Below are 288358 nucleotides of genomic sequence, written 5' to 3' on the forward strand. Positions count from 1 at the left end.
TTCTTAGAATAATGTGAAGTGGTATTTTGTTTTTTAAAATCTGGTAATATGATCTTTTTTTACTATATATTTGGCAACTGTACAGAAGGTGGTGAAGGTCTTCCTGACTGTCGCATTTTTCGCATTTTGAATTTCTAATTAAATTCCAACTAACAAGTCTTTCTTTTGTAGCTGTGTGTCCCGTTCTTATTCTACCCATTAGAATAGTTTCGACTGTATCTAGGTTTAGTCCCTTGAACCAAGGTGTAATATTGATTGTTTTCGCATGACTGTAGTGAAATTTACCTTTATCTTCTGAGGTTAGTGAATACATTTCCTGCCATTTTAGTAATATTTCATCTTTGAAAATTTTTAGTGTGTCTCCTTTAGTGTAATTTGTGCTGTCTATGGTGTTTTTTAGTGTTCCTAGTTTTGCCGCTTTATCGGCTTCTTCATTACCTGATTGGCCTGTATGTCCTGGTATCCATTGGATCGTGATTTTATCAAAATTTGCTTTGGATATTGTATTGAAAAGTTCTATGATTAGGTGGTTATCTGTGTGTGTGTGATTACTTAATAATGTGCACGAGCTCTGTGAATCTGTGAATATGACTATTTTTTTAATGTTTTTTGAGGCTGAGTATTCTACGGCTTTTATGATTGCAACTATTTCTGCATTCATTATAGTATACCCTGTTTTTAATCTACCGCTATATGAGTATTGCTCCTGTGGGTCATAATATCCATAACCAACTTGTGAGTCTATTATTGAGCCGTCTGTATAGATGTGATAATCTTGCTTGTAATATGTGTCTAGTAGTTCTGATACTATTATCCTTTGAGTATTAATTGTCAAATTTTGTTTTTTTAATCCGGTGATGTGGTTTTTGATTGTGACTATTTCTGTTAATTGCGAACGGGTAGGGATAAGTTTGGTGTTTCGAGCCATTTGAAAAAATTGGTAGTTGTTTAGTGAAGCTGTTTTTTCTAAATAAGATGAATGCTTTGGTATGTGATCTATTGACATTAGTTCATATATATTTTTTAGTATTGGACTGTTATCAAAGTATATCATTTTAGTTATTTCTTTTAAGGTTAAATATTCTGCTCTCAGTTTGAGTGGTAGTTCTCCTGCTTCGTATAATACTACATGATTGGGTGTAGATTTCAGTAACCTTAATGCTGTTCTCAATGATGCAAGATGTGTTGTTTCTAGTTTTGCAAAGGTGGTTTGTGATGCTGCTGCTGTCAATGTAATTCCGTAGTCTAAATGTGGCCTAACTATTGCTTTAGTTATTCTTAACAGTTGTTCGGGGTGTCCACCGAATTTTTTATTGCTAATCATTTTAAGCATGTTTATTTTCTTCTTGGCTTTGGTTACCGCTATTTGTATTTGATTTTTGAATGTTAGTTTTGAGTCAACGTTTATTCCTAGTATTGTGTGATTTTCTTTTACGGGTACCGGTATATTGTTTATCTTTATTTCTATGTTGGGATCGTATTTGTTTCCAAATATTATTGCCGCCGATTTTTCTGGATTCAATTCCATACCAATTTTTTTAAAATTGTCCGCTAATCTAGCTAGAAATTTATTCATTTTAACGGTAGTTGTTCGCAAGGGTGGCAAAAACTCGCTCATAAGATTCGATTTTTTCTATTAATCAGCTCACCTCATGATTTACGATGCAATCCGTAAAATGATGGTAAAGATGAAACTCATCGCTGATCTAAGCAAACACACTCACCTATACAGAGCACCGCTGACATCAAATTATGATGGTATTGATGGTTCTCAGTTTTGATTTCATAGCATTTAACTCTCATTCCTAGTTTTAAAAAGTGAGTACTGAGTTTGGCATCACCGTACGAGCTACACCGGTGAGTGTATGCCTAAACCACAGAGCTGCCAACACGACCCAGCTTTTCGGTTTTGTTTTTGCTGGTACTCAAAACGAGCACGTGCATTAATGTACGAAAACAAAAGTCGAATCGTAGCGTGATGTTCCGTAGCGATTGAATTTCATGTCTCGAGCTAAACACAACTGGCTACTAAAACCGAATTCGTTTTCCAGCATACGAAAACATGTCTTGAGAATTGGATTGAAATGGCATCGATTCGAACGTTGGCCGCCCATGGCAACTCTGTTGGATGGGGAATACAAGCGAGACAGTCTCACAAGAATCTGATTCAATGTGTTGATGTACAAACACATCAAATCACAACTCACAAATCGTCTCTCAGTGGGTTCTAATATTTGATGTGCACTCAGCGCTCATCTGCTGATTGCTTGACACTACGATGTTGAGACGATGTTTTCTCTACACAAATGGTTACCCAGTTACTCAACTCGCTCAGCGATGCTTCTGAAACCGATTTGCAGGTGAGCTGAACTCGGTGATGATGAAGTAGGGAGTTGATTATTGCCAGCCCTGGTTGTTCGTATGCTATAACCTGTTACTATTGCTGTAAAGTCATCTGCAAATTGTAATAATATGCCTTCTTCTTTTGCTGTTGTGTGTATTATTTTAGTATAGAGATTAAATAACACTGGTGACAATGGACATCCTTGTGGGAGTCCTTTATTTGTGATCTGCGTTATTTTTGTTCCATCGTTCAATATCATGACAGTTTCTCTTCTTTTCAAATATTGGTAAATCCAGTTACATATGTTTGGTGGTATACTCTCTTTGATCAATGTTTGTAATAGTATATTGACGTTAACGTTATCAAATGCTTTTGTTAAATCAATGAACGTAGCTATTATTACTTCCCCTTCTCTTTTAGCTTGATGTACTAGAGATATTAGGGTATTAACGCAATTGATCGATGAAGTGTTCTTTCTAAATCCAAAAGAGTACATTGGTAAAGAGTTATGGTTTTCTATGTGGTCATTTATTTTATTTTTAATAATATTATTTATTATTTTCAGAAATATCGGTAGCATTGAAAGTGGTCTATATGATTTGTGGCAGTCTGGGTTTTTTCCGGGTTTCAGCAGTGGTATAATTCTACTCTGTCTCCATTTATCTGGGATATCGCACGTATTTAGTGTTTCACTTAGTAATTCTATGAAGCGCATTCTTAAGTTCCAGTTCAAATTTTTTAGCATGAAAAATGAAAAGTTGTCAACTCCGGGGGTTGAGTGGTCCTTTTTTGATTGTATGATTTTATTTACTTCCGAATATTGTATAACTATTGAGTGATTTGTTTTTTGTGAATTATAATCTATTTCTTGGGTTATTGTTGGAAAGTTATGATTCATAAACTCTTTTGCTAATTCTGAATCATTCAATAGGTTCAAGTTATTTTTTGCAGGTCTACCTCCACTTATTATTCTTACAGTGTTCCAAAGTTGTTTCTGATGCATAGTTGGATTTATTTCGTTCGTTAGCTCTTTCCATGTTTTCCGTTTTTCTGTTCTTATTTTCTTTTTTAATAAAGCTCTCGCCTTTTTGAATTCTAAAAAGTTTTGATATGTATGGTTTTGATTGAATTCTCTGAGTTTATTATTTTTGGTATTCAAAAGATTTTTTATTGTCGTGAATACGACTTACTTTACTATGGGGTGCCTTTTCAAAATTAGCCATATGGAAGAATGGGCAGAACTTAATCGTGAATATCTCGACTTGTATTAAAGGCAGCAACATAATTCTTTCACCATTTCATCAAAAATATGATCAGGAATTTAGGATAATATTTTGAACAGTGTGAGATGACCACAAACAACTCAAATATTAAGTTTTCTCTCAAATTTTGAAAACAACGCGGAAAACTCTTTACTTTTGCTTGACTTTTTCGCGCAAGGACGACGATTTTGAGGTAGTCAGGCACATATCTTCATCTGACTGCGTATAAAAGGGGAACCGTGGTCGAAATTCGATTATTTCTTCTTGTGCGTTGGATGCAAGCAGACGTCGTGGGACCAGCAGCTTCGGAGAGTACACCTTCTGCGTGGTTAAAAACCTCAAACGCTTAGGTCGCAACTCTCATTTGGACTTCAGTCGTCAGGTGGAGCAGTCATTAATGAAAGCAGACCTTTTGCGTGGTATAAAGCCTCAAACGCTCAGGTCGTGCTCTCATTTGGACTTCAATCGTCAGGTGGAGCAGTCGTCAATGAAAGCAGAACTTCTGTTCTTGGTTCTAAATTTATCCTTGAACTCAGGTTCAGTTCCTTATTCTAGAATTCTATTCGGTTCTTTTTAGAACCATAATAATACTCTCAAAGAATTATGCGAAATTTTATTTTACTGTACTCTATACGGCCCATTTTTATTATAAAGAACTATCTAGTTATTTCATTATATTTAATTGCGTTTCAGAATGTTTAATGTAACTAATCTGTAATTTAGTCTAGGCGCATCGTTTGAAATTCTAGTAGTGAAAAAGGGGAAAGTTGCACAATTCACACAATCGATCAACTACCAATTCGAATTCGGAAGTATAAAGAAAGTGTGTCAGTTTTATTCGTATTCACGACATCCAGTTATGTCTCTGACATTACACACCCGTACTTTTTTTCGTTTGTCCACCATTTTTTTGGTGTTTTCTGTGTTTTATTTTTCTTTGTGAATTTTGCTGAGTCTACTTGTTCTTGAATGATCTGAATGATGTCATCTATGGTGTGAAACATGTGTGGTTGTAATTCATTAAGTTTGTTTATAATCTGTTTTTTATTTATATATTCTGAAATGTATTTATATTTGACTGCTGTTTTGTCTATTTCCATTTTTATTATTTTATGGTTGCTGAAAAATTCCTCGTTCATAACTTTCCAATCTATTTTACCTGCTATTGTTGCCGATACATATGTTAAATCTATTGCTGACGGTGTTGTGTTAGGGGGTTTAATTAGTGTGCTTGATCCATCATTTAGTAATACTAAATTCGTTGGCTCTATAAGTGATTCTAATAATTCTCCTCTCGGGCAGTTCTCGTGTAGTGGATTCCATAATCTGTTGTGAGCATTGAAATCTCCTGCTAATATGGACGGTTTACTGCTATTTTCAATTAGGTTTATTAGGGTTTGCAGTTGCTGTTAATTGTCGTTGTTATTTATTGGAAGCGGTGGAATGTAAATTGAGAATATTTGTATGTTTGGACTGGTATTGGTTGTTTCTATCGCTATGGCTTCTATTGGTAGTAAGTTCGGTATATTAATTTTTTTAAATGTGATTTCCTTCTTGATTAAGAGTCCAACTCCTCCATATCCTTTTGGTCGTGATTCTGTTAAAAAATTATAACCTGGAAATTTATAGATTTCTCCTGGTTTCAACCAAATTTCGCTAAGTAGTGCTATGTCTACATCTTCCTTTTCAAGAAATTCTTTGATAGTTTCGCGAGTGTCTGTTGGTCTAATACTGGTTACATTGTTTTGGATTATTGTAATTTTTCTGTATTCTTTTATATCCATTTACTTTTCTAGACAATGGGAAGATATATTATTTTATGTTTTGTAGTGAAATATGGTATTTTAATTGCCGTTTGGAAGTTTTTATCATTTGTTAGTTGCTATTTCCAAAAATGGATTTATTATTGAATTTAATTCATTGCTTATATTGATGAGTAGTATATCTTGTTCAATTGTGTCAGTCTGATTTGTATTTTTAATTATTGAATTTTGGATAGATTTTATTTTTGCGACGATGTTGTTTAAATTAAGTTGCTGATATAGTTCTTTTTTTACCTGTTGTATTATTTTATCTATTTCTGTTTTACCTGAATTTTTTTCGTTTTTTTGTGGGTTTACGAGATTTGTTTCTGGTTTTGGATCATTTTGTTTGTTATCTTTGTCTTGTTTTTCATTTTTCTGTTGTGGGATGTTGGGGAAATCCTGAATTGAGTCGATTCTGATCTGTACTGATTTTGGTTTACTTTTGGGGAATTTTTGAGCCGCTTCGAAAAATGAAGATTTGTTGAATGCCATGTCTTGTCTTATTTTGTCTTGTCTATTTCGTTCTGGACACGCTTTGTCCGACGCTTTGTGTTCTCCCTTACAATTTACACATGTTGGTATCAAAATTTCGCAGTCATTATTCGAATGGTCTGAACCACAATTTTCACAACGGGGATTTTTTGATTTACAGTAATTTTCTCTGTGGCCATATCGCCAGCATTTACGACATATTTTCAGTGGAAATACATACGGCTCACAAAAAGCATGGATTCCGTAAATTGATACTTTTTCTGGAAGATATTGACCTTTTGCATAAATTTTCACTGAATAAGTTGGAGAAAATATAGTGTCAGATACTCTACGGTTTATTCTCTCTACTTTGTAAACTTTTATATTCCCACTTTCCAAGTTTTCTAATATTTCTTGTTCTGTTAAAGACGGTGGAATATTTCTCACTACCCCTATACTCTCCTTGAATCTCGCGGGGACGAATACAGTATATCCGAATTTTTCAGTTAAAATTTTCGAGTTAATCAGTTGTTCCGCATCTCTAGGATTGTCAAATACAATTTGGAATCTCCCTCTGCCAATGGATTTCATTTCCGTGTATTTTTTTACACCTATGTTATGCAGCATTTTTGCTACTTCCATAGGGTGTGGTAATTTTGGTTTGGATTTGTCTTTTTCTCCTACAGGTATGTTTTCTTCTGAGATATTACGCTCAATGATAAATGTTTTAAATATAGTGTTCTTAACCCACCCATCTTTGTATTTATCGTTGTCTTTGTTTTTATTATCGTTTTTTGATTTCTCTTGATCTGATTTTTGTCCCTGTTGCCCTGGTTCGTCCTGGTCTTTGATGTCCCGCTTAGAGTCAAAGTCTTTTTTGTTCCTTTTTGACGTTTTATTTTTCTTTAGTTTTCGATAATCATCGTCACTGTTGTCATGATCAATACATTTCTGTTGTAAGTTCAGTTTCCTTTTTTCCAATAACGCAGGTGTTTTCCGATTTCTCGGGTCCTCGCCTCCTCTAGCGTCATCTTCGTCTACCTCCATTGTCTAATTATTCACCACTTTCTGTACTTACTTTATTCCACTATATGAATATAGTAACCCCTTCCATAAAACCATAAATTAAACGGAGTCTAAATAATTTCACTTTAAATTATTCGCTACGATATCACTAACAAACTCTACACCGGTATGTTTCGCAAAGATGGCGGCCAAAAACCTCCTTAATTTCGAACCGAATTCACAAGCCTTGTCTTGTCTCGTCCAGTGCTGATGAGAGAATGTTTCTTTGCTGTCTTTTTGACACCTGAGTATCATATGTTTACCGTTATATTGCATAGTCGATTTCCTCTCCGGTTTTGACGTTGAAGCCGGTCGTATATAAATAAACCCTTCAGAAATTCAAATACACTGAGACAAAGCTCAATTAGAATTATGATGAACAATTTTACACTGCGTGCACTTTATTCTACACTGAGAAAAATGTTATAGTAACCGGAACCTTATGTTTATGGTCATTTCAACTATCCGTTAAAATAGTTGCAATGACTTAGATATTGGATTATTCAACATTCATATTGTATAAAGTACTAGACAAAAAATACAACGATCAGACTAAGCAACTTGTGTTTATAACTTTCCGTACATGGTAGATAAAGTATAGCTACCTTGTTTATAACTACCTTGTTTATACGATCTTCTTGACAGTGCAATAATGTTACCATGAATAAACGCATGGTTGGTTTGAAACTATGATGGTAGAAAGCACTATACACATTGTTAGTATTACCATAGATTGAGTAGAAAACGCATTTATGTGTAGTGTTTTTCAGCTTACAATATATTCTACCAGTGCTGATGATACAAATTGTCGACCGACGCGTCTTTTTCTTTGATGCCACAAAAAGCGGTATTTTAACGGATAATTTTATTTATAGAACTAGTATAGCTTGGTATAGTTTTCCGGGTAGGTAATATCCTGACGATTTTTGTTTATGAGTACAGGAAACGGTAATAGTTTTTGAACGGGCAGTAGTGTTTGAAAATTCAACTTTTAAGGAACAAAAATGGAAGCAGAGGTCATCATCGATGACTATTTTTCGGATCCTCAATATTTGAACGGTAAAAGCTCCTTTATTGGGTTGATATTCAATATTAAAATAATTTTGATATTTTAAAGAGGATGACGATGATGTCGAATTGAAAAACATAATTTTGGGTGAATTCCAGTTATGTCCGGAAGTTTATTCCATATTAATCCGTAAGTTGAAATTGAATTGGGATAATAATTATTTAATGTTTATATTAAAGATGAATTCATTTTGTATTATATCGAATCGTTCATAATAGAACACGGCGTAAACGCGGCATATTTGAAAATTCTTGATGACCGCGCGCTGACAGAAATCTTTTCAGTAGCCAAATGGACGGCGCATAAACATGCCCTTCGGCAAAAATTGATATCCTGGGAGCCGAGCAATCTATTTGTGCAAGATCATTTTCGTAAGTGTTGTGATCATAATTGTCCGGAGCAGGATGAAAACAATCATACAACTACATCTACGTTACGGTTTATTCATATGCCCACCAACATTTGTGCCCAGGTTCTCGATACGCTATTGAAAAATAACGAGAAAGGAAAAATCATAATGAACTTCTATGCTAAACATGGTGAACTGGATTCGGAGCACCGAAAACATTTAGCACATTTAATAGTTGATCGATACATAGCTCACAACGACTATTTTTCCCTAGCGGACATGAAAGCTTATTCAGAGATCATATCCGAAAAATTTTCCCATGAATTTCCAGTTGAGTTTCTTTGCCAAATCCTTATTTGTGATAAATTTGTAATACTTCTCTTTCTATACACTACAGGAATTATATTATTCTCCTAGAAACAAGGACGCTGGTAAAAAAAACGTATCTGGACTATTATACGATCGTTTCCACAACCGAAACAAAAAGGAGGCTATAAAACGCAAAAGAGATCAGCGTGTAGCTGATGGTGATTGTCTGCAATCAATTAAAAAGCAAGCTCTTTCCTTAACAAATACAGGTAAGTTTATCAGTGTGCTATTGTACTGAAGTTATTAGGGAGAAAATTCTTTGAAGTTAGTGTAAATCCAGTGACTCAAAACAGATTTTGCGGGTTAAGATGAAAGGGATTGTTGTATCAGAATTTTATTCAGTCAGTATTATTTTGACAGATTAATTACGTTACTGTATCACAAAAAGTGAATTTTCAACTATACTGTTCACAAAATTCAATATCTACAAATATCGTTTGCTGTCATAGCTTAGTGTATTTTTGTTAAAATACAGCACCTAAAAGTATTCTACGGACATATCCTAATTTACTGTTCTGCAATCGATGAAAATGTTGAATTGAGAATCACAAGTTCTCTGCACATATAAAGGTAATTATCTAATCCCAGTCATAACCGAATAGGCAGTGTGCAACCAAAAGTGAATATAAAATGAGATAACAGTTAATGTATGATGAATTGATCATCCAAACTCCATATGCAATTCGTACGATTTTAGGCTGGCATTGGCTGGTATCGAATTTTATCCAATGCGACTTTCCAAACGACATTCCAATCCACTGAAAAATATGGGTTCTTGAGCAGCAAATTTCCTAGTCTCATAATGAATCTCTAGCATCAAAAGACTAGACATTGTTGCTAAAAAATATATATAATTTTTGAGCATAATGAGTACACTGTGTGCATATTTCTCCACAACAAAGTACTTACGGGCTCCATCCAAAAAAATTCGTATGCAACATAGCAAGATTATCAATCACACAATGCGTTTTATTTTGGTCGCTCTGCTGTTTCCACGAATGGCTTCATTTTCCTTTGTCGTTAAAAGATTTCGTGATTTCTGCAGATTGTATATTTTAAATGTGCCATTTTCTTGCGAATGTAGTTCTACAAATTATGATGTAATTTGTAAAACAATGAGTGCTTACATATTTCAATATTTCGTCGATATCAATTTTGTCTTCAAGCCATTCACCACGCACGATATACTTTCCTCAATGCTTCGTTTTCATTTTTAAAAATCCAGGTATGAACTTTTCAAACCAAATCTATCCATCATATTTCACTAAATTTTTGTTCTTCCATTGATGATTTATTTTTGTTTTGTTTTGCTTCCTAATGACAGTTGCGTTTACGCCAAATTATAGGTTGCCTTACTATAGATTGGCAAAACTTAACTGAACTAGATAGGTATAGGTGAAATCATACAGAAATGTTCAAAACGACGAATGTAACAATGAGAGATTCTCTTTGTTTACTTTCTCTTTCAATTATTACGGTACTTTTAGCAATCCTTCTCTCCAGGTATTTAAAGATAATAATAACTAAAGCTATCATATTTCAATATGTATTGAAAAAATTCCCGAAAAAGCAGGAATATTTCGCAATAATCGATAGAGAAAGTATACAAAGAGAATCTCTCATTGTTACATTCGTCGTTTTGAACATTTTATACAGAAATTATTTTGGATTGAAATGTTTGTTTATTTATCTGGAAAAGCCTAGTTTATAGTGATTTCGCCCAAGGTTGCAAAATTTATTAACTATTGTGGTTATTATTATTCGAATATTTTGCAGAAGTAGCTTGTTACGATTTTGAGAAAAATTGGCTTAGAAATAATATAGCACCTAGCGACGAGGTGCTACGTTGTTGGAATGACACATTTTTAATTCGTTACAAGGAAATTTTGGAAAACCAACAATCAGATCGTCAACATATCATCGAGCAGTGGCCAAGATTAACTGATCCCGATGGCTATTTGTTGGTAAGCTTTTTGTATGTTGCATATTTTGGTTGACTTACACTGTTTATAAAATATTTGTTTCGTGTATAATTAATAGGTTGATGCAGATTTCATTGCTTTATTTGGTGCAAACAAGACAGATTTATTCAACGAATGGGATAAATTTTCACACACGTTCGAAAAATACATAAAAAATTCGCAGATTAAGGACAAATTCAGCTTGGCCTTTTCAAAACAGTTAGACTCAGAAGGGATACAAACAGGTAACAATAAAATTGATGAATTTTTATTTGAAAATAAATCTGAAATCATATTTAACAATACCTATTATTCTCTTACAGATTATCGATACTATATCATCTCTGTATTGTTCCACTCTATCATAAAACCAATTCGCACATCAGAAAACAAATTACCTACGATTGTTCAAGCACAGAGGGATCTATGTGTGATATGCGATAGCGAAGACGAGTGCATTAATACCATCAAGTCAATGCGTGACGACTTCAAAGCTGCTCAACAATCACTATTTCCACGCATTTTCACAATAAAACAAGAAGATTCGCTGACTAAATTTTTCGTTGTGTGCAACGGGCTGGAGTTTAAATTGCCTACATATTTGCGAGCCTTGGATGTAGCACTCAAACTAAAATTCGTATTAAACGTGAAATTTTCTGAGAGTACGGAACTATTTTGGGGATTCGTGACACGTCATTTCTATAACATAAACTATCAAAATAAGTCAAAGAATAACCAAATTTTACTACTAGAACAATATTTATTGAATCAGAAATAAATATGGCCGGCATATCCTGCTTCAAGTGCGGACAAGTTTTTCTAGATTCAATCCTGTACTTCAAACACCTCAGTGGAATTCATGGTGTAACATCCTTCTCCTTAATCATGTGCACTTTGTGCCGACCACAATCAGCTTTCCAATCAATGTACACTTTCAAACGACATGTCGCACAACAGCATCGCCAACAATTTGCAAACATTGAGGAAAATTTCGATGATTTTGCCGGTCCAAATGAGCGCACCGATTCCCAGAAAATAATTTCGCCGGTTGTTGATAGATTACATTGTGATGTAGATGCTGCACCAGAAACGAAAATTGTTGATCAGTTGCCGATATTATCTCCATTAAATCCAGTAATTTCAAAACCAAATTCAATTTACCAGGAAGAAGAAAAAATTCTTGTAATTAGAAATATGCTGAGAGAAAAATGTTTTAATTTTACACTAAATATGTACGCTAAAAAAACATTTCCCAGAAATGAGGTGAAAAACATACAGCAAGCTATATGTAAAGAAATAATAAGTCCGATTGTAGGCGCTTTGAATGAACTGTACGATGTACCGAAAAATCGAATGTATGAACAGTTGCTGGATGATTTAAAAGATCCCTTCAAATTTATAGGTTCAGAACAAAGATTTAAATCTAAGTTAAAATCGCTTGGACTTACTGATGATCTTTTGGTATTAGAGTATTCAAACACAGAAGGAAAAACCTCTCCAAAAGGCTGTTTAATGCCAATTAAGTTCCAAATTAAATCATTTTTTGAATCACAGAGTAACTTAAATGATACATTGGATCATATGCGATTTTTAGAGTCACAGAAAAATTATTCTAGTTTGATAAATGGATTTTTGTGGAAAAAAATAAAAGAAGTATTTAAAGACAAGTTGGTTATACCACTTTATCTGTTTTCGGATGATATGGAACTAAATGACGCCATCGGCGCTCATTCAGGAACACATAAAGTTTGTGGACTCTATTATAGCTTTCCAACAATACCTTCATATAATCGTTCACGTCTGCAGAATATTTTTGTTGCAGGATTTATCAATACTAGTGTGATGTCACAAATCGGACCATCAAATGCGCTCAAAGAGTTGATAGATATCATGATTGAGTTAGAACAAGATGGATTAGATTTATATGTTGATGAGAAAATACATAAGGTATATTTTGTACTAATCAATGTCCTAGGTGACAATTTGGGTATTAATACATTAACTGGCTTTGCGCCATCATTCAGTGCAATGTAATTTTGCAGATTTTGTAGAACAGATAAATATCAAACTCAAAACAAAGTCCACTTAGATGAAACTTCGTTGAGAACTATTGAAAATTATAATAATGACAAAAATACAGATTTCATAGTATCTGGAATTAAAGAACCATCGGATTTCAATAGATTAAAATACTTCCACGTTGTCAATAACAAAGCAGTTGATATTATGCATGATTTTTTCTCTCATGGTAGTTACGATTTATCCAATATTTTTGAATACATGATCAAAAATTTGAAAATTTCTCTGAAAAAAATCAATCGTACAATTCAAGCATTCAAGTTTGGTACTACGAGAAAAACTAAATTTCGTAAAATTACTCGACAACAAATATCCAGGGTCGCATTTAAAATGACAGCATGTGAAATGATGGAGTTTATTAATTATTTCCCCATAATATTTGGTGGATTGTTTCCGGAGAATGATAGAATATGGGACTTTAGCTGTTCATTGGTCGAGTTAGTAGACTTGGTTCTATTACCATCCTACACAATTGAAATTTTGAATGCGTTACAAGAACAAATTATTTACCATCACACATTATATATGAAACTGTTTAACGCTAAGCTAAAACCAAAGCACCACATTATTTTACATTACCCAAGTTCTATTGAATACGTTGGGCCTCTTCGAAATATTTGGTGTTTCAGATTCGAGGCATTTCATCAAATTTTCAAGCAGTACTGCAGAAATATCAATTCTCGAGTAAATATATGTTTGACACTTTGTCGCAAAGCTGGTTTAGTTTATGCTAATAATTTAAAACAACAAAACTTTTTATCCTCTAAATTAACATTCAAAAAAGCTATCGCCATAGAAAACGCTAACTACTTGAATCTAAAACATATTTATGATTTGTCTTCCACTCAGTTATATTCTTGTAGTTCAGTCTTCTATAAGGGTACTGAGTATAAGAAAGGTTTTTTTTGACTACTTCGAAAAACTTATATGATGTTCAACTGTTTAAAATCAAAGAGCTCATAATATGTGAAAAACGATTATTTATTGTTAGTAACAAATGGCAAGTGCTTGGGTATGCACACCATTTCGCTTCATTTGAAGTTAGTAATAGTAGGAGAGAAAATATTGTTAATGACGCGAATGAGTTTGATGGACCTCCTATCCACGTTTTCATAGTTGGAAGTAGATTTTTCATAAGGTTGAAGAAATATTATAATTAATTTATAAAAAAAATCAATGTAAAGTTACTGTTAAGTTTTGTTGAAAATAAAGTATTAATGAACTAAACCTCTGTGTTATTGTAATAAATATAATTTTGATATAACATTCAAACATGTATGCATGTTTGACTAACCTTTGCCATTGTCAAATTAAGTTTTTATTGCGTTTTGTAAGAACCAGATGTGGAATGTCAAAAATACTATGGCTCTAGTTATTACAAACAGGACAATGTAAAAATAAGATACGATTACTGTTACGTTAAACATGGTTCTATATACTAAATACTGTTTAATATTACTATTATATGGCTAAATCCCTGTATAGTAAAAATGACCTTGCATATTGTTATCTCAATTCGATTTCATAGTCGGTTAAAAACTACTATACTCGCGTAGTCGAACTCACCCTCTTAAAGGGTAACTGTTACTATATTATTTTTCTGAGTGTAGTTCACAGTTTGCAGTTGCAGCCCTGACACATGACAATATTATTGTCAATTCAAAGTATTGTCAATATCGTCAATCTAATTGGCTTCGTAATTCCGCATTTTTCGAAAAACTCTAGCGTTTAGAGCTTTTAATATTGCAACTGAATATTATCGTCAATCCGATGATGTTTCCACTATAAGCCTCCCTTACACGATCATTAAAAGTGTCATTACTAAGTAATGACACTTCTGCTCAAACGCTCGTCATTACTGCATTACTGGACATCATTACTTTTTAGCATTACACGTTCATTATTAATGATGAATATTTGTAACTACTCCAGTACGGGGCTTGTAACCAGAATAACTTTCTCTCAGCAAATAAAGAATATTAGCAGTATTCTTTATCTTAGTTTAGCTGAAAATAAATTATATTTGTCATTGAAACGTTAAGGTTAATGAAACATTTATAATTTAAATCTACAATTTGTCATTCCAAAATTTTTTTTTCACCTATAGTTCTGAAGAGAATGTTTACTTGATGGTTGTCAAATTTTCTCATCTAATACAACTGACGATATTCAGCACTTCCACAAAAAAATAATAAGAAGAAATAATTTTGGTAATGATGGAAAATCCGGAATTCCATCGTTACTCGTGTCATTACTGAACTTGCAGACCTTACACGATCATTAAAAGTGTCATTACTTTTTAGTAATGACACTTTTATTTATCGTGTAAGGGCCGCTATACGATCAACAGTGTTGGCAATACTCCTTGTATTGATATTAATATTCTCTCGTGTAAGGGCCGCTATTCAGAAGAAAACAACTCATTAGTCGAGTCAGCATATTATTTTGCCTATTACTTGGCCTACAATCAACGGTTTGTATTATAATCTATCGATGTTTGCGTCGTTCCTAAAAAGTAATATTACTGGAAAAATTGAAAAAAATGCTGTTGTGATGTTCCGAATTTACGAAATTTGCATCGATTGAATGCTGATGCCTTATACGTCTTAATAATAAAACTCAGCCAGTGTTTTGTTGTCCCTTTGATTTTATGTAAGTGTAATTGGCGCTTTGGTCAGCACCAAGGCAAAATTTCCAGCTTCCACTCTGTCTGCAGCCTTAGACCACAAACAGAGTGACCACGAGAAGCTGAGCTGAACTTGGTGCTGACCAAAGTGGAAAATATACTTACAGTAAATCGAAGGGGAGTTAAAGCTGAGCAGATTTCTCGCTTGTACTCTGACAGGTGTCGAAATCTTCTATTTTTACAATTCTAAATTTTAAAACACGACTGTTTTACAGTTTCTTAGTAAAGTTGGAAGAAGTATTCGTTGTCTACAACAGGGTTCCTTCGATTTACTACAATATTGTTTCTCGCCTTGGACCAACTAATGTCAGTCACCAGCTCGGCTCAGCTTCTCGCGCCCACTCTGTCTGCTGCCTTATGCCACAAACAGAGTGACTGCGAGAAGCTGAGCTGAACTTGGTGCTGACCAAAGCGGAAAATATAGTTACAGTAAATCAATGGGACCAATAGAGCGGATTTCTCGCTTGTACTCTAACAGGGCTCCTTTGATTTGCTGCTAATATCATTCCTGCTCTTGGTTTGCTAATGTCAGTCACCAGCTCGGCTTAGCTTCTCGCGTCTGCAGCCTTAGTCAGTTTATAAATGCTTAAGAGGTTATATGGAATTAGCGGCCCTTACACGATCATTAAAAGTGTCATTACTAAAAAGGAATGGCACTTTTAATGATCGTGTAAGGTCTACGAGTTCAGTAATGATGGAATTGTGGATTTTCCATCATTACCAACATTATTTCTTCTTCTTCTTTTTTTTGTGGAAGTGATGAATATCTTTAGAACTATACGCGAAAAAATGACAAAGTGTAGATTTAAATTGTTAATATTTCATTAACCTTAACGTTTCAATGGCAAAACAAATTTATTTTCAGCTAAACGAAAATAAAAATATTGCTATTGCTGGAGTAGTTACAAATACTCATCATTAATAATGAACGTGTAATGCTAAAAAGTAATGATGTACAGTAATGCAGTAATGACGAGCGTTTGAGCAGAAGTGTCATTACTTAGTAATGACACTTTTAATGATCGTGTAAGGGCCGCTATTGGATTAGATTATTTCCAGGATGAAATGAGCTTATTAGTATGAGTTAGTCAAGGATTTAACGACATTTACTTCTTTGTTCAAGTAGGGTAACAGAGGTATTTTGGCCACTTCATATATTTTGGCCCACCTAACAAACTTTATCGATTTGATCGGATTTAATTGATGTGAAGTAACTCATGTTACATAAATTTGAAGGTAAACACATTAAATTACCTATTGCGGAAGGGTTTTTCAAAGATATTACAACATTTGGTGGATATTTATTCAAAGTGGGCCAAAATAAAATCAATCCTAAAGTGGGCCAAAATACCTCTGTTACCCTACACTGAGCAAAATACCATAGTAACCGTAGCCTGTTTTCCATTGTCATTTCAACTATACGCTTAAATAGTAGCAACAATCATGATATATGACTATTCACCATCTGTATTGTATAAATTACTAGACAACAAAGACTACGACTTGACTAAACTATTTGTATGTATGACTTTTCTGGCATGGTCTTCCTGACAATGGTAGTCATCTCAAATATAAGAACAAATAGTTAAAATCACAATTTCTAGTAAGGTGAAATTGCTCTCGAGCCTTGATATATATGAAGAGCTAAATAGTTATCGCTACCATGTAAATATGTACACAGTATAATAATGTTACCATAAATAGATACATGGTTTAAATGAAATTATGAAGTTTGAAAACACTATTCATGTAGTCCATATCAACAGAATTTATGTAGTAAGCACATTATCGTATAGTGTTTTTTAACCGACGATGTTTTTCATTTGTGCTGACTATACAAATTGTCAATAAACGGATATACTTTGTTATTGTCACATAAAGTTACAATACAGCAGACAATTTCGTAACACATCAGTGATTGATTTGAAGAAAAAAAAGTATATTGTGACATATATTGTGCAATTTGGAAGGACTTGCAGGTGAGTAAATTTTGTAGCCTTACTAGTTTCCGTCGTTGAAATTAAATTTTTCAACAATTTTGCCGGTAATGGCTGTTTTCTAGTGAAATCGACGTCCTGTATAATTTTTATTATTCGTTATCAGTCGCTGTAGAAACAACATCAAGCGATTGATTAAAAACGACGAACATCATCCGATTTCCGGATTCAAATCGCTCGAATCCGAAGGAAAAAATAACAATATATGGAAGGTGGGTATTGAGGTTTGTTTCTGGACTTGGCTATTAATTTCTTCCATTTCTTCTTCAGGAAAAATTTCACCGAACAACCTGGGATCAACAGTTGCAACCAAGCAATGCTGCTCCGTGTCTACGTTGATAATCAATATTTCACCAGGCACATCATCATAATAAAATTGTAATAATTGCAAAAATAAAATAGAATTCAATGAAACTATTTTGTTGTTCTTGTTCTAGAATTCAAATTCATAAAACTTTTTAACATTAGCTCATGTTTTGCTGATCTTCAGCATTGTTGAATCAACCACTGCCTTCAGTTTCGAAATAACTAGAAGTGAAATGTCAAAAATACCATGGCTCTGGTTATAGCGAAAACCACAATGTAAATAAAGATTCGGTCATGGTTAGCCTAACCATCTCAATCGTATTAGTTATTCATACAATATACTGTTCAATATTACTATTCTAGAGCCGATACAATTTATAGTAAACATGAACTTGACTATTGTTGAAATCATCTGATTTGATAGTCGGCTGAAAACCACTATACTCGCATGGTCAGGTTGGCCCTCTATATAGTAACTGTTACCATAATATTTTTCTGAGTTAATAATAATTATTCAAACAAAATCAAATTTGCAACAAATTTCGGCTTTCAGAAAGTGAGACTTTTTCGCCCAGTGTAATATTTTCACAAAGAAATGCAAGATGGCTGCACATTCGGGAGGAATAGATTGGTCAGCGGTGTTAAAACCATTTTTAACTAGTTCAGGAGAAAGTGCTGGCAAAAATGATACGCTAAATTTGGTGAAAACTATAATTCACAGGTACGAGACCAGTTAGTTTCCGTGATATGATGATTTTTTTTGAAGAAATTTTAATTTCAAATTATGACGGGAAATTTTCAACAATGGCGACTAAGATCCCCATTGCGGAGGACCAATATTTGCGCAGAGCTGTTTCGGGCCGCTGGGGCCTCGCATTGGGGTTGTTCATGATGAATATTATTGAATATTTTTGTCTTTTATTTTTAGTGAAAATGAAATCCTTGATCATGATGTCAGTCACAAGCAGTTTTTCGACAGCTTGGTCGTGTTGGCTGCGGAAAACATTACAAATCAAGTCACATCACGTAAGATACTTGCGCAACAAACATTGCGGAAATTGATTTTCTAACTATCCAACTTTGGTACTTTTTAGTCTCCCAGACGCAGTTACCGCAGTTTGCTGAAGCTGCCACTGTTCTTATTCGTTACGTCATGCAACACTTGGATGTCCAAGCAACAAATAAACCTAGCATCTTGTTGATGGCGCTGAAAGTGCTTTGTGAAGGACGTAAAGAACATGAACATGCCGCTGGTAGTTCAGCGGTTTCGTCGATAATATCCGCTTCCGGTATGAAATATATCAAATATCCAGAAGCGCACAGTAAATCGTCGGCTGTGGGTAGTGGTAGTAGCTCGTCTGGAGTTGGTGTCGGTGCCGGTTCAACCGGTTCTGAAAAAGATAGCCCTAAGAGTGAAATGAAACGCTCGCGTTCTGATCTATCGACTGTTATATTGCAACAACTTACGACACCATTGGGAGCTGGTGTGTTCACTTTTGCTACACTAAGCGAAGAGCAAATTGATTGCACGGTAAGCAAATTAGAATATCTCATTTTCGTAGCTTAAGCGATGATATGTTTTAATTTCAGGACCTTTTCGTCAAAGCGAACATTCAATATTTACAAGCGACTAATGGAGGTGACACGTTGTTCAAATGGTGTACACATTCGTTGATAACTTTGTCGAAATATCGCATTAAATACGAAGAATGCACCATGCAAGGCAAACCCTTGTATCTCCCTATTACAACAACAGAGGCAACGGCTGTCAAGGCGAATCTTGCCCAAATTGAATCAGACATTTCTAACCTGTTACTGGCAGTTTCGTTGCCAGTTTTGGAACCACTGACACCCAACAAGATTACTCTTCTCTCACAATGTGCAATGTCAGCTTTGTACTGTGCTGTTTTAACTTCAACAGCTATCAGTGTTCTCTCGATGGCCGCTAGTGGCTCACAGAAAAGCGCTTCTTCGACGCAGCTTCAACAAAAAGAGCAGCAGTCATCTGGGACACAAACTCAAAAGGAAAATGACGAAGAGGAGGATTATGCCAGAATTATAGTCGATCGCGGGCTAGAAATTTTTACCAAAATAGGAAGCATACTGAAAAGTTCGACCCGCACCCACATTTATCAGAATCACGTTTGTATGGGAGCTTGGTTGTTGATCTATGGAATCCAAGGCACTATGGGTGCTTCTGGGAATCCTGCTGGTGGCAATATTCAACAGGCTGCTAACGTAAAAGCTTCGGAAGAAAGTTTAAAAGGAAGAAGCCCCTTGAAAACTTTGGATGTACCGCAGATGGCTTCAGCAGTTCCATCTCCTGCATTGCGAGTTAATCTATTTAAAGTCCAGCAAGGATTCGGTGTTCTTAATGCAGCAATAGCTCGACACAGCATTTCACTGTTGACAGAATTAATTGATGATTTGAAAATCGACTCTCGCTCAGACGACGATGAGTACAGTAGCATAGAATCCGCTGGATTCGATATTCTAGGACAGTATACTTCAATTCAACGTGTGGTACGCGTTCTTAACAGCGCAACACTGCAACAATTAATGACATTTTTGGCAACGGTTTCGTATAGAAAGGCATGCACCCTTCGTAGGATTAACACCAAGAGCAACAATGAAGGCGAGCCAATGAGCTACAGTGATTCTACAACTTATTATAATGATACGTTCTCTTGCTCTGAGGAGAGTGAGCCAGAAGAGGAAGATAGTGACAGCTACTTAGGACTTTGGTTCAAAGAAACATTATCCCCGGAAGCCAATGAAGAGCTTGCTGAGTCACAGGAACAAGAGAAGAAAGATGAAAAACGACATGGCAGTAATCTGGTTTCGGCCAAGGATGAACCTCACGAATATCTCAATCTGAGCTCGTTAATTTTCAACTTTTTCGATGTATCACTCGGAGGACAACATATTTATCTAAACCGATACGTTCGAACAGGATTGAGTGAGCAACAGATGGTTTTACTGGCAAACATTTTGCGTGATCTGGATCGTGATTCCGCTAGAGGCGAACCGGAAAATTCAGGCTGTCTACAATGGCAGAACGCGATGGTGAAATTTTCCGGTTCTGTTGGTCGTTATTTGCACAATTTAATATCCAACTCCCTTCTGAATGAGTCTTTGCAATCGGCTCTTCTTCTTCACCTCGGAGTTTCTCCATGGACACAAGATTCAAATATTTGGCCTCTTCAAGTATACTCACGTACGTTAGCTGTACTTGTACAAATACTTCTATTGAAACCATCACAAGAAAAGGAAGCAGCTTGCTTGTCGGTTTGGCATCGTCTAGTGAACACATTGGTTGAAGGTGTTTGTTCGACTCAGACTATTCCGAATGAATCTGAAACTGAAGATTTGAACGTTGAACATGCACAACTGTTACTCTTTTTGTTCCATTCCCTCAACCTGATGCAAAAGAAATCAATACTGTTATTAACTGCTGGTGGAGTAATTCGCTGCTCTGAAGTATGCCGTTCAGTTACTCCCGAAAAACCTCTACGTGACAATCAGATTATGCTGTTGTCGAGATTGCTGCTGTTCCTGGAATATCTAATGAAACATTTGTACAATCCACCGAACGTTTTGTTGGAGCAAGTTCGCTGGAATTTATTCAGCGTGTTCACGCTAGATTCGGATCAAAAAATCTCCGATCTCATCAACTATAAAACCAAAATGATGTCGTTTTGTCGCAAAGATATTGAAGATAAACATCGGAAGCTAGCAAACGAGTTCAGTGTAGGAGGGGTGAAACCGAAGTTCTATTCGTTAACTACGGTGGATGCCAAAATTCAGCAGGAATTTAAGCTGGATGGACTTGCCTGGAATTTCATTCTCTGCACTCCGGATAAATTGAAATATCCATGGTTGATAGACGCTTTGATCGATATTCTTAGTATTACGGATATGTGTGTTGCTAAAATTCCGTTTCAGACGCTCTGTGCTGTACATTATTGCTTCAGTTTGTGCTGGAAGCTGTTATTAGGATTGCCGCCCTCAACACAACACGTCGAGGCACTTATGCAGGAGAAGATACCAAACTTACATTCACTGTTATGGTCGATTCGCTGTCTCCACCCTATAACGCATTCTCATTATCTAATTGTGAATAGTTTAGTGAAGCAGGTAACTGTTTAGATAGTTGACCGCTTTCCTCAATGTGACTTTGTTTTGTTTCTAGGGTATGTACACACAATCGGCGGAAGCGCTTTGGAACCGACTTACCGATCATGTATCCGATGTCAAATATAGTCTCAAGCTGACTGTATTGGGTCTTGAGTCTTTTTCTGAAACTTTTGTACCGGAACAACCGCAGCTATCCAAAATTATTCTGTTGGATAGTTTGGTATCGCATCTTTATGCTATATGCTGGGCTGAAAAGGAAGGTGTTAATATTAAAACGAAATCTAACAATAACAGTAGCAGTTCATCCAGTAGCAGTAGCACCAGTTCTACTAGCAGTACCAGCAGCTCAACGTCAACTTGTTCTAGCGGAAGCGATTCCAGTGTTGGAACAACCGGTGTGGGCAACCAACAGCAGCTTAGTGTGTCTCCGGGAACTGTTACTAGTGCTGACGCTTCTACAACAACGGGATCCGGTCTGGAAACTGCAAAAATGGCTTCACGCAATGATTTGACTAGAAGCGTAATGGCCAAACTAATTGAAGTGTTAGACATTGTCAAAGAAGCAACCTATAAAACAATGTTCCAAAATTTAAGTGGACAAATTCCAGCTACCTTGATCGAACCATTGATAGCCATTTGTGGTTCTAAAAATACCTTCTGTCAAGATTTATCTACCCAATTGATTGCATTGATTACTGGCCAAGATAAAGATGTTATTTCTGTAGAATGGCGCAAGAACTTGTCCATTTCCAGCGAGGATAATTTCACTACTGGATCATTCCCGGTGGAAGTGCATACCCTAACTGTCATCGATGGTCATCTCACGGAAACGTCGAAACATTTAACGTATTCAATTCTACTCTCGCTAAAACACGCACTAAAGTCGTGTATTAATCTAATCTTCTACATGTTGCCGAATTACGACGATAAACAACTAGATGACGAATTGAAGGGAATTCTTATACCGATGGTGTTTGATCTCCGGTCGGAATATCTGTACGACGTGGTGAACAAGTGTTTGGAATCGCTTCTAAGTGGCGATGCTAGCTCAGAGACCTATCAGCTGCTAGCGTACTCAAACATACTTCAACACAGCTATCAATTTTTGATCGAATACACCGAACTATCTGCTCAAGGACAATCGATTAATATCGAAGAAACCGTTTTACACAGTATAATCAAGTTTTGGGAATCTATGCTAGACAAAAGTATGGGTCTGAAAGCCATGCGCGAGTTTTTCTATGGAAACAAAAAAGGCAATCTTGTGCAAGTTTTGCTGTCATTCACCGGCACTAGTCTGTCACAGAAATATGCAACCAAAGTGTTACTGTTCTTTGAGAAACTTTTTTCTACTTCCGAAAAACTCGACGCCCAATTCGATGAAGAAGAAGTTGGCTGTTGCATCGGTGAACTTGCAAATACGGATGCATCAAAACTGAAAAACTGGCTCAGTCACATTCTGCTTGGGCCTCGGGGAGTCAATTCGAATTCCGTCGGTTCGAATGCATCCAGTAACGTTCCAACACCGACTAATATGGCAACAGTGTCGGCCATACCTAGTATTACCGACCAGTTGGCGGTGTCGGCAATATCGGACAACAATACTGGCAATAATGCATCGGTCGGTGGTGACCCGGATGCAATGGACATCGATTACGAGTGTATGCCGTGGCAAAGGGATACGAGTCGCACCGGAAATGATACCGTCGACGAAGCATTGGAAAAGAATGGGAAGTTGTTGCAGGTCTTGGTCAAATACATTGTTGCTGAGAATAGGATATCCTCGTCCGTATCCGAAGCTTTGTTCCAGGCTTTGATTCAAATAGGACACAATTTACTTTGTCCAGCACAGGAAGCAATCGAATTTTCTGACCTGCTACAAGTTATGATTACACTAGCAGACGCAGGGAAAGGTCGCGGCCATGCGGTTCTATTTACAGCCGCAATCGATTGGTTGGAGATTTCCAAGAATCAAGTTCTTGAAAGTAAGGTAAACCGAAGTAGTCCGAAGACTGCAGTTCAACTGGAAAATGTTACGGCGATCCTTAAGTATATGAGTGATCTGCTACTTGGTTTAGGAGCATCGGGCAGTCGTTCGGTTAATCCTCCATGGGAGGAAGAAACGCCGTTAGATGCAGAGGATATTTTGGATGATTTAGGAGGTGATGACGATGATAGTGCCGTTGAAGATTCCGACGAAGATAGTCTCAGTAACAAACTATGTACTTTTTCGATAACTCAGAAAGATTTTATGAACCAACATTGGTATTACTGTCACACCTGCAAAATGGTTGATGGTGTAGGTGTTTGTTCTGTCTGCGCTCGCGTATGTCATAAAAATCACGACATTAGTTACGCCAAGTATGGCAACTTTTTCTGCGATTGTGGAGCGAAAGAGGACGGTTCTTGCCAAGCGTTGTCTCGACGTAGTACCGCTGGTCATGTCGATGATTCTATTCTCGGTTCCGCTTTACCAAGATCTTCTGAAGCTGATTCGGTTATGTTAACCAGTTCTCTTCGTCGACGTGCTTCTAGCCCAACAAATCAAACGAATCAATCCGGAAATGCTCAGATGTCGGAAAAGAAGTTATTGCTGGCAAAGATTATAGAAAGTTCCAAAGATGCTCTCGGTAGTCCAGACCAATGGAAGGTTGTCGTTCGTTGTATTTTGTCATTCTTTAATTCGCTTATGCCGGCTATAAAAGATCATTGCGCCAAATACTCGACTGTTGGATGTCATCTTCGAGCACGGAACGCTCTGGAGCGTTTACATCAACCGGAAAAATCGTACGCATTCAATGATCAAATCATGGTTGCGACACTCGGATCCCAAGAAGGAGCATTTGAAAATGTGCGCATGAACTTTTCTGGAGAGCAAGGACAAACCATCAAACAACTGCTCTCTTCGAATCTGGTGCGCCGCGTGGCTTTGTGCTGTTTAGCTTCCCCCCATGGTAAACGTCAGCAGCTGGCAGTTTCTCACGAGAAAGGAAAGGTGACGATACTCCAGTTATCTGCTTTATTGAAGCAAGCTGATGCAGCTAAGAAAAAACTGACTCTAACCAGATTGGCATCGGCTCCCATACCGTGTACTGTTCTTTCGCTTGCTTCAAATCCTGCTAACGAAGACTTTCTAGCTGTGTGCGGACTAAAGGAATGTCACATTCTAACCTTCACCAGCACTGGAGCCACAAATGAGCACATAATATTGACACCGCAGCTCGAAACCGGTAATTTTATTAAACGTGCAATTTGGCTACCGTGCTCACAAACAAAACTGGCTCTGGTGACTGCGGATTTTGTCAAAATATACGATCTTGCAGATGATAGCTACAGTCCTCAATATTACTTCCTTGTACCAAGTGGAAAGATCCGTGATTGTACATTCGTTTACCAAGAAGAGACATATTATATGCTGATAATGTCGTCACATGGCTACATCTATACCCAACCGTTGAGCGATGAAAGTTTAGCTAAACATGGCCCATTTTACGTAACAAGCACACTAGAACTCGATCATCCATCAATTACCGACGACAACGGGCAAATTCTTTCTGGCGGTGTTTCAATCTATTATTCTCATGTGCTTCAGATGCTGTTTTTCAGTTATGTCGCTGGCCGCAACTTTATGGCTCCGTTATCCAATGTCAATCAAGGAGTGAAGTGTGTTATTAATCTTATTTCGAATCCAGCATCAAAAGTATTTTCCAAATCAACAACTCAACCATTATGCCAATGGACCGAAATTCCCGGACATCCAGGATTAATTTGTGCAATGATGCAAAATTTAAATAATCCTGTTATTTTCATGATCAAGCCGGACGGTTATGTTGCTCAAGAAATTAAGGCTCAAAACGCGAAAGCAAAAATAATGGACATGGTAGCGATTCGTCATTCGGTTTCCGGTGTGGAAAAAACAACACTGATTCTGCTTTGTGAAGACGGTAGTCTCAGAATATACGCGGCACATCCGGAAAACACGGGCTACTGGCTATCGCCGGAAATTCAACCAATCGGTAATCAATTCCAAACCGGAGCCTATTCGAAATCAAGAAAATCTAAAAAATCGAACAAACAAACAAGTGGTGGGCAATCGAACGGGAAGAGTGGTAGCAGCTCAGCTCCAACCTTCCCGATCGATTTCTTTGAGCACTGCACACTAATGAACGAAGTTGAGTACGGCGGAAATGATCTTCTGCAAATTTATAATACACAGCACTTGAAACATCGACTCAATTCAACCGGATTGTATGTTACATCTACTCGAGTCAACGGTTTTACCCTGGATGTGATGAACAATGATCCCAATATGGTCATGACAGGTGAGTTTTTTTTTCTTCAATCATTAACTTACAGGGTGATTGGTGATTGGTGTTCCACCCGAAAGGAGGTAACCAATAATTATATGGGAAGGTACTTCCGAAAAACTACTGCTAACCGAGTTAATGCAAAAGGCATTTTGCGCTACTTCTTTTAGCTTAGGTACATTGCTTAGTATCTCTTGTAGTAGTAGACATTCCTAACAGACCATTGAGCGCATTTGGATGATTGTAAAAGCAATACCAACACAATGATTAATTCATCGAAATGTAAAAAATTGCTGCCTTAGGTTTGGTGCTAGTAGTAGGGTCCTACTCAAACGATTGCTCTAAACTAGGAACTTCATCTTTTGATACGCGGTGTTGGTAAACACGTGCTATCAAATGTTACACCATACTTGACGAAAAATATTTGTAGTTGTGTTGTCCTGAAGAAGAAGTTATAGCCTTCGAAACGTTGGCCGTTAACAAAAAGTAAATGTTTTGAAAAACCAAGTGACCAAAAAGTCATCTTTTGATTTGGAACAAAAATTAACTGGTCGCACCCACATCAAATTAAGTCAAAGCTAAGTTAACTCAACTACAATGATTGCGTAGATTGCTCTTCTTATTGAAAGTCTATGAGCATAGACCATTTTTCAATTCCCTTTGAATTTCCAACCAAAAATCATCTACAAGCACAAAATGTTTTTTTTGCGATAACACAGGTATGATTCTCTAACCACGTAATTTTTTTCATTGCCAATTAGTGTAACTCCAATTTCCAGTCACCCTTCAGTAAAGGAACTTGAACAAACCTCATTATCTTTAACTCGTTATGCCATTTTATTATAACTTCAGTGTCTTATTTGTTGTTTTTTTTTAGGTGTTCGCATCTCGATTGGATCACAGGATGTGAGCAAAGCTCCACAAAGCGTTACTATACTAGGAAGAGTAATACCAACGGTACCAACCCGGGCCCGATGGTTCGATATTCCGTTGACCCGCGAAGAAAGTCTACAAAGCGACAAAAAGCTAAGCATTCTTTTTGGACCTTCTCATGACGCTGAAAATATTACCATTCTGGATAGTATCAAAATCTATGGCAAAACAAAGGACGTTTTTGGGTGGCCCGAAGAGTCTGAGGATGTAGGATCGTCACAGATGAACTCCGTTGTACAAGCTCCAGGACAGATCGCTAGCACAACAAATGTCAATGAAAACGTAGATGCTAGTGGGAGCTCCGGAATGACGGTTACTCCTCTGGATAAAATGGTATCTACAATGTTGCAAGTCCTAGACAGTGGTGTTTCACTTCTTGGCGGACCGAATAGCGAGGAAAGTTGTAGACAAACGGCGGTAGATGTTGCAACGTCTTTGATTCTCTACCCAACTACCAATCAAGTGCAACAGGATGCACGTAACCTTTTGGTAGCTTGCCAACCAACTAAAACAGCTTATCATAACTACAAAGATAAAGAAGTGCTAGCCGATATAAATGAGCACTTGCAAAAAATGACCGATGCTAGGGACTACCGAAACATTGACCCCGAAGCCTTTTACCGGGTGGTGCTTATGACCCGGGCAATCGCTATTCAAAGACCTCAATCATTGGCAAAGATCTGCTCAGAAAACAACTACCCAATTTTGCAACAACTAATGACTCTCATGAAAGACTTGCACAAAATCACACCCGCTTATGAAGAACCTCTAGCTATAATCAAGCAAGGTTTATCGCATGTCGAAGCCGTCGTTTACTCACTGGTCGAGATTATTTACGCGTTCGCGTTATCAGAGAGCGACATGATTGAGCCGATGACCAAATTTTTCGTTGATCTTTTGCTTGATCCTGCACCCATTATTAGCCACAGTGCTAAACAAGCAATGATCCGTTTGCTACGACCCAAAATTCGCAGGCGCAAGGTTCTCATCGAAAGTCCTCCCGTCTGTTCCACTCCGACCCCAGCCGCTGCTAGTTCCATTCTACCAGGGCCATCGACTTCGTCTTTACCTTCTACCTCGTCAGCTGGAGCGGTAGGATCTGTTGGTACAGCTGCTTCCAGTAGTAGCGCAGCTGAAGATTTTGCAAGTGCTATGCAAGAAGTTGATGCAATTGAATCACTTGGACTCGAACCGTCCGGGGGAAATCAAGCATTGGCATCACTGGAAGCTTTACTAGGAGTAGGCTTTCCGCATCTACTAGAAACTCCAGATGCCGACGACGAAACCATTATGGAAATTGCCATTGCATTGAGCTTGCAAGATAATGAAACAGATTTGGCAGCCCTTCAGCAAAGCATTGCACAATATCAAGGAAGAAATCGCAACCAAGCCCAAGGTTTGCCAGCTGCAATTGCCGGTGGTTCTTCATTTAATGTAGAATCTAATACTTCTGGTGGTGGATCTGACGATGACGAAATATCTAATGTTGCAACAGAGGGATCTACACTGCGCACTTCACCAGCTGGTGAACACGGCGGTAGTGGCAGTGGAGGATCGGAGAGTGGCTGCAGTGGAGTAGAAAGTATAGGCGGAACATCAGGGCGTAGCTCTACATACGATGAACAACCAAATCCGTCACCCCCAAGAACATCTGGAGTGGATCAGATACCTCCACAGCCGATGGCTCCGCCAGAAATGGAGGACACTGGAAGCGAAAACGCATGTAAACTACATGTGCTAAGATATTCGATACTTAATAAATTGGTCGATAATTTTGCCTCGCTTGACACTGTAAACGGATCGCAGTGCATTCCATTTATGCAAACAATTTTAATGCTGACATCGGACTTGGATGGTAGTCAGGAGGCCGACCAACAGGTTATGAATCGTTTGCTGCAAGCGCTGATTGACCGACTTGAGATTCCGTCGACTAAAATCTACCAGATGTCAACTCGGACTACAAAAACTGAAGTTCAGCTAATAATCCTACGTTTAGTTGGTGTTCTGATGGGTAAAGTAAAATCCAAATCATCAAATTCATCTTCTGCTGTCGTTGGATCATCTGCAGCCGTCAACCAAGCAATTCTCGATAACGCAACATTCGTGGCCCAGGCTACAGCTAACACTCTAATGAAGAATAATGCCATTCCGTATTGTTTGATGATCATGGAATCGTTTCTACCACACTGGAAACATGTCGCTAACAGTGAAGAACTTGTTTCTGGAGCGAATACTGCTAACACATCTACCGGACCTGTCATAACAACTCCAGGAGGAACACCGACAAACAGTTTACTGAAACCAACACTTTACGGACTATCGCCAGACATGCAACCATTCTTCGCCCGGCAATATGTAAAGGGTTGTACAGATGTATTTGAATTATATCCACAAGTTCTCACTGAGATGGCTGTTCGTCTACCGTACCAGATTCTTAAGCTATCCTCAGGACATCCATCATCCCATGAATGGTACCATTCTTTGTGCGAATACATGACGAACACATTGTGCGAATATATGATGTACATGCAATCGCCAGTTTTGCGTCGACAAGTCCGCAAACTTCTGCTTTACATTTGTGGAAACAAAGAGAAATATCGTCAACTGAGAGATCTACACTCTCTGGATACTCACATGAAAGCTGTCAAGAAGTGTTGCGACGGACGTGTGCAAGTTGCTTCGATTGGTTCTGGTACATGCCCAATTTTGAGCTATGATTCGCTAGTGGAGTTAACAGAGCATTTCCGATCTTGCCAGGAGATTGCCTCTATCCGTACTGGTAATTGGCAAAAGTTCTGTCTTCGAAATTCAGATGTTCTTTCGACTTTGTTGAACATTAGTTGTTGCCAGCTCGAAGAAGGTGTATCTTCAATCATACTGCAGTTACTGCAATCGGCAATGTGTAACACGCAGGGTAATAAACAGGATTCGACCAGTAATGCTGGATCATCCAGCATAAAGATTTCTGTAATGAAAGACCGCAAGGACCGTGATAAATCGGAAGAATCAGATACGGCAGCTGAGTCCAGATTCGATCCAGGTCAATGCGTGGCTCTTGTATCTCAAATTTTCAATCAAGTTCTAATGCAAACCATGACTATCTTCATCCGTAGTTTCTTACTTGAAACGAATTCAACTGCTATTCGCTGGCAGGCACACAGTTTAGTCTACGCTTTCTACGAAAACAGCACGGAGTCCAACAAGGAACAACTTCTGCAATGTCTTTGGGGACTATGGCCATTGCTACCAGCTTATGGAAAACGAACCGCTCAGTTTGTAGACCTACTGGGATTCCTAACTTTGAACACCAAATCTTTAAGTGACAAACTTCCCGATTATACGGCACAAGCTGTCTCTGTCCTTCGGCAGCAGAATGAACTACTCACCAGACACCCGAACGCACCAATCTATACTGCCCTCGGTCACGTTCTAGAGCTAGAAGGATTTTATCTTGAATCAGAACCGTGTTTAGTATGCAACAATCCAGAGGTTCCCTATTCCAACATAAAACTGTCTACCATCAAAGTCGATTCCAAGTTTACCACAACGACAACTATTGTAAAGTTGGTTCAAAGTCACACTATATCGAAAATTATTCTTCGTATTGCTGATCTGAAGCGTGCCAAGATGGTTCGTACGATAAATATCTACTACAACAACCGTACCGTACAAGCAGTAGTGGAACTGAAAAATCGCCCTTCAATGTGGCATAAAGCCCGAAAAGTTACGTTACAATCCGGTCAGACGGACGTGAAGGTCGATTTCTCTCTACCGATCACAGCGTGCAATTTGATGATTGAGTATGCGGATTTCTACGAAACCGTCAGTGGTTCTAGTGAAAGTTTACAGTGCCCACGCTGTAGTGCGATTGTTGCTGCAAATCCGGGAGTTTGCGGCAACTGTGGTGAAAACGTTTTCCAATGCCATAAATGTCGAGCTATAAACTATGACGAAAAAGATCCGTTTTTGTGTCATTCGTGCGGTTTTTGCAAGTATGCTAAATTCGACTACAGCATCTTTGGTCGGGTTTGCTGTGCTGTTGATCCCATCGAGTCTTCAGAAGATCGAACCAAAACAGTGCAAACGATCCATGCCTCACTGGAAAAAGCAGACCGTTCGTACAAGACGCTGCAGAACAATAAGCAAATTTTGGAACTGTTAGTTCAAAAGGTTGCCGAGCACAAATTGGACCGAACATTTGACGAAACGTTGATCGGGTCGGTGGTTGGTTCGTCTCAAGTCAACAAAGTTATACAACTGTTAGCCCAAAAGTACTGCGTGGAGTCGAAGTCAACGTTTGAAGAATTGAGTAAGATTATCCAGAAAGTACAGGCGTGCAGAAGGTAGAAACTAATTTTATGATTTCTCGATATATTATTATGATTTTTATTGTGGTTATTTTCAAACAGGGAACTTGTTGCGTACGACCGCAGTCAAATGGATTCGCCGAGTGGTGGAACTTTAGCTCACGCATCGGTTCTTGATAAAACCGTTGCCATGAATAAATGTTATGGCTGCGCCTTAGCATCCACAGAACAGTGTTTGACGTTATTGCGTGCGATGGCGTCCAACATGCAGTGTCGGATTGGGCTGTGTAACCAAGGATTGGTTCAGGAGCTGGCACACAATAACCTTCGGCGTGGAACGAATCAAATTCAAGATGAAGTTCGCCAGTTGCTATGTTTGCTAACTCGAGACCTGCCAGATGCAACTGCCGGTTTGTGTCAATTGCTACAGGATCGAGTAAAAATGGCTTTGAGTGGTTCAGTCCCGCTGGCAAATTTGGATGCTGCTGTTCGCCATGAAATGGCACTATTGGAAGCTATGACGTCTCAAGATGATTCATGCTGGGAGCTAAAACTTAAAGCGGTTATTGAACTGTTTTTGCAGGCATCCAGGTATGTACGATAATTTTGTTCACATTACATATTAATCTATCCGATGTTCGCTTTCAGAGATGTCCGTGGTCCTGCCGTTGCTGTCATTCAGCCGTGTCTTCGTATAGTTCAATCGCTTATGTGTCCACCGCTTCCAAACAGTAAAACGAACAAAGATCTAACAACCCAGGAACTGTGCACCGTTCAACCCGTAGAAGGGCTCACTGTAAGTTACGAAAAATGGATCGTTGGTGATCCACAACATTCGTTTTCTGCATGGAAAGCCCGAATGCCACCCATAACGGGCACGGCAACTCCCAGAGCAGAGGATAGTTCGATTCAGCTAGCGCAAACGGCTGCGGGAGGTGCAACTGCCGGATCGCACCAAATAACTCCCATCAGTTTCCGTTCTGCTCTAGAGCAGAAACGTAATCAATTTAGAAATGCCTACCTGTTTGAGAAATATGGAAAACGATGGCGTGAGAAAGTACTAAGCAAGGGAGTTAACGCAATTCCATTGGAATTAACTGCTGCATGGCTGCAACCAGTACTATTCAATACTAATTCTCGTTTGGGACGGCAATTGGCTTGCGCTTTGGTTACCTCTCTCAGCAGAACTACGGAACGAAGACGTGAAATCTTGGATCTTTTGACTACTTTCTTGAAACATATTGGCGAAAGTGGTGAAGCTAGCTCGGAATTTATTGCACTCTATCGAATTTTAGCGGATGAAACACCCTGGAGGCAGTATCTAGCCCTAAAAGGAGTGTTAACGTTAACTGCAAATCTACTAACAGTTGAGATTGAAAAAATACATCGCTTGGAAGAAACAACATTGTCTTCAGATTTAGCACAAGGATATGCATTGAGGCAGTTAGTTGAGCTTATGGCTATGTTCCTAGATAATCCTCCTATTCGAAAAACATACAAAGGAAAACTGTTGGGATCAGTCCTGCAGGGATATTTGAATCTTCGAAAGTTGGTTGTCCAAAGAACTCGTATGATCGACGACGCTCAGGAAAAGCTTTTGGAAATGTTGGAAGAAATGACAACCGGTACAGAGGAGGAAACAGCAGCATTCATGGCTGTTTGTATTGACACAGTTAGAAAAACTTCGACTACTGATGTAAAGACCCCAGTTTTTATGTTTGAACGTCTGTGTTCAATTATTCATCCTGAGGAAAATGACGTTGGAGAGTTCTTCTTAACACTGGAAAAAGATCCACAACAGGAGGACTTTTTGCAAGGACGCATGTTGGGCAATCCTTACCCGTCAAATGAAGCTGGATTGGGTCCGCTGATGAGAGATGTCAAGAACAAAATTTGTATTGATTGTGAGCTGGTTGCTCTGCTCGACGATGACAACGGAATGGAACTTTTGGTACATAACAAAATTATCAGCTTGGATCTACCAGTTAAAGAAGTTTACAAGAAAGTGTGGCTTCAGGAGGGAGGCGAGCGAGATGCTATGAGAATAGTATACCGTATGCGTGGTCTTCTCGGTGATGCTACGGAAGAGTTCATAGAAACTCTAAATGCTAAGAGTCAGGAAGAGGTCGACAACGAACAGCTGTACCGAATGGCTAATGTTTTGGCAGACTGTGACGGATTAAAGGTCATGCTTGAACGCATTGGTAGTTTGCAGAATGTATCGAAATCTCGAACACTGCTACAAGTATTGCTTAAATTGTTCCTTTTGAGCGTGAAAGTTCGTCGTTGTCAGGAAGTTCTGTGTCAACCGGAACTGGGCGCTATAAATACTCTGTTAAAAGTTTTACAGCTCTGTCTGCAGAGCGAAAATGATGCACAGCAATCTGCAGTCACAGAAAAACTGCTTGAGATAATGGAAACTATATTGTCCAAAGCTGCATCGGATACACTAGATTCGTTTCTTCAATTCTCTCTTACATTTGGAGGGCCAGAATATGTACAGGCCCTACTATCCTGCACGAACTGTGCTAATGTGCGGAACAGTCCATCCGTTTTGAGACATTTGATACGAGTATTGGCGGCACTTGTTTATGGAAACGATATCAAAATGGCTTTACTATGCGAACATTTCAAAGAAGTTTTCGATTTTAATAAGTTTGACGCGGATCGAACCCCGGAGGACGAGTTTAAGCTGGAATTATTCTGCGTTTTGACCACTGGCATTGAGCACAATTCAATAGGGGGCACCCTTAAGGATTACATTATGAGCTTGGGCATTGTTGAGAAAGCATTAGAATACATTAGAAGTCATGCACCGTGTGTGAAGCCAACTTTGCTTAGAACCGACTCGGACGAATTAAAAGAATTTATTTCACGTGCATCTTTGAAGTACATTTTAAGATTCCTGACTGGTTTGGCAACAAAGCATGAAGCCACACAACTGGCCGTAGCAAAGGACATCATTCCGATAATTCATCGTTTGGAGCAAGTTTCAAGTGACGAACACGTCGGATCATTGGCTGAAAATTTGTTGGAAGCCCTGTGCACTGAACCGGCCACAGCAAAACGAGTTCAAGAAGTACGTGATTTCACCCGGGCAGAAAAGAAACGTTTAGCTATGGCGACTCGAGAGAAGCAACTGGATGCGCTCGGCATGAGAACCAACGATAAAGGTCAGGTCACTGCTAAAGGCTCCATTTTGTCTCAAATCGAAAAGTTGCGAGAGGAAACTGGATTGGCTTGTTTCATTTGCCGCGAAGGATATGCGTGTCAGCCTAACAAAGTTCTTGGAATTTACACCTTCACCAAACGAGCAAATGTCGAGGAATTTGAAATGAAAAAGAAAACTGTTGGATATACTACGGTAACTCATTTCAACATAGTTCACGTCGACTGCCACATGTCGGCAATTAGATTGGCAAGAAGTCGAGACGAATGGGAAAGCGCATCGTTACAAAATGCCAATACCCGTTGCAACGGTTTGCTTCCACTTTGGGGTCCAGATGTAAGCGAATCAGCATTCTCATCTTGTATGGCTCGTCACAACAACTACATGCAGGAATCGACTCAACGCTGTGAAATAACATTCAGTAGTTCGATTCATGATTTGAAATTACTGCTTGTTCGTTTCGCCCAAGAGAAAAGTTTCCACGAAGATGCCGGGGGCGGTGGCCCTCAATCCAACATGCACCTAGTCCCGTACTTGCTATTTTATAGTCTTTATACGCTCCTGTCATCCCGTTCGTACTCTCGCGAAGAAATGATACTTACTGCATATATAACTCATAAACCATCGGATCGTTGGTTAGAATGCGCATATGAGGCAGAGGGCCCGCTGTATTTGATCGTGATGTCGTTGGCATTACACACCCCAGCAATCTGGAATAATAATAAGGTAGCCCACTTGAAACGACTTATTACCGTTGGGCACGCTCGTCACGTTAGTCCTAACACAATTTGCAAGTTTGTTGCGCCTAACGACAAAACCCAGAAGGATTATACTGTGTACAAGCCATATCTAATGCTTTGGGGCTTGGTAGATTTAATTTATAAAAATTTCTTCCGCACGGTAACAACTCCGAAGGATGAAGATTGGCCGATATCTCTGTTCGACTATTTACGCCGTAACGATGAAGCTATGCTTAAAAATGCTGATGGTACCCTGGAAACTTTCACTGATGAGTATCTACCTTGTACATCATTTGGGGAATTTTGTGATGTTGCTGGTAAGGCTTTTACTAACAGTCCATTTAGCATTCTATTCATTGTATATATCGTTTATTGTGTAGGTTTACTTAGCGATATCGAAGATCCGGACAGCTGGATGGATGAACTATTGCAATCGTTGCCGTCTCCAGGATCTACCACAGTTTCTACGACGGTTACCAACACAGCGTCATCTGGTAACAACGCTCCTGGGTTGGGTGGTTCATCATCGACTGCTTGAGCTTGGCAGGAACTATCGTTCGAAAGTGAACTGGTGGAAAACAACGATGATGATGATGATTGGTGACGTTGAACTTTACAAATTATTTGATATACCATACACATTTGAAAACAGCATATGAACGACTGGATAATTAAAACCTAGCGTGATTACAGTAATTGAAAAAGAGCTTAGCTCGTTTAAATAAATGTACCTTTAGTACCGATAATCCCCAAATTAATCATAAAAATACATACGTGTTTGTCTATGCTATCACTTTGAACGATTGAAATAAATATTTAGCAATTCACAAATTTTGCAGTCAGTTTGATGACAACTTTTCTTTCAAAAAACCTGTTTTAATCCACCTATTGGTGTTTATGGGAGACATTGTTTATTTATTAAATCAACAGACACATTGTAGTCCTAATGATAATTTCTAATACTAAGTAAAAATTTTGCTTGAATTGTTTTGCGTGTAAGGTTGAAGTCAAATCCAGATGATACACGATTGAACGATCTTTGCAAGCCTATAACGGCACCGTTCGTTCCATAATTGGTGCGACCTAGAGGTAGTTGAAGAAAGGCGTTGTTGCGGAGAGCACGAGGACGAACATTGATATTAACCTCACGGAGCAAAGCGGGGCAGTCAATCCTATCATTCAGCTATCATCAAAGCACGCGACAGCTCTCGTCGTACTTGTAGTGTGTCAAGACCAATCAGTAATCCGCGACTTTCATAGCTCGACAGTTGATGTGGATTATTCCAAGGTAATCGTCGAAGAACAAAACGGTGTACGGTCACTTCGCCGACGGTCATTAGGCATACGGTCAACTGGCATAAAGGTCATTTGGCATAAAGATATTTGGCAGAACGGTCATTAGGCATACGCTCATTTGGCATAAAATATAAAAATAATTCGGATGATTCGGCGGCCGACCCGCTGTCGGAAGCGGCGGCCCCTCTCAAGCAAACCTGTAATCCATCCGTATGCCATATGACCGTATGCCTAATGACCGTCGGCGAAATGACATGTCACCGAACAAAACGTAGGTATAGACGTTTGTAACCGTAACAGAACAAAACGTAGGTATGTATAGAAAACGTTGTATAGATTATATTTTATGAGCTCCATTAAGGTAAAGAGTGTTCGAGACTACTGAGCAATATTCTAAAGTAGAACGAACGAGTGTACAGTATAGAGTCTTCAGGCAATAAATATCATTGACTATTTGTTCAGTCATTCTAAATATGAATCCCAAACAGCGAGAAGCTTTCGCAACAATTTAGTTAATGTGCTGTTTGAACGATAACTGCTCAGAAGGACACCAAGTTCTTTGCCGCATGTCGATCTACTAATCATGAATCCTTCAAGATAATATTAGAATTTGAACGGTAACTTTTTCCTTGTGAACGTAATGATTGAGCACTTTTCGGGATTCACTATCATATGATTGGTTTTGCACCAATTCGCAAAGATTTCCAATTGCCGTTGAAGGAATGCCACATCTTCTAAGCTGCGAATGGTATGATAGATCTTGAGGTCATCAGCGAAATCATCATTGAAGCACAGTAAGAAAATCAAAGGGCCAAGATGACTCCCCTGTGGAATTCCAGACGTTGCGACAAATTCCTTGGAAACACAATCATCAATTTTGATAGATATGATTGTATCCATTAAATAACGTTTGCGTCGATTTAACTTTGCAATTGTGATGTCATGATTGGTTTTATTGAAAGCGGAAGAGAGATCTGTATAGATAACGTCCGTCTAACATTGCGTTTATTATGTGAAAGATACAAGGTTGGTAGCTTTTGAACGCTTCCGTGTTGAGTATCATCAATGTACTGCTTGCAATGGTTAAAAATTTGAGTCAGAATTACTTTTTCGCACAATTTAGGAATTGCGCTAAGAGAAGTGATACCGCGGTAGTTGTTCAGTTTTGTAGTAGTTTTGTCGCCTTTCTTGTAAACCGGATACATAAACGAAGCTCACCATAAATCTGGAAACACTGCTGTAGTTAATGAGGTTCTGAATAAACAATAAAGATGTGATATTATTCCAGCCGAGCATTTATTCAAAATAACTGCCGGTATGCCTTCATGCCTGCAGAACTCGAAGACTTCAATCCAGCGATAGCCATCTGTACCGTAATCACGTCTATGTCAATGAGTGCAAAAAGCGATTAGATACCGGAACGTTGATGATGCCTTTGTCATATAGCTCATGTTTTCATTCATATTACTAAGGGATTCTTCAAAAAACTTTTCTTTGAATATTGAAAAAGTACAAAAAAAATTTTTTGGGCATATTTAACACTTTTGACCCAAGGTAACAAAAATTCTTCGTTTTGTGCATTTTCGCTCTAAATGACAGTTTAAAATTTTAAAGCCATCTCATCCTGTTGATCTGGGAATGGAAATACGATCCAAACAAAGGTCAAAAGCAGTCTATTTTTATAGAAGTTGACACTTTTATTTGAGAGATGTTTTGTAAGGAAAACTCAAAAGAAATATGTGAATTTTATATTCGATCCAAATATTTCGATGATGTTTGTTAAAATAGCATTTTTTGGAATTCTATAGTAAATAGCACAAAATCATTGTTGATTCTAGCAACACACCGTTTTCATTTGGCAACTGATACACCTATACGTTGAATTTGTTACAGATTACCACTACCCGTGTAAAATAAGAGGAATAAAGTTTTAGTTTGAGTTGATACCTTCACCAGAAGACACGCCTTTGAGTTATGTTCTTCGACGGAGCATATTTTAGCATACAGTCCATTAAGATTCGCTAGACATTGGTCCTTCAAACCGGATCGGACCTGTTTGGAAATGATTTGACCTTCTCGGAAGAAGGATTTCGGAAAAGTGTACAATTTCGATCGACGATTGTATTCGAATGAGCAAACCTGCTGAAACGCGACGATAGACAAAAAAGTATGATTCATACTCCTGTGAAGCCGAAAAGCAATACAGTGGGAGAAAAATTTGATGCGAGTAGTGAAGAAGAAGATATAAATTCAGTTAGCGTGCAAAAACGGCGTCAGAAGAAAAAAGTACGTAAAAACAAAATGGCCGAAGAACTAAAAGTGTTGAAAATCCAATTGGAATCTATCCATAGGAGATTGAATAGAGTACAACAGGCTTTGTTGCTGGATCTGCAAGTGCCTAATAGGAACCGCGAGAGCAGATATTTTTTGCAACTGCAGCTGAAAACAATCGAAAGTGCGTATGCAGAGTACAACACCAGCCAACAGCGGATTTATTGTCTGAACGTTGGGGAAGACATTCGTGAGGAAACTGAGGAAGCCTATATTGCGTTCGAGAGCCTATATGGAGAATTGTACGTTCTCATTACTGAACTGCTCGATGAAACTATTAAAAAGGAAGAAATTGAAGCTAACAGAGAAGCAGTTGTCCCAGCAGCTGCAGCACCGGTGAATGGAGCTCACTTGCCTCCGTTGAGGGTACCGTTACCTACGTTTGACGGTACTTATGAAAATTGGTACGCCTTTAAATCAATGTTTGAAACAATCATGAACCGCTATCAATTCGAATCACCCGCAATAAAGCTTTATCATTTGCGGAATTCTCTTACCGGCAAGGCTGCCGGAATCATCGACCAGGAAATTTTAAATAATAACGATTACTTGGCTGCTTGGGGAATATTGACTGCTAGATTCGAGGACCGGCGTATGATTATCGACAAACATATCGATAGTCTTTTCGATCTTCCAAAACTGATGAAGGAAAACGTCACCGACCTACGAAAGCTGGTAGATACGTGTACCAAGAACGTAGATGCTTTGAAAAACCTTGGCTTGCCAGTTATTGGGTTAGGAGAAAGCATGTTGATAAATAGAATCGCATCGAAACTTGACAATGAAACACGCAAGGCATGGGAGTTGAACCAGACCACGGATGAGTTACCAAATTATGAATCCACATTGGATTTTCTACGAGAACGATGCCGAGTGTTGGAGAAAATTAAACCGAGTGAGAAATCGGTTAAGATGGATAAACCGTTACGATTTACAGCAGAACCGAAGTTAAAAACAACAAGTTTGGTTACTACAACTGGAAAATGTTTGCACTGTTCCGGCAGTCATGAATTGTGGAGATGTGAGGACTACAAGAAAGCTAATCTTTCAGATCGCTACACAACGTTACGACGAACAGGAGCCTGTTTCAATTGTCTCCAAAAGGGACATAGAACAACAGAATGTACATCTGAGCATTCGTGCAAAAGATGCGGTAAGCGTCATCACACTACATTGCATAATGATGAAGATCGATCGAAGAATCACGAAGAACGCCCTACTACATCATCAAACAAGGCAACACAGCAAATGACTATAGTCGAAGAAACCGTCGTTGCTCCAACCCATGAAGAATCAAAGAAACCTGATAGTTCATCGACATTCTGTACACAAATCCAAGCAACTAATCAGCAAATGTTGTTGTCTACCGCCGTAATATTAGTCCAAGGTAAGGAAGGTAACACGTATCCTTGTCGCGTGTTGCTAGATTCTGGATCACAAACGAATTTCATATCAGAGCAATTTACTCAACTGCTGTCCTTGAAGAAAGAATCAGCTAATGTGTCAGTTAGTGGACTTAATGATATTCGTACTCGGATTCGATTCAAAATTCAGACCACGATAAGATCACGAATCAGCAATTACGCTGTTTGTCTTGAATTGCTTGTGGTACCTAAAATTACTGGAAATTTACCGCTTACGAAAGTAGATGTCTTATCACTCACGCTGCCTGCTGGCGCTGAGCTGGCTGATCCATACTACAATGTACCTGGAAGAGTAGACATGTTGTTAGGAGCTGAAATCTTCTATGATATGCTGATGTTGGGGCGTTTGCGACTGCCCAATAGTACGGCGCTTCTTCAAGAAACCCAGTTCGGTTGGGTACTAAGCGGACCTGTCCCAAATGAAAACCGGAAGTCAGTCAGCTCATTTTGCACTACCATAGATGAGGACATCGGGGAAATAGTGAATCGTTTCTGGCAAATTGAATCGTACTGTGAATCACAAAACGAAATCAGTTCGACGGAAGCAGAATGTATTCAGCATTTTCAAGAAACACACGAACGTACAGTCGAAGGACGGTATGTGGTTCGTTTACCATTCAACGAGTTAAAACCGCAACTTGGTGATTCTAGAAACATGGCGATTAAACGCTTTCAGGGCCTTGAGCAAAGGCTTGACAAGAATCCAGAAATGAAACATCAATATACAGAATTTCTACGCGAATATGAGTCCCTAGGCCACATGAAAGAAATTACATTGGACGTAACCGAAGATCCACGAACAGTGTATTATTTACCTCATCACTACGTGCTGAAACCGAGTAGTTCAACCACGAAACTACGTGTGGTTTTCGATGGTTCTGCCGCATCCGATTCCGGTGTTTCTATTAATCAAACACAGATGATAGGTCCTTGCGTTCAAAACGATTTAGTATCGATTTTACTGAACTTCCGGTCATACAAATATGCCTTCACCGCCGATATCCCAAAAATGTATCGGCAAGTCGGAGTAAACAAAGATGACGTACGATATCAGAGGATTGTTTGGAGAGTGTGGAATTTACATATATATCCACATTAACTCGTGCAGAAAAACGTATTCTGTGCTAAACTTGTGGGCCATTTTGGTCTGAATCGTTTATTTTGAAATATTTTTCGCGTTTGTTACACTACGGAAACACTTTGTCATTAATTCATCGTGCTGAGTGATTCTCGTTTTAATTTTGTCAGGTTTATCCTCAATATGTTACTGTTGAAATGCAACAATACTGGCAGGATCGCCATTGTGGAATTTAGAATTGCACTAGGAAGAATCACTCAGCACGATACTGGATTACCATGACTTACCTCTTCGGCGGTCGCTACGTGAAAGGCCGAGCGAATGGTCTGCTCATCAGTCGTATATGTAGGTTGCTGTTTATCAAGTCGTATCCCACAGAGAGAAAACTTGAATCAGTCACTTCGAACATTCGATCCACAAACCGTTACATACGGTTTAAAATCATCACCGTTTTTAGCCACTATGGTGCTTTGCCAGCTGGCCGACGACGAAGAAGAAAATTTTCCCATGGCAGCAAATGTTGTTAAACGATCCTCCTATATGGATGATGTGCTAACCGGCGCGAATACGTTGGAAGGTGCTATCGAGCTGAAGAACCAAGTAGCTGGTTTATTAGCAAAGGGATGTTTTGATATACACAAATTCTGTTCAAATTCGGAAGAATTATTGTCTGAAATACCTGAAGAAAAGCGGGAAGACGGCGTGAACTTCGGAAATTCGAATTTTAACGTGTTGATGAAGACTCTAGGAGTTGCTTGGGATCCCCAGGACGATATGTTTACATTTCTTGTGCCAGTCGACATACCTTGGACAAGTTATCTAACGAAAAGAAAAATACTTAGCCAGATTGCGAAAATATTTGATCCACTGGGATTTCTGGGCCCTGTAATCACTTCCGCCAAAATAATCATGCGTGAGTTGTGGTCTCTTGACTTGCAGTGGGACCAACCGGTACCCACAGAGATGGAACAGTTGTGGGGTGAGTTCCACAGACAGCTATGCAGCTTGAACGACGTGAGAATTCCAAGGTGGATTTTCTGCGAAGAAGTCTGCGAATACGAATTGCACGGTTTCGCAGACGCATCTGACTTGGCATATGGTGCATGCATCTATTCCAGGTTGTTGCGCAGGGATGGAACAGTGAATATGAGGCTGTTGTGTAGTAAATCCAGAATACTACCTAAGAAAAAGGAGAAACAAAAACAGATAACCACACCGCGAGCGGAGCTGTTGGCTGCAGTTTTAGTGTCTAAACTGGCGGTGAAATTATTGGCAGCTCTAGATACGAAATTTCAGCATGTAGTACTTTGGAGTGATTCTCAGATAGTTCTGTGTTGGATTAGCAAATCACTTGACGCTCTCCCAGTGTATGTGGGGAATCGTGTTCGAGAGATCCAGCAGCTTACTGGTAGTTTCATTTGGCGGTATATCCCATCGAAGGAAAATCCTGCCGATTTGATATCACGAGGGGTGCCACCACAGGACTTAGCGCAGTGTCAGATTTGGTGGTATGGACCCCCAGCTCTTCAATCAACTCATCCAGCGATTCAACCACCTGAACCAATTGCTGACGAAGATGTACCGGAAATAAAGCGTATTGTTTTGCTAACTTCACCAATTCAACCCAGGTTAGCAATTTTCAACAGAGTTAGCCGATTGCTAGTCATACAACGGGCAATGGCTTATGTGATACGTTTTTGTGACTATATACGAGCTGGGAGGAAGCAGCTAACTAAGGGACTTCCCAATTGCGATGAGATGATGCGAGCTTCTAAATTGATCGTTCGTCTTGTTCAAAAGGAGTCATTCGAGCTAGAATTGAAGGCGATAAAGTCAAATAAGGAGATACCTAACACGATTCGAAATTTAAACCCCATCATTGAGGATGGTGTAATGCGCGTTGGAGGTCGATTGAAGCATGCAGCTATACCTTATGAACAAAAACATCAGGTCTTACTTCCAGAAAAGCATCCCTACACGATTTGTTTGATCAGACATCTTCATCGCAGCAACTTGCACGTGGGACAACGAGGTCTTTTGGCGCTTGTTCGACAGCAGTATTGGCCACTCAGGGTGAAAAATACAATCCGAAAGTTGATCCATAGCTGTATACCTTGTTTCCGGATGAAGCCGTCCAAATCTACCCAGTTGATGGGTAACTTGCCAGATTACCGTGTACAACCCTCACCAGTTTTTCATCATACCGGGGTTGACTTCGCAGGACCATTTCAAATTCGTTCCAATTTGAAGCTGAGGAACGCAGCGGTCACGAAAGGTTATGTTTGTGTTTTCGTTTGCATGGCCACTCGTGCTCTTCATTTGGAAGCCGTGTCTGATTTGACGTCGGAAGCCTTTATGGGTGCGTTGCAGCGATTCGTGAGTCGTCGTGGCCTCGTTCGAAGATTATACTCAGACAACGCAACTAATTTCGAAGGCGCATTTAATGAAATGAGACGACTTGCTCAATTATTCCAAGATGAACAGCACCAACGACTTCTGAACGAGTATTGTACGCAAAATAACATTGACTGGTCTTTTATTCCACCCCGCAGTCCGCATTTCGGGGGGATTTGGGAGGCGGGTGTCAAATCCACGAAATTCCACTTGAAGTCGGTGTTAGCTGAACACAAACTTTCGTATGAAGAATTATCTACCGTCCTAGCTCAAATAGAAGCTATTTTAAATTCTCGACCTCTTACTCCAGTATCGAACGATCCCAACGACTACAGTGCAATAACTCCTGCTCACTTCCTCATTGGTCGAGAACTACACGCCATTCCCGAGCCATCCTATAGCCATATACCTGCAGGAAGACTGTCACGCTGGCAGTTTGTACAAGATTTGAAACAAAAATTTTGGAAACGATGGGTTAATGATTATTTACACGAACTGCAAACACGACAGAAGGACTTCAAGGTGACAAAGTTTCGGGTCGGCGCTTTGGTTTTACTTGTGGACGAAAATACTTCATCTCTTCGATGGGCACTTGGCCGCATCACAGAACTATGCCCAGGACCAGATGGCCACACTCGCGTAGTTCGATTGAAAACGCAGAATGGTACGACGACAAGAGCTGTTAAAAAAGTTTGTTTGTTGCCACTGGATAACGAAGAACCTTGAAATCAACCATTTCAACCCCCCGGAAGATGTTGATTCTAGCAACACACCGTTTTCATTTGGCAACTGATACACCTATACGTTGAATTTGTTACAGATTACCACTACCCGTGTAAAATAAGAGGAATAAAGTTTTAGTTTGAGTTGATACCTTCACCAGAAGACACGCCTTTGAGTTATGTTCTTCGACGGAGCATATTTTAGCATACAGTCCATTAAGATTCGCTAGACAATCATTATATATAAGCAATTCACTCAGAGTGCTAACAAATTTTTCTGTTTATCATAAATGATTCAGGTCAAGACGATCGAAGGCCGCGAGTGCGCCGGCGACTCAACTTTATCTAGTTGCATTAGATCTTTCAGAATCTCAGTAAATTAGAACAAATTGTTTCGAGCAGCATGTTGATCTTATATGCTAAATTTTTATTTTTTTATTTTATTTTATTTATTGTAAAATCAAGAGACACGATATGGTCCTAATGATTAATTCTAATACTATGTAAGAATTTGGCCCTTGTTTTATGCCGTGAGATTGAAGTCGAAATCAGATGACACTCGATTGAATGACCGTTGTAAGCCGATAATCGCACCGTTTATCCCGTAGTTAGTGCGGCGTAAAGTAAGTCGAAGAAAAGCGTTGTTACGGAGAGCTCGAGGACGAACATTGATGTTGACTTCACAGAGCAAAGTGGGGCAGTCGATCCTATCGTTCAAAACATCTGCTATCATTAACGCACGCGATAGCTCCTATCTTACTTGCAGTGTGTCTAGACCGATTAGCAATCCGCGACTTTCATAGCTCGGTAGTAGATGAAGATTGGTCCAAGGTAAACAAAGAAGAGCGAATCGAACGAATCTACGTTGAATCGACTCGATTTGATTAACGTAATGATCGAGCATTTTTCTGGATTAACGGTCATGTGATTCAAGTTGCACCAATCCGAAAAGATTGCCATTTGTCGTCACATTCTCTGAGTTGCCAATAACACGGTAGATCATGAGGTCATCTGCAAAAGATATGCGCGATCCTACCAGAGAAAAATTAACGTCGTTAAAGTAAAGCAAGAAGATCAAAGGGCCGAGATGGCTTCCCTGCGGAATTCCAGATATTGCAACATAATCTTCCGAAACACAATCGTCAGTTTTAACCACAAGATGACGATTCCTGAGATATGATTGTATCCATCGAAGGACGTTTGTACCAAAACCAAGTCGATCCAATTTTGCTATTGTTATGTCATGGCGAAGGAAAGATCGGTATAGATTACGCCCGTCTGAAAACCATTTGACATGGCGTTGGTCACGTAAGATGTAAAGGATAATAGATTGGTGGTTGTGGAACGCCTAGGCATAAACCTATGTTGGGAGTATTACTTTTTCGAACAGCTTGGGGATAGCGCTTATACAAGTTATACCACGGTAGTTGGTTTATATATCTTTTGTCACCCTTCTTGTAGACCGGAAACATGAATGAAGCTTTCCATAAGTTGGGGAATACTCCCGTAGCTAGTGACATATTAAATAAACGGCAAATGGGGGCAATTAACCCGGTTGAACATTTCTTTAAGATGACTCCTGGTATGGCGTCTGGGCCTGCAGAGGTGGAAGCCTTCATACCAACGATTGCCGTTTGTATCGATTCCTCGTCTATATTGATCGAGTGCGAAGCATAATTGAATACAGGAACATTATTCGCGTTCTATTTCCTGCGGAGATAGAAAATCGCAAGAGAAAACACTTGCGAACCTTTCCGAGAACAGCTGGCAAATTTCTCGATTAGACGAACCAATACGATCTCCGAATTACATTTGTGATGGCAAACCAAATTCTTTCCTTTGCTCATTAACATGCTTCCAGAAAGCTTTCGGGTTAGATTTCATTGTACGTTGTATATTATTTAAATAACGTGCATGGCAACGCTTCGCGGTTTTTTTTTTGTATATCTGATTTATCTTCACATGATTTCGCAGAACATATCCACCATATTTGAAGTATTGTTTCAGAGCAGCTCTTTTGGTAGTTTTCAAGTGTCTTAATTCAACAGTTTGCCACGTCCGGATCGTTTTGGCACGAAGAAATCAATCGCATACATCAAAACATTAGAAAAGGTCTGAACAGCGGCGTTGGCATCAATGACCATGACCATCGCAATACCAAAGATTTGTAAATTTTATACCAAATGACTGTTGTACCAAATAGACATTTGCCAAATAACCATTATGCCAAACGGTATTATTAGCCCCTTTAAGTCGAATTGCTATGCACTGAATAGTCGAAGACGAATGGTGTCTCAAGAATTTGCTCCCTTTTTAATAGTGTTGTTTTGCTTTTTAGAACCGAAGCGAACATATTTTATCCGATTTTATTGCAATTTGTTGATTGAAAGAAGAGTAATCCGCAAAATAACCTTAAGTATTCTTGATTTAAAAAAAATGTTTCTTACTTCAATTCATTTCGTTTAATTCCACATGTGATTATAAACAAAAAAATAAAAAATCAAACGCAAGGAATAACAAAAAAATATCAACATTTCTATTAGTAGTAAATATTACCACTGATCATCGGTATCATTGTACGATTTGACAGGAGTATATGTTATATTTCTAATAATTTTCTCGTCCACAGAGGAATCCAAATCATCTGAACCACGTTGCTGCTTCCGGTGTTTGCGCAACTTTGTTCTACTTGTTACAGTAGTTTTAGGGTCTTTATGAAAGTGATCCAACATTGCTTTTCTATCGCTTAAATTGCTAGTTTTTTCCGCGCCAAGAATAACTGATCCAGCTGAAAATTCCACATTACCTAAATTGAAACCAGCAGGTACTATGTTCAGTGCCGAAGGCGCACTAACAGTTGCCTTATTACTGTTGAAAGAACTCTCTGCCATAGCTGTTTGTTTTATATCATATGGCTGACGGCGAAGTTTTATTTTGTTTAGTGCAGGTAGTAAATCAGAAACGCTTTTATCGTATGTTCTATTTTCTGGTCGCTGATAAGCTCGAGCGCTACTTTGAATAACTGTGCGATTTTCAGATACTGAAGCAGGTTTCAGCTGTTTTGTTTGTTCCGGTATTTGTAATTCTACTTTTGGTGGTTCTTCATCATCTGAGAAAGATTCGTTGACTAGTTCCGAGTATTCAAGTTCGGGCACCCGTCTTCCTTTAATTTTCGAAGCCAGATTTGTACTTTCATCGGGCAGTTCGGATGTACGTGACTGGAGAGAGTCAGCCATAGCATCATTAGTTGTTATTACGGATGATGCTGTGTTCCGCATGTCCCATTCTAGGAACTTTTCACGAGCTTGCTCAATAATATAATTATTACGAAACCGAAATTTCTCTCGTGGTTTGCTGTAAGTGGAATATTCCGGCCGAAAAGTATTAGTATGATATTTCATGTTTTCATTACGGTCATTATTTTCAAACCGCTTCATGTCTAGAGTTCGTAGGCGAGAAATTTCTGAAAAAAAACAACAGAGCATTAAATGTATGCTTAATCATGGTAGATTTTCGTGATTACTATCGTAGAACTCTGCTTTATCCACCAGCATTACCATCTCACCACCAGCTTTTTTCAAAAGATCTGTTGCATTATTAGTCACGTTCTGGTGTGAAGTGATTTTCATTGTTCCAAAATAAATGTCGATTTCTTTAACCTTATGTCGTCGCAAATTGCAAAACTTTATAGACACTGCTTCCTCGATGCATGTTTCAAAAACACGAACCACGCCCGGACACCATTCTTTAATCATACTGGTGACCAATCTTCCTTCCAAATAGTTGTATCCCTAAGAAAGAACACCTATAATCTCATACAGAATAGTTTAATCTGAATAATATACTGACAGATTCAGCTGGGAGAATCAGCTCAATTCCGCCATGCTTCACACTAGTTTCCGCACAACCAAATCTTTCCGGCAAAGGTTTGATATATTGACAGCTTGACTTGACTGGAACTCCTTCATCAATGGCCCACAAATTACAGTTTATTTGACCGTTCAATTCCTGCATGATTTCATCTACCTCGGCACGAATCCAACGAGATAATTGAAAATAAAACACTGCTACCAGTTCTCCTTTTTGTTTGGGGGTGTAGACACCACAATTTATATTGCCACGGCCGTAGGTCATCTCGCAGAATTTATTCACTTCCATCTGAAAGTTTTGCTCCTCCGCATTGAATAAGTAAGCAGATTCATGCTTGAACCAAAAGTTATGCGGATTTATATAATGTGTGATTCGAATTAGATCAAAATCTTGATCTTTTTGGTATGTCTTTTGCTCCATTATATTTCTTGTAGGTATCACAAAATAGATAAGCACTATTGAGATAAACGCGCTTATGTATAACGTATTGAACGCAGGATGAAGGATCACACAATACCACGATGTAAAATACACTGGTGATCAGGGTTGCCACATTTAAATTGCCTTTTTACACGCAGAAAAAAAATATTGTAAAAGTAACTAAATTTTGGATTCACGGAACGATTTATTTCATTGAAATAGTGACACAAGAAAATTTGTAGTGAATATTGTTGCTTGGAACTACAAAAAAGATATTTGATTTTTTTCAGTGGATTAATTTGTTTCAATAAATATTAAGATAAAAATAACAATTTTTTTAGTTGCGTGTTCCTGTCCAAAGTAAATTTAACTTGCAAAATCAGTTTAAAATGAACTAAATTGAAATAAAGGTAATATAAATGGCATAATGGTATAAATGGCATCTCTGTTTGCGAGCACGAATGACAAATACACTTAAAACAAGATTAGGCAAAACTAGGTTGGATTCCCTTTAAATTACCCAAACTTATCTAGACTAGTTGGGATTAAATGAGATTAGAGAAGCTTATTTGGAATGAAATGAGTTTATTAGTATGAGTTTGTCTAGAGATTAGTCATTTGCCCCTTGTTGCTATGTTGTTTCTGAGCCAATTTTTTTCAGCAATGAAACAAGCGACTTCTAGTAATTGATTCTGATTTTGAATATTTATTACTTCCAACTGTTATATGATGATAAATTTACCTTCAGTTGTTAGCGACCCGGGTTGGTGGTTCAATGCATAGGGCGCTGGTCTTACAAGCCAGTTGTCGTATGTTCGAGCCCCGACCTGGAAGGATTCTTAGTGTCAGTAGGATCCATAGTACTAGCCATGCAATGAGTCTGTACACTAAGAATGCCAGGACTTAGCTTGTTAGCGCAAGAGCTTGTTTTTTGATCGCTTGTAGGCAATCAAAATTAGCAACTCGTTGCTTTTTTTTACGTTTTATTGTTTCTGTTATGAAACCGATCGTATAATAAACCGAAAGGGTTTTTTTACCAGCGTCTTTATTTCTTGGAGAACAATACAATTCCTATAAAAGTGTGGAAAAAACGTTATACAAAAATTACTATTAGAAGTATATGCATAGAAACTTAACGGAAAACTCATTAGGAAATTTATCGGATATTATTTCCGAAAAAGCTTTCATATCCGCTAGTGAAAAATATTCATCATTGGCGATATATCGATCGACTACGATATGTGCCAAGTATTTACGATGTTCCGAATCAAGTTCGCTATGTTTTGCGTAGAAATTTGTAACAATTTTGCTTATCATTGTTTTTTAATACAGTATCCAGAACCTGTCCACAAATCTCGGTGGGAAGATGAATGAACCGTTGCTTTGATGTACTTGGCTTGTATTCATCTAGCTATGAACAATTATGGATGCAACACCTATCTTGTGCAAATAGAGTGCTTTTATCCCAGGAAACTAATTTTTACCGCAGAGCATGTTTATGTGTTTATGTTTATGTTTATCTTCAAATAATCGAAGATTCTACCGTGTTCTGGCAGAAATGTTTGTTATTTATAGAAAATTGCCACATTTGTAATACATGGAAAAAGCTATTACTAAAGTTAGTTTCAACTTACGAATCAATATTGCATAGATTTCCAGAGGAAGTTGAAACTCGTCCAAAATTATCTGTTTCAGTTCTGTATCTTCATCATCTTCTGAAAACAGCATATAAGGACTTGCAGTATTAAATTATAAAACATTAAAGGGCTTTACCGTTCAAATATTGAGGATCCGCAAGATAATCGCCAATGATTATTTCAGCATCAATTTTTCCTTTCAAAAACTTGAATTTAAATACAGTCGAAACATTAACATTGCCAGTACTTATGCACAAAAATCTTAGTGAAATTTACTTACCTGCAAGACCAATGCTGAAGTAAAATTGGGCTCTATTAAAAAATTTAACAATTTTTTCAAGAAATCGTTATTTCGTAGTTGGAATACGAAATCTGCCGCTGCAATGAAGCTTCATGTGACACTAAAAAAATCAGACGCGTTGATTGACATTTTATATAGTCGCACTGAGAAAATACATAGTCAGTTGAAAAACACCATACGACGATATTCTTTCTACCTAAATTATGTTGATATGAACAATATGTATAGTGCTTTCAAACTTGACAATCTCTATACAACTATATGTTTATTCATGGTAACATTATTATATTCTGAAGAAGAACTTACTCTCATGGTAGTCATAACTATATCACTTCTCAACTTTATGATGACCGAAAGTTCAATTTTACCTTGCTTGTAATTGTCATTGTGACTATTTTGTTCTTATTTTAATGATTGTCAGAATTACCACGCCAGAAAAGTCATGAAGACAAATAGTATAATCATGCTGTAGAGTTTTTGTTCTAGTGTTTGGTACAATGCAGATGGTAAATAATCTGATATCATGGTCGTTATTATTATTTGAATGCATAGTTGAAATGAGCATGAGGAACAGGTTAGGGTTACTGTATTATTTTTCTGAGTGTAAATAAAATTTAGTAATCTACACTTTTACCAGCCGCTGCCTAATTTTGGGTAAAAATCTTCCCAAAATAAACTAAAGTTCATCTACCCAATTTAAGGTAACGAGTGATGACCTCAAAATTTATGTAAATGTACCCATTTTTTACGATCAAGTCAAAGTTTGGGTAGGTTACGACCTGATCTTGGGTAGCTTATAGAAGAGCTCGACAATGAGTGATTTCTCCTCAAAAAATAGGTAAAAATGATTTTCAGTGTACTGACTGTTTTGTTATTTTGAATAAATTCCATTTCTCTGCGTGTAGAGTCGAATAAAATTTGGTCAGATAAATCTGGAACCTTGGCAACTCTGCCTGTCACTGACCGTTATTGAAAAATAAGATATTATCCAGTTTAATTCTGAAATAGCGTATATTATTTACCGCGTCTTCACTTCTTTTGTGTTATGCAGTGGTATAATAGTGATAAGTTACTTGTTTTATCCACAATTTTTTGTGTTTATTTGCAAAACCTTTTCTTCGTTCAAGAGAAGCATTTGAATTTGTTTTAGGTTATTCACACTGTTCTGTTTAGGGTTGTTCAATATTGTATGCCGGTATGAACACTAGTACAAAGCATATAGATAAGAATCATAACATTGCTTTATATCATCCGAAATTACTCCGTGAAGCCGATCGTGCTTTACGTGATGGCAGAGAAAAGGATGCAATATACTATGCTACGGAGGCTTTGTGCGCGGGGATACACAACAAATTTGATAATGTTGGCCGCAAGCTACCACAAAACGGTAAAAAGTATACATTCAATTTAAAACATTTCAGGTAACAGTTTTCATTTTCAGAAAGTTCTCTCGTTTCTCTACTTTGTCAACTTAAAAACGATTCAATAGTCACATCTGAAAAAAACCCAACAGATGGTTTCGAAAGTATATATCAACGTTGTAAACAAGTTCCAGAGCAGTGGTCCATTGTTCAAATTAATAAATCGTACACGCCCCACTGGAATGTTTTGACACATCGACAGCTGTTGCAAGAGAATACATCAATTGATATCGTGTTGTTCACGTATCCCAATTCAGAAATTATGGACAACAGACCAATAATGATTCGTATCGATCCTCCGAACGATCCCGATTTCTATTCGAACTTGTCCTTAATTCCAGAAAAAGTAAAACACTATCTAATAGAAGAGATTCGGACTGGTGTGTTGCGTCATGAGGAGATTGAAGCTTACATTACTAGCGCAATTGATCGTCTAACTTCATGGCTTGGTCCTTGGATCGTACTGTTTAGTGGAAAATTCAGTTCAACAAAAAATCAACAATTAGAGTCAGAAATTTTCAATCGAGTGGAAGATTTTTGCATCTTAAACAAACACAGTAAGCGAAACCAATTACTAATCTCATTAGTCGCGAGACGTCTGGATATGATTGACCAGGAGGCTATCTACCGTTTCTCGTGTGAAATGACAAAAGGTGATAACGATTCTCTGACGAAGTTGTACAATTTTCTCATCGTTTTAAAAGAACAAAAATTTGAAAAAAGCCAAATTTTCAATTGCTATCCTTGTTTGTTGATTGTCGGCGAATTGCTCGATGGCTATCCTTGGGAAGCAGTGAACACTAATCAAGAATTCAGCCGTCTTGGTTCCTTTAGAATCCTCTGGCAGTTATATATAGCGCATCATACTGCAATGTCCGGTGGATATTTACGACTGCCAGCGAAAAAGTGTCACACTATCATTAATCCGGGTAGGTAATCAGCTTTTCTATAATTTACACTGTACTTCGAATTGACAAAAATGTATCAAGTAGATTTTTTAACAGAATAGCCAGAAAGATACTATAAATTACAAATTTACATATTTTGTGTTTGATCGCATGAGTAATAGTGGGTTCACACTGCTCATGACCAGCACTAGACAATTATATAAAAGACTGCACGGTCGTACTCGGTACTGTGTCGGTATGACAAGTTATGATCAACCGTAAAAGTATCTATTTTCAGATAACAGTTTACCTAAAATGAGTGCTCGGTTGCGAACTTTCTACAAGGAGTGGTATCCGGATTTCAAATTAATTGCTGATCAACCTCCAGCGGATGGCGAATTCACTAAAATTCTCCAAGAGGCAGATGTAATGATGTAATGATATGCATTTCTATACTTCTGCGTACACCTTCATTGCCTTCATCAATATTGCAGCTACAACGGTCATGGCAGCGGTCTGCAGTTTATAGACGGAGACACGATTCTCCAACACGACATAAAAAGTTTAATCTTCCTCATGGGATGCGATTCGGTGAGGCTTCATTCCAACGGACTGTTCAGTGAAATGACCGGAAGTCATCTGTACTATAATATCGGAAAATGTGCGGCAGTTGTTGGTTCTTTATGGGTGTTGACTGATTTCTATACGGATTATTATTCTATACTGCTGGTCGCTGGCTGGATTCCAACGGCCAATCCGAAGTTTCGAGACTATTCCGTTATTGATCTAGATCCAACAGCGTTTAAGCACGGCATGCTGCGTGAGTAAACGATATAGACTTGTATTCAGAATAAAAATTAATGCATTTATAAATTATACAGAATGGAAGAAATTATCTGGTTCCACACTGGATGAACATTGCGATGATAATTTATTAAGACTGCTGACAGTGTTCCGTCGACGGAAGTGGTTACCAAAGCGAATTCGCTATGCTATGGTGTGTCGAGGTCTTCCTGTGGTCAATGCCACCTATTCTGATTAGCAGAGTGATTAAAGGCAGGTTTCTTCATGAGCTTAGTTCACAATCTAATACACCAAGACGTCAAATGAAAGAACAGCAACTGTCTAGAACGCAAAAAGAATCTCCCTGTACTTACACAAGAATCAACAATGACTTTCGTGACAGCAGAGCAAGACAAGGTTTCTTCTGCCGGTCACTTTCCATTCACGCATCCGATTACCTTCAATTGAATAATGAATAGCAACGATCTTTATGATTCAATTTGATAATAAATCCGCTCCCGGTGTCAGATCGGTATCAAGTTTGCGCAGGCTAAAGGCGCTTCCATCGGATTATATGTGTATGGTTCGGCAAAGTTTTACGTTTCTAACGGAAGAAAGGTATGAAATATGTTATAACTGTTATAGATATGGTTATTTGTATGTGTTGATAAGTACGTAATAGCTTGTGTATCTTTTTAGCCATATTTATATGTATTGACAACGAGAGAAAATTAAATCATAATTTTACTTAGATAGAATTTTGAACATTTAAATTTTACTATAGAGATTTTAACATCATGGACATTTGCCTTTTTGGTTGCAAAAACTGTTAAAATCTATTGAAGGGGTTCGGGATCGAACCCAGGAAAGCAACGAATCAGAGTGCTGGTTTGTCTCTCTAATACCTGTATAAACGAACACAAAATGCTATTTTTTCATATGTACTTTTATTTCTTGAGGCAGTTTACATAAGTTTTTCTTTGCCGTAGCATCACTTTTACATAGAATTCTTATCCTAATATAACTCCGATATATATTTTTATTATTTAAATTTAACTATTGGTTGAACTTAACTATTGGTTGAACTAATGGACTCGAACTAAAACTAAGAAATAATATTAATAATTGATAAAAAAAATATACTGAGCTGTAAGTGTTTAAAACCTGACCACATTTCTACGTGTATTTTTCCTCGAGTTTCTGATTTGCACTCCTATATAGAAAATAAAGATAAAGGAACACCCACATCAAAAGGGCCAATTATTAAATTGAAACTCCAATTGACTTTATGAAATGATAAAGAAGTTTCATGTAAGCAAGAATGTCGCGAACTATAACATTGGATAGTTTACCTTGGATTCGTACGGAATTTATTAGTTTAGATCTGACATCACGATATTCCACGCGACATGATCAATATACCGATAACCTTCGCCACAAGAACCATGATTAGTCTAGGAGAATCCAATTCGAAAGAGATATGCGTCTAACGTGAAAAAATGCTATCGGCTATGATTTGTTACAGTTTATCAGAACATAGCGTAGCCCCTTCTAAAACTTTTATAAACAAAACCGGTACATAGAAATCATTTTATTTTACTGCCCTTCAGCTTAAGAAGAAATGAGTGCATTGTATCAAACTAGACGTGATGCATTTCGATGTATTGTTACATAAACTAAATGTTAGCATAGAGATTGTTAAAATAATCTTCATCTTCCTTTTGATTGACGTCCTCTCACTTGAAATGTTTAATAGTTGATGGAACAAAAACTGGGTTAAATTGCCAGTTAATTTTCGTCTAGCGCCCAATGGACTTAACTTTCACTGGACTATCAATGATAGTCTCATGGTGTCATAACACCGAGTCTCCTTAGCCCAGATGAAAATACCTTTTTCTAACACAACATAAGACGCCGTACTTACTGAGGATATCGCTACAAGTTTGAGCTATATTTGACTGATATCGGAATAATTTCATGAAAAAGTAATACTGAGCTCCTAGGTTGCATAGGGTTCAGGATGCTTATTAGCTTAACATAAAAACTATCTTCGTCAAAATTTTCTAAATCGACCGTGTGCAGCATTCTCAATCCTTTCTCTGAGCGGCATACTATCGATCGACAGGATCGTAGCAAGCATCGTAGTGGAACTTAAAAATCGAAGGCATGAATTTCAGCCAAAGTACCTTCAAATGTGTCGGCTGCGAGAAGGATTGTGCTCTTTTCAGGCCAGTAAGCAACCAAACAGGATACTGGATTCTAATGAATTGAAGACGTGCCCGAATATTCTACAATGAGGTTTCTTACGAAATACGAGGATGATGAAGCGTTCGTGAAGATGGGTTATGGGCAGTACCGTTGACAAACGATCTATAAAGCCATTGATAGAGGTGATATCCCTAGCAAGTTCAAACTTGTTTGATCTGGCAAGGTATTAGCAGCTGCAGATAAAAAAAACAGGTTTTCGTTATGAAAACGACTACGCACAATAGGATGGGATAAGGTTGTTTGGAAAACACGAAAAGGTTTATTACCATAGACCTATTTCCCTATAAGCCCTACATACCATAAAAACACCAAAACGTATTTTTTCAAATTTAAAAGTTAGTTTCCTCGGGTCTTGAAAGCGAGTTTTGGAACATGTTCTTTCACTGAAAAATAAAATTACTTGCTATGCTGAGTAATTTTTGTGTACAGAAAGATCAACTCAGAACAACCGTTACAGCACAATCAAGGAAAGTCAAATCATATTACGATACTAGATATATTAAATAATGAACCATTGTTTAGACCTTGTATCGGTTTTCCCTTTGATAGCTTTCTCTACAAACGTCAGGTTGTTTTACAGTATTAGAAGGTTTCCTTCTTCGTCAAATTTTCTCCGGAAATGACACATGTGCTGGCTTTTAGAGTCCATAGGGTCCCAGTTTTCCCCATACTTATTATATACGAATTCTGAACCGTGGATGCGAAAACGTAGGTTCTCCGATTGTGGTAAAATTTGGCATAGTGATTATGGGAGAACAAAAGAAGGAACGCGGAAGGTTTTGTGAAGGTGAAATCTAAATAATAAAATTTTATTTTTTTTAAGCCTTAACTTAAAGTTTGAAATGTTTTGAAGAGAATCAGAAAAGCTAAATCATTTATTATAGAAAAACAAAAGAGCTAAGCTATTGCAGTTCAAGTATTTATTTCACGCTTTTTCAAAAGATAGAATTTAAACAGAATTTTAAATTTTTTCATTTTACGTTTAATCTTCGACTCATCAGTGCATAGCAGTTCTTGTTGAACTGCCACGCCGCGTCAACATGACGCACTGGTGAGTCAAAGACGAAACGTAAGATAGTGCAAACCGGTTCCTTAGACGATGTTTATAGTAGGTAAACATCAGGAGCGATACGTACCATGAAATATTGGAAAATTATTATTACAGATCATTAAATTGGACAATATATAGAACATTTTTATAAAGGGAACGGAGAGGTTAGAGCAAATAAAAAGCAACCAAGTAAGCAAATTTAGTTAATCTGCCGAATGTTGTGACACGATCTCAAACATTCAACAGTGGTAAAGCATAGCACAGCTGCCCATGGTGAGATATAAATCTTGTCACAAGCAACTCATAGCGTTCCGGTATGAAAACGTGGATGCAATGCGCCGGCTGATCAGCCTGTACACGAACGTATACTTTTAATCCTCCCTAGTACTATGTTGTTTCATTGAATACTTATAGGTATATCAAGAGCTAGAATTACTCTCTGTTTGCAAGAAAATAATAAAGTCACATAGTGTTAATCTTGCAGCTCAAACATTTTCCAACGTTCTGATGTATGCTATTGACCAATATGTTCCTAAACAAATTAGTAAGCCACCCGAACAAGTACCGTGGCAAACCGTAGAACTACGACGACTGAAAAGTTTAAAAAGGACAGCATTAAACAAATATTCTAAGAACGGAGATTTGTTGCACCGGCAAAACTACGTAGAAATCAACAAAGTTTTGAAAAAGACAGATTGAAGTCTAATCCAAAATCATTCTGGAAGCACGTTAACGAGAAAATGAAGGAGTAAGAACTTCCTTCATCTATGTTTTACAATGAACAGACAAGTTCTAGCATGCATGAAATTTGCGAAATTTTCATGAAAAAATTCTCTGAGATATTTTCTAGAGAAATTTTAGCACTTCCCAAATTACCCAGGTGGCACTTAACGTTCCCGTTTTGGGACAGTCAATGAATTCAATCAACAAAAGTGTAAGTTCCGTAAAAACAGCAGTCGCAAAAATGAAGTCTTCACACTCTGCTGGACCCGGCGGTATCCCGGCAGTTATTTTGAAGCGATGCTCTAGTGGTATTATAGTACCTCTATGTCTTCTGTTCCGACTGTCACTCATGACTGGAGTATTTCCTGATATCTGGAAATCTGCTTATATGTTTCCTGTGTACAAAAAAGGAGACAAGAAGAACATCGACAACTACCGTGGTATCACCGCTTTTAGCGCCATTCCTAAATTGTTTGAGCTTGTCGTTCTGGAGCCTATTTTTAATCACTGCAAGCAGTACATCGTTAAAAATCAACACGGGCTCATGCCGAAACGCTCAACGGCCACTAACCTACTAACTTTCACGACGTTTATAATGGATGCTATGTCTAAAGGTCATCAAAAGGACATTGTCTACACGGATCTCTCTGCTGCTTTTGATAAAATTAATCACGCTATCACAATTGCCAAATTGGACAGACTGGGCTTCGGTTCCAACATTCTTCGGTGGATTCAATCGTATCTTCGCAATCGACGACTGGCGGTTAATATCAATGAAAATGTTTCCAAGGAATTTTTTGCTTTTTCTGGTATTCCACAAGGCAGTCATCTCGGACCACTGATATTTCTACTGTATTTTAACGACGTGAACTATTCATTAAAAGATCCACGATTATTTTTTGCGGACGACCTAAAGTTATTCCATATTATGAAGAATATTGAAGATGCCAATTTCCTTTAGAGTGAGCTTGAAATTTTCTCTGAGTGGTGTGAAATTAATAAAATGACGCTATATATTAGCAAATGCTCGATTATCACCTTCACACGAAAAAAAACATCTATATGTTTCAATTATTGTCTTTGAGGATCAGTGATTGATAGAGTCAATTGTGTCAAAGATCTTGGCATTCTTCTCGACGAACAATTGAATTACAAGCATATTTCGTACATTGTGGCAAAGGCTTCTCGTTATCTAGGATTTGTCATGAGAACCGCTAAGCACTTCACAGATATATACTGTTTGAATTATCTCTACTGCTCGCTTGTACGGTCAATACTCCAATATTGTTCGACAGTATGGAACCCTCACTTTCATAATGGAGCTTTAAGACTAGAATCAATACAGCGCAGATTCGTTCGTTTCTCTCTTTGTCGTTTGCCCTGGAATATACCTCACCAGCTGCCTAGTTATTAAAGCAGTGGGATGCTTTTCGCAACAACAACCTCCTCAGAATGCCTCTACGTCGTACTAACTACGGAATCAACGGTGCCGTTATTGGATTGCAGCGAATCATCAATGGCGTATCTATGGGATTCGATTTCCATTTTCCTCGTAGCAGAATAAAAGCGAACTTTTCGAATATTCTTAGAAATAATCATTAAGACTTTAGTTTGTCTGTTGATTAAAAATATAAATAAATAAATATAAATAGTGTGTTGAGCGATAAAGGATACGCCACACTGTTTGGTGAACTATTCACCTGTTTTTATTTTGCAAGTACTGTAGTGGATGGATTTGTTTTATTTTGCAGGATGAGGTGCACGTGTATTTGTTCGGATCGCACAGGAACTAAATAATGCTTATATTGAACCAGCGACAGTTAGTTTAGTGCAAGCATTCGGCCGCAGCGGCCAGAAAAATTGAAACTATATCCAGATTTAAATTTATATCGGTTCCGTTTTCTTGCAACGTGAATACAAGTTTCGGTAAATAATAAAGTGATCACCATCGCAGTCGAATGTCTCAGAATAAAATGTGGAGATGTATCATTCGAAAAATACGAGTTGAATCCTTTGTTTATTTTCTGTAAATCGTTCAATCGTTCTCATTTGTAATTTTCAGTTCAAAGTTATATGTATAAAAACTTATATTCCATTCAGTTATTTTGCGAAGTCACTGATCTATGAAAAATTATGTTTTCAAATTCTTACAAAAAGTAACACGAGTAAAACCATCCCAGTAAACTCGATCCGGGTGCATCGTTTTTTGGGGGGCGGCTCGTCTCAGCGATCTCTCTGTAGTTCACCCTTTTTGCGCATTTGCTCAATAAACCACTGATGGGAGCAGCAAATTTTATTTTGCTCCGGTCGTCAAATTTCCTCGGTAGACGCCACTGGGTGTGATGAGGGCCATATGTCACTATATGACAATGTATAACTGCCTAAATGCCGCTTTAGGTCAAACATACGACAATTAATTTTGAATCAATGATAATGCTAACTTACGGCTTGTTTGCATCGAAAATGCTCTTTGCTAATCGGTTCACAGTAGATATGCATTATTTCAGATTATTGTTTTGAAGCAAGAGGAATTTACAGTCTGTAAAAAGTGAATTTATTGTGAATATTAATGCTTACATGTGAATTTGATAAGTCCAACTGTAGTGTATTTCACACAGGTTTGTGAGATGTTTTTGGGGAACTGTGCTTGTTTCATGAACAATAAACCGGTAAAGTATGCACCATTGTTGTAACTATGGAAGATTGTTTTTGGTTTCTTAGTATGCTGCTGCGCAGCTTGAGGCGAGGTGCAGTTGTATTACTTTGGTTCAAGCCCCATCTCACATAGGTCAGGGAGTTTGAATGACCCGAGCGGCGAAACCGAAGAGGTTAAATCCTTCATGGAAAAATAAAGCAAAGTCAGGATACCACATTCCAATGCAGAATTTAACTTCCTGTTTCAATAGACTTCGTAGCCGATTCGTAAGTATCCAGTGCTACGATCCTACGGACACTAGGAATCCTTCCAAGACAGAACTCAAACATACAAATTCTAGTTTATTAGAACAATGCTTTATACTCTGAACCACCGACCCGGGCTTTATAATCGAGATAAAAACTCTATTTTCAAATATGCATACTTATTCGTTTGGTCATACTAAAATTAGGGATGGAAATACGACGATCAGAACTTTGCACTCAACAAAACATCACGTAACAGTTGAGTTATGAGAAAACATTCAAAAGTGAAACGAAACGAAGAGTGCTAGTGGTGTTAGGGCACAAATAAAGTTGAAAGTAATATCCTTGATCACAGATATCCAAGTAGAGATTTCAATTTGTATAAGAAATTTAATTGTTTTAAAAGCAATCACCAAGTAACAATTCTCCTGTAGAGGCGCTTCAAGCAGCCCAGTAATCCCTTATGGGCTCTTGCGTTCGAGCTTTCATACAATGGTAATTCATGCGTGCAAAATCGTACGCAACGGTGATTTTTAACAGATTTTTACTTGTATGCTTTACACAGCTTTTTTGAAAAAGTTTGTACTAGCTTGGGTGTCTGTTCTCTGTGCCTTCATTTGCATTGATATTTTGTTATCTATATTTGTCAACATCTTTGTGCAAATTTTATTCAATTTGCTACACACTGGATAACAGCCTGAAACATGTGTAGCTTATCCCAATAATCGTGATTTGTATATACTGCTCTAAATTATTCAATCCATGACCTAAATTCTGTTAGCACATAGGGGTGCAAACGATATTTGTGTGACGATCATCATTGTACGAGACACTCGTCTTCGCAGAGTAGCAAATGTTTCAGTTCCGTTTACTTCACAGCACACCGCGATGGATTATGGTCTTGATTTTTGTTTTCTTTTTTGTTAACGTCTCAGAAGACAAATTCAAGATGTGTCTAGAAGATCAATCCGAGAATGTCAGAAGATTTATGTGCTTTTATCATGTCAGTAACACTAGCAAGTTCTTACGAAAATATTTTTGAAGAAGTTTACTATGTAATAACTGAATGCTTCTGTTGTTTCGGTTACTGTAATGTTTTTTTCGATTTCATTGAAATAAACTAATGCAAATCACTTCAACCAAGAGTATCAACGGTGTCAACATAATAAAAAATTAAAAAAAAATCCATCATTTCCTGGAACCATCATATTTTTAAATTCCCTTATGATTTTCATAGCTTCATCATGACTCGTCTCAGTAATACCATCTTGAGAATTGTATCGAATGTTGAAATATGGTCATTTTTTAGTGAGACGCATTAATAGGAAATATTCAAATTGTGGACATTCGAATGGCTAAATAAGTGAACTTTTTCGTCGTTTGTAAGAAGAATTTGATTTTTCTTCTTTTAGAGAATTCATTTGCACCAGAAATGTTGCAGAAAGTTTATTCGACTATATACGCGAAAATTTAATTTTACAAAAAGAAGGAATCTTCAGTTTCCTTTTATTACTTTCATGACAGGATTATGAGAGCGATTATATTGCCGTCTACGAACACTCTTCAATCAAATCAGCTATGACGATAGGAAAATTGAATTTAGTTTGAGTTTTTGGAACTGATAGATTCCTAACTTCAATCACAGATAACAGACATCCAGGCTCAACAATTTTTTTCAATTGTGTAAAGCATAGAAGTGAAAATTCGTTAAATGTCACCGTTGCGTACGATGCACATTACCATTGTATGCAAGCAATGTATACATACTCCAGATCCCATAAGCAATTGCTGGGCTGATCAAAGCGCATCTACAGACGAATTACTACTTGGTGATCACTTTGCCAAATAATCGTAAATTTCTGAAACACGTTAAGGTCACTAGTTGGATTTCTTTTCTCTGTGCTTCAATTGGGTAAACGTAAAGGTTTAAATGATCTATTAATGTATCTATGTCTGCGGAATTGTCCAAATGCATTTTTATGATTCACATTGTTTTCGATGTGACATTTGTATTCTAACCAAAAAGTTGAATATTGAACTAATTGGATTAATTTTTGCTTTATTGCATGTCATTTTCGTTTTTTAAAATGCACTACACCGGTGCAGTGTTACACCAGTCATGAATAAACGAACGAAAATGATGAAAACATAAACAGTAACCCTTGACTACAATAAACAATTTCAGAGCTACACCGAACCTTTGATGAGTGCTACACCAATGGTATCGGTGCAGAAAAATTGTAGCAAAGAACATAATTCGTAAAAGTATTGATTTGTACAAAAATAATTTAAATATACGTCAAAGTGGGGTTTTCAAGTAGACATGTAAACGTACATGTTTTAGCAATTAAAAATATATCGAAATGCATTTAACTTGTGTTCGATTAACAATAAAAATGAGTCATTTTTTGATGCTAGAATATGTCGGTCTCAGAAGACGTAAATTTACATGATTTTTTCTAGGTGTGTGGCTAGCCTTAGGAAAGATAATTTCACTAACACAAAAGAGATATGGCTGCCCCACCTATTTCTACCTCATTGTATTTTTAAATCATTACTTTACCATCTTTACATCTATTTCAACTGGTTTTGAACTATTGTGGTACTGGTTGTGAACACGAAACTGTATGATAACTATCACCGAATAGATTTAGCAGGACGTTTCGAATGAACTACAGGGTCCGGCACTCGAAGTGTAACCAATTAAAAAGGCCATAAATTCAGTTTGGAAAATTACTTTTACTTAATTCAAAGTACAAAATGTGTAAAAATAATACAAAATTCAGAATCAATTCACTTTTGCTCGATATGACCACCTTTTGCTTTGACTATGGCCTTGAGACGGTCAAAAAACGAATCGCAAGCTGCCCGAATGTGACTTGCAGGTGTATTTTGGCCCACTCGCGGACAATAACTTTTTTCAGCGCCTCGAAACTGGTGTATCTTTTAGTTCGGACTTTGCTCTCCAAAATGGCCCAAAGAGAATAATCCATTGGATTCGCATCTGGTGAATTCGAGAGCCATTGTGTGGACGTGATGAAGTTCGGAACGTTGTTTTTCAGCCATTCTTGGTTCACTCGAGCTTTGTGAGACGGTGCCGAGTCCTGCTGAAACGTCCATGGTCTGCCACCGAAATGTTTGTCTGCCCACGGCTTCAAAGCAACCTCCAGAATACTTTCCCGATAATATGTCGCATTTACCTTGACGCCAGGCTCGAAGGTCTGAAGTTGGTTACACTTCAAGTGCCGGACCCTGTAATCATCTCTCATGACATTCACAATAGCGTTATGATTCTCGGTTTATGAAAAAAAAAAAAACAAATAGTGAAACAGTTTCATCAAAAGTGCCAAAATTGAGAAATGAAATTACACTGCAGAAGATCATTGTTCGTGTGTTTGGTTATACTAGTGATACTAGTTGGGGACGCTATGGCAAGACGTGGCCGTGCTCGTGGGCGCACCAAATCAAGGGTAAGTAAACGTGTCTGCGAAACTTATTAACTTCACACAGTTTTAACAACCTCTTGCAGTATATCATTTTACGAAATACTTTCTGGTGAATTTTTCATATTTCATATATTGCAGCAGTTCAACATACATGCATATTACCTGCCAAACCAAATATTTTTGTGGAAAACTTGGCATTTGTCATCGAGTTTTACCTCTCACCCAACAATTGTGTTAAGTTGGATGAACATGAGCTAACACTTTTCCAAAGTTTGCTTCCTCTTCCTTTACAAATGGACCAAGAAGGATCTAAGACAAGACCTGACAACTAGGGGCTGGTTTTGTTCCAATTTTATGCCAGAATGTTCCAGTTCCTGATTGGCTGATTTTGATAACTCCGTCCAGACAATAAGGACAATAAATGTTTCTGGTGGGCTTATGGGCAGTGTTGCTAAGTATAAGAGCAATCAAAGACGTGTTGCCTTCCGTCGAGCGAATCGTGTTCGCTAATCAGATTGACCGACAGATGGTTGATATTTTCAGAGGGGACACAGATTATTTGTTATTTTTCTGCAAGTTAGCTGGTAAACGTTCACGATTCCGAAAACAAATTTATCTTGAAGTAGGCACAATAAATATTCCTTTTCCTTCGTCGAAACTAAGGATTGATTAAATTTGCATTTGGTTCATTCGCTTTCTCCACGTACCGTCTTCCATCCGAACACCGCCGAAGATGCTTACGTTCAAAAACACCTAGTGCGCGTTGATCCTCCGCAAGCATTGTCCAGGACACGTGCCCGTAGAGGATAACCGGTTTAATCAGCGTTTTGTAGATAGTTAACTTCGTACGACGGCGAATTTTGCTCGAGCGAAGCGTTCTGCGCAGTCCAAAGTAAGCACGATTTCCTGACAGTATGCGTCTCTGAATTTCTCTGCTGGTGTCATTATCGGCAGTCACCAGTGAGCCCAAGTACACGAACTCGTCGATTTCATCACTACCAATCAGAACTCGTAATGGGTGGCTGACGTTATCTTCTCTCGAGCCTCTGCCTTTCATGTACTTTGTCTTTGACACATTGATGTCTAGTCCGATCAGCTTGGCCTCAGCTTTTAGTCCGTTGTACGTATCTTCCATCTTCTCAAAGTTGCGTGCTATAATATCAATATCATCAGCGAAACCAAGTAGCTGGACGGACTTTCTGAAAATCGTGCCACTCGTGTCTATCCTCGCTCATCTTCACACCCTCCAAAGCAATGTTGAATAGCAGACACGAAAGGCCATCACCTTGCCGTAGCCCTCTGCGAGTTTCGAAGGGACTCGAGTTTATCCCCGATACTCGAACAACGCACATCACTCGATCCATCGTAGCCTTGACCGATCCGTAGTCGTGCATGATTTTCCATAGCTGTTCTCGATCGATTGTGTCGTAGGCTGATTTGAAATCGATGAATAAGTGATGTGTGGGCACATTGTGTTCGCGGCACTTTTGCAACACCTGGCGGATGGCGAACACTTGGTCCGTGGTAGCGCGTTCGCCCATAAATCCTGCCTGATATTGTCCCACGAATTCGTTTGCAATCGGTAAAAGTCGACGGCATAGGATTTGGGAGAGTACCTTGTAGGCGGCGTTCAGCAGAGTTATCGCGCGGTAATTGCAGCAATCCAGCTTATCGCCCTTTTTGTAGATGGGACACACGATTCCTTCCATCCATTCCTCCGGTAAAAGCTCGTCCTCCCAGATCTTGGTAACGACCCAGTGCAGTGCTTTCACTAGTGCATTACCACCGTGTTTTAGTAGCTCGCTTGGTAGTTGGTCAACGCCAGCGGCCTTAATATTTTTCAACCGGCCTACCACCTCCTCCACTTCTTGGAGGTCTGGGACCGGCAGTCTATCGTCCTCCGCACGCGTTCCCAAGTTCGTTACCGCGCCGCCACTTTCGTATTCCGCCACATCGCACATTGAGGTGCTCGTCGAAATACTGCCGCCACCTCTCGATCACCTCACAGTCGTTCGTGAGAAGATCCCCGCACATATTGGCCTGTGACACATGGCCTCTGCGCGAACGGTTCACCTTCTCGTAGAACTTCCTTGTGTCATTAGCACGGAACAGCTGTTCCATCGCTTCGCGATCTCGGTCTTCCTGTTGGCGCTTTTTTCTACGGGATGGAAGTTTCAAATATCTTGGCACACCACACTGGACACCCGAGTGAGTACCTAGGTCGTCTTGGCGGTTCCGGTTCTAGCGGTTCTAGGTTCGACGATGAATCTAGCCTACACTGACGGAGAGCCTACACTGACGGAGTCCTGATGAAGGGAATTCTCCTGAAACCAACAGTTCGGTTCATGTTGGAGGATGGTTTCTCGTCTCGTTCCTTACGATCGATATAGACTGCTCCGACAGAGACCGAACCGATGCTTATTCGCTAATGCTGTCTCCATTTTCGTAGCAGCTCTGACAGTATTTGCATCGCCACCATGTATACTGCAATGACGTATCTTGTTAACGACCCTCACTTCTTCCGCAATGTTTTCCACCCCTAAGGCCGACATTTTCCTACGGACTTACGCAAACCTTGGATAATCGTAGATCATATGTTCTGGTAATATGTAATATGAATATGGTAATATGAATAGTAAGATATGTTCACACTGATACAGATACTTCCGGAAACAGCCATGGCCCGAAACAAATTAATTCAAGTAAAAGTTCATTTCGTACTTCCTTCCTACTCCTACAGATTTGGGATGATTCGATGGGTCGATCTGACCTTCTCTGAGCTGTCCTAATCTTGCTGTAATTTTGCATCGAGCCCGTTCTGACTGTCTTCCTCAAATTCCTTGAAGAACCTCTGGGCTCACAGTATATCACGTGTTTTTAGAGGCACAACATAGTTTGTGTTAAGCGACTCTCCCCTTGGTAGTATCTGAATCATTATCTACTCAAACTTTGACTTGATTGTAAAAAATAGGTAACGAACATTGCCAAACTTTCATCCACCGTCGAGACATCTTCACTGAATTCGAACTGATTGTTCGATAATCGTTTCCAAGATCTCTCGGTGATTCCGTCCGGACCAAGAGCCTTCTGTTCTTCGCCATCTAGTTTTTCATGATTATGTAATTTTCTCTCTTTCTCACTCTATGCGTGTGTGTAAAATTTAGGAATGACGGGTTATTGAATATGCCGGCTAAATTGGAAATTGCATTACATCGATTGTCACTTAAATTACTAAATTCTTTTACGGATTGATTGGAAATTCCTGTTGATGAATCGCAAAATGTTCGCTTTGTCATATTTCGAATATTGATGATGACTATCACGATTAGGAAATAACATAATAAAATAACTTTTTAATTACGAAAGTCTGGACCTAGTACAGTGCATACCTAGAGGGTCGCTCGGTGTAGCTATTTGTCCAAAACGTGCATGCTATTCCATAGCACCGAATGTTATATAAACCGTTCTAGTAATGATACGACAATCGGTTGTGTTCAGTAATTGGAAAATTGACCGCTAACCAGAGAAAACTATTCGTCTCTTTCGGATATCTGACTAAAGCAGCTATAGTAGACAACTAGTACTGATTCATAGAGCGCCTTTTGACTATTTTCAGATGCAAATCGGATTGCCAATTACAGGAAAATACCGAGATCCGGAATCTGACCAATACTATAATAATAATAATGTGAGTACGCAAATATGCAACTAGAACATTCAGAACTAACAGCGAATGTTTTCAGGGCGCCAAAATAACACTGGCATCACACTTCGATTATGAATATGTTCTCGGTCATAAAATAGCATTTTTGTGTGTTGCAAGAGGAACTCCTCGACCAACGATCACTTGGTTCAAAGATGGGGTGGAAATCTTCAGTCATCTTTATTTACACGTAGGTTTATCAATGATTATCGGACTAAACCAACAAAAGTCGATTGAGACTTTCGAGAGTTGCTTAAATGTTGTCAATTACAGGTCCACGAATGGTACATCGGGAAGGACAAAGTCAAATCCAAAATAGAGATTGATCCTGCTACGCAGATGGACGCCGGTGTGTACGAGTGTACCGCAGACAACATGTACTCGATCGACCGAAGAAGTTTCAAGACGGATTTCTCGATTGCTTTCGATTAATGTTGTACCAAAGCTGTGAACTGTGTTTTAGTATAGGGTTTGATAACTATTTTGTTCAGTTAAAACATTCGGTTTTATTACATCACCTCATAGAAAGATTGCAGCTCAGTCTTGAGCTATAGTGTTATGTTGTGAACAAATATTCAATGATTGTTTAAAAATATATAAAAAAAACAGAACTGTCATTTTTGCATTTGCAATTTCACCTCTCATCACTTCTTGAAACCAAACTGAAAATTTTCAGACCCAGACGCGCACATTCTGATCCCAGCTACAGGTTGCCAGTGCCATCCCGTTTGGAGCCATACAGATTGATGTAATGCGATTCTCGTGACCACTCAACACTCCTGCAAACAATGTTAAACAAATGCAATCATTATCATTTTATAATATTCCACTAGTTACCATTGTGTACACCTTTCATCGTGTCCCAAATGTGGACATTGTTGTCGTCTGATCCACATAGGATGAATCGGCCGCTAAGCGATAGAGCTACACAATAAAAAATATTTTTCAATTAGTTCTGAATGATCTGTTTCTAGTTTTAAAACTTTAACTACTATCGAGACTTTGTTATTTGAACTACTATACTGATACAGATCTGACACGCAGATGAACGAAATCGTATCGTAATCTTGTATATTGTTTCACTTCGCAGACGATAAGAATTTTATGAATGTTGATCGTAGTGCTGTGGAAGAGGCTTTTCCACCTTTTAATAAGGAAGCTACGAGTGAATAATTGTCCTAAAATTCTACCAAGATGGCTATAGTGAAAAACGAAGTAGATCAAATTATGTTGGATCCGAGATTGTTGATGAGTTCAAACATCGTGGAACATTTGATAACGATGTTAGACGGGAGAAACTGCTATACTTGCACATGTAAATTGGACAATTATCCATAAACCAGTGTTAGCAGTTGTTGCATAAATTGATATTGATTTGAAGAATATTTGCGAAAATCGACATGATTTTCGATAAAATTACCCACAAAGGCATTCTATAACAATAAATCGTAATTTCACCCTTCGGACGGTTCGACTACGTCTGACGTTTATATTTGGTCTTGTCAGAGTGGGAAGAAAATGGGAAGAAACGCTCCAAGGAACAATAAAATTTCGTAGCTTTGTGATTGATGAGTGAAATAACGAAAATGAAAGCAAAAAAGAGTGTAGCACCGGGAGTTAATTGTTACCTGGCAAATATTTCGCACTCTGCATAAGAACTAACCGTACTGTTCAGTTCTATTTACAGAAATTTCGATGCAAGTACCAACATCCTTTTATCGGAACTGCAGTTTTATCGGAACTGTCAGTATAAGGTATAAAATTTAGTGTAACAGTAAAAATTATATCAAATTTCAAAATTTTACCCCACAATTCACGTTTTCGAAGTCAGTGCTCCTCACAATTCATAACTATTATTTTTGTACATAATTTACGAGGACATTAATATTAAAAACTTTTTTTGCAGAAGGGCCAGTTCAGACTGTCAGTTCTATTCTTAGTTTTGTATATCTGTTCATTTCATCATAAGAAAACTAATAAGTTGTTCATTCACACACGGATAAAAATCTATTGCCAGTACCATGATATTTTAATCATGAAATCAAGAAATTTCATGAGCAAAATGATATCATGATATTATGAAAATTTTCATGGAAGATGTTTTATTGATCATGATATTAATCATTTTGCTAATGAAATCATGACTTATTATTCATGATAGACATTATTCACGATTTCATGATTTTAATCATTGGATTTTTATCCGTGCAAATTCCCTTCTATTCCATGCCATCCTCCCATATCATGCCACTTTTTCACAAACTTTCATTTTCACTATGTCATTCAATTTTTTTCACATAAGTTTTTCACTGGATGCTGTGCGGAGTATAGACATTTTCGGTTCAGGAAATTCGTGACATCTGTATCTTCCAATTTTGCAACCGTGAAACGAATATACGAGTTCTATAATCTCCACATTTTCTCATTTATATTAACTTTTAAGAATAAAATTGTTCTCGTGATCAGAAAAAATGTAGTTTACAGCTTACCACACGATGTAAATCCACTGGTCTTGTTCGGTGGTTCGAAATGGCCAATTTGCTGGTCAGAACGCAAATCGAACAACCGGGCTGTTTTGTCCTCCGATCCGGTAGCAAATGCAAATCCACTCGGATGATACTGGAAGGAAAGTTTGAAGCAAGTTATAAGCTACCTCGTTTATTTTTTTACAATTTTACACGTACACAAACGCTGTTCACATCCGCCTCGTGACCAAAAAAGGTCTGCTTCGGAGTTGACTCTCGAACGTCCCACAGTTTGCATGTGCGATCGACAGATCCAGTCACGTAAGTATTTTTATCTGGACTGAGTGAAATCGAAACAACGTCCCCATTGTGGGCATCAAACTCGGATGTTTTCTTACCTACTTGCAGATCCCAGACACAGCTGAAAAAGGATACTGTGAACAAATCAAACAGCTTGAAAAGCACTTACATTTTCATATCACCCGATCCGGTCAAAACGTGTGTGTCGTCCAAAAATCGACAGGAACTAAGGAATCCCTCATAACCGGCCAATTCTCGAACAATTTTCGCGTTACCTTGGGCATCTCGATTGTTCAAGTCGTATACGGTGCACATGTTGTCCATACCTCCGCAAGCAACAAAATTACCGGACTCGGCAAACGCTACACTCATGACCCAGGCCGACCGTAACGGGATAACTTGTACTTTATTGCCAGTCCAGGTGTCCCAGATGATCAGTTTACCATCTAGCGAACCCGTAACACAATGTCGTGAATCTCCAGCAAAATGTACAGAGTTGACCTTGTTGATATGCCCCTTAAGGAACTTTTTCGTGGTTATGCGCACCTTCGGTACGTCGCCCATATCCGCACATTTTTCCGATAACGTACAATCGGCTGCCTTCTTTTGTTCGTCCTGTGGAAGGTAAATATTCGAAACGCTACTACATTAGCTTAATTGGATCGAACGAATCAACTATCTTGCTAGTCTAGCGAAAACAGGAAAGTAAATAGCACAGAGAATCCTTGCGTGTGCGGTTGGGTCAACAGCACGTGCTTTGCGTATGTATAAATGAATTAAATGTTACGAGTGCGGAAATCCCAAGTTACAACACTAACGTAACATCTGAAAAAAATCTTTCTTTATTCGAATATCATTTGTAAGAGTAACATAGAGAATGCAGTCTATATCAGGTGACAAATTTGAAAGCTACATTTGCAAAAGTTCAGCTGTAATAAACCGTTGCTAGTAATAACATTCTAAAGCCTAATCTTTTCACTGTAGTAACTATAGTTATATTATTTGTAAAAATCACACTGTATTTTAATTCCTCGGCTTACATTCAATAAATTGTGCAGTAATCGGTGGAAATATTTCTATACATGCATTATGTACAAAACGTTTGAAAAATGTTCTTAGATTTTGTTTAGCCTATGAATCATTTCGCTTTTGAATAAAATTTAACAGCAGACGTGAAGTTTTCTCTAAATGAGTAATACGCCTTTACCCCCCGTAGTTATCCGAAAGTTCGACTCTTACTCATAAGTTCCGGTTCGTGACCTTTAACCCAATATTACAATGTAGGTCACAAAATGTAGAAGAGAGCGAGTTTTTTGGTAAACAACTTCACATAAATTCTACGACCTTCTGGTAAGAAAATTCGAAAAACTTGATAAGTTTAAAGTTCAATACAAGGCTCTACGAATATCCTCGAACGACATTGAACACGTAATAAATCAGTTTCAGTGTTGCATGTATTGTTTTCTACTGGAGATTTGAGATGACAAGGAATACAAATTGCGAGATGATTTGATCTTATCCCTTCAAGGCTAAAATATGAAATTGATTGTTGGCATGCTCTTCCCAAATCCTCACAAAAAGAATGCGGAGACAGTCTTTAAAATCGCAATATAATTTCAGTTACGATTGTAAAGCATGTAAATTCCATTTTAAACCTCGGGGAGATCATTATGTAAATATGTACTTTACGTACAAACAAAAAACCCCTAAATGTTCAAATTTTGCGGCGGCCAGTAGTCAGTCGTCACTTGTTTTCGTTCGAGACGTCAGATAGGATATGGCACCTAGTATCATATTCCTAAAGGGTCACATAAATAGTGTCGACTTTGCGTCTGCTTAGCGGTTCAAAATGAACTGTTAGGCGGAGATGGCGGTTCAATTTGAACTGCTTTAAGCACTGATGAGCCGAAGGCGAAACGCGAAGATATCGAAACTAAATATGTACTTTACGTACAAACCAAAAAACCCCTAAATGATCATAACGTTGTTCCTCACCAATATCCAGTTTGCAGGTTCCGTCGCCGCTTTAAGGTCTGAGGACAGAGGGTCAGGTGTTGAGTTTTAAATCGACCACGTGGCTCGCTCAATTTCCTTTGCGCATCGTAATTCTCTTGTACTCTCGCGTATATGAGCAAACTGTACCGGGTTACCAGCATACATGTTATTATTTTGATGAAAAATTTTATCACATAAACCTGAACATTACATAGATTCCAATGAACAATGAAAAAATATTCAACTTTCACAAAGATTGAATGCGAAACAAAAAACGTGTTTATATACAATGAAACGTCTGTGTGTTTGGCAGCCTTGTCGAGCCAATTTTATTTCTCTCTCCTTTTTCAGAATGCTATCAGGAAACCAAAGCGAAAAAAATGGCGGATGCATTGAAACTGACTTTGTATCACAGAAAAATACAAGACTTTATTTTTATCGAGATAACATATATGTTTTTATGTACTAATCGCATCTAAACTAAATTATCTAGACTTTGTCACGGTAGATTTATGATACAAGCCTTCAAAGCCGAGATATTCGATGAACAAGAAGAGGTATGCATTTCCGAGCGTTCTAATTTTCAGCAGTTCTTCAGTCAGAAAAAAGTACAACACGACCGCTAAACTCAATCAATCATTCTGAAAATTTCACAGAATATTCTCAACTAAATTTCGAAGAGATTGTCAGGTGGGTTTTTCTATATTCTGCACCGTTTCCAAGAAAATATAATTTGAAACGGGAGAATAGCAAAAAACCTACCACTTTACGGTACTGTCCTCAGCCCTTACGGTAGAGCATAGATAGAGGTGATCTACGGAATAGAGAAGGTTTGTTGGCACGGTATTTTTAGGTGCTGATGATAGGGATTTATTCAATGTATCAATTCGAAGTTTCAAGAATTGTTTAGTATATGTTTTGGTTTTGCTATGCTAATTGCAGTTTAAACCTTCTAGTGAATCACGATCGTCTTCTCCATATAGTTCATTGGCGCATTTTTTCTGAACTATGTGACATGGCATGAATTGGCATTGCAACTAATTGGATATATCACCTATTCAATTTAAAAAATAGTAATTTTCAGTTGTAGACATGATAACTGATGTAGAAGTCACAATTTACAATGATAATTTATGCATTTTAAATCCGATCGATACATGCGAATTAAAAAAAAGGTAGTAATTTCTGGTAATGAATTGATCGTGCATTGCAGAAACAGCGTAGCACGATTCATTTTAGGTAGGCATGAAAATTTGAAAATTTTCTTTACAACATGTAGAGTTTAATTCCAATCGAGCTAGGAGCGAGAACTAAAAAAATTCTGAACAATGTGTGTGCGTGTCAGTTTTATTATGTTGTTTTCGCTTGAGAAAACTGAAACTGACCCAGGGTAGTTTCATAAAACAAACACTTTTCACGGAACTGTGTTGGTTTCGCGCTATGCAACAGGAATATAAAAACCAGCTTCGAAATTTACTCGATTTTCAGTTCAACAACGTTGAAACAAGGTTCGAAACTAGCTTCAAACAAACGGTTTGGCATCAAGCAAAAACGACATTAGTGAAGGTTGAATGAAAAAGTCGTGTTCTTCGCTTCAAGCAGTTTGAAAAATGGAGGATTCTGATATTAGTGTCATTAAGATGCTTGCTGTCACATTGGCTTAATTTTTCTATAACGGCAATGGAAACAGTGTTTCAAAAGAACGTAGTAGAACGTTTTCTATTTTGGTCAAGCTCAATCGATATAAAAAACCCTTACTGCCGGAACGAATGAAACAAAGAGCAATAAGACGAACTCTAATTTAGAAAATTTTATTAACAGACTTCATCACCGGGGGGTCACTGCTAAGGTATACAATCGCTGTTGACTTCAAGCCGTATAACATTCGATCTTCGATACAAGAACTTTCCTTGCAGAGCAGAAACATCTCGATCTAAAACAAGTGCATTTACTTCAACTGAACAAAATCAATAACGTAGTACGCATTCAATTCTGAAAGCAATTGAAATACCCAACTGAATCGCAATTGAAATAATCCAACTGAATCGCGGGATACTTACGACAATCAGTTGGCAACATGTCAATATTGTCAGAATGCTGTTCATTTTGGTGAGTCCTGTGAGAAATGGGACAAGACAAAATGTACACGAAAAATGCATCAAGCATTCCTAGCACTTTGCAGAAAAAAATTAACAAGACTCATCAAGTAAACCTTCACTTGTGACTAATGCACAGCAGATTACGTCTGTCACAGTTAATCAATCATGAATCAATAGACGAGGGAGTGAATAATTGCATATATTAATTGAATAACGAATGCTACCCTCGAATAATTTTTTTTCAAAGAACTTGCCCATCTCTGGCGTAGAAGCTTTTTTCGGGTCGTTTTCAATGAATAAACTCACTGCTATTAAATCACGACTCTTGACAAAACGAAGCAAAGTACCGTTATGTTTTTCACAAAGTTTGCATGACTTTAATATACCTTAATCTTGGCAATTAGATCGTTAAGTTCCTTCTTCAATGCTGTTACTTCGGCATCATCTTTTGGGGCCATAGTTGTAGTTCACTGGTTCTAGTAGTTCTAGTAGGATATATTTACCAGCGGGCTTGAAAAAATCACTAACTATTGTTTTCAACCTTCTTTTCTTCAGCTTTCAGCAGGGTACACGTTTTATCTTGATGTTAAATTATAAAACGACCGAACACGGTGTACGACGCAAACAGACTGATCGATTCATCACTTGCCTAAGAAGTGGGCACTTCTTTAGACCGACTAATTCAATTTTCTCCTTAAGGGAATGCGGGGTAGAATCCCATGTGAAATACGTTGAATGTCCTGTATAGGAAAATACGCCAAGTGTCGCTTAGTAATTTTTGCGTAGGTCTTACTAAAGTAACTCTCTTGAAACTTGGAAGTGACCAGTGCAAGTTGATCATATTGAAATAATCTGCTTTGAATGAGTTGTTTGATTAATATTGATATATTCTCTATACTTACTTTCAATCATACAGGTGTTCGTGTTGCGTCATTTACATGCCTCGATTGAACAATATCAGAGGATTATGTCTCGCACCGTGGTTTACATTATCGATGTTTCCTTACGGAACACTTGACAGGCTTCGCCGATGCACCCGTGAAATCGGTACAATCAGACGTCAAGAATTGGCGTCGAGTACATATAAAATGTACGCACTCATCAGTAGAATTTTCGCTTACTTGCTGTCCGAAATCAGTAACATTTTTGACATAAACTTACTTTTAATCAGATAAGTTTTTGGGATTTCGAATGCAGAAAAAAAAGGTTTAAATTAAAAATGTTATTCATGCGATTTTTATTAAAAACATCGGGTTGCTTTTTCTACGGAAATCAGTCAAACGAAGAGCGTATGCATAAGTGTATATAATAACTCTTTACTGAAATGGCACATTAATAGCGAATATTAAACTAAGCACTAAATCTCCTAAATATATGAGATTCGTTTCACAAATCAATAATGACTCGATTTTAAAAACTATGTCATTGGTGACAGAACTAACTGAGCATTCGAGATGTTATTGCTTTTCCGATATGATTTCGATATGTCACTGTCAGCAACGGTAAGCTTCCTTCGGTCGTTCATCCGAACACTTTAAGGATCTATAAATGAAATCATAATATACCGAGTTCCATTCGTAGTTGTAAGTCCCTCGTGGAAGTGTGTTAGCCGGCCGGGGTGCATAAGCATCCACCCTTTGCGTGTATCCTTTACTGAACAGTTATATCTGAAAGTAAAGAAATTCAGATTGAAATGTCTTTAATAGCAACATTAACTAGTCAGAATTACCTCAAAAATTTACATCCACCCCCTTCGTAATCAATTCCAGCATTGTTCAAAGCTATATTGATGGTGTATGTAGAGGAATCGTGGTGTGGCCGTAGCGATGGCTGTTCGTCTGGTTTGTAGCGTACGACAAAGTTCATTAGCGATCGCGGAGGCTAGAATTATTTTGTTGACATCATTTAACTGCACAAAATATCAGTAACTTCAAATACTTACATCATGAAAGTAACCAATAAACACTTTCTCTTGCAACGGCCTTACGTATAGTTGTAGAAATTTCAACCAAACTTGTTCCAGACCGACTTGATTCATGTGAATGTCTCTGGTTGGAACAGCTTCGTAACCACCTTGTAATCGTTTGTCATTATTAGTACCATCAGACCACTGCCCAAAATTTTCAACGATATCCTTTAAGTGATCACAAAACGTTTCCGATCCCACCGCGAACCAATATACATCCGGACAGGGTTGGTGCGGTACAAAATCATCCTTTAGCTGTTTGTAGTATTCTTTTGAAATATACTTTTGTTCCCAGTCATATTTGTTGTTGAATAATTGGTAGAAATCCGGATGGGTTCGGTTTGAGTCATAGTATTCTGCATCGATCAAATGGCCGAAATTTTTAGTGTTAACTATATGCATAAACACTCCTTTACTACGCATATGCCAACAAAACGCCATGTCCGGATCGGTATTAGGAAGCTCGTAGTTGACATCAGGAAGAACTGCAGCTTTAACAAGGTAAACAGTAGATATGTAGGGAACATTCCATATTCCAATAACCTTCTGTCCTACGATATCGATGTAATCAGTAGAACGTGCATAGAATCCTTGAGCACTCAGGGCCCCCCAGAAATTGCTCCAAACTTTTTCTGGACGATTGATCATAGGACTGACAATATTTCTATTGAGGGTAATAAGTTTTCGAAGAGTATCCGGCAGGTCAATGTGTCCATCAGAATCAACGACGAATAAGTAGTCACACTTTCTCTTGAGGCATTGGTGTGCCGCTAGTGACCTTCCAGATAGTTCTTCAAAATCTTCATTATAGTCAACCATTCGGAACGATTGATACTTATCTTTGTAACTGGCTATAAAACGATCAATTGAGGCTTTGTGGTACAGGACGTTATTGTGTATAAAAAGATGCATCTTTGACATTGGATAATTGAGATTGGCAATTTTGTCAAACCAATCATCTATGAATGGTGTTGCTTTTTCTATAAATAGAGCCAGCATCACCGTGGGAAGATTTTCTTCATCTAACTGCAGCAAATTTTCGGTAACTGTTTTGCACTCCCCGTCAATAAATGCACCCGCAAGATAATTAGCAAATCCGTTCAAAGTAAGCTTACTTGGTCCATTGCCGTGAAGTACTAGAGGTACCGTTGAGTATTCTGTATTTTTCAAATACACTTCTTTATTGTCTGCGTTCAATGCTAAAATAACTTGTTCTTCCACGCCGTTTAGGTTCTGGAACAACAAAGCAGTATGGTCTAATTTTATATTCAGGTCCTCTCTAATTTGTTTATTTAGGTAAACTTTCGTGTAGTATAACTGATCATCATCCGTATCCTTTACTGGAGTTTTCAGCATTTGATATACCTTGGATGCGTACCCGATAAACATTCCTGAATTAAGAAATCTAGTACCTCTACCTTCTAGTTTCGGATACTTGCTTTTTAACTCTTCGTCTGGCCAGCAGTATCCTTCAGACCCAAACAAAACTGAGGCTTCCAAAGTTTTAAATGTTTCCACAATCTTCTCTATTGATGCTAGAAATAGCACATCATAGCTATCCGTGAAGAGTACTATCCGATCATCTTCCATCTTGTATGGTTTCAGAGCATCCCGAAACAGGTTGATTTTGTAACCACCACCAAGCCGCTTCATATCGCCACCAAGCCATTGCTTTCCTAGACCAAGTGTCGTTACCTGAGAAACATAAAAGCATAAACGATAAAAATATGAAATTAGGGCTGATCGCCTACCTCGATTCCATAGTGATTCGCTGATCGAATGTATCGCTTATACCCTTCAGTTTCGTTGCTAGCAACTGTGAACACTAGAGGTTTTTTATCTAAAAGAAATAAAAACATGAACTTATTCTTGAATTCCGAACAAAATGTAACTTATCGACGAAGATTTATTCAATATAGTTTATCGATTATTATAGATTTTGTTTTCTTTTTCATTGAGATAATTTTGACACGCGAAGAAAAAGGTACGTCTTGTCGGTTACGTCACATGTACCATTACATCTCCGAAACCAGAAGTGACAACCACTTGGTCTTTGAATTTGATCAATGCACAATTAGTAACTTTCAAACGATCCTAAGCTCGTTGAAATCGGGTTTGCCATTTCCAAGAAAATCGAGCGGCGAACAAAAGGTGCATTTTGCCGTTGAAGTCACTTATGCCATATATCTGGAAAACGAGCAGTAACCGTCATTTGAAATTCGAGCTTGAAAAATTAATAAATAACAGCTTCCAAACAAGCCCGAGCTTTTTACACACGGTTCAATCATAACCGAAAAAATTGAGCGGTAAGAAAAAGCTTTGAAAATCACTCTCACATATACACACAATCAAAAGCAGAATATTTCCGATCTCGTCGAGCTGAGTCGAATGATATACAATGCTATGGGTTTGCAAGGTTCCGGTCCAGAGACGGTTTTCCTGCAATTCTAAATCTTTTCTATAGAGAGACGCAATCAAATATGCTTTATACAAAAGTGGCTTCCCAAAATGAATCAAGAACAAATTTCAATTCCAAATTGAAACCTAACTGCTTCTACGCATCATTCCTATAAAAATACATAATCAAATCAGCGCTAACACATGATCTCATTTTTGTTTCTAGAAGTTCCAAACTGCAGATCGTGCAGCGATTTTCTGTAACATTGTTTATGTGAGAGATTCAACACATGGCAGCGATGGCAGTCGAAAAAATGCGTATACGTGATTTCTACTGCAATAAGTATTATTTGTATAAGGGAAACATGAGAAATGAGCCAAAGAACAGAGGAAAACTTATGTTTATTCCACAACCACGGCACGAATGAAAGAACGCGAGCGCATGGTAGATGGTTACGAATCATCTTATCAAATGTTCTCATCTGAAAATGGTGGCACTTCCACGTTTCAAAACGAAATTGGACAGAATGATGCTGTTAGTTTAACGCAGAATGTTACAGCTACAGTAAAAATAATATACCAGATGTAATTTGAAACCTATCGCCAACATACCTTCACCGACGCATCGACGACATAGAGCGATTATTAATACTATTACGAATTGCACCACAACCGTTCTGCACGACATTCTAAAGTAATTGCGCTTGGCGTTGCAGCATTGAAACTCAACAAAAAGTTACAAACTTTAAATATGCAATCGAAATTTAAACGCTTTCAATGACTTCCGCTTCACTTATTACCTTCACCTAGCACTACACACTACAATGGACTAAAATATCCAAAGCAAATCAAAATTGCGACCGCAGATGTCGACGTCTGGAATAGCAATTAAACGAGTTGCTAGTACAGCAGTAATATAGCGTACGCGACAGAATTACTCGACTCGGGCATATTTACCATATGTTATAAAGAAAGTGAGAACAACAACAGATTAAATAAGAGAGCGGTGCGAAACAGCACGATGATTAAATGCATAAGATGCGTTTATTTTGGAACGCTTTGGAATGATTTGTGTCATTCGGATTCATTTTCAGTATCGTTCCTTACAGCACGCGATTGTAAGCAATGTGGTATGCAAGGAATAGCGCGACAAATGTGAGAGCGGTAGATTGCATGATAACCGGATATGATGTTTTTTATTCGAATGCGATTTGGTAATTGTATCGTTTATTGTGCTTTAATATAAGAAAATTATAAAAAATGCCATCATATCATTTACTTAATTTCAAATTCGAACATTTTTTAAAGTAGTTACAAAAGTAATGTTAGGGTAAACTCAGATATTAGAATTGAAAATTAACTATTTATCATGTAGCACAAATAGAAGGCAAGCAGAAAAATTATGGTATGGATGTAGAGTAAAACTTTCTCACCACATGTCATGAGAAGTGTTCATGTGCTACTTTTGCAAGAGATCGATTCAAAATGTACTATGATTATATTGCTTCGGAATTGGATTGTAAAGCAATGGAAAGTATGTTTTATGTGTGAGTTGAATTTCCGAGACTCTGTGATCGACTCGACGAACTGAGTCGAGTGATATATAATACCCGGCCTTCGGTTTTCACAATGATAGCATGGTAGGTTATGATATTTTTGAGAACGGCAAAAATATGAATCTAATATTTTTCCATGGGGTAACAAATACACGAAATTTTGAGGAATCGTGTACTACAACTGATCCGTGTCCTCTATTAGTGATTTTAGCTTTTGAAAGATGTAATACCTTTACCTCCCAGTTTTAGATACTTGTTTTTCAATTCTACGTCTGGCCAGCAGTACCCTTCGGAACCAAACAAAACTGAGACTTCAAATGTCTTGAATGCTTTCACGATCTTCTCAATTGCCGATAGAAATAGCACATCATAATTATCCGCGAAGAGCACTATCCAATCATCATCCATCCGTATGGTTTCAAGGCATCCCGAAACAGTATTTTGTATCCGTCGATTTCATGTTGACATCGGGAATATTAATTTAACGACTTGCTATTACAGCAGTAATAGCACACTATAGGGTAACAGAGGAATTTTGGCCCACTTTAGGATTGATTTTATTTTGGCCCACTTTGTGAAAATATCCACCAAATGTTGTAATATATTCGAAAAACTCTTTCGCAATAGGTTATTTAATGTGATTAGCTTCAAATGGATGCATCATGGGTTACTTAACATCGAATAAATCCATAAAGTTTGTTAGGTGGGCCAAAATATATGAAGTGGACAAAATACCTCTGTTACCCTACCGTGCCGTATCCGGAACCGACCCGACCGATCCATAATACGCGTCGAATTTGTTTTAATGGAATTCCTTGTAAGTATTTTTTTCACTACATAGTACTGTTTGACAGTGTTTGCATCGAGACACACCCGAAGCACGGTTTAAGATCAAACATGCATTCGTTTGTGTTGACAATGTGTTTGGAAAGAACTAAGAATATTTGGCTGAATCGGTGCCAAAATATTCTGTTTTGAGCATCCTATCAAATCTAAAATATAGGTGAAAGTTTAGAAATATATAATAATAACATTTTCTCAGATAGAGCAAGGATGTGAATATATATAACGGAAAGGTGAGACGTGACAGAGGGTCATTTAAGCAAGCAGAAATCTTTTAGTAATTTAACTTTTAGCTTCTACCAGAGGAGTCGGGCTTAGGCATCTGATCAATGCGAATCACCCGAGTCTCTGGTATGTGGGAAAGTAGTGATAATGGTCTTTTACTATTTACTATCCGAACCGGCAAAAAGAAAAGTTACCATAAGTTGACACTTTCTACTTGCGACGGCATTCGTATACACAATGAGTTCTTCACTGCATGGATGTTTTTTTCCTCATTCTCTATATGGCTAGCTGAACATCGGAACAGCATGTTGGCTGTTTAGCCTAGGTTGTAAGCCCAAGTAACAATTTTTGCTAGGATAATCTATTTGTGACTAGTTTGCAACTAGAAATTTGAGTGATGTGATGTGATGTGATGTGATGTGATGTGATGTGTGATGTGAAGTGAAGCCACCAAGGACTTGCCAGTGGATGCGGGTAGACTTACAGTAGCCCCGATATGACTCATCCATTCACCTTCTTACTATACTGCTCATACTTGCATATCAGTCCCATTTGGAAAATCGGCATGTCTAGAAAAAGACGATTAAAATTTTATTTTAATTATTATGAAATTATTGAAATTTGCACTGAATGGGACTGATATGCGAGTATTTTGCATATGGGACAGACATGAGTTGAAATTTTTTTCACATTTTACTGAACAAACCCTCAACTTTTATTGCAATTTCTAAGAGTAAAATGTTGATGAAAATCGATATGGGACTGATATGCGAGTATGGGCAGTATAGCTGTTACCCAAAAGCGAACAAAAAGGGTTGGGCGGATATGTAAGTAGAGTCACTTACTCGCATTCCGCGGGAATAAAAGATGCTCTTCCAACCATAATATCCAGTGCATAGATGAAGCATATCGCTATACATGCTTGAACCCGCCTGATGGTTTGTTTGAGAAGGGCGCGTCAGACTTATTTCAAACCTTCAGAAGGAAACAAGTTTCCTTCAAGTGACTTGGGCTGGCTATCCACAATCCTTCGTCTAGTCATCAATTCGTCCGATGCCCTGATGCTCCCTCCCCTTCACGCCCCCGTGCAAAATGTTTTATATTGATAAATACAATGAAACATAGTGTAATAAAATTAATATAACATAAAATGATATAATAGATTACAAAATAATATAATATAATATATTTTAATTTAATATAATATAATACAATGTTATACAATATAATATAATATAATATATTATAATATATTATATAAAATAACAGTTAATGTAGTGTCAGTTACGCTCTTCTATCTTCGCAATACTGCCGGAAGTAAAATATTTCTCTTCTAATAACAATAGTAATATCCACATCTATAAAAATAATATATGTTATTATTATTATTGATGACAAATTAATAATAATAACAATAAATATAATAATGAAAATAATAATAAAAAACAATATAATATAGTACGATTAATTATATAATAAATAATAGAATGAATAAAATGATATGTTGCGATATGCTATGATATTATATTGCTTGAATTTATATGTCATTTCTCATCCTCTCATTCTGCCATCAACGCATTCCATCGACCAATTGTCACCACAGACACACGTGTAGGCATGAAACAGGAACCAGTGAGGACCAAGCTCACCTTGTGACGGCCTTGATATTTAGTTAAAAGTTGCTTTAAAAATGATAACTTATAAGAAAAACAAATTTATATTTTGCGCAGAGGAACGTAGTACTACTCATAATAAACCCTATAATATAATATAATATAATATAATATATGTAATATAATATAATACAACATAATGCAATACAATATAACATAATATAATAGAATACAATATAATATAATATAATATAATATAATATAATATAATATAATATAATATAATATAATACAATATAATATGATATAATGCAATGCAGTATAATACCATACAACATAGTATATAATAACATAAAATAGTGTAAGACGATAATATATGAAATAATATGCTATGATACAATATAACAGTTAATGTCGCATTGTAAGTTACGCTCTTCTAATAATACTAATAATAATAATAATAATAAGAATAATAATAATAATAATAATAATAATAATAATAATAATAATAATAATAATAATAATAATAATAATAATAATAATAATAATAATAATATTAATAATAACAATAATAATAATAATAATAATAATAATAATAATAATAATAATATATGATGTAATAAACAACAGAATTATATGTTGTAATATACTATGATAAACACTGCACTTGTAGGCTTCAACCTACAAGCCATTTCGCACCCTCTCATTCTGCTACTAACGCAGAAGGCGATAGCACCCAGTCGACGCCGTTATATTGACCTAATGTCATCATAGACGCTCGGGGAGGCATGAGAGGACTTAGTTATCTCACCATTTGACGACCTGCAACTAGAAATTTGAGTGATTGTTACTAACATCTAACCACTTGCGTTTACAAGTAAACTAGATGAAACTTATTCACCATCGACAATACAAGCATTGAATGAACCTAGAATACTTCTCTATAAGCAATAAAAAGTCAGTGGAGTACTTGAAATCACAAACTTAATACAAGGTACAAATTTCACAAAAATTTTAAAACTGTCGAGCGGAATTCGATTTTAATTGACTGTTTTTTATGCGCCTTTCATCAATATCTGTTAATGAAGATATGAAAAATAAACAACGAAATAACCCTATGTTCAGAAATCTCAAAATGAATACAAGTAGAGTTATTTCTCATTATTTTGAATTCATATATCAAGAGAATCATATTATCATCACAATCTATATTCAATCCCTATATTGTTTTCTTCGTGTTTTCGATAGTGCATATAGATCACAAATGACTATTCTGCCCTACATTATTTTCACTAAAAAGTAGTTTTGAAACAAGTTATATTGCGGTTTTATTTATGTTTCATGCACTTCTTGTGACTCCATATTGTGTTTGTCATATTCAAACCAACAAAAGTTTTCTAGGTTGCATTTTTGTTATCATTATGTTGCGAAAACCAACCGATAACTATCTGAATCAATGCAGAAATTGTATGTTATGATCTTGTAAAATCTATGTTATTACTATATCAATTCACAGTTACGATTTACACGTGTTTATAGTGGTTTCGCTTAAACCTTTTTTCAACTTGTACCTAAAAGCATAGCTGTGATTGAAGATATGTTAGAATTGAGTAACTATAACTCACAAATGATAGTTAGTTAGATGTTTATGTTATAAAGAAACACTGCTGTCACCTTATTTAAACCAGTGTAACATAAAAAACTTGTTCGTGCCCTTGTGGCAACATAGTTGGGCTAAGTGGTATAAGAACTAGTTACTGGTTGCTACTATTGAAGTCAAATTAACTTATTTTCAACTAGTATCTAGAAGCATAATTGTGATTAAAGATATGTTTGGATTAACTTATAAACTAAAAATTAATTCAATATGACAAAAGGATGTGGTGTTCAGAAACCTAAATAACTATTTCGTAACTAGTTATTTTATGAAGATACATTGGTGTTACCTTGTTTAAACCAGTATAACATAAAAAACATGTTCGTACTCTTGATGCAACCTAATTTGGACTTTGACTTTGGAGCGCTTCACTTATAGCTACCCGATGGAAATCCATCATGTTAATTTTTTACTTCTTCGGATGGTAGCTTCATTAAACAAACGCTTTCCACGAAACTGTGTCGGGTTCGCACTTAGCAACGGGAGTGTGAGCAAACCCGATATAAGAATCGGGTTCGAAACTGACTGAAACTGGGTTAGGTTTAGCAACAAGCGAAAACGACATGACTCTGAATTGTTAAATCGACACGAAAAACATCAATATAAGACCAGATCTCGTCGTTTCGTACATTTATAAGACAAAACTAGAAAATCACATAACTTGGAAAAACCGTATAAAAACACGTAACTATGAAAATTCACAAAAAATATCGCGTAAAAAAACGCATAAAAAGAGACTTGGGTGTACTAATTTATTTTACTTCACCACGATTTTAACCATTAATGGTCATTGCCGACTTGAGTGTATGTGTATTTGGTGATTTGGTGTGTGTTGCTTCGGTTCAAAGACGGTATGAATTTGTAAATTGTTTTACCTTCACTGCAGAAAGGTAACATAATTATTAGAAAATCCGACTTTTGATCGGAACTCTGGAAAACCCTATGTGATATATACCATTCGACTCAGCTCGACGAGATCGGAAAATGTCTGAGTGTGCCTCTTTCAATCATTTTTCTCTCCGCCCAATTTTCTCGAAAATTTCTGAATCGATTTTAACAAACATAGATTCATAAAAGTGACGTACCGACAAAACACATTTTATTTTTCTACACTCAATTTTCTCGGAGATGGTTGAACCGATTTCTAAAAACTTACGCTCATTGGAAAACTATTTTTAATGTTGTGAATCAATTTGAAAGATCAATTGGCCCTCGCATCCGGTCCGGAGATATAATGGTATGAGTGACGTAGCCGATAAAGCGCTTTTTTCATCCCGCTCAACTTTCTTGAAGATGGCTAAACCGATTGTAATACACTTTGGGCTCGTTTAAAATATGCTTTTGGACTGTAAATCGAAGATCAATCGGCTGTCACATCCGGTTTTCGGATATATAATGGTATAAGTGACGTAACCAACAAATCGCATTTTATCCTAACCGCACATTTTTTCAGATAGCGACCTATGATCAAGCTTAAATGTATTATTCCCAATACTGTTGGTTTCGAGAATGTGGCCGGATATGCAACGTAAGCGTTGAAGCCCGCTTACGCGAACTAACCGAATCGATCTAAATGAATTCGTGTCGCAAGTTATCAGCCAAAATTCATGTCACAAATTATAACATAACCATAACCTTAAATACAGATTAATTTGTTATTAAACAAACAATTTCTTCAAGAAAGTATATGCTCCTATTTTCAGACTTTTGTTGAGCACGACGCCAATCACTGTTACCATATTCAACGAATTTTTCGCTGATGACAGGGTTTTTAGCATTTCAGATGCTAAAAGGAATATTTTTTTGTGGAAATCCAGTTTTCAAATTAGCAACTATGATCAATCACAATCACATAGTTGCAATCAAATTTCAGTGCACAGAACAACTGCTTCGACCATTCGATTTTACGACAAATGACCTATAATGCCTTTGCCATACTTTCTAAGCCACCATTTATCGTTCGAAAATGATGTATCGAATTAATATTTGAGTATCGGAATTCAATTATGTTATCATTGTTTATTGTTAAAATTCTTTATTCGATTGGCAAACACTAAACTGAGCCACAGCTTCGGTACTCAATGTTTTTATCAGTCGGAGTAATCGGTTTTGCTCTTTTCCAAATCAATTCAACCGTTTATTCATTAGACAGCACTCTTAATTAGATAATGACTTTCGGTTATAGTAAATCAACCGCTGAATGATTGCGATCCAGCGTTGGCCGCCGATCCGCTAAATCCTCCGTGACCGAAACCTCCGGGTCCGAAACCTCCTCCCTGAGTGAAACTCTGCGCTCCGGCGTTGGCAGCAGATCCAGATCCTCCGAAACCGCCACCATAGGGAGAGAATCCACCTCCCTGGGTGAACGATTGTGATCCAGCGCTAGCTGCCGATCCGGACAATCCACCACCAAAACCGCCATGTCCGAAACCGCCACCACCCTGGTTGAATGACTGAGCACCAGCGTTTGCTGCCGATCCGGAAGCACCAAAACCGAATTGTGGTGCACAGCTGGCAGCTGCGACTAAACTAACCAGCACCAAGCAAGCGAAGGACTTCATTTCTATTTTCGAAAATTACGTTACTTTCAATATTGAGTAGAGTTGAACTGATTCTGATGCTTCGGTCTGAAAATTGCCAATCTTTTATACTGGTCCACGCGTTTAAGTCAACCATAGATTTTTATTAAGTGTGAGTTTATTCTTATCGTTTTCACCGGTCTTCGAGCGTCATCGTTGTTTTGTATTAAGTGTTCCTTTCTTACTTCATCCTAAGCGGTTTAACGAGTTCCGCGCAGTAATAATTTACCACCGAAGAGATAATCCTCCTGTAACTTGTAACCTTGTTTTATTGTAACAGAATCAGGATTTCAACATGCCAGTCTGTAACTGGATTTATGCGAGAATGCATTGGTCTAGGGAATTCCCGTCTTACAGATGGACAAACATAAACGATTCAGAGTTTACCAATTAGCGGTGGTTATCCCACAGGTGATTTCGAATTCTTGTTCTATAACTTATTGATTTGTTTTGATAGCTGTCGTTACCAACGCTGCTAGGTATACCTAGGTATCAGTATTAATACAGATTTTTACACTCAATAACGATAATCTCGAGTTGGCTACTCAATGTGTAGGGTACTGATTTTACAAGCCAGTTATCATATGTTCGGGCCCGACCTGGAATGTAATACTAGGACTTCGCTTTGTTTTCAGATATACAAAAAAAAACTCTAAAAATACCGATATGTTCTTCCATAAATATTGATTCTAGTTTAAAATAATGTGACCAGATTCCAATTCGTAGGCGATTTTTTACATACAGGACAATTTCATGGCTAAAGCTACGAATCTTCTAAGAATCTTTTGTTACGTTGAGGCTGATTGTATGACACCAGGAGCCCAAGTAGCAAATGTAACTTATTTAAATTTCAAGATGTTTTACAATTATTCTAGTATTGTTATTAATGTTAGATATGTTTAGAAATATGTTTAAGCATATTTAAATTGGCTGTGCAACTTATCACTGTTAAGTTTCACAATACTACCTAAAAATCATTGTAGAACAACTTTGAGTACATCTGAAACAATTGTGCACCAAATCACCAACTTATCCTCGTTGCTCTAGTACATTTCTCATATTTTCTTAATCTGAAGCTCTTCAGAACTCTTTCTTCTCTTATATATAAAACACCAATATGAATGCTATTCAAAAAACTAAAATCCGTAGAACAACAACCGACAGACTTGCGGACGGTGAGCTCGCATTAGGTTTATCATTTGACCATAAAACGGAAACCCAACCGAGGAGAAATGTATTTACATATAATAGGGTTGTTTAGTTTTTCTAGATATCTCATTCATCTTCAATAACTGTTAGATACAGCACGTATCGACAAATGGATCATACATTTATTGTGTGGTATTGCAAGAGCTATAAATTGAATGGGAACCCCTATTCAAAACTGGATTCTAGCTTGCTGAGTTTTTTCTCCTGTTATGTGATAGCATGTTTCAGATTGGAGGACATCGCCTGTTCTTAGCACAAGTTTCCAAAAACAACTTATGCGGGGTGGTGGAAAGAAGCATCAGTGCCACTGGGCGAGTTATCTTCTCGCGCTGGATGATGCCATCAGAAAGAGTAATAAAACGAAACTTTGCAGATATATAAATATGAGCATCCACTTCTCGTCGGAGATCATTGTCAATCCGGATTTTCTTGAGACCTGTATCGTTTTGTAGATCACAAAATGAAATCGTTTGTCTGTGTTCTAGCGTTGGCATCATCATTGGTCGTGGCCAGCTGTGCCCCGTATGGTAATTACCTTCTGATTTAAAAAAAAAGTTTGAATAACACTTGATGCTTGCAGTAATTTTCCTTGAGGAAGCTCCATTGAGAGTGGTTCGTTCGGCAGATGTTGGAATAGGAGGAGCATCAGGAAGCGCAGCCAATGCTGGTGCACAGTCATTCAATCAAGGAGGTGGCTTCCCAGGATTTGGAGGACATTTCGGAGGTCTTTCAGGATCGGCTGCTAATGCTGGTTCTCAATCGTTTACCCAAGGCGGTGGATTTCCGGGTGGTTTCGGTGGTGGCTTGAGTGGAAGTGCCGCCAATGCCGGTAGTCAAACGTTTTCGCAAGGAGGTTTCGGTGGCGGACTGAGTGGTAGTGCTGCTAATGCTGGAACGCAGTCATTCACGCAAGGCGGTGGATTCCCAGGTGGTTTCGGAGGATTCTCAGGATCAGCAGCTAATGCAGCATCACAGTCGTTCACCCAAGGAGGACTTGGTGGTGGCGCAAGTGGCAGTGCGGCAAATGCTGGAACCCAAACATTCTCATCCGGCGGACTTGGTGGTGGATTATCTGGAAGTGCAGCCAACGCGGGCTCCCAATCGTTCACGCAAGGAGGCGGTCTGCCGATTGGAGTTCATTGAGCATTGAATGGCACTGAGTGGAAGCTGCCCAAACTGGTTTTGTCGGATATTCAATTGAATGATGTTGAACTGATTTAAAAATGGTATTTTCTTCCATTATTAAAATACGAAGGCTGAAATGATCTAAATTCGATTCTGATCTAGCCTATGTGTATGCTTTGTTGAAAGTTGTATAATTGAACTAATTGTGATGATAGCTTCAATAAAGTGTATGTTTGATTGAGTTGATATTTATGAAATTGAACACTGTTTTACTATAATATGTTCATGCATTGATAAGATTGTTTTAATATCTTGGAAAGGTATCGACACATATAAATTCGTCATCGAAATTTGGAATCGGTGGAGCTCTTTATCTTAGTAAAACAAAGAAATAAAAAGAGCAAAACTGTTATTGCATTCGTTTTCGTGAGGTTTGTTCTCCATATTCCATACTAGGGGATACTTCGACTGCCAAAATGCGAAAATTTCGTATTCCGAATGTTTTTCAAACTAGTGAGAACTGAGAGTAGTAAAAAGGTGTTGATAAAACTATAAGCAAAACAGCAAAAGGGTACATAATTTGTACATGGAGCATTAAAGTAAACAATTCGAAAAAATGTTGATTCATTGAAAATCTCAATAAGTCTCGAAATTCTATCAACGATCCTTGTACCCTTCAGGAAGTTCTCAAAAAAAAAATCTAAACCCGGAATATTTAACCCAGTTTACAGTATTATCGATATAAGTTTTATCCTGCCTCCAAACAGTTCTTGCGTAAGAAGGTTCAGATGTTAAAATACATATACCTAAATTCAATACCTCAAGACTTCACCAAAACACCAACTAAAATTAACCTTCGATTTGGTTTGTGTGCTAACACAGTTGTACATTTATGACAGTTTATGTCATTACATTGAATTGAGCTTTCTTTTTGTCGGTTCAAGACCAGGGCAAAATTGGATAGGTGAATAAAACAAGCTAACTGACGGGGTCCAGGGGAACTAGTTCCGGGTCGAATGAAGGAATTCAACTTTAATCATTATAAAACCTCATTTATATTTGATGAGCGCCATGAAAACGACTGAAAATCATCAAACAATTCATTTTGGTGGTTTGTTTTCTTTTATATAACGTTTGCTTAGAACGAATATACGAATTTCTAAAAAAAATACTTTGGTCTAGGTTTATTAGCTTAGTCATATAGAAAGGAGATGCAATCACTTAAAAGTTTGACAAATGGAAATTGGTCCGAGCATCATTCGACAATGTTCGTCCAGGAGTGCAGTTTATGTATGTGTGATAGTGTGCATGTGTCAAAATCTCAAGATAATTGAAAGAATGCGAAAAAAATTATACCATGTTCGAATGGATCTTCTGTTGGTTTCAACCTTTCGTAAGACATAATCCTGCTCGCCTAAAATAGAGGTACACTGCTTCACTAATTTCCTGTTACTGAATAAAATTAGATTACACACATTGGATGCATTTGAAGATTTGCGGACGTTTGAAAATTTGTCCAATAAACTGTTAATCTTTTCATGAAAACAATTTTTTTCACCAATATCGTCTTCTAATGTATTCAAATAATGTTACTTTGGTTGCTTTTTATGTTAAAATTTGATTATATGACAGATGATTTTACAAAATAAACTAAATTTTTCGATAATAGAGGTATTTTGGAATCTCTGTGATACGTCTAACTACGTTTGGTAAAGAGTGGCGTTTCAGGATTTCGTGATATGTTCACATATATTTACGCAACTAATTTGAGCTTTTTTCGGGGACAACGATTTATCACATTCAGTTTCCGTTACAAGTGTTATCGGTGTCATGATGTTGTTTAATAAGTTAATGTGTGTGTAACTGATTCGAACTAACTTGTGCCAATCAAGTAAATTACATATACACAACAGCTAGCTAAATTTACGCATATTCCTTATACTCAAACTGGGCAGTATCCGGGGTCTAGCCATTAATTATCACTTGCTGATTGGACATTCAACCGCTAAACGATTGTGCACCAGCATTGGCAGCGGATCCACTGAATCCACCGAATCCAGGGAAACCACCACCACTCGAGAAACTCTGGGCACCAGCATTTGCAGAGCTACCACTGAATCCTATTAAAATTTTTAGAAGAAACCATTCAACTGTTAGCTTGAATCTAAGGCTTTGATAAAATGATGAAACCTACCAGGGAATCCTCCAAAGCCACCGCCCGAGGAGAAGGATTGGGAAGCGGCATTCGCCGCACTACCAGAGAACCCGCCTCCAAATCCTCCGAATCCCTGATTAAAACTTTGAGCTCCAGCGTTTGCAGCACTAGCTCCGAATTGAGCAGCTCGGGCAACTCGAGTTACTGGTACTTCCATTGGGATTAAATAGGCGACTGTAATTTGAAAAACCAAATTTCCACATTAGTTCGGTAAAGTTTCTATCACTTGTTTTTCTCACTTCCGATCGTGCATTTAACGAACAAAACACACTTACTCTGATATGGAGCGCTACTGGCAACCGCCAGCACGCTAATTAGAACAGCAACAGCGAATGCAATCTTCATCGTATTTTTCGTTTGGTTCGATTTCGAACTAAAAACTGGTCTTGACACTATCAGCTTCGCGGTTGACAATGATATCAGAGCATCTCGCGACAGACTGCTTTATATATCCGGAGATGTAAATGCCCGAATCAACACCTGATGATGCGTAAACTAAGACAGTATACCTGTTTTCCTGCAGCAACCGGAGTCGCGTATGTGTAGTGTGTTGATTTTGGATACCAAATTAAAACTTCAGTCTCCCCTTCATAGCCTGGTGCATACACACAATTTTTTATGTCTCCCGAGGGGACTTTTTCTGTTCGGTAGGGTCTGGGTGGCGATCCCACGGTAAAGAGTTAATGCAACCTACTACATGCATTCACTGACATCTTAGTTTTGTTTGCACATTGAGAAAGCTGAATTACTATATAACTATTTAAAAAAAACAAGAAGATATAGTTTGATGAAACATGGAGTTTTATAGTATTATCGAGTATTAGAACGTATGGTAATTTTAATTCTGAAGGCGTCGAAATAATTTCGGTTCTAAGAATACCCATGTAATTCTAATTCAGTAATGGAACATTTTCCGATTCGGTGAAAAGATCGGCAAAGTATCAAAAACAATAACAAAAATGATTTCATACGGCTTATTTTCATATAAAGCTTCATCCTGTTTTCATACACAGGTACTGCACTTTGCATTCGTGCTACATATTCAGCCTAATGTCATCTGTTTCATCAGCTTTCCCAATTCACTTTGTCTTGGGCTTGGTGTTTCGCGAATTGGAACAAAGTGGTCCTTGATGCCATGAAGCTCGTGAGACTTATTTATAACGGTTTTTTAGTAGCGTTCATTTATTTTCTTATTTTGGGCTGGGAAAAGCTTGTGGGAGAAGAGAAGATTATAGTTTTGAATCTCTATCTCTCACAAGCATAAAACCTCAACTTAAACATTTTTTTCGATAATTTCATCTCCCTCAGATTTGCACTCGTAGCTATGCTATAGGTTTCGTTGAAAGTCAAAGAAAATCTAGAACACTTTCAATAGGACTAATAAGATTTTACTTTACTTGAAATGGATGGTTTAGTAGTAAAATAATCTATCAAGGAACAGTCTGCCGTAATGTGAAACTTGAATATACATTTGTAACAAAAGATGAGCAATTTTTACCATATTCGTGTAGTCCTACGTCAAATGCTAAAATAACTCAACCGTAAAAATTCATATTCCATTACCTCAGTAATTTCCTATTGAATCACGAGCACAAATTCGTCTCTTTGGAGAATGCACACTTTGAATATCTTGGCGTGTTTATCTGGTGTTGTATTTCCACACGGATCATTTGCCGATTAGAACACAGAAATATCATTGGTAAATCAAACGATTTTTTCCTGTCTAGCTTAGCAAACCGAGATCAGTTATGAAGAATAAAATAGAATTGGACCAAAATTACTTCCTTGCAGGACACCAGAAGTTATGCAACCATTCACACCTCTGTTTTTACCAATCGATGCATATTGCATACAGTTGCTCAGATAGCTTTCGTTTAATAGTTTCGCTACGCTTCTAAATCTGTAGAACTCGAGATTTTTTTTAGCAAAGTTCTTTTGTTATCTAGCGAGTCGAAGTCAACTTCCATTAGGTGAGTCGTAGACATCAGCAGTTGATGCACTTGAATCTCGACAAATTCCATTTTCATGTGGATAGCATGTGGTAAAACAGTTTGCATAATCCCTTAATCCACTAATGACAATCAGCTTTTCAATTATTTTATCGAGAACCGATAATATTGAGAAATGTCAATTGTTTTTCAATACCAAGGCATCGTCTGATTCGTGCAATTTTCAAACCATGCGGATACTCTTCAGTATCAATAATTTCACATTCAATCATTACCAATGTGGTAAAATAACAGATTTTTGTTTCGAATTTTCGTTTGTTATACTGGAAAAAGATATCAGAGAGTGCATCTTCCTGCTTCAATTCATATCATGCAAACTATATTCATTGAAACCTACGCATTTTCCTTGTTTCGAAATACTAACTTATGAATTTTCTGGAACTATCATGTGGATTCAATGTGATCAGAATTTAAAAAAATTACTTTGCATAAAATTATTATTCGTGAACGCCCATTTCTTTCTGTTGTTTGGATTTAGTCTGTGGACACGCGGCGTCATTTATTTATAATTTAAAAAATCGTATTTGATGAGAAATCAAAAGGAATTCTTTTCGAGTGCTTCCTAACTTAAAGGATTCCCATAAACGTTTAATTAAAGAAGTGTATTTTAACCAATGCAACTTCCAAATTCGAATGGAAGTCAATTCAATAATGATATTTGGCGTTAAACAACAATACCATTTACCGAGTTGGATTTTTACCTGTTTTCACAACGATATTTCGTATCGAAGAATATACATCCGCGTCCGCAGTTGTGCTCTGTGCAATATAACCGATACCAAACCCGAGAGTTTCTCCGATGAGAAAATCCCCAAAAATGAGCCAACTTGATTTTTGTAAAGGGGATTTACTCCACACAAACATTCCGTGGCCTGGTACCCACCTATTACGTCGATCCGTCATTCAGCGCAAATATAAGGTCTACGCACCGGATCAGCCTGTCGGAAGCATCATACCAACGCGACTTGTTATCGTGATCCGTTGATAGGAAATAGCCTTGTAGAATGTGTGGGGTTTTCCCGGGTCATGTTTTAGCACCGCACCACCTCTCATAACAGCTCACCGAAAATGTATGATACCACAGAAAGGTACAATGGTTTGGTTGGCGTCTTGCAGAAGACAGGTTTTTCGTAAAACCAGTTTTGCTTCAATACGTACCGGCAGTCCCTGATGCGTGAAAGATGAACAAACTTGAGAATAGTAGAAATAAACAAACGGAAACCGTAAAGATGAGTGTATCAGTAATCGCTACCCGTGTCCCTACCCTAACCCTAAGCGTCAGTATGTCGAGATGGTCCGCGAGGAAAACGGAAGAGTATTCTTCATTTTCGACTAAATTTTTGTGCTTTGTCTCGGTGTCAGGGTCATTTACGAACCAGAGTCCTATGCTAGACGCTGTTACAGCGGTGAGTGTCCCTATCGAGAATTTGAATTCTTGTTTATTATGTTTACGTTCAGAGGTTATGCGATACCGCACGGTGCCAGGTTATCGCGTGTTTACGTGTTATGCAAAACAGCTAGAACCGCTAGCCAAAAGTGAATATATACTGTTATTTTTTAACCCAATTATTGTTAAGTGAAGATTAGACTACCGGGGAACAATCAATCCAATTTGTTTGTAACTGTGGTATTAGGCATGGCAACATAACAACACATTGTTTATATCATGCATTGCGTGTATCCAAAGAAACGCAATTATCTGTCATCGTATAAATGTAATTCCACAAAATAATTCCTTTTGCACTTTCTTTATATGGTGTGTTGATATCCCTGAACTAGGTAAACCTGACCTGGTTGCCGGTGTCTTGCCTTAAGAATTGTACAAGGATGCTAGCTGCGAAAATAGTCTGAGTAACATTATATAGTCAGATTTAGCAAGGCACAAATCTCCAAACAACTAGGGGAACGTGTCAGGTCAGCCAATTTTTTGTGATCTGATTCGAACTAATCTTATGTACGAAAGTATTGCAAATATTACTTCAGCCGAAGTTATCTTTTACTGTGAATAATTTTAAATATCTAGCGCCCATTTCCACTTGCCCTTCTTGTGCAGTTGATTATTGTTATCAGATGTAATTTGTAATTCAAATTCCGCTACAGGAATGTAATACCATGGCTTTTGTATATTTTAAGCGGATGTATTTCAGCATTAAGAACCAAACTATGTAATTATAATGGTATTTCAGTAATCGATTTAAAAATTATCATTTCAGACTTATAAATTATTAGCAGTCTTTCCTTTTTTTAATAAACCAGCATGAACAAACTATGTGAAATGTCTCACGCATGCATACTGACAAATAATGCTATTCACCTATCAAAGATTCATATTTCATAAGAGCTCTAATATCGAATTGTTTGTGCTTTCCCAGTTATACTGACTATTGGTGACTTGAATAGAAAACATGTCTACTTTTTGAGATAACCTGTTATAGAATAGAGAAGAATTCAAAAAGTTTGTGTCACAGGGGCACAGTGGTCAATCACTGGGCAGATGACAAAATTGAAAATTTGTTTAAACACTCCCTTTTTAGCACTCCCTATACTATTACTATTACTCCCTATAACTCAATACGAGTACATTTGAATTTTCTTTTCATTTTTAATTTCTTTTTCACTTTTGTTTTGAGGAGAAATCGCTCATTGTCGAATTCTGTTCTGTGAGCTAACTCAAAATTTTGGGTAAATGACCGATTACTTTTTGAGTTTTAAATGGGTAGTAAATGAATCGTTATCTACTCAAACTTTAACTTGATCGTAAAAAATAGGTAGTGAGCAATACCAAAGATACTATGACAACACTTTGAGCAATCTTACAATTACCTAAATATGGAGGTCATCACTCGTTAGTCTAGTTTATGTAATACGCTAGTTCAGTTTAATTTTTTATATCGTTTATTTATACCCGGCTTTAACCTAGTTGCGGTCGTTCGCCGGGTTCAGTTTAATTTAAAAAAATTTCCCAAAAAGGACACCAGGGTGGCATAGGTGCAAAACGTAAGTTAAGGAATATGCTTTTGAATAAACATGGGTTGACTTAGCGCAGACTTACCAAAAAAATTATTTGATTTGAAATTTGGATTTTAAAAACACTGACAACATTATTACCTTCAAATAGCAGCAAATTCCAAATATCAATAGTTGAATTTACTGCGCATATTTAGCCTGCAGAAACCGTTTTTTTTTTCTTATTCGACTAATTTAATCTGAAACACACCAAGCGATTGCTTGGGTCCTCCTCAAACCGCATTTTATTCTTGTTTAGTGACAAGCAGAATTAAGGAAAAAAACTTATTCATTGTTCAAGAAGGCTGATCGACCCTTTTTATCATACAAAGTTAGAAAAAAACCTGTAGAGTTCTATTGAATTAGCTGTAACAAAAGGCATCCATCAAAATTTTTCGTGCGATTAGTAAATCACATTGCTAGAAAATCATTGAAATAAAATACATAAATGATTGATAACGACAGGGATAAGAACTAAGAATTATTAGATCACAAAGAGCGTATGTGTATCCATTGATCCACAGAAGCACATATCTACATGATGGATCAGGGTCGTTTCGCCGAAAGGGTTATTTCGCCAAATGACATTCTGCCGAATGGACCATTTCGCCGAATTCCATTTCGCCGAATCCTGAAATCGTCTTAAAATCGTAATTGGAATTGATTTAATGAAAGATGACCTCAGAACGGAGTTCCCAAAAAAACTTGTTGACTATTAGCTACTAAGCATCAAAGCAATTGCATAGGTATATATACCAGGCCAATGTATGTGATATTTTCCGTTTATTAAGTGAAAATAAAAAAAACATCTAATGCGGCTACGCCACATCGTTTTGGTGTGCTGTCCGACCTTGCTACCGCTCGTTCGGACCTAACAAAAGCAAAAAAACCTAGCTTTGAGTAGACCGGGCAAACGAGGCGGTTACAGATTTGTATGCAAGAGGCCGCCGCTTCCGGCGAAACGACTTTCGGCGAAATGGCATTCGGCGAAACGACTTTCGGCGAAATGACCCGCTCCCCTCCATGATACATATAAATTCATGCAGTCGTTCTAGATAGCCCTGTGAAAGCGGCAAGTGAAAATTACTTTCTAAACATGTAAATCTCAATCAGTCATGCAGTTAAATACATTTGATAGGCAGAAGAATGAGTTTTATCTATTTTAAAGTGCATAGAAAATTGATCGGATATCAATAATTGAACAAATTTATGTTACATTTAATGAAATATTATGTCTAATACAAACTTTAGTCTCACTGTTCATGTTAGCATTGCGATTACGTTACATATTGCCAAATACAGTGCATGTATTTATTTTATAAATATGTTCCAAATCGATTACATATATTGATATATGTTGTCTTCGAAAGTATACATACAAAACATGAAATAGCAGTTGGGAATAAGTAATAAGTTAATATCAGAAATACGTAATAGTAGTAATGTATTTTAAATGATCACTGTTAGTCTGTACTATAGTAGCCTGTATTGTGTCGTCAATTTCTTTGTGGTTTCTGTCGTTTTTAAATCTAAACCGAATTGGATGAAGTATTTAATTTAAATTGATATTGTTACAACACCGTTGCCTGATTTTCACCGTAAGGACTTGAAACGATACAAAAATAACGATAAAACATCAAAAATTGTTGGAAAATGAAAGCAGTAGTAGAAACGTGACTTTTTTTGAATATGAATAAGGAGTTTTGGAAAGGATTCAACAGCAAATTCAAACAATTTCAACGGAAGTGAGACCGATTTGAGAAGAAGCATTCGGATTGATTGGAATAATATGCATTACCATCATCTGAGACATCATGCCAGTACGTAAAACCTAGAAAATCATTTGATGATTGCAGTGGTCAATCTAAACGGCATCGAACAAACGAAATGAGAGAAACTAATAATATAAACACGTGTTTAATCCACCTAGCAGTGAGATGATACCTATTTTTATGAATCCGCATGTGTTTTTTGCATGAATATTCTTCGGTGTTTAAGTTTTCATGACATTATTTTAATGACCCTCGTTTTAAGCGACAATTTGAGATTTTAATCACTCATTACTCTGTAATGTCGAAAATGCAAATCGGATCGAATTTGAATCTAGAAGTGTGATAATCGATTAAACATGCCATGATATGTAAGTTCCACTCTAGAGTTTACGGTAATTTAAGGTACTTCCAGAGCCGGTATTCAGGAACCAGCATAACCCAAACCGATTCGTATGGCCATATGACGAATAAATTACAACAGTTTTGAGTTCAACTTTGAAGCTTTTCGGGATTGTCATCTTCTATATCGGTTTGAATTTTAAAAATTCATCATCATGTAATTCGAGAACCGGAAGTCATAATTGGATAAAATAATTAATTTTTGTATATAAGTTTGTTTTAATTAAAATTTTTGTTTCTGAAATTTGATTAGGCTTTTTTTGAGAAAACGATTGAGCTTTGAGAAACGATTTTATACTGGAACCGGAATTCTAAAAGCGGTATGGCCGAAGTCAGATAAATTCACCTGAGTAGCTGTACACTTTACATTTGTTTCAAAACATTTGAAAATCAGTTAAGACATCTTTGAGAGATCATAGCACGAATTAAATTTTTAGGTGCCTTCTGATCGACAACTGAATACCACTAAAACTGAAAAAAGTTAATTTTTTTATCGACTATCCAAATCTGCTAACCCGATAAACCTGATTAAATTATGTGGAATAGACATTTTTATACAATCCCCGAAACCGGAAGTTGGATCTGACTGAAAAGCAAGATGTTTTATAGAACTTTGAAACTTTTCATTTGAATCTTAGATGATTCTTAGATTTCATTTGCATCTTAGATCGGTTCAGCCATCTTCAAGAAAAATGAGTTACACAATTTTGATTTCGTTTCACATATCATCCTGTAGTTCCGAAACCAGAGGTCGGAACCAAACATAATGCAGGAACTTTGTTTGGGAGCATACGACTTTTCGTATGAATCTGAATTTGTAGGAAAGAAATTTTCCGAGAAAATTAATTGAAGTTATTTGTCACACACGCATTTGCTGATCTCGACGAACTGATTCGAATGGTATATGGATGTTATGTTGTTCCAGCATTTATTGCTGTAAGTAGTTTAAAACAAAATAATTAAAAAAAATTCTGCCATCATCTGGTTTATATATGTCATATTCGAACGATTATGTTGCCAAAAACGAGCCGTGCCAAAATCGGTCCGAGGCTAAATGTCATGAAAAAGAATGCTGTACACAATCCTTTTGGTTCTTAGAAACAATTGTATGTAACAGTATAAAAAATCGTGTTTTCCGTTGCTCCCAAGCATTTCTTTGTCATACAGCGCTCAAAACTCCTACTGCTGGAATAGGGGGAAAAGTCGCTTACAGAAAAATTTCGATATCTCCGTTAAAAATGGACGGATTTTAACAATCTATGGCTTGTTGGATAGGTATTACCGTGCGGAATCTAAGTCTGAAAACATATTCTGTTTTCAAGGTCAATTGTGACAGATACTGTCAAAAAACTGAAAATTTTGACATAAAACTTTGTATAACTCAAAAAGTAAACATCCGATCTCAAAACCATTCAATAGCGTTTTGGGTGACGGGGAGACCTTTCATTTGCGACTAGTTTGATGAAAATCGGTCCAGCCATCTCTGAGATCTCGACCTCTTAGTTGACAACACACATACGGACACACACACATACACACACACACACACACACAGACATTTGCTCAGTTCGTCGAGCTGAATCGATTGGTATATGTCATTCGGCCCTCCGGGCCTCGGAAAAATTTTCGAAAGTTTGAGCGAATTCTATACCTATTTTTACTTATTTTTGCGCAAAACCAAGACTTTTCGATATACGGTTTGCGCTATCATGAAGATACAACTTTTGAGCATATATTTTTATTTTTCAGTCCTGATTTATGTGGATCCAGTTCCAGTCCTTCATATCGTCAGATATATGATTTTCCAGCATTGAAGCAACAACGTATCTGGATTTTTGATTCCTCATACATAGATTCATTTGCTGACATAAAGTTTTGGAAAGTCGTTCAGCGCCTCTTCGGTGGAACCGAGTGATTTGATTTGTCTCTTCCTCTTTCACTCAGTACATTTTTTTCCATACTCCTTTTTGAACAAACGAAAATCCACAATCAAGGAAACGATGACGGAGGATGTTTTAATTTGTTTTGTGCAAATTCCACTTAACGTGCCGTACTACACGTACACAAAATCGTACGGTACCAAACTGGAGCGATAAGCAGAACGCGGTGGTTAAAACCAGCACTGTCAAAATGCACTGGCAATGGCTTACAAAACCAAGTTGCACTGCTTTAGGCGACGAGATCCCAAACGACCCGAACAAGATGCATGATTAGAAGTCCATATTCAACCTGGCCCATCCTGAAAAAGTTCAGAAGAAGCAACTGTTCAGATTTGCAAAGGCAAAACGATACAGATTCAGCTTTTCATCTTATACAGCGACATCAACTGGCACCTAATGACGAGTACCTATCGGAAGTCGCTAGAGACTGTTTGGTCGGATTTTATTGTAACTAAAACAACAATATTGTTTTTGTACCTCAATATATCAATTCTACGAACATGCCGAAACTTTATCCAATCGAGAAATTATGGGCTTTCAGGTAAAACTTCGAAAAACCTACACACTTAGAAAAAATTACATCTTTACAGATGCTCATAAAAGGGGCGTCGCGATTGACTTACATTCACAATTCAAAGCATTTAAAAATAAGTCATATCATTAACTTCACAGACCGTTTAGTTGAAGCTTACATCGATAGAGATGCAAAATTTATTTTTACACGCTAATAGATGTAATATTTCATCATCAACGAAGAAATTACGACATAGTTGAATTTACGTCAAGCGTAAATTTCATTTTTTCTAAGAGTGTATCTATAAATTGTTGGAATGTATATAACTAAATACTTTGAATAATATGAACCTTGTTGAGGGGATTGTGCGATCATTTGAATTTGAAGAATAATGCAATAGTTTAAATGAGATTTGCACGCTCTATTTAAATTTTTGTTAGTGTTTTTTTTTCATAAAGTCTTCAGTAGAAGAGAATTGTATGGATTGAAATCAATTAAAATTATATTGTAAGAATACGCCGAACGTTTATTTTTAAACCCTGGCCCCTCCCGAAATCAGTAAGAGAAACAAAAAAAAATGTTTGATAAAATGTTAACAGTATCAAAACTTAATAACTGGATCACGCACATACTTATTTAGGATTTAAGACTGTACGACGAACGCAAGTGCACTTCGAGTACATGTTTGGCTGGACAAAAGGATTACCCGACAATGGATTGAAGTCGTGCTTCGAAGCGGCACGAGTGCCTGAAAGGGAGGCTCAATGGGTCGGAAAGATCATGATACGGTTTTATGAGATTGGAAGTGGAAGTAAGGGAGCTAGCTCGGACCACTTTTTCAAAATCTATCACAAGTCTTGAGATATTTTGTGCTCTAGAAATGGACTTAGGTCTTAGACATGTGCGACTGAAATGGTATGACAGTAAACGTTAAGAAATGTAAATCAATAACCTTCTCTCGGTCAGAGTTACAAATTTTATTTAATACTTAAGTTCCAGTGGAAAAGATTAAAGTGTCTGTTAAAAACGCAGATATATGGCGCACCGAAAATCATGTACATAAGCACTCTTCAGTAACATTATATTTTTTATCTTATTGCCCCTCCCGAAACGAAATCCCGGGTACAGGCCTGGAGGAGGAGTTCAGATCGTCGATTGAAAAGTTGAGCGACCACCAGCTGATAAATGAAAACGACCTACGACTCGTTGAATTTGCCGCCACCAAGAACATGGTGTTTCGCAGCACCTTCTCCCAAGACATCCTCCCTTATTGTTACACCTGGAGATCACCACAGCAGACGGAATCGCAAATCGACCGCGTTCTGATTGATGTACGGCACTTCTCCGACATTATCGACATACGACACTATCTGGTGATGGTGAAGCTGCGCTCAAAACTATCCGTCATCGACAATGCACGGTACAACCTACAGTGACTGAAGCAACCGAATGTCGCCTCAGTATACGCGTACAATCTCGAGGCAGCGTTGCCAGACGAGGGCGAACTCGATGTGACTTCCCTAGAAGACTGCTGAATTACAGTGAAAGCAACAATTTTATCGATCATGTTTGATTGTCTCACCAAAAGTTTCTAATTTTGGTCTTCGTAGTTTATGAACGGTCCTATTTGAACATGTACAGTTTAAATTGGCAGTGTTCCACATGCAGGGTAGTTTAATTGACAAAACGACTTTCCCGGTTAGAAAAAGTTTCGGGTTCGTGTAATATCTCTATGGTAATTTTTTTTGCAAATTTTCATGCTTGCTATGCGTCTCGGCAATTCTTTTTCTAATTGTTTATTGTTAGACTTAAAACGCTACCATAGTTTATGCTTGTTTAACTTATATCCTTATATGAATAACGACTATGTGTTAGAGATAGGGTTGGAGTACACCCAAACCTCCATTTACGAACCTTATATATGTATGTATGTATGTATGTTTACACACTCAGTGGTTTGCGTAAATGTGTATATATTTATACATATAAATGATCGCTTTTACTTCACCAATATTTATATGTATTAAGGAATACAAATATTTGCACACATGCGTACGTATATTAATACATATATACATATATAAGTTACGTAAATGGAGGTTTGGGTGTATCAGTTTTCATGTTTACTTGAATTTTCTTGTGTGGATATTGCATTTTATTAGATATTGTAATGGCATCCAATAGTATAAATGCCAAACTTTTAATATTTCGAATATCGATTCGTTATATTGGTGCGAGTGGATGTGTGAGTGTGAAGTTCAGCACCCAAATCAAAACATATGTAATAGCTTCTCTTTTCTATTAGTCAAAAAAGTATTATTATTGACGGAGGCCATTTAATTTTAAGCACTGTTTTTGTAAATAGTTATTTTGCCCGGTGTTTTTACGAGTCCACGCGTTTAATGCATTGTTGTTAAGCTTCAAGAAATTTTGTTGGGTATGCTCGTCAGATTTGACGTTTCGGATAAAAAATTAATGTGGTGTAGGCTTACTAAAGTGAAAAAATAATAGAAAATATCGAAAAACAATGTCTACGATTGATAAATTAATTTTGGGAGAAAACCAAAATTAATTCATGAGCAATCACTTCGACCATGTACATGGGATTTTATCTTTTGTTTTCTTAATGAACATACTCATTGACATAATGCTTTTGAGTTGAAAATTTTGAACATGCATTCAATAACATATATTTTCTCTAACGATTCCAACGTGTGACATCTCACTCTGAGGTGTTGCATCTAATATGGATTTGCATTTTTTATTCACATCATTTTTCAATATTTAGTAGGATTCCTCAACTTTTAATAACAATAAGTAAAGTGTTGATTCAGTGAATGATTTTGAAGAAATATTGATTTTTAAAAAGGTGCGGCATATCACCCATATTTACCCAATATAGATTTTTTTTATCGTTTCAAAATAACTACGTTGAATTTCTTATTCGTCATCAACAATGATATTATTTCGTAAAACCCTTTGCTGGCAATAAAAAATTAATAGCCTTGGCTTTTCAATATTCGGCTTCACCACACTCGCTCAGTGGAGGCATTTTGATGATTCTGATGATAGAAAAGTTATTTAAAAGTGAGTCATAAATATAATATTTTATTTGACAATTAACGTCAAAGCACTTGTTATTCCAATAATATTTAGACATTATAATAATTTTTTCGTGGCGGCTTCAACCAATCATGTCTGATATCACACTCAATCAATTGGGTGAGTAGTCTCAGTACTGCTGCTTATGGACCTGGGTATGTACCTTACCGGAACCATCATTGACACTGGTAACGCTGATACCCGCACCATGTGGTCCTTGGGCCGTATATACATTGGCTCCATCATCTCCAAATCTAGTGGCTGTAGCAAAGCTTCCTCCTCCACCGAATGGATTAAAACCAGGACCACCAACTCCATTACCACCGAATCTGTTAGCCGTTGCGAATCCTCCGTTTCCTGTCCCGGATGATGTTCCAAACGTACTGAAACTTGTTCCTCCGACGCTACCACCTCCGAACCTGTTCGCGGTCGCGAAATTACCTCCATTCGGGTAATGACTAACAGTTCCACCTCCAGGACCAAAGTGTGTTACGGTTGTTCCAGACTGACCACCGGGTAAATTTCCTGAGCTCACGCTTACACCATTAAATGATCCACCATCACCGCCTCCAAAGCGATTGTTAGTTGCAAATCCAGATTGGCCACCGGGTAAGTTTCCTGTACTCACACTAACACCATGGAAAGAACCACCATTACTACCTCCGAACCGATTGTTGGTTGCAAATCCAGATTGAGAGCCAGGAAAAGTACCAGTGCTCACACTAACGCCTTGAACGCCATTACTGCCACCAAAGCGATTATCAGTTGCAAATCCTGACGCTCCCGCTGAAGCACCGGCTCCAGATTGTGCAAATCCTCCTCCTCCTCCACCTCCAGGTATCTGAGAGCATACGTCCACAAATGGAAGCGGCGGCAGGCCAATTTGAGGGAAGTTGTTCGAAAAGTACTGACTTTGAGCTGCTTGAGTTTGCAGTTGGAATTGTTGAAAGTTTCGGCATGCTTGGCCCCACGCATTCACTTGATTTTGTGGATAACTGTTGGGTTGAAATCCATTTGGCATTGCTAAAAGTGTACAAATATTATTGCTAAAAGAGTACAAATATCATAATATTATTATGACTTTAAGGATTTCAGTTTGGTATAGTTAGAAAGCCAAATTTTGCCTTGACACACACTATCATCAAAAACCCGATTACTGGTAGACTGTGAGACGCATTATCAAAAGCAGTAAAAATCAGAATTAATCCCAAAGCAAAAAATAAATACTCACCGCTCGCAAAGCCGACAATGGCAATTATTCCGATTAATTTCGGGTGTTTCATTATTCTATCTCGTCGTCGTCGTCGTCGTCGTCTACAAAACTTGTTGCTCCAGTCTAAAAGATGGTATTGAATTGCTTTATTCCGTTGCGTTGCCTTATAAGCAGCTTCTCCTTATGGTTTTATAACTACCCTAGCAAAAAAAAAACGATCGTTTATGATCAACCGGCTCTCTCGATTTGTGTAAATATCAAAACCTACACAAAAACAATCTTATCAAGTTCCCCGTGCTCGAGGAGTTTCCCAATAGGTCAGCAAAGAAGTTAACTTTATGTGATTCGCACATTCAATAGGATTGAAAGTCATGTTTATAGGGAATATTTTCTTATATTTCGTTTCTCATTTCAGTTTTGCCATACCCAAGCTTCGCTTTCAGTCTTTTTCGCATTACCATCGGATGATTCATCCGCGCTAACTCTTACACCGAATCCATCTCCTCCTTTGAAAAATTCAGTCTTATGACCGCCTGGACCGAACGAGGACTGTCCCTGATTGAACGATTGAGAACCGGCACCGGCATTGCTACCAGAATGTTGACCACCATGGCCTCCGTGTCCACCGTGTCCACCGTGTCCACCATGGTTTTGTCCGAAAGACTGTGATCCAGTCTGGGCACCACTTCCTGAGCTACCGTGATCACCATGGCCTCCGTGTCCACCGTGTCCACCATGGCTTTGTCCGAAAGACTGTGAACCTGCCTGAGCACCACTTCCCGAGCTTCCGTGACCACCGTGTCCACCGTGACCACCATGCTCAGATCCAAATGATTGCGCTCCCGCTCCACTAGTTGATCCTGCACCATGTCCTTCACCACCTAAATATCCCGATCCAGTATGACCACCATGCACTCCGTGATCGCCATGACCGCCACCAGCTGTAAAAGACTGCGACCCAGCATTAGATCCTGAACCGGAGTGGCCTCCATGTCCTCCATGACCACCACCACCAGCGGAGAAAGATTGTGATCCCGCATTTGATCCTGAGCCAGAATGACCTCCATGACCTCCGTGACCTCCGTGACTTCCTCCTGCGGAGAACGTTTGAGATCCAGCATTGGACGCAGAACCAGACTGTGAGCCAAAGCCTCCGTGACCTCCGTGACCTCCATGACCTCCTCCAGCAGAGAATGATTGTGAGGCAGCATTGGATCCTGATCCGCTATGTCCACCATGACCACCACCACCACCGCTCGAGAAGGACTGGGATCCTGATTGCGATCCTGATTTCGATCCACCGTGACCACTCTCGGAGAATGAACTAGACGATGCACTGCTGCCCGAGCTGGAGAATCCATGCCCTGCACCGAATTGAGGAAATTGTCCAAAATGAGGCATCTGACCAAATTGTTGGAAACCTGGCTGCATTGGGAATCCATGTCCAAACCCACCGCTACCAGCTGATTGAGAACTGGCGGAAGCTGCACTACCACTTCCAGCGCCAACATCTCTCACATGTCGGCTGGATGGAACTGAAATTAAGCGATATAATAAGTATTTGCGAGCTTATGATCAACGGAGGCGAAAAAATTACTATAACTTCCATGAGCGCAAGATAATGCGATTATTAATACACCACAACCAAAAAGATTCATTATTTGACTGATTTTTTTTCAACTAACTATTTCAGTACTGAATTTAGCTTTGAATTCTCAGTTCAGTACTTGAAAATGTGACTAGTTTAGAGAGCGAAGAAATGTGCTATGCTTTGTGATACTTCAGATTGTCGTTCGTATTTATACGACCGGCAGCGTGAACCTGGCTGTGAGATGCTATTCCCGTGCAGTCCACTGAATATATGATATTCAACTTGAAGAGAATCCTAACTGTTCGGAAATTCCCGACGACTTATCAGCTAATAAGCGTACATGAGAGATAGTAAAAAAAAATAAATCCATCTGGGAGAGAATCCAGTTTCCTTGACTTTGACTTTGTTTTGGTTTGGTTCGCTCAGAGTTCGTATCAGTAGCAGAAATGCGCTAAAGCAGAACTTCGATTCAAGTAAAGTGGGGATTACCCAGCAAAGCGGTTTGAACGATCATGCATTAAATAATATACGCATGGGAGGACGCATTGGGGTGTTTTGGTTTATTATTTGTGTAACAAGTAAAAATGGTGAGGACTTTTTAAATGAAAAATTTGACGATTTTAATTGGAATACGGGAAAAATCTGATGTGTTCGAATACTATTTGAATCAATCTTCACAGGTCAAAAAGCCAATAAAACTATTTGGTTTTCATATTTCTTGCTACGACTTCCTCACACTATTTTATCCAGACTGGTTTTTACACGAAGATGACAGTGGTGATGGTGATGATGGTAGCCTGAATGAGAAAGCAGAATAGCGCATTCACTTCTAGTTAAACAAGTTCCGAGTGATTTTGAGGCAGCCAAAAACATAGTCCATTGTGATACAAGAAACGTTGTATCATTTCAGTAAGTTTCTTACTCGGAACGACACTGTTTGTGGATTTTTCCGCTAGCAGAATCGTCTTGGATGAGTGGTGGAAGCAATGAAGCTTTTTACAGTAAGGTTTCATGTTCTTTCTCGTTTTATGTTTGATTGAGCTATCAAATTTACACTTGTTTTTTTTTTCTCTTAGTTCCTGTTTACTATAATGTACACGTTGAAACTTAGTGATTAGCATTTTTACAATATTAATAACTATAGCACACAAGACACGTGGTTTAAAAATTGTGTATATATAAACAACGAATCTTCCCAATCATCCGTTTAATCCGCTCTTATCAGCGAAAGAGATTTATAGAATGAATTGTAGATCATAGATGGAAAAATGTTTCACCGTTGTATCATGAAATCAGTAAAAACAAAGATAATTCATTTCAACGGTTTATTTTGTTAACATAAAAGACTTTGCCAAAGATTGTGCCAATATAAAGGAATATTGTGGTTCAATACACAAGGAGTACATACAATTTATAAATTAGGACAAACTAACGATATCTTTCGAAATTGCATTGACACCTCTGCAATCAGCTTGAAATAGCTATCAACACTGCACACGAAGAATTTAACCGTACAATTGTCTATTTTGTGACAAAACATGTCATTTGTCTGAAGATCAAAGTCGCCATAGATTTTTAGCAGACAAAACAGGACACTTCTCGCTATTAATCAAAATTTCAGTCATATGTACGTGAAAATACGTGGCTTTATGCGTTCAAATCGATGCGTATAAATATTTCCAATCAGTAGGTGAAATAATATTACGAATCGAATCAAAATTGACTAAATTCTAAGTGTTCTTCAGTTTCCAATTCAAAAATGTTTTACATTTGGTAAACTTTTTGAATTTTTCAAGTACACGAAGTAATACCTAGCGGTGGTGCCGGGGAGGTAGGGTTGGAGATCCAAGGTGTTTTAGTGGGTAGTTCCAATCAACAGTTGGGTAGTCCTGTGGAGAGTCCCACACTCCGTGCGTAAATGCATTTCACCTTGTAAAAAAAAATGTACACGGAGAAGCCCGCGGTCGCAATTTTTAATATGATTGGTTAAAATTTAGTAAAACTTATCGATTATTATTTTTTTTGCCTTTCTCATATAGAAAGGCTATGCAATCACTGTGAAACCCGACTTCTGAACGGAGGTCTGGAGGGCCGAGTGCCATATACCATTTGACTCAATTCGTCGAGATCACAAAATGTATGTGTGTATGTGACAAATAATATCACTCAATTTTCTCAGAGATGGTTGAACCGATTCTCATAAACTCAGATCCAAATTAAAGTTCTTATGGTCCCATAGACAGCTATTGAATTATATCACGATCCGACTTTCGGTTCCGGAATAGCTCACACACTTTTCTCAGAGATGGCTGAACCGATTTTCACAACCTTAGATTCAAATGAAAGGTCTTACGTCTGCTATTGAATTTCATTTAAATTAAAATTACTTAACTATTTTTCACAAACTAAGATTCAAATAAAAGGTTTTGAAATTCTTAAAAAAGTCCCCGAAAATTTGATCCAGATTCGACTTCCGGTTCCGGTATTACAGCGCAATAAGTGGAAAATACTCAATTTCATGACACTTCCGGTTCCGGCATTACAGCTCAATAAGTGGAAATACTCAATTTCACGAGTATTTTTTCACAAGCGGTGGCGAAAAGAGGTTAAATTTTTTATACTAACTGGTAAATTTATCTTGTTTTTTAATTGATATATAAATCTACTTTGGGACTCCCGCTTCCGAAAGCATCGATAATAATGAAGAAAAGCTTCAAAAGCGGAGCTCACTTCGATTTCACATCAACGGTTAAACCGATTTTCACAATTCATGATTCAAATTGAAGCTCTCATTGTCTTAAAAGATACTGTACAATTTCATCCAGATCCGACTTCCGGCTCCGAAATTATATGGCGATGAGTGTCAAAACCGTCAGACCGCCATACAAAGTGATGTTGCAAAACCGCTACGTGATGGTACGGAAGAGGAAAACTCCACCGCGTTTCCAACGAAGCACGCAATGTGCTTCGTTTAGTTTCGTGTAGCGTGCAGGGTTGCTACATTTAAATCTATAATTATCAGGAGAAAACTATGTAAATTTGTATCGGGGGATTAAAACTCTGTATTGAGAATCTGTATATGAAAATGATACGAAATTATATATGAATAGCCGTATATTTTGCCTGAATTTAGTCTCAAATGCGATGGAAATGCCAATTAGCGATTATTTTCTGTCATAATGCGGCATTAGTATGTGCTTATTGGTTACCGGGGAAGCGCAAAGAGATGAAAAAGTTATTAAATCGAATCTAAAAATGACAGTTACTTTTTGTTTAGAGGTAGCGTAATGTAATGTAATTGGCAATCATTTCCTTCTACTATCTTACATTATGACCAAGGCCACCATCTTTCCATCTTATCAGAAGAAATTATAGAAAACACAAAGAATAACGCTAAAATGCTAAAGTTCATATAAATAAACTGTCATTAGCAAATGGAACCATTTGTGGTGTTACCCTGCTTGATATTCTCTTTTTTCCAATTTTTACCCACTTGTTAGTATGATCACAAAATCATGATAACGATTCTATTCTATAAAAATATACTTATTTTCTTCCTCATATAGAAAGTTTATGCAATAACTTGGTAAATTGACTAGTGAAAATTGACCCGGAGAGCTAAGTTTCCTATACCATTCGATACAGTTCATTGAGCTGAGCAATGCCTGTGTGTATGTATGTATGTTCGTGTGTAAGTATGTGTTAAATAATGTCACTCATTTTTCTCAGAGATGGCTTGACCGATTTTCAAAAACTTAGGCTCAAATAAAAAATCTCATAGTCCCATAGGTTGCTATCGAATTTCATCATGCTTTCATAGGGTAAAATGTGTTTAAAAATACACGCCGTCATTTAAAGCGACGATGAAAAAAAGGAAAATTTTTCTAGATTTGGCTCAAAACTAATTTAATTTTTTGGCTATCTTAGTTACTTACTGAACGAATCGAATTTGGCTATAACGGTTTCCAGTTCCCTAAGTACCAAAAATAGTGGTCAAAAACTCTAAAACGAAACTCACTCAATTTTCTCAGAGATGATTTGGTCGACTTTCACAAACTTAGGCTCAAATGAAAGGTCCTATAGTCTCAAAGGTTGCTGTTGAATTTCATCCGGGTCCGACCTCCGGTTCCGGTACTATAGGGTACAGTGTGTTTAAAATTTCATTTCATCATCATTTAGTGCGACGATACAAGATAAAGAAAAATTCTTATTTACTTGAAATAACTGTTTGCAAATTGGATTAACTTATACCCAAAGAAAGTTTCTAATGTTATTCAAGTTTGAAAATCAAACTCTCTTGACAGAATCTTCTAATGATATTTTTTAAGTAATATGAGAAAGGATCATTACATCACTAGATGGATTAAAAAGGGTTTTTATTGCAGGAATACCTTTTCAACACAATGAAAAGTTGTTTTACAGTTAACTCTTATGATGTCTTGTATACTTTCACCATAGAGAACAGACATCTAAGCTAGTACAAACTTTTTCAAAAAGCTGAGTTAAGCATACAAGTAAGAATCCATTAAAAATCACCGTTGCGCACGTCTTTGCACGCATGAGTTACCATTGTATGAAAGCTCGAATGCAACAGCCTATAAGGGATTACTAAGCTGCTCGAAGCGCCTCTACAGGAGGATTGCTACTTGGTGATTGCTTTTTAAAACAACCGTTAAATTTCTTACACCATCTCTACTTGGATGTCCGTTCTCTATGCTTTTACTTACATGAAACATACTTTAAATTTTCCAACTACTGAAAATTTCTTCCTACACGAAGTAGGGATTTTTTTTTTAATTTTTTTTTAACTCTCGTTTTCCCTTGTGGAAAACGAGCTCCTTCCAAACGAAGGGATTTCTTTCTTCTCGTCAAAAAGAAACACGAGTTGTTTCCTAACTAAAAACAGACTACTTTATTATTTCCATCTTACATCTATATGTACACTTTTCTTATTCTATTACTACACTTCAAACCTCAAAAGGGACAGACAAATATGCTAATTTTACCTGCTGATTTACCTTTATCTTTGCGCGTCTCAATAGACCAATTGATATGGGTTTTCCCATTCAGAGGAGATGCAAAAGAAATAATATATTTATTTCCTGTCTATACTGTGCGCCGATTTTGTCTAGACGCTACATCCTAACAAAACATTATACAAATTTTATAACTCAGCCTATTATTCTAGGATCGGCCTGATTTTACGATTCTTTATGGCCGTCTCGTCAGAAGAAATCTTCCATAAATATTAAAATTAATTCGAGCGTCCGCGACATTCCGGGGCCCGTAAATCATCCGCGTGGTGATTTACCGATTTAACTCAATTGTTACATGATTGATTCTTCATTTAGATTAGATCTCCTCATTTGTAGCATACTTATAAGTGACTGTGGCATTTCTAACATGTTTTGTTGATTATTACTATTGCTACTCTGTCTTCTATTTCTTCTAAAATATATATAACAGAATAGAATGATTAACGTAATTATGATTGTACTAGTCGCTCCTCCTAAACATATAAATCTTTTTCATATGGACGGTTTTCTGAAACCCTTTCATCTATGATATTTACTTCTTCATACGGATTTTTAGGTAACGTCATGTTACTTTTAACTAATTTCTTTTGATTAACTTCAATTTCGTAAGGTAACTGATCGATAGATTTAAAGAATGATTTAGTTCTATAGTTTACGCCTGTCATTTGTGCATACCAAACCTGCTTTTTTGCCAAAATTTTACAATCGGAAGTTAATTCCACCATAGCAACCTTGTACGGAGGATTTATAATCACATTATCACAATGAACAATTATGTTCCTTGGTTCGTTTGTTATATAAACAACCGTATTTTGATTGTTCATTGGTATTAGCTGAACATAAGTTTCATTTAGCTTTTTCGACAAACATTTTTCTTTTGTAACCTTATGAAGTATGGCAGCCGCAACGCAGTCAACTGTTTTTGTCAGTATAGGTTGATTTACCAGATAGTGGCTCTCGTTAAATTGAATCAAGTTTTCATTAATATAAAGGGTGATTTTTTAAGAGCTTGAGAACTTTTTTAAACAATAAAACGCATAAAATTTGCAAAATCTCATCGGTTCTTTATTTTAAACGTTAGATTGGTACATGACATTTACTTTTTGAAGATAATTTCATTTAAATGTTGACCGCGGCTGCGTCTTAGGTGGTCCATTCGGAAAGTCCAATTTTGGGCAACTTTTTCGAGCATTTCGGCCGGAATAGCCCGAATTTCTTCGGAAATGTTGTCTTCCAAAGCTGGAATAGTTACTGGCTTATTTCTGTAGACTTTAGACTTGACGTAGCCCCACAAAAAATAGTCTAAAGGCGTCAAATCGCATGATCTTGGTGGCCAACTTACCGGTCCATTTCTTGAGATGAATTGTTCTCCGAAGTTTTCCCTCAAAATGGCCATAGAATCGCGAGCTGTGTGGCATGTAGCGCCATCTTGTTGAAACCACATGTCAACCAAGTTCAGTTCTTCCATTTTTGGCAACAAAAAGTTTGTTAGCATCGAACGATAGCGATCGCCATTCACTGTAACGTTGCGTCCAACAGCATCTTTGAAAAAATACGGTCCAATGATTCCACCAGCGTACAAACCACACCAAACAGTGCATTTTTCGGGATGCATGGGCAGTTCTTGAACGGCTTCTGGTTGCTCTTCACTCCAAATGCGGCAATTTTGCTTATTTACGTAGCCATTCAACCAGAAATGAGCCTCATCGCTGAACAAAATTTGTCGATAAAAAAGCGGATTTTCCGAATGGACCACCTAAGACGCAGCCGCGGTCAACATTTAAATGAAATTATCTTCAAAAAGTAAATGTCATGTACCAATCTAACGTTTAAAATAAAGAACCGATGAGATTTTGCAAATTTTATGCGTTTTATTGTTTAAAAAAGTTCTCAAGCTCTTAAAAAATCACCCTTTAAAAGAACTCTTCCAAATGGTTGATAGCGATTATTGGATTATCTACTTCAATCACGCTTCCATTACTTGGAACTGGTATAACTTTGAATACTTCAAAGTTATCCTTATTTATTATTACATTCTCCATTAAAATATTTATGGAGTTATTGCTAAGTTTTACTCCGAATTTAATAGCAAGTGGGTCCCGCAGGATTGTATAACCCGCAGGTAGTTTTTTCTTAATACTGTTGTACACTTCCTCCAATTCGTTTTTATTCAAAGGATCTTGACGAATTGAACGATATTTTTGTATTATTCCTTCAGCTAACTGAGATGCTAACATCGTTGCTTCAAGAAGTTTCCTGGAGAATACTTCAACCTGCGTGATAGAATACCGTTCTTTTAAGGATATCATGCCTGTATTCAAATGGTATATCCTTTGATTCAGATCGTTGCCCATAACCTTTGCCTTTTCGTTTAGAGTTTTCATCGTTTGAGAAATTTCATGAAGTTTCTGTTCCTCATGAATTCGCAACGATTTCAATTCTTCTTCCACATCGTCGCCCCCAAAAAGGAGATCTTTAAGGAATCCGAGTATTCCTCTGCTTCTTTTCTGACGCGCGATTGCTTGAATTTCAAGAATAGCGTTATCACATTGTCTTTCAATAGAAGCTGCTAGCTCCGAAAGTGTTTTGTCCTTAGTTTTATTTTGCGCAAATTCTAGTGCTTTCTTTAGATTCGCTTGAATATGATTTAACAGATCAATGTCTTCAATAGGATATATGTTGGATACAATATTTGTTCTCCATACTCCTCTTTTAACCATACAAGTTCCCATGTGTTCAAATATTAATCCGCCGTCTGGTACTGGCTTTATATTCAAAGTATTTATTGCGTTTGCAAGAGATAATATTGTCATAGTAGCTAGAATAATCTTTTGTATTGTGCCAAACTGCTTTATTTTAGGTTTTGACTTTTTATCATAGTCGATATTTTTTGCCATATCTAGATTTGATATGCTTCCTACAAAATTTACCGTTGATGATCCTATTTTGCTACTATCTGTAGTTTTTTCGGGATCTTCGGATGAGGATGAATCCTCTTCTTTTCTTACGTCCAAAGCAGCTAACTTGACAGCAGGTCGATCATATTGTCCTTTGTTAGTTTTAACGGTTGCCGATCGAACTTGCCCGTCTTTGGCAATCATTGTTTTAATTATCCTTCCCTTAAGCCAAATTCCTTTTTTCTCTTCGTCGGCAAACACTACAATATCTCCTACTTCTAACGGTTTAGCTCTAGTTTGCCACTTACATCTTTTACCCAACGTTGGGAGATATTCCTTGACCCATCGATCCCAATAATTTTTGCAGACCATTTGGGCTCTTACCCACTGTCTGCGAGTTACCTCTGCCTTTGATGCTTCATTAATAGAGCAAACGGCTTCTCCTGCACAGCCTATTAAAAAGTGGTTAGGAGTGAGTACTTCATCGTCCTCGTATTCGAGTGGAATATGAGTTAGAGGTCGACTGTTTATTATAAACTCAGCCTCTGTTAATGCTGCTCTAAGAGTATGTTCTGGAATAGTGGGTTGAGCATTGTTTAATAAGCTTTTAACTTCCTTTACCATTCTTTCCCATGCACCACCGAAATGTGGTGAAACAGGAGGATTAAAATGCCATTTAATTCCATCATCTGATGTTCTTCTTAACATTTTTCTAAATTCATTGTTAGCTCCAACGAAATTGGTTCCGTTGTCACTAAATAATTCTTGCACTCGTCCTCTTCGAAATTGTAAATTTCTCAGACAAATAATAAACGAGTCTGCACTCATATCTTGAGCCAACTCTAAATATACGGCTCTAGTTACCATGCACGTAAATAGACATCCCCAGCGCTTCTCAGAGCGTCTACCAATCGTTACATTATCTGTTCCTGTAAATGTAAACGGTTTGCAATAAGGTGTTGTTCGGAAATCCGGCAAGGCAGCCATAATTGGTGGGAACGGTTTCGCAGACATGTTATTGCAATACTGACAGTTTCTCCTGACTGTTTTAATTGCAACTCTCATATTTGTTATCCAGAATCTTTGGCGGACTGCCGCGATAACTGTCTCCGTCTTTTTATGATGATATTTCTCATGGTAAAAACGAAGTATCAGCGTGCTTATATGGTGTTTATAGGATAAAATAATTGGTTTCCTTGCCGATATCGGCAAACATGTCGCATTTTCTATTCGTCCTTTAGATACCATAATTCCATTATGAAGTCTTTCAGGATTTAGATTTCTGATTTCACTTTCTTTATGGACATTTTCACCACGCTCGAGAGTATCCATTTCTTTAGGATATGATTCCCATTGCGCCTTTTGAATAAGGATGTTCTCAGCATAATCTAGATTATCCTTGTTTATATATTTGCTAAATGATTTTTTACCTATTTTCATTCTTAAATAGTCAATATATTTAAAAATGATCGCAACCGATCGCCTTAGTGTCTTCCAATTTGAGCACCAGTTGGTGTGAATTGATCTAAAGGCATTAATACTTTTATCCCGTATAACATGTAACGGTTTTAGTTCTAAAGAAGTTTCCTTAAACTCCTTTTCTTTAGGCCAGTTTTCCTCTGGTTCGTATAAAAAGTTTGGTCCTTTGAACCAAATAGATTCACGGTTTATAGTTTTTGTGGCTTCATCTGCTGGGTTATCCTTACTATTAACCCATTTCCATTGGTTAATAAAAGACTTTTCTAGGATTTCCCCAATTCTAAGTGCAACAAATTGTTTATATTTACGATGTTCTGATCGGATCCATGCTAAAACTGTTTTTGAGTCAGACCAGAAAACTGTTCCCTTTATTGGAAGTCGTAACTCGTTTTCAACGGTTTTTGCTAATCGTGTTCCAAGTACCGCAGCTTGTAATTCGAGTCGGGGTATGGATAGCATTTTTGTAGGAGCAACTCTTGCCTTTGCTGCTACTATGTTTATGTAAACAGTTCCTTCGCATATACTTCTCAAGTATATAACTGTTGCGAATGCATTTTCGGAGGCATCCACAAATACGTGTAGCTCCTGCTCAGTGGGATTCGGCAACTGACAGTAAGAACGCGGTATTCTTAATGATTTTACTTTTTCGAGTCTTGTTAACCAATTTTGCCAGTTTTCCTTGATTTTCACTGGAACTGGTTCGTCCCATCCTATTCCGGTTTTCCAAAGTTCTTGTATTAAAACTCGTGATTGGACGGTAATGTTTGACAGTAGACCTAAGGGGTCATAAACGCTCATACTTTGCGAAAGTAATTGACGTTTAGTAAATTCTTGTTCTTTAGGAATTTTGACCTTGTATCTAAGATAGTCGGTATCGGTTTCCCAAAATACTCCTAACACTTTCTCATATGATTCTTCATCATTTCCGAGCAACTTTGTTTTATCGTCTGATCTATTTTCTTTCGGAATATTTTCCAGCAGCTTTTTCGAATTTGAAATAAAGCTGCGTATATTGAAATGCCCATGTCTATGGATTTCAATGACCTCATTTATCACCTTTGATGCTGCTTCAACACTCTCGAAGCTATCGAGATAGTCATCCACATAGTGATTCTTTTCTATTGCTCTGACAGCATCTGGTTTTGTCTCTTGAAAAATTCGTGCGTTTGTATTTTTTACAAATTGCGCACATGCTGGTGAGCAAGTAGCCCCAAATGTCATTACTTGCATAACGTATATATGGGGATCAGCTTCAAAGTCTGTTCTAAATAAAAACCTTTGAGCGTTTTGATCCTCTTTTCGTATTCTTACTTGGTGAAACATTTCTTGTATATCACCGGTTATAGCAAAAATACCTTCTCTAAACCTTATTAGTATTCCTAACAAGGAAGCAGTTGCATCAGGCCCGGACAATAATTTTGTGTTCAATGATTCTCCGTTTACCTTCGCAGCCGCGTCAAACACCAATCTAGGTTTTATTGGTAATTTATTTTGATTCACTACTGTAAAGTGGGGCAGATAAAAAATTTTTGGATTATACTCGCCTGCCTCTGACAGCGTAAGCTTTCGCGCATAACCTTTTTGTACATATTCTTCTATTTTGTTTATGTACCAATTTTTTAACTCAGAATTCTTGAGCATCTTTTTCTCTTGATACTGTAACCTTTTTAGGGCAGCATTAAAACTGTTTGGGAATTGGACATTGTCATCCTTCCAAAGTAAGCCTATTTCATAGCTTCCTTCTTTATATTTTATTGTGTCATTCATGATGGAGCTAGCTCTACTAGTTTCCTTTGACACTAATGTCTTCTTCGGCACCATCACTCCGAATGCTTCTGTGCTAAAGTATTCTTCCATCTTTCTGTTAATAGATTCTACTGTGATAATTTCTTTATTCATCATAACATGATTGTTACGATTTGGTTTACCCAGTACCCGTCCTGATAAAATCCAACCAAGCTTGCTCTTTTGTGCAACTGGCTCATTGAATTTACCGGTTTTAATTTCATCTGAAACTATTAGGTATGAATGTGGCAAACCTAATAGTAACGTCGGAGTAGCATTATTGTAAGCCTGCAAATCAATATCACTGATGTAAGGATATCTTTGTTTTAGTTCCTGAACCTTGAGCGACTGTGAAGGAAGACTTAATTCCGATACACTCCTGATATGTTTGAGGATGTATGGTTTCTTATCTTTCCCTGATATTTTCACAGATATTTCTACACTTCCCATTTCTTGTTGTAATTCCCCGTTTGTCCACGAAAGGGTTAATGGGTTATTTCTCCCTTTAATTTTTAATTTTGTCCTTATATCGTCCCGAATTAGGCTTACCGATGATCCAGGATCAATAAAGGCGAAAGTGTGAACCTTATTATTCTTGTTTTCTAAAGTAACTGGAATAATTTGGTATAAAATTGAATCTTTTGCCTTCGTATGAAGATTAACTCGGTCCATATTCATGGCGTCATTATTCAAGTTCTTGTGTAGTAATGAATGATGTCTTTTTTGACATTCATTCGTGCCACATTTTTTGAACAATTTACATTCACTTGCTTTATGATTGTTATACGTACAACAAGCGTAACATAATCCGTGTTTGTTCACCAAGGTGTATCTCTGATGAATGTCCATCCCCTTAAATTTGGAACAATCAACTGTTCTATGTTTGTCTTTACATACAAAACATAGAACAGCTCTTTTAACCCGCGAAATTTCGCTATTATTTGTTTTCTTTTCATGAACGAGTATTCGTTCATTACGTATTGGCTTCTCACTTTTTTCAGAGAGTAGCATTGTCGCCAATCTTTCATGGGGTTTCAACCAATCGTTGAAATCTTTTAAATTAGGGATGAAAATATTATCATCACTTAAATCTTTTATATCAGCAATGTATTTCAACCATTGTTGATGTAGATTACTTGGCAACTTGGCCACTAAATCACGAATCAATCTTGGATCGTTCAAATATTCTTCGTGTTTTATTACAATCATATTATTAACCAATCGGTCAATAGACGTTATAAAGTCTATGACAGTTTGAGGTAATTCAAACTTCGGATTCCTTTGAGTAAGGACATCACTTAGTAGATTGGAATAGATAATTTCTGGACTTCCGAATCGCAGATTTAATTTTTTCATTATCAGCTCTGCATTGCCTTTATCAATGAGCAAGGTACTCACTAATTTTAAGGCGTCTCCTTTCAAATATTTTTGGAGACGATTCAAATTTTCTAATTGAGAGAAACCACCTTCTTTTGTAGTTTCTTCGAATGTGGCTTTAAAACGAGGCCATACCTTGTATGAGCCATCGAAATACGGCAGCTCCATCAAGGATTGCCTTTTGAGAATACTCAGGACATTATTCTCTTGTGGTTCAATTTTGATTTCTTTAATTGAATCCACCAAATTTTTCATTGAATCCCTTTGGATTCTCAACATTTCTTCAAACCCTGAATGGGGAGAAGAGTCTCTTTTTTTTAAGCTAAGAATTTCTGATTCGATGGTTTTGCATTTAATACATAACCATCGTTCAGATTTTCCCGGTCTTCTAAGTAGTTTAGCACATGACAAATGAAACCAACGGTCACATTCGTCACATGCCACTAAATCTTCTTTATTGTCGGGTTCATTGCACAATCTGCAATGCCCGTTCTTATTGACTACAAATGGATGCGTCATTTTAGTAGAGCAGTTACCTTACGAAGGTTAATCTCTACTTTTTCAATATTATTACAAAAAGGAAAAACTGATATTTTTTTTTTCTTCTAGCTTTCGAATTGAGATTCGAACGAAACCTGGCTTCCTAGCTTAGATACTTTAATGTAAACACATACAATGTAAACACTATTTAATTTATCACCCGTCGTTTTTGTCGGTCGAATATCTCCAGCCGTTTGCCGGTTGAATTCTCCAGCCGTATCTCGGTTGAATATCCTTCACCAGCCGTTTGCCGGTTGAATTTTATTCACTACCCGCTGCCGATCCTATTTTTCGCAGGCCGTTTGCTGGTTGAATTCACCAGCCGTTTGCCGGTTGAATATCCTTCACCAGCCGTTTGCCGGTTGAATATCCTTCACCAGCTGTTTGCGGGTTGAATTTTCTTCACTATCCGCTGCCGACCCTATTTTTCGCCAGCCGTTTGCTGGTTGAATTCACCAGCCGTTTGCCGGTTGAATATCCTTCACCAGCTGTTTGCTGGTTGAATTTCACTCTTGCAACTACGAACTTTCGCGTAAAGAGCACATCAAACACTTGTCACCGCATTGGAAGTATACTTTCCAGGATTGCCGAATCACGTCAGAATTTTCACTCTTGCAACTACGAACTTTCGCGTAAAGAGCACATCAAACACTTGTCACCGCGTTGGAAGTAAATTTATATACTTTCCAGGATTGCCGAATTACGTCGGATTTTTCACTCTTGCAACTACGAACTTTCGCGTAAAGAGCACATCAAACACTTGTCACCGCGTTGGAAGTAAATTTATATACTTTCCAGGATTGCCGAATTACGTCGGATTTTTCACTCTTGCAACAGCAAACTTTCGCGTAAAGAGCACATCAAACACTTGTCACCGCATTGGAAGTAAATTTATATACTTTCCAGGATTGCCGAATTACGTCGGAATTTTCACTCTTGCAACTACGAACTTTCGGCGTAAAGAGCACATTAAAACATTCGTCACCGCATTGAAAGTAAATTTATATACTTTCCAGGATTGCCGAATCACGTCGGAATTTTCACTCTTGCAACTACGAACTTTCGCGTAAAGAGCACATCAAAACTTGTCACCGCATTGGAAGTATACTTTCCAGGATTGCCGAATCACGTCGGAATTTTCACTCTTGCAACTACGAACTTTCGCGTAAAGAGCACATCAAAACTTGTCACCGCATTGGAAGTATACTTTCCAGGATTGCCGAATCACGTCGGGGTCACCATTTAAATTTTCCAACTACTGAAAATTTCTTCCTACACGAAGTAGGGATTTTTTTTTTAATTTTTTTTTAACTCTCGTTTTCCCTTGTGGAAAACGAGCTCCTTCCAAACGAAGGGATTTCTTTCTTCTCGTCAAAAAGAAACACGAGTTGTTTCCTAACTAAAAACAGACTACTTTATTATTTCCATCTTACATCTATATGTACACTTTTCTTATTCTATTACTACACTTCAAACCTCAAAAGGGACAGACAAATATGCTAATTTTACCTGCTGATTTACCTTTATCTTTGCGCGTCTCAATAGACCAATTGATATGGGTTTTCCCATTCAGAGGAGATGCAAAAGAAATAATATATTTATTTCCTGTCTATACTGTGCGCCGATTTTGTCTAGACGCTACATCCTAACAAAACATTATACAAATTTTATAACTCAGCCTATTATTCTAGGATCGGCCTGATTTTACGATTCTTTATGGCCGTCTCGTCAGAAGAAATCTTCCATAAATATTAAAATTAATTCGAGCGTCCGCGACACATACCGTGGCGAGGAATATTGGTGGCAACCAAATGGATTTTATCACACGCCGGTAGCTCAGTAATCGCCGATAAGAAAAAACGTCCCGGATCGTCCCGAATCGACCGTCCCGGCATAGTGCGAATAGACTTTAAGTTTCCCGGTAACGTTTGGAAAAAGGAGAGGAGAGAAGAGAAATTAAATCGACTTCAAAGCACACAGACGCGAAGAGAATTGAGGAGCCACGTGGTCGATTCAAAATCTATACACGACCCACTGTGCTCAAACCGTAAACCGTTCTCTAAGTGGCGATGGAAAAAGCTACAAAAACTTCAACAAAAGACTTCTACATGAAACCTATTAATTTATCCTTCTTATTTTCAAGATTAGATCCGCTTATTAGATGAAATTATCTGTATCTTGCGATACAAAACTGATCACCAGTCTTGGTCCTTTAGTGGAATTTGACCATTTTGTTTCAACAGATTTCAAACCTGATTCTTAGTGTGCACAACCTATGTGTGGCTAGGCCTACGATCCTATTGAAACTACAAAACTTCCAAAGTAGGGGTTCGAATGTACGACTACTGGTTTGTAAGATTGGTTGGATAACAAATAAGTAACGCAAAATAACGAACGATCATACGAACAATAACTCAAATTAAGTAAAAGAAATCACTTATTCCTTGGTATTTTTTTTGTTTGATTATAGAGGTTTTAACCTTAAGGTCATTCACCTCTTCGGGCCCGAAAAACTTTCTGACCCTATGTGCGGGGTTGGGAATCGAACCCAGGCGGGCTGCGTGAAAGGCATCGACTTACCCATCACGCTATATCCGTCCCCAAATGGTATTTTTATTTTGCAACATTTTTTTTATTTTAATGGACTCAAACAACAATTGGTTGAGGAATCGTTGAGCTCGTTTATCTACTCAACGATTGTGCCATTTTGTTTCTGTTTCCTACTCCGTAAGTTACGAAGTAGACCTCTGGTTTGGCCGACAGGTAGGTAATAACACCTATAAACGGTCAATAATTATATGAATCGATATTTTTTTTTCTAAACAAACTTACCTGTTTCTAATCCTCGTTGTTCAGAATAAGCAGACATAGCTGAAAAAGAAACCAAAATTATTACCAGACTCAATAAACGAATCATCGTTAAAGCCTATGAACACGTCTAAACTAGACAGCTATGCATCGAGAACTAAATAAGAATATTGTTGAATTTGCAAGGCTAATACATTTGGTCCCAGAACCGGATTTTTTTAAAGCTTATGTTTCGTTTTCGAAAATCGTCATCTACAGTTCTTTTTTAAGCTCTTTTAAGCTATAGCTATGGTATTTTACGCTCTATTTACAAATGTATTAATGTTGATTGGACGAAAATTGAAAATATAGCATGTTTCAATGTTTTTTTTTTTTTTTTTTTCATAAATACGTTTATTTCATAGGCAATATACATAAGTTTTTCTTCGCCGTGGCATCCACAATACATAGTAGTTTAAACCTAATACATTTCGAATATCATATTAGTATGTTGGTACTCATTAGTTAATCTAAACACTGTTTTTATCAAGCGAGTTGCTATTTTAATTACATTAAATAAAATACATTTATTTTGTACATGATCTTATAACTATTTCAGGATTGTTTGTATCAGTTCACCACTTATATTCAATATCCTATAGTTGGCTATTGGTTGAACTCATGGAAGAGAAAACAGTTTAACATAAAATAAAATTTAAATTGGAACTCCAATGGATTTAATGAAATGATAAAGAAGTTTCATGTATGGAAGGTCACGACAAGCAAGAATGTCGCGAACTGGGACATTGGATAGTCTACCTTGGGTACGCAAGGAATTTATTAGTTGAGATCTGACATCACGAAACTCCACGCATGTCCAAACAAATGTTTCAATGTTTGTCAATTAACACAGATCCTTTTTTGAGACATTTGCAACTTAACATATGAACAGCATTTATAACCGTACCTGCAGAGCTAATAAAAGTCATTTTCATTGACTCAAAATAGACGAACATGACGAGAAATTACTGTCACTCTCAGCTTCGCTTGCAAACTATGAGAACGAAATCCATGTCCAGTCAATGACATAAGCGGGAGAGTGGTTTCAAAATTTCTTTCAATGCCCTTTCAGTCATTTGAAGTTTTCAGTGAAAATCCCATAGTATGCAGTGTCGATATTCAACCGAAGTGACAATTTTAAGCTCTGCGTACCTGTATTCGAAATATAGCAAAGCTGTCTTTCTGTTTCAACAGATTCTCCGAGTAACAGACCGGTGATACTTTTGGAGCTAAACGGACCATCAAATTCCTATATCACTTGAAAGATCCTACTAATATAGAAACAAAATTAAATATTCGATATTAGTTTCAGAAATATCCTTTTTATTCATACCTCCAGCGTTTCAAATTAATTTCGAATTTCAATGCTGGTCAACATATCATTTTTTAAAATCAAAAATGGTTACACGAAATAAAAAAAAACTTTTTTAATACAGCTAGTAGTGTAATTATGCCTTTCTCATATTGCTTATATTTTCATAAATAACATTAGACGATTCTTCCAAAAAAATTAATTTGAATCTTGAATTATAACCAGAAAGTTTATTTAGGTATAAACTAACATAACCTTTTAATTTGTAAAAAAATTGCAAAAATAAGAAAAAAATTCCCGTTTTTTCAGCTTTGCTTTAAGTGTCGGTTTGAAATTTTCTGTACATTTAACTCTCTAGTTCCGGAGCCGCGAGTCGGATTCGAATGAAATTAAATAACAACTTATGGGATCACACACTCTTTCAGTTCAGCCTGAGCTTGTGAAAATCGGTACAGCCATCTCTGAGAAAATCTATCGAGTTCCATTTTGTAGTTTTTGATCACTATTTCCGGTACCTCCGGAATGATTCTTGAGAAGATGATGGAAACATACGTCGGACTTAAAGCTGAAGCTAGAGGTATCGGACTGGCTAAAAATGCGTCGAAAACAAAATATATGAGAAGATGAGGCTCTAAAGAAGAAACACTGCATCTTCCACCACGAATACTGAAAGACGGTGACGATATCGAGGTTGTTGTCGAGGTCGTGTAATTGGGCTCACTGGTGACCAGTGATGGCATTTCACTAAAGTGATACACAATCGAGTAAGTTTAATTCAACACTGGGGAGGCCTCTAAACGAACATCGCCCAAAAAGGAAAGCGCACTTCTTCTCAGTGTCGAATAGACATAATTTGAGTGTGTGCTTGTGGTTAAAGAAGCTGGTGCGAGTGAAACACATTCTCTTCGCATGAATCGCTCTCACGCGCTCTTGCCTAAATACACCCAATTGATCACAGGTGCGTGCTAGTGAGCGAACACTTCTGTGATTTAATTTTTAAATTTAAAGAAGGTAGCGATGGTCTTGCTATGACAAACTTTTTCGCAGCAAGGAAAAACTAAATTTTAACGATAAATTGCGTTTTTGCCGAATATGCGTCCCCCATGCTTCTCTTAAGCGAACCGTACATCAGAGTCCTCACCGGTGTGCACACTTTGGTGAAAATACTTCATCCACCTCTCATTGATGTTGTCAACAGAGTTACCATATTCACAGATTTTTCTGTAAAACCACAGATATTTTTGCCTATTTTGCCACACAGATTCTGTGTCACAGAACACAGATTTTTTCAAAATTCACAGATTTCTACAGATTTTTAGAACATTTCATAAAAATGACAGATTTTCAATATGTTTTTCACAGATTTTCACAGATTATGATCGAAAATATGCAACACAGATGGTACACAGATTTTTCAAGTTGAAACACAGATTTTAAAATGGCAACTCTGGTTGTCAGTGCGAGGGGAGAAAATATACTTGCTCTTCGTCACACAGAGGAGATGAACATATCTGCTGGTGACCGCCGATAATGATACCAGCAGAGAAATTCGGAGGCGTATTTTGGCAGGAAATTGTGTACACTTTGGACTCAGAAAAACCCTTTGATCGAGTATAGTACGCCACCTTACGAAACTGACTATCTACAAAACACTCATTAAATCGATTGTTCTCTATGGTCACGAAACCGGCTCTTAGTGTTTTCGAAAGAAATGTGCTGCGGCGGAGTGCAGATGGAAGACAGAACGCGGAGACGGTGTATTAACCACGAATTGCAACAGCTGCTAGGAGAACCATCCATAGTACAGTTAGTTAAAATTCGACCGTTACGATGGGCTGGGCATGTCATTAGGATGCCGAACGGCAACCCAGTGAAAATGGTTCGTAAATTAGATCCGGTATGTACAAGAAAAAGAGCAGCACAGCGAGCAAGGTGGATCGATCAAGCCGATTTTTCTTTTTTTCATCATCGTTCTAAATGGCGACCATAAGTCCTGTCATTTGAGTCCAAGTTTGTGAAAATCGGTTTTGCTATTCCTGAGAAAATCGAACTGTTTGAACAACAGTTCAATAATATATTTTGTTGTGTAAAAAACTTCGCATTTCGTAAGAAATCTGTAAATTCATGGACAGATCTGCAAAACTGGCTTCCCTGGTCAAGATAACATTTGCTTTGGCACCATATCCTTGTCATCGGGTTGCATATTTCTCAATAATCGTTCCAGAACGATTGCAGCGTGTTTTCGAAACCGCTTCAACTCTCTCGTGAATGAGCTCTCTCGCTCATTACCGGTTACTTTATAGTGAGAATGAGACGACATGGATTGGAACGTCGGCGGCTTCCGAATTTCTCACGATTCATGTTGTCTGTTGCGTTGCAAGCCGACACAAGAAACGTTTCCTTATCACTGCCATAGGTTGTCATTATTATACTGCTACTTTGGTTTTTTCCTTCATTTGCCATTTTGACATCTGATCGCTTAGTACTGAAACAAAATAATTGCTATCGAGTTCGTGTGCAAAACATAATTTCATAATTTGACGTAGAACAGCAGTGTGTGTATGTAAACATTAATATTGCAATCTATGACATCACAGTGACGAAGCATTTTTATATCCATTTCTGTCCAGTTCTGCTGATACAGCAACGGTGACGTAAGGTTCCAAGGTAGATAAACACTGAGTTCGCCGAAACTTGGAGTAGTACAACGCCAACAGCAGTCGCTGCTACTTGTGCTCCGTAAGTAACTAATGAAGATTTTCATGTTTTATCGTGTGTCATATCAGCATTTTCTGTGGTATACATAAAACGAACTACTAGGTGAAACTGGATACGTTAGTTTGTGATCAGATTAAAACAGATATCCGATAATGTGAGAAGTGCTATTACAAATATTTATTTCTCGCGACATTCTAGTGCCTAAGAATCATTCGAATTAGTGTCATTTACGAAATGCATGCTTATTGTTTTTAGTAGAATCTGGTCCGGTATGATGATAAATTGAACACATACTTATAAATTTCAGTAATATAAGCAGCGCAAGAGTTGTTACAGTAAACAAACGTATCGTGGCGTTATGACCTTGATACTGAATCATTTCGTGTGGTGCTTCGAAGCTACCAGAACAAATCCATATTGAATACTTAAAAAGTAATAGTCATCGTTATTATAGAGAAAGTGTTACAGGATGTAGAAAGAAATTTGTCAACTGATAACACGCGATCTCTGACATGTATTACGTAATACATGGGTATATTAGCGTTCATGAGATAGTAATCAAAATGTGACTTCATTCATCGATGGCTATCGGTGATAGTGATTGATATACACACAACATTACAAACATTGTCACAATTTTGAGGTTTATCGTTGGAATTTTGTGTCGTATCAGTTCAAATGATCGTTTATATCTAAACAATTTTTAATGAACAGATTGATGGAATTTGACATTGTCATCCAATTTGGGCTCAAATTAAAAGTAATTTTGAAATTTATCAATTGTGTTTAGGAAATATTGTATCGTGTGACTGAATGAACTATACAACTTATCAGAGAAACAATCGTTCTCTTTTTTGTTATATATACCTTTCAAGAACCTAGCAAGATAACACTTCAGAGACAGTCGGCTCATTATCTTTTAAACTAATATGTATTCCTGTTAATAGCTTGATTTTTTTATAGTTTTAGCTCAAGCTACTACAGCAATCTACTACTCACGCTATCAAGGTTTCAACAACACGAGAGTGATTGACGATGGGACTGCTGAGCGAAGGAAGTCCATTGAGCTGGGAGGAGACGAAAGCCCTGTCACAGCATGTACGAGAGCATGGAATCGAACAGTTTATCAACCTGTATGCACGACTCAAAGATCGCCAGGATGATTGTCTGAAGTGGGGTGACGAGGTAGAATATGTTATTGTGCGATTTGATGATGAAAATCGTGAGACGAAAGTGTCTCTAAGGGCGCGTGAAATGCTTGCTGTACTTAACGAGAAAGAAGCTGCCGATCCGAAAGGTGAGAAAATAATCTGTTGTAAATTGTTTTAACAACATTTTAACTTATGTGCTTTTGGGCAGGTGTGAAATCGCTTTGGAGGCCGGAGTACGGTGCCTACATGATAGAAGGTACTCCTGGTAAACCGTACGGAGGTCTATTGGCTCATTTCAATGTCGTAGAAGCAAATATGCGTTATCGTCGCACGGAAGTTACGGAAATGCTGCCACCAGGAGAACATGTTATGTCAATCACCAACTATCCAAGGCTAGGCTGTCCCAATTTTACTTATCCTATAGCAAAGCCTACGCCTGATGACGAAAGCTGCGCTGCACGATCTCTTTTTTTCCCCGATGAGGCTATTTTTCCGGGTCATCCCCGTTTCAAGACACTGACTCGGAATATTCGTCAACGACGAGGTGAAAAGGTTTCCATCAATTTACCAATTTTTCGAGATAAAAACACCGTTGTTCCCGTCGATGGTAGTTTACCAGATAAACCGGACTATGTGCACATGGATGCAATGGGTTTTGGAATGGGGTGTTGTTGCTTACAGGTAACATTCCAGGCTTGCAACATTACTGAAGCACGTACCTTGTACGATCAATTGACTCCGATGTGTCCCATCATGCTTGCTCTAACGGCGGCTAGTCCAGCTTATCGAGGCTATCTAACCGATGTGGACTGTCGTTGGAATGTTATTTCTGCATCCGTCGACTGTCGAACCAAGGAGGAACGTGGCGAGCTCCCGTTGAAGAACGACCGATTCCGAATAAATAAATCGCGGTATGATTCCATTGACTCTTATCTGTCACCGGCGGGTGAAAAGTAAGTTATCGATTTTGGTGTTGTACTGTGTTTTTAAACATAATAGGGATTTGTTTTTTAGATACAACGATGTTCCTTTAGTGCTAGATGAAGCGTTATACAAACGGCTGCGTGATGGTGACATTGATCATCTCTTGGCTCAGCACATTGCTCATCTATTTATTCGGGACTCGGTTTCATTGTTTAGCGAAAAGGTTCACCAAAATGACGAAGAAGATACCGATCACTTTGAGAACATTCAATCGACAAACTGGCAGACAATGAGATTTAAGCCGCCTCCTCCGAACTCACCAATCGGTTGGCGCGTTGAGTTCCGTCCGTGCGAGGCACAGTTGACCGATTTCGAGAATGCTGCCATTGTTTGCTTTGTCGTATTGTTGACTAGAGTGATTCTATCCTATAAACTAGATTTTCTGATTCCCATCAGCAAAGTGGACGAAAACATGCAAAATTCCCAAAAACGTGGGGCTTTGCTGACGAAAAAGTTTTGGTTCAGAAAGAACATTTCCGGATTCCCGACGACTGCAGCAGCTACGAACGACGAAATGAGTACGAACAACGAAATGAACAATCATAGCGCTGATGAAACCCCAAATGGAAGTAGCAACACGGACGATGAATATGAGTTGATGACGATTGATCAGATTATCAATGGAAAAGGGTGTTTCCCCGGGCTGGTGCCTCTGATCAACAGCTACCTCGGTTCTATGGATGTTGATGCCGACACTCATTGTACCATTCAGCAGTACCTGAAATTGATTCAGAAGCGAGCCTCAGGAGAGCTACTGACGACAGCTTCCTGGATTAGAAAACAGATTACGGAACACGAAGAGTACAAGTGAGTATCATCGCAGGTTTGTTGATGTTGGATCGTTATGTTAATTTTTTTATTCTGAATGCTTTCAGACACGATTCAGTAGTGAGTGAACACATCTGCTATGACTTACTGACCAAAGCTAAGAACATTCAGGATGGAGTTCTGCCATGTCCGGAATTACTCGGCACTAATATCAGTTCCAAAACGGCAGACCACATTCCGCCAGCCATTGCGAAGCATCTGACCAAACGATGCTAAAACACCAAACCGGTTTCAATCGGTACGGACGGATTGCACGTTATGCATTTAGAAATGTTGTTCTGCAAGGAATCTATTTGGCTAGCATAAAACCGCATGATGCAACGGCCCTCCGATCAGTGGCAGTTGTTCCATTGTTTTTTATGTACTTTTTACAACGATACTATATATATTTGTAGAAGTTTTGATCAGCTTTTTTTCACAACTTCAACGCCGGGAAGATCAAATCGTGTTATATATATTTTAAAAGATTTTTTCAACTGTGTATAATTTATTCTTATTTTTTCCAATAGAATCAAACCGATGATTTCACGCAGTATACTCTTTTGCGGGCCAGAATAACTGTAGTATTCCAGAGTTATATAAGAATAAAAGATTCGAAAAATAAACCATTGCAATTTTAACTACAATTTGAAGCTTGCGACCTTGTAGGCACGTATGTTGCTACTTCGTTACTGATTAGGACCAATTGAGTTTTCAAAACGTTTTTTTCTAAAGCAACACATGCTTCACATTGCGCCAATTGCATTTTTTCCTACATACTGATTAATCCGTTCCAGTGCAGATCTACTTGGAACCGAAAGGAATGTTGGTTCGATACATATTGCTACTAGAAATTTACATACGTCCTAGTTTAACATACTGTCAAGAATATCATCAGATCTTCAAGAAAGTATGCAATGCTCAGTTGCTCTATAGACATCACGCGCGTCTTCAATAATTCAACTTAGAGATAACAAAAGAAAAACACAATCCTTATGGATTGTAAAGTTAAAAAAAAGAATTCGAAAAATGGATGCAATGTTAAGTCTATTAATAAATCTATAAATAATTTTTGTTCTGTTTTCTGAAAAATGGCGTAAACAACATTACTTTTTTATTACGAAAATGTCGAATTATGTGACGATTAGTGTTTTTGCGGTGAATTTTTCTTCGCTATTTCAATATGAAGAAAACAGCTATCGAAAGTTATCGTACTTTAGTGGAAGTGTATGGTCAGCCTATTCTAGCTGAGCCGGAAGTGGTTTGAACGGTTGAAAAATGGCAAATTCGATTTGAAAGACGAAGAAACGAACGAAGACGAAGCGCCACTAATGTTTGAAGATGAAGAATTGGAAGAACTGCTCGCTCAACACCCGACGTTCGAAGAATTCTCAAAATCACTCGGAAATACTCAGTCTGCCATTCGCCAACATTCCGAAGCAATGGGAATGATCTGTCTATCTTTCGTGGATGCCGTATGAATTGAAGCAAAGGGTCGTTGAACACCGTTTCCGCACTACTCTAATGGCACTAAACAAAAGGTTTATTGCATCTCACTGTTACTGGCGATGAAAAGTGGGTCGTTCACGATAATCCAAAACGTCAAACGAATCCCGGCCATGCATCATCATCGACGGCCGTTCCGAATATTCATGACCTGAAGATTTTGATATGTAGGTATATGGTGGAACCAGCTGGGTGTGGTCTGTTATGAGCTGCTTCAACCGAGTGAAAAAATCACGGGAGAGGTCTACCGATAACATTTCATGCGTTTGAGTTGGGCATTGTAAGAAAAGCAACCACAGCCGGTAAAACATGGTTAGAAACACACAAATGGGAAATCCTACCCCACCCGCTGTATAGTCCACGCATTACTCCTTCAGATTACGATTTGTTCCGATCGATGCAGCATGACCTGATTGATAAGCATTTCTCCAATTATGATGAATTCAAAAAATGGATCGTTTCACGACTTGCACCAAATCGATCAAAGTTTAAAAAACTTGCCTAATTCACCTAGTGGTGTGATAACGCTTCTCTTTTGGCATTTCACCAGTGTCATTAAAATATTTATTAGATTTTATCCCAGGTCATTAGTATAGTGAGCTTGTCGAATAACCTATTAGTAGTCTTAGAGTTTTTCGAAATCTGTGTGAAATTTGAGCGCATTAAAAAATGCTAGGATTTATAGATTACCTCGCGTTTAGGATTACGTCTGCCGAACTGGAAACGTTCGTTACAACCTATCCAAACGTGATCACAAAGTAGCTTTTAAAAAAGCCTAAGTTTATCGGAATTGATTAAGTCACCACATGAAAATTTAGCCCATGAAAAACGTGCGATTATTCGGTTACGTAACTTATAGTATTATATCTCCGGAACCAGAAGTTATAACCGTTTAATATTTCAATTTGATCAATAGAACTTCTGAACGAGTCTAGGATTGTTCAGCTATGTCGAGGAAATTAATCTGCAAAAACAATGAGTTTTGACGATTCCGTCACTTATATCATTATATTCCCGGAATCAGAAATCTTTGAATTTGATCAACGAACGAATAGTAGCGAGCCTTAGTTTAATGAAATCGGTTAAATAATTTCCGACAAAATGGAGCGGTGAAATAGTGAGTTTTGTCGTTTACGTCATTTATACCGTTATATCTTCGGAACCAGAAGTTATAGCCATTTGTTCTTTCGGTTCGGCCATCTCCGAGAAAATTGGGCGTTAGAAACACAACTCGTTTTGTCGCAACTGAAATGCTTTTTCCACACTTTCGAATATCTATAATCTGACGTACTAGTTGATTAATTGTGTGAAGTTTGCAAACTTTCAATGCTTCACTTGCAGAATTGTCAGGGTACAAATATTAGGCGGGAACCACGAGACCAAAAAACTAAATGGTTGTGTAGGGTATAAGACAGGTTACAACGACATTGAAAACTCAATGCTCAAATTCATTCATAAAGTTTCATTCATTCATTTGAAAGAATATCAGCAAACCGCCGTCTTCACAGAAAAAAATATGAATTTTACATGTGACATAAATCTACAAACGATATAACTACTTGATTTTTGAAATGACACAATATTCCACGCGCACAGAATCTTACACGCTCCGAGAGTAATTTGCACTCGGCTACCAATTACCGCTGTATCAATTATTCAGCAAGCAGATATGTGCTTCTGTGGTTAAGTCTATTAAACGATGTGCTTTGTGTTTCTCAGTTAAAAACTCCGCTGTTGCTATTGATCTTTTGTTTTTTATTTCATTCGAGGTCAAGTTAGGTAGTTTTCAAATCACCCATTTTACATGTTATTGAATATAAATTTGTGTGAAATACGACGCTCCATTTATGTGCTTCTTATAAGATGTAAAATCACAAGATTTTTTCGAACTGTGTTGGATTTCAATAATTCTAAAACAATAAATTATTTATATCTACTCGCCAAGCGTAGACAAAAAGTATCTATAATTCTTTCAAAAATTCATGAGAAATGCTAAAATATAGCGTATCTAAGGGGGGCGAAGGGGCCATTCGCCCCGGACGCAACGTTTTCAGGGGGGCGGCAAGTCAATTGTTGGTACCTTATTTTGTTCGTACAAGTCATTCGTCCATGTTTTTCCTGAGATGGTGTTCAGCATTTTTTTTTGTTCACTTAACCAACGACAAAGCCGGTTAATTTCATTTTGCCCCGGGATCCAAATTTTCTCGGTACGCCACTGCTTGGGGGGTTAAATTGTTTGAAAATTGTCGTGACGTAATTGATGCATGACGCCTTATGCACATTTCCATACACCGTGGGCATGATCACGAGCAGAAGTAAGGTATATTCGGTTCAACTCACTACCAAAACTAAACTGTCGTTCTACGTATAATTGTCCCATATATTTAGAAAATTCCATCGAATGGAACGACTCCGCAAATCTTGTGCAATAATTCCAATAACGAATAGTTCTTTGAACGAAGCTTTCACATTCACCGCTCCAAATCTTCAAGGAGACACAAACTACGTCTTTGGACAATCATCATAATATTCAGGACACACACAAAACACCTACACAACTTTTTTTTTGTTTCAATTATAGAAGTTTTAACCTTTGGTCATTCGCCTCTCCGAGCCAGAAAAGATTTCTGACCCTATGTGCGGGATTGGGAATCGAACCCAGGTGGGCTGCGAGGAAAGGCATCCACTAACCCATCACGCGCAATAGCCACCCCCTCCAAACCGACAACTTCGCAGATGAGATTAAAAATATCACCATATTCACTCGTAGTGTTCCCAAATAACTCGGATCGATTTTGACATTTCTCAACAGTTAAGAAAGAAAAACATTCATACTAAAATATGTTATTATTAATAATTGATCGTCAGTATATAATATTTAGCTAAAAATAGTATCAAAACAAGTATTCTTTTGTGTGCCTTTTCATTTGAAATATAGCTGTAGGATCTTCGGTTGCAGTGTTTTTTTTTCATAGTACAAATACTAGGCATATTTTAGGTGATTGATTTAGTATCATCTTACATTCATTTGATTCGTCCATTGCCATTCAATCTTACATTAGAGTAGATAACCTTAATACCTACAATCGATTCTAGTTAGTTTTCGTTTTTATCGTTACATTGACTTCTAGAAAAAAATAAACAAAATATCACGCTCAAAATTTAGTTTCTAGAGCAACACAAATGATTGATTATAACCTAACAGTCACTGAAAAGCATTTAGTATACGCGTTATAAGGTATCCAAAGTAGAAAACTATCAAATTGAATCTGCTTTTTTATATGCGTCGCTTATATGAAACAATATATCTATCGGAAAAGGAAACTGGAATTCTTTCACATTGTATTCGTCATTAGCCGATCACAGATAAAAATGCCTCCCACCGGTCCACGCGCCTTGTTTTACACTGGTTTTGGCAGCAAATCTTTGGAACTAGGTACATACATAACCATCGATCACATTCACTGGAAAAATAATCTCAAAAATAAAATAGCAAAACCGACAGTGGAGTTCTGATGGGAGGCTTTTGCTGGTTGTTTTTAGCATTTCATCTTTTAATGGAATTTCTCGTAATAAATGTGAGCTCAGCATTACCTCACAGTCAGTAAAAATAAAAATGATCACAGGGTGATGTTTTTTTGTTTCTCGGTCGGTTGATTCGGTCAATTCGAGCTTCTTCTAGACTAGTACCTACATATCTTCACCGGATGGGCAGCCTGCTCAGCTTGCTAAACGTAATAATCATAGATCCTAAACTGTCGTCTATAGTAGTAATTACCGGTACGAGAGGAACCTGCTCCTCTGTTCTGGAAGTAAGAGAATAAAAGAGAACACAGGAAGAACGGAAATAATTACTTATTCTATAACTTGCAATATAAGCTGCTGCATCGTCTGTTTTTTCATTAGCAATTAAATCGATTAGATCGCTTAAAATACTCTTGTTGTTAGGTCGTGCATGCGTTTAATTTGAAACTATTATTGTAAACAGATTATCGTTTCACGACTGAACGACGACTTTCTTCTGTGTAATATTAGCAACAGGATGAGTAGTAGTACACACACGCGCACACAAGCCGCCGAATTATCGCAAGCGTATCGACAGGTGCTCTTCTAGGGAAAACGCAACTAGCATTCATTTGAAAACTGTACTAAACCGTAGTATTTGTGGACGAGGTAGATGATACCGTAGCCAGGGTGCCCATCGAGGCGGACGTGACTCCCGTGCCTACCGTTCCATTGGTGGATGAAAAATTGTTAGGAATTGCCACCACGCAAGCTCCCGCACGACTGTAATTGACCGGTGCAATCTGTTGCCACTCATTACTCTCCGTGTCATACTGTTCGACTGTTTTCAGATACTGATTGCCATCATAACCGCCGACGGCTATTAACCAATCGCCCAGAACGCTCACCCCAATTGCGTCCCTACCCACACTCAGTGATGCGATCTGTAACAATGACATACATTAGTAGATGATAGGTGAATTACAATAAATTACTTACCAACGTCCATGTATCCGTCGTGGGGTCGTAACGTTCGACGGTTTCAGTTCTGCATACGGCCGGGTTGCTCGCTGGGCAGTCATGACCTCCCAAAGCGTACAGAAAACCATTCAGAACTCCAACCTACGGGTAGACAGGTTTATCATATACAGTTGCAAAACACTTGTGATGTTTTACAACGCTAGCGATAATGACTTTTATCACGTTTAATGTTTAATTAATGCACATTATTCATTTCGTTCTCGCGTAGAATATGATAAAAGCGATAGTCGCTAAATAAAATTTTAAACTTCAAACCCCAGCAGATCGGTTAAACTTACTCCAACTCCTCCGCGACGTTTATTCATTGGCGCACGCAGGGTCCATTTATTCGTATGAGGATCGTAACATTCCACGGTTCGATGGCAAACGCTACCATCTCGTCCCCCTAGAAATATAACATTTACGTTAACCTATTACTGGTTTGATTGCATTTAACAAAAACCATACCAATCACATACAGACGTCCACCGAGCACTGCCACACCGGCAGTTGATCTCATGGATGCCATCGGTGCTACGTAGCTCCAGGAACGTGCCGCTGGATCCCATCGTTCGACTGTTGCCAGATAACTCCACCCATCGTGACCACCAACTGCGTATAGGGGGCCTTCCAGAAATGCCACTCCCAAACCGTGTCTGTCAATGGAAGGGTAATGCAATTGTTTTTTTTTTCATACACAACATCATAAAAAGGATGTTCCATACGAACCTAGGCGTTCCCATCGGTGGCACTATCGAACCCCAAGTCATCGTTGTTAAATCGAAACACTCAACTGTGTTCAGTGTTTTCAGACCGTCCCTACCTCCGACAATTATTAACTTATCGTCCATAACAGCTACTCCGAATTGAAGCCGCCTTGCAGGCATATTCTTCAAAAGAGTCCATTTGTCTAATCTTGGCTCGTAACTTTCTATGCTATTGTCATTAATTAAAAGTTTGTTACAAGAAAAAAAACCCAATCAACCTTAAAATAGAATACATACCTAATGGCGCCCTTATGGCCATCCATACCACCAACTGCCAGCAGTTTTCCGATCGTAGATTTTCTGGGTCTGGTGCGCTGTGTCGATATCTGAGATCTCCTTCCAGGGATTAGATGCCACTTGAACGCTTCCATTACAAGCTGCTGACATTCATTAGCACCGCAGAGAGCTTCCACGTGGTCGACTATGAACTGCAAACAAACCTCTACCATCACATCTGACACGATTAGACTAAAGCAGGCCTAAAACTTACCGACGGTTGCAATAGTGGCAACCGAATTAATGCCAACAGTTCGGGAATGTATTTTTTCCGATTCTCAGAATCGAACTGAATCCATGCCATCAAGGCATGAAACACTTCCTGTTCATTTGGAACGTTCAAGTCGTCACTCTGCAGCAGATTTGACAGCTGAACCGAGTCCAGTTGGAAAAATTCCTGATTCTTCCAGACTTGCATAAAGTGTTGGCAGGTATAGGCAGAGGCAATTTTCACCAGTGCGGTGCATCCTTGCTGCTCGGCAAACAAGGAAAACCCCAGACAGTTGGACGGATGCAGTTGGCGGGCTAGGAAGGTACAGCATGCATTGACGATTGTGCTCAGCTGCAGTAGACAAGCGGTCGCGAGTAACGTTTCGACGGTGTCCTCGCGCAATTCGATTGCTCCCGTATAGCAATACTGAATGAGCAGCTGGAGGGCCTCACCAGACACTTCCTGTAGTGTTATCTCTTCCTGTTGGCTCTCGCGCAGATGGCCGGTGAACATCGCACTGAAGTAGGCCGACGAAGCGGATAGTACCAGACGATGTGCGGGTACTCTAGAAACAATTAATGGAAACGAGGTTTTAGATACTATGATTTGACGTATGAAATATGATATAATCAATTCTTGTTTTCACTTTTATTGATTGAACCCAAATTGGAGCTAGTATAATCGATGCTACACTATACCAGTTCAACGCTGAAGACAAAAACGGCAAAACAATGTCGCCGCTAATAAATATCCATTACAGTTAGGAAGCATGGCAAAGCAATTTTTAGCTGAAAGCAGCCTAAACGCACCAGTGTGTTTCAATCAAAAACGCCATAAATGTTTTCAAGGGAACTATTAAAATTACATCTTTGCAACTCGAAGGTAAAAATCATCAGTTTAGTGCAAATCTAGAATAATTTGATTAGCTTTGTGCACTTTTCGCTGTGTGAAATTTGCACCAAACGACCACAAATAAAGCTAGCATTTAACTGTATCACATTTGAGAAAAATGTTGGGAAAGTGTTCAATATCGTAGAGAATTCCACAATACAAATGACTGGAAGTGGCGTCCTACTTCCTGGAATACAAACAATCAAATGTGAAAATTTACATTCTGTATTTCGAGTAAGTGAATAATTTCGTGTTCTATCGGAATAATCTGATTCGAACGAAATACAGAATCGGGGTGATAAAAACTATGGTGTATAATATAAAAGACATGAATAAATATTTATAATTATTATAATCGAGAAATGCTGGTTTTTAATATAGGGTTTTCCAATAAGAGGTATTATTTTGATTTTCAAAGAAAAGTAGCACCTTCTGAGATAAATATTTATTTCTAAGTAAAGAAGAAAGTAGGCCATTGATAATGGAAAACAATATCAACCAAATAACCACCACGACTTCGCTTACAGAACGCAAAGAGTCTGGAATCGACGCTGGGTTGTTGGCGAAGACCTTATCTTTCACGTGGTCCCAAAGGAAGAAGTCACAAAGTGTTGAATCACAAGATCTCGGTGGCCAATTGTGATCACCTCTTCGCGATAATACGCTCCGGAAACTTTTCCCGTAAAAGATCGATTGTTTCGTTGCTTGTGTGGAACGTAGCACCGTATTGTTATAAGTTGGAAGTTGTCCAGGTCCATCCATCCAATTCCTGCCATAAAAATCATCAATCTTCCATCCAATTCCCGCAATCCATTCACCGTATCTGTTGCTTCAGCCTCATTTTAGAAATAGTAAGGTGCTATGTCCCCGCCGGACCACAACCATACAGTAATACGTTGAGGATGGGAAGGCTATTCAACAATAAATCTAGGGGTTTCCGAGGCCCAGGGGCGACAATTTTGCTTGTTGGCGTAATCACCGAGATGGAAATGGATCTCATCATATTATTTTTCGTTTACAAGAATGAATTTTTGAATTTTACAAGAATGACAGGGGAAGGTGTTCGGTTGCCGGCACCCCACCGTAACTTTTGACAGAATGTAGATAGCGTCATTCCAACAAATGTCATGTGTGTGTGTAATAGCAGCACGTTTAGTGATGTTTGATTTTTCGTATTAATCGATTATTAGGTATTCGATTAATAAAAGAGGAGTCGATTAGTGTAATCGATTACTATTAAGCATTAATCGATTAATGCAATTAATCGATCAAATTATTCTAAACAAAATCAGAGCTACCAAATCAAAATCTGTGTTGAATATCAAATCTTTACCATTTTTTTTTATATCGTTTATTTATACCCGGTTTTAACCTAGTTGCGGTCGTTCACCAGGTATCTTTACCATTAGTGTATCATACAGCAAGCAAAAATATGAGAAAATTGTGGTTGAAATGGTTGAAATTAAATAAAATCTATGATCAAACGGATGGAAAAATGTATGAACATTGAACCGTGGGCAGAATGGATAAAAAATCATTATTTAAATTGAAATTCGTATTTCCTTGATTTATGACAGATGAAACTGCAACTCTTATCATAGCAACGTTTAGCCTTATGCTGCAGACAGAGAAGCTGAGCCGAGCTTGGTTCTGTCCAAAGCAGGAAACGTACTTACAGAAAAACAGTGGGACCCTGTCAGAGTGAAAGTTGAACCGATTTCTCACTTGTACTCTAAAACAGTCCTTTTGATTAGCTTCTAGTATCATTCTCGCTTTTGATTTGCCAATGTTAGTTACCAGCTCGGCTTCGCTTCTCGCGCCCACTATGTCTACAGCCTAAAGTTAAACGTTATCTGCTAAGGCTGTGAACCATTTCAGTATCGGAAAATAATAATCCATCTGTCAAAAATAACCGTGCTCTCGAACAGGGTTATTTTTGACAACATCAAAATAACCACTCAAGTGTCAGATTTCAACCAAAAGTTAAAATTAATTGCGAAATGGTCCACAGCCTAGCTGATATAAATATCGATTAATTGATTGCTATTAATCGATTAGCTCGATTAGTGGCACTGTCGTTAATCAATTACAAATACTCGATTACTTAAGCCTTTTAATCGATTATTTTGATTAATCGAGTAAAAAAATACATCACTAAGCACGTTCTTTTTGTGCTGAATACCGAAGCAAACAGACGCTTGTACTTTTTGTTGCGCTCAAAACAAATTTTAATTACGAGAAATCAACACAAAAGTTTTTTTCTGACTTTTTTATAGTATCATAAATTGCAGAGCACCAATCGAAAAGGTGAGTGGATTGAATATTTATGAAGTGAAATCGATCTATTTCGTGATTTAATACCGGATCCTATCAAAATTTTCGCAACCAAAGTTTATTTTCGTCATTTTTTAAATGTCTACCGATTTCGGTTACCGACACCCACGACGTAAAATACACTGGTGGCGTGATAAGACAGTTTTGGTTGTATTGGTAATTTTCTTACGAAATTTGGCGCGCCGGGATTCAAGCATGTAAACATAAACAAACGACCATTTCAGATCGGGATTTCACTTCTAAATTACTCCAGTTGTCGTGCAGCCTGGCGAATCTTTGGCACTAATTGAAAATCGGGGCATTTTTTTTCGAGTGCTTGCAAGGTAAGGTCGAAATATAGAAAATTTTACACACATCCGATTCTGTTCATTTCGTTGGAGGAAGGATTTGACGGATCGCACTGTGATATCTATTACAGTTATCATGGATAATGGAGTTATTGTACTGTGGGTGGCATTTCAAATGCAGGTGATGAAAACGATTGAAACATCCCGGAACAAAACACCGCATTTCACTGTCAATATTTTCACAAACAGAACCAACTCTAAATATTTTCATAAAAGCAACTCCCGGAACGTCATTTGTTTATGTTTTTTCTTCTTCACGTTTCTCTGTTATTCCTAAATAAAATGACAACCGATCTAACACATAGAAAAACGTGATCACCAGGGTATTCTACATCGTGACCGACACCCTATTTTTTTCGACAAATTGTGAAAAATTATCAGTGATATGCAGCGATGCCAAATCAGCAAATTTGTTTGAAAATTATCAAATTTCGTAGTAAACCTGCAAACCTTTTTTCGTTCGAAAACTTTTTACATACTTTTGAAACTTCAATTGTTTGCCGACATTCGTCAGAAATCGGCGCGATATTTTTGTTTTTGCTAGCTAAACTTATTGTACTAACTGGCATCTTTGGTGATATGCAACACGTGGACAACCTGACAGCTTCAAAACATCCGTCATATAAGTAAAAACTTTGGTTCTCTGGTTCCGTTAGCCATGGCGACTCCAAACAAATCGTCAAAGTCGAGGAAAATAAACTTTAATACACTGATAAATGCCGTTGATTAGTGGATAAGAAGCCAATGTATTCGGCTGCAGTAGCGTATTTAATGCCGCGAAGCCATTGGAAGGCCGACCAAATCAACACCAAAGACACAACCATCCAAAACATCGGCCAAGAGAGCGAAGGCGAAGTCATCATCAGGCAATGAAGACTTTTGTCCAAAACACCTCCGCAAAGAATAAATTCCATTTTTTCTTTGAATAATTGCAGTCTTTACTAGTATTTTTTCATTTTTAGCGAAATTTCTTAGGGCGCCGATAATCGAACACCTTTGTTGAAATGGCCAAGATTTATCACTTTACTAAATTGATAATAAAGTTCTCCCAATCAAATATATCAACTTAGTTGCTTGATCAGTTGTTAGTTAGGGACTTTAGCTTTCCATTGATGTATACATGTCCGCATAATGTGCACTTAGTCAGAAGTTATAGGCTTAAAATAAAAGGGTGCCGGTAACCGAACACTCTCCCCTATAAATATACGTCATACATACCACGCTTCTCAAGCAAACGTGTAAATTTACATGTCTTAGCACTTCAAAATATGTAAGAATGCATTAAATATAAGTAGAATTTACTGTAAAATTGAGTCATTTTTGAAACTCATATATGTCGGTCTCAGAACACGTAAATTTACACGATTTTTTCTAGGTGTGTACATACATGTAGAATACTTCCACTTCGCGTGAAATAACACATTTTCCTTTTATACGAGGAAAACACACCGTTTTCACACTATTTTTGAAGGAAAAAAAAACAACAACACTGTTCCAACGAACTGAACGAGTATCTCGTTCAGTATGTCGTTCAACAAACGCTCAACACCCAACAAGATCTAACCACTTTTCTCAGTGGGTTGTTAAATGAGCTGAGCTGAAGTAGATCGCCCGTAGTTGCACTTCGTGATTGACTGAATGAGTGGAAATGTACAATGAACCAAGAAAATGAAGCTTGGAAGAAGCAAACCATTTTCACTGTACATACTCACTTACTCCTAACTTTTTATTAAATGATCAATAACGACGCTGGCTACGACCAAAGGCTGTGCTACTGAGGGAAAGGAAGGAATGTTAGTCCGATACTCGTTGTTTCTAAAGACCGCGGGTACCACTGTATCTCCACAAGCATCACGGGATAGGGGATTTGTTAGTAGGGAGGAAAAGAGATCCGGATATGTTTTGGTAAACAATATGATCTCAACAAAACCTGATTTTCGATACTCAGGAGAAATATAATGAGTAAGAAAAAAATATAATATCTCCAAGGAACGATCTCACCAGTATTCCTTTTCTCCTGCTCGCTCTGCTGTCAGCAACGCGAGATGAAACACGACCACTGGAAGAATAAAATAAAAAATAACCCTAGACCTTCAGTCTGAATGACACGATCGACTTGTAAACTTTCACACATTCCATAGAAATCCGACAACACCGACAATGACATGCAGGCGGTGCTTCGATCGGTTAACAGGTTAACATCGTTGAATTTTGGGGGCGGCAAATTCACAGTATACGCCGCTTGAGCCACTTTTGTTTCGTGGATCAATATTATTCAATAAATAGCACTCTCACTACTAAACACATACTTGTCACACCTGCACTACCACTCAACATAACTATTTCAAACAAATTTTTAACTATACGTATCAAACAACACATTGAAATTATACTTTTTTGAGAGCAGCACCAAGACACCGCATCGCACTCCCAGTGATGCCAATTCTCCCTTTTCTCAGTGGGTTGTTAAATGACAAAAAAATACAGATTCAAAAGCGACATCTGCCCGAATCGCTCTCGACATCTCAGCGATTTGGCAGTGTTCCTTCAAACTTATATTATTAAAAAAAATCTGGCGGAATAACGTAAATAACGTAAAATAATAATAATTCAAAGTTACATCTCTTATTGGAAAATCCTATCTTATAGATGCTTTCCGAAACATCACTAAATATTTAGCATACCAACGATGTTACACAACCAAATAAACGAAGCTAAGAAGGCCACTAACCCGTCAAGGGCGGCCCTTGGTTTATACAGGTTGATATATATTATAATTTACCAATTTATCCGGTCCACTCGAAGCTAGGAATTAGCCCTCAATTAAGATCAAACATCCAAATTTATTTGTAATTTCATTGCATTACAAGAACGAAGTGGCGCAATTCGAATCGTCTAATAACCAACCGGAAGACCTCTTGCAAATAAATCATTTCAGTTTCATTCAAATCTGTATAAGGTGCGCCATTTGGGACGTTACGAACATTCAAATCCTTCCAATTTCGAAAAATCTAATTTCACTTGGCACTAGCGGCGTACCTAGGAGAATTTGCGCCGGGGGCAAATTGTGGTTTCCCACCCCCGAACGAAGTGAGCAAAAAAAGGTCCAACCGAAAATTGTTTTACCGACCCCAAAAACGTTGCGCCCGGTACGAATGCTCCCTTCGCCTCCTCTAGACACGCCCCTGCTAGTCATAACAAAATCCCAAATATTCAATTCGCAACTGACTCTTTCCGGCTACTACATTCATTCAGTCATCGGCACTGAGATGTACACTGAAGTAGCTTCGGAAATCCGCATAGAAAAGACCTCAGTGTACCCAGACTTATGGGGCTTATGTTTCCCTAATACCGATGATAATTTCGAGGTAGTAAGGAACCTATCAGTCCAGTCGTATACTCAATCGATATGAAAGAGGAGGGTTATATCTCAATCCCATGATTCTCCTTTGAGCAGAATGGTGCGAGGAGATTAAAGAGTACATACTGCTAATAACCAACCGGAAGGAATATATAACAAGATTTAATATTCAATTCGAAGCCTTGTTCGGGTGTTTGATTTAGAATACGAATTTAACCGTTGTTCATGCCATGCTGATCCCCATTATGCCTAAGGGCCTAAATCAATATTATATTGATCTCCAATTAAAAAAATTTCTTTAACAATTTAAGATAAATTTTTGATGCACACATAAGATAGATAATTTTTTATAATCAAGTAATCATTGTGATTATCAATATTCGCAAATTAAAAGGACGCGTTCCAGACCAATTCCCGAGCTTCCTGCTACTGTAGGGTGTGATAAAAGCATTAGCATCACACCAACATCAGATATATACCAAAAGATCCAAATCATTCATCGAAACAAACTAAAGGTAGATTGCGTCACTGGCCTAAGCTGGAGTGCTAGAGCTCTACAGTGTGTTGCTATAAATGGTCAATCAGGAAATAAGTTCTACGCTACATCGCAAAATTATTGACGGAAAATAGCATCCAATTTTATCCACCCGATTTTTCGATATGCCGATGAACGCGCGCACATACATGATACTAGTCCTTAATAGGAACAATTCCGGACCATGATAAACTTGTTCAATCAATCATAAAATTTTTATGATTCATTCTTCAATTGCAAATATTGTTCGAAAATTTGCTCCATATAAGCTTATCGAATTGTGTCTGTGAAATTTCGAATCAAAGAAAGAAATCGTGTGCGCTTAATTATTGTAAGTGACCTACATAAACCGCTGCTTTATACCGAGGTGCTTCGTTTGGAAAAGTCTTTTGTATTATGTGATCATCATGAAGCATGGAGCTTGTCTGATAATGATTATTATTGCGCATTACCGACGCGAAGTGTTAATCACACATAAAAAGGAAATCGCAGCTTCTTTCATGGATTGCTCAGTTGTTGGAGTATGATTTGGTATCATACGAAAAATATGATTTAAAAAAACCCTTTCCAACATAAAACTGAAAGTGTTGTCTGACAGTTTTTTTTATTCTTCTACAAGCTGACAACAGGAAACTTAGTACTTCCTGTTGTGAACTTGCTTCCACACGTCGATTCTTGTTTTTTGCTCGCTATTCTTTCTTGCAAGCTTGTTCTTTTCGCCACAGTACCACATGCCGCATGGTCCTACCGTAGCGAGGGTAGATGGGACATCATAGCATAGAGCTGTGTGTGCCGTCAGACCCGTTGACCGTCGCGGGTTACAGCGTATATACGGTAGACACTAAACACCACACCACACGCTTGTCGTTGGCCATATAGGCATCAAGAGGTAGTTCGTAATCGTATATGGAATGGAGCAAGACAAGAAAATAAACGCAGAAAAATTAAAAAAGAAAAAAAGAAACATCTCACCCAAACAAAGACTGACTAGGCGAGGGCAGCGTCCCCGAAATGACAGTCGGCGAGAGAAAGAAACGTGTAACATTGACATTGACTTACCGTTTGCCATCTAATCCGGCGACCAAGATCACATCGCACAGTTTCTCGTTCTGCAAATATTCTGCAAGATGAAGAGAGCGAAATAGAAAGGAAAATTTAATTGCTTGATGATGGAAATGTGTAATTAGAGAATTAAAATTTTAAGACGTAGTGGAGTTCAATGCTCGCAGGATGATGCCATCCGGTTTTAGTTGAAAAAAAAAATTCTCTCGCGATTGTTCTTTTTAGTTCATGCATGGAATTCAACTTGTCCACCAGAAACACAAATGTTCTAATAGTTCAAGTTATATTATAATTATTCGCCAATCTAACGGTCTGACAGCCAAAATCAAAATCTGTATTTCAAGTTCGTAATCATATTATTATTCAGGGACTATAACTGTAATTATTATTCTTAAAACCTGTTAGTTTCTGGCTATGCGAACTAGAACTGGTCCCTGGGATCTACCTCACCGATCCCCGGAATCCGATCCCGGAAGTCTTGGAAAATGTGGTCAAATACACTAAAAAGGAACTCAATTCATTTTCTCCGAGATGGCCCCGCCGATTTTCACTAGTTTAGACCCACTAAAAGGTATTCCGGAACTACAAGGTGAAGTGTGTTCATAATTTCAAACCGTCTTTTTGACTCAAAACTATTTCAATGCGTAGGTTATGGTAGTTTACTCTCGAACACGAACATGTGTTTCTATTCAATCAACAGTTTTTTTTAAATACCGCAGTAATATTTATTACAATATTAGAAAGCCATCATCACACTACTAGGTGGATTGAAACAGGTTTTTAAGAGACTGAAACCTAGAGGTCATTTTGCCGGATCAGAAAATTAATACTAAAAAGGTTCATCAAAGTGGGTATTTGAATGCAAGTAAACCCAAATTTAAAAGGACAATCTGGGAAAATCGGTAAATAGTTCAAACACCAATGATAAAAAAAATAAATAACAGAATAAGCAATAATCATTAAACTGCAGATTTTTATCAGTTGAAGTCACGACTAAATGCAAAATTAATAAACTGAAGGGATTTTTTTGAAAAGCGATTAAGATATAAAAGATATAAGTAGTTGGTTCATCGCACAAGGTTACCAGTAATGCAGATATTCAAGAAAGCTCCATAGAAAAGCTAAAAAGAGTGTGGTTAAGAAGTTTTTTTTTCTGAGGTAGCCTTACGAGCATTTAAATAGTCCCACTGAATGATCAAAACAATTGAGGTTACTTGAGATGATAAAAAACGTCATATACAATTACACATATTTAAAATTAATTGAATATGCAAACAAACCACTGGTAACAGTGCCCCCGGCATATCAGAGCAAAGGCAGTGTGCCTTGTGAAAAGTATCGTTGAGTAAAAAAAACATTGGTAACTGTCAAACGATGTTTAGCCTACTCATTTTGCGTGGTTGTTATAAGGTTTTACACGATGACGACACAGGTGAACAGTTGATGCATTAAAGTTATCGCTATTGGCGGTTAGTATTCCTTAAAATGCAGCAAATATATTATATCAATATGGATCACTTTAACGAATCCAATACAAATCGCAAAAGACATCACAGTAACACCATCTCGTGACGAAAAAGGCTATTATTTAATAGTTTGCGTTTAGCGTGCACCCAGAAGTGAAATGTCAAAAATAATTGAGCATGATGCATGACACTTTTTATATTTAAGTGTGTTTTTTCTCTTTTAGACCTATCGTCTTCACTTTCAAGGGTTATGAAGTAGTATTCAACTTTGCTCATGAATGTGATGAATAGTGCTGAAAAGACGAAATCTATAGGCTGTGAAGGCAATATTTGGCAGATCACTTCTGGTATATAGAACAAAAACAAAATGAAATGAACGGTGTATTACAAGTTACTTTGTTTGCGATATTTTTTTTCATTGCGTTCAAGAATTTAAATTAGCTGCACATTATCTTTTCTCTCAGGGAAAGTTAGAATGTAAAAGAAAAATGTCATTTTTATAAATTGTCTATGAATTAAAAGTTCATATACTAAGCGATCTGCCCTTGCTGTGAACTGTTTTGTGAAAAGTTTAAACTTTTAGTCAAAAATTGAAATTTCTATATTTATTTTCTAATAAGTTTTTAATAAGCAGTAATTTCACTCAACTGACGAACCATTCACAAATTCGCCAAATAGAAAGTTTGTTCAGCTCTGAAAAAAATGGAAATAAATAGTATGATAAATGCAACACAGTAAGCATTTCCAAAATTATGGAACATTGTCAATTTTGTATCTTTGGGAAATGCTCTTTTAACACTCCTTATCAACAGAGTTGGGGAAAATTCCGGTTTCGTTACGGCACGGTTTACGTAGTTTTAACATATATTCTCGTTTGATGCATCCCGTGTTCAATTTCGCAACCGTTGTTTCATTCGCAATAAAATGAATACTAGATTAAGAGAAATAAATGCTAGATGAAAGTTTCATCAAAATAATAAGTTTGGATCGCGGGGACGGATTGCTCTTGCTTTGATGTTACAATGGCAGAATTTTATATTTTGTTGCTATTTTCTCATGTAGATTTGGCAATGATTTTTGATATTTTAACTCTTATTTCAAACTAAATAATGTTATTTTCTACCATTGAGATGTTTGCTTCTAATAATTGGTTTGCAAATCACTTCTACCCGAGTTGTTACTTCTGTGTATGATATTCAAACTAAACAGGGTAAATTAATCACCTGCATGACATGCTTTATGATTGAACATGTTTTTCTTGTCATTGTAATTATTGATAATCACAGCATATATGTTAATGTTATTTGCTGGTTTTATTGATATTACTCCGCCAACATGGTACTGCTGAAAGAATTTTAAATACATACATAAAGAAGCATGAACTTTCAATTCGACCGACCAAACAAACTTTATGAAATTCTCTCATTCTCTGTGTGGTTTATATTCCACATCTGCTTACTACCTATCATTAGATTTCCAAAAGTTAAAAAATCCATAATTCCAAGCGATTGGTGCACCCAAACTCATATACATTGAATAAAATTGTCAGTGCATAACTTAAGTTAAATCGTTTGAAGGCATCTTTTTTTACTCATATTAGGCAATTTTATTAATTTCGCTCATTTACTCACCCCTCCGTGCACTTTTGCTGATCGCAACAGAAATGATTTCCTGCATCATTCATTTCCGAATTTACAAGAAGAAGCATTTACATCAACAAATACACGTTTTCCTATACAATGTAAACGTTCTTGTGGATATTTTTTCAGGAAATAGGGAAAAGAAGTAATGTAATTAGGTATTTTAAAAATGCGTTCATTGAAAATATTGAACGTCACATTCCAACAACCCTCCCCCTTCCCCCTGTCACAAAAGGTCACCTTTTGTAAAACATCCCCCTCCCCATGGCGGCGTAACGCCTTTTATGGACAGCCCCTAAGGAAAAATTACTATGTTAGTAACTATTTCCGCATTTATTACTCGATTCCTATATTGCTCTATGTGATCTCTCAATCGATTCTATAACATTTCCCCGAAAACTATTCTCCAGAACATAAAAAAACGAAGCTTTTTCCCCAGAAATTAATTGCCAAAAGTCCAAACCAATGTCCAGGAAACCATTCACCCGAAGGCATTAGTCGTTAGAATATTATTATTGGAATAATACCATTTGGCATAATGGTTTTTGGGCATAATGATAATTTGGCATAACAGATCAACATGCTGCCTAATAGAATTTGTTCTAATTTACTGCGATTTTGAAAGGTCTAATGCGGCTACGCCTCATCGTTTTTAATGACCTGTTGTCCGACCTCGCTGCCACTCGTTCGGACTTAACTGAGGGATAGTCCCTAGCTTTGGGTAATCCGGGCAAACGCCCGCAACTAGACAGAGGTGATTTCTGCGGAGGCGCAGCCCCCCGCAGTGGCCATCGCTTCCGACGGCGGGTAGCCGGCACAATCGCGGCCTTCGGCCGGCTCGACCTGAATCATCTAGGACGAACAGAATATTGTGTTAGCATGAAATAAGATACTTATATAAAATGATAGTGTGCTATTTACAACACTTTATCACTAGAAGATTCAAAGTAAGACGACAAGTAAATTAAACAATGTATCAAAACAATCTATCGTTAGTACACGTACAATAGACCGAAGTAAGTATGCGGAAACAAATACCCAATTTAAAGAAGCTATGTTTGAATTTAAATAATTGTAACTAAATGATTTCATACCCGTTATATAATTTGATTAATTTTTATTAAACTCGTTATTCTCAGAACCCTCTTTTTCAGATTCACAAAGCTTGAAATAAGCATAGTTGCCTTTGAAATTACAGTTAATGAGCATTCCCGAAATTTTCTGGAAAATTATTTTTGTTGGACTGGTTCATTCTAAACAGGCGCGTACCCAGACAAAAATTTAGGGGGGTGTTTTCTAATCTAGGGGAGACCGGGACTAAATCGGACACTTTTAAGAAATTGAAAAAAAAAACATTAAAACTGGGTTTTTACCCAAATCATCTTTACCGCGTCATCTCTAAGCGCGTTTACGAAATCAATCTATGAATCGAAAGAATAGCAGGTTTATAAGATAGTTAAGCAGTCCGGTCTAGCCCCTGTCTCCCCTAATAATTACTTGAGTTTCGGGGGGTGGGGTTTCGAACCCCTAAAACCCCCCATGTATACGCGCCTGATTCTAGTAGATGCGTTTCTGGTAAAACATCTGTTCCTATGTTGTTTCAGTATTATTTTCCATTCTGGGGAAACAGTTTCTAGGAGATGGCATTCTGGGGAATGGTACATTCTGTTGTGTGTCTTTCTACTAATTAGTACCTTCGTGAATATGGTTTTCTGGAGAACGGTACATTCTAAGGGAAAATTCTTCGTTGCTTTAATTTCTGGGAAATGATTTTCTAGAGAAAGTCGCACAACCATCATTGCTTTGGCTCTAAGAAGCAATACTGCAGAAAAAAATGGTTCGAACATTTTTCAATACTATTATATTACAGCGACGTGAAAACTCGATGTGAATGCTCCTTTTTTAATCTTACCATTGAAGTCAATCTACCGAATAGAGACAGCAGATCTATCTAGCTAATAGTTTTCGTAAATGAGATGACGTTACCCTAGATGAGTTAAGTAACGAAAAAATGAAAATTTGCGAAAAAAATCACTAGAGTCAAAACTCGAACCCGCAAACTTCTCCTAGTGCTCCTAGAAAGGTGTCACTCAAGTAGAGTTGAACTTTATGTTTGAATTGCTGTAGCAGTTCAACATGATGAGTAGAAGACGAAACGTAAATGGAAGGGTGAAAAATCGGTACTAGTTTCCATGCCATATTTTGAACCACTACTAAATCTGCCGAGTCGAAGACGAATCGTATCAGTAGTTAATTTACAGTTTCATTCCAATTTGAAATGTCATAGAAAATGTAAACAAACAACTGATAGTTGTAAATCAGGAGACAATGCAAAAACGGCTGAGTAATGAAAGGGATACTTCCGATTTACATACGATGCGGTAATTTGGGTAACTCAAGCGAGCTATAAGAAGAAAATGAATTCTTAGAACATGAATTCTATGTTAACGGCAACAATATTTCCAAAAAGAAACATCAATCTTTATTTGATTTCTGATTGATACAACTCAAGGCTTCAACAGAAGCCTAAGAATCTGATCTTCCTGCGAACTAACGATGCCGATAAAATCAACCAAATCGATCTTATTCCAAAATTCAGTTACTCAGTTGTACGAAATATATGCAGTTACAAATTGTGTAATTGACGGCAACTGGAATTGGCGTATTCCAATCGAATCGAATTATTCCGATCGAATGTAAAAATTGCCATTCTGTAGTTCGATCGAGTGATGCTTTTGTTTGGAAAACTCGAACTCGATCGAGATACAGAATGCAAAATTTCGCATTTGATCGAAATAATCCGATTCGAACGAAATACAGAATCGGGTTGTAGATTTTATTATCTTTTGCAAAACAGAACAAAGCTATGCTAAGCTGTTGATGCTAAATTTGTTGAAAACCAGAAATATTTTTTATTATTCCCCGAGACCACTATTCGCAAGTATAAGAGTTCCGACCGGACAATGACCTACATAATCCAGTTATTTGCGATTTTCTCGTTAATCCTTCCTAAATCGCTTCGAATCAAATATTTCTCATTCATTACAGCGCTTACCTTGCATCCGTTTGAGCACCAGATCGGAATGTTCCCTGCACCGGAAAAATTCATCCTGACTGGCGGTGGAGTTCAGACTGGCCAAACTGAAGTGGCTTTCGTCTGTGACCAAGCTTATCCGTGCGCTAGCGCTGGATGTAGGACTACCTTTGCAGGAAATTTCACTCATGTTGGCTTTTTGTTTCTTGTATTTTTCCGCTTGTTTTCACTTCGTGCTGTACACTGAATTCCACTTTATGCACAGTACTAAACCAATGTTTTTTTCCACTTGGGTTACTATTTTCTTTGGTTTCTACCGTAGAGGAAATTCACTTGTCCATTTGTGACGATTCCTAGATTCAGACTGAGCACTACTGGCGCAATCCGTGGCCGCCTAGTATTTCTATTTTTGTTTTACCCGCTGAAAGCTGGAAAATCCCAGGAGCTGGCTGTTCCTTTCTTTGTCGCAAATAACAGCACCACGACGACAAAACTCATTATCTGCTCTCGAATAGGCCAGCCTGATCTCAACTCAGATACACAACACGATCACGGCAACAAGCGAGAAATAATCACAAGTTCACGGACCGCGATTCGCACATACAATGAACTCAGGGGAAGGCCCAGTCAGGTCTCAGACTAGAAAACAGATTCTGCCACGAAAGGAAGGCCAGTTTTGAAAAGTGGTGGAAGGATTGATGTTTTTTGCCCTTTTGCTTTGTGATTTTTACTCCCCCTTGCACACGGTTGCGATTGTGTTAGTGAAAATGTTTCAGTGAACGCACTCTCGTTTTGACAAGTCATTTTTAGCCAGAGATGCCAGATTAGCAGATTTGCACATAAAACGGCAAATTTCTTATAAATGCTTACCAATATTTTTATAAAAGAAGATTCTACAGATTTTCTAGTATTTTTGCAGATATGCAGCAGATTTTCGGTGTTTTTTACAGACAGCTAACAAAAGTTGCAGACTTTTGAAAAATGATTTGTTTATTTTGCTCACTACAGAGGGTAGTATTTTTTGGAGCATTTTGACCTGGCTTCCAGTATCTGAACTAAAACGAAATGAAAATATACAGGCGAATTGAAAGCAGAATTAACCGATGTGGGCTATTCACTTGAAGCACTAACACAGACTAACAGACAGGACACTCAAATTTGATTCTCCAATCATTTTAACGGTCATTTCGAATATTCCATTATTTGGGACAGTACTCACATGTGTCATGATGGCGCCACGTTACCCTATCAAAAACATCATGTCTGTCATCTAAACTGTCTTTATTTTTTTCATTTACCAACAGAGTTGCCATTCATACAGAATTACCTGTAATGTATTGATTTGTATACGTCCATGCGAATTTCATGCAGGATACAGATTTAATACATATTGCCAAAGATAAACTGAAGATTACAATGTTCCATACGTTTCATTGAAAAATGTTGGGTCAGTAATCGTGAACCAGTTGGTTCAGTAATAATGTAATTTTATTGACCCTCCGTTAACAAGCGTCGACTAGTTCCGACAAAATGCCATGGAAACTATACAAGTTAGAAAGGAAGCACACATATGTTTACATTCAGCATATAATGATTTCTTGCCACAACTGATGCTTCATGGGATGAGGCTATAACAAACTAAATAAATTCTAGACAATGGTTCTAAGTAGTTTTCACTTTCTTATTCTAAGAATCACTGATATAAAGCGAAATTTCTCAATATCGTTCATACTGTAACTTGATATTTTTCCAAACATAAACAATCATTGTCATAGTTGAGTTTATCTTTCATATTGCCTAAACTATATACATAATTGCGCCTACTTCTCATCCTCCAACTCAATAAAAAATCGAACCCGTTTTGTTACAATATTTACTTGCTTCTGGTTTGCCGCCACTTAATTTCGGGTGAAAACTACCAACACAATAAAAAATAGTCTAGATGAACAAATTTGAGTCGAATAAATGGTTACCCTCCAACATCAAGAAAAAGTTAAATATATTATCAACGTAATCCAATAAAACATTGTGACGATACATTTTCAAATATTTTGATGAAATCAGGCATCCCTGCAAGCAGCTGATCGGTGTTGACAAACGAGGGGAAACCAACTAGTAAAAAAACTTTTACATAACACAAGGGGTGTACAGATAGTAAATAGTTCGCGCAGTACAATATAGGTGGAACTAGTGCATCACGAAAAATAATTTGTATTAGAATTTACTCATACTGTCATGTCTGTTAGTCTGTGGCACTAATTTATGTTGGATTCATTTCTCAGCTGATTTTTTTTAATTATATGTAAGAATAAAGAATAACTCAGACGCATGATCCACGAGCCGTACCAAGTACACAAACATGCGGTCATTGGACATTGAGAGTAAAGATTATTGAGCAATCAACAGTTTGTGTGTTGCTGATCTGTCATTTTGCTTTACCGAGCTCGATTTGGTTTTAAGTGTGTAGGAGGTTGCATGGTTTCATGTTTTATTGAAGTAGTAAGATGCTATTTATCCTAGTCGAGAAATAATTAATTACCTTATTTGATGCAATAATATAGTAACAAAAATATATATGATCGATTCATGTGCAAGTGACGCTTAAATTTCAGTTACCTTTTCACTTTGTTTTTTATATTTTTTCGTTAGATTTAGTGTTATTGCAATTGAATCAATGCGTTATTTCATTTGATTTGATTTCATTCATTTGAAACGAAGTGACATTCATATGAATGAAAGAATCTGACGGCATCGGTATACAATATCGTTTTGATGTATATTCCAAATTAATGTAGTATTGGAGCAAATTCAGCAGCTAGAAGTTCTATATGGAAGATCTATAATAGAACCGAAACTGGAACAAACGTTGCCCTAGCAAGCCGTTCTATAATAGAACCGAAACTGGAACAAACGTTGCCCTAGCAAGCCGTTCTAGTTTTATTTATTTGACCAGTACTACGATGCCGTTCTATTTTTTTTGTATATTTGAAACACGAGTAAAACGCTGCTGGGGCTGCCAGTTTTTCTTGTTATAAAATTCAGATTTGTAGCTGACATAAATTATGAATCTAGAACTAGAACACTACTGAATATGCCCTTAGTTCAATATGCAGGTATGTTCTGTTATGCACACAGAAAATAAAAGCTACCCATTATTTGACAACTTTTTATTAATTTTCAAGTTGTTTCGGGTCTTTTCTTTTGTTCGCTCTTTCCACTGTTATCAAATCATAATAAACTAAACAACCCAACAACGAGAATTTTATTCAATTAGCTAATACGAAAACTGCTACAACCTTTGTTTTTTTGAACCAAAAGTTCAAATAAAAGGGGCTGATTCGGCTTAACCAGGTTAAGTAGCCCATTTTTAAGTAATTATATACACTTGGAAGTTCACCCGATGAAACCGAATGAACTTCTAAGATGCTTCTAGAATACATTGCTTAGCTTCTATGCAGCGAGAACGTTCACACGGAACTTGCTTTGTACTTTCAAGTTGCCGAAAGTACCACGCGTACTCTTAAGCAACGAGAAAGTTAACGCGAAACTTGTTCTATACTTCGAACTGTCAAAAATTATCAGGTGTCAACTTATGAGAACTAAAAGAAGCACGGTGAATCGTAACAAAAACAGATACTATTATTTCGGTGTGCTTACCTTTATCACTGTATCAGTTCTAAATCAATTTTGTAAACCTTTTCATGTTTTCCCATAAGTTGCTGCCAAATTTTAATGTAACATCGGCCTATGATACATTAAAATTTGCATAGATTACCCTTTACCCCAAATCACATAATTTTAACACAATACAATTATAAAACCGTCTTCAAATAACTTGCTGAAGCGAAAGTTTACACTCAGTTAAATTATTAGCATAGTGTATTTTATTTATGCACATTCATTTGTAAAATGGGAAATTACAATCATTAATACAAATTTCGTTACTCTTCAATCACTTTCCTCCTTATCCTTGCGGTGAGACTTTTTCTTATCTGAACGACTACTATGGCGCTCACGTTCGCGACTGCGAGATCTTCTTCTAGATTTCGACTTTTCACGACTACGCGAGCGTTCTCGATATCTGCAATACACGAAAAATTTTAGTAGTTGAAAATATTTCAAAGAACTATTCATACCTTTCTTTGTGACGATCCGATTTAGAAGCACGTTTATCTTTCTCGGAATCCCTTTCAGGTTTTTCACTTCGGGAGCGCTCTGACTCTACGCTTTCGCTCTTAAGAAACATTTCCCGATCTCTATCTCTGTCACGATCTCGACGATGATCACGTTCGCGGTCGCGTGTTTTACCATGATGTTCACGATCACGATCACGGTCACGGTCTCGGTCACGTTCTGTACGATCCCGATCATGATTGCGCATCCCAGGAGGACCCATTCCAGCATGTCCCATACCCATTCCTGGTTGCATAGGTGGGGGCATCATCTCCATGTGCGGAGGAATACCCATTCCAGGCGGAAGCATTGAGGGTGGTGGCCCTGGCGTAAGTGTTTTGATGCCGTGAGGTTGCCAGGAACTTTCCTGATTCCACTGTGATTCCTGCGTTGGTTCGTATCCGTAATCACCGTAGTCTGGCTCGTTATGATAAAATTCGGGTGGAGCTCCAAATGGCGGAGGACCCATGGATGGATCATATTTGTTAGAAGAACGACTGTACTCGCGACGATCGGCAGTCATAACTTGAATAACGTTTTCTTTAGGATGTCTGGGCATCATATCTCCATCGACTCGCGGATGCATATTCATACCACCGATTACGTCAATGCCATTATTCATCTTTCTTGGAGGGGGCGGTCCCTGTCTCCAGTGTGGCTGTGGCTGAGCCGCTTGAGGATTATTTACTGTTAGCCCTTGCAAACCCACTCCACTTTCATGCATTCGCATACGTTTTTGACGCTCACAATAAGCTCTCCATGTTTCTTCATTGAATCCATAATTGAAGTAATCGGTTATATCTGAACCAGGTTTTCGCCATGGTTTCTCATCCAAAGAATCAATGCTGAATTCGTGTGCTGGAACACCGTTAATCGTACCAACGCTTTCGAACTCATCGATACTAAATTTTCCAGATGGTTGTTTTGCTTTGTCTTGCCCTGGTGCAGTTTGTGCAACTTGTGGTGGAACTATCGGACCCCTTGGTTTAACTATATTATAAGTCGGGCCGGATTTTATGTCCCCTATCACTACATTTATATCATCATCATCATCGCTGTCATCAGTATCCGTTTCACCGTCACTCCGTTCGTGTCGTTTTTCTTGTTGGCTTTCATCTTCCTGTAGCTGGGAATCATCTTCACCTTGCTGAAAAAATAGGTAACAAAGCAGAGGATGTAACCAACCATTCGATACCTATTACTACAATGCATTTGCTTACAAATTCATCGTTTTGATGTTCGGTTTCTTCTCTTGTCTGAACATCACTTGAATCCATTGCATTATCGTCAGCCTCGTCATGATGGTCCCCATCCGAAAAACTATCATGTGATCGTTTCGCTTTATTTTGACCATCCTCCTTGGACTTATCCACTTCTTGCTGAGGAACAACACCGAAAGTATCATCTTTTTCGCCAACTACGGTTTCATCTTTTCCCTCCTGATGCGCGTTCCCGTACAACCAACTATCCTCATTACCCTCGTCTGCCATAGTTAACAAAGAATAGCCTTTGTTGAACACTAGATACAACAAAACGCAATGCGAATAAATTATACTCTTTAGAAAACTTTTTTATCAACCATTTACGTGAAAAGTTGGATGTTTAAATTAGCTTGATCTAATGACATGGGTTTGACATCTCTAATGGGCTAACTCGGCTAACTCACCTAACATCTTGTCTAAAAATGCTTATATCACGCTAAAAGATATCTATACGAAAATGAGTTTTTTTTAATACCGTTCTCGTTTATTGATCAGAGCAGCCCGAGAGCTGACCCATAGTCGCCAAGACAACTTTTGATGAGTTTGTTTTAGCAACCTGGGGTCGCTCTAGTTCGGACTCAATGCGCGTAGTTTCGCTCTGAAAATTTTCTCGGGTCGCACCACGCATCCATGTGAGTTTGTTTATTTTTTTATATGAGTTGTTGTTTAGGGCGCGTACCAAGTGATCGTTTTGCTCGGAGTCAGAGTCGCCCGCGTGTAGGTTCTAAAACGAAACGGTATAAGTTATTATAGCACTGGAAGAATGATAAGTTGGTTGTCAAAAACTGAACTCTGAAGGCGAATGATCATATCGTAATAGTAATCCACATTATCAGATCCGAATGAATTCCGAACAAATTCCGAATTGGTGCGAAATTTTCATTCGGAATTCCATCTGTAATCATACACCCAGAAAAATATTTTGTAACATCAGCCTGGTACAGAGTCAAAACAATGATTTGTTGTATTGCTCTGGTACCAACAAAATACGAGTATGTATTAATTGATAATTTAGTTAATATGAAATTAAAAAATATATATTTTCAACAAAAAGCAGTATTGTTGGTTGTTTCATGCCATTAGTTTTTTTTATTCAAATCAAAAGTTGATAGAATCAAAATCAAACGTCAGTTCAGAAACAAAAAATTTAATTTTTGAAACAAGCAGGCCTGATTCTGCGTATATATATATCATTACGAAAAAATTCCAACTCCAATTCAACAAGCGATTCCGAATGAATTTCGCCTCCAACCGATTGGTTCGGAAATCTATTCGAATTGAGTGAGAAGATGCGAACTGAATTGTCAATTCGTTTGCTTCTCATTCTTTGCCGATTTTGCCCGTTTGCGTGCTGATTTTCAGTTTATTTCTAATGAAAAAAAAATTGAATATATAAATTTAAATCTTAAACACATTCATAAAATGAGCGAAACATCAATGACATTTATAATGTCTGTCAATCGGGTTGATCGTGCACCCAGAAACGAGTTGTCGAATAAGAATTCATTGCTCATTCCGCCATTTCGATGTGGGAATTAGTGTTAGGAAAAAATCGAAATTTTTGAAAATCGCGACTGGAAAAAAAATCGATCAGAAAACTCACTGAAGAAAACCTTCACTACTGTTTTCTTTTTGCAAATGCGATTTCACTCAAACTGATTTCATATTGCAAAAAATCAGTTGTGAAAAGTTCATTAGCGAACATTATCCTCGATGATATTTAGGATAAACGTTCGCACTTATGTGATACTCGAACGAAAGATTGTTGGGAAATGAATTTTCATTGCTGTTATATTTTACTCTTTTGCTGAATACATGAATAAATTCGATTCAATAAACAAAAACTGAACTTTTCTGAAAATGTTCAGATTCTTCTCCCTTTCGATTATCTCTTTATCGACATTTGTAAGGGTTTCACTGACAAAAAATCACTTGGGAACATTGAAATTAAGAGTTTTGTGGATGCTTATTTCATTGATTAAAATTTTGGAAATGATTTTTTCAGTCACTTACACTTGTTTGGGAAATCTCTTGAACTGATTTTTCACGAGTGATAGTGAAATTAACTTTTCTGATTACGATTTTCCCAACACTGATATTAGTAACTAGATCATATAAACAACTGGGTTTAAAGATTAATAATAATTATTTAATTGTGTAATTAATTTATCTTGCCCTATACGATTAAACTCGTGTTTTACCAAAAATTGAATTTCAAGTGTTTCGATTTGACCGTAAATAAACTACACATGTGATTCACTATTTTAGTATCTCTAGATGTAACTGTTGAAACTAGGGGCTGGAGTCCACTAGGAGATTGATAGTATCTATTAGCTCTCTCCGGACAGTACCAGCCTAGATGCTGTGTGGAATCTGGCGGAAAAAATGAACCAAGAATAGATCCACTGGGTTCCTGCTTCCATGTCGTAAAAGGCGACTTTTGCAGGAGTTTCTTTTTCCTTTCAGTTATCAGATATTTTCAATGTTTCACTTCTGATTACTCTATTTTACTAAATTATCTCTGTATTCAACCTATCAGTTTTCGTCTAGCTTCAGAGAAAAGTTTTATTTGGAATGTTTTCTTCTTCCATGTTATTGATTGTCTTTCAGGATTATAAATTGAATGATAAAAATCAACTATTGCGCAAATCCGTTGATATTACAAAGTTAATAACAGAGATAACATATATCGGTATATTGAAAACACTTGATATTGATATTTCAAACAATCTATTAATATTGATCCTGCCCAGATCAACCAACACAACCAATTGATAATTTTAATAAATAATTAAAACAATAAACCGAAAATAATAAAAAATCAAGACGCGCGTGAAATCTGCTGACCTTTATTTGGTGATTTAAAATGATTTTATAACAACTGTTAAGAATATGTCAATGCAATGAATCAACTATTTTGTCTAAATCCTATTCACTCGTTTATTTTGTATCACGTAATTTCATTTATAAAAAATAGGGAAGTTTTTATTCTTTACGCGAAAGTATTGCAAATTTTTCTTTAGTTTCCTCGAATAAGAGCTGTGAATCAAGAATTCCCGGGGTTTCAATATGGGATATTGTTGAAACGTTCACTCGGGAAGTCAGTGAGTTTAGTGGTGCATCCGAGCATCTTGAAACCGGAACATACTGAGTCGCGCGCGAAACCGATACTAAAATTTTTACTAACAAATATCCTTCTCCCGTGACACTTGTGGAGTGCGCAGTAGTATATACGGCCTCTAGTAACAACAAGTGTTGGACTAACATCCCTTCCCATTTCTTAGACGATCTACGTTCGGGCCTGACCGGCACCGGTACTGATCAATGGATTCTGGGATTACCAGAAGATGTACATTGAAGGATGATTTACCAGTCCCAGGTCAGATCATCTAGAAACTCCCTGTACAATTTCAGCTAATCCCGATCAGTAACGGAGTAGCAACCAGGAGTGGTCGCTCAAGCTCAAGCTCAAGCTCTAGATGTAACTGTTGAAACTGTAGAGATATTTTACTAAGCTATGGTAATGCTAGAATGTATTATAAACGAACCATTTCTTCTATCGTTTTCGCAAAAAATTGTTCTATATAATTTTAACTTTTCATGTAATTACGAAACTTAACCTATTCGGTACACACTTAGAAAATTTCGCAGAATTCGGTAATTTTTTACCGAATTTTCAACAGCTGAACCGACGACACGACCTGCCACTCGTCTATCAAAACTGTATCGTAAATTTAACTACCCCTCAGTAACTGGAAATGTCAAATCGGAAACGCTAGTGAATTTTTTTAAACTGGCAGCACAAGTTGATATATTTATTGATTTTGAATAACAGTCACCATATCCTTGGTTACTGCATATCGAAGGCAAGATTAATGTAAACAAAATAAATTTCAGATCGGTTATTATATTACGGAACATTTTAATGGATTTACCTGACTAGAGCGGAATTTAAAAATTGAGGAGTATGAGTTATGTCTTTTATAAAGCCAAGTTCAAAATTCAGGTCTTGACTTGAAACCGTTGTGTGAGAAGGAAGACATGGAAATGACCGACAACGAGCTAGTGCTCTGCGGTACCTGTATAACGTACGGTAAAATGATTTCATTGTGGAATTTCACTAGTAATCCTCGAATAGTGGCCAACAAGGTGAAATACTGTTTCTACTGCTGCGCAATCAACCGACACAAAACAATTTTGACACCGGCATATTACACCGAATCCTACTGCCCAGAAAAGCTAGCATTTGAAGTGTACGGATGAATCGCTGGAACCAGATCATTGTCCTCGTTCGTTGGTTTCATCCATAGTTTCGATTGAATTCCGAAAATCGAGTTCATTTAAATGCATTTCTGCTTTTATTTGGACAAAGTTGAACACTAATAGAACTATTCCACCGCTTTCAAAACATGTTTATTTGTTTCGGGGTTCCTTGGTAACTAGTCCATAGCAACTTAAACAGTGTTGCTCGAGAAGATTATTTTTATCATTTACAAGGGGTCGCTAGATTTGTGGTAACTGGCGGTGAATCGTTAGCGAACAGTTTTAATGCTGATTTTTCTTCGGAGTGCCTGGTCGTGTCGTCGGCTGAACGTTCGGTAGTCAGTTCGGTAATTGAATTGATAACTGATTGTTCGGTAATTGCTGAACTGTCAAACAACTACCGTAAACTGTAAACCAAATGGATCTAACTGATTGTTCGGTATTTTTTTCATTTTCATTTTGTTAAAATTCTTTTATTTTCGGATCTTAAAAAACTACACACATTCACAAAAACGAATGAAGAAAATTCCAACCTGTTATGGCTATGGTTTTATTCCACGAGAAAAGGGTAATGTTCCGGCTGACCGGAATTATGAGCACCTTCCAAAGCACTGCACAATCCGTCGAGTCCACCAGAAATTACTTTCGATCGATTTGTGTAGTCAGTAAGTGGATAAGTGATACAAAACAATTTTCTGTCTATCAGTAAATAAAAAGATTGTAGTGGTTCTAATGTTTTAAAAACTTTAGCACCTGTACCTCAATCCATTCGATTAACTCTAAAAATTTTATCAACTGTTTGACAGTTAATTTTCACGACAATCAGTATTTACAGAAGTTCGGTTATTGGAAGATTATTTTACCATACGGACGGTATGGGTTTTACCGTACTCGGCGACTATTCAAATTTACCGTATGAATTGTATATCTATTTACAGAATTCTGTAATGAAAACTAATCGTCCGTTAAAAATTTGCATAATTTTTGTAAAATGACATTCATGTACCGAAATTACCGAACAACGAAATTGAATCTTAGTGTGTACACACTTAGATTGGATTGCCGATTGCAGCTGTGTTCAGCCTCGATAGCTGATTTTTTCAGTAACATTAACATTTCATCACAGCGGTACCTCAAGGTACCTTCGGCTGTTCTAAACTCGTCCAAAGATGGAAAAATTACCGAACGAAGTTTAGTGTGTATATTGTGAAATTGGGTCCGAAACTGATTACCCGAAACGTCGACTTATCGTTTTTTAACCAATAATAGAAAATGGTACGAAGCAATAAATTATCACCAAAAACCATTTCTGTAGACTACCGATATGGTTCCAATTTATTCGGGAAGTGAATAGAGAATGAGAGCGGTAGGATTCTCTTTTCCTCTTGAAGTACAATATGAAAGAGAACTTTAACTTGAGTGTGTGTTTCAGTATTTTAATTTTAAAACAACTTCATGTAAGGAAACCAACGAGCGAAAGCACTTAATATAAAATGGAGGCTTAGCGTCACGACATCGAGATTTTGTTTTTTTTCTTTGTTGACAGAACCAGTTTATGAACAGGATACAGAATGACGAATATCATTTATTTGTTGTAATACAAGAAGTTCGTTGTATCCAAAAGCATGCAATAACTCAATAGTAGGGTAACAGAGGTATTTTGGCCACGTCATATATTTTGGCCCACCTAACAAACTTTATCGATTTCATCGGATTTGATCGATGTTAAGTAACTCATGTTGCATCAATTTGAAGCTAATCACATTAAATTACCTATTGCGGAAGGGGTTTTCTAAGATATTACAACATTTGGTTGATATTTTTATAAAGTGGGCCAAAATAAAATCAATCCTGAAGTGGGCCAAAATACCTCTGTTACCCTATGAATGTATATACACACACACACACATATATATATATATATATATATATATATATATATATATATATATATATATATATATATATATATATATATATATATATATATATATATATATATATATATATATATATATATATATATATATATATATATATATATATATATATATATATATCGACGCATCGATCAATCTTACCGTAAAAACAGTGTTTCGCTAGATTATATAAATCCCAAGGGGCAAATCACTCTAAACTCTAGACAATCTCATACTAATAAACTCATGTCATTCCAAAATAATTTTCTCTAATATCATTTAATCCCATCTAGTCTAGATAAGTTTGGGTAATTTAAAACTAATCCAACCTAATTTTGCCTAATCTTGTTTGAAGTGTATCTGTCATTCGAACTCCCACGCAGAGATGCCATTTATACAGATTTTTACATGCGCGTACATATTTAATACAGAGTACAGATTTTATACAGATTTTTCAAATTAAATACAGATTTATACAGATACCACAAAAAGTAAGAAAGAAATAATGAAACTTTTCCATCTGAGCGTGTTTGATTGCCCATATTAAAATGAAAATTTTTTCGTGCAGCTGTTTAATGATGAACGCTGAAATACATTTATATAGCAGCCCTTACACGTGACAATATTATTGTCAATCCAAAGTATTGTCAATACCGTCAATCCAATTGACTTGGTAACTTGAGTCCGCATTTTTCGAACAAATCAAGCGTTTGAAGCTTCAAATATTGCAACTGAACATTGAAACATTGAGAGAAGAGTCCATTGTACATATTTGACAGTTTCCTCTCTGGAGAAAAAGTATTGTCGGATTGATGAGCAGTTTTGATTTTTTGACAATATTTTCGTCAATCCAATGAAGTTTCCATTACACGATCAAAAGTATTGTCAATACTCCTTGTATTGACAATAATATTGTCTCGTGTAAGGGCTGCTTATCATAACTAGCTGACCCGTCGAACTTCGTCTCGCCTGAAATTATTTTTTTAAATTTGTGTTTTCGAACAGCAGAGTTGCCAAACGTTAATGTTTCTTATCATTATTTTACTGATTACTTGGCTTACAATAAACGAATTACGACAAATTCATATCCAACACAATAACTTCGTCCCGAAGAAGAAATATCATCAAGAATTATTGTGGATATGTGCAATGCTTTTGTTACGCAAAAACTAAACAAATGCACCGTTTGCCATCTCATCCTTCGAGTCAGTGTATTGGACAGAGATTGTAGATCTCTCTCAAACTAAAGATTTGACATGTGGGATGATGGATTGGATTGAATCATATCTGACTGGTCGTAGTATGACCGTGAGAATTGGCGACTGCGTTACTCCATCATTCATCGTGAGCTCTGGCGTTCCTCAGGGAAGCCATCTAGGACCATTCATATTTCTGCTATATCTAAATGATCTGAATTTCGCATTGCAATGCATGAAGCTATCATTCGCCGACGATTTCAAACTGTTTCATCTCATCAAATATCTGAAAGACTCAAACTTCTTGCAGTCACAGTTGGATGCATTTTCTAACTGGTGCAACGTCAACAGAATGGTTATTAACGCCTTCAAATGCTTCGTTATCTACTTCTCTCGTAAACGAACCACGACCATGTATGATTACACTATTTCGCAAGCTGTACTAAAACGGGAGACATCAATTAAGGATCTAGGAGTGTTATTGGATTCAAAACTTAGTTTCAAAGATCACATAGAATATACCCTCTCTAAAGCATTAAAGATGCTAGGATTCATCTTTCGCATCTCAAAAAATTTCAATAACATATACTGCCTGAAATCGTTATATTGCGCTCTAGTTCGCGAGTATGCTGTTGTTGTTTGGGCACCATATTATCAAACAGATAAGCTACGCATTGAAACTGTTCAGTGCAAGTTCATTCGTTTTGCTTTGCGTCGTCTGCCTTGGAGAGATCCATTTAATCTTCCAAGCTACGAAAATCGTTGTAGACATACACTTCGATTTGCTATCTGTCCGCCGTGATACACAAAAAGCTGTTTTCGTCGCGGACCTCATCCAATCTCGAATTGATAGTGCAGATCTCCTACAACACCTAAGTTTTGACATTCTTCGGCGTAATTTGCGGTTTAATCCCTTTCTCAGAATTCCTCGTGCTAGAACTAACTATGGCTTCAATGAACCGTTTTCGAGTATATGTCGCGTATTCAATACTTGCTCTGATGGATTCAATTTCAAGTTATCTCGTAACGCCATTAAAACCCGTTTTCTCCAAATATTTTCCTGCTAGTTTTATTAGGATAATTAGTCAATATGAATAGTTGTTAGTTAGCTTTGTAGTTTAAATAAGGGTAATTTAAGATTTCGTTATGTATCATTTGTTCAAATGTTATTTGTTGATACAAAAGATGAGAGTGTTTTCTGCCTGCTGGAGAAGGAGAACCAAAATCTCAGCTCCAGCAGGCTTTTCCCTTGCTCCTAAATAAACAAATAAATAAATTAACAGATGGATGAAAAAGAGATGACCAAGATAAATACTTTAAATTGACCCCACCAATTTACAAAAGCAGCCCTCGGGGATTGTTGTTTATCATTGAATATTAAGACTTATTTGTACTGAAGACGTTTAAAATTTAATAGCAAATCCTTAGGGATTATCGAAAGTAATAAACTAATTTTGAACGGTTGTCCACAACCTACTTCACCGCTAGTGATATTACTTAGTTAGTGTTTGATGAATGTTCGTAGCAGGATAATGACAGGATCAATTTTCGATTAACGAACTAGCGATAAAATGAAAAATACTTGGACATACGAAAGTTCAAATTACCCTTTTATTAAATATTGTGTCCATTAACTTTGACATGAACGCTATATTCGTTCAAGAATTGTATCAAAAGGCCTCTCATTCGTCGAGCCACCACATCGGTTTGCTTAGTATTCAGTCCTGAGAATCAATATTCTGTTCTAGCGGAGTGAACATGAGGAGTGATTATACCAGTATTCTTCTTATCGTTAAAGCCAATGTATAAAACAGCAGATCTCACAACTGATGGTTCTTACATGCCACGATTTCTCCTTCAGATATGATATTCACGATTCGCATATGGTAATTCGTCAAGTAATCCAAAGTTCGGAAAATGAAATGATTTGGCTTAAGCAGCTTACAAATGTCATGAATAGCATCCTAAGCAAACCGTTTTGAAGTAAACCACTCTTGAAAACTCACTTGAATCGGCTGAACAAACGTCAGCATGCTAAATGCAAGGAAAATATTGTCATCTGAACTCATTATTTCAACACCAGAATCCTATCATTGATACGTAAAAAAATCGTTACATAATTTGATTTGTTCAACTCACGCCCACGATGGCCAACATAATTCATCTAACTACATCTACTGGTAAATGACATTAGAACTTGTGTTTCTGTTTACGGTATAGCTAAAACAGTCATTTGGCAAGTAATGATTTTGATACCCTATTAAGCACGTATTTTCAAATGACGAATCAATCATGCTTGTAAAATCTCCACCCAAATCTACTCGTTGCGCGCCAAACGATTTTTCAAAGATCTAGTATTCTTTTCTTCAACGGCAAAATACTGAGCATCTCCTTGCGCGCCAAACATCAATTGTAGATCTAGCAATCATTGGCGACTTTTTCAGTGGAAAATTCCATTGTCCATACAAAATAACTTTATTGATTTTTCCCACTTTTCCGGTAAGTTTTCCTAATTTTTTTGATGTACGAACCCGGTGGGGATAAAAACTGATCAAACGAAAAAAAGCATCTCAATCCGTCCATTCGTTCTTACGTGATGCGATTACAAAGAATGATCTCTGAATTTATATATATATATATATATATATATATATATATATATATATATATATATATATATATATATATATATATATATATATATGTATATATATATATATATATATATATATATATATATATATATATATATATATATATATATATATATATATATATATATATATATATATATATATATATATATATATATATATATATATAGATTTGAAACCAATTTGAATGATGTTCAAGGAAGTCATGGCGTCATGAAACTTTATTGTCAGACTGAAAAGTTGTATGACCTGACTTGACGTTGCGTATTGGGCGTTTGAATTCCAAGTCATCATTTTCAAACGAAAAAAGTATATGGATTTACAATTCAATTGTGGTTAATAACAAAAACAATTAAATTTCGTCGTTGAATGTTCTTGTCAGTGCGGCAAGGACTTACGATATAAAGGAATGCTCCTTGCATCTGCCATTCTATAACAATAATCTAATGGAATAACATCTTTAAACATAATTTTATTTCCGAAATTTCCATTCATTAGTGAATACAGATAAATACAGATTTTTATACAAAGCAATACAGATTTTCTATGAAAATATCTGGCATCTCTGCTCCCACGTTTACAACTTCTTATGTCAAAATAATGCTTTTCCAGATCTCGGCTAAACTTCTCTAATCCCATTCTAATCCAGCGAGATCCCTGCTAAACTTTTTTACTCCTGGTAAAACTTGTTTGAGTTCAGACAAAGTTTAGAGTGATTTGCCCCTTGATAAATCCTAAAAATGTCTGGTGAAAGAAATGCTTATTACAACAGTTTGAGTACTTTGTTCATACAGTGTAGTGCATTTTTAGACAAGTTTTGACAGCTGCATAGCAGTCAAATATCAGCGCTGCCAACCTTCTGCTTCCGGTTAAAAGCGCCCTTTCTTTCTCGATCAACTCACAAGAATGGGTAAGTTGGTGGTCAGACGTTTTCTTTTAAAAATATTGGATTATTGCAATAAGTTTAGGATTATATTTTGTTTTTTAAGTGTGACAAAAAATAACTACTTTGATGTTACATATTGAGCTATAAAATAGGGTAATTTGTTGTTTATTGTGCAGAATGTCCACGTTCCCAATAAATTTGTTGTCCGTGTGTTTATTATGCTTGACGTGCGATTGCCGACCGGATAGAAGTATTAAGTGATTTTTCGTTTTTCAATAGGTATAAGCCGTGATAGTTATCACAAAAGGCGGGCCACTGGTGGCAAGAAAGCCGCTATTCGCAAGAAGAGGAAGTATGAGTTAGGACGTCCAGCTGCCAACACTAAGGTGAGGATATTTTCTAGGTTAACCTAATGGATACGTATATGCTATAATTTATGCATGTCTCGTTTTAGATTGGTGCCAGTCGTATTCACTTTGTACGTACTCGCGGTGGAAATCGTAAATTTCGGGCTCTTCGTCTAGATTCCGGCAATTTTGCCTGGGCTTCGGAAGGTACCGCTCGCAAGGCTCGTATTATCGATGTTGTGTACAATGCATCCAACAACGAACTGGTACGCACGAAAACCTTGGTGAAGAACGCCATCGTTGTGATCGATTCATCCCCGTTCCGTCACTGGTATGAGAGCCATTATCTGTTGCCGTTGGGTAAGAAACGGGAGGTGAAAGCCGGCGAGGAAGATGTTTTGGCAAAGAAGCGTAGCAAACGTGTGCTGAAGAAGTACGTTAAGCGACAGAAGACTGCTAAAATTGATCCCGCGCTAGAAGAACAGTTTAACGCTGGTCGATTGCTCGGTAAGTTTCGAATTATCAATATAAGCTGGAATAGTTGTATTTTTAAATGATGAAACCATCTAAAGCGACTCACAACCTCCCAGAGGACTATGCCTTTCTTAGTTTCGTTTTGAGACGAAGAATCGTTTCGTGAGACATGATCCCGGCTTTGTCATAGTTACACTGATCGAATTTTGTACGCTTTCAATATTATAAAGAAAAAAAAAGTGCTTGTTAGTAACGCTCCATTCGAATTTCAGCTGTCATTGCTTCCCGCCCAGGACAGTGCGGTCGCGCCGATGGCTATCTGCTGGAAGGAAAGGAACTGGAATTCTATCTGAAGAAGATTAAGAATAAGAAATCTAAGTAAGCCGAGAATTGAGGGGTATCAACGCAGTGTAAGGAAAATGTAACGTGTAAGGTTTTTTACACACCTGAGAGCGTGAAATTGCATTACCAGCACTTCAAATGAAAAGATATAAAAGTATCGTTTAAAGCTGTAACCTGTATCGATCTTGTTTGTCTCTGTGGTGAACTATCACAACTTCAAATTTGCCGGATGTTATGCAAACATTCATTATTTCATAGCATAAGATTCATCTCAGCTTCACCACTCGTCTCATATACTAAAACCATAGCTTAGTTGGCTCAAAGAGTACGATGTAATTTTGTGAATTCGTTTCGAATTTTCGCAGCATTGCACATGTGTCCAACTATATCCTACGTTGTTTTTGCTGCTTACAGCCGGCGCAAAGATATTGTATCTAATTTTATCGCAAGTCTTTGGTTTGAATAACGCTATTCGTTGATTATTTCCTGGGCTTTGGCACATTCTTGAGACAGATTGAATAATGCTGTTAGGGTTCGATGGCTTGCCTGTATCCTTAATGTAATAGGATGCATATTGATGGTTCCATGAGCTATATATGACAAACAAAAACAACAATACACAGAAGGGAAACAATAATATGAATATGTTCATTGTTCTGCATATGCCAAACTTGTCAGACATTGTCCGTGCTAGAATACATACTACGCTTAGATCGTTGGAAAATAAGCGATCTACTAATTAAATTTGATCTCTTTTGCAGTTGTAGCACTTTCTTGGATTGCGTTGTTGGTACTTTCTCAGACATTCGTTACTTTTACATTTGTATAACAATTTTAATAATGTTGGTAAGTTATACTGGAATCAAGAGAAAATCATAGAATCCGTCACCTATATTTAGTAAGTATAAGTTCTTTTCAATATCTTCAAAGAATTCAGCAATGCATTTGCATATGGTGAAAGGATAAATACACAATTTATGCCCTACTCCAGTGTTCAGTTGGTCAACACAGACTAGTTCGTCTGGTGAGGAATAAAAAATGCATATCCTGGATCCATAAATAGACCCGGTTTAGAATTTGAGATATTCAGTTGCCCGATCGACAAATCGAGAAAAAAAGATAGTCTTATTCGTTAGTTCTGATCGCAAATTGAAAATTCAGGAAGTAACACAGAAATGAAGTAACATTCATGTCTTTTTAACTGAAAAATAAAATTTAAAAAATTTGATGTGACATCTGCTGCTGGTATAAATTGGAATAGTTTGTTTTTATACAGATTGTGGTATTTATGGACATGCCATAACTATTTAACACACGAATATTTTTAGGATTCAGAATGATTTTAACATTTCTTAAGTCCTTTTTAGTTTTATAAAGCAAATAACCAAGACTATCGACGGCGAAATGGTCGAAGTCGAATTTTACGTGAAAAGCGCAATAATGAACAAAATACTGTATAGTTACTGTACTGGTATTAGTGAGCGCGAGTATGACAGCTAGCGATTCAGTATTATTGGTACAACGCCTGCTTCATTGCATGTTAGATCCCTGCAAGAGGTTGTCAAATTAGTGTTTATTGCATTCGATTCGGTGCATCCGTCTTCCAGTGTAGATTCTTCCCTGAGTTGTCCATATTAAAACGGCACGAAATACTCGACGTATTACAGTTTATTGCTACGAAAATTGCGAGCGTATAAGAGAAACGAAAATTAATCGCAATGTTAACTTGACTCCCATCAGTTTGGATCCAAACGATACATTTACAACAGTCTAACAGGAAAAATTTGCATGTGACCTAATTACATCCAGCAGTGTTTGGTGCTGCGAAGGGCCAAATTCGATAAACCAGCACAGCCCACTGGAAAACAAAAGGAATGATTCCTTGGGTGCGGGAAAAAATTGCCGAACGGAAAGCTCGTTGGCAGCAATCTAGGAAAGCACAACGAGAGGCAACGGCAGCTGCTTCGGCTGACTCCGGTGGATCGCCCAGTAGTGCAAGTGGTTGTTCCTCTGTGACAGTCGCGGCATCGTCTGCCGGATCAAGCAACCGAGGGAGCTCTTCGAGGAACTTTCGATTTTCCAGCAAACACGGAAATCAACAGCAGCAGACAACAACTTCTACGGATCGATTGAAGTAAGTTGGCTATTGGTCTGTTTTTTTTTTATTCAAGCTCAATCGTAAATAAATAATGGAATGGTTTGAGGAGCTGTTTCCTTGTAGGAGCATGAATATGTAATAGGGAGGAAATAAGAAGTTTCAAACTCTGTGTCAATTGTTTTGAAAATTACAACCAACCTGTTTCATGATTTATTTTGTTGCAGAGGAAGTAGCAGCTGTAGCAGTACTGGTTCCGAGCGTGGTGCAGCTGATCACGGAGAGAACCACCAATCGATTCCTCTGAAAATTATTAGTCCCCGTGGTGGAATCGTTAGTCTTGATGTGCCTCGAGGGTGCAATGGAACACAACTGAAAACTCAAGCACTGGAGCGGTTTGCCTGTTGTTCGTTCTCTCTGCCACATTTTTCTTCAGACCTTACCGAATTGGTTGAAAGGTATAAACTTATTAGGGCACGAAATAGGGTTGTTTTCCTGGATGGTGATACACTGGAGCAGCTTAATGTGCGACCCGAAGGTTGGTGTTGTCATGTATTTTTTATATTTTGAACCGATCTGAATATTAATGCGTGTGAAATAATGCAAAATTGCAGAAATTCCGAATTATATAAATCTGTTAAAGAATTAACAATAATATTTTGACCATTGCAGAAGAATTCATGTTGGTGGTCAAGCGAACTGATTTCATTTCTCCAGAGGAAAATACCAAAGGACCCACGATGTCTGAGGTGTTAGCCGCCACCAAGCATGTCCCATTGTCACGAAGCAATCAATCAACTGCGAACCTGAATTTGGCTGCCTTACAAACGGATGTAAGCACCTTGGATTCCTTGGAATTTTTTGTTTATGTAACTAATCTTGATTTCAGTTGCAGCAAGACCTCCGGCGAATATTAATTTCCTTGGCACGCGCTTCGGCATTTGTTATTGGTTCGGGGCCCTGTGCAGACAAATTGATTGTTCTGTTCAAGCAACGCCTAATCAATCGTCGTCGTCATCAGGTGCGGTCGATAGAAACTCTTCTGGAAATGGGATTTTCACTAGACAAAATACATCAAGCTTTAGAAATATCGAAGTAAGTCTACAACCTGCTAGTTCTCGATTTAGATCAGAATAACACTTTTTTTTATTGACCAGAAACATCTTCCCAGCTGCACTAGACTGGTTGATCCAGAACGACAGTTCGGTGAAGTTGTATGACTGTGATAAAATTAGCCCTTCGTCGAAGGATACCGGTAATCCGAACAACGAAGCTACGACTAGCAGAGGAGAGCACAACCGTAGTCCTAGCAAACACTGCGAAAAACAAAACATCGAACAACCACGACATACCTCTATTGAATCGTCATCGAAAAGTCCTAGTCCTGCAAATGATACTGCTGCTGTGGGTCAGGAGAATACAGTCGAGGAGAATGAGAGGACACAGTTTCAGAAAAAAGTCGAAAACGTTGACGCGCTGTTAGATATTATAAGGCAATATTCCGATCGTGATGTTTATCCGACGTCGGAAACGGTCACTTCAATTGTTGAGATGGGTTTCAGCGAAAAAAGTGTGCGGGAAGCTTTAATTATGACTAGAAATAATCAGGCAGCTGCTGTGAGTAATAGATCTTGTCATTTACCACATCCACTAATCCAAAATTATACCGTTGCAGTGCGAATGGTTGTTGGGTAACAGAAGCAAAAGTCTAACGGAGCTACGGGACGGTTTGTATCCGGATTCTCCCATTCTGAAGGTGCTGCTAGCCTCCGCTCAAGTACAAATTAGTTTAGGCAATCCAAAGATGTTCATTGGTAAGTATTCCATTGCTTCCATTGATATCGCAGGCAAACGGCAATTTTCCTTTGAATTTCCAGCACTCCTATCTATGCTTGATAACTCATCAACGATGACCATGTGGCTTAGTGATAGCGATACTTCCGCTGTTCTCGGGCACATTTTGCGGACGTACCACGAGGAAAAACACATTGTGGCAATCAACCAGTTTAGCAATGCACAAAACATGAACTAATCACTTGCAGTACCTAGAAGTAAACCGAAAACTATTTATGCAAATTTAAGAAAGACAAAATAATGTAGTGGTAACAAAAATTAAACAATAAGTAATAGTTTGGTAGAAGCTGCTTTTACGAGAAGCTTTTTGCATTTGATCCTGATTTAATTCGGCCATCTTCGTGATATACGGCAAAAGCTTAACATTGTAGTATTTTATTAATTACACGCAGTGCCAATTACCGGATTTTATCGGAATATAAACGGGAAATGCTTTCAGCACGATTGAAATTTTCTGCAGTACATGTAGAGTGTATTCATACACGCGATATCATAATTTAAGGATTAGCTGAACAAAAAAGCGGGCAGAAAGGGTCCAATTCGCAAACACCACTAAGACAAAATGCACCTAATAAAGGCACTGCACTGCATTGTGATAACTTTCGAAGGAATAAATATATAAGAACCGTAGTATTTTTGTTTTCTTTACCATCCATTCCACATGTTACATATATTTCCTGCTACTGAGCAAATAAATGTTGCTTTTACATTTATTCTGTATCTAAATAACTGACTTATCCGGTTTAGCAGTTCAATTCATAGGGTACTGGTTATACAATCCAGTTGTCGTGTTTTCTAGCCCCGACCTGGAAGGATTCATAGTGTCAGTAGGATCGTAGTATTAGTCATACAATGATTCTGTACACTAAGAATGCCAGGGCTCTCAGAAGTTAGAACCGGGGCTAAGTAAAAAGATGTAATCAATTAAATAGTGTTAACCCGTACCCGACTCGAACCTGGAGAATTTTTGTCTGATCATAAGTACATATTCTTTGATCATTCAAACGTTAAATTTGATATTATCACATATCGTAATCCCAAATCTACAAACTGGGACCTCTATGAAGAGGGCTTGGCGACTAGATTTTACGGGTACCAACCAACAATTGAAACCCCAATTGATTTGGAAAATGTTGTCGACGAGACAAATTCACTCATAGTTGCAGCATATGAAGAGGCTTGTCCACTTCGGATTGTGCGAGCTACTAGAGGAACTCCTTGGTGGAATGCTGAACTTGCTAGACTAAGGAAACTATGCAGAAGAGCTTGGAACCACCGACGCAGAGATGGGTCGGAGGCATTCGTGTTGGCTCGAAGGGCTTACAAAAATGCTCTTCGATCGTCTGAGCGAAGTGGTTGGAAAAGCCTCTGCACAAATGTCTCTAGTCTCAACGAGGCTAGCAGATTAAATAAGTTACTTTCGAAGTCTAAGGACTTTAATGTCAGTTTCTTAAGAACTTCAGATGGTGAACACTTGTCTGATGAAAGTGATGTACTTCACTGCCTTTTTAACACTCACTTTCCAGGATGTATGGATCCATCACCGACAGCTCTTCCCGAGACTTTTTCAGGTAGTTACGATTCTTGGGCCCTTGCTCGAAGCGTTGTGACGATTGAATCGGTCAAATGGGCAGTTGAGAGTTTTGCTCCGTACAAATCTCCTGGAAAGGATGGAGTTTTCCCAGTGTTACTGCAGAAAGGGTATGAACATTTCAAACATGTTTTGAAGAAAATACTTACTTTTAGTCTTGCGACTGGATATATTCCAAGAGCCTGGCAGGAAATAATTGTCAAATTTATTCCCAAAGGCGGTCGCGACACTTATGAGCAAGCGAAGAGTTTCAGGCCTATCAGTCTTAGCTCATTTCTTCTTAAAACAGTGGAACGCATAGTCGATCACTATATCAGGAATATTAGTCTGGGCGTGCAACCGCTACATGGAATGCAACATGCTTACCAGCGTGGAAAGTCCACTACAACCCTGTTACATGATGTTGTGTACAACATTGAAAAAGCTTTCTCACAAAAGCAATCTTGCTTGGGAGTTTTCCTAGATATTGAAGGTGCCTTTGATAACGTGTCTTTCAATTCAATTCTGGAAGCAGCCCGTGGTCATGGCATACCTTCAAGTATCACAAATTGGATACACGCAATGCTTAGCAATCGACTTCTTTGTTCATCGCTTCGGCAAGCAGAGATTAGAAAGCTGAGTGTCTGTGGGTGTCCTCAAGGTGGTGTACTATCCCCACTTTTATGGAACCTAGTCGCTGATGGTTTGTTAAGGAAACTCAATAACCTTGGATTTCCGACTTATGGTTTTGCCGACGATTATCATATATTGATGACCGGTATAAGCATTAACACTCTCTTTGATTTAATGCAGCAAGCCCTGCGATCTGTTGAACAATGGTGTTGTCAGGTTGGATTATCTGTAAATCCGGGCAAAACATCAATGGTGCTTTTCACTCATCGTAGGATAATTACAGGAGCTCGTCCGTTGCAGTTCTTTGGTTCAGGGGTCACTGTGGTCGATCAAGTTAAATACGTCGGGGTTATTCTTGACTCAAAACTGAATTGGTCTGCTCACATTGACTTCAGGATTGAAAGAGCTTGCATGGCTTTCGGCCAATGCAGACGAGCTTTTGGAAAGTCATGGGGACTCAAACCCAGATACATTGATTGGATCTACACAACTATTGTTAGACCAATTTTAGCATATGGATGTCTTGGATGGTGGCAGAAAGGAGAAGTCGCGACAGTTCAGTCAAAGCTAAATCATCTCCAAAGGATGGTCCTAATGGCGATAACAGGAGCATTCACGACAACTCCTAATGCTGCTCTAGAGGCGCTACTGTGTATTAAACCACTACATATGTTCCTAAAACAAGAAGCATTATCTTGTGCATACCGTCTTAAGGTTACAGGGCTTTGGAACAGTAACCCATTAGATTATGCTACCAGCCACACTCGCTTGTGGTCTCAAATGGTTACATGGGATGAGTATTTACTCGCTCCTAGTGACCTAACTCTCACATGCAGTTTTCCTTTCAAAACATTCCATGTGAGCTATCCTCTTCGTGAGGAATGGTTGTCTGGTTGTCTGGAACGACAACTTGATGAACACATAGTTTGTTATACGGACGGTTCTCTGTTGAATGGTCGTGCTGGTGCTGGTGTCTACTGTCGTGAAATGAGGCTGGAGCAGTCTCATTCACTTGGTAGATACTGTACTGTGTTCCAAGCAGAAATCTACGCGATTCTGTGTGGAGTACAATCGGCGCTTCAGCAGAGGATCTGTGGTAAACGAATTTATTTTTGTTCCGACAGTCAGGCAGCCTTAAAAGCACTCAGTTCGAATGACTCACGGTCGAATCTAGTGATCGCATGTCGAACTCAAATTGAAGACCTCAGCATTTCAAATGCTGTTTACTTCTTATGGGTACCCGGCCATTCTGGTATTACTGGAAATGAATGGGCTGATGAGTTGGCTAGAGCTGGTGCAACGAATGATTTCGTTGGTCCTGAACCAGCTTTACCACTTTCAACTAGTTGGATAAAGCACAAGATTCGTTCTTGGGCTGCATCCAAACATGCCAGCTACTGGCGCAGCTTGCAAACTTGCGCTCAGACAAAATCATTTCTACCAGATTTAAATCTGAAAATGTCAAAGTGTCTACTGCATTTCTCCAAGCAACATTGCAGTATTCTGGTCAGAGCTCTGACTGGACATTGCAAACTCAATTATCACATGGCTACTATTCAACGTGCTGAGTATTATTCGTGTGATTTGTGTGAATGCGATTATGGTACTTCATATCATCTGATATGTAACATGTCCCGCATTGACGCAGCTACGTATCCGAGTTTTTGGTTCTCCATACATGGTTGAGTCTGTGTATGCGGAGCTAGAATTGAAGGATATTCTCTCGTTTCTCACCCAATGTGGTAAGGAGCTATAGTCAGAAGGGTTCATCGTTCTTCCTGGAGTGAATGAATCCCTTCTGTATTCACCTTAAATAGGGTTTAGCAGATTGTTTGGCATCCTTTAGGGGGTGCCGAATTTACTTCTGCTCGTACATACTGCGAATCGTTCTGCATTCTTCCGGGAGTTCAGAATGGTGTCGCTTTTGTAAGATCTCTAAATCCTCTCGGGGGTTGGAGGTTTTATTAACAGCAGACTGTTCGGGACCTCGTAGAGGTTCAGAATTTACTCCTGCTTCCACTAAATGTGATCCTCAGCAGATTGTTCAGCATCCCTTAGGGGTGCAGAATTTACTTCTGCTTTTATGTGTTTTTGTGTCGTCAATTTTTCCCATCCTCCTAGTCCAACCCTTACCATTTCCTTTCAATCCTTCCCTCTTATATATCGGGAAAATGATGCTAAAAACAAATTGATGGCAAGGCACAAATCTCCAAATATCAAGGGGAACGTGCCATTTGAGCCAATTTGTTCTGATTCCTGATTCCTGAAGTAAAAAGATGTAATCAATTAAATAGTGTTAACCCGTACCCGACTCGAACCTGGAGAATTTTTCAGTATCTGAACCTTACTCGAGCTTATCAGGCTCATTTTTCGGATTGGGAGTCAACAAAATTTTCAAACCCTTTCGTTGGTCCAATACGTTTTATGGTCGGTCAATCAATCCAATTGATCGTTCAACGGGAGGCCAATACAGGACCTTCGTTTGCGTTTATATATAAAATAGGTATAGAACTTTAGAAAAAAATTCCGAGGCCCGGATGTCATATACCAATCGATTCAGTTCGACAAACCGAGTAAATAGTGTTTGTGTGTGTGTGCGCGCGTGTGTGTATGTGTGTGTGTCAGACATTGAATGATTTTGAGATCGGATGTTTGCTTTTTAAGTTATACGAAGTTTTATGTCGAAATTTTCAGTTTTTCGACAGTATCTGTCACATTTGACCTTGAAAACAGAATATGTTTCCAGACTTAGATTCCGCACGGTAGAAGCTATCCAACAAGCCATAGATTTTGTTCATTTTTTACGGAGATATCGACATTTTTGTGTAAGCGACTTTTCCCTCTATTCCAGCCAGAGATGCCGGATATTTTCATAGAAAATCTGTATTGATTCGTATAAAATATTTGTATTCGCTAATAAAATGAAATTTCTACAAACAATTATGTTAAAAGGTGTTATTCCAATAGATTATGGTTATAGAGTGGTAGATTAAATTTCATATCTTATATTATATTCATCGACGAAATTTTATAGTTGCATATGCAACGTCAAGTCAGGTAATACAACTGTCAGTCTGGCAATAATGTTTCATGATGCCAAGACTTGTCTAACTTTTAAGTTCAATTTAGTTACAAATTTTAATATAAATGGATTTCAGTGTTCTTCATTAAATATCTGCACAAAAAATATATATTTTGAAAAGTGATTTGTACGTTGATTCCTAAACGTTTATCTCGTCATTGCAATCAAATACTTATAGATAGTTCAAATACTAATAGATAGTTTAATTTTTTCCTTAATACTTTTGGTGAAATCTGTATAAATCTGTATTAATTATCTATTATCTGAAATCTGTACTCTGTATTAAATCTGTATGCGTATGTAAAAATCTGTATAATACAGATAAATCTGTATAAATGGCATCTCTGATTCCAGCAGTAGAAGCACAGACTAACAGACAGGGCACTCAAATTGGATTCTTCAATCATTTTAACGGTCATTTCGAATATTCCTTTAATTGGGACAGTACTCGCATATGTCATGATAGCGTCACGCTACCCTATCAAAAACATCCCATCTGTCATCTAGACTGTGTATTATTTTTCATTCATCAACAGAGTTGCCATTCATACAGAATTACCTAGGACAGGACCAGACAGCTGGCTTCTTTTTTCAGAAAAAATATTTCTCTTCTTATTCCGGTTGCTCCCTGCTGCAAATAATAAATGCCTCGAGATCATTGTTGCCAGTAGAAATAATTATTCATTCTGAAAACTTTCTCCTCTTATAACATGCGATTATTTATCATTTGAAAACACTTAGACAAATGTTATATCGGTCAAAAATATAGCTCTGGATTCATTTTGATCAGATGTTTGTTTTGAAGAAAACGTTTGGTTGAAACAGCTTTATAAAATTTTCCTAAAACACTCATTTTTGGGTAATTAATTTTTGCAGTTTTATTAACTAAAGTATTAAACATATTCTATTTGAGAAAAATAATAACACAGAAGTATCCAAAGATTCGGTGCTATTCTCAACCAACATAATCAATATTCTCGTCCATATCACACTCCGTGATTTCAGGCTTTCTCTTTGTATTACCAGTGATTGTTAAATGTACTCGTATACTTTCCGCATTGACAGGACTTAAAAACAAATTGAACTTAAATCCTATTGAAATTAATAATTTTGAAAAGATGATCCGAAAAATAAAATATCCAATATCAAGCTACATTGTTACTGACGATACTGACAACACTTTTTCTACCACCCTCCAGTAATATTAATTTCAACAACTTGTACTCGCTTATGTCAATTTCAACCAATCACGAGCTGGTCCGAAACTGGTCCTAGAAGTGGATTAACAATTGTCAGTTCCTGTCCTAGAGAATTACCTGTAATGTATTGATATGTATACGTCCATGTGAATTTCGTGCAGGATACAGATTTAATACATATTGCCAAAACTATATTCAGAATTGTGCCTACTTCTCATCCGCAATACAAAATCGAACCCGTTGTGTTGTGTTAATATTTACTTGCTTCTGGTCTGCCGCCACTTAATTTCGGATGAAAATTTCCAACACAATCGAAAATAGTCTAAATGAACAACGTTGAGAAAAATATATGGTTACCTTCCAACATCGCTAAAAAAGTTTAATACATTATCAATGTCATGTCATATCTATTAGTCTGTGGTAGGAGTATTGAGCGCTTTATGACAAAGCAATATTTGGGAGCAACGTGAAACACGATTTCTTATACTGTTACATACAATTGTTCCTAAGTACCAAACAGACTGTTTACAGCATCCTTTTTCATGACATTTTGCCTCGGACCGATTTTAGCACGGTTCGTTTTTGGCAACATAATCGTGCGAATATGACAAATGTAAACCAGATGATGGCAGAATTTTTGAGTTAATAGCAATTCCATAATTATATTGACTTAAACAAATTACAGCAATTAATGCTGAAAGAACATAACACCCATATACCATTTGAATCAGTTCGTCGAAATCAGCAAATGCGTGTATGACAAATAATTTCAATCAATTTTCTCGAAGATGACTCAACCGTATACCGTTTTATATACTCAGATTCATATGAAAAGTCGTATGCACCCAAACAAGGTTCCTGAATTATGTTTGGATCCGACTTCTGGTTCCGGAACTACGAGATGATATGTGAAACGAAATTAAAATTGTGTAACTCATTTTTCTCGTAGATGGTTGAACCGATCTAAGATTCAAATGAAATCTAAGAATCATCTAAGATTCAAATGAAAAGTTTTAGGATCCTATAAAACATCTTGCTTTTCAGTCAGATCCAACTTCCGGTTCAGGGAATACAGGGTGATTAGTATTAAAATTAGATTAGTATAAATCAGGTTTATCGGGTTCGAAGATTTGGATAGTCGATAACCAAATAAACTTATTTCAGTTTTAGTGGTATTCAGTTTTCGATTCGGATTTAATTCGCACTACGATTTCTCGAAGATGTCTACCCTGATTTTCAAACATTTTGAACCAAATGTAAACTACACAGTTCCTCAGGTGAATTTAACTGACTTTGGCTACACCGATTGTCGAATTCCGGTTCCAGTATCAAATCGTTTCTCAAAGCTTAATCGTTTTCTCAAAAAAGGCCAAATCGAATTTCAAAAACAAAAATTCAAACCATACCAAATTAATGAATTTCTTCCGATTCTGGAATTACAGGGTGATGAGTTTTTGAAATTCATATCGATATAGAAGATTACAAACCAAAAAAGATTCAAAGTTGGACTCAAAAATATTGCAATTTATTCGTCATATTAATTTATGGCCATACGAAAAACTCTAAAGTGGAACTTACTTCCACATCTCATGGAATGTTCAATCCATTATTACACGTTTAGATTCAAATTCGATCCGATTTGCAGTTTCGACATTACAGGGTAATGAGTGAATAGAACTTTAAATTGCCGCTTGAAACGACGGTCATTGAAATAATGTCATGCGAACTAAAACATCGAAGAATATTCATGCAAAAAAAACAGGTATCATCTCACTGCTAGGTGGATTAAGCACGTTTTTACTGCCTCATTCGTAAATGACGAAGACGAAGCATTTTCGTTTTTCACTGCAACAAAAGAAAGTATCAATGCTAACGTCACTCGTACCCCTACGAAAAGGTGAAATTCTCATATTCTTTCATCGATATAATGGAAATCTGTAGAATTTGGCAATAAAGAGTGTCTAAAATATGATAAACCGAAGTAATTATACCCCAGGACCTCTTTAAAAACCAAATGTACTATAGATACGAGCACCAACATGTAAACATCAGTGTGAAACGCTTTCTGTCATTATCGGTTCTCGAAGATTCGGTTGAATATCGATACTGCACAGTGTACCATTTTTCACTGAAAATGACTGAAAGGGTTAGGATTTATTAAAAGAAAGAAAGAACTTCGTTGACTGGCCATGGATCTAGTTATCATAATTTGCTAGCGGAGCCGAGAGTGACATTTATTTCTCGTCATATCCGTCTATTTTGAGTCAATGAAAATGACTCATGAGCTTTGGACTTTGATGAGAGGGAAACGAGACGTAAACAAACAAACCGCAACCTTGTGAGAATGAAAAGATTCAGTATTTTTTTTTATCAACGGGTTTATTTCATAAGAAAATCAGTTAAAGTCGGACAGTGAAATACAAATAAATTAGTGTGCGTTTTTAAGAATAAAAAAATAAGCGATAAAGTCAGTCAGTTGCTGGAAGAAACCAAAAAAAAAAATCAAATCTGAACTATTCGTCTAACATAAAAAAGATGTACTCAGGCCTAGCTTTACTGCGAGAAATTTACATACTTTCTTATAATCTATCTTTTCACTATACAATCTTCTCGGCACAGAATGGCACAACACAGCACATGCATTTCAGCACTGGATCAGATGTTAACAATTCAGTCATTAACTGTTTTCAGTTTTTGGGAAGGACTCGTGGACTACTATCATACTCTACATGAATGTGTTTTGCTAGGAAGGAATGGATGGCTTTCAGAGTCAGCTGTCAAAACGAGCTCATTCTTCCTTCTTTCCACCGGAAGAGGTTTTCTCTAGTTCGTTGGTCATGTTGGTTCGAACTGTTTTCAAAACGACGTTTGTTTTCTGGATTTGTTGTTTAATGTCTCGTTCGAGTTGTTCCTTGCGCTTGTTGGAAGACTTAATGCTGTCGTAGGCTAGCTCGAGATGGCGCCTAGTTTGCTTGTACCGACGCTTCAATTCAGCGTAATCCGATTCAATCTTGGCACAGTCGTGATCTACTGGTTTGCTGCTGTTTGCGCTAGTAGCTGACAAGTTGAGCTCGTGATAGGCTGAAAATAAAACATAACTTGATGTGAGAACCTGAAACTGGTAAATTTTAAAGCAAGCTCACTCACCTTCCTCTTTCGGTTCCATTAGAAGATTGCTCATTGATTTTGTCAGTTCTAGCGTCTTCAGCAGAGGTCTGTCAGGACTAGTTGAGCTATCTGCAGCAGCGCTCGCATCTTTACGATTCGATTCCGTGTTAGATAAACGCCCAGCATCGCTTTCGATTCCGAGGTCTGGAGATGAGTTTTCCAAACGCGAAGTTCCCTCCGGTTTGACAGGCCGATTTCCGGGATGTAGTTCTTCTGAAGTGTAACCAGAGGCGTTCGATCCTTCGGCACCCGACGAACTGTTCAATCGCTGAACAGGAGATCTTGGTAACTGTGCTTGGACCTGCGCCAGTTTAGCGTTCAGTGCATTCTTTTCTGCTTTAATGGTCTCCAAATCGCAGTGGACGTGTTTCAGCTCTTCCTCCAGCATACGCTTTTCATTGAGTGCCTTGGTTCGTTCCAACACTGCTTTCGAGGCTTGCAGAGTAGCATCATCCAACGATTTACGCATTGTTTGAACTGTTTTCTCCATATCTCCCAGTCGCATTTTGAGTTTCGATTCCTCTTCCGAGATATTGGCGAGATTGAGATGCGCATCTTCTAGTCGATAGTGCAACTCTTCCAACTCTTTGACCTTTTCCAAATGGATGTTCTTAGAGATATAACTTTCGGTTAAACTAGATTCAAATGAAGCCTGTTTGGCTTTCAACTGATTGGTAAAAGATTCTGTGATATCGTTCCGCAGATCTTCTAGCCGTTTTCGTTCCTGTTCCAGGAGGGTTTCAATTTGCATTTTATGCTTCTGTTGAATTTCTTGGTGCTCTGTGCGAAGAGTGTCCAGTTTCATGACTGCCACTCGGAGATCAACGAAGGCCTGCTCGCGATCTTTCTTGAGTTTTTCGATAAATTCATCCTTTTGTTGGATTTCCCGGGAGAGCTCTTCAAATCGCTTTTCGTTGCAACTCACCCTATCCAGTTGGATGTGATTCTCTTTTTCTAGCCTTTCGTTCACTTGGCGAGTGTTTTGCAGCTCTACTTGTGTCCTGGAAGTCTTCATTCTTTCCTCTTGCAGCTTGTTGTCGAGCTCCACTAGACGGCTTTGAATGTCCAAAATATGGCTATCCTTTTCGTGCAAAGCGTTGTTTAGCGTGTTGACTGTTTCCTGAAGCTGCTTGAATTCTACTCCTTGTTTTTTCGAAAATCCGATAGTTCCCTCGTTTTCTGAAGTGGAACTTAATTCCTGAAGTACTCTTCCGGTGACATTCTTGCCTTTATTGCCCGCATTGGTCAACGACGAACGTTCTTCAAGACCAATTCTGGCTAGAGAAACGTCTCTATCCGGCTCAGACCATGCTTCTGAATCCGAAATTGGTTCCGTCAATACTGGGATCAGCTTTCTACGAGAATCTCCATGATTTTTCCTGTTATTTGAACGACTTTCCAACTGGCCTCTCAATTCGCGGTTTTCCGCTTTCAGACATTCGATTACTTTGGCCGCACTTCCGCCGACAACATTTTCTTCGTGCGAATTGAAGGTACGATTTTCCTTGTTCCCCTCTCCATCCTGCAGGAAGCTACCTTCATCTCCACCATCCAAGAAGCCACTTAGACAACTCAAACCGATCAGACTGTTCTCCGGAAGTGTCATCCCGGTTACCGAAATCGACATATTTAAGCTTCGGGACAGATCCAAACTGCGATCGACAGCCTTCCGGATCGCCTTTCTACGGTCCATTGACAGCGAACCTGAAAATTCTTTGTTCCGCAGTAAGGAATCCAAAAATCCAGCCAACTCCTCTAGCCTAGCCGTCGATATCGCACACAGGTCGACACATTCTTTGCGCCACCGTTGTGCCTTCTCCACCTCATCTCGCGCCTCCAGCAGTTCATCGTTCAGCTGCTTGATGATGATGTTCTCGCTGCGATCGTTAGAGCCACTGGTCAATTTCTGGATCAGACAATCGTTTTTCTTCTGCAGAGTTTTTAGCCGGCCACAGAGACTGTCGTACTCGGCCTGAGACACCGGTTGCTGGTGCAGATCGATGATCGCGGTAGTTTGCGACAGCGTCGCTCCGGAGTTCGGGTGCGTACTGAAACCCGGATCTGAGATGGTCTGAAATAGAGAAAAAGGAGGTTGATAAAATTAATATTGGCAATAGCTATTTTAATCCGGTATGTTTGTTAGAGCCGTGTTGGGGCAACAGGTGCTATATGAAATGTAGGTGGATTTTTAGCAACTTTGCGATTCGGTGAGTGCACTAATGAATGTGCTTGACGGGCTAGGTGACTGTTTTTAGCATCACAAATTACAACTTTACTTATAGAGAAAATCTATCTAAAGCAAGTGCATATGTTTCAATCTGCATAAAACCGATGATTTTATATTCATTCAGTTCTACTTCAAGAGCAAAGCGATCCAATTTGCTCACTCCAACAACTATGTGGAGCATGAAAACGTTAAGTAAAGCATATCTGTATACGTTGCAAATTGTGCTATAGGAGAAGTGTGCGTGTTCATGATATTTATCTAACTTGTCAATGAGTCACGTTACTGAAAATTTGAATTTCTAGGACTAAGTGAAGACCGTTGACCAAACTTTGTAGAGCACAGAATGTCCTCGGAGCAAATTCTGCTATACTTGGCTTAGCACGTGAAGCGGTTTGAAACCGTTTTCATATGTATATATAGAAATGGATTGAAGTTATCATTTCATTTGACTGTTAAATTAAAAAAAAATAGAGATTTTTCTAGTGAAGTCGGTTTAGTGATTCGACGTGTACAAAATTGTTGATAATTACAGCCATAAAACAACATGATGAAACTGTGGTAGATCAGTTGAAGAGATATTGTACTCTCCGACTATGATAGGATCAAGTATTTTTGTCTTCTAGAGTGCTAAAACTACTGCTTAATTATAATGGTAGTAATAATGATAAAAATCCAATCACAAAAAATATTTTATGTTTTTGATTAAAAAGTATGACCCTATATAGTATGAATTTTATACACAAAAATAACAGAAGTTCAGGGTTTCATTCAGTAAAAAGCATTCAAACGGAGAGGTTGTTTTTCGAGACGAAGACATCTCTTAGCAGGTAGATAGCCTGTTGGTGCTAATCGCAAACGCTGCTGCAAAGCCAATATTCGGGGCGATTCCAGTTTCAGAAGTACCTGGAACAGTGGAACTCACTTCACTGAGAAAGATGGCCTAACCGATCTGAGAACTGTTTCATCCTGTAGGTTACACTAGTTTATGCATTTGCTTTCATGTATTTCAAAAATCAAACAAAATTGTTTGAAGAATACCTATCCTTTTTTATATGCGATTAAGAGATATGAGAAAGACATCATTACACCACTAGGTGGATAAAAACATGTTTTCCTTAATTTCGTGAGATTTTTTGTGCTAAATTCGTAAGACTACTTTTTCTGAATTGTAAAACAAGTATATGATAGATTTTCGAGTGGAATTTACTTATTGGAAATTCATATAATTTTCGAATTCTATACATTCTGAAAGAATTCTAAGTTTGTGAAATATTAATTTTAATATTCTATCGATTATAAATTGTGTCGTTTAGGAAAGCGGAAAATTTAAGATATATGTTTTAGTTCTTAATTGCTTGTAAAACAAAAATCAAGCAATGTATTATTTTGAAATTGTAGTTGGTTTCTTTCGTCATGAATTAGTATAAAAAATTATTATATTTTTACGTTCTATTCCTTATTGTATAAAGTCATTGAAATTATTTAAATTTTTGTGTTATCACAAAACTTATTTTATTAGAAAAATTCAAATTCTACGTCTCTATGAAATAGATGAAATCAACACAGATTGCAATTTTGAAATTTCCGATCTTCTACCGATTTTTTTTTTGAGATTCTACGGAAAACCTAAAACAAAATCAGAATTTGAGTAGTTATTTATTGCGTTTGGGTTGTGCATAAAAATTGTTCAGATCTTTTGTCCAAAATATAATTATTTTTAGAGTTTAGGTATATTTACCAAAATTTTCAAGATTGTCAGGGAAATTTAAGCTGCAGTTTTTTTTGTAAATTTTGTTCATAATAAATTTCCAACTTAAATAATGAAAAACTAGGGTAACAGAGGTATTTTGGCCAGTTCATATATTTTGGCCCACCTGACAAACTTTTTAGGATTTAACCAATGTTAAGTAACCCATGTTGCATCTATTGAAGCTATTCACATTAAATTACCTATTGCGGAACGATTTTTCAAAGATATTTCAACATTTGCTAGTTATTTTTACAAAAAAAAACATCATTAAAATGTGGTAGTCAGTTGATACCTACGGATTACGAGAAATTGAGAGGAGGTTGAATTTTCGCAATCATTTTTCATAAGATATTACATCTCTAAAACGACGTGTTTTGTGCATGTAATGAAGTAGGCCAATAATTACGAACTATTTAAAGTAAGTATTATGAAAATAAAAGCAAAACAATCGTTTATAATTAAAAATACGCCATGTCCAGAATGCATTCCATATTTTAAGACAAAATGTATTTTTGCCATAGCCTTTGTTTGAGTGTGAAGAGACGGTTTGTCAACAACAACTTCTTACAGAGGAATTATGCATTTAGCTTTGAGCATTCGAGGTTTGCAAAATATACTCAGATAAATCTATAAATACACTTATTATTTTTCGTTTGCAGATGGCTAAAACAAAAAAGAACATGAGGGAGAAAAGGTACACGGAAGAAGGTGTACAAAAATGTTTAAGTGAGATAAGGAGCGGAATATCTATCCGTAGTGCATGCATACGCTTTGGAATACCGCGATCAACTATAAAATTCCGCATGAGTAAAAATTACAAGCAACAAATTAGATCCGGACCACCTACTGCTCTTCGATCGGAACAAGAAACAGAACTGGTTAATTGGATATTAAAGATGGCCCGGAAGGGTTTCCCAGTTACTAAGTACCGATTAATAAATAGTGTGATGAATTATCTCGAACATAATCCCAATATGAATGTCTTCAAAAACGGCAAACCAAGTAAATACTTTTTTTCTGCTTCCATAATAAGACTCACGGTTTGTATTACCAACAGGTAGCGCATGGTTCAATTCTTTCATGAGTCGTCATAAGGTACTTTCTATTCGCAAACCGGAAAGTGTCACAAAGGCAAGTGCTAATGTTACAGAACTCGATATACGGAATTGGTTCAAGGAAGTTTTAACGGTTTTGGAAGAAGAGGGACTATCTGAAGTCCTTATGAGCGCAGGCAGTGTACTTAATGGTGATGAATCTTCATTCTATCTTGATCCATCCATCGATAAAGTAATCTCAAGACGTGGAGAAAAAAATGTATATAAAGTCGACCAGGGCCCTACCAAAAAGAATATAACAGTTATGTTCACTTGTGCGGCTGATGGAAAGATGTTTCCTCCTATGGTTGTTTTGCCATATAAAAAAATACCAACCGACATAACTCGAAGTGTACCTGCTGATTGGGGACTAGCTAAAACCGATTCTGGTTGGATGACAAGATCGTGTTTCTTTAAATATATCAAGTTTATACTTCAACCGCAGTTGGCAAAGGAAAATGCGCTACCAGCTATATATTTTATTGATGGTCATTCTTCTCATACTGCTTGGGAAACTGCAGAAGAATGCCGCAAGATGGGCATACACTTAGTTTGCCTGTATGCAAACTGCACTAGAATACTACAGCCCCTTGATGTTGCGGTATTCAAACCTATGAAAAGTTCATGGCTTAAAGTGGTAGATGATTGGAAATGTTTAAATCCTAATAAATATTTAAAAACAGAAAATTTTGCTCCGCTTCTTGCGAAAGCTATTAAATCAGTTGAGAGTAAAATAATACAAAACGGATTCAAAGCGTGTGGACTATATCCATTCAATGAAAATAATATCGACTACAGTAAATGTTTGGCGAACAGTCTTCCAGTAGGCGAAAATTTCGAGAATAAAGGGACGGATACTCGACAAATTACTTCACTAACATTTCCCATTGTACGATCGAAAGCTGTGGAAATTTTAACATTGATAGGGCCCGACCGTATATCGCTTTACAAAAGAAATAATCCTGATGATTTTCCATCTGATGAAGATAAAATTCTTGCGCGCGTGTATAAACTTCTTGAACCCTTGGATTCGTCTTCGAATATGAATATTCCTGGAAGTAATACTACAAAGATGCATATAGAGCCAAACATGCATATTGCAGAGTTTGTCAATATGGACAATGTGGAATCTGTAACAGAGGTAGAATATTTGGACAAACAAGAGTCATATGAAAGCGGAATGTTGGACTTTTATCAGTCGACCAGTGAGGATCCACTGAAAGAATGTGTTTCAGATTTAAATATTATTCAACAAAACAATTTAACTGATGAAATCTGTGAGAATATTTCACAAATTTCGTTGTCTCAATTTTTAACGTCACCAGAAACGCCACATACAGGGTTGTTACGAAAAATTTCAAAATCAAAACGCGCGAAATCCGCGCGAAGTTGAAAACTAAAACGCGCGAAATCCGCGCGATGTTGAAAACTAAAACGCGCGATATTCGAGTGAAGCGTTAGACAACAGGTGATACTTTACGCAGCACTTGAAAATTCACTTATATATAATTTAAAAATCTGCATAAGTTTGTCATATGAACACAATAAATAAGTCTGCATACAATACGTCACTTCGAGAAACCCCATGAAAACGATTTCATTTTTATTCTCCATCATTTTCGACATCCTTAGTTAAGGAGCAAGACTCTTTGCAAGCGTATGAAAAATGTCAACAATATGTGCGTAAAAACAATTCCGGCGCTTCTTTTCTGATTTAAATCAATAAATCTTCCTTATGGTTGAAAAATAAACCAATCAGGTAATTCTGCTTAAAATTGCAATTCAAGAAAAGCGAAAATCTTGTCTAAAACTCTTCCGTTTTCCTTAAAACTGCTCGAGAAAAATTATTTCAGTTTCAGCTTACTTCCACTAACACATTTGATTAGCAACAAACACATTCTCATATGGAATTCCTCTTGCAGAAATTATTGCGATATAAAGATTTACGTACCTTCTATAAGTAAACCCGAAAAAAGGAACCTTTAATTTAACACGCGAAAGTCAATGGATATGGAATGTTGTCGTGAAACTATTTATTTTTCCGGAAAACTGCTTTTGTAACAAAAAATATTTAGTTCTGTTTATTTTGTGTAGCGCAATCTAATACAAATGCATTGAAGCAGTGTTGCTAACTTTTTTATCATGAAAAAATAAAATCTACATTCATAAAATGTAAGCGATTTTCCATCGAACGTTGTTGAAAAATTGTTCAAAACTGATATTTCATACAAAATGTCAGGCTAAACATTCATTTGAGAATAAATTATTGTCAAAAGAGATTGTTTGACACTCAATCCTGCAAGTCACTTTGATAAAGTCGTTGCACTGCATATATGAATACATAGATCTATGACATACGTACCAAACAAAATGTACGTAATACACAAATTACCAAAATCTAGTGCTTCCATAGTAACTAAATCTAATGAGACAGTAATATAAGAAACGAATTCTTCATAATATTACGTGATAAATGAAAGTCGAAAGAATTGAAACATTTGTTAAATATGCGGCACATGCTAGCAATGGGCTCGTTATATACATAATTAGTTCTAACATAGGAAATCCGAAGAAAAAAATAGAAAAACTACGACGTCGAATGTCAAATTCTAACAATTGCAAACTCTATGTGCTCTTTAAAATTCAACTTGATTTCCAGAACACCCAAGTCCTTAACAGACGATGCGCGTTGGAGAACAGTTTATGGAATATTATAGTCGAACTTGAATACAGACTTTTTGCTACTAAAAGAGATGACGGAGCATTTAGTGGCCATTTAAACCATTTTGAAATATGAAATATGAAAGTCATCGGCGAACGATAGTTTCATGCACTTGATCGAAAAATTTAGATCATTGAGATACAGTAAAATTATGAACGGTCCAAGGTGACTTCCTTGAGGAACTCCAGATGTAACAACACATGGTGAGGTTGTACAGGCTCCTATTTTCACTATCATTTCATTACCAGTTAGATATGATCGAAGCCAATTAAAAAATGATCCGTTTAATCCCAGTCTATTTACTTGGAGATCGTTATGTGATGATTGATTTCGTCGAACGCAACAGGGGAAGTTGAAAGCTTTGGCATGGATCCAAGCTGAGTTTCAGATATGTAGTCAGAGCAACTATGTGTTATAAAATCCAGAACTCTAATTTCAAACATCTTCGATACAGCATACAAAGCAGCAATTCCACGGTAGTTGGATACTATACCCTTGTTCACATTGGATTTATTCCATATTTCAGGAAAAATTCCAGAACGCAAAGAACAATTGAAAATGTTGGATAGTGGAACCAACAAACTAATAGAACACTTTCACCACGGATGGAATCCCAGAACTTCTTCGTTTCTTTTATTGTCAGACTTCGCTTCGTAAGCATGTCGTGCAAATTTTGCCATTTTTATCATACACAAAATTTGTTACCATATTATTGACGAATCGCATTCCATTTATTACGTTCTTTCCATTATTGAATGTATTTTCACTGAGAGGATATCTTCCATCAGACATCAATATCCTTGAATAAAAATCCTTGGAATAGGAAAACGCAATCACATATATCGAAAAGTTTTTGTAATTCCTGGTAACAGCTCTGTTGAAATAGTAACTTGTATCACTCGAGATCGAAAAGCATAAAATCGAAATTTTGTCCAGTGAAAAAAACATTTGCTAGAACCGCCTTCTAGTAAATTTTAGTTTTATCAAGGTGAAAATTCACCAATTCCGCCAGCTCAACCAATTGTTGAAACGTTCGCCCTTCTTCAATTTTTTACGGTTTCATAAGACTCACAAGCTTCAAAAATTTGTAAAAAAATTTTTTTATTCGAAAAAATGATTCACAAATGTGGAATGATGTTTTTTGAAATTCGCGCGAAATCCGCGCCATAGCATCAAAATCTTAACAGAAACCGCGCTAAATCCGCGGAAATCGCGAAATCCGCGAAAACCGCGAAATCCGCGCGACCGTAACAACCCTGCACATAGAACCGGGAACAGACGCTTTAAACATCGAAGCCCAGCTGTTCTTACCTCACGCCGTAGACTACAATATCACAAAGCACTACAAGAAGAAAAAGCTAAAGAAATTGAAGTAAAACAAAGAAAAGCAGAACTACGAAAGAAGAAACAACTGGAGGAAAAGAAACGAAAATGACAAATTGCTATTTTTATCTTGATTGTATTTTATACGTTAATGTCTGAGAAATACATATTCTAATATTATTTCTAAGTTTTATTGCTGAAACATTTCGCATTTATTTGAAGATACTGCTTAAGATATAATCTTTGTTTACTTTTTTTGCATTTACACATTGAAAAATTACGATTTTAGCGTAACGAATAGCTAAATTAGAGATGATATTGTTCTATTATTAGTTGGAATAGCTTTACAATTTAGCTAAATGTTTATTTAAAAGTAAAAGTGATTTATTTATTTGTTTATTTATTCATATTATCATATTTTTTAAGGGGGGTCAAAATGTAAGTGATACAAATTTGCTCTGGCCAAAATATATTTCCACCATGGGCCAAAATAAAATTGGGGTGGCGAAAATAAACAAAAAACAAAATATTTGGAATCTATAATTGCAAATACAGTCTTGATAATATCACGCCGCAAAAAAGTTTATATCGTAGAAAAGTCGTGTATTAATGATCTCGGTTTGAAATTTCAACATACTGTATGGAACTAGCCCACTAAATTCTCAATATTGTAAAACTGCTTCCTAAAGCGGGCCAAAATACCTCTGTTACCCTATATGTCATATAATTGAAAAGTTTTGATTTGATTTTGTTTGGCAAAATTTTCCCAATAATAGAAATTCTACGAGATTCTTTGAACGGATATATATTTTTGTTCGTCAAAACATTGTTTCTGGTAATGATTCCAATATTTTGGAGCAGAAAAATGTACATCTCATCGCTTTAATTTATGAGTTATATACAAACAATTGAAAACAAAAAATGATAAATTCATATATATTTATAAATTCATCGATTAGCAATCGAATGATGTGTAAAAATATGTAGGTCATCGCTTTGAATTTTGAGATATTTACGATCATTGTAAAAAGTCTCACCTTTTCTGAGGTCATGTATCTACAGTTATCATTATAACTTTCCCAACAACCCTATTTTTCGTTTTTTAGTGCATTTTATTTCTGGAAGTAGTACCTTTCCAATGGTGAACAAATTTCTAAAATCGGTTTACTAACAAAATTATGACTTGATAAAGTTGAAGTTCTCAATATCCTATTCGCGATGCAGGTGCCGCATAAATGCAGATAGGGCACATTTCGAGCTTGAAAAAAATACTTGGAACAGGAGAAATCAGATTTTCATTAGTTTTTCCTAAACGATCTTCAATAATGATATACTTAAAATAATCTACAAACATTTAAAAATTCGAGGGTGTAAAGTTTATCGAAATTGATCAAGTAACAACTTAGCTGTGACAGCTCGAATTTACCGTTCCAACTTTTTTTCAGGTTTGGTGCTCCGCGTAACGTTTGCAGGCTTGGTATTAGGAGTGTTAATTTAACGTTGTTTTCATGAGGCGGAAGAGAAATATTGATCCGAGACCTTAAATTTGTTTAGTGTTTTTGCCGGTTTTGGTTTCTCAAAAGACATTTTAGGGGAGTTGCACATACAACAAAAACCGATTCGTGTCAAGATCTGAGAAATACCACGTGCGCAAGATTAAAACGTTGTTTTGTTGTCAACAGATGGCGTTCAAAACCTGTTTAAGTATATTTTGATTCTAAAGCGCTATTTTGTTCAAAACATCTGTTTACTTGGTTTAGAGCTAGAAACATACTTTATTTCGTGTTGAACATGTCGAATTTCTAGCCACATAAAGGGCATTATCGGCAGATGATGATTTTCTTTTTTAGTCTAAAGAAAAAAGCAACTGAAAATCATTGATTTCTTGCACTTCTGGTAAACATGGAAGCATGTCAGTTTTTTTTCTTATTCACGTCATCTAGTTATGTCTGACATTACTCACACACCTTTTTTCGGGCTTTTCAAGCTGATCACTATAAAGCGATTGCAAACGAATCTAGGGATACGAACCGAAGGACACTCCAGTAGTTTTTGTGTGACACGTTATGTTTAAAACCCTTCACCAATGGTGTGCACACACTCACGATGTTGTGACTAACAAACTACTTACTGGTCCACGCAGCAGCATTAGGTACTCCTAAAATGTCTCTATTTCTTCTAAGTGTTGTACAGCTTTGTACGAAATATAAAACGTGCAAAAGTCAACAGTTTAAATTTTATCAATAATTATTTCTATCGACGCCCAAATAATCCTAAAGATGTTTTGTTTGATTTGGTTGTAACCTGATGGAGTACAAGAAATGATGCTTTAAGGAATATACATTCACAGCTTAACTTAAGGTGAATTGATTTTGTCAAAATATGAAAGTGCATGAAAGTTTGCGCTAAAAGTTACTCTACCTTTTTGGAGGATTCTTTGGTTGGCGGAGATTCTGGATTCTAGCAATTGGACAAAACGATAACTCAACACAAAATTAAGGCAAAACACTCCAGGTCCAAAGTTAGTTCACTTACCGAGTTTCGCTTCAGTCGTGCGATTTCCTTCTCCAACTCCGTGATCGTCTTAAGCAGCTTCTCAACCACTTTGACCGTTTTCAGCAGTTCACCAGTTTTCTCGTTCAGCTTGGTTTCGGTTTCGTCTAGCAGGCACAATTTGTCCGCCAGTTCCGATTTAGCTTCAAACAGATCCTTCTTGAGTCGTTCAATCTATATGGAAAATTGAAAGCAATAAAAATAATAAAAACGATAAAAACAAATAAAGTAACATTTAAGAATTTATTTTATAAGTTAGTGTTATTATTTCGCAGATTCGCAAACGCGTCTAACTCGGCTTGATTTTCTTCATTTCAGCAAACAAACTCTGCAAAGAAGACTACTTTACTCATACAGTTTGGAGCTCACAACAGCGAACAAAGTCATAAAAACCTTAATCTTGGCAATGTAGGGACTTTTGCTTGATCGACCCGGCATTGGCCATTCTTGTGAGACTGAAGTTTCCGGTTTTTTCATTCCTGCGAGTGAAATCTCCGGTTCGGAACCCGATTTCTTGGCAGCGAACGAAGAATGTAACGGTCGAATGGCAGATCGTACCGGACTGGATGAGTGTCTCATGGTCTGTGTCGGAAGCTGGCAAACACTGAATTTGGATCCCCAATAATCATTCGAAGAGGTTTGCGCTGGGGAAACGGACTCGAAACCAACTTTTTGTTTACCACATTTGACGTCAGCAGGAGCCGGCATGCTTTTGGGCCGTGTTTTGGTTTTCTCGGAATTGGCTTGAACTCGCAGCTGCTCGATTTCGGCTAGTAATTTTGTACGTTCACGTCTGAACTTTGCAGTATGATCGGCAAAGCCGTAGTGAAAGGAGTTCTTCATGGCTAGGATATCCTAGGCGTGAGAAAATGAATACTTAAAAAAACAGACTGATCTAGGAAAAAATAAACGATTGGCCATACAATCATCTCCCGAACTAAACGCTTGTGATCGCTAATTATCTTATTTTGCTTGATGCTTTCATTTTTCAAACGATCGATCCGTTCGTTCAAATGCTGATTCATTGCTTTCAAGACTTTGTTTTCTAAATTCAAATGAATGATGCGTTCTTCTTTCGTATTGAGTGAATTTTGAAGTAGTTTGCTCATTTGCTGAATAGAAATATTAGAGCTCTCCGAGTGTCAAATTTTTGTGCTAACTTACCTCTGCATCCGATGTGGATTTGTCGTTCTCTTCTACTTTATCTCTCAACTCGGCGCACTCGTACCGAATCTCGTTCAACTCCTTTTCCATGGCTTTAACCTTCTGGTCCTTTTCTTCAAGTTTCTGGTTCAATTCCGTAATTTTTTGACAGAGTTCTTCGTTCTGTTCGTTGCACTGTCGCAACATGTTCTCCATTTCCATCGTCTGCAGCTTATCCTCTACGCTGAGATTACGATGTTCCATTTTATCCAGGAAATCTAGCAGCCCCGTCTCGTTAAGTCTACTGCGGGTTAGATTGTTCTGCTGCTGGTGCCGTTCGGCTGCTTCCAGCTGTTTGTTCTCGAGCTGTAGCAACTCGAGTCGATGTTCCAGGTCCCCGATTAGCGCCCGATGTTGGCCTTCCGCTTTGCGTTGGCTGTCCTCCATCAGTTCCATTGCTTTGGCCGCCTGGCAGAGCAGATCTTGCTTGTCCTGCAGATCCTTCCGGAGAGATTCCACCTCGACCTGGGAGGAGAATGAAAAACATGAAAATTATTTTTACGATATGGTCTAGGAAAGAGAGGATCGAATTTAACTCTTCATTGCTGGCGAGTACTTCAAGGCAATCACCTAGGATTATTCTTATTTTAACTCTACTTGAACGATCTTAAAGTCATATTAAAATTTCACAAACTATATTGTTGTTTAATGGAGCACTCAATAGGCTAAGAAACGCATTTCTGTCATGCTGAGAAACAATAGAGTATCGTTCATCAATAACTCTATTATTGGAATTCATTACAGAATTGTTGAGGAGATTTTGGAAAAAAAAAGTTTCGAATTTAGTGGAAAACATGCTGACATTGAAACATCAATAGTAGTTGATAGCGGGCTGGACATGTAGCGCAAATGTCAGAAAAGAAAGTTGTGGTGCTCATTAGAGATTCAGAAAGTTGTCGTGGACGCTAGTGCTGCAGAAATTTTTTGTTGTGCAGACTTTGGTGGACTTTTGAAAATCGAGTTTTTCGCAGACTTTCGTCCAAATTTACAGACTTTTGAAATTGTCGCGACCTTTTTTTTTGCTCGCCAAGTCAGTTTAGCGTATCATACTTTATAGAAAAATTGCTAAATAATTGCTAAATGCAGATTTATTTTCGGATATACAGACTTTTGAAACCCTGTCTGAAGATATTTGAATTTTTTACCTAGCATCTCTGTTCTATACTTTATGTTTCAATACAGTTCAGATCCATTTATAGAACCTATGAACATGTCGGGAGTACAGGGTGCTCCATCTTTGATGTCGATATGTGAACATTGAATAACTTTAAGAAAAAAAAAACAACTGATTTCCATAAGTGATGTATTTTTGTTCAGTTTGGTTCCTTACAATTTTTTTTAGTTTTTGAAAAAAAAATTCAATTAAGTGGCCATCTTTATTAGCAATAACTTATAGTTCTTTTTTCTGCGTTTGCCATTACCTTTTCGAACATCTCGGGTGTTATAGCGTCGATTTCAGCACGAATGTCTCTTGAGCTCGTCAATAGTTTGAGGCTGGTTGACGTAAACTTTGCTTTTCAGATAACCCCCCAGAAAGAAGTTCGGGGTATTGTCAGATGGTGCCTTTTTGCTGCGATATTTTTTCCGATATGCACATTGAAATAACACAATGGAACGACTGTTTTCGATGTAAAGTTTCACTATTTCAGCGCGTTGTTTCGGTGTGAAGCGATCCATGATAAAAATAGTACTGAATTAAGGTTTCCAAAACATATCTGATGCAATCGCTCGGTTGGTAAAAGTGAAAGTTATTCAGCGTTTACATACCGACATAAAAATGGAGCACCCTGTATTTTCTGATTAGCCGAATTCCATTTTTTATATTCAGTCTTCGAATAAAGTTAGAGAAAGAGAAATTGGGGCAAAATGGGAATGCTAGTGGATTTTGTGGTTATTCTTCCATCAATTCTACGGTAATTTTTGCATAAGAAATACCAATTTTGAAAATATTTACCAAGATTTCTATGAAATTATTGAGTAAAATCGCATTTTTGATCCTTTTTCTCTCACTGTGCTATGGAAGAAAAGACACAACCCGCAAACAAAGTGCCCTTCAATCCTCACTGGGGTATATTACTTACATTTTCAAAAACATCACTAGACTATTCTGTTAAGAATTTTTTTTTCGATGTAAAATAAAATCAAAAACTTCTTTTGAATATAAACTACCATAACCTTCTCATTTTGTAAACAGTTATGTCATGTTAATATAGATTTAAATGTGGTAACGTTGCACGCTATACAAAAATGAACAAAGCACGCTGTGTGTTAAGCGGTGGTGTTTTCTTCTTCCGTACCAGCACGTACCGATGCGTACCGGTTTTGCATAATTTTGTATGAGAGTTTGAAATCGTCCTATTATTTTGGAACCGGAATTTGTTTCTGGATGAAATTGCACAGTAGACGAGACAACGAGAAATCTAGGTGAGTTCCATTTTTGGAGTTTTTCTTCACTATTACCAGTGCTTTCGGAAGAGGAAACCGGAGATTAGTAGTCCTAAAGTAGATTTATATGTCCACTAACTACCAAGGTCTGCCAACTAGATGAATTTACCAGTAAGTTTTATACACATTTGTACCTCGTTTCGCCATCACTTGGGGAAAATACTCATGAAAATGAAAATTTATCACTTATCGCGCTATAATACCGGAACTGGAAGTCGGATCAAGACGTTGTATTTGCATTTTAGTTTATGAAATTCGAATGAGAAATTTCCGAGCAAATTGAGTGAGCTTTTTCTCATAGATTTTCACATATTACCTTGTAATTCCGGAACCGGAAGTCGGATAAAGATAAAATTCAATAGCAAACTATGGGACCATAAGAACTTTCGTTTGAATCTAAGTTTTTGAAAATCGGTTCAGCCATCTCTGAGAAAAGTGAGTAACATTATTCGTCACATACACACAGACACAAACATATAGTAATCTCGACGAACTGAGTCGAATGGTATATGATACTCGGCCTTCTGGGCCTCCGTTCAAAATTCGGTTTTCACAGTGACTTACCAAAAACACATTTAACTAACAAATATAGAGGGTATGACACAATCGGCCACGTGAAGCTTGAACACTAACCTAAACCTGAACAGGTATTTTCTTGAATGAAGCAAAGCGGATCTATCAGGGTGTGCGCGTTATGAGAATGTTAAGAATTAAAAAAAACTCACTCATCACCTATTCATTGTTTTCATTGCGGCAACAAATTGAGATTGACAGGCATGGCAGAATAGGTACGAGAATAAGTTCTCCGCATGTGGTCAACACGATGACGGATCAGGTAATGTGCTACGTTGGAGTATTAGAGAGACTTTCAAATCCTACGAACAGGGTGGCAAGTGAATTGCCGATTTCAATTTCCCGGTTTTTTGAGAAAAAAATTCCCGGTTTTTGGAATAGGCTCAAATCGCTCCTGTTTAGTTTTTTTTTGTAAATATTTTCTAATTTAAACTTTAAACAGATATCCCATGTCCAAAAAGGATCATTGTAATAGGCCCGCTAATTGAGGACTCAATTACGTGCCAAGCATTTCGATGTATAAATAAAAAATATTCATAACATGTGCATATAAGAAAAGCATAAAGCCTTTTTCAAGTCATTCAGGGGTTTTGGTTACACGTAACCGATTTTTTCCGAGTGCACATAACTGTTTTTATTATTTTTCGGTATACATGATTGAAAATAAATCAATAAGGAACAACAATCCCAAAAACGGACGCTTGCCACTCGGAAAAAACAACAACAATCTATGCTTGCAACTTCAAATCATTTCGGAAGGAAAATTAAAAACGGCATGATGGCCAAGGATGGCTTTTATCGTATCAATATTCAATCATTGCCATCAAAGAGAGACGGATATCATCTCAGCAACAAAACACCGTCACGGTTCATTCTACATAGAATGGACACCAGTGCGAGAGCAAATTTCTCTCGATGAGCTGTCTGAGCATCACGGGTTAGCACGCTGCTGTGGGGATTCTCTCTGAAGCAACAAATGGTCGCTTATTCACGTTTTGCGATCTGATTCTATACGGGCAGTTGATAATTGGGATATAATCATTTTACTATTGCCGCTTATTCTAACTATGTGTTCCATGAACGATACCCTCAGATGAATTATCATGCTATGATTGTGATGAAAACCATAAAACCAATTATTAACAAAGTCCTGTCAGACCAAAAATTTGAAATTTTTAAGTAATAGAATTGAGTTTAAAATCATTAGATGTACGTATACCTAAGATTTCGGAAAACCGTTCGGCTGCCACGACTTGCTCTTTTAAAACACCATTTTTTCTAATGTATCTGTCAGTCAATAAACGATGTTTACGATTTCAATGCGTTGATGGGCAAATAAATCAAATCATAACTGTTAAAATGCACAATATATCGATCTGTTTTTTTTTTTCTAATATGATTCTAAATGCTCGTAGAGGAATCAGGAAAATAATCAGGAAGTACGATTTCTTCATGATAAACTCTTCGTGATGAACCAGTTATATTTCCGATAGCTTAACTAATTTATCTTCTATGAGAAATCTTTCTACAATTGATCTGATTCTAGCAGATCAATCAATAACATTCAGGGTTTCAAATTAAGCAATGATTAGTTCAATTAGTTATATAATTTACCAGCTTAGAACTAATCGACTAGAACACTATCGAATGTAAACCCTAAAATTGTTTTGGGGAATACAGATATAGCCTTATATAATTTAAATCATTACCTTATTGAAGTTCCAAAAGCTCAAACTGAATTCAATTCACCCTCATCTACATCAATATCATCGTTCTTGTGATCCTACTATGGAATAGTTGGGGACCTTTAAAAGAAAATTAAATATAGATTCACTGGACAAATCAATCCATTTTCTAAATCTTTCTAAGATCCTATACTGGTCCTCAGAAACTAGTTTAAACTCTCAAAGAAGGAACTCAAATACTTCCTGTAAACGATGAATAAGATCAAAGTCCACAACGCTCACAGAAATATAGGCATAACACAAATATTGTCTCAAGATGACATTACTGAGACAAATTATGATGAAACAAGGGCAATCATTGGCAAACTTAAAAACATGAAGGCTCTTAAAAATGTTCAATAATTTTGTTTGAAACTTTCCCTATGTTACCTTGAGATTTTGCCATACATTTTGCAGGTGTGTTGAATACTTATTCAAAAATTTAATAACAATCTAACAGAAGCATTTCAAAATGAGCTTTCATTATGCTGTTATTGATAACAACTAAAAAAACTCTGATGCTTCCTGTTTGATTTAAAACTGCCTGCAAGCCTGTAAAAATCGTTGGACGAGACATGGGGTATTGGCATATTTGGCATATTTCCAATGGACAATAAGTTATTTCAATACTTGTACAGAATATTTCGTTCAAACGCAAAATTGGGTATTGTCTCCTACTTTTCAATTGTTGAAAAAAATTATTTTTTTAACAACTGTTACGCATAGGTGAGTTAGTAATATTTTTCTCGGTTTTTCACTAAAAATCCCGACTTTTTCCCGGTGTAATCATATTCCCGACTTTTTCCCAGTTTTCCCGATTTTCCCGGTCACTTGCCACCCATGTCAAAGAAACTGTTTGCAATATGCTTTGGAAGATTTCATTAGAAAAGAAAAGAAATAGATAATAGGGTTAGCGAATTTTCTTTGGGCATCGGAAAAAATGCGCCACAACACAAAAATTAACTGTTTGAAAATGGACATTTAACCGTTTATTTCCAATTTTAAATTTTATTTAAACAAACTTTTAGTTCAAAGGAGCAAATTTTTTTTTTCGTGGTTCATGAACGGAATAGATTTGTTACTGAATGGAACCGATATGCAGGTGCAGGGACAAATTCGAGTTAATATGGGACTGAGATGCGAGTATAAGCGGTATGTATACACATTACGTGACAATGTGCTTGTCGTTTATTCAAACCGATGGTGTCACCCGAAATTACAAGTTTATAGCAACCGGACGTGTGCGCTCAATGAAAACAAATAACACCAAATTGACTATATGAGTGACAACGCGATGTATCGCGAAGACCTTGTAACCAGAAGTTTGAACAAGATTTTACAAGAGGTAAGTAATACTAGCCAAATAAGTAATTTGAGAACGGAACATATTATTATTTTTAAGCTATTTCATCTTATTCAAAACTCGTACAGCTGCTTCTCAGCTCAAATCGAGTAGGGTGTGATTGTTTTTTTGTCTTAAAACATAACGCACAAAACCAATGAGCCGTGGAAAATGATAACCCACCCACTCAATCGGCCAGGCCAGCATTAAGATTGCGACGTACCTTGAGATCAATGTTCTGCTTGAACAGATTCTCCGGCACTCCTGTCTCGGTCGGTGATGTGTGACCGTACCCGGGACCAGCGGTACCGCCACTCGTACTGGCCGCAACGGCTGCCCCCATGCCAGCATTTTCCTCCAGAAAGTAGATCCGCAGTTTCAGGTTGAAGTTTTCCTTCCGCAGGGCGGACATTTGCTCTTCGTATTCACGCAACGAACGGCCCTGGGCCGGTGAGCTCTGTCCAGCCAGGGTGCCCATCGATGGCGACCGGAAGCCCATTGTGTCTGAAAGAGCAAAACAAAACTGGAATTAGATCGTGGCTCATACGTTTACTACGTAGTTCGATTAGGTACAATCGGTTGGTGGATCCATACGACGTGAAGCGATTTGTTTGAATGGGATGCTCCTGAGCAATGAATATTTTGCTACATAACTTGTATGAAATACATCAACAGTAGCTGATGTGACTCGTTGCTGTTTTGGTTACCTAGACGAGCCAAATTCATGGCCTACGTCGTTTGAAGAGCACGGATGAGGAAGGATTTTTTTTGGAACGGAATTGACACAGAACATATACTCACATGAATTATCCATGGTGGCATCCTGTTGGTGCGAGGGACTTCCACTAGAAATGAAAAAAAATGACATGAAATGGGATTTCCTGAAAGAGTCCGTTTGTTTTTACAGTGTTGAGTAAACAGCATATCATAGGACTAGGCCAATAAACAATTTTCCATACGTTCACGCCTAATTGAGTGTGCGAACGTGATGCAGCCAGGCAGAGTGTATTAAATCACAAACAGCTGGGTTAATTGTGCTCGGATGAGGATCGGTGCTGAACATCGTGATGAGATCAGCTTCCAGTCTTTGTTGGATATTCACGATATCGTGGAATATAAGTACAGTATGAGCGGTTTTGGAATCCGCAGATGTGTAGATAATTTCAGCTTTAGTGGCTATTGATTCGTTGATGTCATTTCAACTGAACTAGATTGATTAGATTTCATGCTGGTTTGCTGTCATTTTTCGCCGTCAATTCAATTGCATTATCTTTCTTCCGCACAATTAATTAAGATCTCTCTGCAGTTCCCGCTGCGGCAACGGTCGTAAAATGAATTGGTAATGACCGTCTATTAGTGCGACCATTGACCGCGGAAGGAGAAAATGCTTTTTCTCGGGCCGGTGTTTAACCAAACTTCAAGGATTCCTAAATTGGAGTGAGTCGTGGGGTTAGGTTCAAAGTCTACGATTTTTTGTTCTGTGTTCTGTTATCATCAGTCTACAAGGTACATATGTTACAATTGTGATGTTAATTTGTCCGAAGAAGATGCCTGTTTTGAAGTAATCCGTTCGTTCTTATCTTTACGGTTCGGTGAGTCGAATACAGAATGGCAGTGTGGAAACTTTGCCAACATCAACATACTAATCTCAGTAGGCTGTTTGTGTATGCGTTATCCTAGCAACTGGTGCCGGCGGAAAGTATAATTTCGCACGTCGGAAATCGCAAATCTGCTCGGTAAACTCTCCGCCTCGGTACCATGAATACGATATACTTAGCTATCGAGTCAACCTATATGAACAAATTTTGCACGGTCATAAGAGCCAAAGTGTACATCGGGAAGAGCAGTTCGCCGTAATTGAGTCAATTGCTCGCGCAGTACGATGACACACAAGCGATGTGTGCACGATATTTGCTCGAAAGGGAGATTAGATATGAATGGGCAATTTTTTTTTTCATGAGTTGACAATTCTTACGAAACCGTTAGAGCTCAATTGATTCCTGTTCCGCTAATTTCAATTTCATACACGAAGACACCCTAGCTAAAATCTTATTTATGTTTTTAATCTTATCACGCATCAAATAAATCACGTTCAAACCGTCGATCAATCTACTTCCCACCCTTTCATCAGTCGACAATATTAAGCACTTGTCACACGTGCGAGGAATTCGACAAGTACAACATTCTGATCAGGTGAACTTCATCATGCTTACCCGAATCCGGTAACGCCGAACGCCGACCGTCGATTGGGCGTACTGGCCGCCGACCGATTGGGATTGTATTTGAAGATTCCGGACATGGTCACTCATTGATGAAACGCGATTCGGTCAGATTTCGTGCTGTCACACGCTGTGCGCCTACTCCGGTGGGACTTGGTTTGCACGTTTTTCTCCTTCTATTTTTTTCTCACTGTTGTTTTCACCGATTGGGAAAACGCTGTGTCTATGTGTTTAAGTCAGACGGAGTTAACTAATCAAAACAAATCGTAAATATTTCACGTTTGGTTCGGGCTAATGTTCACACTTTTTTTCTCAGGCCAATCGTTTTTATTTTGTTCTTTCATTTTGTTGTTGTTGGTGTATGTTTTTCATCTGCATCTGTCAGTTCTTTTTCTTGTTGGCGTTCGAATCACATACTGTACCGTTTTATTGGATTTTTCACATTCTTTCGTGGACATAAAAGCTCAACTTTCCCGATCTTTAATGTTTGCTGTAAAAATGTTCAATACCCAATCCATGAGCAAATATTTGTCAAGTGAATTCAGATTACGATTTCCGCGAACACCGGTTTGTACGAATGATACGAGTTGAACTTAATTCTTCACACTTTTATAATTCACAATCAAACATGTTTGAAGTGGTTTCAAGTGTAGCTGTTGAAACTTTAATGCTAAACAAACTAGAACTACGCAGGTTACAAATAGTTACTGATACGAGTCAAACTTCTTTGCAGTTTAATCAGGATAAGACCTTTTATATGAAACCAACATTGTTAATTGTCTAGGTTATAAATACTTCAGTTCGATGGTTCGGGATATTTTTAATAAATTGGGTCTGTTGAATGAAATGCAATATTGAATCAGTTGTAAGAATTTACTTTCACCTTTACCCAATAGATAACTCTAGTGGTGAACAAAAGTGTCGATCGATATAAACAATTAAAAGCATCTTTTATAGAGTGTACACTGGGGTCTCTTTTTACGCGGCTTTTTCTACGCAGACTTCCGAATTTACTCGGTTTTTTACGCGGATTTCGAAAGTTATAGTTTTTTCGGCATCAAAAAAAAATTTCGATTTTGAAAGTCTCAAAATTTTTCTATGTCCCAAAATCGATTTTTTCAAAAATTTTTTTTTACAAAAGTCGATTTTTTTTTAGATTACACCAGATCTGGCCGTTTCACGTATTTCTAAGATATTTGGCATCAAAAATTTTTTGTTTCTTTTGTTTGCAGGTTTTTTTTACGCGGATTTTCAAAGTTACGCGGTTTTTTACGCTAATTTCCAAAGTTACGCGATTTTTTTACGCGGTTTTTTGTCGGCATCAAAATTTTTTTTTCGATTTTCACAAAAAAATTTTTTTTGAGATTACACTTTCTGGACCTTTCATGCATTTCTAAGATATTTGGCATCAAAAAATTTTTTCTTTAGTTTGGAGGTTTTTTTAACGCGGATTTCTGAAGTTATGTGGTTTTGTTTTGCGCTGATTTTCGAGGTTACGCGGTTTTTTTTCGGCATCAAATATTTTTATCGATTTTGAAAGTCTCAAAATTTAGATTTTCACAAAAAATTTTTTTTACAAGTCGATTTTCAAAAAAAAATTTTTTTTGAGATCTGGATCGCATTTTTAAGATATTTGGCATCAAAAAACTTTATTTTCTTTAGTTTGGAGGTTTTTTTAACGTGGATTTCCGAAGTTACGCGGTTTTTTTTACGCGGATTTTCGAAGTTACGTGGTTTTTTTTCGGCATCACAAATTTTTTCCGATTTTGAAAGTCTCAAAATTTAGATTTTCACAAAAAAATTTTTTTTGAGATTACACTTTCTGGACCTTTCATGCATTTCTAAGATATTTGGCATCAAAAAATTTTTTCTTAGTTTGGAGGTTTTTTTAACGCGGATTTCTGAAGTTACGTGGTTTTGTTTTGCGCTGATTTTCGAGGTTACGCGGTTTTTTTTCGGGATCAAATATTTTTATCGATTTTGAAAGTCTCAAAATTTAGATTTTCACAAAAAAATTTTTTTACAAAAGTCGATTTTCAAAAAAAAAAAAAAAAAATTCGAGATCTGGATCGCATTTCTAAGATATTTGGCATCAAAAAACTTTATTTTCTTTAGTTTGGAGGTTTTTTTAACGCGGATTTCCGAAGTTACGCGGTTTTTTACGCGGTACGTATCCCCCGCGTAAAAAGAGACCTCAGTGTATTCGAAAAAAATGGTGCACTCAAATTATTCGGTAACTTTTGAACGGTTTAAGTAGAACACCATAAAATTCGAGTAAATTTTATTCTTAGGCCGTGGACCATCTCGCGAAAAATTTTAACTTTTAGTTAAATTTTTGGTCGAGTAGTTAAATTTAGCTAATACTTCGGCCCATTTCAAAGATTGACGGACGGAAAGTTATTTGAATTTATTATGCACTGAAAATAAAATTTTATCAAGTGGTATAATAATTGCAATATAGCGAATGTAAGAAGAACTTCGAGATAAACTTACTTTGTTTGACAATGTATCGGGACTTTGTATTGGAGTACTTTCTAATACGGAAAGTATAAGAAAAATCATGCAGACGAAATTTTTACTAAAGGTCTGAAATAAGAATTTTTCGTAGGATTTTTTTCAGTGTCGGAAAATAACTATCGAGTTGTCAAAAATAACCATGCAGGGGTATTTTTGACAATGACAAATTAACTATTCGATTGTCAAATTTTAACTAAAAGTTAAAATAATTCGCGAGATGATCCACGGCCTTAGGGTATTGTTTTCATATGTCACGTTTTATATTTATTCATACAATAGTTCCAGGAATCGTCCGTGAAAAAAAATTGTGCACTTGCATCTAAAATCCAGAGGTGATGGATCGCTGAAATGCTTGTAACTTTTACTTTTACTATCAGTGTTGGACTGCTAATGCCACCTCGCGGGTCAACATATTCCGCTAAGCAAACGCGGAGTAAATACCATTAGCATCTCACTGATTCTGCACCGAAGTGCAATGTCTTTTCGCCGAAAGAACGAAACGACTGACCGTCAACAGAATCATATCTATCATAAAGTTCCCGGAATTTATTCAGAAAAGTAAGAATACAAGATTATTCATCAAAATCGATCAATTGTCCCCTTCAAAGTATTCCCTATCGACTGCAACACACTTATGCCAGCGCTCGATCCAATTTACGAAACATTTTTTATATTCAGTTTTCGGTATGACCATCAGAGTCATCTGCGATTTTTCCCTAATCTTATCTCGGGCATTGAAACGCGTTCCACGGAACGGTTTCTTAAGTCGACCGAATAGGAAAAAGTCGCAGGGAGCCAAGTTAGATGAATTCGGTGGTTGCTGAATGGTATTCGTTTCGTTTTTAGCCAAATGTTCACGGATAACGATGACTTTGTGTGACGGTGCATTATCGAGGTGCAAGATCCACGAGTTGATTGCCTACAAATCTGGTCTTTATCGTCTTTACGTGAAACAAGTAAACGTCTCACAACGCTCAAATAATACTGATGGTCTGGCCTTGTGGAAGGAATTCATGATACACAACACCCTTGTACTCAAAGAAAATTGTGAGCATCGCCTACCTTTTCTCTCATTTACATTTACAGACTCACGGCCACTTCTGAAACGTACGAGCAACTGATAAACAACTGTTTACTTCAGAATATCGTTGACGAGACACTCTTGTAGCATTTACAATGTCATCGCACCATTGAAACCGCTTTTAACGCAAAATTTTATATAAACTCGTTGTTGCAAATTCAATTCCATTTTGGAAATTGTGCAAAACCGAACAGATGTACTCAATACAGCGTAACTTTTACAAATGTTCAGGTATCAAGCTAGAAATTTGATAGAATATCAACGACAGATATGGCAACCTAAAAAAATCTTATCGCGTAACTTAGTGCGCCACACGTTGGTGATTCCGGGAACTTTTTGATCAAGGTGACCATTTAGGTATGGTGCCAGTTTAGTTTAGTTTATGCAATGTGTACTATTTTACTTACTATTACGTTTCGTCTTGGGCTCACCTGTGCGTTTCAAAAAGTATCAGTGCTGACCAAGAAAAACTTTTGTTTTTGCTCAAAAGTGCCCATCTTTCAATGTATGGATGGTTTGTAAGTAACATAATTACTTATCTTAAGATAAAATTTCATCCAAATCAAAAATGGTGTTTTCTTGGGAATCGATTCAAAATTTTTCAAATCGATTGTTGCAGTGTAGGATTTTTTTCATAGTTTTGTTTGAAAATTTGATTTATTTTATGAAAAATTACAACACAACTGCAAAACATCACTTCGAATCCCCACTCCAATAAACTTTACAACGTAATGTATGGCGAAACTTAAGTCAAAACCGAATTTCGCCAGTTTCCTAGCAGTATAGTTCGTTACCAAGCTCAAGTTAGATGGTGGATGTTCGAGAGAATAAGTTGGCACCCGGCGAACGACCGCAACTAGGTTAAAGCCGGGTATCAATAAACGATAAAAAAACAAGTTGTGAAATTTGAAAACAAGCTCTTAACCTAGACGAATTGCAGATGTGGTAAACTAAGCGTTGTTGTGGTAACTTTTGGAACAATTCATACAGAAGAGTACCCTAAACGATTCCGTATTAAGTAAGCCGATAAAAATTCGTTTATAAATGTTTTTAATAGGTTTTTAGTGTGCAAAATTTTAAAGCGTATTTCCCGCGGTTTACGTTTTTAAAATCCGTTCCCGTCATAACTTCATAGCTACTGCACCGATCATTTTAAAATTTTGAACACTATTTCTGTACATAATTTAAGAGGGAGGTTCTTTCGTTCGTTCTTTGTATGTTGCACTAGAATGAGGTTTCGTAATGTCGCACTTTTATTAGAAAAATACCGTTCTTCAACAAAGAACTATTGATCACTCACTCATTTGAACCGTTCGCGCATGGATTGCCCATCCCTAATTTGTATTCTACAATAACCTTTTTACCGATCTTAATCGCAAGAAATCGCGTTTTCCTCTTCAAAGGGTTCCAAAAAAGCAATAAATATAAATTTCGGAGAACACTCCTGGCGTTAAAAAGTACAGGAGTGTAATGTCAGAGACATAACTGGATGTCGCGAATACGAATAAAACTGACACTCTTTTTTTTTGTTTCAATTATAGAGGCTTTAACATTAATGTCATTCGCCTCTTCGGGCCAGAAAAACTTTCTGACCCTATGTGCGGGGATGGGAATCGAACCCAAGCGGGCGGCGTGAAAGGCATCGACTTACCCATCACGCTATACCCTTCCCCTCTGACACACTTTCTTCATACTTCCGAATATCAATTAGTTGATCGATTGTGTGAATTGTGCAAGTTTTGCCTTTTTACACTACTAGAATTTGAAACGATACACCTAAACTACAGTACAGATTAGTTACATTAAACATTCTGACACACAAATATTACGAAATAACCAGTATAGTTCTTTATGATAAAATATTGGTGGTTCTGAAAAGAACCTTTTATGAAGGCGTTCGTGATGGAGAATGACGAATTGAGTTCAAAATCCGATGAATACCATTGACTTCCGATGGATACCGCTGAATTCCGTCATCCATTTCCAGGCTGATCTGTTGTCCGTGGGTGCGATACTGATGTGTTCTGTTGGAGTCTCCTGCTTCTTCCGCTTGCGGTAACAAGTTTTGTATTTCGCTTGGAAATTCCTCGATCGCACCATAATCAACACGATGACAACAACTGCCAAATTCGAAATGAATGGCTGCTGAGTCGGTGCTATGCATTTTAAATAGCAAATCATCAGGAAGTTCTACAAACTGCAACTGATTTAAAAATAGGCCGTATAGAGTAAAGTGAAGTAAAATTCCTCATAATTCTTTGGGAGTATTATTATGGTTCTAAAAAGAACCGATTTGAAGAATTCTGGAATTAGGAACTGGACCAGAGCCCAAGAACTAAATTCAGAACTTAGAACAGACTCAGAATTCAGTTGGAAGGTGCACTCTTCGTCGCTGCTGGTTGATGACATCATTCACTCGACAACCGGAAAGCGAATGAGAGTTGCGACCTTTGAAGTCCTTGCGCGAAAAAAGCCAAGCAAAAGTATAGTTTTCCGCGTTGTTTTCAAAGTTTTTAAAAACCTTATTTTTAAATTGTTTGTGGTTATCTCACAATGTTCAAAGTATTATCCTAAATTCCTGATCATATTTTTGATGAAATGGTGAAAGAATTATGTTGCTGCCGTTAATACAAGTCGAGATATTCACGATTTAGTTCTGTCCATTCTTCCATAAGGCTAATTTTGAAAAGGCACCCCATAGTAAAGTAAGTCGTATTCACGACAAAAAGCGTGAAAAAACTTTTATCTAATTTATACACTTTGATTCTTTGATTTCAGATGATCCTGCATCAAGTTATGAGGGACTTTGAGATTTTCAGCCCCTTATTAGAATTTATTTGTTCTGATCTAGCATGCTGCCACTACGTTCGAAATGTGTTGAAGTGGTTGAGCCAACGGAGTCAATTTTGTACCGAATTCACCAAAACTTGGCACAATTGAGAAGTTCTGGTGGTTTTGAAGATGGGACATCGCAAACATTCCTAAACTATTGGAATCGAGTTGGTGTTGAAGAAAATTTGGGTGAAAACAACGAAAACGTTGAGAAAATCAACAGTAAAAATATGATGGATGGATTGAAAAGAAAGGTGCTTGTTTTCGGGATGAGAGATAAATTAGATTAAATAAAGTTTGTAAATCCTGTATTTCATTTACTGAAATTCAAAATAAAAAAAACAACCGACTTTTTTGATGAGTAAATATATCTTTGCTATTTTTATCGAATACGTTCGGGGTACCGCATAACTTGGAAAATTCAAATTACAAACCGCATAAAATTGAAAATTCACATAAAAACCTGTTTTAATCCACCTAGTGGTGTAATGATGTGTTTCTCATGTTAATCATACTATCAGTTATAATACAGTTGTATTCTTCAAAATAATTTTCTTCGATCGATTCTTGAAAGAATAACCGGAATCGGTTTAGTTGATCGTTCACTGATAAAGACTATCGACTGGATTAAAACAACCGATTTTGAATTTTTTCCCGTCTTTTGTTTCGCCCCTCTAAGTGATGGTATAAAAGCTTTTTATCACTTCACCCTATGATTTCTGAACCGGAAGTCAGATCCAAATGAAATTCAGAAGTATTGTAAAGGACTATAAGACCATGTATTTGAATCTCGTATTGTATTGGACGGCTTTTCTGAGTCAGTTTTTAAACTGAGAAAAGCCGTCTATTACTATACAACAATCCAAAACCAGTCGTTAAAGGACTTATATCTCAGTTTGTAGAAACCGGTAACGCCATCTCTGAGAAAAATTAGTATACATATTTTAATTTTTTGTCCGTTTTATCCCGTAACTCCGAAACTGGAAGTCATGTCCAAAAAAAATTCAGGAATTTTGCATGGGATTGTAAAAACTTTTTTTTAATCTAAGTTTGTGAAAATCGGATTAGCCATCTTCGAGAAAAGTTGGTGCAGTTATTTTTACAAGTTTTTGCACATTTTACACCATAATTCGGGAACTGGAAGTCGGATCCATATGATATTCAGGAATTTTGACCTTTCATTTGAATCTAAGTTTGTGAAAATCGGTCCAGCCATCTCCGAGAAAAGTTACGTTACATACACACATACGCACATACACACACAGACACATTGCGTACTAGAGGAACTGAATCGAATTAATATTAATTCATCATTTGGTTTGAAATATTTCCAAGTTTCGATTTGAATGTATCAAGCCACGTATTTTCAATTATATATGATTGAAATTTTGATTAGTAGCGAGCAGTGTCCTATTTTTTTGTCTTCTATTTAGTCACCGCAACTTCGTTAGATTTTGTATCAAAAAACAACAAAATCTAGTGTCCTATTTTGTCTGCTAATAATCTCCGGCATACCGGATTTCCCTGCCATAGACGACGGTTTTGGAGGAGTAAGCGATATATCAAAGGGAAAGCATCGCTCTGATTGGTCAATCGAAGCACGCGAATCTATAACTGTAAGCGAAATTATAGCTAACGTTTAAGTCCTACGTGTAGCATGCTAGAGGTAGGTTGTTGCTAGACAGCAAGACAAAAAGTGTCATAAAACGATTTGAAGCTTTAATTGGTTTGCTTTGATCTTGTGTCATGCGAGTTTGGATGAAATGCTTTGTTATGCCGCTTTGCAAGAATCTCAGTGTAGATTTTAAGTGGTTAAGACAAGGGGAGAGTAGCTTAACACGAACTATATTGTGCCTCTAAAAAAACACGTGATATACTGTGGGTCTAAGTGTGCCACTCTGTGCCCCATGAAACAGCTACTTGTCAAAACTGAGCCTTTTGTGTGTCGCAACTGTGCAACTGTATGAAAACGAAAGTGCCACTATTGATAAAGGCACCAACGCATTGAGTTAATGTGTGATTGGCACATTGTTTTAAGCGTCCTCCCCTTGGGTTAACATCAATTTCTAATATAAAACAGCGTAGCTTCGGAAATCCTCGTAAAAAAGCCGCGTAGCAAACTTGTTCTACATCAATAGCTCGAAGGTTGCATGGGGCTGATCCTTGTAGTTTTTTCGAGATAACATCAGATCTAGACGTTTCGTACATTACAAAGAAAACTACAAAACAAAAATTTGTGCATAATTTTGAAAATTCGTACAAAGAAAATCCGCATAACTTAGAAAATTCAAGGTCAATTCAGATTAATAAAGCATCCAAAATAGAATTTCCGAAAACTGTATCCTCCAGACGTAGTACTCGAAGTTCTAAATCTTCCGCAATATGTAGAACAGCTTTGTTATTGAGCTACCCCGGAGGCAAGTAGAAAACCTATCTCATAAGCAACCTGATGAAACAACGCATGATGGGTGATCTTTTGTTTTACAACTTTGTAACGCTCTCCAACTGTATACAGTCATCGATCCATCTTTTCACCTTCATTCACCGGAAAGAATTATTTAAGATTTATTGAATTGTGCAAAAGTAGAGCAGTGTTAAGAAATCGTTAGAAGTTACTAAAGCTATCTTCGTGATATTTGCGTTCAATACTGTTTCGGGAACTTTTTTTTCTTTAAGGGAATAAGCAATGATAGCTATAAATATTTTCCAGAGAAATACGTACACACTAACTTCTGTCACGTCATTATATTTTTTTTCTGAAGTAAACATAAATCAATTTCCATGAACAAATCAAGGTCAGAGAAGTGCGAGAAGCGATTAACCGTCCCTTTTTAATTTATATGAGTATTAATACTTGTAAGCAATATGAAAACACTACTCCACCAGCATTCAAAATATCAATTCGACGGACCTGAATGAGTCATTTTTAACACATTGCTGAGTGTTTTATTGTGCCAGAGCATTCCCTTCGTTTCGAATGTATTTCAAAACCATAATCCATCACCAATTGAGACACCAAACTACTGCGGACCATTTAGCGAACTGTGTAAAACCAACGAATGACAGAAGGAAATCCTACTAAAACTGGATACCAAAACTATAGCAACGGCAACAATCCTCGGCCTACTTCTGTGGCCACTCGATGAACGGTTGTAAACAATAAAAACGGAACGGAGGTACTAATGCAGACTTGGGTAGTAGAACGGTAGAATCTTTCGAAACTGGATTTCCTTCGCACATTTCCGACAACGGTATGCCGGATTGTAAAATCTTTCCACGGTTTCCACTAACTTTAGCATTGATTTACTGCTCGAATTCACGACCGTCCACGTGTCACTGCGCCGTGCCAGATAGTTTACAACACGGTCCCATTGGGGAAATATGATCGAAATCGCAAGTTGATTCTATGACTTACGGTTGTTTTCACGCTCATTAGCATCGGTGCTGCTTCCAACGCGGAAATGTTTTCCCACACTAAGGTTGCAGTAGGCGTAGTTTAAAGAGGTACAGCTCGACGGATGCACGATATTTCACGTATCGGAGAAAAACACATGTGTCATCGCAACACGGACGGCGGACAGTTCGGTTTGAGTCGCAGTTTCCGAAGTGGCCCAATCAGTGAGGAAATTCGATGCCAAGAAAATGGTTTGTTTACCAGACAACGGCTGTCGTGGCAACGAACGTCCTCCGTTCATTGCGGTGTGTGAGTGTGTGTCCATCATACTTCGGCAAGTGTACAAATCATCCGGTTCGATTGCGAGACAGGAGGAAATGTGCATATGCAACAAGTGCCTGTTTGTTTTCATGTGCCTAATTGTGACAGTTTTGCAATAAACTAGAAAGGGGGAAAGAAAGTTTGGTTCGTTGCCAGATTTCACAATAAACTCTAGTTTCAATTTTATTAGAATTTGCATGACGAGCACGTTTTGGCACTTCATTTTATGGAGCGATCGTCCACAAACATTAAATTGAATGCTTCCTTAAAGTAGTAGTCTGTAGATTTCATTTGCACTTGAATATGCAGCATCGCCGGCCGTTTCAAAGCAGACTGTCTGGGCGGATCGCGTTGTTTTGATGGCAAGCCAAGAACAGATAAAAACTATCAAACAGAGTGCGGTCTGGGTCGAATGTGTGTGAATTGAAATGTTGAATGATCCAAATGGGCCATGAACTATCTTCGTGGGATTAAGACGAATATCATGGCCTATAAAGTCTGAACCAGTTGAGATTGAGATACTGCCGTCGTTGGCTTAATTGATTTAGATCTACAATTTGTAGATGTTAATCTCGTGAAGTGTTAGTTTGATACAACAAAATACGATACCACTTTGTATGTTTGCTATCTTCTTTTCTGCTCGCTAACGAAAACACGAAATAACGTGTCACAGTGACACAATTACGTAACCCCAACTTTACATTCCGCCTGTCTGCCGGAATGGGACAAGAATCGATCAACCGGTACGAAATAACTAATTGTTTTGTATGCACGGAGGTGTACAAACATACACAAGTAGTGTAACTTACACTCTACGTAGCTTTTAGTAGTTTGGTTGGATAAACGAATTTGTTCGAATATTAAGAATGGGTGATTTTATGTTTAATAAGCTAAAACAAATTCACCACTGGTAAAGACATTAGCATACTAAGAATGATTTTGTTGAATGCAATCACAATTTACAGTGTATGCAGATGGGATGTTTTGGTTCCGTACTGCACGTGGGTGTCGTATTGTTACGCTGTCGGTTGTTTTCCCGATAGCTATTAGAATCGTATATTTTATGATAATGATTGATCACCCATAGTCTGCGTTCTCAATTAGGGAGGATGGCGATCTGCTGAAGGTTTAGATATTAGGTCAACTATACGCCTTCCGTTCGAGCCGGAAAAGCATTTGAGACTGGTTATTTGGGATGATGTTGGCACATTTTACAATGGTTTCGATTTGACACGATTTGTTAATACGATAAAGCATCAATTGTATTGCACTAATAACCTCATCTAAAATGATCCAAACATTCGTTACGTTTTGAGTCCAATCCATTGGCTTGAAATATCTTGATAGTGATTTTTTTTCAGAATTACTAATTAGGCTACCACGCCCACGCGAACATTTACAGTCAAATCAGCGTTCGGTTGAAAATCTGAAAACAATCAAACACTTGAAAACTAACATTGCGGAAACCAAAGTCATCATCAAAATTCGAGTGGTTCTGTGTCGGAAATGTGCTGGCCAGTCAATAGTGAAGTGTCGATTTGTACATTTGAACATCGGTTGGAGTTGTCGTCTCTGTTATAGGTTCATCCCAAGTTGTTCTTTTATTATCTTTCTTACTTTTCTCGTAACTATTGTGTGAGTGGAAAAGCGCACTTTGATTGTGTGCAACAAATTTCTTGTTTCAGAAAATATTTTCAGCTGCAACTTATCGGCCAATGTTGAAATTTAAAAACGATTTGAAACTTAATTCTTTCAAACTTTTGGATATTTCACAATTGCTTTGAAAAATAAGTTATCTCTTGTATTCCATTATTATTTGAAAAACTACAAGGATCCGCCCCATGGGGTTGTTTGAGGCATTGATGTGGAACAAGGCAACCAAAATTTCTAATGATCTACAATCAAAAAGTTCAATCAATCCGAACCAACACCGAACATCATTTGTCTTGATTTCCATTTGTTTTATGACCGACGAAATTACACCATTATTCCAAATATAAGCAATTATATCTTTGTTCATACTTGCGATTTCGATAATTCTCGGTTAATTTTTCAAAAGGGCGTATAAGCAAGTGACAGTTTCTCTTTGTTTACTTTCTCTTCTATTAATTACCAAGCGGTTTCCACGTTTATCACTCCACTCTTTGCATGAAATGATACCCGAAACTTTCGACTTTCAAACAGAATAGTGATATCAAAGAAAATCTTTTTAATCACATCACAATAATCGAAAGAGAGAGTGATTAAAGAGAAACTGTCACTTGCTTATACGCCCTAATGAAAAATCAACCGAGAATTAAGCTTCTCTTCGCCAAGCTTGTGTTCAAGTTTATTTATGCAAGCAGTTTTTTTAGCGTTAAGTTTCTTTACCATTCTGCGATTCGGTTGAAGTGATAAACTATTTCTCATTATCAATCAAGTTCATCTAATATAAATTAGAAATTAATCTTAAGCACTCAAAATTTATTCAGAGGTAGTTGTCAATTTCTCATAGGGAAACGACATAACATGGATTTCCGAGCTTGCATGACACAAGATCAGAGTATACCAATTAAGGACTGAGGCCAGTGAGTTTTAGGGCGTTTTAAAGGGCTATTTTCACGCTTCAAATCTGATTTTCTCAGAAACGGTGATGAATATAAAAAAACACAACTGACAATCTCTTAGAAATTTTGTTTAGATTATTCTGTGAAAATTTCAGAATGATTGTTTGACTTTAGCGGTCGGGAAAGTCTTTTTTCTGAAGGAAGAATGGCATAGCTGAAAACGGCAACTTTCAACTTGTTCATTGAATATCTCGCCTTCAAAAGCATGGATCAAAAATCTGTCCTGACAATGTCTAGATAATTTAGTTTAGATGCGATTAGTGCATAAAAACATATATGTTGTCGCGATAAAAATTAAGTGAATGTTATTTTTGTAATGGTAAGTACGTTTCTATGGCGGCACCATTTTTTTCTATCCTGGGAACGTAACGAAACATGAGAGAGAAATAAAATCGGCTCATCAAGGCTGCCAAACAAGCGGTAGCTTTATTGGATTTTATGTGATGTAGTCAAACCTGTAACCGAAAACATCAAAACTTTCTTGGCCACCCGGCCACATCGAGAGTCATTTTACACATTTACGAGAGAGCATGGAGAGAAATGTAATACGCACAGCGAGCGACACGGTTTTACGCTAACAACTGGCATCAGCCCTTAAGGCTTCAAATCGTATTATGGCACGTTTTTGTCTTGCTGTCTAGCAAACCCCTACCTCTAGCATGCTAGGAGTAGGACTGAAACGTTAGCTTTAATTTCGCTTGTATTCATAGATTCGCGTGCTTCCAACAGCTTCGCTTTTGAATCGATTGACCAATCAGAGCGATGCTCTCTCTTTGATGCATCGCTTACTCCTTCAAAACCGTCGTCTATGGCAGGGAAATCCGGTATGCCAAAGATTTTTAGCAGCCACTTAGGACACTGCTCGCTACTAATCAAAATTTCAATCATTTGTAATTGAAAATACGTGGATTGATACATTCAAATCGAAACATAGAAATATTTCCTATCAAATGATGAAATAATATTAATAATTGATACAAAATAGACTGAGCTGTAAGTGTTTAAAACCTGACCACATTTCTACGTGTAGTTTTCCTTGAGTTTTTGATTTGCACCCCTATATAGAAAATAAAGATGTGTTCCACATCAAAAATTGCAAACGAATTTTTTTTCACCAACTGAAGAATGTAATAACTAACAAGCAGCATGGCTTTTTCAAAGGCCGCTCAACTATAACGAATCTCCTTAAATTTGTGACATTCACTCTGAACGCAATCTTTCTAGAGTACTCACCTTTGCTTGAAACGGGTCAAAATTTTAAGTCGATCCGACCAGAAACAGCTGAGTTATCGAGGTTGGAGTAAAGTCGTTTAGTAGTTTGTTTAAAAAATGGAAAAAACCGAGTTTCGTGTTTTGATAAAACATTGTTTTTCAATAACGCTCGGGTAGACCTGTGGAAGCCGTTACACCGGAAAATGTGAGTGAAGTGACAAAAATTATAATGAAAGATCATAAAGTGAAGCTCCGTGAGATTGCTGAGATGACACAGATATCATATGGAAGTGTATTTACTATCCTTCATGAAAAATTGAGCATGAAGAAGGTTTTTTCCAAGTAGGTGCCGCGATTGCATTCGATGGAACAAGAACAGCCTGCCACAAGTCGATGAAAACAATGGCGAAATTGAACGAATTGGGCTTTGATCTGCTTCCCCACCCCCCATACTCGCCAGATTTAGCCCCCAGTGACTACTGGCTCTTTGCTGATCTTAAAAAAATGCTCCAGGGAAAAAGATTTGGCTCAAATGAGAAGGTCATCGCTGAAACTGAAGCTTATTTTGAAGCGAAAGATATTTTTTTTATAAACATGGTATTGAAAAATTGGAAAAACGTTGGAACCATTGTATCACCCTAAAAGGTGATTATGTTGATGAATGAAAAAAAATTTTGCAAAAAAAATGTTGTTTCCATTGTTAGTCTCGGGACTTATTGATCCATGTGTTACTTCTATACAAACTACAAAAATATGGCATAGAACATAGCCTTCTGGAGTGGCTTGAATCATACTTAACCAATCGTGAACAAGTCGTTCGCTTCCAACACATAAACTCTGAACCAATTAATGTAACATCTGGTGTACCTCAGGGCTCTCACCTAGGGCCTCTTCTTTTCATTTTACATATAAACGACATTTCCTTCATACCCAAAACTCTAAAAGTGCTTATATATGCAGACGACATGAAACTCTTCATGGAAATTAAAAATATCAACGACGCTGTAATATTCCAGAATAAAAACAATCTATTCCACATTTGGTGCTGCAAAAGTCTACTTCAACTCAATGTAAAAAAATGTTACGAATTCATTTGGACTCCAAGCTAACATTTGTGGAACATTACAACACAATAATCAATAAAGCAAATAGTATGCTGGGCTTTATCAAACGCTTCAGTCATAATTTTCAAGACCCATATACTATAAAATTGCTATATAGTACATATGTCAGACCTATTTTAGAATATTGCAGCCTAGTATGGAAATGGATTCCATAACATTATTCACGAAGAACGCATTGAATCGATCCAAAAAAAATTTCTTTTATATACATTTCGTAAATTAAACTGGACAGCATTTCCTCTACCATCATATGAAGCACGGTGCATGCTCATCAATCAATCAAACACTTAAAGAACACCGCGACTTTGCGATGCTTTATTTTATCAGAGCATTATTTCTCAACGCATACAATCAGCTCCATTATTATCGCAATTAAATTTTTATATACCTAGCAAAGTCCAGACATTACATTCCTTTTGTGGAATTAGGCCTTTCTGTTTCAACAGACTTCGCAGCCGATTCTTAGTGTACAGAATCATTGCATGGCTAGTACTATGGATCCTACTGACACTAAGAATCCTTCCAGGTCGGGACTCGAACATACGACAACTGGCTTGTAAGACCAGCGTCCTATGCATTGAACCACCAACCCGGGAAAGACATACTAGAACAAATTATCCAAAATACAGTCCAGTTAATCGAATAATGCGCCATCACAATCAATACTGCGAACATCTTGACCATACTATGTCTAAAAATAAAATAAAATATCAGCTTTGTCGTAGAAATAATGCGTAGTATGTACGTGAACATTGTAAACAATTTATATGTAGTCTACATTTGCTTGACGAAATAAATAAATAAGTTGCGTAAGAGTTATTTCGAAACAACTAGTTTAGTATTTGTTACAAATACGCAGGAAATTACTCACTTAACATATATAACAATTATAACTATTAGTTGTACAACTTTGCTTCCGCCGTTTTTTCCAAAATTAAAAGCTTTATTGCGAAAAAGTGCTTACATATGTATTATTCAAAGTATTGTCCGTCGCTAGCGACAACTTTCTCCCATCTTTCCGGAAATTTTCGGATCCCGGCTCGAAAAAAGGAGTCCTTTTTTGACGCTATCCATGAAGCAAACCATTTTTCCAACTCTTCGAATGATTGAAAATGTTGATCTGCCAGACCGTGTGCCATCGAACGGAATAGGTGGAAGTCAGAAGGGGCGACATCTGGGGAATACGGCGGGTGGGGCAAGACTTCCCATTTCAGCGTTTCCAGGTACTTTTTGACCACTTTTGCGACGTGAGGCCGAGCATTGTCGTGTTGGAGGATGCCTTTGTCATGTCGCTTTTGATACCGCTTTTCTTTTAGCGCGCGACTAAGGCGCATCAGTTGCGTTCGGTAGCGATCTCCTGTGATGGTTTCACCCGGTTTTAAGAGCTCGTAGTAAATCACACCGAGCTGATCCCACCAAATTGAAGGTTTTTTCTCTTCCACCACTATGTTTGTCTTCGACATCGAAATCACCATTTCTAAAACGTTGAAACCACTCCCTACACGTTCTTTTACTCAGAGCAGCATCACCGTAAGTTTCTGAGAGCATTCGCTGCATTTTTTATCGAATTGAAACAGAAAAGTAAAACTTCCCGCAAATGGCGAGAATTGGGCACATACACAAACATTTTTGAGCGTGAAAAATACGAAAACAAGAACAACTGTCACTAAAACGGCGATGACAATTCGTTAGGCACTGTACACACTCACTTTAAAGGCATTATCATCTATGTATTTTGACCAGCCTCAGCCGGTACAGCCATCTATCGGAAAACGGCGGAAGCAAAGTTGTACGCCTAATAGTAATGTTTTTCCCATTGAAACCAAATCCCGACTTTTTACCGGTTATTTGCCACCCTGCAAGAATCGTGAAATTGCAATAATTTTCAGCTGCCGTTACCAATCTTCTTGATTTAGTCTAAAAACTAAATCTTCGAAATAAATAAAATAGCCGAAATGCATTTGGCTGTTTCACTCGGGAGAGACTATTCTGATTCCAGAGATCCACCACAAATTAAGCTCCTCGATTGCGTCACGCGTCAATCAACGAACGCCAACGGAAAACCATTCCTGGCGCCCAGTCTCAGTAGGCATTTGTATTTATTTTAACCGAAAGCACGTGGTCGATCGTAAATCAACGAACATTTTGTTTGCCTTACCCATGGGTAACGGGCGAGGGGTTTGGTTGTCGTTTTTTATTTTTTGGAACCGCGCAACGCTTGCCGAAAATAGAATCCTGGACGAGGGAAAGAACGTTTCTTTGATGGAAATAAGTTGACGCTATTCGCGCCATTCAATGGTAATTCATTTACACACATCCAACCTAAGACTGCCCAAAGGCGGGTCATGTGGGTGTGTGCTTGGAGAGTGCCGAAACCGTGTCTGAAAACACACACGGCCGAAATTAATCCAATCCGGGATCCAGCAAACTGCTGCTGACATGCAGATCGCGTTCCATTTCTAGCTAATTGTTATTACTGTCGGGCATTCCACGTCCGAGTTGATACCGCATTATACAAATCAACACTGAAGAGAAGATTTGAGTGGCGCGGCCATCGCGGTCCGCTGCTCGAAACCGAGTTACACAATCTGCACTCTATTTTTGGAGATAAGAACTCTTCTTTTCCGGCAGACCGCAGGCTTCTTATCACACTCACCGTTTAACCGCCCGTTGCACAAGTGAAACATTTTATGGGTGGTTCGGCAAAGTGGACCAAACTGTTCCGCAATTGTTTTGCAATCATTTAAGTGGTGTCTGGTTTGGGTCGCAGGGGCATATGAAACTGGATATTGATGGAATTGGTTTGTAGTTCGAAATTTTGAATTCATAATAACCATTTCGTTTGAAAAGCTGTAGCACCCTAGTTCAGGCAAAACGGAACGCCAGAACATGTCGCGAACGCTGTCGGCTTATCCTCGTTGATCACTGATCTTCACTGGTTTTAGAATGCGCGTGCGAGTACTTTCTAAATTGTGACTAGTTAGCAGTTTCCATTCCCCGATGAGAATTGCCCATGGCGACGGCGACAAGAAATACGAAGTAGGCGAGGACGGGCAGCATGATGCGATGCTCAATTGAAGCAAACTGTGTGTCCTACAAGAGTCAGTTTATTTTGGTTGGTAAGAGGAAAAATAGAAGGATAACACCGAAAGTCGCCAAGTGGAAAACGATGTATCTTTCCTTTTTGTCTGTTGATTTCCAATTGTAAGTAGCTGTGAAGGGTAATCTTAGAAGAACACGCTTTTCAAGTGAAGTCGGATCCGGCAATAAACAGGTCGTAAAATTTTTAGTTGAAATCGTTTCAAGAGCGCAATACGCGATATTTTCGTGTTTACGTAACACGTTGGCCATGTAATACTTTCATTACATTGATTGTTGGCAGTTGCATTTCGAAGCTTATGGAATCCGCTGCTACTTTCAATGCTAAAGAATTAGAGAGATGCTATTAAATTTCCAGAACCGCAAAATTAGCCTCTATCACGTAGTTTCCTGCGAGAAAAGCCCCGGGGTGGTCGGTCGGTCGTGCATCCAAACATTCCCCCATGAGATTGATAAATTACCGAAAGTTGAGTCGTCTACCGGCATCACTTTCAGTTCCCGCTGGGTATCAAAAGTACGCACGTACGTCTGCATATCTCGATTTCCAGCATACCCAAGAACGTGCCGAGAAAATATCGTACCGAAAATAACACCAATTTCCTCGGTAGCTGCCATAAACACACGCAATATCTTGGATCAGTTCAGACTACCGAGCAAGCGGAGCATTTTTCGTATCTCCCCGCACTTTTTACACGCTCGATAGGCGGAGTTTTATTTTTAAAAATCCGATGCCCTCGGTCTCGTGTGGAATTCACACCACCTGGTTTTCAATGATTTGTTGGTTATTAGGTGGAGTGAAACTAGAGAACACTGAACACGTTCTTCCCAACCGGATGTTGAAGAGGAAATTTGTTTTCCTGTGTGTGTGTTTGTATGTGAAATGTAGCAATCAATTTTTTTTCTGAGCAACTGAGAAGATTGAAGTCGCCGGTGACAACAAATGACTGTTGATAAAAGTAAATTCTTTTATTTTCGAGATCTTCTCTTCAGATTGTATTTTTAAATCACAAATTTGAAATTCTCCTACGGCTAAATGTCTCGAAAAAATTTCAACAAAGTTATACTAGACTGGACTGTCAGTCAGCCGGCAAGCTGACGTAGTGGGCGTTTTTTAATATGCGAGACTGTTTCCCGTTTGTCTGCTTTGAGATCGACCTCAGGAAAAATATTTATGTGTTCACATCACAATCGAAAAACCTAACCGGAGTCTAATTATTTTTTCGCGACTGTTTTTCACATAACAAGCAAGATTTACGTAGTTCACGATCTAGTTGTTTTTTTCAGGATTTTGTTCTCTTTGTCGGGAAGCGAGTAAGCAAGCAAGTAAGCAAGGAACACACACGCGATCGCACGTAAATCATCCTCACTGCAGTTGAAGGATCATTGATGCGGGTCGGCGGTTTCCTGGTGCAGATTCGGATTGGATGACGCGTTCTTAGGTTCGGGATGTTTATATGAGATATCCGGGTGGCGCGAGACTGCGATCAGTTTCGTTTTATTTCGAACTGAGCTACGATCTTTCTACGTGCAGTTCAAGACAATGAATAATTAAGTCGTTAGTCCTTTAATAAAGTTGAAGATTTAGTTGCTCTGGATGATAGGATGAAAAAACTAGATTTTTCGTTATGTTTGTGACTCCATTTCTGCCCTGAAATTGATGATATTTATATTCTTGCGGAATAAGATTATGCATGATCTGGACTTGCAAAGGTGAGATAACTAAGTTCTTATGAGTTTCAGGGTTGTTATGAAAAATTTCAAAATCAAAACGCGCGAAATCCGCGCGAAGTCGAAAACTAAGGTTACTGTCACAGCGGAAGCGTCACGCGAAGCGTCGATGCGAAAACAGTCGCCCTTATTCTGAATAACGACGTATTGATTTTTCGATCGAATGTGGTTCGATCGAATCATAGCTACCTTTGATTTTGCTAGCGTTATATAGAATACAAATGAAATACGAGCGAAAAAACGATACGACGTTATTCAGAATAAGGGCGAGTACATCGCATTGAATCGCTTCGCTTCGGTCGCACTCACTCTGACATCAACCTAAAACGCACGATATTCGAGTGGAACGTCAGACAACTATTTTTATGCAAGTGATACTTTCCGCAGAACTTGAAAATTCACTTAAATATAATTTAACAATCTGCCATAAGTTTGTCATGTGAACACAATAAATAAGTCCGCATACAACCCGTCACTTCGAGAAGCCCCATGAAAACGATCTCATTTTTTTCTCCATCTTTTTCGATATCCTTAGTTAATTAATACTCTCTGATGTTCGGAAAATGTTACAGAAAAAATAAAAATGCTTACAATTGTGATTTTGAAAGAAGTTAAACAGATTTCAGCGAAGACTTTTTGCTTGCTTCAACATCTTCTTGCTCGGCAAACATTTCTATATGAAATGTTCAAAACGACGTATGTAACAATGAGAGATTCTCTTTGTTTACTTTCTCTTTTGATTATTACGGCACTCTTAGCAATCCTTCTCTCCAATCATTTACCGATAATAATAACTAAAGCTTTCATCTTTTAATCTGCTCTGGAGAAATGACCGAAAAAAGCAGGAATATTTCGCAATAATCGAAAGAGAAAGTAAACAAAGAGAATCTCTCATTGTTACATACGTCGTTTTGAACATTTTATACAGATTTCTTTCTTGGTAAGAAGAATTTTAAGGTAGACCTGCTCTACTCTTTTTAATTTCAGTTTCAATTATTCAGTATTTTTTCTTCGGATTCCCTATGTTAGAACTAATTATGGAAATAACGAGCATGTGCCGCATATTTAACAAATGTTTCAATTTTTTCGACTTTCATTTATCACGTAATGTTATCAAGAAATCGTTTCTTATGTTACTGTCTCATTCGATTTAGTTACTATAGAAGAACTAGATTTAAGAAAATGTATCATTTGGATGATTTTAATCTATTGATGCAAAAGATGAGGAGGTTTTATGCCTGCTGTAGAACAAGTTTGACAGAAACTAACTCCAGAGGGCTTTTGCCTGATCCAAATAAACGAATAGAAGATGAGGAGGAAAAGAAAGACATTCAGAGTAAAATTTGACAACAGAAGAAGGCGCTATTCTTCTGTTGTCAAATTTTACTCTGAATGTCTTTCTTTTCCTCCTTATCTTCTATTCGTTTATTTGGATCAGGCAAAAGCCCTCTGGAGTTAGTTTCTGTCAAACTTGTTCTACAGCAGGCATAAAACCTCCTCATCTTTTGCATCAATAGATTGAAATCATCCAAATGATACATTTTCTTAAATCTAGTTCTTCTATAGTAACTAAATCGAATGAGACAGTAACATAAGAAACGATTTCTTAATAACATTACATGATAAATGAAAGTCGAAAAAATTGAAACATTTGTTAAATATGCGGCACATGCTCGTTATATCCATAATTAGTTCTAACATAGGGAATCCGAAGAAAAAAATACGATCGAAGATTACGACGTCGAATGTCAAATTGTAACAATTGCAATTGCTCGGAGCAATCGATCTGCGACTGAAGTAGGTCTGCCACAAAACTAGCCTTACAAACATCACTACAGACAAATAATAAATCGAACCAATCAGTTTGCAGCGGTCATGGTAACTCGGTAAGTTTGAAGGATATCTCCCTTGAAGACGTCGGAGAGCTAATCGGACAAATTTGCGTTGAATCCGCAGATAACCGCATCATACTCCAGAGATGAGCGAACTAAAGCGCAATACAGAGCTTACAAGCAATGTACATCAGAGATTTTTTTTAGTAACGCGGAAAATAAATTCTAATAGCTTAGAGGCTTAGGACAAAGTAAGCTCTATGTGCTCTTTAAAATTTAACTTGGACTCCAGAAGAACACCCAGGTCCTTAACAGACGCTGTGCGTTCGAGAACAGTTTGTGGAATATTATAGTCGAACTTAAAAACAGACTATTTGCTACTAAAAGAGATGACGGAACATTCAGTGGCGTTTGAAACCATTTTGAAATATGAAAGTCATCGGCGAACGATAGCTTCATACACTTGATCGAAAAATTTAGATCGTCGAGATGCAATAAAATTATGAGCGGTCCAAGGCGACTTCCTTGAGGAACTCCACAGGTAACAACAAATGGTGAGGTTGTACAGACTCCTATTTTCACTATCATTTCATTACCAGTTAGATATGATCGAGACCAATTAAAAAACGATCGGGATTAAACGGATCTACTTAACTTGAAGATCGTTATGCGATGACTGATTTTGTCGAACGCAGCAACAAAATCGGTGTATACAGAATCTACTTGTAGTCGTGCTTGTAAAGAACTATGATGAAGGAAGTGTAGGTTACAAAATTTGGGAAAGTTAAAGGCTTTGGCATGGATCCATGCTGAGTCTCAGATATGTAGTCAGAGCAACTATGTATTATAAAACCCAGAACTATAATTTCAAACAGCTTCGATACAGTGCACAAAGCAGCAATTCCACGGTTGTTGGATACTATACCTTTGTTCACATAAGATTTCTTCCATATTTCCGGAAAAATTCCAGAACGCAAAGAACAATTGAAAATGTTGGATAGTGGAACCAACAAACTATTAGAATAATTTCTTATCGATTAGGAATGCGATTTTTATCATACACAAAATTTGCATTCCATTTATTACGTTTTTTGCATTGTTGAATGTGTTTTCACTGAGACGATATCTTCCATCAGACATCAATATCATTGAGTAGTTTTTATAATTACTGGTAACAGCTCTGTTGAAATAGCAATTTGTATCACTCGAGATCGAAGAGCATAAAATCGAAATTTTGTCTACTGCAGAAAACATTTGCTAGAGCCGCCTTCTAGTAAATTTCGGTTTTATCAAGGAGAAAATTCACCAAATTGGCCAGCGCGACCAATTGCTGAAACGTTCACCCATATTTAATTTTTTTAGGGTTTCATAAAACTCGCAAGCTTGAAAAATTTGCAAAGAAATTTTTTGATTCGAACAAATTATTCACAATGTTTATGTTGAACAGTCAGGTCGGAGGTAGTAGTTCAGCATAAACTGCTACGCACTGATGAGCCTAAGACGAAACGTAAAGTAATTGAAAGCAAACTGAAGTATTGGCTGGAAGGCAAAAAATATAACCCATATATGTGTCTATTACATGCCATCCGTAAGATATCGAAAGTCTCTCTGCCAAGCCAAAATAGGAAATAAATATTGCCTATTATTATTTCAAAAATCTGTCTCTGACTCGAAAATTTATCTGGATTTGTCTTTGTCTAACTAGGTCTAAAAAGGTCTCACCACCTATCGTATAGACACAGAGACCGTAAAGATCTGTTGAGGTCTGACAAAACCTTGGAAAACTTGTAAAATCTGGTAAAATTTGTAAAATGTGGTAAAAGTTCTGGTTAGTTAGAGTGTCTGGCGAAGCGAGAAAAATCTTTGCATTTGCCAGATAAATCTGGTAACGCTGCTCATGGCGAACACTTCCGGCTTCGGACGCATGATCGAATAAATTACATAACTAGCAAATCGCACTTTTCACAATTTACTTTATTTTCATGGATATAGCTTAACGGATTTCGATTTGTTTGAAAGCTACTATTAGTCCATTTTGACGGACAGTTTCGGTTCCAAAGATATAATCGCGAAAGTGGCGTAACTGATAAACTGCACAATTTTCTTATCGATGACTGAACCGAAACTTAAGCTCATTCTAGAGTTACAGGTCTCGTTTGAATAAATTATGGCGAGCACATCTGGTTTTGGAGACAGAATCGAATAAGTGACGTAACCGACAAGTGATCACTTTTTCTTATCCGCACAGTTCTCCAGGAGATTCCGACAAACTCAGGTATAAGTGGAGGATACAATATGAATACGGATCACGCGTCAATTATACATGGTAAACATTTTCGGAGATATAACCGTATAAGTGACGCAAACGACAGGACGCACTTTATTCTATTCCCACATTTTTTTTTTAAATGACTCAACTGATTTCGATGAAACTTGAGAAAAGCTTGTTTGAGACTATTGTCACACCACTAGGTGCATGAAAAAGCGGTTTTCTCCTATAGTAAACCACTAAATGATTTATTTGCGCATTAAAATAATCCATAATGTTACACGACACTACTTGAGAAATTGAATGAGCCCAGTGAAGTTTTTTATTTTCTAAAGTTACCGTCTAAGCGCGATTTTTTGAATGAAGGTCATTCCGCCGAACGCAATTTCGCCAAATGCCATTTCTCCGAAACGTAGGATATTTTCTGTGTCTGGAGGATCTCGGGAACATCGCACCTATCCTTGGCAGTCAAATACATTGGAATGTTGTTGATGTCCGCTTTATATCAAAATTGGTATTGATTTTAAATAGAGACACATTAAAGATAAAAGCTTAAAATAACGAGTGAATTCATTTCCATGCGTTTAATCTAGAAATACTACACTCTGGATTAATTTTTTTAGATTGATTCATGATCCTCCGAAAGAAATTGTCAAGAAACTTGTAGACTGTATTAGCTACTGATCATCAAAGCATTTGTTTTGGTGTATCTACCATATATCTTTTTCGCCTCGAACAGTCATCGGGCGCGGTTCGCTTTTTCGAGCGCTCCGCAAGTAATTTATATTTTTTTATTTTTTGACGCGTAGTCTACGTCGCGCGCGGGCTTATTTTTTATAGCCTTTCGGACTAATTTTTATCTAGAATAATGAAGTGCGGTGTAAAATCGTGTGTTAATATTGACGACCGCTTCCTTTGGAAATGCGAATTCTGTGAAAAATCGTACCATTCAGCCTGCATCGGCGTGCAGCGGCATCAAGAAAATTTTATTCTGGCATTTATGGTACCAGTGTGTGCCGACTGTCAACATTTAATAAGGACAGGAGCTGAAACTCTAAAACTACTTCATCTACAGGAGCAACTTCTAAAGCACACAAAAAATCAAACGGAAACGTATCACCGGACCACTGCAGACATGAAAACCCATTACCTGGAAATATTCGACAGTGTCGAGCGCTTGCTCATCGACGTGAAGCAGTCATTGTCCAGTATCAGCAGGAACGACCACAACATTTGCGGTAAAGTAGGTCAGCGCATGCAGTCATTCGAGGCCTCGTTACACAGTGCCATAAAAAACGTTAGCGATTTTAGTAAAGTAAATGACCAGCACATCAAGGAAATGAGTGAACGCCTTCTTCGCCTCGAAGAAAAATTCTTACGACCCACCAAATCTGAAGTCCCTGCAATAATACCTAACACTGTTCTGGAAGAATTAAGAGATGAAGTCAAAGCAATATCGACATCAATCTCCAGTATCGGAACCAAAGACCAAAATACCAAACCTAAGTCTCTAGCTGAAGAACTCAAAGAGAAGGAAATTCAAACATGCGACAGTGGCTGGCGCTCCATTGGAAGTAAAAAAATCTGGAAACGAGACTGGAGCGAGTATGACAAGAAACAGCGCACTCGACGGCTGCAAGAAAAACAAGCTGAAAATGCAAACTGCAGACGAAAACATCGGAAGCGGAAACAACAAAATAATTCAAATTACAGTACACGCAGTAAAAACAGCAACTACAACAACAACAACAACAACAACAACAACAACAACAACAACAACAACAACAACAACAACAACAACAACAACAACAACAACAACAACAACAACAACAACAACAACAACAACAACAACAGCAACAACAACAGCAGCAGCAACAACAACAACAACAACAACAACAACAACGACAATAATGTGCACTACAACAGCAACTTGAACACTAATAGTAATAATACCTGCCACAACAATAACAATAATGTGTCATTACAATATACCTTACCCTTGGACAAAGACTTACTAGCAGCTGCACGGGTTCAATTCTCCGGGAATCCAGGTGCAGATATTGCCTCAAAATTCATAAATTTTCAAAAAGGTGAAACAATCAACCCCTACAAAGGAACAAGAAGTATTCAAAACAACACTACTTCGGTCTTAGGAAGTAATGACATCAAAGCTGCACCATCCACTAACTATGTGAACACTTCTTCAATATCACAGAACATAAATACATCTGCAATATCACAGGACATGAATACAGACAGCCAATTCGAAATTGATCCAATGCGTCCTCCCATTGTACGTCTTACTTCACAATCTGCAAATGGCGACGAACGCTTCTTGAAAGCAAGGCTTCGTGACCCGAAAATAATGCACGTCGTCCGTCTGTATTTGTCATACATGAAAAATCAACAACCTACAGTATGCATCGAGGGTATGACACCAACTAGTATAAAAATGCTATTAGCATCAGAAGGCATTCCAACAACACCTGACCACCTCCTACGAATCTTCATCGAAGTGCATCAGGAATATGGAATGAAACCTAAGGAAGCGCTGGCCGACCTGGACTCTTATGGGAAATTTTTGACAAGTGAACGTACCCGCCGACTCCAACTAATCCGGGAAGCCGAACACAATTTTACAAGGCCGAATTTTCGGAAATAACGACGCCCTTTGACGAAGGAATAGAAACAGGAATTAGTAATGTAAGTATTCCAGAATTCTCAAAAACTTCTTCGCTTCATAGACAAAATGTGACTGAAATTTTGGTCTATTGCCAAAATTTCAACCGCATGAAAAGCCCGGCCAAAATGAAAGAAATTCATCAAAATTTAATAACCTCCTCTTTCGACGTAATCCTTGGAACTGAAAGCAGCTGGGATGAAAGTGTTAGAAGCGAAGAAGTTTTTGGAAATAATTTTAACGTATTCCGGCACGACCGAAATTTATCTCTCTGTCAGAAAAAATCTGGAGGTGGAGTCCTCATAGCCATAAACTCTTGCTTTACTTCTGAAGAAATTATTACTCCTAAATATAAAGAATTTGAGCATGTATGGGCCAAAGTCTCAATATTGGGAGAAGAACATATTTACTGCTCTGCCTACTTCCCACCCGAAAATGCGAACAAATTCTCTTTTGAATTATTCTTTCAATCTTTAGACACAATTATTTCGAATATGGAACCTGAAGTAAAGCTTCATATTTTTGGCGACTTCAATCAACGTAATGCGGACTTTATTTCTGACACTGAAAATGAATCAATCTTACTTCCAGTCGTAGGAGAAAACGCAACATTGCATTACTTTTTCGACAAAATTTCTAATTTTGGCCTGCATCAAGTAAACTCCGTAAAAAATCAACAAAATGCATATTTAGACCTTCTTTTCACAAATTGCACAGAAGACTTTTGTGTGAACGCATCAAACCTGCCATTATGGAAAAATGAGGCATTTCACACCGCAATTGAATATTCATTATTTTCACACAATACATCCCTTCCCTACGACTTGGAATATGAGGAAGTGCCGGAATACAATAAAATTGACTTTGAAGAAGTCAAGTGTAGACTAAGTATAATAAATTGGCGGAACATACTGAGTACAGAAGGAAATGTCGACGTCGAAGTAAACAAATTCTATCACATTATAAACAAAATATTAGCCGAAACATTGCCCATGAAAAGAAGAAGAAAAAATCATAACAGCAAATTACCTGTATGGTTCAATTCACAACTAAAACATTTGAAAAATAGGAAACAAAAAGCGCACAAAATTTACAAACAAGAAAATAGTGACGCTCATCTTCAAAATTACTTAAATCTATGCAATCAACTCAAAATAGCCATTAACACAGCACACGAAGAATACAACCGCAAAATTGAAAACGAAATAAAGACTTGCCCTGAGAACTTTTTTAACTACACAAAAACTAAACTAAAAAGCAACAATTTTCCATCTCAAATGCACCTCGACGAACATGTAGGGAAAAATAGTACAGAAATCTGCAATCACTTTGCAAATTTTTTCCAAGAAGTATATACATCTTATTCAGAAACTGACCGTGACCGTGAATACTTCTCTTTCATACCTGCATTTTCCAACTCCATCTCTGTAAACTATCTATCAGAACATGACATTTCGACAGCACTGAAAAACTTAGACGCCTCAAAAGGGCCTGGACCTGACAGTATACCACCAATATTTTTAAAAAATCTTGCTGAAGAACTTACACTACCACTACAACTACTTTTTAACTTATCACTTAATAAATGTACTTTTCCCAAAGCATGGAAATCTTCCTTTCTTGTACCAATATTTAAATCTGGTGCAAAATCTAACATTCGGAACTACCGTGGAATAGCCATTATCTCATGCATTCCAAAATTATTTGAAAAAATTGTAAATGAAAAACTTTTTCATCAACTTAAAAATGTAATAACAAACAAACAACATGGCTTTTTTAAAGGCCGCTCAACAACAACAAATCTCTTAGAATTTATGACATTCACTCTGAATGCAATGGACGCCGGAAACTACGTAGAAACTCTTTACACTGACTTTAGCAAAGCTTTCGACCGTATTGACATTCCATTACTTCTACACAAACTACAAAAATATGGCATAGAACATAGCCTTCTGGAATGGCTCAAATCATACTTAACGAATCGTGTACAGGTAGTCCGCTTCCAAAACATTCTGTCTGAACCAATTAATGTAACTTCTGGCGTACCTCAGGGTTCTCACTTAGGGCCTCTCCTTTTCATTTTACATATAAACGACATTTCCTTCATACTCAAAAATCTGAAGGTGCTTATATATGCAGACGACATGAAACTCTTCATGGAAATTAAAAATATCAACGACGCTGTAATATTCCAGAACGAAATCAATCTATTCCACATTTGGTGCTGCAAAAGTCTACTCCAACTCAATGTAAAAAAATGTAACTCAATAACTTTCAGTAGGAAAAATGAAACTATATCTATAAACATACATCTAGGAAATCAACTTGTAGAAAAATGCAAAATTGTAAGAGATTTAGGCGTAATCTTAGACTCCAAGCTCACTTTTGTGGAACACTACAATACCATAATCAATAAAGCTAATAGCATGCTGGGCTTTATTAAACGCTTCAGTCATAACTTTCAGGACCCATACACAATTAAATTATTATACACTACATATGTCAGACCTATTTTGGAATATTGCAGCCTAGTATGGAATCCATTCAATATTATTCACGAAGAACGCATCGAATCTATTCAAAAACAATTTCTTTTATATGCACTTCGTAAATCAAACTGGACAGCATTTCCTCTACCATCATATGAAGCACGCTGCATGCTCATCAATATACAAACACTTAAAGAACGCCGCGACTTTGCAATGCTTTATTTTATAAGCGACATTATTTCTCAACGCATTCAATCAGCTCCATTATTATCGCAATTAAATTTTTATATACCTAGCCGTCAATTACGTTCCAGGAAATTATTTTTAGAAAAACAAGCTAGAACAAATTATGCAAAATACAGTCCAGTCAATCGAATAATGCGCCATTACAATCAATACTGCGAACATCTTGACCTTACTATGTCAAAAAATCAAATCAAATCTCAGCTTTGTCGTAGAAATAATGCGTAGTATGTAAGTGAACATTGTAAACAATTTATATGTAGTCTACATTTGCTTGACGAAAAAAAAAAAAATAAACGTTTGTGATATTTTACGTTAACTGAGTGTAAATGAAAGAAATATCTAATGCGCCGCCTCGTTTTTGTCTGCGGACTTCAACCACATTCCATTCCATTGTATTTGACTGTCAAGGATAGGTGCGATGTTCCCGAGATCCTCCATACACAGAACATATCCAAGCTCGCCAAGAAGCTCTCAATTAGCCAAGCGATTAGCACTCGCAGAAAGCGGAGTACAGCTTTCATAACCACAATGGACATAAATGGACAGGTGTATTTTCAATGAATATCTTTAAATAGGGCTTCTTCCTTCGGTTGGAAGATTTTTTGGTGCGATTGGACATCGTACCACCAAACGAAACAGGTGGTAAAGTGGAATAATGATCACTCCAATACTTTGGAACTTCGCCCAATATGGGGTCATTATGAAACAAAAAAAGTAGTGAAATCGTGGGTAATATGCAAAAAACTGTCGATTCTAAGGTCGTGCATAACATTATGGCTGGGGTTAAGGCCATGCAGGCCCGTAACCAGGATTTCATTTCGGGAGAGGCCCAAAGATTAAAAAATAATGTTATTGAATCTCGGTGTGCCTTTTATGGCTGTTTTAACATACACTTTAAACTTTTCCACTGGAACTGATATTGTATTACATTTCGTTACGTTTACTGTCTCGTTATTCCTGTAACACATGTCTGAGACATTTTAAATAATTATATGTTTTTGATTTCGGGAGGGGCCAGGGCCCCTCGGGCCCCCGCTCTGGGTACGTGACTGAGGCCATGGTTCGCGCATTTGGAAATAAAGGCGTGAATTAAATAAATGATGCTAAAGCTAACTTCACTCCTAGTAAATTTGGTTATAATCTAAAAAAAACTCGAATTTTAAGAATGAATTTTGTGTGTGTGTGCGAATTTTAAACGTACCTACCTTTGGTACGCTGTATTTTACAACAAGGGGTTATAATTTGAGCATCCTACCATAACCTTGTCCCGGGTTGGTGGTTCAATGCATAGGACGCTGGTATTGGAAGCCAGTTGTTGTATGTTCGAGCCCCGACCGGGAAAGATTTTTAGTGTCAGTAGGATCCATAGTCAGTGGCGTCTCGTCCTCATGTGCACCTAGTGCACTGCACAGCCGGTCAAATGGAAGTAAATAAATGCATCATCATCCGCATTCAATAATTTTATTGGATACTCTATTTATTCGATGAAAGTAGTTACCGAATATTAAGTAATGAGCAATTTTGTTGGTCAAACGATCTTTTCATATCACATTGCGACGGCGCTCTGAACTCAAGCACTTTACCTTGCGCACTAAGTTCTTGTCGCTGTGTTAGTTTCTTTTCCGTGCACATGAGTTACTGCACCAATTCAAGAGGAAAAGCAATTACTCAGTTCAGCTCTAAGAGTTGTTGTTCTCTCGGCCACGTTTGGCTCTGCGCACACCTTCAGAAGAGGCTTCAGGGGCTTATGCTTATGGCAGTTGAAAACAAGCTGCTGTCTTCAGGGATGCCAGGTTCACAGATTCTGAATATGCTGCACAGATTTACAGATTTTTTCAGATTTCTGGAATCAATCACAGACTGAGCTCCCAAAAGTCTTAAAATTGCAAAGAAAAACAAAGTGTCCTACAGAGCCTTTGAAAGTGGCGGGACCTTCTTTGCTTAGACTGATTTTTTGGTTCGAGCACATATTACCTTTCCGATTTACCTGGAATCGTTAGCTGTCTCAGTTGCAACGACGAAGAGGTTTTATTGATGACATTATTAACTCGACGTGCAGCGCGTGGGTCTTTTCTATTGTATCGATGATACGAAATGAGTTTGATAAAAAAATCCCACTCAAAAGTATATCGATATTTAATTTTATTGAAAAACACAAGCGAATATCAATTCCTCACCTTTTAGCTTTCACTTACAAGGAACTTCCACATCTAATATAATCAACCCGTAAATTTTGCCACGAGACGCCATTGTCCATAGTACTAGTCATGCAATGATTCTGTACACTACGAATCGGCAGCGAAGTCTGTTGTAACAGAAAGGCCAAATTAAACAAAAGGAATGCCCAGACTTTTCTTTACCCTACCATAACCTGTACATCAATCGAATCGAACGATTACAACAAAGTTTCATCGAACTTGCGTTACGACAAAATCGTCTACAATTACCAAGGTACAAAACTAGAATGTCTATGTTTGGTTAAGAGTGTACTTTACCATACAACTACATTCTTAACCAAACATATATAGTCTCAGTTAAAAGGCAATATGTGCGAAAGTTTCAATTTTGTTCTCGATCAATTCATTAGAACGGACTCAATAGCCAAATACTATTCAGATTTAGGTTAGTTATAACACAAAATTTTAGATTTTATTTATTAGACAAACAGATCCTTTCACCTGATTGCGCGAAAATTAACCACAGGATTGGCACATTGTCGCAAAGCTGATTTACCGGTAGCGACACCTGCCAATGAAAAATAGAACGAAGAAAAGGAGGATTCTTTCGGAAATTTTCATATCGGCAGTAGTATTTTTATCGTTTATTCAACAGTACAAATAGATATCAGTAAAAAAAGTATACTCGGAGTAGAAGAAAATCCATTTCAAAGTGATTACTACTATTTTTTTTAGTGTAAACTACGATTAAACATGGAAAATCTTCAGAAATGTGTGAAATTGGGTAATGTTAGGTTTTTTCGGATCAACATTTTTTTAAACAGAAACCAGTGTAATGTTGATTTCTCGAGTACTAGAATGTATAGCGATCGAGTACTATTTATTTTGGATACTTTATTTGTTATTTCCAAGCATTTGAAAAATGATATCAAACCAAGTTTAATGCTCTATTCTGAATAAACGGTAGATTTCACACAAGGAATAAGATCAACATTACCACCTCAGAGTAAAAACTTTTTCTTCAACTTGTACTATGATTTTCAAATGAATTAGCCCGTTTTCATAAGAAATCGTTGAAAATGTGGAGTAATTAGAAATTTTCCTACCGATTTGACAGCTCTTACTGAAAGAATCATCTCTAAACAAGCAGCGCCTCTACATTTCAGTTTTGCGACAATATGCCAATAGTAGGATATACTGCAAAAATAATTTTGCTCGCTTGTTACGAAAAGTAGACTATGACTTGCCAATCCATCGCAGAAACTGTAGTTTTCCGTTTTAACATTTTCTATTTTAATACTAAACGTCGTTTACAATGCGATTGAAGATTCTCATATTATCAACTGAATGTTTATTGCTATTGTTACTTTCAACAAGTAGCCTGATACATATCTGTTACTTAGAAGATTCAGTGGTAGCCGTCAACAGATGATTAGCAATCGAATTAGCATATGTGTGACGAGAACGCTTCGAGACAAAGAGAAGCTAAATTTGGTAGCCGTATCCGAATTCATCATTTATATTGAATCCATTAGTGGAGTTGAGATCTGGTATCTCTATTCAATAGATTGACACAGAGAATAAGATAAAAATTAGTGCCTTAACAACAATTGTCTGTTGCTGTTATTAACTATGCTATAGAAAAGGGAGAAGATCACTGAGATCTGTTGGAAACCTTTCACTGTAAAAACCCACAATATTTGATATAATAAAAACACCTTAAAAGCGGAATTCAAACAAAAATGAGATTTATCCGAAACTCGGCTATTTTTATGGGAGAAATTGGATCCCGATTTGTAAAATATTTGAAAAACAATCATTTGAAAACAAATTAAGAATTCTCATTAATGCGAAGGAAACCGTTCCTTGGTAGAAGACAGCCGAAAGGAATACGTTCATTTCATTCATCAGCTCCGATTTGGCACATCTGTAGTAAAACAAACCACTTCAAACACGTTTGAGTAGGTCGACATTTGCTTGTTATTTTGTGTCGATTCCGTTGTGTCTACACTTCGAGTGCGTGTCAGAAGATCGCTTCCGTTCGTTAGGATTAGATTTTCGGGTACAGAAGAAAGCGTCCCTGTTTTCCCCTTGCTAATCCTGCGATAGAGTAAATCCCCCTTATCGTATCATTCGCACGAACGCGTCGTGGCGATGACTCACTACTTAGTATTCACTTTAGCCCTTTTTTTTCCTCTGGTGGTAGAATGAAACTTTCACTAGGACACCTTATCGCACTGACCCAGAAAATAGAACAAAATTTGGCGCGCTGATTCACAGTTTCAACTCTTTTTCTACTACACTGCTTCGGTAGTTTGTTTCTAGTTGCACTTCACAATCACGGCATCTGTTTGTTCCGTCCTTGCACCGAATGACATTTCTGCTTTGTCGATGTACACAAAAATCACTTATGACCAGTTTGTTTTGCAACATGGGCGGACACCCAGGCATGTACTTTAATCCCGAATCTTGAAAGAACGGAATTCCTGCACGGACTAACTGGGCGATGAGATTTGCAACTAACGAACGTCTAGGGCGAGCTAATTTTTGGCACGATAATCCGAAATTATTTATAATCTTCCCAGAGCTTCACATCACACTGCACAATATACGCGTTTGTTGACTTCTTTTCCCTCTTAAAAATGCCAATGGGTGGTTGGTGGTGGTGATGTTTCCGTGCGAGATGATGATGCTGTGCTGGTGTGTGGTGATATTTCTCGTTCCTGTATGCTAACGGACTAAGAACTACCATGCGCATGCTCCGTGGATGCTGCCATGGCCGAACCGTGCCATATTCATATTCAGCAAAACCGATCCAAATAATCACGGTAATCCGGAGAGTGCAATTGAAAGATTAGTTGCAAACTTAAAAACACGGTTCGTAACACAATTCAAAACGATACAATAGCGAAAACTAAAGCCAAACGGTTTGGAACAAAAAAATCAAAGCACGACGGCAATCAAACGACTACACGATCCACGCGGCGGAAGTCTCAGTACAATACTGACTGACAAGAGCTCGAGCCGTTGGAAGGGAGAATATTCTGTTGCTGTTCTCGTTTTGGGTTCTCTCCGTATGTTTCACGTGCAGAGCCGTTTTGCTTTTGTGTGTGGCGCTTCTGGCGGCGCGGCAAAATTTCTGTGTACATCTCTAAAATGCAAGTGATCCGATCCAAGTAGGCATGCCACATCACAGCACACTTGCATTGGGTGCAGCCAGTTACAATTCAAACGAACAAAATACACAGCTGTGCAGTTCGAGCAAGAGAGATGAGCAAGCTGCGAATGGCGATAGGCGTGCAACATATGTGTGAGCATTTCATGCTTGGTCTCTCTCTCTCATTGATTCTGTTTTGAATGGTAAAAACAGTGCCGAAGGGTCTGCCGATGTACTGTTGGTAACGAATTCGCATTCTATACTTTATTTTGAATTCGAATTCGCATTCCATACTTTATTTTGATTGAAATTCAAAGCGAGATTTAGGATGTGAACCATTTCGCGGTTAATTTTAACTTTTGGGTAAAATCTGACACTCGAGCGGTTAATTTCATGTCAAAAATAACCCTGCTCGAGAGCATGGTTATTTTCCGACACTGAAAAAAAATCTTGCAATGAAATTTCTAATATTAATTCTTTAGTTGAAATTATTTCCAGTGGAAAATAAACTCAAATAACTTTCCGTCCGTCAAAATTTGAAATGAGCCGCAGTTTTAGTTGAACTGAACTACTCGACACAAAATAACCGCTCAAGTGTCAGATTTTACCCAAAAGTTTAAATTAATTGCGAAATGGTTCACAGCCTTAGTACAGCTTGATACATATTCAACAGTTGGCGCAAGATTGTTTATATAAAAAAAAAATTAGCACAAATATGCAAAGTCATAAACAATTATAGAATGTTTATTTATGAAAATTTCAAACAGTTTCCAACAGTATGCAAAGTTCGTCTAGTCATCAACAAAAAACCCTTCTTAATCACCTAGTGATATGTTAATGCTTTTCTCTTTCTTAGAAATAGTCTCATGATTATTTTTATCTTTTTACAAAATAATTTCTGACCCAAATTTTGGCTCATTTTTTATTTTTTACCCAATTTAATTCCCAGAAAGTCGATTTTTTCAAAATATTTTTTTTCGAGATAACGTTTCATGCAATTTTAAGATTTTTGGCTTCAAAAAAATTTTTCGATTTCGGAAATTTCCCTATGGTACATTTTAAAGATCGAAAATTTTCAAACTTTAACCGGTGGGCAGCACCTCTTACCCATGTCCGATTTAGCTCAAATTTTGCATGAGGACTTCTTTCGAGATGCTTAAACTTTTGAGCACTAGAGCTTTCCGAAATTAGAGGTGATCCCAAAATATTGGCACCCTTATATATATACACACGCGTTCCTAAAGCGTCACTTATACCATTATATCTCCGGATCCAGAAATCACAGCCATTTGATCTTTGAACTTTATCGATGGCCCGACAGTAACTTTCAAACGAGCTTAAGTTTGTTAAAATCGGTTCAGCCATCTCTGAGAAAATTGAGCGGTAAAAATATCTTCGAAAAGTGCACACACACACGCAGACATTTTCCGATCTCGTCGAACTGAGTGGAATGGTATATAACACTATGGGTCTCCGAGGCTCGGTTCGAAAGTCGGGTTTTCCAGCAATTTCTAATACCTTTCTAAGTTATAGAGAAAGGCAAAAAAATGAAACAGATTTGAGAGCAATTCTATTTCTCTATGTTACTTTCTCTTTCGGTTATTAAGGAATAGTCCTGAAATTTTTCGATAATTTCTTGAATGTAGTTTAAAAGATGATAGTTTTAGTTAGTATTCTCTGAAAAATAGTTAGAAAGAAGGATTGATAAGAGTACCGCAATAATCGCAAGAGAAAGTAAACAAAGAGAATCTGTCATTTGCACTTAGGTCGTAAGGAAAATTCTATTCAGAATTACTCTTAAAACTGTTTTTTTTATTTAGTCACTAAACAAACTCATTTTGGTACCGGTTCTTAATTTCGGGTTTCGGAAACACCGCAAGTTGTGGCCAAAAGACTCGATAATGGAGTTTACATTCAGATTTATATGAAAGATTCATATTATTATATATTGAATTTCAGTCGGATCCAACTTCAGGTTATATAACTACAGGGTGATATGAACAAAAAAAATTGGGTAGACCGGTTTTCATAAACTAATGTTGTTTTACATTGAATCCACAAAAAAGGTGCATCAACAGGTGTACTGTATTTAATTGATTTGCACCGCATTAAAAAGTGCACTTACGGACAATTCGCAGGCTATTTTGCACCATTTTGCTTTTCCGACTAGCAGCAAATTTCACCGCAAAATGAAATCAATGAAAACGACATAAAACGCAAATGAATGGACTGGCGATTTCACAGAACGGTATTTTATTTTATCCAAATATAACTTCCGGTTTCTTAGTTTTGGTGGATTACAAAAAAAAAATTTAATTTACTTTCAGTATCATTTATAGAGATGAGATGAAGCAGCTGTTATTTTTATGTTCCAGGCAATTTTCCTGGATTATATTTTGCAGCTCCTCGTAAATGTTATGCTTTTTATCTTGTTTTTTATCAACATAAATCTCATTCATCAGTTTTCATCCACCTAGTGGTGTAATGATGCCTCATATTACTTATACTTTCAAAAACACTAGAAGATACTGTCAAGGTTTTTTTTTCAAACTTGAATAAAATCAAAAAATGTCTTTGAGTATAAACTACTATAACTTTGTAAACAGTTATGTCAAATTAATATAGATTTATGTGGCAACCCTTCACGCTATACAAAATTGAACAAAGCACGCTTGCGCATGGGGTGGTGTTTTCTTCTTCCGTACCAGCACGTACCGATGCGTACCGGTTTTGCATCATTTTGTATGACAGTTTGAAAATTTCGGAACCGGAAGTCGGATCTAGATGAAATTGCACAGTATCTTTTAAGACAACGAGAGCTTTAATTTGAAGTTTTAAAGTGAGTTCCGTTTCAGGAGCTTTTCTTCACTGTTACCGGTTCGTTCGGAAGTGGAAACCGAACCCAAAGTAGATTTATATATTCACTAACTAACAAGGTCTATCAACTAGATGAATTTACTAGTAAGTTTTATAAAAATTTGAACCTGGATTTTTTTTTAAATTTCAAGACCTTTTATTTGCATCTTAGTTTGTAAATATCGGTTAATAAATTTCCGAGAAAATTGAGTGCGCATTTTCTCATAGATTTGCACATACAGGGTCCACCATGTAACTTTTTTTTCAAACATGCAATAAAACACAAACTGCCTGGCTGGCCTTGCAGTACGCCATACGGCGGCTCGGCTGGCCTTGCAGTACGCCATACGGTCGGCCCAGTTTTTTTAGTACATTTTCGATTGTGTTAAACTTTATTTCAGCTATGACTGCACGAATGTTGTCCTTCAAGACTTGAATTGTCTCTGGCTTGTCCACATAACACTTATCTTCGACAGCCGCCCAAAGATAATAGTCTAACGGCATCAAATCACAACTCCGAGGCGGCCAAACGACATCCGAATTTCGACTGGTAATTCGATCTTCAAAGACTGTGCGCAGAAGATCGATCGTAGCGTTGGCTGTGTGGCACGGAGCGCCTTTTTGTTGGAATCGAAGGGTGTCCAAGTCTTCCTCTTCAAGTAACGGGAAGAACCAATCGCTAACAGATCGGCTGAAAAGTTCGTATCGATTCTATGAGAGGGCGCCACTAGAATTAAATCCATACCATTTTCAGTTAGTACCAACCTTCAAAAGATACGTGTATAAATTTGACAGCTGTCAGATTATTACTTTGTGAGATATTGAATTTTGAGTGAAGCTACTTTTGTTATTGTGAAAAAAATGGAAAAAAAGGAATTTCGTGTGTTGATGAAACACTACTTTTTGATGAAACAAAGTGCCGCCGATACCAAAAAATGGCTTGATGAGTGTTATCCAGACTCTGCACCGGGCGAAGCAAGAATTCGTAAGTGGTTTGCAAAATTTCGTACTGGTCATATGAGCACCGAAGACGATGAACGCAGTTGACGTCCAAAAGAGGCTGTTACCGATGAAAACGTGAAAAAAATCCACAAAATGATTTTCAATGACCGTAAAGTGAAGTTGATCGAGATAGCTGACACCCTAAAGATATCAAAGAAACGTGTTGGACATATTATTCATGAATATTTAGATATGAGAAAGCTTTGTGCAAAATGGGTGCCGCGTGAGCTCACAATCACAATGTCGCAAGTCGATGAAAACCATGCTGAAATTGAACGAATTGGGCTTCGAATTGCTCCCTCATCCACCGTATTCTCCAGATTTGGCCCCCAGTGACTTTTTCCTGTTCTCAGACCTCAAGAGAATGCTCGCTGGTAAAAAATTTAGAAGCAATGAAGAGGTAATCGCTGAAACTAAGGCCTATTTTGAGGCAAAGGACAAATCGTACTACAAAAATGGTATCGAAAAGTTGGAAGATCGCTATAATCGCTGTATCTCCTTTAATGGCAATTATGTTGAATAATAAAAACGAATTTTGGCAAAAAAATGTGTGTTTCTATTAAACGATACGAACTTTTCAGCCGAACTGTTAATCATGGCGCAGTAGCACTCGCTATCGTGGCGGCGGCCTCAAAAAACAAAAATGGCCCAATGATGCCGCCAGACCAAAATCCGCACAAAACCGTCACTCTCTGAGGATGCATCGACTTCTCCATGATGACGTGCGGGTTTTCCGTCCCCCAGATGCGACAATTTTGCTTATTAACATACCCGCCGAGATGAAAATGTGCCTCATCCGAGAAAATGATTTTTTGGCAAATTCAAAGTGGCAAATTACCATGATTTTCAAAGTAAAACTGCACTATTTTCACGCGTTCCTCAAGCGTATACACAACAATTTTCGTTCAGCAGAAGGATAAAACTAAGTTTCTGTCAAATCAGAAGTGATATTAAAGTTACCAATGTCGAAATAACCGCTAGTTTAAAAAAATGTTAGATGACGGACCCTGTATTGCCTTGTAATTCCGGAACCGGATAAAATAAAATAAAAGATGATAAAATTGCTAGCTATGGGAACACCTTTGGTTCAGAAAATTTGTGAAAATCGTTTCAGCCATCTCTGAGAAAATCGAGTGACATACATTTTGTGATCTCGTCGAACTGAGTCGAATGGTATATGGTACTCGGCCTCCGTTCAAAATGCGGTTTTCACAACCATAGATGGTTAAAATCCGTTCATTTTAAACAGAGATATCCAGTGTTGGTGATTGCCGAAAATTTGACAGAAGCTGCTATATTGCTATCTATATTGTATACAACATTTTCAATCCGGTAGAAGATGCTATAAGAACTCGAGTCTCTCAATGCATGAACCGCGAGAGAATTTTTCTACATTTCTTCGCTCCACTTTATACTCTGAAACGGCCCTTGAAAAAAAATACAGTCTGATAATGATCGTTGCTGTGTGGAATTTCCCAAGAGAGGATCGCAAGTTGACAATTATCGCAGAAAATCGAATCGATGATTCGACTTGATGATTCTCATACTAGGTTGCAATATTCCAAAACCCTTGTGTGGAGCATTCACAGATATTTTCATAGACACAACTTATACAAAGGTTATATGCACATAGTTAGAATAAGCGGCAATAGTAAAATGATTCTATCGCAATTATCCACTGCCCATACAGAATCGGATCGCGAAACGAGAATAAGCGACCGTTTGTTGCTTCAGAGAGGATCTCCACAGCAGCGTGCTAACCTTTGATTCTCAGAAATGTCATCGAGAGAAATTCACTCTCGCACTGGTGTCTATTCTATGTTAAATGAGCCATGCCGGGTGTTTGTTGTTGCGATGTTTTCCATTTCTCTTTGATGGCACTGATTCAATCGTGTGAAGAGTGAAGATTGAACGTTCTTTAATACGATAAAAGCCATCCTTGGAGATATCAATATTTTTGTGCAGCCGATTTCTCCACCATATCTCATATGGGGGGTTTTGAACAAAACGCGATGAAATGACGCTTGGAATTAAAGTTGGACACAATTTTCAATACAATAGTTTCTGGGTAATTAAAAGATTGAATACAGTAATCTTCAGCATGAAAGTATTTAGGATCGATTTTTTTAGTACGGTTTCTTTTTATCAACTTGTTTGTTCGATTGTGACGTGTTATTTCTTACATTGTAAATTCTACATTATCTTCGAATTGAAAGTGATAACCCACACACTTTTTTAAATAAATCGACTGTAACTGTCTTAAACTAAAACCACCGGAAAAACAAAACTTTCATATCACTCTAATAGATTCAAGAAAATATGTATATATATTTAAATGGTCATGTTTATTTTCATAAATATTTCGTCCTATTTATTTTAATAAAGCATTCGATTATCATTTTCTCTAGTCACAAAAACAAAATATGTTATGTACTTAGATTTCACGCGTTAATAGCTGTCCAAAAGCCATAAATTGTGAAAATCCGTCCATTTTTAACGGAGAATTTTACATAAGCGACTTTTTCCCCTATTCCAGCAGTAAGAGTTGCGAGCGGTTCATTTTTGGCAACATAATCGTTCGAAAATGACATATGCATCAGAAAGATGACAGTACTTCTTACACCCATATATCATTCGAATTAGCTCGTCGAGATCAGCTAATGTGTGTGTGACAAATAAATTCACTCAATTTTCTTGAAGATGGTCTAACCGATTTCTAAAAACTTTCATATTCATATAAAAGGTCCTGCTCCCATACCAAGTTCGTCAACTTCATTTCGATCCGAATTCTGGTTCCGGAGCTAGAGAAATAGATAATGATATGAGTAGAAAATGAAAAATAATGTCACTTATTTTTCTCGTAACTGGGTTGAACCGATACACTCAATCTAAGATTCAAATGAAAGGTTTTAAGATCCCATAAGCAGTGCCATGTATTGAATGTCAGAGAGCCGGTATGTCAAACCCTAAATTCTCTCAATATTTCACTCGTCAGGACGCTTATTGACTGCCGGTGCAATTGATATTTTCATTTCTCCTGTCACAGCTTGAATACGATGTGACTAAATAATAATCCAACAGCGTAAATATTGAAATATATCTATTTACTCCTATAAACTTCATGTCTCTGTTTTTTTTACTTCAAAAGGGTATAGAAAAATGAGAGAAAAAACAGAAAGAGTCGCTGATTGAGTATACTTCTACTTGGACATAGAACTATCCAGTATCTCATTTGACAGTTCCCTTTACGGTACAGATTACAGTTACAGTTACAGTTGACGAGTCAGCCTGTCAAGGTAATTTGATGTGACTGACAAATTGCAACTCTGTCTAGAAGAACTTCCTGTTTTTTTATTTAAATCTGATCCAACTTCCGGTTTCGAAGATACAGGGTGATAAGTATAAAAATGGATTTCACATAAATTAAACGGGTTTATCGTGCTAGCAGATTGTGACAGTCGATGACCAAATAATCTTACCGGTGTTTGATTTTAGATCCCGTAAGTTACCCAAACATTTTAATTGGATTGTACTATAATTTCTTTAAGATGGCTACATTGATTTTCAAAAATGTATAATCAAATTGAAATTGTTTACAATCCCTAAGGGCATGTTCAGTAGTGTTCTAGTTCTAGATGCATAATTTATGTTAGTTACAAAATTTAAATCGGGATTTTATAACAAGAAAAACTGGCAGCCCCAGCAGTGTTTTACTTGTGTTCCAAATATAAGCGGCCCTTACACGAGAATTATTTTTGTTATTTTTAATGATGACTAAGTAATGATGTATTTCAAATTTGATAGAAATCTCGTTATTCCTGAACCATACACGTTCATTAAAATGATATTATTTTTTAGTAATGACATTTTTAATGACTCGTGTAAGGGCCGCTATACAAAAAATAAAACGGCATCGTAGACCAGTTTTAAATTTGACAGAAAAACTGGTCGAATAAATAAAACTGGAACGGCTTGCTGGGGATACGTTTGTTCCAGTTTCTGTTCTATTATAGATCTTCCATATAGAGCTTCTAGCAGCTGAATTTGTACTCCGGCTACACAGATTTCCGAATTCTGGTTCCGATAGGTTCGTTTCGTTTCTCAATGAAGGCTAAAACGAATTTCAGATTCATCAGATTCCGACTTCCGAACCTGGAATTACAAGGTGATGAGATTTTTTAAAAATTCAAACCGTCATAGAAGATTCTGACAAATTCCTAAAATGATTTCTTTCTAGTTTTTCTTTGTTCATTTTACAAAAGTTTCTCTAATCTTTGTCTTAGAAAATGCATCAATGTTGCAACCATCTGTTGCCGTTTCATCGCAACGCATCGTCTATGATTGCCTGTAGAATATGAGCATCAACCATTCATTCAATAGCAGTAGTAGCAGCTGTTAGCAGCAAATCTATGGAACGCCTGGCAGCCACAGCGGCGATAGAAAAGAGATGAAAACAGGAAACGCATCCTTCCGAACGCAGGTAGCAGATATAACAAAAGCAGAATACGTCCTTCATAGCACGGCTGAGATATTTAATTTCATCAACACGTGTCGATCATGTGCACTATTTTTATTCTGGTTTTATACAGATGTTCAAAATAGGACAAAATACGGAAAAAATTAACATTTCAAGCGATGGTGATAGTAGGCCATGAGATTATGCGTCAATTTCGACAAATCGGATTCTATTTACAAAACAAGATGCCGATCAGTGTTCAAGCGGAAAAAGCCTAAACATGAAAACAATTCTCGCAACCGATTATGTCTTCCACGGTAATGTGTGTCATCTGTGAGACTGTGCTGAAATATAACCGCGAGGATACGGGTAATTTGATCCAGCATTTGCGCGATAATCATCGTCATGGAAGAAGCATGAAAAGCACACGATCTAAACATGTAGAAAATCCACCAGTAGAATCATCGGACGAAATAATTCTCGAGATGGAGTCTCTACCAGTGATGGTCGAATCTGAGGGACATTTCAGTCACGACCACCAGAGCTGTACCGTGAAAGATGTTATAGAAAAGGCAATCAGATCTACCGAATCTGCTGTGAGTGATAACATCGAGTCGATCTCTTCAGACTCGGATGAATTTGAGATTTCTTCATCTGCAAGCACAAGCAGAGATAATCTGCAGGAAAAATTAATACGAGAAACATCCAACTATGGTCGACGGAAAGTTATGTATGAAAGAAGGTATCGTCCTCGAAGGCCTATTCGAACCTGCCGGCGAGTACTGTATCGAACGACGGTAGAAAATTGGCGCCCCGGAGGCCTGAGAATCACCTGCCCGGTCTGCGGAAAAAGTCGTATACCGGTGATACGATGTCGTCGTGAACGAGAAACTAATTCTTCAATTTGGGCTTCCTTTCTGTCTTGTTGCTGGCCATTTTGCTGTTTACCCTGTTGCTTTCCAAAACCGAAACGAGAATTCTTGCACTGTTCAGCGTGCGAAGCCTATTTGGCTAAGTACGATTACGAAGCGGATTGCATACAGCCAAATTTCAAACTGTTTGAAGGAGGCTAACAGCTACTTAAAATTTAGTTTTAAGAGAATCGTTTTAATATATTTTTTAAGCAGTTCATTGTATTAAAAAAATAGACTCTAGTAATACTCACGTGCTTCCAGAAAAACTAGCTAAACTTTCACGTATTTGGCTGATTTGACTTTCATCCAATGTTTGGTTTGATTCCGGAGGATTCAGGGCACTCATTATTCGTAGCTATTAATTATGCTAGCACAGTGGATTTTAGATTGTATGTATTACACGAAAAAAGTTATGGCGACACTTGCACTTGATTCACTAACGTTCTGCAAAGGAACGAAACCACTCGACAGCAACCACTGCACTACGTTGTCTTTGCTTTTAAAATAAAACAACGCACTAAACTTGGCACCAAATCTGTTATAAATTTACGAAATAACCGACAGAAATGTTACAAACACCTACGAAAAAAACGAAAAAAGCATGCACTTGACTAAAGAAACGACACGCAAAACCGCCGATCGACTGAACGCAAGGAAAAGAGCGTTATTTTTATGTTTATGTTTTCATTCAAACCACGAGCTGTCGTATCGAAGTGACTTTTTGCGCCGTTCTGTACGCACACATTCGAAGAGAGGAAAGGAACGAGTTGAAACTACTGGAATGAAATGAGAAACGGAGCACGGGAAAGTGAGTTTCGAGGGGTCAGATAATCTCCCTTATTCTGAATAACGAAGTATTGGTTTTTCGATCGAATATGGTTCGGTCGAATCCTAGCTACCCGCATAGCGTTTTGGCTACCTGGGCAGCCATGGCCACCAGAAGGCTACCAAAATTGATTCAGTTACGGTTGTCAAATCCAATTTGACAAAACAAAGTCGCCTGTATCCAAGTTAGCCGAGCGTTTTCATCTTCTCACCTTCGCTGAAAATGTCAAAGATTTCAATGTGGAAAAATCCTGGTGGATACGGTTGTATCGTTTGAGTTGTATTCCTGGCAGCGGTGAGGCAGCCGGTCACCAGAATGTCTGCCAGCCATATTTTTCCAGCTGGCAGCGTTTAGTCAGCCATCTGGCAGCCATGCGTATGCGGGTACCTTTGATTTTGCTAGCGTTTTTTGGAATACGAATGAAATACGATAAAAAAAAACGATACGTCGTTATTCAGAATAAGGGCGAATGAAGAATTACTACAATGATAAAAATTTAGTCCATGCGGTTGTTGTTTTATAATTTTTTATATGCTTTTGGGTTTTGTTTTTGACTAATTATAATTCCAATTACAATACCAAGCAGAAAAAAGTAGTGCTGTAATAAATTGATGCGTTTTGCAAACCAGCAGAATGATGAAAATTAAAACCGAACCATTTACTTCACAATAACATCTCTATTATTTTCGAAATTTTACACAATTTTTTCGATTATTTATACAACATGAACACTATTTTGCAGTGAACTCACATTTTTAAACGTATGATGAACAATTTCCTCGGTTAGGAGCTGTGCGGTGTTCGCTCGCCCCTAGTTGAAGAGTTTCATTTTCAACATGTTCTTTACCAACCGAGGGACCGCTTTATGTGAATAAAAAGGCTACCGTTTGACAACTAGATGTCGCAACATATTCGAACTGTTACAAAATTCAAAATCGATTAGAATTGCAAGAGTTCATAAAAAATTAAACGAGAGACTCAATTTAAACACATACACACTTACTCACATACAAATGGGCTTGGCCAAAAGAGCAAATCTGTTGGTGAATTCCATAAATTTAAGATTGATTTATTTTTAGAACTGAAGAAACGGAGAAATTGAGGTAATATTATTATAAAAACGTTTCGTGCGGTCAGTGTAAGTACTAGCGTTCGATGTTCGTGGCTTTATTTTGTAAGTAGAGTTGGCTTAGCTTCAGTAGACTTCCAATTAGATCCGCTAAGATTTAAGATCGATTTATATTAAGAAGTGTATCAAAAATAAGCTATCCACTAATTTTTCTTTCAAATTATGATAAAAATTCAAATTAAAAATTGATCCGTTATTGCACGAGGTTAAACTTGAGCGTAATGGAAAGGGTTTTTGAGTCCTCCTTTACATAAGTCTAATCGTCCTTCAAAACTTTGTTGCTTCTGCGCTTCTTCTGTTCTACACTTTGTTTCGAGATTTTCTGCTTCTTGTAGGTCTTCAGGTGATTTCGCCTCTTGATACGCTGGATCATTCCGACACTCGTTCCTGCTTTTTTGGCCAAATCACGTATTGCCATTGATTTGTTCTTCATGATGAGATATACCACTTTCTGGTCCAGTTTCGGGTTGGAAGAACCTGGTTTTCTGCCTCTTCCTGGAAGCTCATCCAAAGAATAGTGTTCCCCAAACTTATTAAGAATGGTTTTAACACTGACATGATGAATTCCGAACCGCTTTGCCAATTTTCGCATAGTAATACCCTTCTCACTTAGCCATGTGTCCAGAACCTTAATTTTCACTTCCTTTTCAATACGCGACATTTTGAAAACGCAAAAACAAGTAAACAAACGAAAGCTGACAGCCAAACGTACAGCATGCTGTGATCTGAGCATAGAAAACCATCACAAATACATGCGTACAACACAAATGTATGTGGATAGCTTATTTTCGATACACTCCTTAATTCTTGATCTAAACTCATTTTCAGAACTCAAGTTCCGAGTTTAAATCTAGAACTGAATTCTGAACTTGAAATCCGAACCTGAATTTGGTTTAAAAATTTAACCCAGGTTTCGAGTTCTGAAACTGAGTTCAAGAAGCAAGCCAATGAAGTACATGAACTAAATAATGATTTAGAAGTTAAGTATAAAATTCTGGTACGGAATTCAAATCTAAAATTTTGTTCCAGAAAACAGATTTAGAATTCATATCTTTAGTTTTGCTCCAGACTTCTGAAGTTGAACTCCTGAAGCAGAATTCTCTACACCAGTGGTTCTCAAACTTTTTCGGTCGAATACCCATTTCAAATATATTATTCGTTCTACTGCCCACCAAGTAGAAAAAAATTATGAAAATTCAGCGACAATCAACATTTTTGCAGTTCTGTTGTGCGCATATATTTGTAATGGTTTTTTACGTGTTGTGCGCATGTATTTGTAATGGTTTTTTATGCTCAGATCACAGCATGCTGTGCGTTTGGCTGTCAGCTTTCGTTTGTTTACTTGTTTGTGCGGTTGGAACTATGCGTTTTCAAAATGTCGCGTATTGAAAAGGAAGTGAAAATTAAGGTTCTGGACACATGGCCAAGTGAGCAAGGTATTACTATGCGAAAATTGGCGAAGCGGTTCGGAATTCATCATGTCAGTGTTAAAACCATCATTAATAAGTTTGGGGAACACTATTCTTTGGATGAGCTACCACGAAGAGGCAGGAAACCCGGTTCTTCCAACCCGAAACTGGACCAGAAAGTGGTATATCTAATCACGAAGAACAAATCAATGGCAATACGTGATTTGGCCAAAAAAGCAGGAAGGAGTGTCGGAGTGATCCAGCGTATCAAGAGGCGAAATCACCTAAAGACCTACAAGAAGCAGAAAATCTCGAAACAAAGTGTAGAACAGAAGAAGCGCAGCAGCAACAAGGGCCCAGAAATTGTATTTGCGTCTTTGCAGTGTCCGGATGCATGCGTTTTGTTGGACGATGAGACTTATGTAAAAAAGCACTCCAGGTCCACAATACTGTCGTCCTTTGGGGAGGATGTGAGCAATGCTGACAGGTCGATTCAAGTGGAGAAATTTGGTTGAAAGGTACTGGTATGGCAAGAAATATGTTCCTGTGGTTTGAAGTCAACCATTTTTTACACTACCGGAACTATAAATGCAGAAATCTATCGATCTGAGTGTTTCCAGAAGAGATTGCTGCCTTTATATAAGAAGCATAATACACCTTCACTGTTTTGGCCGGATTTAGCGTCGGCTCACTATGCCAAAACCACTCTCAATTGGCTTGCGGAAAAGGGGATAAATTTCGTTGAGAAAAATATCAATTCACCAAGCTTCGACTCATCGAACGTTACTGAGCAGTCGTGAAAAGGGTCTTGAAGAAGACTGGTAAGGCACCTGGGAACATGCAGGAGTTCAAAAAAAAATTGGGCTCAAGCATCTAAAAAATGCGATGCAACACTTGAAGAGCGTTCGATCAAAATTTCGAAAATTCGTGAAGGAATAACTTAAATTTCATCCGGTTTTCATTATGCTTAAGTTTAATCTCGTACAATAAAGGATCAGTTTTTAGTTTGAATAAAATATTGTTTTTTTATCATAAATTGAAAGAAAAAACTACAAGGATCAGCCCCATGGGGTTGTTCGAGCCGTTGATGTGGAACAAGGCAACCAAAATTTCTAATGATCTACAATCAAAAAGTTCAATCAATCCGAACCAACACCGAACATCATTTGTCTTGATTTGCATTTGTTTTATGACCGACGAAATTACACCATTATCCCAAATGCATGCAATTATATCCTTGTACATACTTGCGATTTCGATAATTAAGCTTCTCTTCGCCAAGCTTGTGTTCAAGTTTTTTATGCAAGCAGTTTTTTTAGCGCTAAGTTTCTCTACCATTCTGCGATTTCGGTTGAAGCGATAAACTATTTTTCATTATCAATCGAGTTCATCTAATATAAATTAGAAATTAATCTTAAGCACTCAAAATTTATCCAGGGGTAGTTGTCAATTTCTAATGGGGAAACGACATAACATGGAATTCCGAGCTTGCATGACATAAGATCAGAGTATACCAATTAAGGGCTGACGCAAGTGTGTTTTAGGGCGTTTTAAAGGGCTATTTTCACGCTTCAAATCTGATTTTCTCAGAAACGGTGACGAATATAAAAAAACCCAACAGACAATCTCTAAGAAATTTAGTTTAGAGTATTCTGTGAAAATTTCAGAATGATTGTTTGACTTTAGCAATTGGGAAAGTCTTTTTTCTGAAGGAAGAGTTGCATAGCTGAAAACGGCAACTTTCAACTTGTTCATTGAAAATCTCGCCTTCAAAAGCATGGATCAAAAATCTATCTTGACAATGTCTAGATTATTTAGTTTAGATGCGATTAATGCATAAAATCATGTATGTTGTCGCGATGAAAATTAAGTGAAAGTTATTTTTGTGGAGGTAAGTCGATTTCTATGTCGGCGCCATTTTAGTTCCCTGGTAAAGTAACGAAACATGAGAGAGAAATAAAATCGGCTCATCAAGGCTGCCAAACAAGCGGTAGCTTTATTGGATTTTATGTGATGTAGTCAAACTTGTAACCGAAAATATCAAAACTTTATTGGCCACCCGGCCACATCGAGAGTCATTTTACACATTTACGAGAGAGCATGAAGAGAAATGTAATACGCACAGCGAGCGACACGGTTTTACGCTAACAACTGGCATCAGCCCTTAAAGCTTCAAATCGTTTTATGGCACGTTTTTGTCTTGCTGTCTAGCAACAACCTATCTCTAGCATGCTAGGAATAGGACTGAAACGTTAGCTTTAATTTCGCTTCTATTTATAGATTCGCGTGCTTCCAACAGCTTCGCTTTTGCATCGATTGACCAATCAGAGCGATGCTCTCACTTTGATACATCGCTTACTCCTTCAAAACCGTCGACTATGGCAGGGAAATCCGGTATGCTGGAGATTTTTTGCAGACAAAATAGGACACTGCTAGCTATTAATCAACATTTCAATGATATACAATTCAAAATACATGGCTATGAACATTCAAATCAATACGTAGAAATATTCCCTATCAAATGATGAAATAATATTAATAATTGATACAAAACAGACTGAGCTGTAAGTGTTTAAAACCTGACCACATTTCTACGTGTAGTTTGTGATTTGCACCCCTAATAAAGATGTGTTCCACATCAAAAAATATGGATAGCTTATTTTCGATACACTCCTTATGTCCCCGAATATTATTTCTGAAACTGATTTTAGGTAGTGCGCAGTGGTAAAATACACACCAAATTTCTCTCTGGATGTTCAGTAATTATTTTTACGGTTATAACTGCAAAACATTATTTTCACTGGATGATCTGTAAAATTGATCCAATTAACAGTCATCTGTCAATGAACTACCGGATTTTGGTGAGTTCTATAAAAAAACATAACTAAATATTCTCCTTAGTTCTACTGACATGATTTGTTAAGTCATTACTTTCTTCCCAATTTAGCTTTCGAAGATAATGTAAATGCAGGTAACTGGGACTCGGAAAAAGAACAGTTCATCGGTGTGAGTTTTGAGTTTCCAAACACTTTTGAAATCATTACTTTTCGACGTCAACAGATACTGAAGGATAATCAAATAGGCGAAACAGTTCTGATTTAAAAAGTTGCTCGTCTTCAACGTTACTTCTTTTATGCTGCTGGATCTTTTTCCTGCAAACAACAGGACTCATTCCAAGTGTCACAAAATTTGAATATTTGTTTTCCAATAATAAATCAAAATACCAATTCATAACTTCGTCATAGAAATGTTTCAGTAACGTGATGACACGTGAAGTCGCCGAATAAACCCAAGCATTTTTACCACAGTGAACTTGACAGATAAAACCAACAGAATGACAGGAAAACAACCGACAAAAATTAAATTATCATCGGTACCTTAGTTCCTCAGTATCATACCCCTTTATTTGTCCATTTCAACTTTCTCGTTTAAATGCAAAGAAAGGACTTCAATAATACAACAACAACAACAAAAAGGTCCGTTTTCTCAGATGTTACTAGCAGTGTCATTTTTCACACCAAATCCCACCGATCCGTCGCTCGAGTGTCAATCCCCATTCTCCCACTCTTCTTTTTTCGGCAGCGGTGAATCGTCACATTGGCCTTGCCGTCGGCACTTTCTTGACCGGAAAGATTTCAGTCTGGTAGGTAGGTATCAGCGTTTCTTCGTCGCAGACGGCTAAACACTTCACCAGTCCACCCAGCCACGATTACGACTGAAGACCCAAAAACCGGCGGAGGGCCAGCCAAAGATAATAAACGTTCCGGTCACGTTGTTTATGCTGTTGTTGATTTATTTTTCATTCGTTAGCACCGTTTTGCTCTCTACTCCCCGATGAAGCCCGGGCGGGAACAGAACACAGATGAAGATTTCCACGAAACTCCCGGTTTAGGAACAGACAGTTGGATTTTGCGACAAATTGCTTTATCACGGTGGGGAAGCTCGATCCGCGTACCGATGGTAAAATGGGGGGTAGACAACCTGTTTCTATGGTCATCAAACTTGCCTTGCCACGGTAGTTCTAGTGCGAAATTGAATTTGGCGAGGGTCGATTGGATGAATTACTGTACATTCAGACGAAAAATTACGACATCCAAACAGTAGGAATCATTTTATATGTCCTCTCATCTTAAGCAAGTTTTACTTCTAGTTGTCCAATTGCATGAAACTGCAATAAAACTGATCAAAGCGACTGTTTTTATTAGTTTTCTATTTTACTACTATTTATCCCACGCAGAAACGAGAAATGTCAATAGACCCGGCAATACCACCGTCAGAACAAATTACGTTTTCCATCTCTTCCAATGATGATGGCCAATGATTCAAAAGAAAGTTATTTTCCCAAAGGCTTGTAAAAAAAACGGCTACGAAGAAAGTGCCCATCCGAAGCGAGTTGCTCTCTTTCCCAGCTCTTCCAGTTATTTGCTTCGCTTTCTTCCTGTTATTTTTTTGTGGTAATACTTCAAAAGATTTCCCACGATTCACCACCGGACCCAGCATTTAACGTAACGAGACCACAGGCGGACCGGAATCATCTGACACAGCGAAAAGCGAACAAGGCAGATTCGGGAAGCGGAAGAACATCTCTGTGCTCCTTAGGATTTTTTTCCCTCGGCCGCCGGATCGCTTTTCCAATTTTCGATTGAGCGGAAAAAGGAAAGTGCTTCAAAGTGCATACACAGTCATATTCACAATAGAACTAACGTGACCAAGACGCTTATTATCAGTTCGTGCTACACCATTGCGGTCATGTGAAAAACTTTCCTAGCCACGCAGCAAATAGATTCTACTGAGAAAGTTATTAATGTCCGTTTTCCTAAACCGTTGTAGGAAGTCCCAATGAGGCATGGAATTGACGATCAAGAGAAAGCAATGTCGGCGAGAACATGCTTTGCATTAGTATCGCGAAAAAAATAGCAATAACTTCAGAATTTCTACAATTTTTTCCAATTATCCGAATAAGAATTTAAGAAAAGAAAATATTCCACACGTTTCCCGTGATGAAGCATCTGTCAACTTGCAGGTAAATGAGGAACAATCCATTAGATTTTTTATTGTGACGTCACAAATGAACAAGAATTCATCCTTGACAGTTCAGCGGTACTGTTTACAAACAAGTTTAAACAAAATCGAGAAACACATCTGAAACAATCATCTTTACACTTCACAATTAGCCACTTTTATTCAATAAATCTCTGAAACGAATCGTTAACAAATGTTTTGAAATTCTATTTAGGCGATATGGACCGTGAATGGTCTCATCCGTTTGTCAACAGACAAACAAAAAAATCTGTTTTCAAACAGTACCGCTGAACTGTCAAAATGTTTTCATCCGATTGAGGTTAGCAGTGACAGTAAAAAACCTAATTAGTAATTCTTTTACCAGACCAGAACGAATATTCACTATACTGTCCTTACATAAACACCTGTCAGATATTGTGTTTGGAGAAATAGGGGGATGTGTAATGTTAGAGACATAACTGGAGAACGTGAATACGAATAAAACTGTCACACTTTCGAATATACGAATAAACATTCGTATTAGTAGATTGGTTGGGTTAATTTTGTAACTTTTACGGTTTCGCTTCCGGTATGTAACGGTGTTTCTCTACATACTTTATGTCCAGGGCCGGTGAAACATGTTAAACCCGGGTGGGTAATTTTTCATACTGCGGAGAACGACACACTATTTCGAAGTATTCCTCTATTCTAATGGAAATGATATTTATCCCTAAAATGCGCAGTCATTTTTTTAAAATAGAATATTGATTCTAAAAAACTTTTCATGAAACGCGTAAATTAGAAGTTTGAAGAGTTTTCGGTACTAAGTTTTAAAATAAAATTTCGCATCTAAGGTTTAATCTGGTTTCAAAATCACTGCCAATATTTGTTTTCAATTCAAAGTACCAACCTTCAAAGAACATTTAACATCAATAGCACTACGAACACCGAATCTAATTCATTTATAAACAATAGAAATAACGAATTCCGTGTGTCGTGTGTTGCTGAAACATTGCTTTTCAAAGGGAAAAAACGCGCAAGCCCAGCTATAGCTTGAGAAATGCTTTCCCCACTAGGATATATAAAAAATGAAGGTTTGTGGTATTCTGATTTTGAACGTGGCTAAATGAAGCAGTCAACCGGAAAAAATTAAGCAAGTTTTGATAATCGTGATGTATGAACGCAAAATCAAAGTTCGTGAGATTAGATATGCTGAGATCGTTAGCACATGAACTGGAAGTTCTTTTACGATCTTGTATGAAAATCTGAGCATAAAAAAATCGTCACCAAACGGATCTCGAACACGGCCGCTCATAATCAACAAAAGTCTGCCGCAATAAAATATAATGCGTTGGTATGGAACAGTGGACGAAACATGGATCCACTATTTTTATCCGGAGTCATACCAGCATTCAGACTGGGAAAGCCATCTGAAAACGTAAAAGGTAGCTGGAACAATCATAGCATAAGTTTTTTAGATGTTCGAGGTATAATTAACATCGACTATCTTGAACAGGAAAGTACCATCAAAAGTGATTCACCGTTAACCAAGACAATGCACCGTGCCATAAGTCAATGAAAACAATGACAAAATTAAACGAATTGGGCTGCGATCTATTTCCTCATCCACCTTGTTCAAAATTACCTAGCCCCAGCGATTGCTTGTCATTTGCGGATTAAAGAAAGACACGCCAGCGAAAAATTTTTGGCTCGAATAAAACAGTCATCGCCGCAAAGGAAGCCGATGTTTAGACCAGTGGCAAAGGATGGTATTGAAAAATTATGAAAAGAGCTAGAACGATTATATGTCATTTGAAGATGATAATGTTGATGAATAAAAAATATGCCTGCACACGAAATTATTTTTTTCTGATTAGTTCCTGGACTGTTTGAACGATGTGTTAGCAACTTTTACTTCTTCTCTGAGCCCACAGAGTTCAAGTTTATTCGATACAGAATCTTGGTTTGTATGAGTGATTTTCTTAGAAGCGAAAACACTCATTGAAAAGCAGAAATTTAATGGAAACCGTGAACTTGTATGTATTTGTTGGAAGAAACCATGACAAAGATTTTCGTTACTAACTGAAATTTCGATCACCAATTATCTGGAATATGATTTTATAAAAATAATAAATGATTTTATAGATATAGATTCATCTACTCCAATCGAAGTGTAGAAATATTTTTATGCAGTTTATGTAATGATATGGAAAATTAATTAAAAATGATTGAGATATAGATGTTTAAAACCTGAGCACTGTTTGTACGGTTCTCAGTATTTTGAATTTGCACACCGGTATAGAAAGCAAAAACGTAGTCATCCGCCCGATTCTCTCGATCTCTGTCCCTGTCTACCATCTTTATTGGAACTAACAAGATCTTTGTTTTTTGTCACTAACTCTTTCGTCCTCCTTTCCCCCGTCTCTTCACCATCTCGATGGAAACTAATTAGATCTCTGTCGTATTGAGACATGCTGTTCCCATATCTCCTTTTTACCTCGTTTTCCACAATATTTACTTCTCTTTCATTCTCTTCAGAAACATCACCATCACCGACAACGGAGAACCGCTCCAGTCGATGACCAGGCTGCGGGCCACCCACCGAGTCTTTGTTGCCTGATGATTTTTCCCGCGGACCCACACGGACTGAATGATGCGGCCAACATAGATATTTACCAACGCAATCTGGAAGACTCTCATGTTATATTCAATTCACCGGCCACTGCTGATCGCCACCAGAAAGTTCGAGAAAGTTTTCGAGAATCTCGATACGACATTACCTAATGATACTAGTTTTAAGTTAGTCGTTAATTAAGATTAGAAAATACCCTTGGCATCTTAGAGCTTAAGCAGTGTGCCTTAAAATTATATTATATTATTGAATAAAAAAAAACGTAGTCCTACGTCAAAAGATTTTGAGTGATTTTCTTCATGTGAAGATATAGAAGGTGAGATGTGACAAGGTTCATTACATCATGCAGAAATCTTTTAGTAACTTAACTTTCACTTTTTACAAGAGGAGTCGACCTTAAACATCTGCCGGAAAATTCCAATGAAGTTCTTCTACTATTTACTATTACGGCAAAGCTACCAAAAGTTGTTACTTTCTACTTGCTACTGTATTCTTCTTTTGCCGGTTCGGAATGTAAAGTGTAAAAGACCTTTATCGGTATTTTCCGGTATCTCAGAGACTCGAGTGATTCGCATTGATGAGATGCTTAAGCTCGGCTCCTTTGCTGGAAGGGAAAAGTTAAGTTACTAAAAGATAGAAATCTGCCTGCTCAAATGACCCTTGTCACGTCTCACCTTTCTGCGGTATATCTTCACATCCTAGCTCTACCTTGAGAACTAGCATTCTATAATTTTGATTTTATTTATTATTCCGAATTACAATGAAAATATTCTTATTATTATGAATAATGCTAATATTTCCATTGTTTTTTGTTCGAAATTTCAGGTGGGTAATTACCCACCTTTGGAATTTTCGGGTGGGTAGTGCTACCCACCGTACCCACCTCTTTTACCGGCCCCGTTTATGTCTTATTAGAGACAAGCATTTTATACCACACAAATATCACTGAACAAATGAGAGTAAAACAATACAACAAACAATGGTATTGTTGTTTTCTTTTTGTAGGTTTACAAACTCTGCGAAGAAAAACTTTGCACAGTTTTTTTGGGAATATCGTAATGATTTTTTTGGGAATATTGTAACCGATTTGTGAAATTTTCCCGATATTTACAACCGTCGAGTACTGCTTGTCATCATTTATTTATCTACAACGAAAGACATCATATTAACAAGATATCCAGCTCTCACATTTCCCAAACAAATCATTGGCAACATCCTTTTTTGCGAGCATGACGCCCTCAGGTGAGTCCGCATCGAATCTCGTACATAGAAGTAGGGGAGATAAATGTCAAATTCATGCGCACCGAAGTAGCAGCACATGTCGGATGTAATGACGTTGCTAAAGTGAAGGTTGATTTTGCTATAATCTGGCAGGGTCTGCTACAACAGAACCTGAATTTTTGACATTCAGGAACTGGAACTAATTTAATTATTAAATTCCGCACCTGGGACTGGCTTCGAGTTCAGTTGCGAGAATCAGGTTTGGAACTTTGATCTAGAATTTAGATTCATGAATTTAGCTTTACAATTCTGGATCTAAACTCATTTTCAGAACCCCCACGCAGAGAAATAGAAAAATTCTAAAATATTGAGTCTTTAAGTCAACTTCAAACAATTGTTTGAATCGAATAAAACTGTTTTTGAGTTCAAATTTAAATCAAATAAAACTCTTTTTGAATCAAATTTAGTGTGGCAATGTATATTAGATTCAAATATATTGAGATATGGGTTCAAATTTCAAATTTTGAAACAAATCAAAAATTTATTTGATTCGAATGCTTGTTAAAGCCTTAGTATTACATTCCTGTAGTGGAATTTGACCTTCTGTTTCAACAGACTTCGCAGCCGATTCAGAGTGTACAGAACCATTGCATGGCTGGTGCTACGATCCTACTGACAACTACGAATCCTTCCAAGGTCGGGGCTCGAACATACGACAACTGGTTTGTAAGACCAGCGCCCTATGCATTGAACCGCCAACCCCGGCCATCGAATGCTTGTTACAGTACATTAAATGTATTTGAATCAAATATGTTGTCGGATAGATTCAAATCAAAAATTATGTCGACTCTTTAATTAAACTGAATCAAATATACTGAGTCTTAGCTTCAAATTCCAAGTGAAATATTTGAATTTAATGTTTCTTTTATTGTATTGAATCAACGGAAAATGAAGATAAGCGCTGATTCAAAATAAAAAATCTTTGAATTCAATTTTTCTGCGTGCAGGTTCCGAGTTTAATTCTTGGACTGAATTCTGAACATGAATTCCGAATCAGAATTTAGTTTAAAAATTTAGCTCCATAACTCAGATTTCGAGTTCTATTCCAGAATGCAGGTTCTGAATTATGAACCTTACTTCTGAAACTGAATTCAGGAAGCATGCAAACGAAGTACAGGAACTAAATGATGGTTTAGAAGTCAAGTCTAAATTCTGGTTCAGAATCCAAATCTTAAATTTTCGTCCAGAATCTAGATCTAGAATTCATATCTTGAGTTTTGTGCCAGACTTCTGAAGATAGATTAAGGCTCTAGATTCATTTCCAAAATCTAGTCAAGAAAAGAGCCCCGCAAAGCTAATTCCAGCATCTAGAATAAGGGTTCAGTTCCAACTTTTTAATCCAAGAATCTAGAATTAAAAAAAAAGGGTTGATATTACTGCTGGTGGTTGAATTCGGCTGCTCTTCACGACGTCCGGAAAGCAAATGATAACGTAACTTTAGCGTTTCAGATTTAAGGGCTGAGGCCAGTGTGTTTTAGGGTGATTTAGAGGGCTATTTTCACGCTTCAAATCCAATTTTCTCAGAAACGTTGACGAATATAAAAAAACTAAACTAACAATTTCTTAGAAAAGTAGTTTAGATTATTCTGTGAAAATTTCAGAATGATTGTTTGACTTTAGCGGTCGGGAAAGTCTTTTATCTGAAGGAAGAATTGCATAGCTGAAAACGGCAACTTTCAACTTGTTCATTGAATATCTCGCCTTCAAAAGCATGGTTAAAAAATCTATCCTGACAATGTCTAGATAATTTAGTTTAGATGCGATTAGTGCATAAAAACATATATGTTGTCGCGATAAAAATTAAGTGAATGTTATTTTTGTAATGGTAAGTCCATTTCTATGGCGGCTCCATTTTTATCTGCTGTTGTATCCTGGTGACGTAACGAAACATGAGAGAGAAATAAAATCGGCTCAGCAAGGCTGCCAAACAAGCGGTAGCTTCATTGGATTTTATGTGATGTAGTCAAACTTGTAACCGAAAATATCAAAACTTTCTTGGCCACCCGGCCACATCGAGAGTCATTTTACACATTTGCGAGAGAGCATGGAGAGAAATGTAATACGCAGAGCGAGCCACGTGGTTATACGCGACCTACTGGCCTCAGCCCTTAATGTGAAATGTAGCGTCATAAAATGTGCGCAAAATTTTATCCGCTGCAGTTGAACGAACTGTCGCACAAAGCATACCAAGAAAAACGGACACATAGAAACAAGAACTATTTTCAATGATTGAGCGCAGTGGGTTTACCTCTCGTTATATTGGCTTGTAAAAAAGACTGGACGTAATGGAATTTTGAATCCTTCACACTTTGAATATATGCTAATTCAATCGTTATTGTTAGTGATTACTCTTACACTAGAGCTATAAATCATGAGTAATTATGAATGACTAACATGAGGTTATATGTATATGTATTGACTAACTTGCTAACCATGTATATGCCTGATTTTAGTAGCAAGCATCGGTTCTCCTTCAAAAGAACGGTTGAAGACAAGAAGTATTTTCGATATCTTTGCCAGTCGTTCACCAGGCCCTTCCCGCCGATGAGATAGAATTTACGTAAAAGTATTCACCATTAACTTTTTTTCGGAAGCGACTTTCGGAATTGTATAGCATGATGAGTCTAGAAATGTCTGTTTCAACGATAACGAACCGAAGACCAAACAGCCTCTGGCCTCCGGTGCCAGAAATCAATAGTTTAATAATTTCTTAGATTACATTATTGGAATACATTCCAATTATAACTAATAGTTCATCATACCATGCAGTTAAAATTATTTAGTGAATCTTTTCTCAAGCACATATTTGGGGCACGAAATTGAATATAAAGTTATTTCGTAGTTCCTTATTATTCAATCGATTTTGAAAGCAAAATCAAGCGTTGATTCATTGTATTCATAATAATTGAAAAACCAATGAATTCTCTCAATGTTTATCACATTGTTTGTATAAATGACAGCTACTTAGAAAATAAATGATTTCATACAATACTTATTTTATTGTATTCAAGTCGTTTGTATTTCAACACAAAACCCAATGCTGCATAAATTCGGGTCATTATTTTATATCTATTTTTTGCTCACGATATAATGCCACCGTGCCCACCGTGCATTTCTCAAACCACCTCAATACGAAACAGCAGCGCGCAAGCAATAAAAAAAATGCAGAAAAGTTTATGAAAACTTTTTCAATTTTCGGTTGTTTTCGCTAAAATTTTATAATTTTGAGTTGCATTTTCAGATTCATTGTGAAATTCTGCTACAAATACTACTTTTCAGTTCTAAAATCATCCCCGTGGGACGGAACAGTGACCGTTTATACATTTCAAAAACCAATTACGGCTCGGCAAAGCAAAATTTCAAAATTCTAAGAATACTTAGTTATGATAAATTTGATTTCGAAAACTTAAGTGATTTTGGTTTTTCGAAAATCGGTCTAGTTTTTGAATAATTGATCAAAAACGCGATTTTCGCATTCCACTACATTTCACCTTAAGGTGAAATGTAGCGTCATAAAATGTGCGCAAAATTTTATCCGCTTCAGTTGAACGAACCGTCGCACAAAGCAAACCAAGAAAAACGGACCCATAGAAACAAGAACTTGAATTTGAATCCTTCACACTTTGAATCCTTCACACTTTGAATATATGCTTATTCAATCGTTATTGTTAGTGATTACTCTTACACTAGAGCTATAAATCATGAGTTATTATGAATGACTAACATGAGGCTATATGTATATGTATTGACCAACTTGCTAACCATGTATATGTCTGAGTTTAGTAGCAAGCAAGGATTCTTCTTCAAAAGAACGAACAAGAGAACATTCAAGCATTTTCGATATCTTTGCCAGTAGTTCACCAGGCCCTTCCCGCCGATGAGATAGAATATACGTAAAAGTATTTACTTGACTCGCATGAGTTCATCTTACCACGCAGTCAAAATTATTTAGTGAATCGTTTTTCAAGCACATATTTGGGACACGAAATTAAATATAAAGTTATTTCGTAGTTCATTATTATTCAATCGATTTTGAAAGGAAAATCAAGCGTTGATTCATTGTATTCATAATAATTGAAAAACCAATGAATTCCAATAAGTTTTCCATGCCGACTGGCTCGAAGCTGACTCTCAATTTTTATCACATTGTTTGTATCACAGGTTAATGAACGATAATACTTGGCTTGTATTCATTTCATTCAGTAGCTTGTCAATGTTGAAGTTTTAGTTTTGCTATAAAAATTGCTACAATCTAAAATAATACCTGTTATACGATATTACACAACCAAGCTTTATTGCTTCAGCAACATCAATGCATTGAACTCAACAGAATTGGACATTATTAGCATTATAAATGACATTTACTTAGAAAATAAACGATTTCTTACAATACCCATTTTATTGTATTCAACTAGTTTTTATTTCAACACAAAACCCAATGCTGCATAAATTCGCGTCATTATTTTATATGTAATTTTTGTTCACGATATAATGCCACCGTGCCCACCGTGCATTTCTCACACCACCTCAATACGAAACAGAAGCGCGCAAGCTTGTAAACTTTTTCAAATTTCGGTTGTTTTAGCTAATATTTCGATGTCAACATTTCATAAGGCCACATAAACCAATGAGAGTTTCTCTTTGTTTGCTTTCTCTTTTGTGAATATCTCCTTAATTTTCACGTGTACCTACAAAGTATTCGTGTAGAATGGAAGACAATATCCCCATGTTTCCAACAGTACCAAATATGTAACGAACGTTTCTATAATAACGCAGATATAGTCGAAAGAGAAAGTAAACAAAGAGAATAGTCATTTGTTTTTAGGCCCTTTTGAAATGTTGACGTCGATTTTATAATTTTCAGTTGCATTTTCAGATTCTTTGTGAAATTCTGCTACAAACACTACACTCAAAAAAAAAAATTGAATTTTACAGGTGACTTAATCCCTCATACGATGTAATTCATAAAGACCTAATTTGTCAAATGACGGAAAATTTTATTTGTATTGACTTAATGCTAGATGAGCTTGAATTTTACTGGTTTCGACTTGAGTTCTGCTAGCAGATGCGACTGTATGAATTCAAATGCACCTTTTACCAACCAAGCAGATGCATGCTTCTGTGGCTCAGTTGATTAACAGTCGTACTTGCGATCCAATGATTGTCGGTTCAAATCACGGCGTTTGCTATCAGTATTCTTTTTTTATTTCAATGAATTTCATGTCATGGAGTTTTAGACACAATATTAATATCTCTTCCACGTAAATTTGCGTGAACTGCGACGCTCCATTTATGTGCATCTATTAAGATGTAAAATCACAGGGTTTTTTTAAGTGTTGTTAAATTAGCTTGAATTTTACTGTTTTCGACTGTAACTTGCATTCTGCTAGCAGGTGCGACTGTATGAATTTAAATGCACCTTTCACCAGCCAAGCAGATGTGTGCTTCTGTGGTTCAGTCGAATAACGAACGTGCTTTGCGATCCAATGCTACTCGGTTCAAGTCGCGGCGGTTGCTATCAGTATTCGTTTTTTTTATTTCAATGAATTTCAAGTTATGGAATTTTAGCCACAATATAAAATGTTCTTCCACGTGAATTTACGTGAACTGCGATGCTCCATTTATGTGCATCTAATAAGATGTAAAATCACAGGGATATTTTTAAGTGTGTAGTTTTTGAATAATTGATCAAAAACGCGATTTTCGCATTCCGCTACATTTCACCTTAACACTTACATTGCGGACGGAATGAAACGCTATCAATATTTATATTTCTTGATTTGAATGAATTTCATGTCATGGAATTTTCCACTTATATAATATTACACGTTCTTGCACGTAAATCTGCGCGAACTGAAACACTCCATCCAAACATGTGCATTCTAAGAGATGTAAAATCATAGAGTTTTTTTCAAAGTGTGTACGGCGAACAAAAAACACGACGACTTGAATGAAGCACAATTTTCACCTTAACATGAAAATTCAAATCATCATTTTTGAAAAAAAAACTAGCATCTGTTTGAGACAGTACCTACTTCGATCCTCCCTGTTTTAGGTGAAATCCCATTTGACATGCTTAAGCGCAAACGATTAAAGCATTTCGTTTCAGTGCGGTGTGGTGTGAAAATAATGATGCGTTTTAGGGCTTCATTGACGGCAGCTCATATCGTCAATAATGATGCCAAGGATTTCCTTCGGTGGTCATTATTTTCTCGTCATCGAACCCGGTCAGACAAGCACCGTGGAAGCGGAACGACCAGTCGGAGATGGCGCAGCACAGTAGCGCTGTTGGGGACTGACTTGTAAAGGCAAGAAAAAGCATGATTAATGATAACTGACGATTTATTATGGAGCAGGTGGCTAGGACACTGAATTGATGATCGGTGGAAAAACAAAACTGTTTGTTGAAATGAGCACTGTATTAAAAATGATTCTAATTAGAAATCAGGCACTAGGAATCAGAAGTCAATTTAGAATAATAGACGAAGATTAGACATTTAGGGCCGAGGCCAGTAGGTCGCGTAAAACCACGTGGCTCGCTGTGCGTATTACATTTCTCTCCATGCTCTCTCGCAAATGTGCAAAATAACTCTCGATGTGGCCGGGTGGCCAAGAAAGTTCTGATATTTTCGGTTACAAGTTTGACTACATCACATAAAATCCAAGAAAGCTGCCGTTCGTTTGGCAGCCTTTTTGAGCCGATTTTATTTCTCTCCCATGTTTCGTTACGTTACCAGGGAACTAATATGGCGCCGACATAGAAATCGACTTACCTCCCCAAAATTAACTTACACTTCATTTTCATCGCGACAACATATATGTTTTATGCACTAACCGCATCTAGAATTATCTAGACATTGCACAGTGGTTCAAAAGCGCAATTTCACCCTCTTAATTGATAACTGATAGGAACGTGGTTTTTGAGGTAGAATAACTTCAGCAAAGTTACTCAGAATGATAGACGCCATCTTTTGGCAAATTTTATTTATGTGATTAATCCCTCTAAAAGTTAGATAAAAATATTATTTTAGTTCAGGGCCAACATAGGGGCTAAGTTACTTCGCCAAAGTTGTTTAGAAAGTTATTTCAAACAAATTTGCTGAAGATACTATTCCCGTAACTTGAGTGTAATTCATGATATAATGTATTTTCTGAAAAGAGTGTGCTAAAACCAGTTTTTGTATGGAAACACACATATTTTCAATTTATATGAAATTTTCATGTTCTACAAAGTTTTTCATCATTAAAAACTACACAACTTTCTCAAACAAACTATGCTGCTATCATTTGAGTTCAATGAAAGAGAGCCATTTTTCATGTTTTTTATTACAAAATTTCAACTTGTCGATCTTCAAAAGGCGCAGAAAGAGATGAGACTACTTACATATTAAACTACTTGACAAGAGCTTTCATACCATGGTTGAATTACTCGTCTGCGATCGTCTGCAGGCGAGATATGTTATTTTCAAATATCCTTGTTCTTGACAGTTGCAATGATAAGGTTCATTGTATATCTGATCAGACTTCAGTATATATTCGTTACCATGGTAACTCTCACAATGAATGATTTTTATGGACATCGAAGTCTACAAATAGAAAAGTTTAGTAATCATTACAGACGTAACGTTTTTTGAAAGTGAGATAAGAAGCCACGACTTTGAAAAGAGGCAATCATCATGTCGAATTACGTTATGTCATTTTTGGTGAGTTTTCTATAGAAAATCTCTGCGGACAAATATCCTCCATTCATCAATTGTACTTGCTATATTGTACTGTTCACAATGATTAAGAAGTTTCTTTCATACAGATTTTGAGAGTATTATGCACCCAAGCAATACAGATTACTTTCGAATCGGGATCCCATGAATTGGTTATTAGTTTCATCGGATCCTTTGGTTACAAATATTCGTGAATGGCAAAACATTCCAAAAAGAATCTGTCGGACGATGCTAAGAGTCTTTTAGCTGGTTAAGATCATTGTCAGCTATCATAAAATAAATACAAATAACTAAAAAATGAGCTTTGATCATACTTTTCTCCTCCAAAAAAATGACATAACTTAATTCGATTTAATGATTGCTTTTTTTAAGTTGTGACAAAACCGTTACCAAACTATTGGATTTATATACTTCGATGTGCAAAATAAATCATATTTTGTGGCAAGTACCATAGTAATGAATACATACTGAAATCTGATATTACCTTATCATTGCAAATGTCAAGGACAAGGATATTTTAAAAGAACATATCTCGCCTGCAGACGATTGCAGACGAGTAATTCAACCACGGTATGAAAGCTCTTGTCAAGTAGTTTAATATGTAAGTAGTCTCATCTTCATTTTTTTGCGCCTTTTGATGATAGACAAGTTGAAATTTTGTAATAAAAAACATGAAAAATGGCTCTATATCATTAAACTGAAATGATAGCAGCATAGTATGTTTGAGAAAGTTGTGAAGTTTTTAATGATGAAAAACTTTGTAGAACATGAAAAACTCATATAAATTGAAAATATATGTGTTTCCATACAAAAACTGGTTTTAAGACACTCTTTTCAGAAAATACATTATATCATGAATTACACTCAAGTTACGGGAATAGTATCTTCAGCAAATTTTTTTTTAAAATAACTTTCTGAACAACTTTGTCGAAGTAACTTAGCCCCTATGGTAGCCCTGAACTAAAATAATATTTTTATCTCACTTTTAGGGGGATTAATCACATATATAAAATTTGCCAAAAGATGGCGTCTATCATTCTGAGTAACTTTGCTGAAGTTATTCTACCTCAAAAACCACGTTCCTATCAGTTATCAATTAAGAGCGTGAAATTGCGCTTTTGAACCACTGTGCATTGGGCCGTATGAATAAAACGTAGCATGCTTAATTTTTTGGTAGTAAATGCTACGTGTGGATCACGTTCCTGTCAAAACATGCTACAAACTGTAGTATTTACTACAAGTTTTCGGTAGGTAGCTCTAGAGGTTGCTGCTCGTGTGTTTGCTGATAAAGTGAAGTGCATAAATTAAAAAAGTGGCATTTTTACAGATGTAAGTACGTTTCTTGCTTTGTGCATGCTTTTGCCAGCTTTTCCGGCTCTGTGTCGATACGGTATGCAGTAAAGGCTTAAATTCGGAAGTAGCATTAACTACATGTTCGAACTAGTTTTTTATTCATACCAAACCGCGTTATACCCTGTGGATTTTGTTTTTGAGAAGATACTACAAACAACAGCCTTTACTACATTTTATTCATACGGCCCATTGTCAGGATAGATTTTTGCTCCATGCTTTTGAAGGCGAGATACGCAAGAACAAGTTGAAAGTTGCTCTTTTTTATCTATGCAATTCTTCCTGCAGAAAAAAGACTTTCCCGACCACTAAAGTCAAACAATCATTCTGAAACTTTCACAGAATAATCTAAACTAATTTTATTAGAGATTGTCAGTTGGGTTTTTTGATATTCGTCACCGTTTCTGAGAAAATCAGATCTGAAGCGAGGAAATAGCCCTTTAAAATGCCCTAAAACACACTGGCCATTATCATTCGCAGTAGCGAATTTCTTTCCCAATCACAAATTTCTATGCATATGTGTGTCAGATTGCTCCAAACGAACTTCCACAGACCAACTTTCCGACTGAGAAGCATCGGTGCACAGCCAAATTGAATGGAATTATTTCGTTTTGCTGCGGCAACTGCTACTACCGTGACGCATTTACAAACTTTCCCGCTGCACTCGGTGCGATTCTGCTCCGGCTGACAGTACCCAGTCACACTGACGAACTGAGAGGTCCTCGGTTGTGCAGCCCAGATAGAGACAGCAGTGCCGACCGGCTTACCTTGCTGTGGTTACATCAACACCCACGCTCACCATTCGCATTCCCAAGTGGAAAATGCGATGGGACACGTAGGGATTCTAACCGACGAACGGACCGTCAGTGCAGGATGCAACCCGTGCGCGGTTTACAGTGGGCATATGCGTTCAGACTGAGTTTTAAAGCTTTTCACAGCTTTCTGGACTTAGTTATGCATTCAACTCACCGTTTAGCGTGCTGTTATCTCTGTCGCTTTCGGAACACTGCCGTAGTTTTCCCCCAACAAGGCGACTGTCTGTTTCCTTTTCAGAGCCTGCTTTGTATGCTGATGCAGGATTTAGCTAGTTGGCAGGCTTCCGACATGGTTTGCTGTTGTTTACATAATGGAATTTGGTGAGGGTTTTTCCGACTCGGTTGCAGCATTTTGTCGCTTCGTTCAGATCATTGCAATTTCATTTGACATTTAGCATTGTGTTGACTCAGGTAATTATTTTCATTTTCTGGTTGGAACAGTTCTCCTAACAGCTAACATCGGTGCAAGTATCAGAAACTTCTTCAACGGCGGCACAAAAGGCTGGTGTTTTCTGCTGTGATAATAAGGCCATTCGATTACTTCCTCTCAGTAAGGGGTTTTGTTTTTTTGTTGTTGTGGAACAAGCAAGCAACCAAAATGTGGACTCGTTGTTGGTATCCATCAACGCCTGCACATACTCTTCCTCATACACACACGGGTACGAACGACTACTGGCAGTTGCCACTGTTGGAAGGATGTGCTTTATCACTTTTGCTGGCTAAATTATTTTAGCACGGGTGTGCGGAAATTAATGGTTGCAAACTGTGTGGCAGCAGTCAGCCGCTCGGAACAACTTTTGCGCTGCTGCTTTCTGCTACGATAAATTTTCAGCACTGGAGGGAATTTATAATGTGCGAAATTTTTATTCATTTTATCTTTTCACTCGGGATGCGTAACATTTCCGCAGTCAGTTTCATTCCGCGATTGTATTGTTTCCAGTCTTACACGTTTCCGCACATTTCCCACGGGAACAGTACAAATTTATTCCGTGATTTCCGTGACCTCTATAGACTCTCTACGTATTGGAGCGTAGTTGTACTGATCCCAAGTTGGAGCATCGATTTTCAGGGGTTCTTCAAAGTTTTGGATAGGAAATAGGTTAGCAGCTTTTTTTCATATGCTGAGAATTTGTTGTAAAAATTAGTAACATTACGTCCTTCATCTTCCGGAAATTGATTTCGAGAACAAATTCAGTCAACTTCTACGTTACTTGACCAAAGTGTGTCGTATTTCGATATGAGCGTTAGATGACCCCTCTGGAGTCTGGACCAGGCCCGTACCCAGAATTCGGGAGAGGCCCTCAAATAAGATATAATGCATCTATCTGATGATTCTTATAGCTTTAGTGTTTTTTTTTGAAGAGTGAGTGTAAGTAATTATCAATTTAAGTAAATATGTACTCACATATTTTGGATTAGACAACGAGGGATTGAAGCAAGAAGTTATATGTGTCAAAGGAAAGAGATCGTTTTTTACATTTCTTTTATTATATAGTCCCATAGTTCGGCTTCGACTTCTGGTTCCGGAAAAACTGAGTGGTGAGCTGTTGGCGATAAAAAAAACGTATCTCTGCTTTTTGTGAAAACTTTAATTGAAGAGTTACAAAATTTCTAGAATAGCGGAAGGATTTTCATGTACATTCGTATTTATAAATAGGAATAACTTACTGCAGTGTATTTTCACTATCGACCTACAATTCAACGAAGAACTGTCTAGAGTTTTATTCCTGAACCTCCAGATATAACTAATTTTTACTTTTTATCTTTAGAATAATAAGTTTTAGAAATTTTACCTTAAACTTTAAGTTTTAATTCAACACAATTAGGTTAAGTTTTAACTCCGCTAGTTTTAGTTTCAAATCCAATTAATATAGATATTTAAGTTTTAATTATATAGCTCTAAGTAGATTAAATTTTTAATTCAATTTTTCCGGCTTGAAAGCGTGCACTTTTACTTTTCCTTTTATTCTTCCCGTCTTTCGTCAACATCCTTTGACACTTCGACAGCCGATCCCCCTGTCAGTCGACGGGTGTGGACGGCGTTTCTTCTGGTGTTTTTACGCAGGGGTGGACTGGAGCCGTCGATCGACGTTTCGTTCTTAACAAAAGCCTTCAATTTTAAGGGTGTGTTCTTATGTAAAAAGTATGTTCTTCTGTGTTCACGATGTAAGAAGGAGCAAATATTTTGAAACTATTAAAGCTCTTCTAGTTTGCAAAATTTGTTGATTATTTGTCGAACAGATGGTCGAGCAGATTTTAATAAATTTATATTCAAATGAAGTGCCTTACAATCCCACATGATCCTATTTAATTTCATCGAGTCATCTTCCGTGTCTGGATCAGAGATGCCAGACCTGCAGATTTGTTTGTAAATCAGCAGGTTTAAAAAATAAGCTGCAGACACATTTCAGTTGCAGACTTTTTTGTAGGCTTTTGAAAATCACGTTTTTTGTAGACGTTTGTAAAAATTTACAGACTTTTGAAATTGCCACGGTCTTTTTTTTTGTTCACTATACCAATTCCTTACATCATTCTTTGAAGAAAACTTGGAGTCCGCAGACTTTTTTTTCGAGTTTACAGACTTCTTCGACCCTGCATGAAAATATTTAAAATTTTTACTTTGCATCTCTGGTCTGGTTATACAGGGTGATGGGTATAAAAATTTAAATTCGTCATTGGAAGTGACGATGCAACAACAGAAAAATCTTCTTTGTAGCGGTCAAAAACTCCAAAATGGAACTCACAAAAATTTCTCAGAGACGACTAGGACAATTTGCACAAATGTAAAAATGGGTTCTAATGAAACGTCTTACGGATTCATAGACTTTTATGCTATTTCACCTGAATCCGACTTCCGGTTTCGGAACAGGTCCGGAAGAAGCGGTCAGAACTCCAACTTATATTTGCTGTCGAAGGTGTTTTTCTTTGTTCGAGGTAGCCCACGAAAAGTATACCGAGACAAACCCAAAGAACCGACTTCATAACCATTCCGCCCAATTTAGCCTATCTAGGCCGCTCCGGAGCATTCTTGCCGATTTCAGTCCATTGACGGTTAATCATTCTGTTCTCTGGTGTATAATAATAGATCTAGACTTCATCAACATTAACTAACTGACATCAGCATAGGCGGACATGCTTCCCAAGGGTGCTCGCGTTCATCGTTTTAATCCCATGCGCATAATCTTGCTAAAACTATGATTCTTTTGCTCAGTACTAATCTTCATGACATTTTCTGGCCATCTAGTACCATTTCCTTTAACTCTGACATTGACTGTAATCACTGTGAAACCGACTTTTGAGCTTCAAGAAAAAAAATCGATTGCAGAGAGAAGCGGGTTATCTAAAACTGGTTAGTAAAATCTCCTAATTAACAGATCTTGTTAGTTGATGGCCAAAAAAATTGTTCTTGATTCCGGAAATAGTGGTTACCTACTCGAAACACTCGTTAATGGGCCTTTACTTTCTTGAAGCCTGTCCGTTAATATAATCATACTCCAACTCGTTGTTGCGATTACATTGTTAGCATTGTAAAATCTCAGGTCATAACATTCCACCGAATATTGAATCCAATCCTACATTCTGACTATAAAATTGACGGATAAACGCGTCAAAGAGTTAATCTTGCTAACGACCTTGGTGGTTTATAGAATTCCAAACTCACTTTTAATTTCCATCGTTCATCAATAATTGCATAAACGACACGACAATTAGGATTTTTTGCTAAAAGCCCACGCATTCGTTGGATGTGCAAAATGACTTTTTCATCTATTGAGGAGCATTCTGGTCGTTTTTTGTGCAATGCTTGATTCAATTTCATCCTTTGCTTTCAGTAGAGATCAGGGATAGCGTGTAGGATACTCTGTCGAGTTTTCTATGCGTTTTCTATGTAGAATATTTTTTTTTTTTTTTTTCATAAATACGTTTATTTCATAGGCAATATACATAAGTTTTTCTTCGCCGTGGCATCCACAATACATAGTAGTTTAAACCTAATACATTTCGAATATCATATTAGTATGTTGGTACTCATTAGTTAATCTAAACACTGTTTTTATCAAGCGAGTTGCTATTTTAAATTACATTAAATAAAATACATTTATTTTGTACATGATCTTATAACTATTTCAGGATTGTTTGTATCAGTTCACCACTTATATTCAATATCCTATAGTTGGCTATTGGTTGAACTCATGGAAGAGAAAACAGTTTAACATAAAATAAAATTTAAATTGGAACTCCAATGGATTTAATGAAATGATAAAGAAGTTTCATGTATGGAAGGTCACGACAAGCAAGAATGTCGCGAACTGGGACATTGGATAGTCTACCTTGGGTACGCAAGGAATTTATTAGTTGAGATCTGACATCACGAAACTCCACGCATGTCCAAACAACATGGTCAATATCGCGGTAACCTTCGCCGCAAGCACAATGATTAGTCTCGGAAAGTCCAATTCGAAGGAGATGTGCATCTAACGTGTAGTGATTGGACATGAGTCTGGACATCACACGAATGAAATCTCTACTCACATCCAGTCCCCTGAACCATGCCTTTGTCGATATTTTAGGAATAATTGAGTGCATCCACCGACCCAGATCATCTTTATCCCAAGAAGCTTGCCAGCTGGCAAGTGTTCTTTGGCGAGACGCGCTATAGAATTCGTTGAAAGCAATCGGTCTCTCATAAATTTCACCCTCAATAGCACCACGTTTGGCTAAAATATCGGCTCTTTCATTGCCTGGAATGGAGCAATGAGCCGGAACCCAAACTATTGTGATTAGATAATTATTATTCAATATGTCGTTCAGACACTGTTTTATTTTACCCAAGAAAAACGGTTCATTTTTGCCAGCAGCGTTTGAGCGAATGGCTTCAATTGCACTCAGACTATCTGTGAAGAGGAAATAATGGTTTGGAGATAATGTGACGATTACATTCAAGCTATAATGAACTGCTGCTAACTCTGCTATATAAACAGATGCAGGTTCTTGAAGCTTGAATGAGGCCGAAACATTATTGTTGAACATACCAAACCCTGTCGCTTCTTCCATTCGCGATCCGTCCGTGTAAAACATTTTCTCAGAGTTAATATGCCTGAACTTACTTGAAAATATTTTTGGGATTTCCATAGAGCGTAGGTGGTCCGGGATTCCACGCACTTCGCGCTGCATGGATGTGTCGAAAAATAAAGTTGAGTCAGGTACATTTAGGAGGCTGACACGGATAGGAATATATCTTGAAGGGTTGATTTCCTGTGACATATGGTTAAAATATACTGTCATGAATTTTGTTTGAGATCGAAGCTCGACTAGTCGTTCGAAATTATTAATTACCATGGGATTCAGCACATCACATCTTATTAGCAGGCGTGATGAAAGCTCCCAAAATCGATCTTTTAATGGAAGAACTCCCGCCAGAACTTCAAGACTCATTGTATGTGTCGAATGCATGCAGCCTAAAGCAATTCGCAAACAACGGTACTGAATTCGCTCAAGTTTGATAATATGAGAATTTGCAGCGGAACGAAAACAAACGCATCCATATTCCATCACTGAAAGTATCGTTGTCTGATACAATTTTATTAGATCTTGCGGATGAGCACCCCACCAAGACCCTGTTATTGTTCGAAGAAAATTTACTCTTTGTTGGCATTTCGTTATCAGATACCTAATGTGTCCTCCCCACGTGCATTTGGAATCAAACCACACCCCGAGGTATTTGAAAGTCAAAACCTGTTCGATTATTCTTCCCATCATATGAAGCTGAAGTTGCGCGGGATCATGCTTTTTGGAAAAGACGACCAGCTCTGTTTTCTCCGCAGAGAATTCGATACCAAGATGAACAGCCCAAACGGACAATTTATCTAAGGTATCTTGCAATGGTTTTTGCAGATCAATAGCTTTGGATCCAGTAACTGAAACCACGCCATCATCTGCCAATTGTCTTAGTGTACATGGGGTTACTAGACAGCTGTCAATGTCATTCACGTAAAAATTATAGAGGAGCGGACTGAGGCATGAGCCTTGCGGGAGACCCATGTAGCTAATTCTGATTGTTGCCAAATCGCCATGTGAAAAATGCATGCGTTTCTCTGACAAAAGGTTGTGCAAATAATTATTTATAACCGCTGGGAGTCCATGTTGGTGGAGCTTGTCTGAAAGAACATCAATGGAAACTGAATCAAATGCTCCTTTAATGTCTAAAAATACAGATGCCATTTGTTGCTTTTGAGCGAAGGCAATTTGGATGTCAGACGAAAGTAATGCAAGGCAATCATTCGTCCCTTTATTTCTACGGAAGCCAAACTGAGTATCTGACAACAAACCGTTCGTCTCGACCCAAGTGTCGAGACGTCGTAGAATAATTTTTTCGAACAATTTTCTGATGCAGGACAACATCGCAATGGGTCTATATGAGTTGTGATTGGAAGCTGGTTTCCCCGGCTTTTGAATGGCGATAACTTTCACTTGTCTCCAGTCAGGTGGAACAATATTTTGCTCAAGAAACTTGTTGAACAATTCCAACAAACGTCTTTTTGCGAGGTCGGGCAGATTCTTCACCAAGTTGAATTTAATTCTGTCCAATCCAGGAGCGTTATTGTTACAAGACATGAGTGCTATGGAAAATTCCATCATTGAAAAGGGGCTATCAATGGAATCATCATTTGAAGAAGACTCCCTAACAATGCTATGCGTAGGAACGGAATCTGGACAAACTTTCCTCGCAAAATCAAATATCCATCGATTCGAGTACTCCTCACTCTCATTTCCTACGTTACGATTCCTCATTCGTCTGGCCGTATTCCAAAGAGTGCTCATTGAGGTTTCTCTTGACAAACCTTCCACAAAATGTCTCCAATAGCTGCATTTCTTAACCCGAAGTATGTTCTTGTACTTGGTTTCTAAAACCAAGAATTTTTCAAAATTCTGAGGAGTTCCTCCTCCTCGTTTTAAAAACGTCTTGAAAGCATTTTGTTTCGCGTGTTTAGCATCTGAGCACTCTTTGTCCCACCAAGGATTTGGAGGTCTTCTGTTAGACGATGGACCAAGAAATCGTTTGGTTTGGGCTTGTTCTGCGGCCTCCAGAATCGAACAAACGAGGAAGTCATATTCTTCAAGTGGGGGAAGCTCTTCCATTGAAGTTAAGACACTTGAAATATTACTTTGGTATTTAATCCAGTCAATATTTTTTGTCAAATCATATGGAATATTAACTGAATTAGCAATGCCTTTGTTACTGCTAATTGAGATGATGATTGGTAAATGATCGCTACCATGTAAATCAGGAAATACTTTCCAGGTGCAATCTAGTCGAATTGAAGTCGAACAAAGAGATAAATCTAATGCACTTGGACGTGCAGGAGGTCTTGGGATCCGTGTCATGCTACCCATATTTAGTACCGTCATGCTAAAATTGTCGCAAATATTATATATTAGAGATGATCTGCTATCATTGTAAACGGAACCCCACATCATTCCGTGCGAATTGAAATCTCCTAAAATCAAACGTGGAGCAGGAAGGGCTTCGACAATTTCATTAAGCTGTCGTTGTCCAACTTGAGCTCTTGGAGGAATATATACCGAAGCAATGCAAATGTCCTTTCCTTTAATGTTTATTTGACAAGCAACAACTTCTATACTAGAAGTCGAAGGAATGTTTAATCTATAAAAGGAATAACATTTCTTAATTCCTAAAAGCACTCCACCATACGGGGAGTCTCTGTCGAGACGTATAATGTTAAAGTCATTAAAATTTAAGGCTATGTTTGATGTAAGCCATGTTTCGCACAAAGCAAATACATCACATTTTTGACTATGCAACAAAACTTTAAATGAATCAAGTTTTGGCATGATGCTTCGACAATTCCACTGCAGGACAGTGATTGAATCATTTGCGGCGGATGATAAATTATCCATCAAATGATACAAAACCTGTAAGAGCTGGCCATTGAGCTGATAACTGTTTCAAAAAAGTTCTAGCTATTGGAAGGAATGCTGTTATGATGGTCTTTAGAGGTTCAGAAATATTGAATGCAGCGAAAATCCATTCTACAATTTCCGAAAATTTCAGTAATCCTGTTGGTGAATGTGAAATGGAGCCCACTGGATTATTGTCTTTTCTTGAGCTAGTTCCTGGATTGGTTTGTGAATTTGACAAACCAGGAGGCACAGTTTTTGGTTTTAAATTTGGCTTTTTAGCTTTAACACGGGGATCTTTTTTTGAAGGTATAATTTTAGGTGTCTTTTTTGGTATTTTGTGGTTTGTTAATCTCCTCTTAACAGACCCTTGAGGAGTGACAAACGAGGTATCTTCACTATTTCCGTCAGAGTCAGATTCCTCTGGCTCCGCAAGATTTGAAAAACCGTTTTCGGTTTCCAACGGGGAGACATGTATGACCGTTTTGAGCATTTCTGCATATGTGCGCTTAGACCGTGCTTTTAAAGAAAGCTTCATTTTGTCTTTACGCAGCTTAAATGCACTGAAAGATCATCATGAGGGCTTTCCCCACAATAAACACATTTTTCAACATCTTTATCGCAAAGATTATCCTTATGAGGCCCTTGACATTTGATACATTTGGACTTATTACTACAGTAAGTAGCTGTATGTCCGAATTTTTTACAGTTCGTGCAATTCATAACATGCGGTACGAAAAGCCGAACAGGAAGACGAATTTTATCGATATAGACATGGCTAGGCAATGCAGATCCGGCAAATGTTACGCGAAACGAATCTGAGGGACGATAAGACTTTTTTCCATCGACAATAGATGCTGAGTACAATTGTTTGCACTCGAGTATCTTAACTCCCTCAAGCATGGAGTTTTTAAAACGGCCAACTCCATTTTTAAGTAAATCATCTGCTGTCAGACTTGCTTCAGTCACAACACCGTCAATTTCTACCTCCTTCGATGGAATGTAAACTCGATATTCAATAGCAAATAATTTACAGGTTACAATATCGTTTGCCTGTTTCAAGTCGTTAACTACAACTCGAATTTTATCTCTATTAACCTTACAGATTTCTTTAACTTCAGAGAAATGTGATGTCAAATCCTTTGTAATTTGCATCAAGTTTAAAATCTTTTCTTTTTTTCGAAGATAGACTATCCATGGCCCAGTGGTACCCTGTGGATAATGTTTAGCCCTCGGAGTATTTAAACTTTTACTAGTATCCGGAATCGGATTCGGATGATCTTCCATGAGATCATCCATTACATTAAATTTTTTTTGTAAATTAATAATACCAAAATAAAAACTTATGTTTAGTAAAATTTCAGATATAAGAAATAAAAAATAAATTAAATTAAATCTACCTTGTAGCTGATGTCTCTGTTCCTTTATCGTGAAGAACGACGTGAAGCTCTTCCAACGATTTCCAATTGGCAGTCTTTTGCTGTTTCCAATTGGCAGTCTTCTGTCGTTTACTGCTATCTCAGTTGCTCTGCCGTCGTTGTGAACACCACTGCACTTGCTGTACCTGACCCCAGGTACAGTGCTTTTGCTCTTGGTGGCGATCAAATGCGATGCTTGCAGTGTAGCACCTCGCGATATATGCCGTCTCTTTTGATCCTACGCAGCGTACAAATTCTGGTACCTGGTAGATCAGCACTGGGTTGCTTTAGCACCTCTGTGTCTTTGCACCCCTTCGTCTTCGCACCTTTATGCGATGGCACCTCTGTGACTCGTCACTTCTATGCTCTCGCACCTCTGTGTCTCTACACCTCTGTGCGTATGAACGGGATGGCCTTCGTTGCTAGCTTTCCAGTCGGGAAACGCCCCGAATATTGCGTTTGCTATGGGCAGTTTAACTACCTGAAGCTTAGAATTGTCTCGGTAGCAGCCGTTAACTCACGAGCCAGTACAATCGAAACACAACCTCTTCGCTTGAATGGTTTTTACTGAATGGACTATGTAGAATATGTTAATACCTAATCATCAGTTCCACTGTAGCTTTCGGGCCGATCGGACGCAAATTCGTGTTTCTCCAATAGTGCGGTGAATTGTTTATTCCGTTTTCAAGGTCATTCCGTATTCTATTGTCTGCATCAGTGCGGTCGAGTGATAATTCGAATTAGTCTGTCCTCAAGGTCGATTGTGAGCTTGTGTAAAGCAGCACTGCGTGTGGTACCGTTAGCCAGCGCCAGCTGGGCGCTGCGCATATATCGTTTACATATACATTAGAAACAGTGATAAATATATATAGTGATAAAAAGAGAAACGTTTCATTGGACAGTGTAGTGAGAGACTGAAAATAAAGTGCTTTTTCCTCAAAGAGGTTTTGTGCACTTTATTGAACAGGAATATTCACTGGTTGCCTAGGACCGGGCCTTGTCGGCCGTTTACCCTTTGAGAGCTAAAGCTAAGTATTTTTTTTCTTTTTCCCTGTTGTTCAGTACCACTAGATTTTTTATTGCCCTCCAATATTTACCCGCACGGACACATTTCCGTGCCATGACAAAAGGCACAGAATTGCCTGACCTTCCCCTAGATGATCAAATGGATGCTTCTGATGGCAATAAATCTCGCATTAGAAGCTATCCCGATGGGCTTGCACTCTCGGCCGGACCGTATGCGGTTTACATCCGGACCAAAGCCAACGGTAAAAAATTGAACCTTCTAAGACTTTCTAAAGACCTGTCCTCGCGATACAATACTGTACAAAAAATTGAGAAAGTACGCCCGGAAAAGCTTAGGGTCTTGTTAGCCAGTGCAAAACAGGCTAATGAGATCGTTCAAAGTGAGCATTTCACGCGGGAGTATCTCGTATACGTACCAGCTCGCGAAGTCGAGATAGACGGCGTGATCACCGATCCGAGTCTGACTTGCGAGGACGTTCTTAAGCATGGGGCAGGCGGTTTTAAAAACCCCTTACTCAAGAACGTTAAGATACTGGACTGCAAGCAATTGCGTTCAGTATCGAACGCTGAGGATGGGACTAAGTCCTATATCCCATCGGACTCGTATCGGGTGACTTTCGTTGGCTCGGCTTTGCCTAATTACGTCCTCCTGGACCGAGTTCGTTTACCGGTTCGCCTTTTTGTGCCGCGGGTCATGAACTGCACCAATTGCAAACAATTGGGACATACAGCATCCCATTGTTGCAATAAATCCCGGTGTATAAAGTGTGGAGGGAGTCATGCGGATAACTCCTACAGTAGAGACAATGAAAAGTGTCTCTACTGTAAGGAGGAGCAGCATGACCTCTCTGATTGTCCCGCGTACAAATTGCGCCAGGATAAAATGAGGCGTTCACTTAAGCAACATTCAAAGCGTTCTTTTGCTGAAATGTTGAAGAGTGCTACGCCTCCAGTAAACCTATACGCTTGTTTGGCAACTGACGAGAGCGAATATGATGACCCCCTCGAAGGTACATCTTCGGCTGTCCCTCTTAGCTCATCATACAGAAAGAGAAGAAATAAATCTTCTCGAAAGCTCCCTAGTAAGGGTTCGAAGGTGTCCTCTGATGGGTCCCGAAAAATTACAACAACTGGTAGTGATGGCAAAAAACAGAGAAAAAAGCTCCAGGCCTTGGAAAATTAAATTCCGAGCATGAATTTCCATCACTTTCTGGGACTTAAAAATCCCCGAAAGTCCCTAAAGATCGGTCAGAAAATTTACCAAATACTGGGTTTGTTAAATTCTCTGATATTGTGGACTGGATCATGTCTACTTTCAATATTTCTGAACCTCTTAAAAGCCTGAAGGTGGCTTTTATTTCTACAGTTAAAACATTCTCGAAGCAGTTGAATGCAAAATGGCCCCTTCTTTCAGCGATCGTATCCTTCGATGGCTAAGTCACCCACCGAGGTCACGGATACAATCACTGTTATACAGTGGAATTGTAGAAGTATCATCCCAAAAATAGATCCTTTCAAATTTCTAGTAAATAATCTGAAATGTGACGCATTTGCATTGTGCGAAACTTGGCTAACTTCTGAAATACCCTTAAACTTCCACGATTTTAACATTATTCGTCTGGATCGAGATGATCGTTTTTGGCTGGCTTGATTCTCGACACCGCGACTCAAGCTCAGACGAAACCTGTACCCGGCGCGAAAACTAACATCCGTCCCTCCAACCCGTGGTGGGACAAAGATGATATTTATGAAAGACCAATCTGTTTCAACGAATTTTTCAGTATCTCTCGTCAGAAAACTCTCGAAAGTTGGCAAACTTCATGGAGCAATGGCGAACTGAGACGATGGCTACATTCCATTATCCATAGGGTATCGACGAAACCTTGGTTCAGGGGGATGAACGTGAGTCACGATTTCATTCGTGTTATGTCGCGGCTCACGTCAAATCATTATACATTCAACGCACATTTTCGGCGTATTGGGCTCGTGGAGAGCAATCTATACACCTGTGGCGACGGTTACCAGGACATCGAGCATGTCGTGTGATCGTGCGTAGAGTATCGTGACGCCAGGTCGAAGTTACTGGAATCCCTTAGGGCCCGAGGTAGACCGCCTAAGGTTCCGGTTCGGGATGTGTTGGCGAGTCGGGATAGTTCATATATGCTTCTCATATACCCGTTACCTTAAACACATTGATATACAAGTGTAATGTGATTATCCTCGTTCAGAAAGTATAAACTCCACCTACAGGTTCGACACTAACATCCGCCCGATTCTCACGAAAAAAAAAAAGATCTTGTTAGTTCCAATGAAGATGATGGACAGGGACGGGCCATCATCTTCATTGGAACTAACAAGATCTTTTTTTTTGTCACTAACCTTTTCGTTCCCTGTCTCTTCACCATCTCGATGGCAACTAATTAGATCTTTGTCGTTTCAGACATTTTGTTCCTACATCCCCTTTTCACCACGTTTTCCACAATATTTACTTCTTTTTTATTCTCTTCGGCAATATCATCATCACCGCCCACGAAAGACCGCTCCAGTCGATGACCACCATGCGGGCTACCCGTCGGGCCTTCGTAGCCTGCGGGTGTTTCCCGCGGACCCACACGGACCGAAGGATGCGGCCAACATGGATATTCACCAACGCTATATGGAAGACCTTCAAGCAATATTCAATTCACCGGCCACTGACGATCGCCAGCTGAAAGCTGAATTCCCGAGAACCCACTACTCCGATACTACATTACATAATGATACTATTTTAGTTTTAAGTTAGTCGTAATTAAGATTAGTAAATATCCTTGGCATCTTAGAGCTTAAGCACTATGCCTAAAAATTATATTATAATATTGAATAAAAAAAAATTGATAATAAAGTTTTTTCAATCGATTTAATCAACTTAGTTTCTTATTCAGTTGTTAGCTATGGACTTTAGCTTTCCATTGGTGTATATATGTCCGCATAATGTGCACTAAGTCAGAAGTTGAAAGCTTAAAAGAAAAGGGTGCCGGTAATCGAACACTCTCCCCTACTGATGAAAAATTATTTTTGACAAATCCAAGATTATTTTATAAGTTGAATGACTAAAATCTTTTACTCGTTTCATATTATTTTTATATCACATGAAAAATGCGTACTGCATAGATAATTCCATTCATATAACTGATATTGAGTACACTTTGTAGCTATCATTGGAATTACCAATAGTGCAAAAACATTAGAATATCATGTAATATGAAAATGATTACTTAGCTCAGTGTAGGAGATAACCATGTGTGATTAGTTTATTCAGACACAGAACAACGGTTACTATGGATTATTGCACGACAAGTGGTGAAAACATATTCGAAGAGAAAGCATTACATAATTAGGTTAATCAATTAATTTGATTACTACGTTACAACGTTGGTCAAACGCCAGTTTTTACACACTGTTACCTGATAACCTTTAAGATAACTGCAAATCCAAAATCAAATAACATTACTTGAATATTCTTGAATATTTGAAGACCCGTTCTTCTATTCTCTCCATTATAAAAATTTCTCTATTTCAATGAGGAATGCATTTCATTCGCCATTTCTAGCTACTGTTACCAGAAATCAGCAGATTATCATGATGGTTACTGAGCTCGTTCAGTGAAGCTAGAAAAGTTGTGGAATTCAGAAAACGACCCGACCGTATGCGTGTGGCTATCAAATGGACAGCACAGCTCTTGCATTAAATTTGACTGAGTAAAATATCCTGACAACCTGACAATTTGCCGAGCTCACACGTGGTTCGTTTGCATGGAGGGTGTTAGGGTCAAGCGGAACCGCTTAAGAACCCTTATTATTTTTTTCTGGCTTTTTAAAGCTTTAATATTGACTTCAAATTAGTCAGTTTTCCTAGTAATACGAAATCAAATCGTTTTCTTTATTCACAGTTAGCATCCATTTTACTCCACTTTGACCACTCGGTGCAACAAACAACAGTCGGTAGACCAATGTGCGTAAATGAGCGATCCTTTCCATCGTACAATCGTCCGTCCGAATCCCTTACAGTGCACGGAACCATACAGGTTATGTGGAATTGCGGCAGTTGTTGTCGATGAGAGGATGAACTGGAGTTTCTTGCCCGGTCCAAACTTACTGGCGGCGTGGAAACTGAGCATAAATACATACCTACAACAGAATGGTCAGTTTTATTACATTCTACTACGTTTACTATGGTCCGGAATTTTGCAAGACCAATCCAACAGAGCCATTTTATGATACGAATTGCTTCTGGCATGACATTCGAGTGAGTGTTTCAGTCATTTGAATTTGAGTCTTTTGTTCCGATACAAATGACGAATTTACACTCACTTTTATCAAACGGCTTTTTCGTGTATTGGATTGCTATTATGGCAATATTTCATCACATAAGCCAGGGAATGCAATCAATTTTATATTTTTTCTATCTTTTCCAACATCCGACCGCGGGCAGTCCTTCGCCATAGCCCAATTATTACAGTGGGGTCTCGTACAACGCGGATTCGGTTTTGCCGGTATTCGTTGTTGCCGGATTCGTTATTGCCGGATTCGTTATTGCCGGATAACCGCGATAAACGGGACCCAGAGCATATGGGATTTCGACTGATTGGGGCTGTGAACGATTATCTCGCTTCGGTTGACAGATAGAGCCACACAATCTTCGGCAAACTTGTTGTAGATACTTAGACCAACAATTTAGTGTAGTTTGACAGACAATTAGTTGAGAACTGCTCCGCTAGGGGCGCTTTGAAAAATGCGTGATATAAATTATTTGCTTAACACAGACAAAACGATTTGAGCTTCAAGTAACTCGCAAATTATAGTATTTTGAAGAATGCGGGAATTCGGGAGTTTGTCAAACAGCCAGGCGCGTATACAGGGGGGTGTTTTAGGGGTTCAAACCCCCTCCGAAACTCAAAAAAGTATGATATTATGTAAACTCTTTTTTTCAAATAAGTAAAAAATAAAATGAATAATTTTCAACAAACGACTCCACAATAAAAAATTTTCAAATAATTATATAAAAAGTTCCATTTGTATGGAAATTGATCAACATGTTCTGAAACACCCCCCGAAATTTTTTTCTGGGTACGCGCCTGCAAACAGCAAAAGTATTAACTCGGACTTACTCCATCAGATGTAGCTGATGTGCTTGAATACAAATATCAATTATCAGAATTATGTTCTTATAAAAAACTAAAAGATATAGAGTTGTTTTGTATGTTGGAAAGTTGTTAGGAATGTTATAGTTTACATTATGAAAACTATGTTAGTTGAGAACCTTCCCACAGAATGGCGCTAGTGTGATCTCAATCTTACAATATAAAATTTATTATGTTATATCTCTAAAACCTGATGATATAGATTGGCGGTGTTTTCGGAAAGAAAGTAGAGGAGGTAAAAACAGATTAAATAGTGTGAACAGTTGTAAAATTTTTCTCACTTGGTGACGCTGGTGTGCAATTCTGGGTTGGAAATTCCTGATTTATGTTGATTTATTAAGATCGTTTTTTCGAGGATTTACAAACTGGTTAGAAGATTGATAAAAGCTTGTGTGTGAATTCAAGAGCAGTGTGTCTTTTCAACATTGCTTGGTTTATCAAAAAGTATTCGATAATGTGAAAAGTAGTTCAGTATTCGAAAAAAACGTTGCGCTATTGCGATCATGATGACTTAGAAAAATTATATTTGTTTGTTTCGTGATTTATACTAGTTGACGGTAGAGATTTCTTCTACAATGCTTGTGTAGGAATTAATTGCTGTCTGGTTGCGAACAAACTTTATAAGAAATAAGATTACTTTTATAAGATTTCTCAAGTTTTGAAATATGCGGTTTCTATATAGTTTTCTGAATTTTTCTATTTGCTAAAATAGCTGTTATTTCAGAGGATTCGAAAAATGATGCGAACTCATGTGCTTCCCTTCGTCATAAAATGATTTTGTGTCATGCGATTCTCTAACAAATCTACTAATGCCTCGTTTACACTTCTGCTGGCTGCCAGCATGCTGGTGTCAGAGTACTGCCCTCTTAGGAAAAAAACGTTCAACGGTGGTCCTTCGTTGGTCTAATACTTTGGATCGTTGGACCACAGTTGAACGTTTTTTCCTAAGAGGGCAGCACACTGACACCAGCATGCTGGCAGCCAGCAGAAGTGTAAACGGGGCATAAGCATACATCCTACGCGACGCTATCGTAATTGTGTTAGTGTGTTTCTGCAGAATTACTTTCTCGCATACATACTATTATATACTAGTTGAGAAGCGTTGAAAGCTAGAATATGAAAACAACTACAGAGAGAACGATCATAGATTCTTTCTTTCGTTTCATTCAGTTGGCTTAGAGACGTGAATATATAATTGATTCCTATAAATACGTTGTAGCTAACTTTCTGATCATCCAGTAGAAATAAAGCAGATAGGGTGTTTTGGGCGCGTGAAAAAAAACCTTTAACGGGAAAAATCAAATTTTCATTGGTTTTCCTTTACCAATCGTCTGATACAAAGTTGTTGAATCAATTTACGAACATCACAAAATTCGAGGGTGTAAAATTTATTGAGATTCGTTAAAAAAAGCTGAGCTATGACAGCTCGAAGTTACCGTTCCAACTTTTTTTCAGGCTTGGTATTTGGAGTGTTAATAATGTAGCTAATCCACGTGCTTTAAAAAAAATTGCAGCGTTCAAATCTCCCAGTACATTACTGGAGCAATAAAAAAGGCTGGATGACTCGAGAAATTTTCCAAGATTGGATGCAAAACTATTTCATTCTCGAATTAGAACAATTTTGCTTAAATCGCAACATCGGATTCAAGGCTCTCTTATTGTTGGATAATGCCCCTTCTCATCC

The 288358-nt window shown here is 37.5% G+C and overlaps 20 protein-coding genes and 1 long non-coding RNA gene across 34 annotated transcripts; 9 read left to right on the forward strand and 12 right to left on the reverse strand.

The window, feature by feature from the left end:
- The first annotated feature begins 18355 nt into the window (after nucleotides 1–18355).
- LOC131432512 (protein purity of essence) lies at nucleotides 18356–36187 on the forward strand. Its single transcript, XM_058598840.1, has 9 exons — nucleotides 18356–18484; nucleotides 18692–18789; nucleotides 18858–19294; nucleotides 19354–21900; nucleotides 21956–26222; nucleotides 27085–31483; nucleotides 31550–32038; nucleotides 32096–35673; nucleotides 35737–36187. The coding sequence occupies exons 1-9, from the start codon at nucleotides 18366–18368 to the stop codon at nucleotides 35892–35894; spliced, it is 16092 nt and encodes a 5363-aa protein (XP_058454823.1). The 5' UTR covers nucleotides 18356–18365; the 3' UTR covers nucleotides 35895–36187.
- Nucleotides 36188–38953: 2766 nt separating this feature from the next.
- LOC131433081 (uncharacterized) lies at nucleotides 38954–44605 on the forward strand. The gene is made up of 3 exons (XM_058599845.1): nucleotides 38954–41449; nucleotides 41864–43113; nucleotides 44038–44605. Exons 1-3 carry the CDS (start codon nucleotides 38954–38956, stop codon nucleotides 44603–44605), a joined length of 4314 nt encoding a protein of 1437 aa, XP_058455828.1.
- Nucleotides 44606–47055: 2450 nt separating this feature from the next.
- LOC131431946 (uncharacterized) lies at nucleotides 47056–48968 on the reverse strand. Its single transcript, XM_058597926.1, has 3 exons — nucleotides 48451–48968; nucleotides 48125–48392; nucleotides 47056–48064 (listed from the first exon to the last, which is right to left on the reverse strand). The coding sequence occupies exons 1-3, from the start codon at nucleotides 48889–48891 to the stop codon at nucleotides 47154–47156; spliced, it is 1620 nt and encodes a 539-aa protein (XP_058453909.1). The 5' UTR covers nucleotides 48892–48968; the 3' UTR covers nucleotides 47056–47153.
- A 2830-nt stretch (nucleotides 48969–51798) lies between these two features.
- On the forward strand, nucleotides 51799–54468 carry LOC131432196 (uncharacterized). 2 transcript variants are annotated; one of them, XM_058598331.1, is made up of 6 exons: nucleotides 51799–52216; nucleotides 52271–52903; nucleotides 53045–53179; nucleotides 53436–53571; nucleotides 53632–53957; nucleotides 54019–54468. In XM_058598331.1, the coding sequence occupies exons 1-6, from the start codon at nucleotides 52027–52029 to the stop codon at nucleotides 54177–54179; spliced, it is 1581 nt and encodes a 526-aa protein (XP_058454314.1). In that variant the 5' UTR covers nucleotides 51799–52026; the 3' UTR covers nucleotides 54180–54468. The 2 variants fall into 2 exon arrangements, with proteins under 2 accessions (XP_058454314.1, XP_058454313.1); XM_058598330.1 differs by having other exon boundaries at nucleotides 52271–53179; nucleotides 54019–54465.
- Nucleotides 54469–59762: 5294 nt separating this feature from the next.
- LOC131428085 (immunoglobulin domain-containing protein oig-4-like) lies at nucleotides 59763–68623 on the forward strand. 3 transcript variants are annotated; one of them, XM_058591747.1, is made up of 5 exons: nucleotides 59763–59888; nucleotides 64188–64333; nucleotides 67926–67997; nucleotides 68053–68202; nucleotides 68286–68623. In XM_058591747.1, the coding sequence occupies exons 2-5, from the start codon at nucleotides 64223–64225 to the stop codon at nucleotides 68442–68444; spliced, it is 492 nt and encodes a 163-aa protein (XP_058447730.1). In that variant the 5' UTR covers nucleotides 59763–59888; nucleotides 64188–64222; the 3' UTR covers nucleotides 68445–68623. The 3 variants fall into 3 exon arrangements, with proteins under 3 accessions (XP_058447730.1, XP_058447729.1, XP_058447728.1); XM_058591746.1 differs by having other exon boundaries at nucleotides 59782–59888; nucleotides 64147–64333; XM_058591745.1 differs by having other exon boundaries at nucleotides 59797–59888; nucleotides 64075–64333.
- Nucleotides 68466–75510, reverse strand: LOC131428084 (guanine nucleotide-binding protein subunit beta-2). Its single transcript, XM_058591744.1, has 6 exons — nucleotides 75258–75510; nucleotides 70947–71392; nucleotides 70697–70898; nucleotides 70502–70631; nucleotides 68850–68936; nucleotides 68466–68791 (listed from the first exon to the last, which is right to left on the reverse strand). The coding sequence occupies exons 1-6, from the start codon at nucleotides 75327–75329 to the stop codon at nucleotides 68685–68687; spliced, it is 1044 nt and encodes a 347-aa protein (XP_058447727.1). The 5' UTR covers nucleotides 75330–75510; the 3' UTR covers nucleotides 68466–68684.
- A 574-nt stretch (nucleotides 75511–76084) lies between these two features.
- Nucleotides 76085–80237, reverse strand: LOC131430176 (procollagen-lysine,2-oxoglutarate 5-dioxygenase). Its single transcript, XM_058594912.1, has 5 exons — nucleotides 79847–80237; nucleotides 78589–78677; nucleotides 76814–78532; nucleotides 76601–76752; nucleotides 76085–76538 (listed from the first exon to the last, which is right to left on the reverse strand). Exons 1-5 carry the CDS (start codon nucleotides 79920–79922, stop codon nucleotides 76406–76408), a joined length of 2169 nt encoding a protein of 722 aa, XP_058450895.1. The 5' UTR covers nucleotides 79923–80237; the 3' UTR covers nucleotides 76085–76405.
- Nucleotides 80238–87317: 7080 nt separating this feature from the next.
- Nucleotides 87318–87689, reverse strand: LOC131433083 (keratin, type I cytoskeletal 10-like). The gene has a single exon (XM_058599859.1). It carries the CDS (start codon nucleotides 87687–87689, stop codon nucleotides 87318–87320), a length of 372 nt encoding a protein of 123 aa, XP_058455842.1.
- A 1611-nt stretch (nucleotides 87690–89300) lies between these two features.
- On the forward strand, nucleotides 89301–90298 carry LOC131432307 (uncharacterized). Its single transcript, XM_058598508.1, has 2 exons — nucleotides 89301–89443; nucleotides 89497–90298. Exons 1-2 carry the CDS (start codon nucleotides 89377–89379, stop codon nucleotides 90057–90059), a joined length of 630 nt encoding a protein of 209 aa, XP_058454491.1. The 5' UTR covers nucleotides 89301–89376; the 3' UTR covers nucleotides 90060–90298.
- Nucleotides 90299–91806: 1508 nt separating this feature from the next.
- Nucleotides 91807–92691, reverse strand: LOC131429522 (keratin, type II cytoskeletal 68 kDa, component IB-like). Its single transcript, XM_058593692.1, has 3 exons — nucleotides 92532–92691; nucleotides 92236–92430; nucleotides 91807–92161 (listed from the first exon to the last, which is right to left on the reverse strand). The coding sequence occupies exons 1-3, from the start codon at nucleotides 92599–92601 to the stop codon at nucleotides 92040–92042; spliced, it is 387 nt and encodes a 128-aa protein (XP_058449675.1). The 5' UTR covers nucleotides 92602–92691; the 3' UTR covers nucleotides 91807–92039.
- Nucleotides 92692–104629: 11938 nt separating this feature from the next.
- LOC131430098 (keratin, type II cytoskeletal 1-like) lies at nucleotides 104630–106453 on the reverse strand. Its single transcript, XM_058594780.1, has 2 exons — nucleotides 106230–106453; nucleotides 104630–106021 (listed from the first exon to the last, which is right to left on the reverse strand). Exons 1-2 carry the CDS (start codon nucleotides 106279–106281, stop codon nucleotides 105129–105131), a joined length of 945 nt encoding a protein of 314 aa, XP_058450763.1. The 5' UTR covers nucleotides 106282–106453; the 3' UTR covers nucleotides 104630–105128.
- A 132-nt stretch (nucleotides 106454–106585) lies between these two features.
- LOC131430097 (uncharacterized) lies at nucleotides 106586–108079 on the reverse strand. Its single transcript, XM_058594779.1, has 2 exons — nucleotides 107809–108079; nucleotides 106586–107746 (listed from the first exon to the last, which is right to left on the reverse strand). Exons 1-2 carry the CDS (start codon nucleotides 107867–107869, stop codon nucleotides 106623–106625), a joined length of 1185 nt encoding a protein of 394 aa, XP_058450762.1. The 5' UTR covers nucleotides 107870–108079; the 3' UTR covers nucleotides 106586–106622.
- A 19398-nt stretch (nucleotides 108080–127477) lies between these two features.
- Nucleotides 127478–131376, forward strand: LOC131429934 (glutamate--cysteine ligase). 4 transcript variants are annotated; one of them, XM_058594466.1, is made up of 6 exons: nucleotides 127478–127634; nucleotides 127706–127814; nucleotides 128757–129090; nucleotides 129153–129897; nucleotides 129959–130735; nucleotides 130804–131376. In XM_058594466.1, the coding sequence occupies exons 3-6, from the start codon at nucleotides 128829–128831 to the stop codon at nucleotides 130970–130972; spliced, it is 1953 nt and encodes a 650-aa protein (XP_058450449.1). In that variant the 5' UTR covers nucleotides 127478–127634; nucleotides 127706–127814; nucleotides 128757–128828; the 3' UTR covers nucleotides 130973–131376. The 4 variants fall into 4 exon arrangements, with proteins under 4 accessions (XP_058450449.1, XP_058450451.1, XP_058450452.1 ...); XM_058594468.1 differs by lacking the exons at nucleotides 127478–127634; nucleotides 127706–127814 and adding an exon at nucleotides 127934–128062; XM_058594469.1 differs by lacking the exons at nucleotides 127478–127634; nucleotides 127706–127814 and adding an exon at nucleotides 128131–128225.
- A 2345-nt stretch (nucleotides 131377–133721) lies between these two features.
- LOC131428374 (uncharacterized) lies at nucleotides 133722–133953 on the reverse strand. Its single transcript, XR_009229366.1, has 2 exons — nucleotides 133846–133953; nucleotides 133722–133781 (listed from the first exon to the last, which is right to left on the reverse strand). It is a non-coding gene; the product is annotated as an uncharacterized LOC131428374 (long non-coding RNA).
- Nucleotides 133954–135069: 1116 nt separating this feature from the next.
- Nucleotides 135070–153337, reverse strand: LOC131428373 (kelch-like protein 5). 2 transcript variants are annotated; one of them, XM_058592285.1, is made up of 10 exons: nucleotides 152711–153337; nucleotides 146547–146607; nucleotides 138023–138584; nucleotides 137770–137960; nucleotides 137495–137701; nucleotides 137234–137421; nucleotides 137065–137171; nucleotides 136745–136867; nucleotides 136396–136689; nucleotides 135070–136042 (listed from the first exon to the last, which is right to left on the reverse strand). In XM_058592285.1, the coding sequence occupies exons 1-10, from the start codon at nucleotides 152877–152879 to the stop codon at nucleotides 136016–136018; spliced, it is 1929 nt and encodes a 642-aa protein (XP_058448268.1). In that variant the 5' UTR covers nucleotides 152880–153337; the 3' UTR covers nucleotides 135070–136015. The 2 variants fall into 2 exon arrangements, with proteins under 2 accessions (XP_058448268.1, XP_058448267.1); XM_058592284.1 differs by having other exon boundaries at nucleotides 135070–136047; nucleotides 152711–153335.
- A 3202-nt stretch (nucleotides 153338–156539) lies between these two features.
- On the reverse strand, nucleotides 156540–158492 carry LOC131431047 (pre-mRNA 3'-end-processing factor FIP1). The gene is made up of 3 exons (XM_058596492.1): nucleotides 158083–158492; nucleotides 156826–158009; nucleotides 156540–156770 (listed from the first exon to the last, which is right to left on the reverse strand). Exons 1-3 carry the CDS (start codon nucleotides 158350–158352, stop codon nucleotides 156638–156640), a joined length of 1587 nt encoding a protein of 528 aa, XP_058452475.1. The 5' UTR covers nucleotides 158353–158492; the 3' UTR covers nucleotides 156540–156637.
- Nucleotides 158493–168966: 10474 nt separating this feature from the next.
- On the forward strand, nucleotides 168967–170378 carry LOC131431118 (small ribosomal subunit protein eS8). Its single transcript, XM_058596628.1, has 4 exons — nucleotides 168967–169066; nucleotides 169322–169428; nucleotides 169497–169896; nucleotides 170136–170378. Exons 1-4 carry the CDS (start codon nucleotides 169063–169065, stop codon nucleotides 170243–170245), a joined length of 621 nt encoding a protein of 206 aa, XP_058452611.1. The 5' UTR covers nucleotides 168967–169062; the 3' UTR covers nucleotides 170246–170378.
- Nucleotides 170379–171734: 1356 nt separating this feature from the next.
- On the forward strand, nucleotides 171735–174784 carry LOC131431915 (ubiquitin-associated domain-containing protein 1). The gene is made up of 7 exons (XM_058597872.1): nucleotides 171735–172339; nucleotides 172528–172838; nucleotides 172973–173133; nucleotides 173190–173395; nucleotides 173458–173917; nucleotides 173976–174114; nucleotides 174178–174784. The coding sequence occupies exons 1-7, from the start codon at nucleotides 172080–172082 to the stop codon at nucleotides 174330–174332; spliced, it is 1692 nt and encodes a 563-aa protein (XP_058453855.1). The 5' UTR covers nucleotides 171735–172079; the 3' UTR covers nucleotides 174333–174784.
- Nucleotides 174785–183006: 8222 nt separating this feature from the next.
- On the reverse strand, nucleotides 183007–249585 carry LOC131432947 (centrosomin). Of its 6 annotated transcripts, none has more exons than XM_058599597.1 (9): nucleotides 239338–239598; nucleotides 204976–205471; nucleotides 203564–203607; nucleotides 202986–203266; nucleotides 196640–197143; nucleotides 195458–195649; nucleotides 195344–195382; nucleotides 183786–185877; nucleotides 183007–183719 (listed from the first exon to the last, which is right to left on the reverse strand). In XM_058599597.1, the coding sequence occupies exons 2-9, from the start codon at nucleotides 205059–205061 to the stop codon at nucleotides 183427–183429; spliced, it is 3531 nt and encodes a 1176-aa protein (XP_058455580.1). In that variant the 5' UTR covers nucleotides 205062–205471; nucleotides 239338–239598; the 3' UTR covers nucleotides 183007–183426. The 6 variants fall into 6 exon arrangements, with proteins under 6 accessions (XP_058455580.1, XP_058455578.1, XP_058455579.1 ...); XM_058599595.1 differs by having other exon boundaries at nucleotides 238831–239598; XM_058599596.1 differs by having other exon boundaries at nucleotides 204976–205231; nucleotides 238752–239598.
- LOC131432950 (uncharacterized) lies at nucleotides 195676–196584 on the reverse strand. Of its 2 annotated transcripts, XM_058599600.1 has the most exons (3): nucleotides 196399–196584; nucleotides 195869–196330; nucleotides 195676–195815 (listed from the first exon to the last, which is right to left on the reverse strand). In XM_058599600.1, exons 1-3 carry the CDS (start codon nucleotides 196582–196584, stop codon nucleotides 195765–195767), a joined length of 699 nt encoding a protein of 232 aa, XP_058455583.1. In that variant the 3' UTR covers nucleotides 195676–195764. The 2 variants fall into 2 exon arrangements, with proteins under 2 accessions (XP_058455583.1, XP_058455585.1); XM_058599602.1 differs by having other exon boundaries at nucleotides 195725–196330.
- Nucleotides 248295–249177, forward strand: LOC131432949 (uncharacterized). Its single transcript, XM_058599599.1, has one exon. It carries the CDS (start codon nucleotides 248365–248367, stop codon nucleotides 249130–249132), a length of 768 nt encoding a protein of 255 aa, XP_058455582.1. The 5' UTR covers nucleotides 248295–248364; the 3' UTR covers nucleotides 249133–249177.
- Nucleotides 249586–288358: the final 38773 nt, after the last annotated feature.

Source organism: Malaya genurostris, chromosome 2 (assembly GCF_030247185.1).
Source record: "Malaya genurostris strain Urasoe2022 chromosome 2, Malgen_1.1, whole genome shotgun sequence".
In the NCBI taxonomy this organism is placed as follows: Eukaryota; Metazoa; Arthropoda; class Insecta; order Diptera; family Culicidae; genus Malaya; species Malaya genurostris.

What these genes read in the sequence shown, in the direction of transcription:
- LOC131432512 (XM_058598840.1), top strand. Translation starts at nt 18,366, where the DNA reads ATGGCTGCACATTCGGGAGGAATAGATTGGTCAGCGGTGTTAAAACCA. An exon ending in GTGAAAACTATAATTCACAG is followed by an intron (nt 18,485 to 18,691) that starts GTACGAGACCAG and finishes TTTTATTTTTAG; the next exon opens with TGAAAATGAAATCCTTGATC. An exon ending in GGAATTTTGTGATGTTGCTG is followed by an intron (nt 35,674 to 35,736) that starts GTAAGGCTTTTA and finishes TTTATTGTGTAG; the next exon opens with GTTTACTTAGCGATATCGAA.
- LOC131433081 (XM_058599845.1), top strand. Translation starts at nt 38,954, where the DNA reads ATGGCCGAAGAACTAAAAGTGTTGAAAATCCAATTGGAATCTATCCAT. An exon ending in TCGGAGTAAACAAAGATGAC is followed by an intron (nt 41,450 to 41,863) that starts GTACGATATCAG and finishes CGTATCCCACAG; the next exon opens with AGAGAAAACTTGAATCAGTC. An exon ending in ACTTCACCAATTCAACCCAG is followed by an intron (nt 43,114 to 44,037) that starts GTTAGCAATTTT and finishes TCCACCCCGCAG; the next exon opens with TCCGCATTTCGGGGGGATTT.
- LOC131431946 (XM_058597926.1), bottom strand. Translation starts at nt 48,891, where the DNA reads ATGGAGCAAAAGACATACCAAAAAGATCAAGATTTTGATCTAATTCGA. An exon ending in TGATTCTCCCAGCTGAATCT is followed by an intron (nt 48,393 to 48,450) that starts GTCAGTATATTA and finishes GTTCTTTCTTAG; the next exon opens with GGATACAACTATTTGGAAGG. An exon ending in TAAAGCAGAGTTCTACGATA is followed by an intron (nt 48,065 to 48,124) that starts GTAATCACGAAA and finishes GTTTTTTTTCAG; the next exon opens with AAATTTCTCGCCTACGAACT.
- LOC131432196 (XM_058598330.1), top strand. Translation starts at nt 52,027, where the DNA reads ATGAACACTAGTACAAAGCATATAGATAAGAATCATAACATTGCTTTA. An exon ending in TCACACTATCATTAATCCGG is followed by an intron (nt 53,180 to 53,435) that starts GTAGGTAATCAG and finishes ATCTATTTTCAG; the next exon opens with ATAACAGTTTACCTAAAATG. An exon ending in CAAGAGGCAGATGTAATGAT is followed by an intron (nt 53,572 to 53,631) that starts GTAATGATATGC and finishes TCAATATTGCAG; the next exon opens with CTACAACGGTCATGGCAGCG.
- LOC131428085 (XM_058591747.1), top strand. Translation starts at nt 64,223, where the DNA reads ATGAAATTACACTGCAGAAGATCATTGTTCGTGTGTTTGGTTATACTA. An exon ending in AATACTATAATAATAATAAT is followed by an intron (nt 67,998 to 68,052) that starts GTGAGTACGCAA and finishes GAATGTTTTCAG; the next exon opens with GGCGCCAAAATAACACTGGC. An exon ending in TCAGTCATCTTTATTTACAC is followed by an intron (nt 68,203 to 68,285) that starts GTAGGTTTATCA and finishes TGTCAATTACAG; the next exon opens with GTCCACGAATGGTACATCGG.
- LOC131428084 (XM_058591744.1), bottom strand. Translation starts at nt 75,329, where the DNA reads ATGGCCCCAAAAGATGATGCCGAAGTAACAGCATTGAAGAAGGAACTT. An exon ending in ATCTAATTGCCAAGATTAAG is followed by an intron (nt 71,393 to 75,257) that starts GTATATTAAAGT and finishes TACCTTCCACAG; the next exon opens with GACGAACAAAAGAAGGCAGC. An exon ending in CAGTGGATTTACATCGTGTG is followed by an intron (nt 68,937 to 70,501) that starts GTAAGCTGTAAA and finishes TTTATTGTGTAG; the next exon opens with CTCTATCGCTTAGCGGCCGA.
- LOC131430176 (XM_058594912.1), bottom strand. Translation starts at nt 79,922, where the DNA reads ATGTCGTGCAGAACGGTTGTGGTGCAATTCGTAATAGTATTAATAATC. An exon ending in TCGTCGATGCGTCGGTGAAG is followed by an intron (nt 78,678 to 79,846) that starts GTATGTTGGCGA and finishes TATTTCTTTTAG; the next exon opens with ATAAAAAACCTCTAGTGTTC. An exon ending in TTATTGGTTACTTTCATGAT is followed by an intron (nt 76,753 to 76,813) that starts GTAAGTATTTGA and finishes AAATAATTCTAG; the next exon opens with CCTCCGCGATCGCTAATGAA.
- LOC131433083 (XM_058599859.1), bottom strand. Translation starts at nt 87,689, where the DNA reads ATGAAGTCCTTCGCTTGCTTGGTGCTGGTTAGTTTAGTCGCAGCTGCC.
- LOC131432307 (XM_058598508.1), top strand. Translation starts at nt 89,377, where the DNA reads ATGAAATCGTTTGTCTGTGTTCTAGCGTTGGCATCATCATTGGTCGTG. An exon ending in GGCCAGCTGTGCCCCGTATG is followed by an intron (nt 89,444 to 89,496) that starts GTAATTACCTTC and finishes TGATGCTTGCAG; the next exon opens with TAATTTTCCTTGAGGAAGCT.
- LOC131429522 (XM_058593692.1), bottom strand. Translation starts at nt 92,601, where the DNA reads ATGAAGATTGCATTCGCTGTTGCTGTTCTAATTAGCGTGCTGGCGGTT. An exon ending in CAGTAGCGCTCCATATCAGA is followed by an intron (nt 92,431 to 92,531) that starts GTAAGTGTGTTT and finishes TTCAAATTACAG; the next exon opens with TCGCCTATTTAATCCCAATG. An exon ending in TGGCTTTGGAGGATTCCCTG is followed by an intron (nt 92,162 to 92,235) that starts GTAGGTTTCATC and finishes AAATTTTAATAG; the next exon opens with GATTCAGTGGTAGCTCTGCA.
- LOC131430098 (XM_058594780.1), bottom strand. Translation starts at nt 106,281, where the DNA reads ATGAAACACCCGAAATTAATCGGAATAATTGCCATTGTCGGCTTTGCG. An exon ending in CATTGTCGGCTTTGCGAGCG is followed by an intron (nt 106,022 to 106,229) that starts GTGAGTATTTAT and finishes GTACACTTTTAG; the next exon opens with CAATGCCAAATGGATTTCAA.
- LOC131430097 (XM_058594779.1), bottom strand. Translation starts at nt 107,869, where the DNA reads ATGAATCTTTTTGGTTGTGGTGTATTAATAATCGCATTATCTTGCGCT. An exon ending in TTGCGCTCATGGAAGTTATA is followed by an intron (nt 107,747 to 107,808) that starts GTAATTTTTTCG and finishes GCTTAATTTCAG; the next exon opens with TTCCATCCAGCCGACATGTG.
- LOC131429934 (XM_058594466.1), top strand. Translation starts at nt 128,829, where the DNA reads ATGGGACTGCTGAGCGAAGGAAGTCCATTGAGCTGGGAGGAGACGAAA. An exon ending in AGAAGCTGCCGATCCGAAAG is followed by an intron (nt 129,091 to 129,152) that starts GTGAGAAAATAA and finishes GCTTTTGGGCAG; the next exon opens with GTGTGAAATCGCTTTGGAGG. An exon ending in CTGTCACCGGCGGGTGAAAA is followed by an intron (nt 129,898 to 129,958) that starts GTAAGTTATCGA and finishes TTTGTTTTTTAG; the next exon opens with ATACAACGATGTTCCTTTAG.
- LOC131428373 (XM_058592284.1), bottom strand. Translation starts at nt 152,879, where the DNA reads ATGAGTGAAATTTCCTGCAAAGGTAGTCCTACATCCAGCGCTAGCGCA. An exon ending in AACGTCGCGGAGGAGTTGGA is followed by an intron (nt 136,868 to 137,064) that starts GTAAGTTTAACC and finishes GTCTACCCGTAG; the next exon opens with GTTGGAGTTCTGAATGGTTT. An exon ending in CCTCGTCCACAAATACTACG is followed by an intron (nt 136,048 to 136,395) that starts GTTTAGTACAGT and finishes TCTTACTTCCAG; the next exon opens with AACAGAGGAGCAGGTTCCTC.
- LOC131431047 (XM_058596492.1), bottom strand. Translation starts at nt 158,352, where the DNA reads ATGGCAGACGAGGGTAATGAGGATAGTTGGTTGTACGGGAACGCGCAT. An exon ending in AACATCAAAACGATGAATTT is followed by an intron (nt 158,010 to 158,082) that starts GTAAGCAAATGC and finishes CTATTTTTTCAG; the next exon opens with CAAGGTGAAGATGATTCCCA. An exon ending in TCGGATCGTCACAAAGAAAG is followed by an intron (nt 156,771 to 156,825) that starts GTATGAATAGTT and finishes CGTGTATTGCAG; the next exon opens with ATATCGAGAACGCTCGCGTA.
- LOC131431118 (XM_058596628.1), top strand. An exon ending in GTCCAGCTGCCAACACTAAG is followed by an intron (nt 169,429 to 169,496) that starts GTGAGGATATTT and finishes GTCTCGTTTTAG; the next exon opens with ATTGGTGCCAGTCGTATTCA. An exon ending in TAACGCTGGTCGATTGCTCG is followed by an intron (nt 169,897 to 170,135) that starts GTAAGTTTCGAA and finishes TTCGAATTTCAG; the next exon opens with CTGTCATTGCTTCCCGCCCA.
- LOC131431915 (XM_058597872.1), top strand. Translation starts at nt 172,080, where the DNA reads ATGATTCCTTGGGTGCGGGAAAAAATTGCCGAACGGAAAGCTCGTTGG. An exon ending in ACTTCTACGGATCGATTGAA is followed by an intron (nt 172,340 to 172,527) that starts GTAAGTTGGCTA and finishes ATTTTGTTGCAG; the next exon opens with AGGAAGTAGCAGCTGTAGCA. An exon ending in TGGCTGCCTTACAAACGGAT is followed by an intron (nt 173,134 to 173,189) that starts GTAAGCACCTTG and finishes TCTTGATTTCAG; the next exon opens with TTGCAGCAAGACCTCCGGCG.
- LOC131432950 (XM_058599600.1), bottom strand. Translation starts at nt 196,584, where the DNA reads ATGAGCAAACTACTTCAAAATTCACTCAATACGAAAGAAGAACGCATC. An exon ending in GTTTAGTTCGGGAGATGATT is followed by an intron (nt 196,331 to 196,398) that starts GTATGGCCAATC and finishes TCTCACGCCTAG; the next exon opens with GATATCCTAGCCATGAAGAA. An exon ending in CCTACATTGCCAAGATTAAG is followed by an intron (nt 195,816 to 195,868) that starts GTTTTTATGACT and finishes TGAGTAAAGTAG; the next exon opens with TCTTCTTTGCAGAGTTTGTT.
- LOC131432949 (XM_058599599.1), top strand. Translation starts at nt 248,365, where the DNA reads ATGTCTTCCACGGTAATGTGTGTCATCTGTGAGACTGTGCTGAAATAT.
- LOC131432947 (XM_058599593.1), bottom strand. Translation starts at nt 249,319, where the DNA reads ATGAGTGCCCTGAATCCTCCGGAATCAAACCAAACATTGGATGAAAGT. An exon ending in CACGACTGAAGCGAAACTCG is followed by an intron (nt 195,383 to 195,457) that starts GTAAGTGAACTA and finishes TCCAATTGCTAG; the next exon opens with AATCCAGAATCTCCGCCAAC. An exon ending in AATGGAACCGAAAGAGGAAG is followed by an intron (nt 183,720 to 183,785) that starts GTGAGTGAGCTT and finishes TTTTATTTTCAG; the next exon opens with CCTATCACGAGCTCAACTTG.